General features: G+C 34.8%; 2 protein-coding genes across 2 annotated transcripts; one reads left to right on the forward strand and one right to left on the reverse strand.

Moving 5' to 3' along the window:
- Window positions 1-31,821: 31,821 nt before the first annotated feature.
- Window positions 31,822-167,077, reverse strand: LOC150102433 (uncharacterized). Its single transcript, XM_090399589.1, has 14 exons — window positions 166,358-167,077; window positions 87,566-88,233; window positions 79,296-79,396; window positions 72,770-72,886; window positions 63,117-63,174; window positions 54,960-55,052; window positions 52,806-52,967; window positions 52,219-52,374; window positions 51,137-51,232; window positions 50,687-50,816; window positions 47,469-47,594; window positions 44,800-44,810; window positions 39,030-39,206; window positions 31,822-35,958 (listed from the first exon to the last, which is right to left on the reverse strand). The coding sequence occupies exons 1-14, from the start codon at window positions 166,503-166,505 to the stop codon at window positions 33,463-33,465; spliced, it is 4,539 nt and encodes a 1,512-aa protein (XP_090255715.1). The 5' UTR covers window positions 166,506-167,077; the 3' UTR covers window positions 31,822-33,462.
- LOC150102434 (sarcalumenin-like) lies at window positions 166,618-193,031 on the forward strand. The gene is made up of 3 exons (XM_090399590.1): window positions 166,618-166,663; window positions 192,134-192,261; window positions 192,366-193,031. The coding sequence occupies exons 1-3, from the start codon at window positions 166,618-166,620 to the stop codon at window positions 193,029-193,031; spliced, it is 840 nt and encodes a 279-aa protein (XP_090255716.1).
- Window positions 193,032-215,354: the final 22,323 nt, after the last annotated feature.

Here is a 215,354-nt window from a genome sequence, read left to right on the forward strand (position 1 = left end):
TCTTATTCTAAAGATAATTAAAATTATTCTCATAGATGACTAAGTTAAAAACAATTTTGTGTGTACACAAAATACATTGACATTAATTTCTTCCAGGGGTATGGTTTCCAAGTAACTTGACTCTTGCTTAAGATCTTACATACTTTCTGTAACTTAATGTTTTGTTTATGAACTGGTTTGATTAACCAAATCATAGATGGTACTTTTTCTCTCTGGACATAAGACCCTCATGAGATGGTGTCACTGCGTATGGCTGATGAACAACCAAAACTTGCTATAGTTACGGTGACCATACGTCCTTTATTTAAGAGGACAGTCCTTTATTTCACTGCTCTGTCCTTTAGATTTTTTTCCCCCTAAAACAGCCATTTTGTCTTTTATTTTGTGAATTGAAATAGAATTGAATATTGATGCCAACATATGTAAAGAGGCAATTCATAAAAAAATTTACCAAACCTGCATTGATTATTTAAATAACTGGGACAGCTCTTTCATGGAAATGGAAGTGTTTGAATGGGTCCTACTATGAGAAATTCCTCTGTGGGCGAAAATCAAGGAAAGTGTTTTGTTCATTTCCATCACTAAAACTTAAATATAAAAGATGGTAAAACTATTTGATGAAGCTTTGTGTATTAAAAGTTATGTCACCATTGAAGAGATTGAAGAATGGTGACAAAATGACGAGTCCTGCCAACATAGATGGGCTGAAATTTTTAAATATTTCACAGATAAACACGTATCTTTTAAAAGCATTTTAAAAATCGTTGAGTTTTGCTTATGTCTCCCTGAATCTAATGTGCCCACTGAACGAGTATTTTCATTAGTGAACAATATGTTGACCAGTGGGTAAAAACCAATTAAAAATCAAAACATTGAAAGCATGCATTTATACCAAATGCAACTGACATGAATTGTATACAGTTTTATGAATTTTTAAAACACAAACCTGATTTATTAAAAAAGTTCATACTTGTGAAAACTATCGAAATTAAAATTTTTTCAGTAATAATATGATTGTTTAAAATGCTATGCATATGCTTATATTTCATAATAAATGTTATAAAGCTTTTTAGTTTTAGTGAAACAAATAAATGCAACCTGCTTTTTTTTATTATGAAACAAGTTCTGATTTGTCCTGTTCTCCAAAAAAAAAAAAAAAGTCTTCATAGCTGGCATCTTTCTAACCAATCATTATTTTTTATTATTATTACATTCATCAATTCTATTTTATTTGTGACTTCATGTGCTGTTTTTCATATTTTACAAATTTCTGAGAGTTTTTTTTTTACCTAATATGCTAATTTTATAAATTTTTCTGTTATGTGAGCATGACCTTTAACAATCCACACTCGGTGGCTACATGAAATGTTCTATTGGTCATATGCATTGTGTTAATTTAGTAATGATCCTGTCTGGTGATCAATTCCCAAATCATTGAACCATGTAAGTTGACCCATCGTTTAATTAAAATATAAAGTTTATCCCATTACAGATATATAAAAAATCTGGTTGATTCATAACTGACTTCTTTAATGATACTAGCCAACATTTGTTAACTTGCGATTACCATATTTTTTGAACAACTTGGTGTTTTTTAAGAATTATCTGTTTATAAACTTAAAAAAAAAATCTAATCATGTTAATTCCTAGATATTTCTCATATTTCTTGAATGGATATGAGGGATCTATATTCTGTACCACCTTTCTTTTCTACAGACAAAGTTGCAATGTTGCTTCATGATTACATCATTAAATTGGCTTTTTTTTTTTTTTTTTTTTTTTTTTTTTTTTTTTTTTTTTGTCTTAGTATAAGATCTTTAGTTTCTTACATCCACCAAAACCTCCACATCATCCAAACCTCCACAAAATCTAATCATGTTAATTCCTAGATATTTCTCATATTTCTTGAATGGATATGAGGGATCTATATTCTGTACCACCTTTCTTTTCTACAGACAAAGTTGCAATGTTGCTTCATGATTACATCATTAAATTGGCTTTTTTTTTTTTTTTTTTTTTTGTCTTAGTATAAGATCTTTAGTTTCTTACATCCACCAAAACCTCCACATCATCCCATGAAAAAAATAAAGAAAAAAGGTGTTTATGAGATTCATTGCTTTTATGGCATTGTTACATAGGCCAGATGGGAAGGTCGGAGATTTGCATGTCTGAATGTGTAAAAGACCAAAAAAAAAGAAGGCAGCATAAATCAGGTTTGGCATCCTACATAACAACTACAGTCCAAGTAGTTTGGCAAGAAACAGAAATGTCATATAATGATCATAATTGTTTTACAAGAAAATTCAAGGAAGCCTTTGAAATGCTGTGGATCCCACACCAAGTTTGGTCAGCTTTCATTAAAAATCTAACGACCATGGACCTGGGATATGATGCGAGCCATGACAGCAACAACTTGCATTGTTCTAACACATATAGCATAATTAGCATTTTTTTTTATTCTGGTTATTTGTTTGTAATTCTTGTAGATAAAGTTATACGTTGGTTATACATGACTTTAAATTTTTTTTTTCAGGAAATGACAGCATATACTAAAATAGTAATTAAAAAACTTTAATCAATACCTTCCAATATTTCAGCAATATTACATTGCCATCTTCTGAGAACATAAAACTATGATATGTGCACAGGCACTAACAACGAGCAAATGAGGCTGAAGAAGGCAACTGGCATTGGTCATAGAGTCCCAAAGGTGCCTCCTAGTGGGCTGAATTGGGTTGTCTTGGCTGTTGGGCTGATGTTCTTAGGATGCAAGCTTCCAAAATTTGGGTACACGAGACTTTCCCAAATTTGAAAAAAAAAATTTTAAAGTTACTTGTACGTAACTTTACTTTGAAGTATGTACCAATTGTGAAGTTCTGATAACATCTATGTGTGATTAATGGTTTCTAGTCTTTTTTTTGTGTATAGCTTTTGCTAGTTCTTCTGATGATGTAAGTCTGAAGACTTACAAAAATTGCCAGGTTATGTCTAAACAGACTCAATACCGAAAGTTTTCTACAAGCATATATTTTATTTTTAATGGTTTTTGTGCGACATTGCTGCTGTTGAGAACTATATCTACAACTCTGCAAAATAATTATTTTTAGTGTATATGCTAATTTAAAACTGTATTTGTAATAAAAAAGAAGATAATGCAGCACACTTTAATTTGCAGTGGCCACAATGTTCTGTGACAAACACTTTGAGAAATACTAGTGTAGATGATATTGCTAAGCTGATACTTAACATACATAATGTTTATGGATAAGTTGTTTTTATCATATGATTTCAGTTATGATGAAGTCTTACATTATTGAGTACAGAACATTCAGTGTTATTGAAATTAAAGTGTGTGGAAGGGATGAAGATCTCGCAGATTGTCAGCCAAATAATTTAAGTTTCTGATATTTTACTGGATTTCAACTAGCACACAAAGCACCATGATCGTGTAATTATGGAAATAATTTCAGTTGAAATGGGAAAAGAACTAATGTCTTTTCCCTTTACATCCAATCAAAACTAAATTTTGATTGGATGTAAAGTTTGTGATCATTAGACTAAAGGTTTGTTGTAAACGTTACCAAAATTTGAAAGCCATGATGAATTAATGGAGCCATGCTTACCAAGATTTGGGACATATTTCATTGCAAATTACCTTACCTATCCTCTTTGCTCCCTGCAGAGCATAGGGCCTCAACCATTGACTTCCATCTGACCAGTGGTGCACTTAGGATTTAGTCTTGGAGGGGGCTGAGTTGAGTGGACGATTTGAGAACACACACTACGCATTGCATACGACCTATGACTGAGCATCTGCAATGATTGCTAATTCATAAGTAGTATAGAAATAGAAGATGCAACACAACATAAATAAAAAAAAAAGAATTTTAATTAGGAAAAGATTTTTGGAAAATTTTCTAGTTTTTTTTTTTTCCCTTTTTCATTGGGGAGTGCCAGGGCCCCTTGCACCCCCCCCCCCCCCCTCTGGGTGTGCCAAACCTGCTATGTGAGTATAGCAGTGGGACATTTATTGCTTCCACTTTCCCTTGCTGTTTTTTCAGATTTGAAGTGAGCATGTGTTGTTCACATGACCACATTTCAACCAATTGCTTGTTGTTTATTGATTTTTTATTGTTGAAGGGTTTCCTCCTTCAACCAAGGCTCAATATCTCTTCAGAAGTGCTAAGTAATACTTGGACAAAGTGTGTTATGAGTTAACCCCAGTATTTATATATTTTTAGAAAATCACATAACTGAAAGATAAAAGCAAGCTGCCAGTTGAGTTGAAATGCTAACTCTTCAACTGAATTCCATATGTGAAACTGCCATAACAACATTCACTATATATTTCTTAGTTTTAACATGTTTATGAATTTTAACACCTTCGGTTGAATTTTATTGCTGCTTTGGGGAAAGCACATCCAATTAATAACAATAGTTTTCAGTTAGATACTGTGTTTGCCGGTGCAACATATGGTTTTGCTTGAGTGTAAATAGCATAGTTTCTGTATGAAAGAACGTGATTCATTAATTAGTGTCGTTTTATCCCAGTTGTCTCTAATTGCACTATTTGTTGAGAAATATATTACGCAGATTGCTGGTACCTTATTCACTGACATAATAAAAGTACTTGTTTTTTCTTGCCTCTGCAATATAGTGGCTATTGGGGAGGGTGTGTTGTTTACCGGGGAGCAAATTACTATCTCCCACTCTGAACATGCTTCAGCTTTTTTTCATTTGCTAGGTATATGAGAAAATTTTTAATTTCTTTCTTCGAAAGTAAAATCAGGTGTATGAGTTATATTCGAGTAAGTACGGTATTTCAGTTATGGATAAGTACATTGGTTAAAAAAAAAAAAAAATCGGCTAACGCCTTACATTGGTACCTTCTTTAAACGGAAAAAATAGCTCGGATGACAGTGATAATACAAAACGTGTGTGTAATGAGCCTGTGTAGCTCAGTGGATGTGGCGTTTGCACACCACCGCGCTTGGCCACACGAAGGAAGACTTGGTTTCGAGTCTAGTCGGCGACTAGAAATTTTTCTGAGCCTTTTTTCGACCGGTTCCCGAGTTAGTCTATCTCTGGCACGGGCAAGCAGGTTTTCCCTCCCGGAAACTAGGGTTTTTCGTCCTGTAAACTCAAGAAAATCGACCGTAGAACCCACATTATTTCAGACATTAAATATATTGTGTTAGGGTTAGGGACCACGAGATGGCGGCACATTTGAGCCGTCTCTCTTCACTACGAACTGCTTAATTAGTGATAGCCTTGGGCCATCTGTCTCTGATTGGGTACCAGTGGAGATTGAACTGCCCACTCAGTCTCCAAAAGTTAGATAGGGCTAAATGGCCTCGCCTACTCCCGTATACGGGAATAAAAAGGCGTTAGCTGATTTTTTTTTTAAGTTTGTGTGTAATTTCTGAAGAGAAAGAGGTCTGTAACGAATCCACAGAAACAGAATTCCCATCAGTTGCAGTGCGATAATAATACGCTGAACGAAAGGAAAGATTTGCTGACTTGCTGGACACTCGACCAGTGGATCTCATTCAAAGGTAAATACAACTGGTTATTTTGTAGGAACATTTTTCTGTTTTGTGACTTTTCTCCCTTTACGGTAATTATGCCTACATTATTATTCAACAATTGTTTACAGTTTTGAATATAAATCAGTATCAACAGTAGCCTGATTACGAACGCGTGATTAAAGGGACTGGGAGGTTTGGAGCTTTCCCGGATAGCATTCATAAGTTTCGGGGGCCTAATACAAAATTGGTTATTTTGTATTAGGTCCCCGAAACTTATTAGTTTAGAATTTAACCACTGGGAAAGCGTTTGTGTCCACCTCAAAACTGAAACAGAATTTGGAAACATATTTTCCAAATAACTTTTATAAGAAATTTCTGTGGGTTCATGATCCATTTCAGGCTTGCAGTCACGAGAACGACCTTTCGTTATCGAAAAAAGAACAGCTAATTGAGTTTCAAATGACAGTGGGCTTAAAATGCAATTCCGTGATCGTGGTTTGACTCGATTCTGGATCTCGCCTTCACTGAGAAGTGAATTTCCCGAATTATCTGAAGAAGCATCGAAAATCGTCATGCAGTTTTCTACAAACCTACCTTTTCCGAGAAATGATTTTCATCGCTCCTTCAAATAGAAACAAAATACAGAATTCGTCTTAGTGTGTGTGCCGATCTTCGACTGAAGTTGACCAACATTGAGCCAGATCTCCAGCAACTCTGCAATGCAGTGACTCATCCATCTCATTAAAAGTAAATAGTAAATAATTATATCATTATTTATTTGTTTAATAAAAATTAAAACTTTGTTTGATGATGATACACTTTTACTCGTTTACTTCCAAGTTAATTATGTTTCCATATATATTCAAAACATGCTTTTAGATTTATTGTTATAAATGGCACAGTTTTTCCCAAATGTTGGTAATCCCCACATACGTTTTTTAAAAAAATACATAACTTAGTGTTCATAGAATTGTTTTAGGCATTTTACTTGTCCTTGGGCTCAGAACAGGTGAGAAACGTCCGAGCAGGCCAGAGAGGATTGTGTATTGGCGAATCATTGCAGATGCTCAGTCATAGGTCGTGTGTGATACGCTCGTATTCTGGGCTATTTTGCATTGAGTTTGTTGAAAAGAGCATGTCTTGAACTTGAAACCTCTTTCCATCTCTGAACATTTAACCTTACCGTACGTAGATTCTTCAATAACATTGAAGTTAAGTTTAAGTTAAATTAGTAAAAGATTTTATTTTGTTTTTTGGATTTTGTGCTTCATATTATGGCAAAAACGTACTCAGAGTATTTTATTGAACTATTTCAAATAAACCAAAAAATGATGATTCAAATGGCAATGTTGGCGCTATTAATATTGTTAATACCGATTTGGATTCGGTTTCCACAGTCGTGGGTCTGACAAAACAATCGAATTATCCAGAAGTACTGTACTTCCTTAGTTATTAATAATTCTCACGACATCGCATTTTTGAAAGAACAAAGAGTTAATTCTGACGATAATTTAGATATTGTGGAAACCAGAACCAAATTTTAATTTTCCTGCAACCTGTGCTGCAATTCACAACCGAAGTTTTTAATACACATGGCTTGTATACTCTCAAGTTGAAAATAGTGCGTACTGTAAATATCGTGTGTTTTTTGCACTTGCTAATGTTGGAAAATCTAAATCTGAAGCACCTGGGCAGTTAGTTATGCAAGATTATAATAATTGGAAGAAAGCCATTGAAAAATTTAATAATCATCAAAAAACAAAATATCATATAACGGCTGTTATGACTTACAAAAGGTTAAAGAATATTCGAGATGGAAAATGTATTCTAATCAATCGACAAATTGATGTAGATGGTGCATCACAAGCTGCAGTTAATCGGAAACGATTAGAGCCGATTATAAAAACAGTAATTTTATGTGGTCGGCAAAATACACCCTTGAGACGACATCGTGATTATGGAGAATTTTCATTTGAACAGGAACCAATCGCCAATGAAGGCAATTTTCAAGCTTTGTTAAGAACGAGAATCGATGCTGGCGACAAAAACTTGGCTGAACATTTTAAACATTCCGCCAAAAACGCTACCTACATTAGCTGGAACATACAAAATCAAATTATAAATGCATGTAATGAAATAATTTTGAACCGTTTGGTCGAAAAAAATTAATTCGGCGAAATGTTTTTCAATTCTTGCCGATGAAACTTGTGACATTTCTACCACTGAACATCTTGCCTTGTGTGCCAGGTATATAGACGAAGAAAATGACAGTTTGTGAAGAATTTTTACATTTTGTTCCTGTAACAAGCACTACAGGAAAAAACTTATCGACAAAATAGAAAGCTTAAATAATTATGGCATCGATTTGTCATATTTACGTGGGCAAGGTTACGACGGTGCCGCATCAATGAGCGGAAAGTTTAATGGTGTCCAATCTCACATATCAGCTATATATCCACAAGTTTTATTTATATGTTCATTGTGCATCACATAGTTTGAATTTGGCAATGGGAAATGCCTGTATTTGTGACTGAAATAAGAAAATGCATTGGCATAATTGAAAAGGTACACAATTTCTTCAATACCCCCTAAGGGGCAGGACGTCCTTGTTGACAACATTGATAAATATACACCGGATACTAAGAGATAGAAACTACGCCAAGTTTGCCCCGACTAGGTGGGTGGCTGGAACGCTATGAAGCCATCATGACCATGGTGGAATTATATGATGCAGTGATTCATAGTCTTGAAACAATCATTTCTTGGGAAGACGGAGACTCGTCCTCTAACGCAAAACTTTTGAATAATTCATTGTGTTAATTTGGTTTTATAATATCTTTATTTAGCTTGCAAAAAATATTTGCGTACACCCATTGTCTAAAATAATGCAAAAATCTGACTGCCTCTTAATTGCCCTAAATTTTGTTGATGATGATGTGGCTCAATTAAATACCATTCGTGAAACACCAGAGTCTTCATTTAAAGATATAAAGATATTTACGATGAAGCATGTACAAAAGCCAATAATTTTAATATTGACATTAAAAAGCCAAGGACTACACCAAAACAAACATTAAGATTCAAGCCGATTCCGTAGAAGAGTATTTCAGGAGAACTATTTTCATTCCATTTACTGATCAAATATTGACTCAACTTCAGGATCGTTTCACTCGGCACCGCAACATTTTGAAAAAATTTTTTTCTCTTCTACCAAATGGAAAAGATGCTCCAGCGACAAGTGCAATGGAAGATTTTCGTCAATTGTGTGAATTTTATGCCGGTGATTTGCCTTGTACAAATCCAGCAATTTTGAACGCTAAATTCAAGTTGTGATATATGAAATTTGAAAAACCATTTGCAATAGCTCCATGCAAAAATGCCGTTGATGCAGCTTCAAAGTGTGACAAAATGATATATCCTAACATCTATAACTTATTAAAAATATTTGCAACACTTCCACTAACAACATGCGTCAGTGAAAGGTCATTCTCTAACTTGCACCTTTTAAAAACCTATTTAAGATCTACAATGAGACAATCACGATTGAACGGACTTTCTTTGCTATATATACACACACAGAGCGAGATTAATGTAACCACGACTGAAATAATTCAAGAGCTTTGCGAAAAGAAAACTGAATTTTATTCTTTAAATAAATTTTTATAATCACCTAATGAATTTTATTTAATGAATGAATTAAACGAATTTTAGTTGAACGGATAAAAATCTTAACTCTAACCTTAAATCCTGGGTCCGCCACTGCTTACAACATTTATAAGTGAAATCCCTCTGCACTTTTTACAGTGTTATGTTATACTCCCCTTCTTTGGCAGCTTGAACAGGAGTCTGTATTCCAGTCATCTGGCCATTCCTCCTTTTCCCATATTTGATTAAATAGTGGGTGTAGTAGTTCAGCCTGTATATTGTCACTCCCAGCTGCTTTGTTTTTTGTTTTCTTTACTGCTTTAGTTATAGTTCCTGTGTTTATTTTAAGTACAGGTAACCCTCGTATAACGCGGTCTACAAATTGTGTTATTCCTTGTTCAACGCGGTTTCGATATAATGTGGTCTACAATTTCTAGTAACCCTTTATTATTTATTTTTTTTTCATATTTTTCACAGGGACTTAAAAATCAAATTTTATCTTCGTTAAATTTGTGTCTGCCCGTATCGCGCAAGTAGTTATATAAGTATCAAATTTATTGTATCACTGAATAAGGTACTGTACAGAGGGTTTTTGCAGTCTGTGGCATTCTCAACAAATAGTGCAATTAGAGACAGATGGAATAAAAACAGCGCTAACTAATAAATCATATGTCCCCTCTCACAGACTATGCTGTATAGACTTGAGCAAAACCATATGTTGCACCGAAACACAGTATCTAACTAAAAACTATTGTCCAATTATGAAAGAAGTGTTTTTTTTATTGCATTTGAAATTCTCGATATCATTATGACAGATCACAAAGGCTAACTTAAAATAAAAGACTACCAAGAATCGAAACATACCATATAATGAATGTGTGAGTTCGCCTGCTATCTCAAAACTCAAACAAGAAGCGTTTGTGTGAGTTGAGCCAGTCAGTAATGAGAAGTTCCATCGGAACGATAAATGACACCCTGTTGCGAATGTGTTAAAACAATAGTGAATGTTGTTATGGCAGTTTCAGATGTTATGGAATTCGAATGAAGAGAATTAGCATTTCAGCTCAACACTTATCGGTTGCTTTTGTCTTTGGGTCACGCGATCTTTTGTTAATACCGCACCAGTCATATGCACGTCTTTATAGCTGCTGTCTTGTGTAAAACAAAATTCAGTTTGTACGTATATTGTAATAATTAAAAAAAAAAAAAAGCTGAATAATTTATAAGCGTATAAAAGGATATCACCTGTAAATCGTTGATGTGCCAGCAAAATTCTCAGACGTGCCACAGGTTCGCCATCCAGGGTTTACTGTATAAAGTGTTTATTGTTGAAAATTGTCTTAGTTTTCTGCCAGGAAAGTAATTTAAATGACAAAAAAGTATCTAGTTACATCATTGCATATAACCAAAGAATCCCTCTAATGCATAATATGAGATAAATTTAATTTTGTCATTTCTTTACTAAATAACAAAATACAGAAAGTTCATTTCCTGTAGTCCAAGCTTAATCGCTCCAAGAATACTTTCAGAGATTTTAATGTCTCTTGAAAACAATTATCCCCTGTCCCACTTTAAATTCTTATCCCTTTTTAAGCTTTGATTCTTCAAGAAGTGCGAATTCCTAATTGTTGAAGAAATTAGGAATTATTTCCACACTATCTCATCGGGCAAGATCCTTGTCAGAAGGAGAGGAACTTCAGCAAGAACTTAGTTACCTCAAAAGGACCTTCTCAAATAACGGTTGCTCTTCTCAAAATATCTATAATCATCTTAGTGTACGTAATCAACATAGTAATGAAGATAACTCAAATCCCACAGCCTACATCTCCTTACCGTGTATAAGTTCTCTTTCCCCTAAGCTGGCAAAAATCCTGAAGAAATTTAATGTTGAAACATATTTCTCCACCTTTCCAAAACTAATTTCGCCTCAGTCAACCTAAAGTAAAATGCAACCTTCTTCAGTTCTCAGGAGTATACAAAATCATTTGCAGTTGCAGCAAACCATATTATGGCGAGACAGAAAAGTCCATCTCTCTTCACATAAAACACCAACCTGACATTTCTTATATAACAGAACCCGTGCCCTATCCAGCCACGTTTTATTCTCTGCCAATACTAATGTTGAAAGATGACAGAAAGACTCATCTTGGAATCCAAAGAAATGGCTCCCGACCCTACCAATCTAAACAGCAATCTCAGTTACAGCCTACCTGATTCACATAGTGCTGTAATCCAGTTTTGGAGTACTCATATCATTCGCACGCACAATGCTTCACGCCAGAACTAACGTTCGGACTCAATTTCAAACACAACTACTACTTGTTCTAAACTCTGTTTGTCTAAAGTACAATATATTTTTAAGATGTTTGCTCCCTGGTATGTATTCACCTGATGAAGTCGGCATTTCCGATGAAACTAGTAGTGAAACCTTATTAAATCCCTTATATTTCTTCTTGGTGTTTAAGTCGGTTAATAATTTTAAACAAACACACACATATATCGCTGTAGTTGGTGAATTGAGTGGTGGAGGTAGAGGTGTATGTGCAACCATATGCAAGACCCCTCGACACTTCTGCGCATGATAGAAGGCAGTGAATCTATTCCTATAATAGGGTAACGTCGGATGAATGTTTATTATTATACATAGGAAAATAGCTTTTTTTAAATGAAAATTCTAATTTTTAAAGTGGTAACTATTTACTTGTACAACAGTTGGAAAATTTTGCGTATAAAGCACGTAATTTCGTAAGTTGTGGTAGCGAATTCGTACATCACCTTATTCCTTTCTTCCCTTCATTGGCTGTCTTGGTCCATTGGCAGCCGAGCGTTTCGCATCTGGTCGGACAGTGCCCTCCCGCAATGAGTCATTGGACCCCTGGAGGGGTCGTGTAATAATATACGAGAGTTAAAATTTCATGTCTATACAAGAAAAGATTTTTGAATTTAGACATTAAATGCAAGTTGGTAAATTTCACTTAATTTACTGGCTCTTGGACTGAAATGGTTATTGTTAGCAGGCTGCAGGTTTGAATCCCATTGTGATTTTTAGATAACCACCTGATGTGATCACTTTTTTCACTTATTTGGAGGTCTTAAGAGATAGCTTGAAAAGCAGGGTTTCCAGATTATATACAAAAAATATAAACAGCTCATACGAGTTTTAAAAGAGGTAAACCGTGAGTAGACATAACTATACAAATAAATAACGGAAAAACTCACGTAGAAATATTATTTAATAGTATAATTTTCGCCTGTGTGTCACAGGCATCTTCAGTACAATTAGGCACAAAAAATTAAACACTAACTGACAATTCCAAAAAGTGCCACCTAAGTAGCTGGTGTAAGATAACTAAAAAGGTCAATAACTTTCCTAAAAAAAAAAAAAAAAAAAAAAATTTAAAACAATAAAAAGCCGTCGGATCTGTTTAAGTTAGGAGAATGAAGTAGAGTTTCACATGCTTCTTTATAAAGGCGTTCCATGAGAAACTGACTTTTGTGAAGAACTCTGTGTCTAGTGAAGATGGCATGTTCTGCAAGTCCAGACTTTTCAGGTTTAAAGTATTCAATATAAGATTGGTGTTCTTCTAGCCGAATGGCAGATCTTCCCGTTTGTCCGAAATAACATAATCCACAAGAGCACGGAATCTGGTAGACACCTGGATGATTAAGGTGTGGAAGCTTGTCCTTTGGAGAAGCGAGAAAGGTGGAGATTTTTTGTATTAAATTTATTTTTTTATTTTTTATTTTTTTATTTTTAGGAAAGTTATTGACCTTTTTAGTTATCTTACACCAGCTACTTAGGTGGCGCTTTTTGGAATTGTCAGTTAGTGTTTAATTTTTTGTGCCTAATTGTACTGAAGATGCCTGTGACACACAGGCGAAAATTATACTATTAAATAATATTTCTACGTGAGTTTTTCCGTTATTTATTTGTATAGCTCATACGAGGTTTACCATATTCATGGGCAGGAGTTGCCTTAAAGTTTTTTTTTTTAATTAAAATCATTACTTAAAAGAAAACGTAGTATACGTAAGCATAATACTTGACTTGCTACTATGAATTTCTTAAATGTTTTAGTATCCAAAAATAACTGCCGCCCTCTAACGTAAAAAAGAAGTATTACAGATATGCAGGAGTCGATCTTAAGTCACCCAAATTTTTGGCAAATTAATTAATACAACCATACTTGTTCGGGTTAGAATTCTTCGTGGCCATGGCCGACTATAAAAAAATCTTTCCGATCTGAACGAGTCTTAAATAGCACATTAGTTTAGAAGTAGAAATAAATTATAATACTGGAATAGACATGGGTAAAATATTATTTTAGAGTATAATTTTCGCCTCGCCTACTCCCGTATACGGGAATAAAAAGGCGTTAGCTGATTTTTTTTTTTTTTTTTTTTTATAATTTTCGCCTAAGTATAAAGTCCATTCCTTACAATTTAAATATGATTACTTGTTTCCTATTGAAACAAGTTTAGAAGTCGTTATACAGATCGGAAAGATTGTTTTTAAAGCCAGCCATGCCTATGAAGATTCTCCTAACTTGAATTAGTATGCAGTACCATCGACAGGATGTAGCATAGAAGCAGCCTGCCTCATGGCGCGGCTTAAAATAAGGGAGCTCATTCAGCCATATTGCGGTAGGCGTCGTTACAACGGGAACAATTCCTGTTAGCGTAGCAAGTGAGGACAGAAGTTTTTCCAAGCTTAAACTTATTAAAAGTTACTTGCGAACAGCAACAACCCAAGAAAGATTGATTGTTCTAGCAACTATATCGATAGAGGCGGACATAGCTTATAAACAGTTTTATTGTCCGATATCACCGTAGTGCAAACATTTCATTAATATTATGTAATCGTTTTGCATTAATGTTTCTCTTGCAATAAAAACAAAATAGCAATTGGAGATTTTCTTATAATCCACCAGGGGTGATATTTGACTGTTTGGCTTAGGACGCAATCTAATTTGGCGACGGCCCTGCTCGTATGTGATTACATTAATAATTTTAATAATTTGGAAGAGAGTTTTCGTAAGATCAACTCCTACATAGCTGTAATACGTTTTTTTTTTTTTTTTTTTTTTACATTAGAGGGGGCCAAATTAGGACTTTAGATCTTTTGTCCATTGCAGTTTGAGTTGTTTCACCTACTAATGCTGGCCTGGTTGCCTGAGCGGTTAGTGTATCCGACCTCCAGCCAAAAGGCTGTAGGCTTGAATCTCTGTGTGGGCATGGATGTTTGTGAAAATATTAGTGGTAGTAGTGGTGACAGAGAGCTGTAGAGTGGGCACCCTCCTCGACGAGTCTTTAGATTCCCTGGAGGGGCCATGTAATAATAATTGTCATGTATACATGCTGCTTTTGCTGTATTGCTCTAAAGATGCTGATTTGAAATTCAGCAAAATATATAAGCCAGTTACTAAACTTTTTTTTTTTTTTATGAAATAGTTAGTCTGGTGTTAAAGCTTGTGTATTAAATGACTGATTCTGATTAGGGTGCAGTTCCGGCCAGGCTGTGCTATTTTATTTTTTCATCTACAAATTGAAATAGATAGCTGAATTCTCCCCCCCCCCCCATTTCATGTATGTTTATTTAAAGCAGAACAAAGAAAGCAAAAGAGAATGTCTAAGGATAACATTAGGTTTCTCAAAATCATTGATTTGTGGTGCAGACAAGTAGAGTTTTTCTCCTGAAAAATGGTTATTAATCTCTCAGTCCAGAAAAAATTAATCATAGAATGTGTATTATTTCAGATAAATAGTAGTTATAATCAGGAACAGATGACATGGCTCTACCAATAAATTGTCAGTTTCCATGAACTTGATGAGTGATAACTAAGGGAAGGCAGATGCCTACTGATTTCAAAAAGCGACTCGCATGATATTGCAAGCAGTGAAGAATTGAAAAAGCTCGAGACTATCATTTTTGTTAATTTTATTCCATTCATCTTAAATAGCCAGTGGAGATGGTTGATGAGCAAAGCAGCAACTTGCCTAAGTGTAAAATAACCTATGTTCCATCATGTGAGCACATGCCAGCTTTTCACAAGAACCTGGCAAATTCCTGTCATGGATAATGGTTCACTTAAATTAACGAAAACAGAAATAAAATTAGTGCATGGTAGGCTTGTAGGTTTTTTAGAGCATAAATTTAACTCTCTCATATATATATAATCCCAAATGCGAAAGTTTACCAAACATACTTGGTACAGCACAATTAGATCAAGAAAGAAAGAACCTTTTTTGAAAACTTCAGGTTGTAATAATGTGTGGAAGAGTGTTCTAAAGTACACAGCAGGGGCGCGCTGTCCATGTGTGCGATGCACACAAGTGGCAAGATAGTAAAGATGTCAAAGAGGAGGAAATACTTTAAAAAAAAAAAAACGTTTTTTTAAAGTATTTTTTTATTGGAAGGGGGGGGGATAGGGGCCACCTAAAGTTTTGCACAGGCACCGGACACTACTGGCCCGCCCCTAGTACATGGGTAGATAAAATGAAACAAGATAAGTTTGGAGGCCTGTAAATGAATTATTAGCAGTTCCTTGTAAGTTTACAGGCTTATAAGGGAAGAACATAGTGTGAATATACTGTTAAAAAAAAAGCATAAGACAAAAACAGAATTTATGAGAAAGCAACTGAAGTGACAGAGAGAGATCAAATAATCAGATGGCCCTCTTCTGCATAGCATTGTGCATTTTCAGGGAAGTTCTTGTTGCACTATAAGAACAGGGAAGGGTAGAAGTTTTACAGATAAGGAATAACTTCAGCAGAAATGGATACCTAGTTTTTTGGAAGCAGAGGGGACTATAGATGTAGGTTAGTTCAAGAAAAACTATTTGATCTCATGTGGAGTGTCAGTATTATCAGTGGTGAAGTATGGTTTTTCTTGTGTAAAATAAAATAAATAAAACATGGTAAAGAAATCAGTATTTAAGGCATTGATCATGGAATATCTTAGTTTGGAATATGAGAGCAGCAAGGTTTGTCAAATGACTGTTACTGGCAAAACTATGGATAGGATTTCTGGTAAGTGACAAAAGCTCATTTATGAACATGAGAAAGAGTGCGATAGACTTGCTATTGAGACCTATTGTTGATGCATGATATTTTCCCACTTCATTGCTATCCCAATATCTAACAAACTTGCTAAGCCCCCACATCAAAAAAACATCCTCTTTTATAAAAAAAATACAACTTCATAGAAAGCACCAAAGACATTACAATACATCTTATTGATCTGCTTGCAAGCCTGGACATAGTAAATCTGTTCACCAAACACTGTTTATCAAGAACAGAAACTTCTTGGTAAACCATACAACTATTATAAGACCTCTTTAAACATTTCATCAATAGTATATTCTTCAAATTCTAAAAGGAATACTTTGAACAGAAGGAAGGACTAGCAATGGGCTCTTTCCCCTCTCCCTTGTTAACAAACCTATTCATGGAATGGTTTGAAAAAAAGCTTTTCAATACTAAGGTATGCAACCTCAAGTTTGGCAGAGATATGTCAACAATATTTTCACGTTTGGTTGGGATCCATTTTCCAATTAGAAGACTTTGTCAAGTACCCCAAAAACCTTCATTCCTGAATTAAATTCACTGTTGCATTAGAGTCAATTATGTCTTTGCCATTTCTGAATACACCTCTTGAGGTACCCAAACAGAACACTTAAAATATTTCAGTGTTAAAGGAAGCTAACAAATGCCAAACATTACTTACACATCACATCCCCACCCGAGACAGAAGACGGGCATCATCCATTCCTTACGTGATAGTGCTTACAGAATTTCTACTGATACAGATAAAAGAAGCCAATAAAATATTTGAGTTCCATTCTACCAAGGAATGGTTCCAGTAAAGCATTAATCAAAAAAATCCTAAGTCGGCCTCTGAAACAATCAGATAAACAGGAAAACCAAGACTTTAGTCCTGGTGCAGTGATTCTCCCATATATACAAACAGTCACATATAAAATAACAAGGATGCTGCATCAATAAAATATGAAGGTTGCCTTCTACCCCATCAACAAAATCTCTAATCACATGAGATGGGTCTCAACATCAACAAGGAGATGTTGAGAACAAAAGAAGACACAAATCAGGACTGGCAGCACATACAACTGAAACAAAACATCAAGTATTATGGCAACAAACAAAAATGCTCCACCTAGATTAGATTTTTTTTTAAGAAATCAGCTGAAATGGTGAAACATCCTCTACAGTGCAACAAAAACATGGGACAATTTTACATGTCTGGTCTTCGCATGTAGTTACCATTAGTATAGTACATGGCAGTCCACAAATCAGCAAACAACATCATAGTGCACTTTTCGTTGTTGTTCATGTTCAAATATTTTTGTTATGGATATTAATTGTCATTATCTGTCTTTTTAGTTTATTCATGAAATTCTCCTGATGATGTAAAACAAAACATTTTCATGAAACTAGTCAAGTAATCCATAAAATAAGTTTATTATCCCATCTGGTTCTTTAATTGTGGAAGAATACCAGCAAAAAACATTCCTAAGAGTTACAGAAATTTGAGTACTGAAGAAAGTCGATAAGAATGAAGTTGGAAGAGCAAGTGAATGAAATTGAAATGGGAGAGCATGTCAGAAGAAAGTTGACATGAAAGAAGTAACAGAAGATGAGAATGGCAAGGGCAAAAAATATATGAGCTTAAGCTGAGTACTTCACAGCATAAAGCATGAGTTTAAGCAACTGGATAAATGTCTGCAGGTATACAGAAAGAGAAAAGCAGAGTAGGGGGACAGTACTGTATATGTCAATTCATATCAACAATGCACTTTATAAAAAAACAACAAAATTACGTTTTTGAAGTAGGCTGAAGATGGTAGTGAATGTTAGAATGGAAACAAAAAGAATATGAAAGAGTTTATAGTTTTGGCAGGTACAAATTATTTGAAGGGTGACAAGTATGGAATGGGAGAGGGTATAAAAGAGTTACTGGGATTAAAAATAATAATAATAAAACGAGAGAATAAACATTGTTAGTCTGTTGTGATTGTATGATAGGAGCAAACTGAGAACATAGGCCATGAATGCAAATGAGTCAATGTACAGGTTATGAAGGAAGAATAGTGTGCAGTTAGTTATATTGATAATAATAAGAATAAAGAAATAACTGTGTGTGTGTATATGTATATACACACACACACAGCCAGCCAACTCTTGTTTTTATGACCCATTCTTTTGGTCAATCTCATCTTCCCTTGCCTTTTGTTTTTTTCCCTCTCAATATTTTTAGAACTTTTATAAAGAACTGAAGAGAATATAGATTTTGTATACTTTATTTTACACTAATTTATATGCACATCCAGTTCATTAAGTCTTAATTACACCTTAATTTAAAAAAAAGGAAATCCCATATTTAAATTAGGGAATACAAGATAATTGATCAATGATGACAATGTAAAAGAGCACTGCAATATTGAAAAATGCCAACAGGTTATGGATAATCGAGTCACTTTGTGAGGCCTTGAATTCGACTACACTTGCATTACTATAAGCAGATCTAGTTGCCTAGATTTCAGAAAAATGTGAAAAAGCGTAGGGAGAAGTGACTAGCCAGCCTAATTGACTGAGCAGGGAGCATCGGTCCACACAATAGGATGGATGTTTGGAAATATCTTTATGCCGTAGATGATTTTCACTGCCTGGTATGAGACCAAATTCAGCTACTAGCCATAGGCTTGAAAAAGTATGCCAAAGTAGTTAACAGACTATCTAACTTTTAACCTATGCACATCACTAATATGATATATATATGACCAGCCTTTCAAAGGTATCAGGAAATTGTTTCTCTTCATGAAGACTTGAATGGGCTACATTCATACCAAAGATGGGATGTACAATTTAACACGCTATATGTGTGTGTGTGGGGGGGGGGAGATATGATACAAATAAAAAAAGCATTACACAGACCATGCAGGGATGATTTTGGAATGCATGAAAAGTGGAAAAGAAATAAAGCTATTCCTGGAAGCAGAGTAAGAGTGCAGCATTGAGGATGAAGAAGATTATAATGTTTTCTAATCATGAGAACTGGAATTGTCATTACAGACAATGTATTCCAAGAACAGCCCTGGAGGTACACCATAATAATAATAATGGATCAGCCTAGCAAGGCATCATGATAAATTTGTAGATTGTAGCATAAACAACATATAGTCAATTCACTAAAATTGCTTGAATACAACTGAAGCATCAAGAGATATTCTGAAACTGATAACGTGGACACTTTCTAAAATGAAACAAACAAAAATTGTTAATATGTAACACGAAATGGCACCGAGATATTTGCTTATCTTGTCATTTCTTATCTATACTTTTTAAAATCTTCTTTCAGGACTATACTACTGAATTGTAGATCAGATTCACTTCTTAGTTAAATTTTATTTTGTTATTGATTCTGTGGGTATTCATCTAAATTCATAAAAATAATTTTTCCAAAATAAACACTTGCACAAATTAAGGTAACAAAATATGGCAATTAATTTTATTAAATGACTTAGTGTCCATTTTTTTTTTTGTAAGGAAATCCAAAAAAAAAAATTACTTATACAAGAGTTTATTGCATTATCTTTACAAGTATAATGAATCCTCTACTTGAGCTTTTTTTTTTTTTTTGTACAAAGATACCACTGTCCTACACTTCGTTTTAAGAATATTTAAATAAGAAATTTGCACTTTGTTACTATTAGAATAAATTCTGTATGGCCATATTTACAAAAACTATAATCAAATTTTCAGTTTATATTCAAGAAAATGAATAGGTCCTTACATTATGAACTGAAATTTAATAAATACAGAGTAAGCATGATAAGTATAATAAAATTAGTTTAATCCTTTATCCAAGTGTGAGCAAACAAAGTTTGCACCTGAAAGTATCTTCAGGACTGAGGTAAGGTGGTACAACACCAGGGCAACTTGTTGCAAAGGTGGAGCAAGCTACCAACACTCCTCTCTCAGTATCTCCTATAATGCAAAACACATCTCCTTGCGGATATATCTAATGTTATGCATTAAGGGAAGGGCCACTACCCAGACTAGTTTCGACCTTTATTGAGGTCTCTTCAGTGGGAGCCAGGCACTTTCAGGTGCAAACTTTGTTTGCTCACACTTGGATAAAGGATTAAACTAATTTTATTATACTCTAACCAAGTGAAAAAATAAACTTTCAACATCTTTCTCTAAATCCAGAGTAATTTATTAAAAAAGGGTGGCACACCATTTGGCAACTCCTATAGGTAGAGATGACCTGCTAATGCTTCTGCGTGGTATCTCCACTTGGGCCTGGCTCCCACTGAAGAGACCTCAATAAAGGTCGAAACTAGTCTGGGTAATGGCCCTTCCCTTAATGCATAACATTAGACATATCTGCAAGGAGATGTGTTTTGCATTATAGGAGATACTGAGAAAGGAGTGTTGGTAGCTTGCTCCACCTTTGCAACGAGTTGCCCTGGTGTTGTACCACCTTACCTCAGTCCTGAAGATACTTTCAGGTGCAAACTTTGGTTGCTCACACTTGGATAAAGGATTAAACTAATTTTATTATACTCTAACCAAGTGAAAAAATAAACTTTCAAGCATGATAAGTTATTTTCTATTGTCTTCCCTTGCAAAATTTCAAGAGAGACAAAAATTGCAAATCAATTTCTTCAGTCAAAGTTTAGAACTAATTTATAAACTTTTATTTGAAATAGATTTCAGATAATTTTTGGCATTAATATATCACTGTTGACTCCAGTAATATTAAATACTTATTTTCCACCCTTCCCTCCAAAAAATGGATGTGTTTAAATATATCTGATGAGTCTGCTAATCCTTGTAAAAGAATCCAAAGAAACTGGTGGTATGGTAAATGATACATTATAACATGTTATTCAGTGATTCCATGCTGTTATGTAAGAGTTTATAACAAATTCTCTACTTGAGCTCCCCCCCCCCTTTTTTTTTCTGATGAAGATATTCTGGATGGCATATGATCGCGATAGAATTTTGTTCCAAGAACCTAATGAAATCTAGTGATGATCAATAGGAAGTTGAAGTTCGAGAATCACACTGCATGGTCATAAAAACAATGCAGAGAAGAAGAAGACTAACATGTGAAGATAAGTCTTTACAAGACCATAGAGCAGCTGAACTACTGTGTTTAGCATTTCAGTGAGAATTAGACTACATGGAATGCTGGGAGACAATAAGTGATCATCCTCTCTGGAAGTTGAGTATAAGTGATTATCAAGGAGTGTAGTAAGGGTCAGATTTCACTCTTGAGTGAGTGGAATGGATTACTAGTGGGAACAGTAATAGCTATACTTGAGTGAACTTAAACAATTGTGCAAGCCTCTCACTCTCATGATAAGTTCTTGGACTACTTAACAGTATATGCATAACAACACTGCCAGTTTTTTTTAGCTAAGCTAAACATGCTAAAATTATAGTTTTTAAGCTAAAAACTATAATTTTAGTTTTAAAATTATAGCTTTTAATAAATTTATAATTTAAAAACTAAAACATACTGTCATATCCAGTGAGAAAAACTTATTTGAAGACAAATATCCCATTAATGAGAGCTGATATTTCAATACAGCAAATACAAAATCAGTACTGTACTGGCAACAATTCTTGATATAGTTAACTTACAAAACAACATTGTTCAAAGCTAAGTAGATGAAAATGGGGAAAAATTATCTGAATACCTCCCTCCAAAAATAAAAAATTACTAGTAACTAAATGCATATGTGAAAAGAAAAAAAAAATTGTCAGTTCACACTCATTCCATAGAGGAGGATGAGCAGTTATCACAACGCATTCTAATATATCCCACATGTGTTTAGTTGGGTTACAGTCAAGGGAGTTTGGGGACCAATGCAATGTGGCAAATTCGTTGTGTTCTTCCAACCATTCAGTAGTTGTATTTAGTTGGGTTACAGTCAAGGGAGTTTGGGGACCAATGCAATGTGGCAAATTCGTTGTGTTCTTCCAACCATTCAGTAGTTGTATATAAGGCTGATGACAAGGTGCGTTGTCCTGTTGAAAGATGGCACTGTGGTTGGGGTAGACCTCCTGCAGATATGGATGGAGATGGTTGGCTAACAGGTCCCTGTAGCATTCACCATTCAGTGTTTGTGGGATGATAATCAATGGACCTAGGATGTGCCAGAAAAAAGCTTCCCAGACCATAACACCACCTTCACTAGCCTGTTGAACTCCAAATGTGCAACTCCAGCAGCTGGGGGCTTTATGCTGCCCAGCCATCAGCATGTTGCAGCAGGAAATGGGATTCGTCACTCCAGACCACCTTCTTCCAGGGGTCCATTGGTGATGTTCCTTGGCCTACCTGAGGCATTGTTTGTAATACCTGGATGTCATCATGGGTATTCTTGTTGGGCTCTGGCTGTGGAACTGCAGGCAAAGCAAGGTATGGTACATGTGGAAATGGGTTGAACTACCCTTCTATTGTTGTACTAATGGGTGAGCTGTGTGACTGTTACATGTCATTGCTGAGATATCAGTTGTGACACCCAATGCTGACCAACGTGAGCCCTTCTGCTGGATGTCTGTTCATGGTTAATTCAGTCCTGGTACACCCTTAATACAGTCATGTGGGAGCAACCAACAAGTGTGGCTGTTTCCGAAATACTGGCACCTGCACTCCGGGGCCCCAACTATCTGCTCTTGGTCAAATTGGCTTACGTTGCCATGTTTCCCCATTACTGGCAAACGTTTACTGATTACATATAATTTATAGTAGCTGCACATGACATTGATAGCATATGGTACTTCATTATCATGCTGAATATGGAAATTGGGTGGGTCCTAATGCAAAGCTAACTCAGTGTAATTTTCTTGGTAACCTTAGTTCCATAATAAAAAATAAAAAAAAATAAAAGAAAAAATTAATGGAAAAGCAGCTGAGTTCCTACTATAGTTGTGTGCTGATGGAGAATTAAGTAGTATGAAGATGGATTGTGTGTATGTAGGTGCCCTTCTGCAATGAGTCTTTGGAGGTGTCATGTAATAATAGATTTATCACATCTCAGGTGACCACTTACTCCAAAATAGAATATGATAACTAGTTAATGTTTTCTGCATTTATTCCTTAACATATTCTGTTTTAAAATTTAATAATTTAGAATCTATTCCAAAGGTGTGCTTAGTATTATGAAAGTTTGAAGGTAAGCCATCTTGAGAAACATCTTCGAGCTGTCTAAAACATCTTTACAAATTTACTGCAACTAGCAGTAGGTGTTTTTACACATGTTAGAACAAATCTACTAATATGAGATATTTAAATTCTTTTCATTTAAATGGTATACACTTATCCTGATTTTCAAGCTGTCTGGGGTGTTATTCAGTTCTATAAGACCCCCACCTCCAATTATTTTGTTAAGGACCAGAACAGGATTTAGATAAAATAAAGCAGCAGGTGAGTAGAATGCGTTACTGGAGAACACTGCAAGGATGAACTAAAAAGTCAGCAACATAAGAAATAAGAAACATCATTAGAAAAAAAAAGACAAAGCTAGTAGAATTACAGAAATACCATGTCAAAATAATAGCAGTAAAGAGGTACTGTTGAATCAAAGACTAAAAAAGAAGCAAGATTCTTTTGAATAATACATATAAGGTGATTTATTCAGATAATATAAGAAAGTGCAGCTGTAGTATTTAATACTAAACATGAAGATCAACTTTCTCAAATAGGGTAGTCAATTTCTAGTAGGGTGATGCAACAAATTTCCAAATTGAAAATTAAAGTGACTTATTTGTGTCTGGTGCCATAGAAGGTTTCTACAGAAGTAAAGGAATGTACAGTCACTAAAATGGGCACTTGGCATACAGAAAGGAGGAAAGCTGGTTCTTGTTGGAGACTTATTCGACAAAATAGGTAATGGGTTCCAGACAGATTTTTGGAAAAATTTGCAGGAAAAGCAAAGCAAATAATAATAGTATCTGCTGGATTTTTGCTTAATGGACTAGTCATTGCTAAGTAATTGTTTGTGTTGAAATACCATGTTTCAATACAAACATGCATAAATTAAAGTGGAGAGAACCCATACAAAACAAGAAAACTCTTATGTTATTGTTGAGAGTGATGGCTTCAGATATGTTCAGGACAAAAGTATATAGGACAGAGAATTTTAAATAGGCAAGAACTACTGTCTAGTGCTGAGAAGCATAGAAAGGAGTATCACACATGGAAAGAGGAGACAGCATATAGATGAAAATGATGCAATTCAAAGTGAATTTGAATTTCTGCAGGACACTATCTTATAAAGCAAAGTACAGTTTGAGTGTAACATTCAGATGATGTAACTGTGAATGAAACACTATCACTGGATGGCAAATAATCACAAAGTTCTGACTAAATGAGAAGGGATGGAGATTTCAGTCAAAAAAAGGGATATATGTGATACTAAGGCAATGAATGCAAAACGCAGCGCTCTATAGTCAGTTTATTTAATCACAAAGTTCTGACTAAATGAGAAGGGATGGAGATTTCAGTCAAAAAAAGGGATATATGTGATACTAAGGCAATGAATGCAAAACGCAGCGCTCTATAGTCAGTTTATTTTAATACAATGAGATGTTCAGGGCTGGGAAGCAGTTAGCTATTTTAAAGGTGGCTACAACTGATTAAAAATGTGTACTTTTTTTGTACCTACACTTAATCCACTGTAAATGTAACAAAGATACTTCAAAATAAATTGTACTAGACAAAAGATAATATTCTTGTTTTAATCCTTTACTGAAGTGTAAGCAAACAAAGTTTATTAAGTATCTTCACAACATCCCATAAAGATACTAAAGTAATCTGATGTGAAGCTACCTGCCTCCATATACAAGTCCCTAGTTGGGAAGTTTTGCAAGACATCAAAAACAGGTATTTGATGCCAAGATGATAGAAAAAATACCCAGAAGAAGATGAGCTCTAGGGATTAATGCAGTCAGAAGTGGTCTAAAAAGACCAAAATATAAGATCTGACAATATAGGTAATTCTCGTTATAAATGATTTTGTTATTCATGTTTTTGCCAATACATGGTTTTATTTCAGTACATAAAGGACTATTGCTTTTTTCTATCCAAGGTTGTGGAAGCATCTGTTCATGCACCTTTCCTACCTCTGTCCGCAGTGTTCAGTATTCATTTTGTGTCCCTACTGCATTGTTGGTCTATGTGGTATTGTCTTTATCTTTAACTATGAATATTTGACGAAAGATAAAAAGCAGTCCAATACCTTTAGCTCCAAGTTGTTCAATTACTATAAGAGTCAATGTGCTTTCCACAATCTCAACATGACTGGTGAGGCTGCAGATCATGTTGCCACTGAAGAATTTCTTCATCTCTTTAAAGAAAAGATAGCAGGAGGTGGTCACACATTGGATTTCACCTAGATGAAACTTGTCTGTTTTGGAAGCATATGATCAGTCGACCTGGTTTAAAGCTGCCAACAACCACTGCATGTTGTTTTTTTTTGGGGGGGGGCAATGCTTCCAGGGAACTACAAAATGTGGTGTATCACTGAGATACATAAAAGCAAGATTGCTTTTTGTTTGGAGAGCGAATAAGGAGGAGGTAGATAACGTCACAAATATTATCCAGGCCTTCTTATTGAAGAAAATTCCAAGGAATTTTCTTCCCAACATGTAATGCAATTATTTTCTGTTTTACAAACCATACTGATTCCAAAATAATGTTTTAGTGATGATAGATTTGAGAAACTTGTGCTGCTAAAAAGTTTAGAAAAAATATAACATCTTTTACTGGTTTTGTATATGTTTTAAGACAAAACTGTTTGATTTCCTTTGCACTATTTTATAGAATTTTTTTCAATACCAGACTGGAATTCATCCTTTACATTTTGTTATTAAGAAATGTGTTGGCTTTCATTAAGTTGTTATATCCGAATAGCAAAATCAATAACCTTATGAATCATTAATGGAAAAGCATGTGTATTCCATTCAGTAAAATGGTTTTGTTAATAAATAAGATACATTTTTGTTGCAGAAAATTTCAAAAAATAAATAAATAATAATAATAAAAAAGGCATTCAACAGTAAAAATTACTTTTCAATGAGGATCTTGAAGCTGTAATTTAAGGTTTGTTTTTTTTTAAATAAGATACTCTGAAAGTTGCTAACTCAGGGAATAACAAAAAGGAAAAAATTAATAGACCATGGGAAGGGTTAAAACATATCTGAAACTAGCAAAGTACTAGGGTCTGGGTGGATAAACAGAATAGGAGGAAACAGGTGAACAGCAAAATTAATCAGACACTGGAAAAAGTTATGGGTCATGGGCAATGACAAAATGTATGAAGAATATAATATGCAAACTAAATAACTGATAGGCTTGGTAAGGGAAAGAAAAGAGCACAAGTCAAGACAAAGAAAATCGAAGGAAGTTCTTTTGCTATGTAGTAAGTAAAAGGAAGAATGACTGATTAAAAAAAAGGATGACAACACTGATGTTGGCAAAGTGTCGTGCAAGCCAGCATGGTTGGCTGAGTGGTTAATATATCCACTCTCCAACCATCTGGCTGCAAGTCTGAATTCTGCTGTGGGCATGGGTATTTGGGATTGTCTTTAGGTGGGAGATGAATTTCATTATCTAGTGTGAGACCATTGTCCTGCTCATTGGAGGCACGAAGTGGCTTGAAAAAAGAAAGTTCAATGCTTGGTCTCTAGAGCAGAGTGTCTAGACTATGTAAAAATAAAAAAACTACTGATTGATGCTCCACTTAAAATAAATAATAAAAAATGCTAAATTCCTTAGCTTGCCTACAGTACTGATATATGTTTACAGCTTTTTTGTGGGTGAATGTGCACTAGTTATATTTCATATTAGTGTGTTGCACAAAGCTCAGAGGAAAGAATACCTAGGGGCTAGAAGCAATTGAACTAGAGGTAAAAGAAGGACTGAGTAGGTTAGATGTTATATCACATGGACATAACCTACCAAGCAGAACAGACCAATAATTGGTTATTCAATCAGTCTTGCAGTAGTGAGAGTCCCATACAAGTAGAAAGATGGAAAAATAGTGCCACTACACAAGTGTTGTAATAGGATTTCTAGTTAAGGTGTTAGGATTAGAATAAAGATTGGGATGATAGACACAGCTCTATGAAAGTCAATGTGGGTTTGTAAAAGATGTAATGTCTTATTTTAGCCATTTACCTATATTTTATAACATACTGGATATTAGAGTCTTGTATGCAGAAATATATTTGGAATTTACAAAGGCCCTTTGATAGATTGCTACATGGAAAGTTAAATGTACAAACTGAGGAAGATGGATAGAAGATACCATTAAATTGTGTATGAGTGCCAGTTCCAGAAAAGGAAAGTAACCAGTTGAAAATTGAACAGTTGCAGTTTAATTTATCTGCTAATAATATTTTGCATGGTGTCTGATAGGAGATATTTAGTTTTGATGATGCAAAACTGTTTAGAATTTATAAAGGAGATTGATACTGATATCAAGTCTTTTCAAATGGATTTGAATATCTTAAATTGATAGTATGTTTTAATGCTGCATTTGTAATGTTACCAAGCACAAGATTTATAAAGCATATTATGCTTCTAAATGTCAGATTGCTAAAGTATAATGCTGTGTACTGTATAAGTGGAACTGTGCTCCACAAGGTGAGTGAGATTTGGCATCTGAGGTAATCATCAATAAATTTATGATATGAAGTTTAGGGACAATATTATGCAGTGCAACATGAAGACCAAACAAGTGTGTTCTAAAATAAGGAGGATACTGATAAGTAGAGGCCAAAGAAGTGGATATTCCACTGCACAAAGCTATCAGAATACATCCAGATTACTTTATGCAATTTGGGATTTAGCCGACCAAATTGTATTCCTATTGGTTAAACCAAAATAAAAAATGAGGGTACAACATGACAAAATTTCATGCCGGTTGGGGCGTCGCCCGGTTAAACAAGGCCCCCGTTGTTTTCGCCGGGGAACCAGGGCGAACAGCGAAAAGTCAGCTACTGGAACAAATCTGAAAACAAACCCCAACTCAACATCACCAGAGTTAAAGATCGGTACTATCAACGTAAGAAGCCTGAATGGCAAAGAAATGGAGCTAGCCGAGGAATTAGATAAGTACCAGATCGACATAATAGGGGTGACTGAAACAAAAAAGACCAAAACTGGTGAGATCTTTCTGAGCAATAAATACAAAATGTTATATTCAGGCAATGACAATCAAGGAAAAGAAGGAGTAGCCATAGTATTCAACACAAAATACGAGGCTAATCTTCTTGAATGGCAGTCAGTCTCAAGTAGAGTAATGTGGGCAAATATGAGAATGGGGAACTGGACAATGAGACTTATTTGTGCCTATGGTCCCACAGAAGGTTCTACTAAGGTAGAAGTGGAGGAATTTTTTTGAGGCTTTAGAAAAAGCAACTGACACAATGAAAAATGAAAAGTTGGTCCTTGTTGGGGATCTAAATAGAGTAGGAAATGATTGTGAGACATACAAAAATATTTTGGGAAAATTTGGAGAAAAGAGCAAAGCTAATAATAATGGCAAATATCTGTTGGATTTCTGCTCAGGACATGGACTGGTTATTACTAACACCATGTTCCAACATAAAAATGTGCACAAATTCACATGGAGAGAAGAGGCTAGGAATAAGAAAAGTCTCATTGACTATGTTATTGTTGATAGTGATGTTTTCTCTTGGTGCAGGACACCAGAGTGTACAGAGGATTTGAAATTGGAAGTGATCACTATTTAGTCTTGAGCAGGATAAAATTGAATTTCATATTGAAAAGAATAACATGTAAGAAAGTTTTAAAGCGAATAAAAGTTGAGCAGCTCTCAGATGTGAACTGTAGACTAAAATACAGAAATATTATTGAAAAGAAAATGAAAGAGTTTGAGAACAGGAATCAAACCTTGGAGATCCAGTGGCAAACTCTGAAGGAAACATTGATTGATTCTGCCAGAGAGGCATGTGGTGAGGTTGTGTGCAAGGATAAAAAAATCAGAACTCCCTGGTGGACACAGGAAGTTAAAGAGGCAGTGAAGGAAAAGAAGAAAGCATTTCAAAAGTTCCTGGCAAATAAGTCAGCTTTTACTCTTACAGAATACAGAGACAAATGTAAGAAAGCTAAACAGTGTGTAAAACTAGCTAAACAAAAGTCATGGGAGGACTTTGGCAAGAATATAGAAAATAAATATCAAGAAGGTGGCAAAATATTCTGGAGGTTGTTGAAGAAGCTTAGGAATGGAGGAAAGAGTGCTGTAAAAGGAATTAGAGATGATAAAGGTGAAATGAAAACAGGAGAAAAAGATATCCTTGAAGTATGGAGTAATTACTTTGAAAAACTGCTAAATGAAACAAGCAGTGATGACAGAACAGTGATAAAAAACACTGACCAGGCATGCAGTCAGGAATACATATCCATACTTGAAGTCGAAAACGCCATCAAATGCTTGAAATGTGGAAAGGCAGCAGGAGTAGATGATATTCGACCAGAAATGCTGAAGTATGGTGGTATAAGAGTCTTACAGTGGCTGCACTGCATAGTTCAGAAAGCCTGGACAGAGGGACGAATTCCTGATGATTGGAGTAGAGCTCTCATAGTACCCATATATAAAAAGGGAAATAAAACTGAATGTGAGAATTACAGAGGTATTTCCCTGCTGAGTGTTCCTGGCAAGATCTATGCAAGTATACTTGAGAAACAGTTGAGAAGAATTGTGGAAGAAAAGCTTGGTGAAGAACAAGCTGGATTCAGGCCAAATAGAGGCTGTCAGGATCAGATCTTCACTTTACGACAAATAGTCGAGAAAGCATGGGAATATAACAAAGATCTGTATTTAAGTTTTGTCGATTTGGAAAAGGCATATGACAAGGTGACAAGAGAGAAGCTATTCAATACGCTGCAGTTATATGGTGTCAATGGGGCATTATATCAAGCAATACAGTCTTCATTTGAGTTGTAAGTCAGCAGTTAGAATTGAAGGAAGTACAGGAAGATGGTTTAATGTTAAATCTGGTGTGAGACAAGGATGTACATTATCCCCTCTGTTATTCATTATCTATATGGATCACATTATGAAGGAATGTGGTATTAAACCTGATATCAAAATTGGAGATGTTAATGTCAGCTCTTTGCTATATGCGGATGATGTTATACTTCTAAATAAATCCGCTACAAGTCTGCAAGATTCTCTGACTAAATTGAATAGCTGTTGTAATAGATATGGTATGAAGGTCAGCAATAAAAAGACAAAGACAATGAAAATAGGCAGAATCATTGAAAATGTCAACTGTGTTGTGAATGGAGAACCTGTGGAACAAGTAAAACATTTCAGCTACTTAGGCACAATTTTTACTGAAGATGGTAAACAAAATATAGAAATAGACAACAGAATCAGCAAAGCTGGTATCGTGGGAAGTCAATTGAATAAATTCATATTGAATAAGAAAGAAATTAGTCGGAACACTAAATTAGCTGTATACAAGACAGTGTTCAAACCAATTTTAACTTATGGATCTGAGAGCTGGGTCAGAAGTGAAACACTTGACCAAAGACTAGAGACTACAGATATGAGAGTCCTGAGAAAGATTAGTGGCGTGAACAGATGGCATCAATGGCAATATCATATTAAAAATGAGGATATTAGGAAAGAACTTGACATTGTCAGCATCCAGGAATGCGTTAGCAAAGCTAATCTCAGATGGTATGGTCACTTAAATAGAATTGGAGAGGAAGGATTAGCAAAACAAGTGTTCTCTGCCAGGTTGGCAGGAAAACGACCCAGAGGAAGACCAAGATATAGGTGGATTGATACGGTACAAAGTGCCTTAGACGATAGAAATATAAGATCTGATAATGTTGGAGTCTTGACAAGTAACAGACTGATTTGGAGGAAAATTGTAGATAGGAAGTTAGTAATGATGTAATTTTTTCATGTAGTACTGTCATATCCTGTACACCCCTTGAGGGTACATGGCAGGAATTTGATGATGATGATTTCCATGAGGAAACTATGGAGAGAGTCTGTAGATAAATAACCAAGTCAATATTGGAACTATGGAATGTTAATTATAAGAAGAGATTAAGAGAATGTAAATGGCAGTTTGGTGGAGAAGCAAAACAGGTGATATGTAAATATTTAAGTTGGTGAAGGAATTTTATTAATTAATACAAAAGGGAATGGGAACATTCACATAGCAAAAGGATACAATTAGAAGAATTAAGTCATCCCCGAAAGTAGCGCGAGTGTGGGAAAGCAAGGATATGATAGTTTTAACAGAGTGGCTAGATGAGTGGAAAGTGCATGAACGAGTTTAAGGCACAATATGATATGTTACTGAATGAATGAAACTACCTGCGATAACTTTACCAACACTATAATGTTCTGTTACTTATAAAAACTTAAGCTTATTAACCAGTTTAGCAAATTGGTCACATCCTTGAATTCAAAACATTTAATTTTAAATAATTCATGTATGAAAAAAGCTTATCTAAATAAAACAAAATACATGTCTGATGAAAGACAAGCATAGTTAAACTACATGTGATTTTTTGTTTTGTTTTGATGATAGCCTGTTAGATAACTCCCAAAATTTATTCATGATAAAATTTATTCATGATATCAAAAACAAAATATATTAATGAATAAATAAATTAACCTTTGAATGTGTCTATACAATGTGAAAGGGGAAAAAAAATATTTTATGATATTTTATAACTAACATTTTTAAGCACAAAGCCAAAGGAAAAAAAAACTATTTCTAATAATATATTATTATTCAGATTATTTACAAAATTAACAGTAGCACTAATTCTTGTAGCAGACAGAACCATCTAGCTGGTAGTTAATATCTGACAGATCTAAAAATATTCCCTTCCCAAAAACAACTGGTGTTTTCTGAGTTTCACCATATTTAGAAATTCTTAAAACCTGTTTTCACTAGGACTGATAATGCTAAATTATGCTTTTCTTCACAATGATCTCCACGATCTCAATGGGAACATATATTTATCATTTCAAATACTTGTTCAATAATCTGCATTAAGCTTTGTGTTTGTGCTAGAGTACAAGCTGTAGCAAAACTCAAAGCAGTTACTACAGACTACTGTCAAACAGGCAGCACGCTTGTTCAACATAACGAAACATGGCATCCATAACAGAGGAGTGTGTAATTTAAAAATGAAAAAAAAAAAACATTAAAAAAAAAACACTATTTTTTATCTTTACAACAAACCAGCAAAATTTTAAATGAAAAACTAACTAATAATTTTATTTCTGTTTACCTTAAATTTTACCACAGTTTTGATATTCTTTTTTCTAATATAAATAATTATCATTTTTAATTATATCAGTACACAGACTATTCTGCATGTCTCTTCATATCATAATCTACACATTAAAATTATGAACACATGCATCTTGTATAAATATAAATCAAAGTTTACATTCCATAACACATATACATGCCCTGCTTATCAAATATAAGCCATGAGCTCAATATTTCTTTTAAAGTTATAACTGATAAACAAGCCAATCAAATCAACAGTTTCATTATAAAAGTATGAAATGGCTACAAAATACTAGTTATTTAACAATAAATGTAAATATACATATGTATATCTCTATTGTATGAAAACTACCAAAAGCACCTACAATCACATGAGAAGTAGAATATAAATGGCCTACCCTGACTAGAAACAAACCCTTTACTAAACTGCATGTTCCCAAAATAACTCATTTTTATTTCTGCATAATTAACAAGGACGATGATACTTGCAGTTGCTTTTGTTTTAATTTTAAAAAAATGCACATTGGACTTTAAAATATATCAAAAAATACTATGACAGTGAGACTGAAGCTGCCTAAATTTTTATAACTAGAAATATATAGATGCAATGTACTTAAACATTAACTTACAGTAAAGAGAAATTTATATACAGTTATTAACTGAAACGATATCTTGATTTCCTTGAAGAACTACATACAATATATAAAACTTGATTTGTACATTCAGTTGCACCTGAAGAAATATGTCCGTATGCAATGTGCAAGATACTAATTGATTTTATTACTTAACATTGCACTACATAAAGGAAAAATTCTGTAAAAATGCAATCCTCCATTTATTTTTTAAGGAACCCATGATATTTTGGCACTTTGCATTTCAGCCACAAGAAGTATAAGGCACATACAACTGGCAGTTGTAAGTGTTAACTTTATCATGTTTGATATTTCAGTGTAACATATTATGCCTGATTTTCTCCTTGAAGCTTGTCCACAACATGTTTAACCCAACCTTTTATCCTAGGTTGAGTCTTGCCTATTACACACATATTTTTGGCATCACCAGATTCCATAACTGTGTTCACTGTTGAGGCAGAATGTTCGGAACTCGTTTCACTTTCTTCACATTCATGACTACCCATTTGTGAAGGCTTTTCCAATTGTGTTTGGCACTGACTAAAATTCCTCAATCCATCAGCAGATAGTCCTATTACATCTTCTTTCTGAAATTTCAAATTCTCCTCCAGAATTCTGAGCCTGTCAATGATTGCTCTATCTACTCGCCGTACACAAACAAGTTCTAGAGGTGTGGATGTAGAGATTTTTTTATTAGGCAATGCAGCTGAATTACTGAGAGGACTGTTTATATTTTTGCCAAAAACTTTTTCTGTTTCATTTCTTTTTTTTGTCGGATATTCTATTGAACTTAAATCTGCATCTTCTGGATCACTATATATTGCTGAATCTCTAAACATATCTTCAGCTAAAGCGCTTTCAATTGCATCAAACGTGCGTTCGTAGTAGCTGTCAGCTGATGACTCGCTATCATCAGATTGGCTGCCATCTGCATCATTACCTTTTGTTGTATGCAAGGTTTTAAATGCAATTTCTGATGTTCTTGACTTATCACCATCACTGGAAGATGTAGCGTTTGATGATTCTGAAAATAAACTGTCTGGCCTCATTTCTGCACTTTTTACACTTCTATTGTGACGTGATGGAATGCAGTTTTTTGGTATGCTGTACTCCGATTCATAAGGACAAGCCATTCGTGCCCCAATAACTGAACTACCTGACTTGTAAACAGGAATACCAACATTAATGTTTGCAAGGGATTTATTATTTTCTTTAGGAATGTCACTTTTTTTTAATCTATGTTTTATTACTGTAGAATAAGCCTTTGCTACAGAATGCACTAATTTAGCAGTAAGAACTTTAGGACTGAGATCCTTTTCACTTCTGATACTAGCACGACTGCTACAGCGACCTAAGGCATGTTCTGATCTGGAATTTTCACTTTCCAAGGAAACGTTTGAATATGAATCAGTATGGTCTAAAGATGGACTGTAGAGAGCTCTTAATCCTGCTAATTTTGAGCTAACACTAGTGAGTACATGTTTCAATGTGGAATATTTGGAAGCAACCTGATGATAGATCTTATGCTCGGGATGTATGGTATTGACATTTTCCATACTTACAGCTGGAGTTGTGGTGCACCCTGTTGTCGTATCCTGTTCTTCATATTCTTCTCTGTGTACAGAAAAGCGATATGAACATTGCTTACAAGGAGAATCTTCAATATATTGTTTGAAATCTTCAGAAAAGTCTGCTTCAGTTGGCTTGTCTGCTGCGATGGTAAAGGGTCTTTGTTCACTATACATTCTAACACGTTTATGGCAACCTGAGGCTTCTGTACTCAAAGCTACACCAATATCATCAGTTGATGAAGAAGGAAATGACTCTTGACCCAACTGAAAACTACGTGGAAGCGAACCACATTTCTTACTACCACTTGCAAAATGCTCTTCTTGCATTTGAAGCCAGGCTGCTGTAGCAATTGGGCTCTCATCTTCTACATGTGAAGGCAGTGATGAAGATATGATTGGTGGCACATCACAGGATTTTGGACTTTGTTTTACTTCTCCACTTGGTAGAGGTGCTTGTTTAAATGATAGTGAATGATGGAGGGAAGCAACTTTGGCTTTTGCCATTCCTGTGAAAGACTGAACTCGTCTAATTGCAGCATTTTGTTTCCATAAAGAAGTCATACTGCTACTATTGCTATTACTACTAAGGTTCTCTACATCCTTTGCTCTTTTATTTTTTTCAGTTCTTGAACTAGTACTACACTCAACTACATTATCAGAGTTTGATCTATGTTGTGGCTCTGGCCTTCGAGCTTTATTTGATCCTGTTTTTATGCCATTATGTACATCACAATTTCCTGTCCTGGAAAATGTGCTTGATGTGGCAACATCCATATTACATTCATTTTCATGTTTACTTGTGCTATCCGTCATATTAGACGCACCTTCATGTGTATGCATATTTTGAGTGGCACGTGAATGAGCAAAAAAGAATGTAACATACTCTCCTGATGGATCATTCACCTCTTTTCGTGCTTTAGATCTCAAAACTCTTGGTGGTGGACGGTATTCCAACAGCCTGCGAACATCAATATGATCAGTAACCTCTTCATTTTCAGTATCTGTTGTTTCTTCGGGAAAGCTCTTCCATGATTTCCATGGAATGCGGCAGTGACGTTCCCTGAATGATGCTTTATGTACATGTGTTCCATTCTGAGTAGACTGTTTTGTCCTATTTTCTAAATTTTTTGGTACATTTCCTTCACCACTACCACGATGTTCAGGAGTAGAATCAGGAAGATGAGACAAGGATTCTTTACTGGAAGATAGGCATCCCATTTCTTGGCTATTTTCTTGTTCCATATCTGTATCCTGAAACAAACAGTGTATTATTAAACTATTGCCCATATACAATATTTACTTTTTCTAGATTACTGAGATTTAATATGAATTATATTTACATAAAATTGATGATTAATTCCATGCTTGAAATGCATGTTTACCAGTGCTATTTTTGCAAAACAATAGGTGTCGGTACTCTTTCTTTGCTAGCAGAAAAGTTAAAAATTAAAACCATACTGTATCTGTATGTCACATGTCACTGTTAATAAAGGTGCTGATATATCGTATTGTTCCAAAAAAAAAAGCACTGATGTTTAGTTAAACTTAAATGGATATATTTAAATAAAATTGCAGATTATTCAATTTAAATATATCTGAAGTATAGTCATGAATACACTTTGCCAAAGTAAATTCTGCAAATGATGTAATTAAGAATTAAATTACATCAATTAATTAACTGTGTAGTGTTACTGCTAACACCACTATAGAATGGTGCGAGAAATTTTGTTCATTCTTCCCATTCCTCTGTAATATGCATGAAATTATTGCATGATGGAATTAACAAAATAAGCAGTATTCTTTGGTGCATTTTGCATATAAGTGTGTGTGTATGTAGTCCTTATCAACCTTCTTATGGGGGGGGCAGTATTCTACTTAACCAGGAAAGTGATTATGGAACAAAGTGCTTTCTTGCCCAGTAAGTATTTTATGACTGAAGGTGTGCATGTTCACAGGGCTAGTTTGCCTGTTTTTGAGGGATGAAAAAACCTGAGTTTCCAGGCAAAAAACCCTCCACTTCTGTATGAGACCATCTACTCACCTTTAGTCAAAAAGACCTGATAAAGTTTCCTCGTGTCATGAACAGTAATCAAACCCAGGTCTTCATCTATACTGATTGAGCTATGGAGGCTCCATGGAAGTGTGTAAGCATAACAAAGCATATTTTTTTTTTTTTTTTTTTTATTTAATCAATGCTATTTTTTATGACTAGTATAAAATGTTAGCAATTTCTGCACTATCTATACCAATGAAACTTTGTACAAAGAAAGAAATTCTATTATGAACCTGCAGATAATCCGAACCAAAAAAATATAATTCCAAACTTAATAGTACTTGGACAATTCCTTCTAATTTTCTCTCCATAAACGGAATTAATTTCATTCTATGCAATATTATCAATATAATGCAGAAATATACACATATATATATTAATTATCAGTAATAAAACAGTTTTATATGTAAGAAGAGTAAAGTAAGTTTTAATAACTTACTTTATTTGTAAGTATTAAACTCCTAAGAAAGCCTCAAGCTATAAAAATTTAATGGAGGATGTTTTGATGCCACAGAATTGATCTCTACCTTGAGGTATATTAATAAGTTATTTAAAAAGAAGAAAATTGTGTAAAAACTGCAACTACCTAAATAAGTTGCCAGTTATCTTTCAATACAGAACAACTATCAGATTATCAATTCCCTCCCCCTTCCCACCACCAACATATTCCTCTTGGGATGGATAAGGAGAAAACTATTAAAACTATTTTATGTTCTAATTCAACTAGCTTTTTTTAATAGTTCCTTTTAGAAAGAAAACATTGAATTGCTTCTTATAATGTCTGTAGTTCTTATTACCAGCTTGTCATCAGTCAGTTGTAGCATGGGTTTTGCAAGTGTTGAGAAATCCGCAACCTCACACAACAATAAAAGGTTACTGAGTCCTGAAATTTGAAATGTGCTAAAATGATAGAAAAAAGGGAGAAAAAAAAAATAATGGTGAGGCATATGTATCATGTCTGTCAATCCAAATTTGTTGAGGTTTGGCATGTTTCTTAGGACTGAGGCTGATTCTATGAATAGTCTTTCAAATTTATACTTGCTGCAGTGTATTACTGTGGCTTTCTTCCACCGTATTCTGAACACTTCTAGGTAACTTTGGATTGATTCCTTCCCTGGGGACAGTGAAAATCTTCCATCTGAAAACATTTAAAGCATGGAGGAGTATGCAAAAGAAATGCAATCTGCTTAGCTACTATTGCTGGCCTTTTTTTTTTTTTTAAATGCTTTTCCCCCCTTTCTGTATACTAAAAATGTTACTTAAATTCTTATGAGACTGTATTCCTTTATTAAAACTTATTTTTTTTAAAGAAATTATAGGTATGAAAGAAGAAGGAACAATGATAAGACAGTCTTAAATGCCAGACTGACATTCTCATAATAATGGCTTATCAGATTTTGGACAGGTTAAGGTCACACTCATTTAAGATGGAAATGTTATAGAGTTGTGGCTGACTCCAAGCCTGGTCTCAGATTTCAATCTTAATTCTGTGTAATAAGGAAATTTTTCCACACTACATCTGATGAAGGTCAATAGCATGGTCTGCAACTTCTGAGCAGTCAGCATAAAAATAAAGTACTGGACATATTTTATGTTTATCCATGCAGATGTTGGTAATTCTTCCAGCATGACAAAAGTAAGCCAGTTTTCAAGAGAATGGAATGATGGAGAGGTTCTGTTGGTTGGTGGGAAGATAAAGATAATGGTAGATAATTTTTGTTAAGGCCTAAAAAAGATTTTTGATTTTTTTTTATATTTTTAGAGGCTCTCTTTTTTTTTTTTGTAATTAGGGTTCAGGGATGGGGAGGCAGGGCATGCATTTTCTTAAGAAAGTGCCATGGATAAGGTAGATTATTTTTGCTTTCTCATGTACACATAATGTAAATGATTTATCCAATCATATATTTTATCATAGTTATCCATGCTTAATTCCAATTAGAAAAATTAACTGTTAAGCTGATTACTGGATTAGCAAATAGAAAGATTAGAAGGTTATTATACATCACTTGCTTAATAGTATTATGCAGAATGCTATTACACAAATCTATGAATACATTAGATTTGAAGAGTTTAATTACATCTCAGATTTCTTCTCCCATAAAATAATTTGTTTCATTTGGGCTCAAAGAACTGCTGTTCTTTCTATAACAACAGACCAGATATCACAAGATTTTTAAACCTGTTATGGTAATTTGATTCATAAACAAAGTCACAAAACAAGCTTAGCTTTTCATTATTAAAAGTCAGTTATTCATTATTATACACTTACCTGCTGTGCTGCTGAACTGAAGCTAGCATTAGTGCTATTATTTTTAGAACTAGATCTATCAAGGCTTACATTATCATCACTCGTTGGCCTATTAGTTTCTGAATGCACAGCTTCTGCATACATAGACAAATCTGGATGATCATTTAGACTTCTGTTTCTTCGATTACCTGCCGGAGACTAAAAATACATTCTTCTAAATCACAGATTTAATACAAAATACAGCAAATGTGCACTATAGGGAATGCCATTATAAAAAAATGATATGCTATAATGTTTAGACAAACCTTTATAGCAGCAATGCAGTCTCAGTACTGAAAACAGCGAATGATAACTGCATTTACTACATAAATGTTAACTGATTTTGAAATGCATATATTGTATCCCAAAACTGTGCATTCATCAAACATAGCTGCATTTATTATTTAACTACATTTAAACAGCACAACAGCCATGTTGAAGAAATGTGATAGCATGGTGATGGATATGAAAGAATGACACAATGCTTTAGATGCAGGGCAGCTTCACCTAATGTATGCATTAATTGGGTACTAAAAAAACCAAATGTTCAGAACAGAGTATAGTTTGTGGGTAGTGTTGTGGACAGCATCACAGTTTCTACTTTTAAGCTTTAAAACAGGAAACTGAAATATATAGTCAAATATTTTCACCCTCAAGTTTTAACCAGCATTTCAAATGGAATTTGGTTGGAAACAAACTTCATTATTATAATTTAAGTTGTGATAAAAGTGTATAATGCCCCTAAAAACGAGAAGAAAATCAATAAATTTAGTTTAATCCTTTATCCAAGTGTGAGCAAACAAAGTATGCACCTGAAAATATCTTCAGGACTGAGGTGAGGTAAGGTAAGGTAGTACAACACCAGGAAACTCGTAGCAAAGGTGGATCAAGCTCTCAACTCCTTGTCTCAGTATCTTCCATAATGCACAGCACATCTCCTTGCGGACATGTATACTGCTATGCATTAAGGGAAGGGCCACTACCCATACCGGTTTTGACCTTTATTGAGGTCTTGTGAGTGGGAGCCAGGCCAAGGTATGGGTAGTGGCCCTTCCCTTAATGCATAGCAGTATACATGTCTGCAAGGAGATGTGCTGTGCATTATGGGAGATACTGAGACAAGGAGTTGAGAGCTTGATCCACCTTTGCTGCAAGTTGCCTGGTGTTGTACTACCTTACCTCAGTCCTGAAGATATTTTCAGGCGCAAACTTTGTTTGCTCACACTTGGATAAAGGATTAAACTAAATTTATTATAGTTTAACCAAGTGAAAAATAAACTTTCAAAGAGAAGAAAACTGACATATATCCCATGTTCCTCAGATTTCTTATTGAAACAGGAATTGGACTTCAAATCAATGTTTCCAACAGCCATCTTCCATTGCTAATGCCAGTCCCCTTGCGTATCTCTGCTCTTATTTTCAAGGGATTTCAGAATGCATCAGACCTATTCCACTATCAATATCCAAATAACTCACCTTCTGCATGGTTCTTGAACCAAAAATCCTCAATCAAATCACCTAAAGATAAATCATACCCTCTTACAATATGCTTGTTCTTGTAGTCTCTACTCTGGACAAACTGGAAGGTTATAATTGTTACACATTTATTACTGCAAACCACAGTAATCTGGTCTTACACAGCAAGTTATTTCTGTTATTCAGAGGAATCCAACTGAAACACTCAAGTCATCCAAAAAAAACATGGTTTCTATTGGAAACAATCCACAGAAAGTAGTAAAATTCTGCATAGACCTAATCCAAATAGAAATGACAGTTATTGTCTTTCCCAGTGTTGGGAAGTTGTGTTTCCTCCTGAAGACCTCCTAAGTTACACATTTATTACTGCAAACCACAGTAATCTGGTCTTACACAGCAAGCTATTTCTGTTATTCAGAGGAATCCAACTGAAACACTCAAGTCATCCAAAAAAAACATGGTTTCTATTGGAAACAATCCACAGAAAGTAGTAAAATTCTGCATAGACCTAATCCAAATAGAAATGACAGTTATTGTCTTTCCCAGTGTTGGGAAGTTGTGTTTCCTCCTGAAGACCACGTTTTAGGACCATACTACATATTTAATATTGTGCTTTTTTTTTTTAATCAGTTAATTGCTTAAGATTTTTTTTGAAGGTATTCAACTTGTAACACAGTCGTGCACTGATGACCATGTTACAAGTTAAAAATTCTTATCCCCAGTTCTCCAAGAAGCCTGGACTCATCATGGAAGATTTTTTTTATTGTCACACATAAAGCTCATCAAACTTGCCATAAATTCATTTATTGCTTTCACAGTTAACACATTCTTGACAATGCATTCCACTACTCTCCAAGCAAAAACCTACTCTAGTTCCTATCCTCTTACAACCTTGAGTGATGGTCTCTTGTTCTGTTCTGTTCATGTCTTCTTTAAATCTGCAATAAAGCTTTCTTGTATTAATCTGGTACAAATCCTCAGCAACTGGTGTCAACCATATCATTGTCCTTCTTATCTGGGTAGCTTTCTCACCTCATACCCAACATTCCAGAGATCTGACACCACCTTAGTTACTCTTCTCTGGATCCTTTTGACAATCTCATCTCATCAAAAATCATGTAAGCCAAAGCTGCACATACACACAGTCTGTATGTGGCAAGAGTATCGTACAGTGGCACTATAAATTCTTATTGCTACATATCAGTGTCTACTGTATTGTCCACACAATTCTTAAAATGCGATTCCTAAATTTCAGAGGTCAACCCCAAATTTCCTATCTTTTCCACCTTCTCTAATACATTCTCATGAAGTGAATACGGTAGATACTTGCTAATCCCCAGGGACCAGAGAGTTTTTATAGCACAAAGATTGTGGAGGAGAATGCTGCTCCCACCCCACTCCTATGAATAAAAGAAATTATGGGACATAAAACAAAGGAAATGGTGGAAAAAGAATTGATAGCAACCATACATACATTTTTTTTTAAATTTTTCCAAAGGAATCTTGCCAATTTTAATAGCACTTTGTTGCAAGTTTAATATTTAAAATTCTGCAAACAATCATTCAGTCACACCATATCTAATTTTACACCCAAACAGGGACCTATAACACACACACAGTGACCAAATTCTTTTATCATTTTAGTTATCAAAATGCTATTCTCTTGAAAATGAAATGGAGTGAATTATAAAAAAGGAAATTATATTGCAGATTAAATTAGATGTTCCATGCTTTATGAATCTGTACATAAATGTTTTTTAAGCATTAATTTTTTTATTCCCCTGTTTGCTATTGTCACATGGCACACCACTCATGATTGTAAATAAAGTTGTCTTGATAGGTGGACATACTAAATATGCTGAGAGATGCAACAAAAACTGCAGTCCACACAATTCTGTCCAAGCTGAAGGAATGAACATAATAGAATGGGGCCAATCTTTATGTATAGCCATCTATCAAAAGTATCTCCCACAAAATTTTCAAACTGTTATTTGTTTGGGTTTCCAAAGGATCCACCAATAAAAATGGCTACCATTATTAATAGGATGCTAGGTAAAATCTAAATTCTTCCATCTGAAGGATAGGATAACCAAATAACTCATGTTCATGTAAATACAAAATTATTATTTACTAAAATAAAGAGCCAAAAGGCTTCAGTTCAGCGATGCAAAATTATATAAGTAAAATGGATATTAGATCCAAAATTATTTCAAAGCCAAATGTAGAAACTATGAAAGTTTTGTAAAAATAAGTTGATCAGCGAGCTTATGATGGGAATACACTCCCTGGCATTCACAAATTGCCTTAGTGTGGACCACCTAGAAGACAGGCGCTCACCCAAGCATCTATATATTCACCTTCTATTGGTCCATTTTTATAAGGTTCCACTGGCCTGACAGCTGTTTCAATGGTTGGCTCTCCTCAGAGACCAGACAGCAACCTTAAGAGAGCAAAAATTCTCGTTCAGTACTAAGGAACTTGAAATGTCGGATAGGTGTATTTTTCGTAAGCGAACTCTCGGTCGGTGTGCTCAAAGTGCATAACTGTACACTTACTAATATTGAATAGATAGCCATTATCATTTGCCTACACTTCTAGCCTATTCAAATTGCCCTGTAAATGCAGTAGCATCACTGACTGCCCTACCTTTCTTTGCATCATCAGGAAACAGTTGAACTCCTGCTGGATCCTTCCTAATGTCATTAATCACATCCCACTTGACTGTTTATCTTTCACTCTCTTCAATAATTTTCTGATATTCATCCTCACATTCACCTTTTGTCCTTCCAAATTATTCATTCCCAAAACTAACAGTAACTGTCCTGCTTGTTTACTTTTCATATCCAAAGATTTAATTCCTGCTCATATTCCCTCCTAAAAATAAACTTTATGCATGCACTCTCTTATTAATCATAAAAACTCTTGTATCACTTTTGTTGCTTTCTTCTGGCTATCTGTTACTCAATTTGTTTGCATCTTTCCATATTTACAGTCACCATTTGTCTCATATCATTGCATATGCCTCAATTTCATGTTTTCAACTTCAACAATTTTAACCTGCATCCTGTTAATTACATTCACTTTTCTTACTCCCATTTCACTTTCTCATTTCTACATCACCATTGATACTCTCTTGCTCACAGTTGTAACTACTACTGAAAACCTGCTCTTCACCTTATCTTCTGTCAACAGTCACACTCATACATAAAACAGTAACTGTCCTGCATCACAGTTCATTAAAATATGCTTCCTACAAACCCACACCTCATTCCTCTTATTCAGCCTATATACAATGCATACTTACTACACTCCTGACATCAAACCATTCTTAAAAAATGTACACCAATCTGTTCAACCCATGGGCTTCCTTCCACTATCACCTCAATCCTGTCTATTTTCATGATATTGATGTTTTTAATTAACAATGTAAGCATCCTAAATACTAGGAACTCAAATCACTGTAATTCCTGTTATACTAAACAATGCTTCTACACTCAAATAATCCCTAATAAACATAATTTTATCTTTTTTTTATTATTATTATTATTATTTTTTTTTTTTTTTTTTTACCAGACACTAAAAAGCATGTTCCTGTTTTACTGTGTAGCAAGAGCTCACATTGTGGACCTGTAAGAAAATATTTCATTTTATGTAAGTTAAATCAGTCATCCTTTCCTGATATATATATATATATATCCTCCAAGGGGTGTAACAATATGCTATCATACTAGTACATAGAAAGTTTGTTGTTTACTAGCTGTAATCAATAATTTTCTTCTAAATGAATCAGTTATTTTTCAAGTTTCCTACATTGTGGGGTGTTACATTTCAGCTTTCTATGCCACCACTAAAGTAAATCAACATAATGTCAATTACTTGCATATTTAATCAAACACAAGATGAAAGGATATATATATTCTAAATATGCTTTAATCAAAATAACCTATTTCCAGAGTGAAAATATACATGTGAGCTAGCATGAACCCAGCAGCTGAAAGTCGCTCAATATATGACAATCAGTGAATGAAGAAATGGTTGAAGAGATAAGCATGCATAATAATTTTTTAATTAAGTTTAATAAAATCAGTCTTTAATTAGAACAAATATTTATAAAACATTTAAATTTTTTTCTTAAAAATATCAATAAAAATGCACGATATCCAGAATTTACTTTTTCTGCTGAATGATAAATTCACATCACTTACTTATGCCGACCAATTTATGTAATTTATTTCTATTTAATTATATCTGGAAGACTGATTCTTGAAATCCTTACCTTCTTCATTCCTAAAAGAATAATAAAAAAATGGTCTGTTAATAGTGAAAATAAAAAGTATACATGAAATGTTCCTCAAATTATTTCATCAAATAAGTACATTTCACTAAGTAAACACCCTTCACACAAATCAAGTAACATTCACACAATGACAAATTTTTAATTATGCTATGCTTCTAAAAATGCAGACTTACAAAAAATTTCAGTTTCTCCATATTACTAAAAAGTATAGCATTTAAAATTATATGCTAAGCTTATATATATTTTTTCATTACTGGATCCAAACAAAAATTTAAAATTCTACAACATTCAAATTTAAGAAAAACGTTTTTAAGATGTTCATTTTTAATTAAGAGACTTTCAGATAAGAAAGAAAAAAAAAATCTTTAATTCTATAATAACCAGATTTAAAGGCAAAATAAGAGTTTGAACATCCATAGTGCAATCAAATTCAAATCTTTCGAAAGCAAGAAAGATCTGGATTTGCATATGACTCAATTCTATTAATAAAGTTAGCAATGGGTGAAATAAGATCTCATCCTTTCAGAAATCCTAAAATTTACAAATAATCCTAAAATGTAAAAATCTGATTTCCAGTAGGGAAAGGTAATTTTTCAATCTCATGGCAAGATTAATGGATGAAATTCAACTAGGTTATAAATGGCCTATGTTGAATTCCATACCTCAATTCTTACTGCACTGGTTATAAAAATCACTCTTCCTGTTCTTAATTTTAATGTTTCCATTGTACTCCTCAAGACAAAAGATTTCCCTTCTTGCAATAACATTAGCTTCCAGTTTCTAGTGGCACAAATAAATTGCATCTACAGCTGTTGTGGCATCCAAAAAGCTGGATGCCAGTATTTCTTAGAAACACAACTGCTTAACCACTACAAATCCCAAATCCATTCTGGTATGAAATACCTGTTCCATGTGAGGTGATCACCACAAAAAATTCTATATTCCATTAATGGAATATAGAGAAAACAAAAGAAACTAAGTGATTCATGATTTCTCTTCTCACCAATTCAGAGATCATCTCAGTATCTGTTCTGTTCATTGTCTACAAATCACATACTTCCAAGTACACTGTTCAACTAAAACTGCATTGTTTTTATCACTCTCCTCATAACATGTTAAAAAACTAAATAAATCCATATGTGGGAAGATCAGCTATAGTAGTTAACACTAAAGATGAACATAAACTTCTAAAATATTAGGTTATTTCATATAGAGTGATGTGGGCAAATAGACAGCTATATCAGAATAAGCAACTGGACAAAGACATTTATGCATATGGTCTCACAGATGATTCTTATAAAAATAGTGAATTTTTTCAATTCACTAGAGAGGATAGCTGATGAAGAAAAACAAAAAGCTGATTCTTGTTGAAAACCAAAACAGCTGATTAGGAATGAATCCACACATGTTTTGAAAAAATTTGGAGAAGAGAGCTGAGCCAATAATGAAGACAAATGTCTGCTTGCTGGATTGCTATTCAGGACAAGGACTAGTCATTATTAACACCATGCTTTAACATGAAGATGTGCATAAATTCATAGAGAATACACAATAAATAAGAAAAATTTCATTCACTATGTTATTTGTAATGGTGATCAGAATAATTTCAGATACAGGAGAATATCAGGGATTTTGAAATAGGAAATGATCACCATTTCATTTTGAGCAGGATAAAAATGAGTATCATATCAAAAAGATAATACTACTTATAAAATTTCTAAAATCTACCATATGAAGATACTTTCAGATGCAAACTTTGTTTGCTCACACTTGGATAAAGGATTAAACTAAATTTATTAAAGAACTTAAGTCATCCAAATAACTGACTGCTCTACTCTGCTCAGCTTCACATCATCAACAAAGAGATAAATTTTACTCTTTAAACCAGAATAATTTATGAATATCCTGCTCTAACCACCTGGCTCTTAGAAGAGTCCCTTCTAAACACTACTTCCGGTTACCTGTTTGTCAGCAGATTTCCTGCCCATCTCACTAGTCAAGCATCAATCACCCATTTGCACATTACTTGACAAGCTCTTATGTGAGATTCATATCGACTATCACCTTGGCCAAACTACAGCACTGCACATTATAGGATCTGAAACGTTTGCTGATGGGACTGCTAACATGTTTGCTGCCAATTACGAATATACTCGTATGTCGATTACTGCTGGCAGCAAGATTACTCGTACTGACTTTGAAGAAGTGAAAGTGCTTTGAATGCAGAGCGTAGCAGCGAATGTGTGTATACTCGTAGTTGGTATATGAGACTCACAAGCCAACTATGAATATACTCATATGTCGATTACTGCCAGCTATGAGATTACTCGTACTGACCTTGAAGAAGTGAAAGTGCTTGGTGTGCGGTAACAAACTATGCCGAGGAGTGTGGCAACGAATGTGTTAAAAAGATGTTTCAGTATTAAAGAGAACATATCACATTCTATAGACTAATCTCTGGATATACAGAAAATTTTATCCAGACTGAAAAATTGTTACTACTACTTCATCCTTAATCCTCATAAATAAAGTGATAAAATGGATACCAATGTAACAGAGTACTATGTAAAAGAAAGCATATTAAAAAAAAGCAAACTATTTAACCACATATACTAAATACATTTAGGATTTTAATATCAGTACTGTACCTTTCTTTATTCTGAAGGCCCTATTTAAACCAATTTCTGACTTTCTCCTTTCCTGTTTTCTTTTTTCCAAATACTCTGGAGCAGAAAGTTGTCGCTTTGTTGTACTTTTTTCTGTTGGACCTGCATCTTAGAAATTAAAATACTGATCACTATATACAAATATTCAAAATATTTCATTACTAATTCAAACTCCTAATTTATAGTTGTTATGAGCTAACATATTTTAGAATTTTCTACATCAAAGCTTATTTATATATGTATGGTCATGTAACAAATTATGTGAATTTTTTGAAAGTAAACATCAATAACTAGAAACAGAAGTTCACAACATGTCAAGGGAGGAGGGAGAAAGAAAGGAAGCAATTATATATTAGTAACTGTTCATATTTTATTTTGTGATGATAACAGTATCATAAGAGTACACATAAGAAAATCATGCAACCGGTTACAGTTATTAGAAGTCCAAGTGTCTACATTTAGACACTGGTGAACAATGGCTGTCACTGCATTTAATCCTTGATAATTTGCATAAATAATGTATTAATTAAATGAATGCAAAGTTGACCAACATATAAGTCAGTCATAAAATAACCTTGATCAGAACACACTTAAACTATTGATCTCAGATTTGGTCCCCAGGATTTGAAGGGGATAAATTAACTGTGGAAAGGGTACAAAGGCAGATAACGAAGATGGTTTCAGGACTGTACAATGCTAATTATGAGGATCGGCTGAGGAAATGTGGAATGCAGAGAGAGGTGATATGATTGAGACTAAGCTGTTGAGAGGTGGTTACAGGGTTGACACTGGGGAGTTCTTTTACTTGGTTGAACAACAGGAAGGAGCGATGACAAGGGGCCATCCCTGGAAGTTACGGAAGGAAACTGTGAGCAAGGGAGTGAGGAGTGGTTTCTTTGCATGGAGGGTGGTTGAATCATGGAATGCATTGCCTGATAGAGTGGTGAGAGTGAGAATGGTCAATGAATGTTTAGCGAGTGGTATGATAGACTTTGTGTTTCCTAGAAGGGATCTCCTGCAATGAGTTTTGATAGACTTTGTGTTTCCTAGGAAGGACCTCCTGCACAGAGTCTTTTGACTCCATTGAGGTCTGAATAATAATAATAATAATGATTACAGAATGTAAAAGATAAATTTTAATATTATGCAGAAAGGTGTTAACATTAAAAAAAAAATTAAGAATAGGTTATTACAGGGTGAAACATAGCTGAAATTCATCTTGTCATGATGATACAGGTGGGAGTCAAAAGGGATAAGTGTGTAGTTCTTGTGAATACACAACCCCACCCTGGAAAAAATATTCCATCACGAACTCTGAGGAAACAATAGCTAACTTATGACTAAATGACAAATATTTAAAAGGACTTCAAAACTGAATCATGGAAATGTTCTCTCTTCTCCAACTCAGAGCCTTAGGAATGTTGTTAAGCAACATTCCAAGCTCCATCACTACTATATAAGAAATGAGATGAATATTAGAGAAGATTATGGAGGACAGTTCTTGAAATTACTGCATTAACTGTGCATATGCCCCATCTAAAGAAGAGATGGATATTGAAAATTATTTCTTTTGTGATTTGGATTAAGTTCATAATTACTTTTGGTCAACATTGTGTAAAACTAGCTAAACAAAGTCATGGGAGGACTTTGGTTAAGAACATAGAAAATAAATATCAAGAAGGTGGCAAGATATTTTGGAGTTGTTGAAGAAGCTCAGAAATAGAGGAAAGAGTGCTGTAAAAGGACCATACCATCTGAGATCAGCTCTGCTAACACATTCCTGGATGCTAACAATGTCAAGTTACAATACATCTAGCATCTTGGAAATACATCTAGTGCTAATAATGTCCACAAGTTAAAATCTGGTTGCTTATTATTCATACAAATTACTCACAGTGAACTACCTAAAAAAAGGTAGATACTTCATTTAGAAGTTTGTATACTGCTCAGATACTGTGTTGTTTAAGAAGGGAGCTCAGTTTATTTGTTGCATCTTTGATGTAGGGCAGAGATTTGATGTGGGCTAGGATTTTGACCTTTTTTTTTTTTTTTTTTTTGTTATATCCATTTTTTAATGCTATACCCATCAGCATTAACAATAGGAATCACCACAAAGTGCACCACTGTCTCCCTTCATACACAACTGTCCTTGTTATCCAAGTCATTTTGGTTTGTGTGTCTTCACTGAGTGTGTCATGTTAAACTGCCTCTGATAATGGTAACTTAGGCTAGTGAAACATCAACTTGTAAATAATTAATTTTAGCTAGTAAATTATTTATTTGCATTCCTTTTCCATGTAGTTTTCTGTTTGAGAAACACGAGTAATAGAAACTGCTATGGAAATTTAAACATTAAATTGGATTTAGTATCTTTGAGCATAGAATTATAACATTAGAATGCCAAATTCTGATCCTATACATTTCAAGCCTGTCGGTAGAATCCTGAAGAAGTTTCACCTAATACCTACATATTTTGCAATCTACAAAATTTCCAATCTTTCACCAACTACAAAAGATAACTTTCACTTATGTCTATAGCCAATGTTTATCAGATAACCTGTCAGTGCAATTTAACCTATTTTGGACAGATTGGTCAGTTTGTGGGAAAAAAAAAGAATTAGATCATCAGCAAACTGATGCCTCAAAAGTTAGGTCTTGCACAATGTCCTACTGAGACAGAGCACAAGATTCACTAAAATTATGTTTTCCTAATTCATAGATGTTTTAAATATGAACAGCTCTTCAAAAAATCTCATGATTACTTCTTGATCCCAAAAATTTGGGATATTCTCATCATCATCATCAGCTAATATTAAAAATGATTATCTATCTGAAACAATCCTAGGTAGGTCACAGCATACCATTACTGTAACCTAAGTTAAGCAGCTGCTATATTTACCTTGTATTCTGTCTTTTTGAATTGCTTTTTCCAACTGATGTACTGTTAATTTCAGTAAAAGTTATTTGTTACTAGTTTCAATAACCATTACTGTGTCTAACATTTTTTAACACTTTAATAAATTTCCATGGCTAAAAGGTGCATGTGTAGGAAGATTTTTTTGCAAATGAACTTCTGAATAAGTGAAATTAAACTAGGATGTAATGTAAATATTGTAAGCTTTCCAGATATAAATATTTTTGATATAGAATTAGTAACTATTAGAAAAATGCAATGTAAACTGGTAATAAGTTTAACATACCATCATGCTTATTCTGTCCAAGCTCCATTACAAGTTGACGTGCGTGTGAAGGGATAACAGCATTATAATTCTCCAAAATTACTTGTTTCAGCTGAAGACACCATTCTCTCTTCTGCTCCAAACTACGGGCCTACAATGTAATATCACAATGTTTCAAATTAAATACCTGAAGTCTATTAAGTTTTTGTAGTAAGCTTTTTTTTTTTCTGTTATTCAACGTATTAACTACTATTTAAATTCTATTAAATTTTTCACAAAGACATGTATTAATCTAATATCAATTTATATTTATGTCACAAACAACTACTAATAAAGCAAAAAGTTGGGTCATTCTTAAAAAAAAAAAAAAAAAAAAAAAAAAAAAAAAAAAAAAAAAAAAAATGCACAACTTAAATTTGTAACAGTATCTAATTAAATATCAACCTTCAATTTTAATAATCTTTTTCTTACCTGGAATGTGTATTGATAGCGAGGGTTATCAAATGGTATTACATGAAAACACAATGGCTCCCCTTGAATGCTTTCTATAAGCATCAGATTTGAGCACTATATAAAAAATATAATTCTATGTTCAAATTATGTAATTATATAAATATACTAATTAAAAATCAAATCTTTAGAATATGATGAGTTTCTTTTTCTAGAAAATTTAGGCATATTGTTTAGACAAATTTAGGAATTTCTGATTGTGATTGTTTTCAGATTTTAAAAAATACATAAAATATAAAAAACTAAATAAATAGATTACTGATCAGTAATATTCAACTTTTCTGAATTTACATGAATTGTAATGCATGAATTTAACAAGAAGAGCATGAATAGAAAAATTTAGAGGAATAAACTATACTATATAGAAAGTTTTTTACCTTGGGTATATACCATGTTAAAGATACCAAGCAATTTTATAAGCTAGGTTTTAATCCGTTTTCCCAAGTAAGCAAACAGACAAGTAAGTCAAGTTTATGCCTGCATGTAGTGCAAGTCTGAGGCAACTCGTGGTAAAGGTGGAGTAAGCTCCGATCACTTTCCTTAGTATTTTCCCCTAATGCAAAGCACATCCCCTTGCGGAGATGCATGATGCTATGCATTAAAGCCAAGGGCCACTACCCAGACAGGTTTCGACCTTTACTGAGGTCTCATCAGTGGGAGCCAGACCTAAAAATGCCAAGGTTGAAGTAATGCAGAGCTTGTAAATTTTACCACAAGTAACCTTGGCATTTTTAGGTCTGGCTCCCACTGATGAGACCTCAGTAAAGGTCGAAACCTGTCTGGGTAGTGGCCCTTGCCTTTAATGCATAGCATCATACATCTTCACAAGGGGATGTGCTTTGCATTAGGGGAAAATACTAAGGAAAGTGATCAGAGCTTACTCCACCTTTACCACGAGTTGCCTCAGACTTGCACTACATGCAGGCGCAATTTGACTTATTTGTCTGTTTGCTTACTTGGGAAAAAGGATTAAAACCTAGCTTATAAAATTGCTTAGTATCTTTAACATAAACTATATTATCTTAAAACTGCCATTTACTTACCATAATGTGTGTTTTATAACTTAAAATTCCTTCCTCTTTCTTTTTTGCTATAAGCAACATCTTGTCAAAAAGAAACAGATGTCGCAATGCCTTTGCACGGAACATCCTGAAAGCACCTTCTGCAACCAGTTCACCATATGTTGTTAAATCTTGACCCTGAGAAAAAGTGATTTTATTGCACCTGAAATTCTTTACTTTCATAAGGAAGTTACATGTATATATATATTTACATTTACAAACAGATAAAAATGTCTCCCAGCCTATACCTTACATTTAAGTTTACTCAAAGTAGAGTTAAGCAGCAATATATATATATATATATACACACACAATATATATATATATAAGCATGATTTAAGTAATTCAGTTTATAACTGATATAAGTATGATGTTAATCTTTTACAAGTGGCTGCAAAATTACATTTTCATTCTGATATTAATGGAAGATTTTTTTTGCTTAAGTGACCTGAAATTTCTGCTCAGCAATAGAAATTAGTTAAAACTAAATACATATGTATTTAGATATAGATTTCATCTTAATTAGAAGAATTAGAAATTTCAGTAGATTCACAATAAGATAATCATACCTCCCATCCATAGAGAAGACTCTGGATTTCCTGAACACGTACAGCATGTTCGTGCTTTCTTTTCATTTCATTAATATGATATGCAATACCTGTCATTACAGACAATGCATTTTTGACATCAGGATATCCTTCACTCTCTTTATCTGAATGTTTTACTATATTCTGAAATCAAAAAAGTCACACTTTTAATATAAATATTTCATATTTTCCTTGAATACTTGCCAGGTATACTGTTAACTTTCTAGTTTTGTAGAACTCGAATAGTTAAATAGTTTGGATCTATTAAGAAAATCCTACTATAACATTAAATATTAATAAATATTTAACAAATAAATTAATAAATATTAAGAAATAAATAATATTTATTATCATTATATAAATAATTAAAGCATATATTTTACTGTAATAAAAAGACAAATTTAAGAAAGATGGTTGGGTAGAAATGAGATAAAAACAGGAAAGAAATATGAAATGCTTTGTACTTATAACAAATCCTGACTAATTTGCAAATAAAAACAAAAAAATTAAATTTAAAACATGTCATTTATATTCGTAAGAATACAAATTACTTTTTACAGTTTAAAGATAATTTTTGTGAGAATACAAGATACAGGTATTTTGCATCTAATTATAGATATAAAAACTCATTCAGAATAATATCCAAAAATAGTTCTATTGTCTTTTCCTGATATCATCTTACATTAACAACAGTGGGATGCATTTGTATGTTAAAGTTGTTAATGTTAAAGTGATTGCATCAGTAGAATCTATAAATTAATGTAATGAATGTACCAAATTGTCATCTAGAAAGTATCATTCAATGCTTCATTTCTAAATGTAATAAAATAAGAAAATTCTCTGTCCTTTAAGTTTAACTATTTTTATTATGAAATATCCCAGTGTCCTATGAAACCAATTTATGCAAATGGTAACCAAGTATTAGCAAGTCTTTTTTTTTTTGACATGAACTTCCTTATGAAAGGCTTTCAGAAACCAGAGGTAAGTAACCAAGTTTGCAACAGTATGGAATGCTCCCTATGAGGACAGACTGAAGATCTGTGGGTACAAAAAGCTTAGGTGATAGATGGAAAAGAGACATGATAGAAGCACATAGGTGTTTAAAAGAGCCTCATAAAATTGACAGAAAAAACTTTTCATTATATGGCAGGAAGGAAGAGAACAAGAAGTAACTTCTGGAAATTGTAAGGGTGTGGTAAGCAGGAGTGTGAAGACTAGATTTCTTTGTTTTAGAGGGCAGTGAATAGGTAGAATTGTTGGAAGAGGTAGTTGTGAGAGCTTTGTTGGTGAATGAGTTCAAGCAGAGGTATGATAGGTACTGTGAATAATAGTTAATAGTCCTCCACAATGAATCTGACTCCATGGAGATGCCCGAGAAAATAATAACATATAAAAGTGCAATTCATACTATCCTGTTGGCTGCAAAATTGGAGATACCACCTATTCATCTGTTTAAAAAACACTAGGTTCAATTAGTATGACATTTGACTTCACTATACATGAGAATACTATTCTGATAAGTGCCTTTTTATAATGTCTTGAATCATTTCCACTTTTTAAACTAGTCTTCCAATGGTATAAAAAAAAGTGTTACCAAATGAATTACCAAGTAAACCAAACTTATTAGGCTAATTTTCTAATATGTTTAATTAACAGGTTTTAAACTGAGCCTAGAGCCCTTAAACAAATTATGTGGGCATTAAGAATGTTGTAGCCTGACAGCTCTGTTTTATATTTTTTTAAAGAGAATAACCAAATAAACCCAAACAAATCGACTAAACTGAATAATAAACTGTCGGTACAACTGATGCTGAAAGAATTCAAGGAAGATGTAACTGACACAGACAGAAATAGATCTCCAAACAAATCTTGATTCTGAGAAGGTTAAAGTGGTTATAATAAACAAATGATATAAAGAATTTATAATAAGAATCCAAAAACATTCACAAGCTACAAGCCTGTAAACAAAGACTGAGTTATGCTTTCAAGTAATGAAAGCAGACCTTTGTAACAAATAAAATCAGACTAAATGAAATGTTTGTAAGAGATTAACAACTATTTTTTGAAGATTAATAGTTTAATACACTTCTGCTACTTTACTATTAAAGAAACATTAAAGCAAAGTTCTAAATTTACCTGTAATAGCAAGTGATATTTCAATATCCTTTGAACAGGTTTTAACAGATAAGATCCTAGTGGTAAGCTGTGCTGTAAAGATGTCTGCCTTTCCTTTGATATAAAGAACAAAATTTTATTTTAAATCAATTCAAATATTATTCAAATAAAAATAAATACAAAATATCGCTGTTACAACAAAGACATAGAAATTAAATTTTTTTAAAAAATTGTTGAAGAATAAACTGGTTCATGCACATACAAAAAAAATAGAACAACCCTTGCTACAGCAAATGCCATTATAGTAAAATCACTGAGCATACAATAAACCATTCCTTTATTACTTACATTCTGACTGTCTCTTCCCATCAAAGTTTTACTAAATACACTATATTCTGAAAATATTTACTTTCAAAATCAGTCTTTAACCTAAGAGTAAAAATCACTGCACTATAGCATATGCATGACTAACATATACAGTGTACCAGCAAGTTAATAGTTCTTTACATATAGTACAGGGTAATGTTGTTCTAAACTGAATTTTTTGATTGTTGATGTCTATCATTTTATCAGACATCAACAATGCATTCCATCACCTTGTGATGCTGAAACATCTTCAGCCCCATATCTATCTTCTTCCTGTCATACAATCCATTTACTTGTGCTATCTTGCTTCACAAGTAGACTGTGATCATTTATTACATTAACTTCTTAACTCTGTACCTTCTCAGAAAACAATAGCCTTACTAAATGCCCAACACCAAGCCTATTCAAATGCAATCCATCAACTTTCAACTATTCTAACTTTCCTTAATTCACTCCACAGATTTACAACTCCCTTTGCCTCACACACAACTCAGCCATCTTACTACTTATTATCTCTGCTCTCCTTCTCAATTCACTACTGTCAACATGCATACAATTTTTCCAACTATTGTTCTTTACTTACCATGATAACTTCCTTAAGTCTCTATCAACATTCTTTTTTTCCCTCAACTAAGTCATTTGTGCCCACGACTACCACTAATTTTGAGGCCCAGTCTTTCCTTTTCTGCAACGCATCAATTATTTGCTTCATTGTTCCACCAGAAAAGTATGTTTTGTGCACTTTATTAGTGCGCCCGGAGAGGGCACTCGTGAGTCAAGCTTGGCGGACATGTGTAAGAAGAGCTCCGGATTCGGATAAGTTATTCTTGGAATAATTAAGTATATATGAGTGTTTGTTTGAGTAAGAGCTGCTGTAAAAGTGGTGCGCTATCATTATTATTAGTATGGGGGATTTTGCTTAAACTTAATTACGAATTTGTTGTTATTATTAGACTTTAGAGTGGTAACCGGCAAATTAAACATGGCAGTGACTTTGTCATTCCATGACTAACTTAGACTTCAGTCGTTTCGTTAAGTGTGAGATGTGCTATATGTATTATTTCGATAACATAAATGATTTGTGGATGTTTAGGTGGTGGTGTGGGGGGGGGGATGGAAGGAGGGTGTGTGCGCGAAGTGTGACCTGAATGAGGAATTGCTGACAGAAAGTGTTACTAGCGAGAATGCCGCAGGGAAAATGAGTGCACGTTCGAAAGAGAAGGATGGTGTGAAAGAGGCGAAAAAATGTTAAAAATTCAGTAAAAAAGAAAACAAGTGATCTGAAAACCATAATGGATGTTAAAAAGGATGAAAGTGAGGCGAGAGTGGCAGAAGGGAATGAAATTGAGAGAACGAATGAAATCAGAAATGGCGTGCCGTAGGAATCGTAAGCAGAAAAAATCGAAAGAATGAATGATAGTGAAAGTTGGACGTATGTTGGACCGAAAGTACAGAAACACAGAAGGATGAATGAGAGTAAAAGTGAGAAGAGGGGAGTCGAGAGTTAGAAAATTAGAAAGATCGAATGATAGAGAGAATGTGACACGAGATTTGGAAGTTGAATTGGATTGGATGAGGCAGGAGATGAAATGGATGCAGAATGAAATTAAGAAAATTCGGGTAAAAACTATTAAAACAAATCTTGATGGCATGAAAGAGTTAACGAAAGATGAGCGAGTGGCATTGTATGGCGACTCCATTATTAAAGGTGTGCTGGATGATAGGATGCACACGGTATGTTTTCCAGGTGGTGAAATGAGTAGAGTGATTGAGGCATTGGATATGAGGAGGGAGCGAGCAAAGGAGTTGATGGTTTTAATTGGAATGAATGATTTGACAGAGGACAAAGAGCACATCAGAATGGATATCAGGAGGCTGCTTAGAAGGATAAAAGAGAATAGTGTGACAGGAAGGGTAGTGGGCATGTAGCCTAGGTATGACTGTGGTGAGATGAGGCAGAGAGCAAGGATTATGAATGATATGCTGGCTGAAATGTGTGAGGAGATGGGAGTACAGTTTGTTAATGTGTGGAATGAGTTTGAAGGACGAAATGAACTGTATGGGAGTGATGGACTGCATTTGAGTGGTTATAGTGCGAGTCGCTTGGAGAGACTGCTGCTGGAAGGTAAAGAAGTGAGTAGAGAGAATGAATGAGATCAAGCGGGAAGTGATGTGGAAGAGCAGGAGAGATTGAAGAGGTGGTTATGAATGGGGAAGTGAGTGGTATGAGTATAGAAAATTAGAGAAAGGGTGTGCAAGAGCAGGGAAACAGGGAGGCTCAGGGTGGACAGGGGTAGAGAGCGTGAGAAGGGTGGATGCTCCAAGAGGAGGTGAGAGCATGTGTAGACAGGAAAGGAATAGGATGACCGGGGATCGAGAGGAAACAGTTGGAATTGGGGAGAGTTCTAGAATGAATGGGCAGAAAGGGAAATGGCCCCAGTCGAGCATGAAGAGATCACATCGAGTGAGTGGTATCGGTGGAACTAGCTGTAGATCCAGAAATGAGCTGTTGTGTTTGTATACAAATGCTAGAAGTATAAGAAACAAGGCAGATGAAATGGTTGCACTAATTGCATCTGTTCACCCAAAGATTGTTGGAATAAGTGAGACATGGTTGGAAGAGGACGACATCCTGACAGGAATAGAGATGGAAGGGTATGATGTATTTCGTGAGGATAGAAGGTGTAAAAAGGGAGGGGGGAGTGCTACTGATGATAGAGAAAGAGTTATGTCCATGCAAAGTAGAGATGCAAGAGGGAAATAGTGCCAGTGGTTTTGAGGCAGTATGGTGTGAGATAGAGGTGAATGAAATCAAATACTTGGTTGGATGTTGTTATAGACCAGGTAATGTGGATGGTGGTGATAATGAAATGTATAATCAAATTAGCCAAGCAAATAAGAAAAGGGTGATCATAATGGGGATTTTAATTATGGCAATATAGACTGGAATAATGAGATAGCAACTGGAAGTAAAGAACACGATTTTCTTGAGTTTTTGAGGGATAACTACCTCAGACAGTATGTAACAGAGGGCACACGAGGATTGAGGATCTTGGATTTGGTCATCTCATCAGAGGATGTAATTATAAATGAGGTGTCAAATCATCCACCAATTGGTGAGAGTGACCATGAGGTGATTACCAGCAGTGTGAGGACCTTTGTGAGAAAAGTGTATATGTGGAACTACAAGAGGTGGGGGGGGGATTATGAAGAGCTCAGGAGACACCTTGCAGGTATAGCATGGAATGAGAAGTTAGCTGGAAAAGAGATCAATGCAGCTTGAGGGATTTTCAAAAACTATCTAGTAGATGCAAATATAGAATATAGGTAAATTAAATATAGAAATAGACAACAGAATCAGCAAAGCTGGTATGGTGGGAAGTCAATTGAATAAATTCATATGGAATAAGAGAGAAATTAGTCAGAACACTAAATTAGCTGTATACAAGACAGTGTTTAAACCAGTTTTAAACTATGGATCTGAGAGCTGGGTCAGAAGTAAAACACTTGACCAAAGACTCGAAACCGCAGATATGAGAGTTCTGAGAAAGATTATAGGTGTGAACAGATGGCATCAATGGCAATATCATATTAAAAACGAGGATATTAGGAAAGAACTTGACATTGTCAGCATCCAGGAATGCATTAGCAGAGCTAATCTCAGGTGGTATGGTCACCTAAACAGAATGGGCGAGGAAAGATTAGCAAAACAAATGTTCTCTGCCAGGTTGGCAGCAAAACGACCCAGAGGAAGACCAAGATATAGGTGGATTGATATGGTACAAAGTGCCTTAGACGACAGAAATATAAGATCTGATAATGTTGGAGTCTTAACAAGTAACAGACTGATTTGGAGGAAAATTGTAGATAGGAAGTTAGTAATGATGTAATTTTTTCATGCAGTACTATCATATCCTGTACACCCCTTGTGGGTACATGGCAGGAATTTGATGATGATGATGATGATCTAGTAGATTCAATGTCTAAACGTATTCCAAGGATGAGAAGGTTAAATAAGGTAAGTATGAGATGGATGAATAGAGATTAAGCATACGGTATGGAGAAAAAGGGCATTGTGAAGGCAGCATAAGAGAAGTGGAAATAACCAATTCCATGAGGTCTACAAAGACTGGGCAAGGAGGGTGACTTGGGTTGGTGAGGGGTAACTAAAGAGATGTATGAACAGCAGTTAGTAAATGATGCCAAAAAGAATCCTAAGGAGTTCTTTCGATATGTAGCCAGCAAAAAAAAGAATGATTATGGAAGGATGACATTGATTGGATAAAATGGTATAAAGACAGCTGTTGCAGACTGTGTGGTGGAGATACTTAATGAGCAGTTCATAAAGGTCTTTCAATCTTGTGATTGTGACTTCATGGAGAGATTGAGAGCAGCTGATGATGGGGAGGAGAGACTGACTGTATGTGGGCAAGAGGTGTATAGGGAGTTGAGTAAACGAGATGTTAAAGCTGTGGGACTTGATAATACATCACCACGTATTCTGAAGGAATGTGCCAGAGAATTGACACCTGCCTTGACATTTTTTTTTAATACGAGTCTTGCACTCGGTCAAGTTCCTAAGGAGTCGAAGGAGGGCAAGACTGTGCCACTTCATAAAGGAGGTGATTGAACTCAAGAAGTGGATATAACTATAGGCCTATCTGTGTGTCAGGTGTTGTGGTTAAGTTGTTGGAGAAGCTTGTGAGAACTAGGATCCAGAGTTGGGTTGACAACAATGGCATTATCTTTGATGGACAGCATGGATTTGCTAAAGGGAGGTCATGTTTTAGTAATCTACTTACTTATTACAATAAAGTGACAGCTTCCTTGGACAGAAGACAAGGATACACAGTAATATACTTGGATTTTGATAGAATACCTCATGATAAGTTGACAGTCAAACTAGAGCAGATGGGGTTGGATATTAGACTAGTGCATTGGATTGGAGACTGGCTATTTGATAGGTATCAACAAGTTGTGTATGGGGAGCGATATCCAGGAAAAGGAAAGTCATTAGTGGAGTGTCTCAGGGGTCTGTTTTAGGGCCATTAGTGTTTAACTTGTATATTAATGATATTGGTGAAGATTTGGATGGAGATATTCAGTTGTTTGCAGATGATGCAAAGTTAGGATGAACCTTGAAGAGTAATGAAGATGTTGTGGCCTTACAAGAAGACTTGAATAAATTGAGTGATTGGGCACGGAAATGGGGATGCGAGTTCAATGTTGCAAAATGTAATGTTTTAAAATTTGGAAAACAAAGATGGGATGCAGAATTTATACTTGGTGAAGATATATTGTTGGAGATGGAGGAAATAAGAGATCATGGGGTAATAGTGGATAAGGATCTGAAATTTAGGGGACACATCACCAAAATTGTGAAGACAGCACAAAGGCATCTGGGAATGATGCAGAAGACACTGACATGTAGAAGTAGGGAGATTCTTGTTCCTTTGTATAAAGCTTTGATTAGGCTACACATGGACTATTGTGCCCAGATTTGGTCACCTGGTTTTCAGAAGGATGAAGAGACGTTAGAAAGGGTCCAGAGGCAACTAACTAAGGTAGTTTCTGACCTCTGGAATGTTGAGTATGAGGAAAGATTGAGAAGATGTAATTTGCAGAGTCTGGTGAACAGGAGGAAGAGGGGAGATATGATAGAGACCGACAAGTTGGTAAGGGGTTGTTATAGGATTAATGCTGGAGAGGTTCTGCATAAAATGGTGGGAGATAGGGGGAGAACCAGAGGGTCATCCCTGGAAACTGTATAAGAAGGGTGTGAGAGGTAGGTTTTTTCGTGCAGAGTTGTGAATGATTGGAATGCCTTGCCTGAGAGTGTGGTGTCTGCAAGGAGTGTGTTTAAGACAAGGTATGATGAGCTGTGTGTGTGTGTGTGTGTGTGTGTGTGTGATAAAAGGACCTCCCAGATGAGTCTTTGACTCCATGAGGTCTTGGGGTAATAATAATCGAATCCCCATACAATGATATATATACAACTATCCTTTGATTCTTTCTTTGTACTACTAACTTCCTTCTCATCAACCAATCTCTTCTTTAGATATTTCATATCCTCTTCCAGATGTTTCATTTCGCTTTTCACTTGCACTAACTCTTGTCTAAACTCTTCTACTATGGTCCCAACTCTTGCTCCCATTTCTAATCGCTCTAATCTATCAAGACACTTTTCACATACGTTAATGCTTTCCTTCTTGTTTACCCAAACAGTTCTTCACAAATCTTTCACATTTTTTGGAGCATACATGTAGCAAATTTTGCAATGCATTCACTGCAAAAAATCCAAGGCAGAGCCAGATCTTTGTATTGAAGATCTATAAGACCCCCCCCCACTTCCATGTTGCAGTAATACTGTTTTCATTTCCAAACTCTTTAGTTTCTTTCATTCCACTCTCCTGATCTTTCACTTCACCTCTTACTTCTGATATCTCATCACACACTAACTACTTCCAGCTAGCAACAGTTTCTTCAGTTCACTCACTCCAAAGTCATTCAAATGTAATCTATCACATTTGTACAATTTCATTCTTTCATTCTATTGTACAATAACATTCCCTGAAATACATGCCATACATCCTACAAACTGCACTCTCTTCTCCCCACACAGCTCTGCCACCATACCATTCATGATTCTCCCTCTCCATCTCAACTCATCATCATAGCTTGGCAACACACTGACATTCGTTCCCATTATACTGTTCTTTCACTCTCCCCAATAACCTTTTGATATCCATCTTTACATTCTCCTTCTGTCCAGATCTAAATCATTCATTCCCATAACCATCACTAATTATCTTGCTTGTTTCTTCCTCATATCCAAAGCATGAATTATCTTGCTCATTCTCCTTTCTGGATAGCAGACTATAGCCAATCCTCTAACAATGGATATCAATACAATACTATTCTTGAGTCTCACTGCTTGTTCTCTTTTCTTCTATTCTTTTGCACTCTTTCATTTGTTTCCATTAAACATCTCATATCACTCTGCATAATTCCTCATTTCATTTTTTTTATTTTGAAAAACTTTCTTCAAATCTTGCATTCTGACAATCTCACTATCTGCTGCTATGGTAATCTCATTTCTACTTGTTCTGCCATCTGTTTCCTCATTCTTATTTGCTTTCACTTCTATATCACTTACTTTCATTTCTTCATTCTTGCATTCTTTCACTCCCTCAGTCTCACTAACTTTCGTTCCTTCAATCTGTTTTGCATTCGCTAATAACTCTTAGTCAAATAAAATGTTGCACTTTCTACAAACCCATACCTTCTCTCATCTCCTGTTCAGTCTTTACACAAACACATCTTTCACATTTTGCCATATAATTTCTTGTCAAGTATAATACTGATAAGAGAAGTGATATTATTATTATTATTTGACACCTCCAGGGAATCCAAAGACTCGTCGAGGGAGAGTGTGCCAACAGCATCGAATGATTGGTCCCCTTCCAACTACTAACCGCGCTCAAACTTACTTAACTGAGCCATTAGTAGCAGAGGCTCTACCAATCGACCAATAAGAGATAAAGACAGGAATTTATCGAATAAACAATGAAGAAAATTTCCAAAGGGTTAAGAAGAAAGGTAATCCACAGAAGTTGTACAAGCAGGTGAGAAATAGGTTTATTGCATGGAGAGTAGTGAATGATGTGGGATGTTCCTTAAGGTGGCAAGTATATAGATGATGAATGATTTTAAGGTGTTGCATGAAAAAACTTTGTAAAGCCTAGAGAAGATCATAATGAGCACCATTTATTCTACGGAAGTCATGTAATGAGAATAAAATTTAGTTATTACCTTAAAAACTTCTGCTGTTTCAGAATTTCTCATCAATTCTGTCAATACTGACACTGTCCTGAAAAATCAAAAATAACTGTTACAAATTGCAGATAAAACACTTATTAAAATTATATATTTGAAAACAGGAAATTTCATGTGTTCATATAAATCCCAACTAAAATTATTATATAACTGACAACCCATGAAAACTTCCTAAGATTTTTCAAAAATGAAATATGCAAAACTGAAATGAAGGCTAGTTTATCTGATGAACATTCCAATCATTATATGATTGGAGTTTAATTAAAATGTCAAATTTCACTGAAATGATAGCATTTGAAACTGCTTGATAGAAATTTGTTCTTGTGTACAATTTCAGTAATAAAAATATTCTGATATTTCTGTTATATTTTCTTTTTATTTCATTTTTTAATAAATGCTATACAGACTTGGATATACTGTCTATTCACAAAATAGAGATGATACAAAACAAAGGTCTGTTTTATTTCTTGAAAGAAAGATCACACTTCACTTCCCTTTATTTTGATAATATTCAGATCTCTGAACAAAAGTAGATTTTTCTTCTTGTAGCTGACTTTCACCCCTATTCTTTCCTGACACAAATACATCACTGTCTCCAAAAAAGCTAGGTATAATCATCCTTTAAAACTACAAATCACAAATCTGTTCAATTTTGAAATACTGCTCAGACGTTTGATTAACTGATGACCCCCCCCCCCATATATTTCAATCATTCTCTTATAGACATTCAATTTTCATCTTATGTCTATAGGAGAATGACCCTATAGACTGAACTCTCAACCATCATTTTTCCATTTCTTCCAAGCTGTACAAAAGTGAGCCGCTGTTAACTTCTATTTATTGTCCAGCTTGAAACTTACCAAATCACCTTCTCTTTCTCCTTATTCTTTCAATCTACCTCTTTTGGAAGAGTCTCCCTCATTCTGTCTTTCCCAAAGACTAGAACCACTGTTCAAGAAATATATCAAAAGATACCTCCCATCTCCTGAACCCTCTTACCTACATACAGCAGTACTAATGTGTTACTATAGGTTTTAACAAAAATCTTTTGTCATTGGATTTGATATATATTTAAAAATTTAGAATATAGTTTTTATTTTCTATTTTGCATTATTTCTGTTCTAATTTATTACTGAGTTGGATATATGGTACAAGGCATAATCACAATTTCAAATGTATGCTTTAAAAAAAAAAAAAAAAAAAAAAATCAGACATTGAGAGGAAAAGAGAAAGATACTAGTCTGCAAGATCAAGGATAATTTATAAAATAATCAACATGTGATAAATGATTAATTACCCTGCCATACATTTTAATAGATAATGCAATATTTTGAGGAAAATGGCTCAATGTCATTCTGCCAATGTTTTAAGACTTGTGTACTGTTGGTCTAAGCAATAGTTTGCTTACGTGCATACCTGTGCCATGGGTGTTTTCTATAAACATGTAAATGTCCACCAATCATTAAGAAAATAAGTAACAATGAATAAATGTAGAAAGAGACTTCATTAAGAGAAGCTAGAATTACAGCTGAAGTAATCAAAGCCAAGACCAGTATATTATGTCTATTAACTGCATCTATTCTGTGACTTGTTTATTTTTACTCCAAGGTTGCTGGGAGTGGGGTGCTTAAGGGTCAAAGCTGTATAACTAAGAGGAGACCTCCACATAGCCTTTAAAGGAAGGCGGAGAACTGACCAGGGCTTCTTACCTAAAATCCTCACCTTCTTGTGGTGTATTCTGTTGGGTATCTATCTGGATACTGAACGAACGAGGATGGGCTGGCAATTTGGGATTTAGCCAACCAAATTGTATTCTTATTGGTTAAACCAAAATAAAAAATGATGGGACAACATGACAAAATTTCATGCTGGTTGGGGCATTGCCCGGTTAAACAAGGCCCCCGTTGTTTTTGCCAGGGAACCAGGGCAAACAGCGAAAAGTCAGCTACTGGAACAAATCTGAAAACACACCCCAACTCAACAACACCAGAGTTAAAGATTGGTACTATCAACATAAGAAGCCTGAATGGCAAAGAAATGGAGCTAGCTGAGGAATTAGATAAGTACCAGATCGACATAATAGGGGTGAAACAAAAAAGACAAAAACTGGCGAGATCTTTCTGAGCAATAAATACAAAATGTTATATTCAGGCAATGACAATCAAGGAAAAGAAGGAGTAGCCATAGTATTCAACACAAAATACGAAGCTAATCTTCTTGAATGGCAGTCAGTCTCAAGTAGAGTAATGTGGGCAAATATGAGAATGGGGAACTGGACAATGAGACTTATTTGTGCCTATGGTCCCACAGAAGGTTCTATTAAGGTAGAAGTGGAGGAATTTTTTGAGGCTTTAGAAAAAGCAACTGACACAATGAAAAAGGAAAAGTTGGTCCTTGTTGGGGATCTAAATAGCAGAGTAGGAAATGATTGTCAGACATACAAAAATATTTTGGGAAAATTTGGAGAAAAGACCAAAGCTAATAATAATGGCAAATATCTGTTGGATTTCTGCTCAGGACATGGACTGGTTATTACTAACACCATGTTCCAACATAAAAATGTGCACAAATTCACATGGAGAGAAGAGGCAAGGAATAAGAAAAGTCTCATTGACTATGTTATTGTTGATAGTGATGTTTTCTCCCTGGTGCAGGACACCAGAGTGTACAGAGGATTTAAAATTGGAAGCGATCACTATTTAGTCTTGAGCAGGAAAAAATTGAATTTCATATCGAAAAGAATAACATGTAAGAAAGTTTTAAAGCGAATAAAAGAGTTTGAGAACAGGAATCAAACCTTGGAGAGTCAGTGGCAAGCCTTGAAGAAAGTCCTGATTGATTCAGCTAGAGAGGCATGTGGTGAAGTTGTCTGCAAGGATAGAAAAATTAGAACTCCATGGTGGACACAGGAAGTTAAAGAGGCAGTGAAGGAAAAGAACAAAGCATATCAAAAGTTCCTGGCAAATAAGTCAGCTTGTGCTCTTAGAGAATGCAGAGACAAATGCAAGAATACTAAACACTGTGTAAAACTAGCTAAACAAAGTCATGGGAGGACTTTGACAAGAATATAGAAAATAAATATCAAGAAGGTGGCAAAATATTCTGGAGGTTGTTGAAGAAGCATAGGAATGGAGGAAAGAGTGCTATAAAAGGAGTTAGAGATGATAAAGGTGACATGAAAACAGAAGAAAAAGATATCCTTGAAGTATGGAGTAATTACTTTGAAAAACTGCTAAATGAAACAAGCAGTGATGACAGCACCGTGGTAAAAAACACTGACCAGGCATGCAGTCAGGAATACATATCCATACTTGAAGTAGAAAAAGCCATCAAAGGCTTAAAATGTGGAAAGGCAGCAGGAGTAGATGATATTCGACCAGAAATGCTGAAGTATGGTGGCATAAAAGTCTTACAGTGGCTGCACTGCATAGTTCAGAAAGCCTGGACAGAGGAACGAATTCCTGATGATTGGAGTAGAGCTTTCATAGTACCCATATATAAAAAGGGAAATAAAACTGAATGTGAGAATTACAGAGGTATTTCCCTACTGAGTGTTCCTGGCAAGATCTATGCAAGTATACTTGAGAAACAGTTGAGAAGAATTGTGGAAGAAAAGCTTGGTGAAGAACAAGCTGGATTCAGGCCAAATAGAGGCTGTCAGGATCAGATCTTCACTTTACGACAAATAGTCGAGAAAGCATGGGAATATAACAAAGTTATGTATTTAAGTTTTATCGATTTGGAAAAGGCATATGACAAGGTGCCAAGAGAGAAGCCATTCAATACGCTACAGTTATATGGTGTCAATGGGGCATTATATCAAGCAATACTTAGTCTTTATTTGAGTTGTAAGTCAGCAGTTAGAATTGAAGGAAGTACATTGAAGGAAGATGGTTTAATGTTAAATCTGGTGTGAGACAAGGATGTACATTATCCCCTCTGTTATTCATTATCTATATGGATCACATTATGAAGGAAAGTGGTATTAAATATGATATCAAAATTGGAGATGTTAACGTCAGCTCTTTGCTTTATGCGGACAATGTTACACTTCTAAATAAATCTGCTACAGGTCTGCAAGATTCTCTGACTAAATTGAATAACTGTTGTAATAGATATGGTATGAAGGTCAGCAATAACAAGACAAAGATGATGAAAATAGGCAGAAGCATTGAAAATGTCAACTGTGTTGTGAATGGAGAACCTGTGGAACAAGTAAAACATTTCAGCTAATTAGGCACGATTTTTAGTGAAGATGGTAAATTAAATATAGAAATAGACAACAGAATCAGCAAAGCTGGTATGGTGGGAAGTCAATTGAATAAATTCATATGGAATAAGAGAGAAATTAGTCAGAACACTAAATTAGCTGTATACAAGACAGTGTACAAACCAGTTTTAACTTATGGATCTGAGAGCTGGGTCAGAAGTAAAACACTTGACCAAAGACTAGAGACCACAGATATGAGAGTCCTGAGAAAGATTATAGGCGTGAACAGATGGTATCAATGGCAATATCATATTAAAAATGAGGATATTAGGAAAGAACTTGACATTGTCAGCATCCAGGAATGCATTAAGCAGAGCTAATCTCAGGTGGTATGGCACTTAAACAGAATGGGCGAAGAAAGATTAGCAAAACAAGTGTTCTGTGCCAGGTTTGCAGCAAAACAACCCAGAGGAAGACCAAGATATAGGTGGATTGATAAGGTACAAAGTGCCTTAGACGATAGAAATATAAGATCTGATAATGTTGGAGTCTTGACAAGTAACAGACTGATTTGGAGGAAAATTGTAGATAGGAAGTTAGTAATGATGTAATTTTTTTTCATGTAGTACTATCATATCCTGTACACCCCTTGAGGGTACATGGCAGGAATTTGATGATGATGGTTTCTGGGAGTTAAAACCACTTACTTCCTTGAGACCAGTTAACCTCTCATAATTGATCTTTTTCAATTGAAAAGTCCTTATAAAAACCTATATAGGATTCAGCATTCTGCTATGATCAGATGCATTATATACCTTTAGTAAGTACTTATGTTCTTTTGCCAGTTTTCATGTTTTCAGAGAGGAAACCTCTGTATGAGATTAGCAATTTACCTTTAGTTGAAAAAAACCCATGATAAATGTTCCTCTCTTACTGGATCTAAGTAGGTCTTTCAAACCAAATGGATCCTGTTGCTACTGACAATAGTATTCCTTTAGAATTTTTATCTGTTTAAATAACCTAAATACAGGTAACTATAGATTATTACTAAACTACAAAATTTAAGCAATGCCATTTTAAAGAAAATTCTCTATAACAAATCATTAACTATAAGCTATTCATTTCCATCGGTCTATACATGTTTGCTATGGAGAAGTGACTATATTAGACAACTTAAGCTTCCAATTATTTAGTTTAATGGCAATATTAATTTAAACCAACAAGTAGGGAATGGTCTAATAAATCATTAAAGAGATAATTTTACAGTAGCTTTTTCTTATATTATCATCATTTAGTATCATGGCAACTGAGCTTAAGGCTTTTTGGCTTATGTAAATAAACAACTTATTATCTTACTTGTAGCATATTATTTTGTGTCATTTTACCAAATACTGCCAGAGTAAGTTATTACTTTATATCCTTTAAAATTATGTTACCAAATTGTCATTATAAATGGTCTCGGATGAAAATCAAAATGGAGTTGGGCTATGTTAAATAGTAATTTTTATTGTTAAATCATCAGTTTAATCTTATTATACATTAATTTACTGTTTCTTGAATCTATCCCTTTGCTTACTTAAACCTTCTTCTATCAAAATCCTACCGGCTGCTCTATTGTTATGTTGCTGCTTACCCTTGATTATATCTTATTCTACCTCTATAATAACTCTCCTTCTAATCTACTGTCGTGCCCTTAAGATATTAATTCAGATCTATCTCCTCTTTGGATATTGGCAAAATTTATATTTTGCTGCGCCAGCCAATATCCTATAACAGAAGAGACTCTTGTTCAGGGAAATATCTCTAAATTCTAAAGGGATACACACAGTTATTTTATCTCACGTTAGCGCTGTGCAGATTCAGTTAGCAGTCGTAGACCGAATCTCACTTAAGCAATTATATCTAAATTCCTTCCTGCCAAAAAGATTCTATTTCATAAGTGGTGGTTTGAATTCGTAATCAGGCATAAACTCAGGTATAAGGTACAAAACATGTTTATTGGAAAAACATAAAACATTTACAATTATGTAAGTTTAAATACTCAATGGATCAAAATTCACTCTAAGTTAAGGGTTATACTAAATCACAATGAATCTGAGTAAGTTAAATCCTTCAATTAAGAAAGGACAAGATTAGGTTTAAGCATAATACTACTACTATATAATTCCTTTCACAAGTTATTCACAGAACACGCATTGAACACTTTCATTAATACTCTATCAATAATTATCTTAATTCTAAATTTCATTTTTTAGCAAGCCTAGCCATTCACAAATTATTGCCTATTAACAACTCTTCTTTGTTCCACAAGGGCTTAATTAATTCAGTCAAATTCTCACTAAAATTCTCTACTAGTGTCCATTAGTTACAATGCACACAAATTTCTTGTTCTTCTAAATGAATTTTAACATAGAACAAAAACTCTTACATTACCGGATCCTTTCAGATTTCATGCCACCATCGCGTGTAGGTCTGGATTACCTTACTGCCTATTCTTCGGCCGTCTTTGTGCCTGGCAATGTACTACGCTTTTTCTTCTAATCGTTTCCGACCGTTGCGTGCCGTCTATCACTCCGCAGGAAACTTTCTCCAATGGGACATTCTGCTAGGGCTCAATTCCACATAGGCCATCGTATCGCAATCAGCTCTGCTTAAAAATCTTCAAGCATTCTCAATAAAAGAACCAGCCGTCCGTCATTACCGTAGTCGGCCCACCGCTTTCTCACGAATCCTCCAACCAACTCCCCTTAAAACTCGAATCCGGCACCCGAAGATCAAAAGGCCCCCTAAAACGGCATGCTTTGTCTTTTATTTGCCCTATTCGGGCGCCCTCTATTCGATGTGGTTTTCACCCACGAACACCATCGTTCATGTCCTTTGGGTGATCCTACACTCTCCCTAACCTGTCAGGTTACATTATTCTAGGTAGCCACTCTGACATCATTTTTCCGCATGGGTATAGCCTCCATTGCTACACTCAACTCGTACAGATTATACGCGATAATTCCGGATTACTACTTATAATTTTTCTCAGAATTTCGCAATGTACTAGACAGCTTACTTGGGAATTACAAATAACCTAACAATAACTCTCACTATATGGCACACATGGACTACACATTATTACATAACATAAAACAATACTTCATAATTATCAGCTGATGTGCAGATATCTCCTTAATTAGTAGTAGTTATCATGTTAAGTCCTGAATAAAGAATTTACTTGTAAAGCTCTCCATTCAGGATCTAACAGCTAAAATAATTTTTCTAAAAATCTCATCAAAAATTTAAAAAGTTCATGTTAAATTAATCACAGATAAAGCTACAAAGTTAGTCATTTGAATGCATTAATTTGTTAAAAGGAAATTTTTAAAAAATTAATTTATAGGGAAAAATTAAATGTAAAAGAAGAACTAGATTCATGAAAAGTTTTTTTTTTTTATGCACTGCTAAAAACACATTTACATTCTGGCAACTTAAAATTTCAATCTTTTATCTGTTGGCAATTTTAAATATCTTCACTAAATCCCAATAAAATAAGCTGCAAATAAAATTCTTTTGATCTCATTAATGGTTTCCCTTTTTTCCTTTGTCCTTCCACACTCTTTCTGGAAGTTATACCTCATTTCAATCAATGACAAAACTCTTTCCTCATTCTTAATACCTCAGACATTTTTAATAGGTGTTACTGCCTCTTTCTTTTGTCTGTTGAGGGCCTATGATTCACCATCTAATTTCCTCCCCTTCTTTCCCATGATTCATGTATTCTTACCCAAGAAAAACCCAACTTATTCTTTTTTAAAGTTGTCTATTTCTTAGTCGTATATTTTATCATCTGCCTCACATTCACTTTAAAGATTCATATTCTTAGTCACTCCTGGATTACCACTTCCTAGTCTCAATACATTTTTTTTTTCTCAGCTAGCAGTTTTCTCCATATGACTGAGCACACCACTTAGATGAGGCCTTTCAGTGTACAGTTAATGTTTACTTTCTATTGTCAAACTTCAGACATTCCAAACTATTCTGCTTGCACATTCCAGCCATCATTTATTCATGATCACTGTCCTTTGAGGCATGAGTATTTAGCTAAGGTATAACAGTTACTACCTTTCATGCTCTTATCTCAAATAACTGGTTTTAATAAAAGTAAAATTAAGTACATCAACATATTTTTAATAAAAGTAAAATTAAGTACAGCTGCAATCACTTCTTGATTCGAAGAAAAACTCTGACTAGCGAGGAAAAGTTTTAGTTTTGAAAAGGGATAGAAGTCAAAGGGAGCCAAATCTGGAGAATAGGGTGGATGTTCCAACAATTCATAGTGCAGATCCCTTAATTTTCCAATTGCCAAAACACCTTTGTGGACAGGTGCATTGTCCTGATGAAAGATGATTTTTTTTCTTCTGCAAATCGGGGCCTTTCTCACAAATTTTTTCATCTAGTCTGGTTAAAAGATTGAAATAATATTCCCTGGTTATTGTTTTACCCTTTTCAAGATAATTAATAAACAAAATGCCTTTAGCATCCCAAAGCACCGATGCCCTGACCTTTCCTGCTGGTGGAATAGACTTTGTCGTCTTTGGAACTGTTTTGACTGCTGTTCGATTCTGGTGTGTAATGGTGAATCCATAGTAATAAATTGATGCACAAAATCATTTTTTTATTCTTGTTAAAATGCTCCAAGCACTGTTCAGAAATTTTCATGCGAGTGCGTTTTTGATCTGCTGTGAGCAAGCACCCATCTTGTGCAAAGCTTTTTCATTTGCAATTCTTCATGCAAAATATATCCTACACATTCTTTTGAAATGCCTATAGTCTTAGCAATTTCACACACTTTGACTCACCAGTCATCCAATACTATATTGTGCACTTGATCAATGATTTCTGGTGTTCTTACACTTTTTGGACGTCATTCACATGGATCATCTTCAAGGCTGGTATGGCCATGTTTAAACTCGGCAGCCCATTTCTTAATTGTTGAAAACGAAGGAGAAGAGTGCCCATAAACTTCGAATGAATTTCTTTTGGCATTAAACCTTCTTTTACAAAGAATTTTATAACTGCACGATACTCAATTTTATCCATTTCAAGGAATACAGACAAAGCTTTTGCTTCAGATGCTGTATAAAATAAACTACTTGATAGAATGACTTGCAGTTTGTACCAACATACCAATGTACCAACTTAGAAAAAAAAAATCTTGCCGAAAGTGTTGCCATCTATGGCTGAGGCCAAAAACTTTTCAGACTACCCTCATATATATTAGACTGATAAGGTCAGCCCATCTTTATCAAGGAGACATTAACCTTTTCTCCTTTTCATACAGTAAGTTTTAACTGCCAGAACTGGGTTCTAAAAAAAATTTAAATAATAACCTCAAATCCAAATGTAAAATAGACTGTTAGCTTTAACTTACCTGGGATAATTAGTGCAATATTGGGTATAAATTGTAAAACCATTGCTATTTTTTACAAAACATCTTGCCACTGCAACAGGATCTAATCCACATTTTTCCAACTCTTCTAGGAATAAACTGCAAAAAGAAAAATGACAAAAGATATCAATGACAGATATGCATGAAACTTAAATATTTGAAATCATGGTATATTTGATATGATGACAAAGAAGTAAAACAACATAGTAACCTTATACAAGCTATAAAAGCATATATATACCAGATCACTGCACGAAGTTTGTTCAAATAACTAGTCTATAGACAGTACTGACTAGTTATTCCTTCTAGTTTTAGTAAAGGCATGTTATTTTCCAAATAGTACTCAGCAGTTCAGTGTACTGATGTGCACTTAACTTACGATATTGTATTGGACTGATCATCAGTAACACAATATTTCAACATAAAGACTGCACAAATTCACACGGAGAGAAAACACAAGATAAAAGAGCCTATTCGCTATTATCATTGAGAGTGATACCTTTACAATCACCTAGTGTTAAGTGAAATAAAAATGAACGTCATACTGAAAAGAAAAATATAGAAGATAATTTTAAAATGAATTAAGTCTAGTAGTATTTAGAGGTAAATATTTGTATAGACTCAGTTATTACTATTATTATACGACGCCTCCAGGGAGTCCTAGGACTCATCGAGGAAGGGCACCTACTCTATATCTCTCCATCATCATCTACACCAGTGCCATCTACTGCCTACCACCATCAGTAGTATTTTCACAGAAATCACAAACATCCATGCTAATGGTGGGATTTGAACCCATAGCCTTTTGGCTGGAGAGGAGATAGGCTAACCACTCAGCCAACCAGGCCAGCAGTTATACAATAAATGAAACTGAAATGAAAGATTAAAAACGATAACTACATCTTGGATGTCTCGGTGGCAAATTCTAAAGAAAACATTTACTCAACTAGGGAAGCATGTGGTGAAGGTGTTTTATAAGGATAGAAAAATCTGAACATCATGGTGGACTCTGGAAGTTAAAGAGTTAGTCATAGAAAATAAGAAAACATATTGAAAGTTCCTAGCAAGTCAGACACAATGAGAGAATACACAGAAAAATATAAGAGCTAAGTTCTATGTAAAAGTAGCTAAACAAAAGTCATGGAAAGACTACAGTAAGAATATAGAAGGTTGCACAATGCTCTAGAAGCTATTGAAAAAAAAAGGATTTAGAAATAAAGACTACTGTAAAAGAAATTACAGATGATAAAGGGGACATGCTTAAGGGTCAAAGCTGTATAACTGAGAGGAGACCTCCACATAGCCTTTAAAGGAATGCGGAGAACCGACCAGGGCTTCTGACCTAATGTCCAATCCTCACCTTCTCGTGGTGCACCCTGTTGGGTATCTACTTGGATACTGAACGGACGAGGATGGGCTGGCAATTTGGGATTTAGCCGACCAAATTGTATTCTTATTGGTTAAACCAAAATATAGAATGATGGTACAACATGACAAAATTTCATGCCGGCTGGGGCGTCGCCCGGTTATACAAAGCCCCCGTTGTTTTCGCCAGGGAACCAGGGCGAACAGCGAAAAGTCAGCTACTGGAACAAATCTGAAAATAAACCCCAACTCAACATCACCAGAGTTAAAGATCGGTACTATCAACGTAAGAAGCCTGAATGGCAAAGAAATGGAGCTAGCTGAGGAATTAGATAAGTACCAGATCGACATAATAGGGGTGACTGAAACAAAAAAGACCAAAACTGGTGAGATCTTTCTGAGCAATAAATATAAAATGTTATATTCAGGCAATGACAATCAAGGAAAAGAAGGAGTAGCCATAGTATTCAACACAAAATACGAGGCTAATCTTCTTGAATGGCAGTCAGTCTCAAGTAGAGTAATGTGGGCAAATATGAGAATGGGGAACTGGACAATGAGACTTATTTGTGCCTATGGTTCCACAGAAGGTTCTACTAAGGTAGAAGTGGAGGAATTTTTTGAGGCTTTAGAAAAAGCAACTGACACAATGAAAAATGAAAAGTTGGTCCTTGTTGGGGATCTAAATAGCAGAGTAGGAAATGATTGTGAGACATACAAAAATAATTTGGGAAAATTTGGAGAAAAGAGCAAAGCTAATAATAATGGCAAATATCTATTGGATTTCTGCTCAGGACATGGACTGGTTATTACTAACACCATGTTCCAACATAAAAATGTGCACAAATTCACATGGAGAGAAGAGGCTAGGAATAAGAAAAGTCTCATTGACTATGTTATTGTTGATAGTGATGTTTTCTCCCTGGTGCAGGACACTAGAGTGTACAGAGGATTTGAAATTGGAAGTGATCACTATTTAGTCTTGAGCAGGATAAAATTGAATTTCATATTGAAAAGAATAACATGTAAGAAAGTTTTAAAGCGAATAAAAGTTGAGCAGCTCTCAGATGTGAACTGTAGACTAAAATACACAAAGATTATTGAAGAAAAAATGAAAGAGTTTGAGAACAGGAATCAAACCTTGGAGATTCAGTGGCAAACTCTGAAGAAAACATTGATTGATTCTGCCAGAGAGGCATGTGGTGAGGTTATCTGTAAGGATAAAAAAATCAGAACTCCCTGGTGGACACAGGAAGTTAAAGAGGCAGTGAAGGAAAAGAAGAAAGCATACCAAAAGTTCCTGTCAAATAAGTCAGCTTGTGCTCTTAGAGAATATAGAGACAAATGCAAGAATGCTAAACACTGTGTAAAACTAGCTAAACAAAAGTCATGGGAGGACTTTGGCAAGAATATAGAAAATAAATATCAAGAAGGTGGCAAAATATTCTGGAGGTTGTTGAAGAAGCTTAAGAATGGAGGAAAGAGTGCTGTAAAAGGAATTAGAGATGATAAAGGTGACATGAAAACGGAAGAAAAAGATATCCTTGAAGTATGGAGTAATTACTTTGAAAGGCTGCTAAATGAAACAAGCAGTGATGACAGCACAGTGGTAAAAAACACTGACCAGGCATGCAGTCAGGAATACATATCCATACTAGAAGTGGAAAAAGCCATCAAAGGCTTGAAATGTGGAAAGGCAGCAGGAGTAGATGATATTCGACCAGAAATGCTGAAGTACGGTGGTATAAGAGTCTTGCAGTGGCTGCACTGCATAGTTCAGAAAGCCTGGACAGAGGGACGAATTCCCGATGATTGGAGTAGAGCTCTCATAGTACCCATATATAAAAAGGGAAATAAAACTGCATGTGAGAATTACAGAGGTATTTCTCTACTGAGTGTTCCTGGCAAGATCTATGCAAGTATACTTGAGAAACGATTGAGAAGAATTGTGGAAGAAAAGCTTGGTGAAGAACAAGCTGGATTCAGGACAAATAGAGGCTGTCAGGATCAGATCTTCACTGTACGACAAATAGTCGAGAAAGCATGGGAATATAACAAAGATCTGTATTTAAGTTTTGTCGATCTGGAAAAGGCATATGACAAGGTGCCAAGAGAGAAGCTATTCAATACGCTTCAGTTATATGGTGTCAATGGGGCATTATATGAAGCAATACTTAGTCTTTATTTGAGTTGTGAGTCAGCAGTTAGAATTGAAGGAAGTACAGGAAGATGGTTTAATGTTAAATCTGGTGTGAGACAAGGATGTACATTATCCCCTCTGTTATTCATTATCTATATGGATCACATTATGAAGGAAAGTGGTATTAAACCTGATATTAAAATTGGAGATGTTAATGTCATCTCTTTGCTTTATGCGGATGATGTTATACTTCTAAATAAATCTGCTACAAGTCTGCAAGATTCTCTGACTAAATTGAATAGCTGTTGTAATAGATATGGTATGAAGGTCAGCAATAAAAAGACAAAGACAATGAAAATAGGCAGAATCATTGAAAATGTCAACTGTGTTGTGAATGGAGAACCTGTGGAACAAGTAAAACATTTCAGCTATTTAGGCACGATTTTTACTGAAGATGGTAAATTAAATATAGAAATAGACAACAGAATCAGCAAAGCTGGTATGGTGGGAAGTCAATTGAATAAATTCATATGGAATAAGAGAGAAATCAGTCGGAACACTAAATTAGCTGTGTACAAGACAGTGTTCAAACCAGTTTTAACTTATGGATCTGAGAGCTGGGTCAGAAGTAAAACACTTGACCAAAGACTAGAGACCACGGATATGAGAGTCCTGAGAAAGATTATAAGCATTAACAGATGGCATCAATGGCAATATCATATTAAAAACGAGGATATTAGGAAAGAACTTGACATTGTCAGCATCCAGGAATGCGTTAGCAGAGCTAATCTCAGGTGGTATGGTCACTTAAACAGAATGGGCGAGGAAAGATTAGCAAAACAAGTGTTCTGTGCCAGGTTGGCAGCAAAACGACCCAGAGGAAGACCAATATATAGGTGGATTGATACGGTACAAAATGCTTTAGACGATAGAAATATAAGATCTGATAATGTTGGAGTCTTGACAAGTAACAGACTGATTTGGAGGAAAATTGTAGATAGGAAATTAAAAATGATGTAATTTTTTTCATGTAGTACTATCATATCCTGTACACCCCTTGAGGGTACATGGCAGGAATTTGATGATGATGATGATGATGATGAAAACCGAAACTAAAGATATTCTAGATGTTTGGAGTAATTAATTTGAAAGACTGACAGTGACTGCTAAATAAATACAATTGGTAGTGCAATATTAATCTTGAAGTGGAGAAGACCATCAAAAGCTTAAAATATAGAAAAGGCAAGAAAGACTGACAGTGACTGCTAAATAAATACAATTGGTAGTGCAATATTAATCTTGAAGTGGAGAAGACCATCAAAAGCTTAAAATACAGAAAAGGCAACTGGAGCAGATGATATTTGACAAGAAATGCTCAAATAGGAAGGTATAAAAGTTTTATGGTGATGAATAATTCAGAAAGCCTGGTAAGAAGTTCAATTCTGGATAATTGGAGTAGAGCTCTCATATTTCCCATCTATAAAAAGATAAATAAAACTGGATTTGAGAATCACAGAGAAATTTCCCTACTGAGTGTTCCAAGTAAGATTTCTGCAAGCATACTAAGAAGATGCTGTGAAATTGTGGAAGAGAAACAAGTTGGGTTCAATCAATATAGGGGAAAGATTTTCATTTTATGACAAATAGTTAAAGAATCATTGGAATATAACAATAATATCTATAAGTTTTGAGGAACTTGAAATGGTATATGATATGATGCTAAAAGAAAAGCTTTCAAAACTATAGTTACATTAGATAAATATAGATTAAAAGGCAGCAGTTAGAACTGTAGAAAGTACAATGGTTTGATGTAAAAATCAGGTGTAAGACAAGGGTGCACACCATCTCCACTCTAAATTCACCATCTATATGGATCATATTATCAAAGAAAGTGGCATCAAAATTGTCTCCTGACATCAAAATTGTCATGTCAGGAGATACCAAAATTGGCTCTTTGCTTTATGTAAATATTATACTTCTAAACAGTCTTTGGGATTATTTAACTAAACTGAAGAACTGCTGTAACAAATCTGGCATGAAAATCAGCAGTAAAAAGACCAAAACTATGAAAATAGGCAAGTCTATGGAAAATAGCTTGTATTCTCAATAGAGAACCTATAGAACAAACAAAATATTTCAGCTGCTTGTTTAGGTGTGCGCAATTTTTAGTGAGGATGACAAATTAAATATAGAAACAGACAACAGAATAAGGAAAGTTTGTACAGTGAGGAGTTAATTAAATAAATGTGTATGGAGAAAAAGATAAATTAGCCAAAACACCAAACTAACAGCACAACAGCCTTTATACAAATTTTAATTTATGCATCTGAACAGTAGTGTAGCTGGGTTTTTGGCGCCCTTGGAAAATTTGTATTTTGGCAAAATATCATATCACTGGTATCCTTCGCAATTGCCCTAGTGCCATATTATTCCTATGCTACTGGATCTGAGAGCCAGAAATAAAATAATTGATCAAAGACTAGAGACTAAAAGATATGACAGTTCTGAGAAAAACTAGGGGGGGGGTGAACAGATTGCATAAGCAAAATCATATGAAAAATGTAAATATTAGGAAGGAACTTGATATTGTTTTCATTCCAGAATATGCGAGCAGAACCACCCAGAAACGATACCATGGTTAAATCAATGTACACACTTGCAATGTGTACTCAGAATTTCAAGTCGCTGTCAGTCATCACCCTAGATCTCAAATCTCATTGATTTACTGAATATTAGTTCCTTCAATACAGTCCTCTACACCTTTGTCCAAAATAAAACACCACATACTTTGTACAATACTGCATTTGTGGGCAAGAGCAGGATGTCATATAGTCAATCTGAAGGTTATGTTGAAAACAAGTTGGCAATAATGAAAAAGAACAAACAACTTAATAAATATATTTCAGACTGAAAAAAAAAAAAAAAAAAGAAAGAAAGAAAAAATAAATATTAGAATTCTTCGACATTTAGAATATTATAATATATTAATAAATAGTAACTTACCTATTAAAATTATGAATATCTTCAATATTGCTGAACAGTTCTTCTAAATTTTGGTAACTAACTTTGCTAGAATCAGATCCAGAGATATGATTTTTATATCCCTTTAATATAAAATATATTTACATCATTTATTTGAAATAATGGCAAATTATGATAATTTAATGAAATATCAAAACTTGAATTTTTTTTAAAATAATTCACTTTTGAAAAAGGAAATATCCTGCAGAAAAGAAAGTAGTTAGTTTTAATTATCTTCTTTCTCTCCTATTTACCAAGTTCCATAACGTACATACCTATAGCCTATTCATAATTAAAATGATGATATTGATTATTTGCCTCTGGATCATCTATGTTCTTTCTAAATTTGATTCTAAAAATGTACTTAATAGGTTTTGCAACATTCAACAGTATTCCTTTCTCCAGTTTGCAAAATTATGTTCATCGAACCTGAGAAAGTAATGTCAAAGATATCTTGAATTTTTTGTGCAAACTATGTGCAAACAAATCCAGGATTTCTTTGCACATATTATCAAATTATCATAATTTGATATCGCTACCTGAAACATAAGTAGACATTTAAATAACAATTAATAAATGTTTACATTAGAATGTTTAAGTATAAAATGTTGCATAAAATGTCAAGGGCATTTTATGCAACATTTCATACAAGGGCATTTTATGCAACATCCCAAATATCAAGGGCATCTATCTTTGGTAGGAATTCAAAATTAAACAAGCTAGCATATTCTTAAAGTAGAGTTAGCATGGTCCAAACTGCTCTAAAGTTCTAATGATATTTTTATGTTATTCAAAAAGAAAGTGAAGGAGGGATATAACTTGAGCCTATCAGATCTGTTCAGATTGGGACAAAGTAGCAAGTTTTCATAGCTTTCTTTATAAAAGTGCTCCATAAGAAAATGGCTTTTATGTTGAACTGTCACCCCCCCCCCAAAGAATTCATGTTTGAGGGAGATGACATGTTCAGTAAGTCCAGATTGTTCTGCTTATGGAATATAATATAGTCTAGAGTTCATCATGATGAACAACTGGAGATTTATCACTTTGGCTGAAATATGATAAACCAACAATAGGCATAGGGAATTTGATGGATGGACCACCAGGATAGGCCAAAGGAAGGAAGTCTGTCCTTCGCAAAGCTTAGAAAGAAGAAATCTTATTAATTGGACTAAAAGTCACTCTGAGACCAATGGATTTAAGTAATATGGAATGTTCTCAATCCCTTTTTAAGTGGAATTGGTGGTACTGCTGTCAGTACACACAGTAAAATTTGTATAATCCTTTTTACCTGCGTTTACTGCAAATATTTGACTGCTTTCAGCTCTGCCAGCGCCAAAATTTCCCCAATTGGCGACTTTTGTTACTAAATCTTTTTTTTTGCAGAAATCATCTCCCCATGCCTTCAAAAGTCTCAATATAAAATTTGGTCTCATTCTGTTTATTGGTTTTAGCTACAGATGCCTCCAAAGAGAGAAAGTTATTTTATGGCCACCCTGTACATACACATGCATGTTATTCACATTCTATTACCTGATAATTGGGGACATTACACAACCATTTAAAGCTAGTGGCCAAAATTGTGGAAACCTTTTAGAAAAAGTGTATTTTTGAGGTTTGATGGCTCATAACAGCACTTTTTTTTTTTTTGGTGTAATATCATAAAATTATATATCAATGAAAAAATAATTTAATCAAGAATGTAATGGAACAAAGTTTGTTCAATTATCTGTATTCTATGAGAAGTTATAGCCAAATAACCAGAAAAAAAAGAAGCACAACTTGCTTAGGTTGATATGAAGTAGCTTTCCTTCATTTGAATGTAGCCAATGAACATGAGTGTTTAGAGAGCCAATCAGGTGTCATCTTGTTTTGGCAATGAGCCAATAAGGTCACATTAGGATTCAGCTATTGATGTCATGTATTGGAGCTGACAGGAGGACATTTGTCAGTGTGTTATGTGATTGCATCAAGTTGGTTGGTTTTTTTTGTGATCTTTCATTTAGTGAGCTTGTAAAATGTAATAAAATTAAAGAAATGGTGCAAAGGGTTGACTGGTCACCCAGAAAGCAATGTAAAATAGTACTATTAAGTGGACAAGACTACAGTTATGAAGAAATTAGAAGAAAAATTGGTGAAAACTTAACCAAAGGTGGCATTACTAAATTTTTGAAGAGGTATAAGGAGACTCAGTCACTACAAAACCAGACTGTAAAGGCAGGAAAAGATACACAACAACAAGTGATGATAGAAGAATTGAGAAACTGTGCCTACGTGACAGAAGAAAATCATCTGGGTGTATACAAGATGAAATGGCACAATACAATGTGAAGTTGAGTGCAAGGACTGTTCGCCACAGACTGCAGGAATTTGGTCTAAATGCTAGAATTCCACAAAAAAAAGCCATTTTTATCTCTCAAACAAAGGTTGAAAAGATTAAACTGGGCTAAAACTCATGTTAACTGGACAGCGGAACAATGGGACAGTGTTATTTAGAGTGATGAGACCAAAATCTCCCTGTTTGGTAGTGATGGCATAAAATATGTAAGGAGAAGAATCAGAGAAGATTTGCATCCTGATTGCATTACACCTACCATGAAACACCCACTTAGTGTTATGATCTGGGGTTGTATGACATCAAAAGGTGTGGGTAGAATTTGCATGATCAATGGGGATATAAATGTCCAAAAATACATAAATGAAATACTTGAGCCCAAACTGAAGCCTACCTCATGTGATCTTTTCCAAGATAATGAAGCATTTATATTTCAACAGGATTCAGCTCCATGTTATGTTGCTGCTGTGTGCAAAAAGTGGTTTCAAGATAATCATATTCCACTGCTGGAATGGCTTGGGAATAGCCCAGACCTTAACCCAATTGAAAAATCTATGGAGTCAACTAAAGAAACTTGTTAGTCAGAAGCAACCCACCAATAAAATCAGATTAATAGAAGCAATAATTCAATTTTGGTATAACAGCTGCAGAACTAAAAAAACGTGGTTCACTCCATGGGAAGCCATTGTAAGGCCGTAATTAACGCTAAAGGTTACCCAAGTATTAACTCACATTGTGAGAATTTTTGTATATCTCATTTTTTCTGTGTGTTTCACTTTTCTTCTTTATAACTGCTGTTATAATAAAAAAATCCTTCATAAAAGTTATTGCATTACATTCTTGATTAAATTATTTTTCCATTGATATATAATTTTATGGTATTACTCAAAAAAAAAAGTGGTGTTATGAGCCATCAAACCTCAGAAATACACTTTTTCCAAAAGGTTTCCACAATTTTGGCCACTAGTGTATACCACCATAAAATGTTTTAGCAGACTGGGAAAATACACTATGACATACTGTTACATTTACTCATCAATCTAACCTTGTATTTTACTCTTCATCAATGTTACCATGACCTCTTTTACTGCACTTGAAATGCTACCTGGCTTGCAGTTTAAAGACTGGAGGAGGAACTTACAATTTTTCTATTCTTTCTACCCTCTTGGAACTTTTCCAGCAGCAAGCCTCGTTAACCAGCAATGTCAGAGAAACTAGCAACTCATTTTGCATATCCTTTTAAGATAGTAGGAAGATTTTTATCTAACCTCAAATTTTGCTGGAATCAAGATAGCATAAATGCTTCAGAAACTTCAATATTATCTTTATTTCATTGTGCAGTCTCCCATATATTTAAACACTGTCAGAGATGAGCTCCTCACTAGTATGATTTACAACCACTAAAATAAACTATATTTTTCTCTCATATGCAACTACACAATTTTCTTCCATTACTGTTCAGCTCAATAGTACATCCATGGTGGTAAAAACAGGGGACCCATTCTTCAGATACAGAACGAAAAGAACATTAAAAAAAGACACCAGTTTCATTATTTTTGGAACTTATTTTAAATCCTTGATAAAAAAAAAGAAAAAAAAGTGCACCCTAACCTTTTTAGTCCTAGTACCGGTTCTTCTACAATCATATTTCCCTCACTTTAAATCTTAAGAGATTTTTAGAATAACTTCACATGCAGTACCCCCCCCCCATCTACAATTTCTTCAATCATGTTATATTTTAGACAAATTTCTTTACTCTTCTACTCACATCACTGACACAACTCACAAAAGACAGTGTTTATAAGCATTTCCACTAGGTTTCCATTTTTACACATTTTGAAAAATCTCTGGTTATAGTATTTGTCCATTCAACCATGTGGCTCTAGGTCTTACACTTCATGATCCTGATGCTAGTACTCCAAGCACTTATCCCATGACCTTTACAGAGGTTTTTGCTCTGAGTCTCACAATATGTCCCATCTGATTTGCCTTCTCATTCTTGTAATAATATTCTCTCTCTAGTGAGAGAGAATATTATTACAAGACTTGACTTCATCTTACAGCAATTTAAATTACAAGTATCAATTAATTATATTACCAAAGTAGATTAATTTCTTTATTTTCATTTTTTGCAGTAATCATACACTTAATTTATTTTGTGTTTAGTTTTAATTTATATATTTTGAGAATATTTTAGCACTCCTACCAGTTCCTACCTGCTTTCATTACCAGCAGTCAAAATCAGATGATTTTGATTTGATTACTGAAAACAATCAAATATTTTTATTTAAATAAAGAGATAAATATTTTCTATTTAAATAGGACAAATAAATTTAATAAATATTTTATGGTTTTTTTAAAGGTTATATTACATGTATAGCCGAATTTTAAAACTAGAAGTCCAAAACCTCCATAATTCTTTGATAGCTGCAGAAATTCCTTTCTAATTTCCTTGTATCAGTTGGACCAAAAATTTCAGGGGTTTATTTACTCTACAACTGTTTTTCTTTGGGCTTCAAGTAATATTTATAATGTTAATTATGTATAGCTAAGCAAAATATTAGAGTTTTAAGTACTGTGGCTTTGAAGAGAGAGAAAGTGGTCTGATTTTCCAGTATTATAGGATTTCAATGCTTTTGTATTATAAGCTCTTGCATAGTTATCAGGTTTTGGTAGTATTGGAAGATAGAAGATCCCATTTCCATAAAATGTTAGTTGTTTTATCAGTATTAGCAGTTCTTTTATAAAATCCAAAGTTTGAACCAAAAATTATGTCAAACAACCCATTTTTGAGTACTCTGGACATAATACACACTTCAAGATGGTCCAATTAAATAATGATTCAAACTTTAAAGATCCTAAATATCAAATTTTATTAAATTCCATTCCAGTAATGCAAATTACTACTATCTGCTCACATCACTTTGCCTATAAGAATGAAATTACTGAAAATTGAACCACACAAACATTTGTCATGCACAGGGGCGGCTTGTGCATAGGCACTGTGGAACTGCAGCACCCCAATTTTTTTCCATATACATATATTTATTAATTTATTTATATTTACTTGTAATATTTAACTTTATCATCAACAATCCTCTTATTCTGTATGAAAAATAATAAAAATCCATCTTGTAGCACTTAGGAGGGCGAAGGACGCTAGCAGCACTATGTTTACCACAGTGTCATATTGCTACGCTCAAGCATATGCACATCATAGTGCAATGCGAGCTATTAGCGTAATGCGGCACTGTTCGTCGCGCAGTTACACTGTTGTTTATATGTAGTTTGCGCCAGTAGTAGAGTGTTCGTAATGTCGTGTTTACTCCATCTCTTTAAATATTTGGACATTACAATTAAAGGATTTAATTGTAATGTCCAAAAATTTTAAATCCATTCCTTTAATTACAATTAAAGGAATGAATTAATATATATATATATATATATATATATATATATATATCCTAAATCCCATTTTTTTATTCTTAAATTTTATCTGTCGAGAGAGATGTTCTTGCAATATATAATTTTGATGCATTTTTTTCTCATTGTGCCCATACAAAGAATTAAACAGAAACAAAACCTGAGATGCCTCAACAAACTTCGTGAGGAGGTAAAACAAAAACGTTCAGAATCCCAGAATAACTTGCTTAGAAATGGTCATTCACATGTTATAAAATTGCATTTAAAACATAACAAATGTAGAATTGCAGCTTATTCATAACAATAATCTTCTCTTTAAAAAATGTGAATATTGGTGCCAAAAAGCAAGAAGCATAAATGTAGGATTACCGTATTTGCTCGAATATAACTCGCACTTTTTTCCCCAAAATTCAAGTTAAAAAATCGTGGTGTGAGATGTATGCGAGGATTTTCGGAAACTAAAGTTTCTTAGGAAAAAAATAAATTGACATTTCTATTAATCCTCAGTATTCATTATATTGCTCACATTATTTATAAAATGAATGCATTTAAATTTTAATTATCAACTTTATTTACGCGATCGGCTGCTCACCTTCATCACACGATATATTTGAATCTTTAGCGACAATGCTTCTGTAATTAAATTCAAACGCTTCAAACGAAACTGTGTGAATGAAAACCGTTTTCATTCAATGAATGAATGAATGAATGAAAAACTGTTTCAATGAAATTGTGTGTGAAACTTATTAATAGCTAATATTTATTTTTGTTTGTATTTTAATTAATTAAAAAAGGTTTTAAAGTAACTGATATTTCTGAATTGTATCAATTAATGAAATTTTATTTTTAATGGGATTAATTACACTGTGCTATTAAATACAATACTGTTTTTCGATAATTTCCCCTTTTACAATCAGACATTTATTTTGTCTTAAGGAAGAAATATCCGAGAACGCTACCATCGACGGAAATTAAAAAAATATCCGGTGTTATTTGAATTTGTGGACATAACAAAGTTCCAACATTCTTTACTCCGCTTTAAAGTTAGAAACAAGTTTTAACACATCGTCAATGTGGTATTTAATATGTAACATGAGACGAGGTATTTTTTTTTCTAAGAAATTTTGAACAAGGAAGAGTTGGCAGGTATGGACTTAAATATAACGGATTCTTTTCAATAGTATTGCAAAACTGAGTAAAGGACCTATTGAATTTGTGTTGTCCGTCCATCCTTACACTGAGCGGATTTTATTTGATCGTGTAAAAGTCAGTTTTGTTTAAACTGGACTAAGATTCCAGGGTTCAAACGCTGTGATAATAATGGCGTCTCTGGGTTCGCGAGAATTCTATTACGAAACACACTTATGCTGCTTTCGGAAAATTTCCATGTTTTTCTTCAGAAAGGAAAACGGACACTGGTTCTTCGAGCATAATCGACTGAAATTTATGGTAGTCCAATATTATACATCTGGACATAAGGCTTCTTAAAAAAAAAAAAAATGAAACTCTTTTAATCGAAAGGCTAATTGTCATTCGCTATTCAGCCACGGAAGCGCAACAGCCGCCCGCGAGACAATTTCCACCTTGAAAGAAGTGGCCTTGATATGAAAAACTGATTGGCATTCCTGTAATGGAAGATTTATATTTATAAACAATCACAAAAGTTAAAAACAACGTATTTTCATCAATAATTTTATGAAGTAATTTGCATCTGTTGATTGACCTTCATGACGAGTCTCGTCCCCCCCCCAAGAGTTTGGGTCATAATAATAATTTATTTGATACACCGTTGAATCATTACGTGTTCATTCCCCCCCCCCCTTAGCATTACACATGATTTCGTCAGCAAACAGTTTAGGACAAATGCAGATGAAACGCTGATTACATGAAGAAAGACCTTAAAAAAAAAAAATACTCGACACGCCTTCCTTATAGGTACTAACTTTACAGTAATGCTTGCATGCAGTAAGGTTATCAGCAGCAACTCACGAAGCCTCCTAGAACCCGTTTTGCCAATCAGGTATTCGAAGGCCATTGACATCAGAGAATTATCCATTGTTACTGAATGATCGCGGTGGGCAAATGGGATGTGCATATCTATCCAATCTTCTTCTAGCGAATGCACAACACGAAGTAAATTCCCAGGCTTAATCTGAGAGAAGAGGGCTTTTTTTTTTTTTTTAACTGTTAAAAAAAAACAAAAACATGGCACTCGTAACACTATCTTTGCTACGTTGATCTTTAATAAATGCAAATAGCATTTCATAAAGAATGCTCAAAAGAAAAATAGTTAAGTTGCTGACTAACAACAATAATGAAGTTTCAGAAATCTGTACTGGATAAGGGGGAAACAAGAAGTACAATAATAAAAATCGTACTGGATATAAACAAATGCGGAGTATTAAAAGTTGAGCACGTTCCTTAACAAACCAATAATAAATCAACTAGGCAAAAAAACAGAATATCCTTGGACAACAACGATATCCATAAATCTTACCTCGATAATTTCATTGAGGTCTCTCACGTAGGTTCGCTCGGTTTCTATAATTTCTATCACTACACGATCTGTATGACTTAAATTCGGATCGCACCACTTTGGCTTTCCTGGCAAAGACGCAGAGGAACTGTTGGTAATGTAGTTCTGATATCCATTCTCCGACAACCGTCCTGTGGTATCCCTGTCACGCGATATTAACGAATGATCAAGGCAGTGTCGAGAATCTGATACTCCTTCGCCATCTTCACTGAATTCATCGTCGTCCAGGCTTTCGATACTGGCAAGATATGACTTCTTAACGTCCATACCATTACGAGGAAGAGAGGAAGAGGAGGACGATGAAGAGGACGACACGGAACTAGTACTAAGAGGACGCTTTTTATCCTTGAAATAATTATTCCTGTCATTAAAATTCCTCTTGGAATATTGCGTGGATGGAGTGGATGAACGACAAGTTTGCCAATGATCACTTTTATCACGGGAAGGCGGTGATGTCCACACATGTCCACCGACCTCCTGGTGGTCGGAATTATGTTCCTGTGGACGAATGGAACATCGAGAGGCTTTGGCAAGCTTTAAACCCTCATGAGCGTCCTCGTTAAATTTGTTTTTGGCCACCAGAGAATCATACATGTCTAGCAAGGCCGACGTTATATCCACCGACGTTCCTGAAAATAGAAAATACAATTTAATTAAGGTATTACTCTAAGTCGATGCATTTTCAGAACATTAATATGTCATTAAGGTATAATGCGGTGCTTCTTAGGCTAAAGGATCAACGCCTTAGTAACAACTAAGGTATGAAGTTTTGTTATTCTTCGCCTATGTGCAATATTATACAAGCTGCTTAAAACGTAAATATCCATCTATTTAGAATGTAAGATAAATTACTATAATAGGTTCATTTATATTCTAGTACATAAAAAAGCAATGATTTTGTGTAGTGTCAACACTGATGGCAAGCTTATTTTTGTGAAAACAAAAATAAATTTTTAACAAAAAGTTTTAAACAAAAAGAAAAAAAGAAAAAAAAATCTGTAAAAACTACAAAATTATGTACACACCGAAATAATCTGAATTTTTTTTTTTAATAAAAAATCGGAGAGAGAGAGAGAGATTTGTAACGATTTTCAAAACAGATTCAATGTTTCCCCTTTATATAAATACGCTTGATAAGAATCAAGATAATAACAGTGCTCCAACAAACCGTGGTTAGAAGATAGCGCAATCCGACGAGGAAAAAAAGTTTCAGACTTTTTAAACCTTAATAAAAAAAAAATAAAAATAAAAATCGATTTGATCAACCATGTCTCGTAAGAATAGAAATAGGGATCTGCGACAAACATGCAGTTTCACGTTAAAATTCAGCCCTAATATTCATATCGATCTCCATAAATATATAAGAAAATTCGATATCAATATGTATACTTGTGCATAATAAATTTACAAATTTACTTAATCCTCCCTTTCTCTACAAGTGGTTTGCCCACCGTTACGAAGTCAAATATGTGGTTCGCAGTACAAAAAAGGTTTCCAACTGCTAGCTTAAAGCAAGCCATTATTCATTTCGATATAATATTTATAATATTCGTTACGGTTTATGAAAGAATAAGATTTATTGAAAATGCGAATCATTAATATCATCGCGATTGACTTTTTTTTTTTTTTTTTTAAGATACAAGCTAAGATAAATATGCGATTAAAAACTTGAGTTCTTGCAAAGGTTAAGAAAGATCAAAATAAAAGCAGTCAAAATACTTTCAACTTAAAAGTATGCAATACTATTAATATTTACTGTTACCTACAGCTCATAAGTTAAACGTATGCACTATATTATAGAATCAACAGATCGAAAGTTAGATAGTTGGAGCAAAGCCAAAAAATTCCGTTTTATTTTTAAATGACTGAGAAACAAAAATATTAATAGCTACCTGGGACTTTGCAACTTCTTGAATCTTCGCAGTTTACAAATGACACCTCGTGCATTTCGTGATAAGGTATATTAAATTTTCAAATTCTATTTTTATCTAAATGATACCTTAAAGGGAATAAATGATACCCTTAAGAGTCAAGGGAATGTTATGACTGCACACATCCTGCACTCATTTGTAAATTTTTCGCATCCTGAAGTTCTTTATCTCAGCAGTAGTCATACTCTCCGACATAACACTGTGGATGACTCTGAATTTCAAAAATAATTAAGTCACAAGCTAAATGCCTTCCTTTTATCATAAATGAAATATTTGCATCTGATGACATCCAAATCGTGCATTAACGAAAGAATTATATGTAAAACATTCCTCTTCCCACTGAGGGAAAACTCTCTGGTTGTGAAGACATGGATTCGAATTTCATAGAGAACTAATTTTAAAAACTTATTCCAAGTTTTCAGACATGAATGTGTTTTTGTTTTTTTTTTTCACTTCAGAAAAACAGACAAATCAGTTTATGAGTGTATTACCACAGGCAAGTGAAGTGTTGCAACGTTTTTTGTCACCTTTGCAACTGTTATTAGTAATTCCAAACACTGCTGGAACTAGAACACACTAGCTAGTATTGTGGATGGATCGAGGGGAAAAAAAAAAAAAAACTTAATTAGCATTTCGAATGTGCAAGAGCTGTGGTATTAAGGATGTGAAGGCTAGCGATCCCACCAACAAATGATGCAGGAAATTAATACTATGTTATAAATTATTGTGTGTTATTTCTAAAAATGATGAACAAGTATAAACTGACAATATTTTTTTCTTATTATTATCAAGTAATAGTTCGCAAGTAAGATTAATAATAATGCCTTAACGCTACCTTATGAAATGCAACAAAGCTTACCATCAAATGCAAGGTTGCTTTGTGCTATGGAGAGCTTCGATGCCACATTTACTCCATTCAAATCTCGTTTTTTTAAAAAAGTGACTCCTGAATGTAATTAAAAAACTTCAACATGCAAAGGCTTCTTGGCATAATCTCAGGACTCATTTTTAGTTGGAAAGACCTTTCAAATTTCTCAAGGACTAGTGTCTACAATTAGTTGTAGACCTAGAGGGAATTGAACGGGACTGTAACTCTGCTCGTTTCAAGATTCGCAGGAGGATGGGTTTTTCCGGATACCAATTTGTATGTGTCTGGAACGCTTTATGTCTTAATTGTCTCAGCGATTATCTTATTACCACTTCAGGTAATAAAAGACCCGTAAATATATCATAATTTTCTCTTGAAGATTTAAGCGGGTTTCCATTTAACAGTGAGGCCACCGAATAACAATACAGAGATCAGCAAAAATGAGACAATAACTGAACTACCAACATTAACTGAAGAAAAAGTTGCAGTTATGTTGTGATGATTTTTAATGATGTTTTCAGTGCAAGTTGAGAATTGTTATATGTTGAGGATAAAAGCCCCGAAAACACAGAAACAAAATAAGACGCTATTCAAGTTTCGTGTCTTAATGGTTTATAAGTAGTGGTCTGTATACTTTAGCTGGCGACGCTAATATTTACTACAAGTAAACTGTTCAAGTCTGCTTATCAGCTACACTTTACAAATATCAACGCTACTTCCAGTAGTTAATAACGACGCTTTTATTGCTTGACTAGAAAGAGAGGATCTCTTCACCCCAGTGGCAAAAGGAAAGAGTAAACTTTACAATGCAGTATACATTTTTTTTAATTACTTAAACACAAAACGAGTACTTTGTATACTATTTTTATTGGTTAAAAAGAGCAGGAAAGAATACTTGACAACAGTTTTTCATGATGTAATATTACAACAATAGTCGAGAAGCACCAAACTACACAGGATGCCATTCCATCCCATCCTGGTAGTTGCACTTCAAGTGCAACTACCACCTAATCCGAATATATAAACTGAAAATTTTACATAAAAGCAATTTATAATTTAAGTTACTTCAAAGAAGAGTCATTGAATATTTCATTACAGAAAAAAAAAAGTTTAAAAAGAATAATATTCTCGCACGTTTTCGTTATCTTGACAAACTTGGCAACTATCTCAAGGTTAGAAAGTAGGCGATTTACTTAAAACCCTTTCAAATAAACAAGTTTCACACTAAAGATACTGAAAACAACTTTCTTGGCCTATTTCTGTCAATGTCCTTGGCAGCTGACAGCCCGTCATTCTGCCATTCATTATTACTCCTTGTCAAGATTCTTCATAAGATTTTTTTTTAAATCCATTTACTTTGCCAACGGTTATTTTAGTCCTGCTTACTCACAAGACCGAGTACTTTCACCGAAGCACCCAAACGCTTCCACTAACGGGCCAAGGCTACAAGATGTTAGGTTAACGAACTCAGTATTAAAAAAGTTTTCAAATTCTAGCATTAAAATAGTTAAGTGGATATCAAAATAAAGATTCAATTTATATCAAAAAGAATGCTACTCATATCGTTTATGTATTTTCATAATTTTATTTATCCATTTTTTGGGTTTTCTGAGTGGTAAGTTTACGATGCAGGAAGTACGTTATACGTTTGTTGAGCAAGCTAGGATCATTATACCACACACTTAACCATTCAACTTCTTACGATACCCAGGTATAGTTCTTTCTTTGTTTAGTTATATAATTATTAGGTGATTTTATAGACAACTGCAGGTGCATTCTAAAATGTGAAAATAAAATAACCTTACTAAATTACAAAGAAATGCAAATAATTATTCCTTATTTTAATTGTGTTTAAACACTTTTATTTAAAAGTGTTTGTGCCTAACACCGGAAGCTTAAATGAATAAAATGTATTTATTTATTAATAAATAAATAAAATCGTATTAATAAATTTTATGGTTCTAATGTTTATAACTACTAATTGTGCTATTATGCAAGAATTAATTACTAACTTGCGTAGAATAAGCAGTGTATGACATCTAAAATAATAAAGCTAACGGCGTTACAGCTAATGATTAGCTTAATGGGCGGATCCTTACATGACGGACCACCTGCTCACCAATTTATTTTGGTGTAACATTAATTGCTATCATTTTGATAATCTAATCTTTTGAAATTATGAAGTCTGGTCTGCCTTGAGCTTTAATAGAAATGATGAAATTATAAAACAATAAGGTGCGCCCACATGGCGTTAAAACTTCTGGCCTTGAAAAAAAAAATCGATGGGCGGTTAGCAATGCATTACGACTTTTCTGTCATGATAATCATTCGCCAATTACTCAAATTTTGGATGAACGCCAGTTTCAAATTATTATTCACTGGCTGCAGAATTATACAATTATTTTAATTTTTTTAGTTTAAAGATTTTTTTTTGACTGGATAAAGTTTGACTTCGATATAAATCTTAAAATCATATTACGCTCTTTTACAAAAACGGAAAAAAAAAAAGAGCTACTCTGTTAGAGTTTATATCATACTATATACTTGGTTACTAATTTATTAGTGCATGAAATATTTTCCCATTTTCTTTAACGACTTTCGCATACGGTGAAAGAGCTTTTCAAGACTCACCTTACGTATAGACTATAGATTAATATTACAAATTACCTTTACGTCCCAGGACTCGTCGCAAAAGAGCACTGTACTCCATTCTACTCTTTAAATGATAACCGTTCTTTGTTTACACACGACTTGAATTAATGCAGGAGGCACTAAGCTCGCACAAATAGTGGCGTGCGATCAAGCCCCTCACGAATTCGTTATGTGCATGATATTACGAAATTAAAAGATTAATATCGCACGTCACAAAACCAACTTTTCTTTGGTCATGAGCAAAACTGCACGATCGAAAAATGAATGATTGAGACAAAAACGGTGAGATATTCGAACTCGAAAAACTTACCGCAGTTTTCTCGAATCCCGCTGGTCTACAACATCCGTGAGGCACTACTGACCAGATAATAACAGAAGCGGTCACTTATCGACAGGAAGAACTGGTGATAAGTCCGTGAGTGGACGGTACACTGACGCTTCAAGCCAGTCTCCGACCGGAGATAAGCCAGGTGCAGCCAAAAACCCTCCCCTCTCGACCCCGACTCATTCGCTCCTCTCAGTGCCTCTTTTCCGAGATCGTGATAAGAAAGAACAGTCTGCCAGCTGGCACGTGCTGTTATTAGTCGGACAAAGACGTCTTGGGCACGTGCGCTCAGAACGCGCCTGTTCGCCACCTGCCTTCCGTGGCACGCGTCTTTGCAAGAGTCTTAGAATGCCGGTAGAACCTTAGACTACGGGTTTTTCGCCCTCGATATTACTTTGCCTTGGGGGAGGAGCATTCTCGACTCACCATGCCAGATGTCGTGATATACTTGAAAAAGTTGAAGAAGGAAGGGAAATGGAACTAAAGATGTAAAGGGCCGGAAGCATTTTTCTTGTTGTTGTTTTGGTGTATGTGGATGCAATAATGTCAGTTTAATGACCATTTCTAATTTCATCTTCATTTTTAAAGTAATTGAGTGGAACGCACCAGTTTAATCCGGAACAGAAAATTCTGGATGAAAAACTCATATCATGTTTTTGTTGTTGGCAGTTTCCTTGGCAATCTAAGCTACTACGAAGTTGCAACAGCTGATATTTAATGAGACGAATAATGATGTCAACGTATGGAAAATTCCATCAAAAAAAATATTCGTTTTATGGCAATAATAAATTAGCCTTGAGATATATTATTTAATTCTCAAACGTTTAAGATATTGCCGAACCAGCTCTTCCTTTTATTTAGCAAATTAAGCAAACATGCTTCTCTCATATTAATTTAAAGTATAATCCACGGATTTAAATGATAATAAAAAAAAAAGTGTAAAAGATGGGGAAAATAAGGAAATAGTGGGGGACAAATAGAAAAACCGTTAACACCTACAAGTGCAAACTAAGTTGTTCGTCGTGGAGATAAGGTGTCTACATCTTCACATCCAATATCCAATTCTTCTCATCTTTATAACGATAATGAGGAGAAGGATTAAGAAATGGATGTGGAGATTGTTTACTCACGTTTAAGCAGCCAAAGCCAATATATATAGCAATTGTGTTCTAAGACCGATGTGTTTGGTTAACACAGGAACAAACAAAACAAACAAAAATGCAAGCTTCGGAATGAAAAATTACCTCCATCTGAGATTGGTTCTTAGACTGGATGTCGCCCAAGATTTCGCTTCCCTTATCTTTAAATTTAGAGCAGAAAAGCGATTTTAAACGAATACCAGACACACAGACCATAGTGATAGCAAAATTCTCCCTCCCACAACCAATAATCATTTTCAAATTACACTGCGCACGAACAGTTGCCCTTTGCACGTTCCTGGACTTGTTTTTATCGAAAAATCGAAATACACAGTGCCATAATTGAGTTAAAATCTATTGACTATTAATAGTCAGGGTTACCATGCTATTCACCATGTTAAGCATTTGGTCTCAAAAAAAAAAAACGATCTTCGTTCCCTAATATTTGAGAGTAATGAAATAAATCTCGAATTCGACATAAAATGTTAGAAAAGCAAACGAAAAATTATCCACAGCCTCTAAAGAAAAATCTTCAGCGTAAATCGACTGTTGTCATGGTAACAGATTTGTGCTCCTGGCATACTGAACTGCATAACAGAAATGTCATTTTGTGTAACGAGACTTCGAAAAGAGGTTGATCAAACTGTCTGATCCGAACTAAAACTTTTTTTTTCATCCATAATTTTCCAATATAAAATATTATTACGTGACACCTCCAAGGACTCATCGCGTGAGAAAGAAAGAAAAAAAAAAGGAACGTGTGCGTTCCAAGGAACATTCTTTTTACTATTGCTTTAAAGAACACTTGAATATTCTAACCTTACCACTGCGATATTTGAATAAAGATATCTTTTTAAATAAAGTGAACTGCGTACAATTCCAGTGACAGACTAGGAGAAGCCATATAATTTTCTCTGTTGTAAATCAGCTATTGTTTAGAATATTTAATGAGTTTTCATTTTGCACTCTGAAGACTACCTAACAAAAACATCACTAAATAGCATCCTTTCTACCATTAAGTCCTTGAGTAAAGAGGCTTTCTGGATATTAACATTCCTTATACAAATCAAAATAAGAACACATTTTGAGTTCCTATAAATGCAATGTAAAAAGTCTTTCCATTGATGCCCTTTAGCTATTGTGGGGTTCTTGAAAAGCAGGTCTGAACGTTCAAGACATTTGTCACGGCTTATATCCCAATGCATACCACTGGACTTGGTATGCATATACTCAATAACATGCATGACCGCTGCTGCACCTCTTCACTATCACGGTCACACATCAGGAATACTTAATACCGATGACGCCTTTTTAAGTTTTGACGTCAGAAGTTTATGAAGATTTGAAGAAGCGATCAGAGATAAACTGGTACGAATCTTGAAAAGTTCGTCCGTCCATGTTTTTTTAAACACTTCTAGTTTTAACGAAATATGACGCATAAGATGATAGTACCCAAAAAAGTTTAAAAATGAAAAAAGTAAAAAAACAAAATAGACAAAGGTGTAAAAAAAATGGTAGTTTTTATTTGTTTTCACTATACTTCTGCAGGTTACCAAAAATAGTCGACTCGTGAGAAATGCGCATGCTCAGTTTTTGTTACTGTAGAATTCAAGTAACGTAGCATATATTGCCATGAATTTTATCAAATTTTGTGTATGGTTATTTTTCTTTTTTTTATTTTAGTTGAACTATAAAAAAAAAAGGTAATGCAATTGATTTCTTAACTTTTTTTTATTTTTTTTATTCAGACCATTGCAGTTAATTTTCTTAGAAGTAGAGGTGAGTATTGTAATAAAAAAAAAAAAAAAAGCAAATAGAATCAAGGAGGAAGCAGTAATCTCAAGTTGCAAGACAGAACCTTATAATCCCATCATAATAGCAAAACCTGCACAATCTCTAATAAGGAAAAGATTTTGGCAACATTTGAGCTGTCAAGGAAACCAATACGCAATTTATACTTCAGTAATGCTGAAGAGGCTACTTTGTTGGAGCTTTTTCTCCTCCTCCCTCTAAATATATTGTTAAATCATTCAGATTCTCATTATACACCCATTACAGGAAGAAAATGTTTTGGTTCCTTTGAACTGTATTCGCTTTGTTTTTCCCCTTCTGGATAATATAAATACTGTTCATTTTGAAGTTAAATAAAGCTAGGATCGTCTTTTAAAGAACTCAAATTTTAAGGGAAAGCTTCCAAAAGGTAAAATATTCGCTATGATTCATCATTATAAAGAATATTTTCATGAGATTTAGTATAGCAAGGGGAAAACGTCAGATCGCTGTCCAAGAAGATATATATTAAATGTTATAAATGGTTATTATAAACTGATAGATTTAAACAGGACCGTAGAGAAATGCAGACGAACACTATTTTGTCCCCCCCCCAATTCAAGAAAATATATAAAATTAAAAACAAATAAACAAAAAATACGGCAAATTCATGGTTGAATATTTTGCTGCTCCTAGGCATTGCCTTGGCCACTTAGTGGGTGACGACGATCCAGGATTTAAATATGTAGCAAGTAAGAGGAATAATGATTATGGAAGGATAACTTTGAAAAGTACCGATCGTCAGAAAGTAACAGAAGCAGAAGAAATAGTTACGTTACTAAGTGATCACTATGCAAAGGTGTATCATCCAGGTGGAGATTTTGAACTTGCTGATATGCAGTCGAGCAACACTTGGTCGTTTTAGGCTGTATATATACTCCCGATATTCATGTTTTAAAGTTCAAATTACAGGTCTTAAATATTTTGATTAAAAACAGAGAACTTGATTGAAGAGTTACCATTTCTGAATTACTCCTTTATAGGAACAGAGAAAGAGACTCGCTCCTGAGATGGTGGGGGAGGGGGGGAAAAAGCAACTTACAGTTTTACTCAATCATTTATCAGGCGATTTAAAGTTAATGATAAGTTTGCACACTATTTCGCTAACCATCATGACCACCCAGATTCGTATGAGACACCTCTTTTCATTGCAATCTCACGTCAATAACTTCTCTGAACGACCCAGTCAACATTATTGAACTACTTAAGTGTGCAGTCGAGCCTATTATTGACTTTCACCATATCTCACCGACACTGTAAAGAAACGTAATATAGAAGTGTCTTGCGTGTGGTTACGAAGCACGTCAACTGCACTTTTGATCTGCAAACAAATTACGCTTTCGATATCATCGGAATCTATGATTTTAAATCGGACTTCATACACAAATACATGTCTGCCTATGCAATATTTGCAGACATTTCAATAATATGTTTACGCATTCTATCTGTCCTTGTAAAGATTTTCATCCTAGTTATGAAACATCTTGTAAAAACGTTTCGTTTCCCTTAGTTTTAAGTAGCACACACACACAATTTCCAAGTTGACGTTTACCTGAGATCTATGAGAATGGAAAGAAATATTTCTTCTGTTAACTTCTGTTAATAGCATAATCAAAATGTATAAAGTATTTACAATATATTTAAGGAAGTGTTTTTAGGGTGTGAACTGAAACAATAAGTTGCACTGTAATGCTACTGGGGTATTTGAGCGTGTATTTAAGTCAGTCTCACATTCATCGCTATGGGGAAAACTGCTTCGTTTCTAGATCCATTTTCGAAGGTAACAGGGCATACGTGTTATTAATTACATTAAAAAATCACAATTTTCAGTCAACGATAATCCTAATGAAACGAAAATCGATTAACGAGACGGATAAATAGCCAATTTTCACGATGCTTGAAACCTCGTTTATATCAATATGGTGATCATTAATTAAACGTGCGCACAGTACCTTGTTCGTAGTAATACCAGAGTTCCTCTCAATCCTCTGAAGAGGGCACGATTTGCTCACCTATTACACGTTCAGAGAACTCGAGCAGTTGCTTTCGACGCTGGTCAAATATAAAGGCATCCTTACAACAAACTCATGATTTGTCTCCTAACTTTTGCATCTGGGTGGCCACTCATTGCATGCGATGTTGGATGGCTCATTACCCTCAAAGCATCTCGACTAATGTTAGGATTCCTCAAGCTCTCTTTTTTCGCCTGTCTTCCGACAGTAAATCCTATTTACAGTTTTCTGAAAAGAGTACGCCACTGTTTCTTTCTTTCTTTCTTTCTCAGCTGACAAACACAGCATTCCATAAAGTTCGAACATCTTAAATGCGCATTGCCAGATTATTCTTCATTGTGAGGACCAATAAGATGGTTAACTTTAATTTCTTTTCCTCCCCTCCTATCTTTTCTGTAAGGCCGAAATAAGATTATCTTTAATCTTTTATGTATGCTATATATAATATAATATAATCTTATATAATATGTACACATATTGTGTACAGCAATTGCAAGCTGGTTGGCTATAATAATAGTGTGGTCCGCTTTCCAACTGATGGACTGTGGGTAAATGATTTTCACTACCCGGTGTGTGAGACCACCACTCTGTTTTATTGGAAACTTGGAGTGATTTCAAAAATCTCATTAGTTGCAAATGATATAGTCGAGGTATTCATTACGGTATTTCATCCTCACAAATGTGACATTATGAGAAACTTGAGTGTAGAGGGACTGGGGAGGATCGACTGATGGCGAGCAAGCAAGAAGTAAATGAGGAATTAAGTAAGCTTGATAGCAATAGGACTTGACATATCACCCGTCTTAAGGAAATCTCAATGGCTTTAACAGGCCTTTAAGGCCCATAACCCTCCGAGCACGCTTGGATTTCGTAACCGAAATACGAGGATAGAATGGTCACTCCTATGCCTCAAGGTATTCTTGGCTGTATCCCTGTGTGTTCACGGGGCCGGTTTGCGAGATGAAAAACGCCAGATAAATTGGCGGAAAAAACCCTGCTGTCCACGCCCAAGACCGGCTAACTTGGCTATGGCTGAGGAAGATCCTTCAGCTCCTCACATCGTCGACGGGAATCGAACCTAGGACACGCCTTTGCCAGTCATATGGTTACGAAGCGCAAAGCCACTAGGCTAACCGCGCGGACGTTGTTTTAAGGAAATGCTTCCTTCGAATTAATAGCAGATACAGCATACATGTTTAACAAGTCTTGTAATATGGCAAGTCCCAAGAAAGTAGAAAGAGAGTAAAATTGTTTCAATTCACAAAGGTGGCGATAAGACAGGTTATAAATTATATGTCTGGAGTTGTAGTTAAGGTGTTGGGGAGAACTACAATATAAAATCGGATTGATAATAGCAATATTCTCTAAGATGGTCAGCATAGGTTTGTTAAAGGAAGATTTACCAATTTACTTATGGAATTCGTCACCTTACTAGAATAAGGTGACGAATGTATTAGATAGGAAGATTCATATATATACCATGGTATACTTGAATTTTACAAAGGTCTATGATAGATTGCCACACAAGTTGCTAACTAAATTGGAACAGATTCGGTTAGATACCACATTAATGAGTTTGCTAATTTATTGGTGTCGGATAGTTGTGTATTGGGACATGTATTCCTAAAGAGGGGCATGTCAGTAGTAGTGCGCTGCAGGGGGTCTCTGTTTGGGGACATTATTAACTTGTATATTAATGATATTGGGAAGGATTTAAATGGCAATGTGCAAGCTGTTTTACCGATGATAAGTTCGGGAGAATCATGAGGAATCGAACAGATGTGGTGGTCTTGCAGGAGGATCTTAATAGACTGCGGGTGGGAGTTACCAAGTAAGTGTTGCAAATGGAAAACTTTTGAAATTTGATAGGCAAGTATGGGATGCAAGGTATAAAATTGGTAGGAGAATTCTGAAGAAGGCGGAGGATATGAGATTTGGGAGTGGTGGTAGACGAGACCAGAAGTTCCGGGGTAACATTGCTCAAATTGTGAAATCGCTAAGTTGGATTATGGCAATTATGAGGAGGAACTTGACATCCAGACGTAAAGAGATAATGGTTATGTTATATATGGCCTTAATTAAGCCTTATATGGGTTATTGTGCACAGATTTGGTCACCTCATTTTCATGGAGATGAGGATATAATGGAAAGGGTTTAGAGAAGATTGACTAACATGGTTTCCGAAATATGGAACATGAAGACAGATTGAGGAACTGCCATTTGCAAAGTCTTTTCAAATTGAAGGAGGAATATGACTGAGATATAGTTGGTAAAGGGGTTGTCACCTGGTTAATGTTTTGGAGATTTTCGTAGGAATGGGTAAAACAAGAAACCATCCTGGAAACCGTATAAGGAACATATAATCAGGGGGTGGTGAGGAATAGGTTCTTTGCAAGGAGAGTAGTTGGCGAGTGGAATACATCCTTGAGAATGTGGAACTGAAGAAACGTTGAATGAGTTTAAGACAGTTTGGTTTACGTATTACAGTAGAGACCTCCCACAATCTCATCGCGGGAGGTCCCCACTGTCGAGTTTGGACTCATTGCAGGTCTAGTGCTAATAATAGCAATAGTAGTGTTTCTCAACTGTTTCATCTTCTCCAAGAAGTGTAGTTAAAAAAAAAGGTTCGGGGGAAATTAGTGTAAACTGTATTTAAAAAAAAAAAAACTATTGCTTCCGTAACTACTACAGAAGAAAGTGCAAAACTCATTAGAATGACAGTACAACGTACGACGGTTATATATGTATTTTCTTTTCTAAAATTATCAATGCTTTCCTTTTTTTTTTTTGAAGTCTAATTTTGGAATTTCATTCTGAAAGTTATTTTTTTATATATATATCCTACAAACGAAAAATACCACCACTATGGGATTAAGAGTTAGATAATCCAGAACCTCTGCTCTAGAGACTAAACTTTTCAAGCCACTTCAGGCCTCTATTAAGCATATTGGCGGTCTCCCACCTGAAGACATCCACAAACATCCATGTTCGCAGTGAGAGTTGATATTATAAGTATTTCATTTTACAGATAAAGTATTTTATTTATAACTTATTTATTAATAAAGATATTATAAGTAACATTTTTTTTTACTCAATATATGCCAAAAATATGGTTTTCTTTAACATCCAGCCAAAATTTATGTTTCTACTCTTCATCCTATGAAAATAATAATTGAATTACAAAGATGTTTCTGAAAAAGAAAATGCCTCTCCCGTTGAAAACGTTTGTTCACTCCTGCAATAGATGAGAATTTTTTTTTAGCCTGTAGGTTTTAAATCTTTTAAAGAATAAAAGTCAAATTACACTGAAAGTGTTCCTGTTTGGCTAACATTGCCATAAATGGCGCTTTATTTCAGCAGTAGTAGTAAATTACGGTATGCTCAATTTTCCATACTTGCGACATCTTTGTTAAGACATCAGTATCGATATTAAAAACAATATCGGTGTAGATATCGTGTTACATTTTATAAATATTTGCTGTATACATTTACTTTAATGATGAACTTAAGTCCAGCGACAAGTCAGGGCAAAAACGAATTGCGGAAAAGTTCTAAGCCTATTTGCGAAATGTTAGTAGGACGCCACATTGCGACTATTTGCCAAATTACATCACAAGTGGGACATCAGAAATTAACTGCAGAAAACACGTTTGTGTGTGTGTGGATGGGGGGGGGAGGGGAATGGAGTAACGTTACGCTCCCAGAGTTGTATAAAACCCACTAATTGTGACCATCAGGAACGCAGTCTTCGTCAATTAAGCGTATTAAAACACACTGTTATCCTTTTACAGAGAAGGGCGATAGCTGCAGGACCATGAGAAAGACAGGATATCTTATAATATCCTGTCTATGCTCACAGCTCCTGGGATGTGAATCTAGTTTAAGAAACACACACAGTCAATGAGATGCGTGCGTATGTGTTCTTAGATTAATTTGATAAAAATGAAAACCTTACACCTACTGTTTAAGACAGATCTCATCTATTGAAAATATCTAATAAAATATACAAAAATTCCCTCTGCAGCTACCCACCCTCCCTCCCTCCCTTGACAGGACTCCAATTCAAAATTTTCTGTGTTCAACGAAATTCTGATTTCTGTTCCATCCAATACATCTGGGCCGTATTCTGTGCCTACTACAAAATATACGGGTGTGGCAAAAGTGGCAAGATTCCAGTAAAACTTCCCGCCCCAGTTCCTTTCCATTATTGTTTCCTACTACCCCCCCTCTCTTTCCCCACTTCCACAATTTTCTGTTTGCTCCTTTTCTTTATTATTATTTTTTTTTCCAAGAACGTAACCTCAATTCATGACACTGAGGCCTATGAGAATTGTGGGTTCGATTTACAATCCATCGCTTAACGACGGTTTTTCGGGAACCAAGTAGTTGCTAAATGCGGGGTTAGGGAGGGTTCTATTGTACTATAATTCTAACTTTATGCAATACAATTAAGTCACAACGGTTGGAATGCATCCTTGAATCAAATTGAGGATGTGCGATTAAAAATAGTAATAACAATAATTCCAGCCACTTCGATTATTCCCACATTAAATTAACTTGCGATTTTCACCACTAGAGGGATCAATTGCATACGAGCGGCCATATTCCCTTCCAGCTTGCACCGCAGTCTTCAGGCTCTCTTTGTTGCATTATTCGATAAACGACAATTATTAACATGTCCTTGAAAAGAACTACGTGGAATGGCATATCTTCTTTCACAACCAGACCATGGCTATCACCTGAATGCTATTCTTTACCATTCATAGATATCTGTGGGCTGTAATTACTTGTATAAGCAATTATGTCATTTTCTTAAATAATTATTGCACAAAAGGAAGTGTGTACAATTAATGTAAAGACTAATTAAGTCCAATAATATGGGGTTTTTTTGTTTGTTTTTTTAGGCTAGAATACAACATAAATAGTAGCACGCATCTTTGTACAAATTTACGTAGCTACATTAAATATTCTTTAATCAGAGTTTTAGAACTTTTTAATTCGTAAACCAAAATTATTCAAAAATACAGATTGTAATTAGTTCTAGAATTAAAACACACACTGTAACTCCATTAAAAAAAATTCATAACCATGACAAGCAAACTAACTTCGCTTGATCTATTTAAATGCGTTAATTTAATTCAATAACTGAGGAGGTTCTTTAAACTGTCAACCGTGAAATTCATTTCATAACTTCATTCATAAAAATAAAACTTTTTTTTTTTTAATATGAATACAAAATCATAAAATGAGAGGAAATTATTAGGTGTTTTGCGACTGTATAGTTCCGTAGAAATGACAGCTTCCATAGTGCAAGACCGCAGGAAAACCCCATTAGAGCTTTTTCAGGGCTTAAAAAAAAAAAAAAAAAAAAAAAAAAAAAAAAAAAAAAAAACTAGTTTGCGAGGCAGTCGATCTTCGGAACGGACAAGAGAAAGAAGACAGAAACTTTGGGTGTTTCATCCAAAACTGAAGAAAATTGATTACAGACCTGTTTTAAGCAATAACATATATCCGTTATGGTATAGGTTGTCTGCGGTACTGCCCTCCCACTCCCGATTTCTCTAGGATCTTAGCCATCACTGAAAGCAGAACCCAAGGCTAAGGATAGAAACTGGCAACTTACTGATCTTCTAAAAGTAAGTTCAAAGAAGAATTCAGTTGCTTTCTTTTTGGGGATTAAAACGAGTTACAGGACTTTTAATTTTTTTTTTTTAAATTCGTGCCGTAATTCAACAAAAAATGTTCATAAGCTTGTCATTTTAAATGACTGAAAATTCATTTTACCTCAGGGGAGAGACGAAAACTGTCGCCCCCGTCAGATCCGCGATGTTAGAAATAATGCTTGAAGAAATGAGATTTTAGCTTTGTAGATTGCAGCTGGAGAAGACGTTGTCACAAAAATATGTAAAACAGGTTTATATCCGTCACTAAAAACATTTACTTCCACTCTCGCTGACATGTCCCCATCCCCCAATACAGGGACATTCCTTTTTGAACTTCAAACAAAACACATGATCGAATGGTGGGGCGGATTGCGGTCAGTAACTAAAACTATGAGGCCAGTATATATATATATATATATATATATATATATATATATATTATTTTTTGTTTTATATATAAATTGCGTGCCTTTTCTCATCACTTCCCTCCACAGAAACTTCGTATTATTTCCACTCTAGCCCATCGAGCAAGATCTCTTATTTCAGTAGAAGAAGACCTTCAAACAGAACTCAACCATCTGAAAAGCACATTCTTAAACAACGGCTATTCTTCTCGAAGCATCACTAAACATCTACATTCACGTATCCACGTTGACAAGAAGTTAACTCCAATCCCATTACTCATATCCAATTGCCGTTCATAAGCTCTCTATCTCCAAAACTTTCAAAAATAATGAAGAAATTCAACATTAAAACCTACTTCACCACCCTACCAGAGCTTCGTTCTTTTCTGAGTCGCCCCAAACCAAAACACAACCAGCTTCAGTTTCCAGGAGTGTATAAAGTCGCCTACAGCTGCGGTAAATCTTATTATGGACAGATTGGTAAATCTATTTCACTACGTCTTGAGGAACATCAGCGTGACATCTCTTACAAAAGAACCCGTGCAAGTGCACTCTCCAGTCATGTTCTTTTCTCCGCTAACTCTAATCTAGAAGAGCTTCAACACCAGATAGACTGGAATCTTACGACCAATATCTATAAATGCGGTGACGAACTTGAGAGACGCATCGTAGAATCAAAGGAAATAGTTGTGGACCTATCACACATAAACAACAATTCAAGCTACAGTTTGCCTGGCGCCCACAGCGCAGTGATTGAGTTCTGGCGCTCTCGAATCGGTTGCCACTCACAACTCACGCTAGTCCTGCACGAGGACACCAGTTCAAATATGACTGTTACTATTCCTATTTTATTAATTTGAGAAGTCCATGTTTTTTACCTTGTTATTTTTCCAGTTTTTTTTTATTATTTATACACCTGAAGAAGTCGGCGTTCTGACGAAACTACTCGTGTTACATTAAAGTTTTTCTTACCTTTCTCGGTGTTCTTAGTCAGCATATCATTAATTTTTAAAATGTTTACAAGCCGAGTCAATAGTAGTCACAATATATATGTGATATTTGTTAACTGTATGTTTTTCTGGTCGATTTGTCTGTTTTCAGGATTTAAAAAATAAATAAAACAATCTGTTTCGGAGTTGCCGCTATGTATGAGGAGGGTTAGGGATTATTTGGAATTATCGCAGAAGCAGTTAAGGACAGAGTGAGCATAGTGCATCAGTTTGGTGTGTATTCATCGGTTGGTTTGTCTACTCTGAATGAAAAAAATAACCCAAGTTGATTACAGAAGCATGTCGAGATCTGAAGCTGCGGTAATGCCGTCTCAATTATATGACTCTTACCCTCTTTCTGATAAAAATAAATAATAATAAACATCAGAGCACACCTCAGAAGGATATGTTTGCCATGAGAGAAGAGATTTTTCTAAGAACAGTACTATTTTTGGAGGATACAAAATATTTGCTGATAAAATAACTCGTTATGAGCTTCCTTTATAGTATGCAAAAAAAAAAAATAACGACCGAACAAAATTTGCAAAGCATGGCTTTAGCCACGGACTGCAAAAGAATATTTGTCATTTTGGTGTAAAAAGTTCAGTAGTAGAACTTTCTTCTATACATACACAAGATCAGCCCCGTACAGCAGACCGTACAAAACCTACAGAACAACGGCGCTGTGCACGGCAAATAGTTAAGGAGAAAGAGAGAACCTGTTGGAGATCTAGTCGTTGGAAAGAGGGGGAGAGGGAGGGATCGCAAGGAAGGCTGTTCTAAAGAACCAAGGCTGGTGAAAAGTGCGTATGACGAGAAATTGGTTCAGTGAGTTTCAAGTCGGATTGTGTGGATGTTGACCTACAGCTGTTCATGTTTTTACAGGCTTAAAGGAAAATGGGAATGATGGCCAGTTCAGTGGAGCATAACCAATAAAAATAACTATAAAAATGCAAAAAGGTTCTTGAACAGAAGAGGATACTAACTTTTTTAGATGCTGTTGATGTGAAACGTCTGTGACAAGGGAGCCTAATAACAAAAAATTGATGGAGATCCGAGTATTCACAAAAAAATAATAAATAAATAAAGGCCAAGTGAAGCAAATTTTTTCTTATGAGAAATAAGACACGACTGTTTTGGTGGTATCGAAATCCATTTGATTGATCTCACCCACTAAAAATTGCAAGAGATCAGAGTTTAAAACTGTTTGTGGAAGATCTTCAAGTTTGGGTAATTTAAGCAGTAAGAAATTTTTCAAATTATAAGGAGAAATGTGATGTACTGTCATCAGTAAACTATGGATAAGATTTTAAGTTAATGAGAGAAGGACATTAATGTACAGGAAGAAGAGCGTGGGGGGAAATAACAGAAACCTGGGTTATTCTAGTATTGGCAAGAAAATATAAAGAATGGAAGATATCTAATGTCGTGTGCTTGAAGCTAGCGCTCTCAATTGCAAAGGGCACACAATAAACCATAAGTTGATAGTTGGATGGGTAGGACTCAATGCTGGATCCAATCCAATTATGTTCGTAAAATATATCAACAACGGCAATACGACTTTGCCCACACCTTGTCATGAATCGTCTCCAAAGGTGGATGGGGTTGTTTAGAAGATTTGCTATAGAACAAAACTCATATTGAGGATCAATTATTATTGGGCTGTAGGTTAGAAAAGAATTAGCTGTTTATAACCTTCTCTATTGTTTTCAAATCAATCCCCATCCCATTTTTAATAGGTTAAATAGAGGTTTGCTTCCATGCTGCAAGTACATGCCAGACAAGTATGAAACCCGTAGACGACACAGAAAGAGGCTCGATATTTTATTCAGAACAAAATTTGGTAGGTACGGGTGAGGAGAATACAATTCAGAACCACAATATCTGGCGGGTATCCAAGCCATTAACGATTTCTGTCACCAGATCAGAGATGCAATGAGTCATTCTTAGTATAATGGGAGGCGATTTGCCTTCGCCTCCCATTATCTCAAGCCTTTGTTTGGAAAAGATATTATGATGATACCATCACCAAGACTATTTCTACGCGAAATAGTTTTAGTGATTAACCGGATGGCATGGCTACTAGAATTTGAAAAAGTTTTTCGCACATTGGCGAACTTTCTTGGGCTGCTTTGAAATACCTGGTTCTCTAGCAAGCGTTAGTAGACTTAGAAAAGGTCATCCAGTTTAAATTTGATGTTGTCTACAGTTTGGGGTAGAGAGGGTGGGAAAGAAGGTCTTCATTCCAGCAAGAAGTATCTCCGTTATATGGTCAGTGGGGCTTTGGACCAGGAGAGCAGCAGACTATGTGAATGAGGAGTAAGGGATGTATGTAGAAGCTACAGAAATAATCCCATTTAGTTGCACTGCAGAGCGAAACCAAAAATGTGACACTGGTTGGCTAAAGCGGGTCCTCTAAAAAATCTTAGACATAATAGTTTCAGTTACCAAGAAGATATGTGTAGCATATTTGGAAGGAGAATTGATCGAAAAAAAGTCAAGCTTGTTGGTAAGATGATGAGGGGTTATCTAGTATTCTTGTGGATAGATGGACAATTTATGTTAGCTTATTACTGACAGCAGACTTCAGCGTCATTTCAAAACTTGATTAGTAGAGTTAGAAAAGGGCATCCGGTTTGAGTTGTGAACTTTGAATTTTCCAAGGAAGATGACTTCAATATTTGGATGTTTGAGTTGCAGAAAGTCAAACTTTAGGTATAAATAATGAAAGAGGTCAGTCAAAGTGGTTATCAGAATTTGGAGAAGATTAATAGAGTGAATCAAAAAGAGAGGATTCTAGGTTTTCCGTTCTCTTACATGGAATGTTTGTTAAATCTCACGAATGCATAAGTACCATCCTCGTAAAGGAAGGACTCATGCAGACAGCTGAGCTCTGGCACAGTGGTTGAGGCTACAAACTGAAAAATGTTGAAGATGTTCAACAGATGAAGTGGATTTTGTTGTTTATGAATTTATGCTGTTGATTTTTCGTGGGATATTTTTTCTGATTCACTATATTACTGTATTTATAAATTAGAAAATGTACATGCAGTGCAAAATACCCGCGAGCGTGTCGTCTACAGACAGCTTCTAGAATTCTCTTCCCCTGAAAACTATAGTTGGACCTCCCTTTGTACGATCTGGAAGAATGCCAACAAAATTACTGACCAACTGATATATTATGAAGGCTCAGTAAGTCCTGTGTAATATCTATATCTCCTTCTTGGATGCCACTGGATCATTAACAGTTTTGTGCCAGCCGTCAGTGATGGCTAAGGATGGAGACTGACTGGCCATCGATTAAAAACGCTAGTTAGGGCTAAATCCAGCAAGCCTATCCTTGGGAATAAAAGATGTTAGTGGGTGTGTACACGAGGGATGGGCTTCTATGTTGGCTATTGATGCTCAACATTAGCCTCTCTGGCCAATTTCATCTTTCACAGTGTGGCCGATTTCTGCAAACTGAGCTCTGGTACAGTGCTACCTTTAAAAACATATATTTCCTAGTTGGAGGAAATGCTGGCTAGATTGCAAGATAGTAAATCTCCAGTAAAATACCATCACCACCCTGATTGCTGGAGACCTGAAGTGGCTCTTACTATGGTTCGTCTTGAGTAAGGTAAAATACACTTGTAGAAATCGACTAACCTATTTTACCCTAAGGGTAAAATATATGCATAATAGCCATGATAGGTTTATCCTAACTAGTTTTTTAATCGATGAGCAGTCGGTCTCCACTTTTAGCCATCAATGATAGTTGTCTCAGTGATCCAAAACGCATCGAAGGAAGGAGAGTAAGGCAGACAACTGATGGCATCTTACGGTTCCTAACAGTATATATTATGATCTGAAATAGTACGAGTTCTTCAGTCGATTTTCGTGTGTTGCGGGGTTAAAAACATGAGTTTAGGAGGAGGAATCCTACCTTCCCCATACCAAAGATCTACTCGAGAACCAGCTCGAGAAATAACTCGAGAACCAGCTGAAAACAAGGCCATGGAAAAAGTTCCTCTATGGAAGCAAATTTCCACCAGGGCTATCTATGCATATATATAACACTCAAACTCATACTCGGTTCAATATCCATACATAGCTCAACTCCAAACTTATGGAAGCAACTTTTCATTCATCTTTCTGTACCTCTTCCTCAGAACTGCCTTCTCATACAGTTTTTCCAAATGAATACAATTCTTATTACAATTTCTCTATCTTTAACCACTTGCTTACACATGGCCCTGTGTTACATGTTTCGTGTCCGTTTATGTGTGGGGGTTCACATTATATGTGTATATATAAATGAAAATATATTCTTCAAAATTAAATATTATAGAATCTTAAGAAAGAAATTTCTTCTAAAACGTAGATATGTTTTATGCTATTACCAATGGATGTAATGCAAAACATGATTTGCTTACCTGTCAATGGAGGGATAAAATTATCAGATTTAAAATTTCCTATTCTCCCTTCAATATCAAGCAATCCATAATTTTGCTAATTATGACCAAATATCATGTTTATGATCTCATATCAAATAAAATTCTATGAGAACTCAATTTCGATTCATCAATGACAGCAGGGTGTTCAATGCACTCGATTGCTGTTAATAGTATTTCAGGTGAGTTTCACAACGATACGCAAGCACATGTAAGACTGGGTGAGACTGGTTTTTTTGTCCATACACGTAAAACTTCTAGCTAGACGGATTTTAACAGGAAAATAAATGAGGTTGTTGTTCAGGCTATTGAATCTGGACACTTTTTTCCCTCGTTTCCTGTTTATGTCACTTACGAATAGCGAAGTTAAGTACAACAGAATAGTTCCTTGAATGAAGTCAAAGATTAAAACTGTGGTATACACACATGGACTCGAACTTATATGCCAAAAACCATGAGTACCCGGAAGCTCATATGGGTTTATTTATGAATATAAACATTAGGTGAAGCATATTGTTCATTTAAACATATAGGTACAGTAACAACGTTATGCAAACATGCCGGCCTGATTAGCGACTATATAGCGTCACTATCCTCCAGACCACAGGCTATGGGTTCGAATCCTACTGTGGGCATGGATGTTTGGGAATATCTTTAGGTGACAGACGATTCTTTTCGCAATGTGCGAGACCAACGGCTTGTTTACTGGAGGTTTGAAGCAACTTGTAAAGAACTACGTTGGTGTCTAGAGAAAGGGAACCGGAACTGTTAGTCTGCCCATGGTATACTAAATGTCGGATATTCACACTTTCTTTTTAGTCGGATATAATGAATTGTCGACCACTTCACTGTATCGCGAAAGTCAAAACGAAAAAAAAAAAAAAACGTTTTCAGAAAATATGTTGGAATAAACCGATTCAACGGCATTATCTTTGGAACACTATCATGTGGGCTAGAAAACAGTGCCGCAGAAATTGAATCGTATAAAAGAAGTAAACGATATAACCTTGTAAGTGCTTACTTAAATTTAGCAGGAACCCTGATGAACAAAACGAGGAAGAAGGAAACAAGTCATTAACTACTCAAGAAGTTCTGTGCTCCTTATGGATAAGGTTTTCAGCAAGATAAAAATGCTGTAAAACGCAGATTACTTTAGATAAAGTTACGTGGATATCTCCGAATTATTCTTTTTAAATTAAATAATATACTGCACATTTACACAATGAATGAGCTATAACTCTGAAACCATAGAGGTTAAGTATTGTTTACCGAACCGTGAGATGAGACCGGTATAAAGTTTTTATTTAGCAGTTAGGAAGGATATAAATAAATTTAACCAATTCTTTTATTATTATTATTCTACAGCACATAGAATTATCATTGTAAAGGGAGAGATTTTCAATGTTTTGAAATGTAAAAAGATAATCACCAGGCAAATTATCGTCATATTTTTTAAAGTAGCATATTAAAGTATCAAGCAGTTGGTTCATTAAATTTGCTCAAGATTTGATCGGAATGCTTATTACATTTTATTTTCACACATGTGGCCGTATTTAAAAACGGAAGGCCATTTTTATTTTCCTCCCAAGAAATGCGATGAAAGTTTTGACGCGGATGTTCGCCCTCATGTTTTTTTTTTTTTTTTTTTTCCCTCCAGACGAATAAAAATAACGCAGCAATGGGCGCTTTCAAATCATTGCTATTAGAATCCAAGACTACTAACATTGATATTCCCAAGTGAAATGAGAATTTTTTTTACAGCATTTCTAAATTTAATCCCCCCCTTTCCGTTCGCGTTACTGAATCAACAACTACAAGATATTTCGCCTTCAAAACACGGAGCTTGCGAATGAAACGTCAAAATGCCGCTGATAAATTAGCCTCACAAACTGCCGAGTTTGTTTTTTTTTCTATTTTTTTTTTCGCATTAGTCAAACCAACATCAAAAACATTTCCTAAGCTTTTTATCGGTACATGAACAACATCATAGGTGTCGCTTTTTCCGAAAAAACAACTTAAACGTTTAACAGTTAATTAATTACTTATTGCACAGCGATAAGCATAGCATATACAAGTATGTCTATTAATAAGCATGGCTATTACGTATCTAAAGTTGCTTGCTGAAGTATTTGTGATATATACATATATAAAAAGCAAGAATTTTACAATCTAATATTAGAATAAACACTTCGTTACCATTATAGCGCAATAACAGAGGAATCCAGTAAACAGATAGTCCTTTGTATACGAAATGGCGTCACGAGTTGCGGTTGCTACACGTTCAAGTAGCCACGTGCTTTTCAGAATGAACAAACTGTTGAAGTCCAGTGTACTTCTGCGCAATAAATCAGACTGACGTCAATGGTTTAAGTGTCGCTTAAGACCCGAGACGACCTTGCATATTAGCACAAATCGGTGGTTAGCTCTTCGATACCTTTATTCCAAGTAATTGGGCTGATGCGAGCTAGGAAGTGATGCCACCTCACGTGATAGCTCATCTTCGTTAAAAAAAAAAAAAAAACCAGCAAAGGAAAAAAACTGGGCCTAGACCTTGACATAAAGTGGGTCGGTTGCTTTTCATCTACTTTATGCATCTAGACTTTAATAATCATTCTTTTCGCTCTGAGATCCTGTTTTCAGGAACTGTTGATGAGCAGATGTGTCCGCTTGAAGGCGCTACCGGTCATTGAAGCAATTGGCAGACGAAGTTGTAACAAGAAAAATATTTAAGAAACGTTTGACTGGAAATTGATAATTGTATGCCACTCTACTTGATCCCGGACTTTCTCTCTCCATGCTAATCTTTTACTGCATTTTTTTTTCTTTTTCTTTTGATGATGTCAAGTTAGCGTCCTTAGCACGGCGTGCCTCTCAGCTGATCGTATGAAAACTCGCGTTAAATTTGTATACCAGCTGCGTCCCACCTTGTCAAGTTAAAAAAGAATATCTTGGCCTCAGGGAATAGTACAGGTATTACTTGGACAAGCTACGTTTATGACATCAAGGTTGCTGTTTCACAGGTGCCTACAAGGCAGTACACACTCTAGTCGGACGTTTTCAGTTGGATTTATTATGAAAAATCAACTTTATGTACAGAAATTTTTATATAAAAACATTTTTAAACCTAAAAATACAAGTTTTCAAAAAGGTTAAAATCAATATATATTTCTGGTGGTTATTTGTTTGGATTGACATAATTCATAATTTAAAAATATATAGCGCAGGAAAAAAAAGTATGTATGAGGGAGGATTCTACAAAAAACATACTTTTTCCTATTACGCACTCGGTGCTCTTTAAATTTTATTATTGAATTTTTGCTTTATATGACAAAAAAAATCGATTTGGTATGACTATAGTAACATGAACACCTTTATTTGAATAAATCATTCTTGAAATTAAATTTTTTTTTGGGGGGGGGGGCTCTGAAAGGCAAATTAAATCAACCGAAAACTCTCGGTCGATTTTGCGTATAAAGTTAAAAAGGGTATCAATTAAGAATTAGCATCCCCCCCCCTCCTAATCATGTCCTTATCTGATTGCCAATAATCTGTAATGTCCTCAAAGCTTTCAAATAGGGACACTTTTTTTTTTTTTTTTGCAACAACATCTGTTTCAATTCTGCTTTGAAAATATACATTTTGTATCCCTCGAAGAATTCTAGGATATCTCTCCCAGAATACCCGCTCCGGCTTTAATAAATAATTGCCTTTGCCGATAACACATCTCTGGTGCATGAGCAAAAGTAACCTGCAAACACTAACAGAGCTTTGAGATGGCATCGTCAACAAGCTTCATTGCGTTGAGGTCAGGGTCAGGTTAAGAAAAGCTGAAACCCTAAGCTAAGGTAAGGGGGGAGGGTCCCTCCATGCAATAAAAATCAAAGCTATCCAGACGTGCTCTGAAAAGTTAGTTCTTACTTTATATACCCCCCCCCCCCCCAAAAAAAAAAAACTTTAGGCTCAGGCTTCTGCTCTGGTTGAAATTGTTCCGAAAATGCCTACTTTTAACTTTTGTTAACAGTAAAATTTATTCTATTCTTTCCTACCGTCTCTACAGTTTGCTGATTCACAATGCCTAAGTCAGCTGATATTTGAATCTTTATATATTCAATAAGAACCCATAGTGAGGGAGGGGGAAGAAAATTTCCCCTTCCATATTAATTCAAAATTTCCTGGAACAGATATTAGCTTTCACATGACTTGTTAAGAATATATCGTCGAACAACTATCCAATACAGAAGTCTTCACATTTGTCGCCATTACAAGTACTTAGCCCCTTCTAGGAAGACGTACAGGAAGAAATGCTGGGAGATGATGGCCTAATTTTGTCATTTGTGCAGTCATCTCCAATAGGCTAGATACGTTTTGTTATGTGACAAGTAATAAAATGTTTCATCATTGTAGACTGAATTAAATCTTTTTTTGTTTGTTTGTTTTTTTGTCGGGGTTCGGCAGAACAGCTATAGTTTCATATGATAAACGTTTTAACACAGTTGAGATGGCGTAATAAAAATGAAAACAGTAAAATTCACAACCGCGAGTTGGAAAATATTCTGCAGTTTACATAAATAGTGCATTATTATCTCCTGATAGAAGTGCTTTTGTTAAAAAAAAAATCGAATTCACTTTTTTAAATTAACTGTGATCACATTTCTATTTTAGCGAATTACTTCATACTTTATGTAATGACTGTTAGATAGTGAGGCTTGATAAAGAAGCATTATCAAAATTAGCTTGTGGAAGTATGATAGCCTTCAAAAAGCTCCGCTTAATTAATGGGAAGATAATCAAACAATTCTGCTCGCAACGATACGATCTTACCTGATATGGAATCCGAATAATGTCCTTGAGCGAACAAAAAAAGGGTATCCGGTTCTAAACAGATGAGCACTAACACTTAAAAATGCTAACCAAATTTAAGAATTATCCAGGAACTAACAATATATACCACATCAAGCATGATTCGTCAACAGTATCTAATAGCCATCTGTTCCTTGGCTCATAAAGCTAGTCCTAATTTCTACTTCGGATTGCACCTAGAGGGAGCTGCTACCGTTGCCCTACTAGTTGGCTGAAGGCTGTTCTGTCCATGGAATGGATTTATGATTTCAGATAAGCAGTTACTATCAGACTGGGCTGACGATAGTGAAACCATGCCTACTGATGTGTAGGAGGGGGAAATTAAGGGGTTAAATGAAAAGAGGACTGTTTTCGTCAGCCAGAGAGATAGCGTATACTTGAAACAAGAAATTCGTCCGGCCACTACGATAACAAAACCTTGTTTCTTCACACTTTTCTTTTTCTTCTTTCAGAAAATGGAATTTCTAGAACTATGACCTGAAGAATGTATTTCCGCTTAGCTCATCTTCAGTACAGACGTTTAACCTTTAGATTCCTTATCTCCGACTGCTTTTCAAGCCGACCAATCATTAAAGCGAATAACTACACGATCTAAATGAAGTTATTTATTCGCTCAAATTTAACTTAGATTGAGATATCAATTCGTTTAACTCTTAAAGTAATTTTAAAGCAGTCTCCACCTACAAAAGGTTGTAAACCTACAGCACATTAGCATGGGTCGAGATTTGGATAATCCTGGATTAAGCATGATACTTCACCATCCATACTGATGGTGGGATTCGAAGAGAAAGCGCTGTCCAGTCGGCTAATCAGGCCAGAAATGCTGAATAAATGAATGTTTAACATTATTTCTATAGATCAATCACTATTTTCAGCGTTTTTAAAGTTTTTAAAAACGCTGAAAATAAGTGATTTAAAGTAGAGCTTCTCGTGCGCAATAGCAATATTTTTTAAAACATTTTAAAATATTGCTATTTTTTTACGTATGTATTGACGATTAATTAATACACTGCTACCTAGTAGACAAGCGGGGCCTAAAGTTACCACGAAAATAGGAATGCAGACATATCTGGCATAATTTAATTATATACGAGGGTGGTCTGAAAAGTTCTCGGCCTCGACCATAGATGGTGACACTATCAGCAAGTTTTTTTTTTCCTTAGTTGGTACATCTGTCATAAGCATTCATGTGAAACTGCAAGTCATTCTATCAAGTAGTTTGTTTTATACAGTTGTCTGAAGCAAAATTGTAGTCTGCATCCTTTGAAATGGATAAAATTGAGTATCGTGCGGTTATAAAATTCTTTGTAAAAGAAGGTTTAACTTCAAAAGAAATTCATTCGAAGTTCATAAAAGTTTATGGATAATCGAGATTTGGATTTGGGCTGCCTAGTTTAAACGTGGCCGTACCAGCCTTCAAGATGATCCACGGGAAGGACGTCCAAAAAAGTGTAACACCACCAGAAATCATTGATCAAGTGCACGATATGGTATTGGATGACCGGCGAATCAAAGTGCGTGAAATTGCTGAGACTATAGGCATTTCAAAGGAACGTGTAGAATATATTTTGCATGAAGAATTGCATATGAAAAAGCTTTGCGCAAGATGGGTGCTGCGCTTGCTCACAGCAGATCAAAAACGCACTCGCATGAAAATCTTTGAACAGTGCTTGGAGCGTTTTAACAAGAATAAAACAGATTCTGTGCATCGATTTTTTTACGGATCTTACTGAGAACCAGTGGCGCACCCAGAAGGGGGGGGGGGACAGAGGGCCTTCCCCTAAAGAAAATGAGAAAAAAAAACACTAGAAAATTTTTCAAATCTTTTCGTAATTAATTATTTTTATTTTATTTATGTTGTGTCGTGTCTTCTATTTCAATACTACTTATGAATTAGCGATCATTGCAGATACTCAGTCATAGGTCGTATGCGATGAGTAGTGTATATTCTCAAATCGTCTACTCAACTCGCCCCCCACCCCCAAGATTATTTCCTGAGTCCACTACAGGGACGGGATAATGGCTCTGGAGCATCGTTGGAATAAATGTATTAGTCTTAAGGGAGATTTTGTTGAAAAATAAAAATAACTTTGAAATTATAAATTCGTTTTTTCATTGTTAGGCCGAGAACTTTTCAGACCACCCTCGTACATAACCTAGAGGTGGAGTAATTACCGCTTTTGTGTCAAACAAAAATAGTCACATACTGATTAACAATAGATTCCCTTCATGTTCTATATGGGAAAGACTTTAGCTGTAAGGACCGGATATTGATTTCGAAATGAAATGAATGCATTTATTTCCTCTTGTCATTGTATAAGTACATCAAAAAGATATGAATTACACGAACTTGTTTATTAATACAATTGGTAATATTCTAAAGTGTTAATATTCAATATATGCATTCCTTTCGTATAGATTAAATCACTGACTCATGGACTGTGTGTGTGTTTTTAAGAATCGATCGCGGTGCTTTCGTTAGTGTTAGAGATAACCAAGTCTATTATTATTATTTTAGAATGTTTAGAAGTGTTTACAGTAGTACATTCTATTCATCAGATTTCCAAATAAATAAATAAATAAAAATAACTTTTTCTAAAACGAAGATCATTAGCATTTTCTGAATAAAGTGAAAATAAGACGAAAGCGATATATGCATCGAGGAGATTTTTATAACACTGCTATTCAATATGGAAAATAAATGATACCCAATGGGGGGAGGAGAGACATAGGCGTTCTAGCAAGTACAGTACTATGTTGTAGTTGGGAGGGACAACAGTTTAAAAGGCGGACAATCCCTTCGAATTCGGGACGTGTAACAGAGCTATTCACCAGTAAGGCGCCAGGTAGCTGAAAATGGAAAATTCTTGTGAGTGAGGGGAGACGAGCATTCATTTCTCTTTCATAACACGCACACACAATTTCCGTAACAAAAGACGAGCAATATCCACGAGATGAAGTAGCTGTTTGTATTCCTCCCCACGACCGGATCACTTCTAACATAGTGGCCTTCCTAAGCAAAGAATCTAAAAACAGTGGTTTCCAAACTATGTAGCGATATTTGTGTTACGATTTTCATTGCGTTATTCCTGTTTTTCATTAAATATTGAAATAATTTACAAATTATGGTAATAAGTATTTATGTAAAATATAATTAACGGGACTAATTATTTGGATATACAAATATTACTGCACAAAAATTAATGCATCAAATATTTCGAATATAATATAAATCTGATGTTATTTGCATCATAAAAAAAAAGATTTAAAAATAAATAAATGCACTCATTCTCAAATCGCGATCTTAATTGACAAATTCACGCAATGCACATACTAAAGAGGTTAGCTTTTGGTAAAATTATAATAGCAAAAGAATATATTTTGTTTTATAATTAATGTGTAAACCTTGAAATATTACTTGGATGGGTGTAAGTTGTTCAGATTTATAAACCAACGATTTGTACTAAATTTGTTCTATAAAAACTAAATAAAAACATTCAAAATATACAGTATTTACAACTAGCGATTTATGGCACGTGTAGTTTGGGATGATGCATCTTTAATTCGATCGATATCGACAAAGGTTCGAATCTAAAAAAATCTTTATAAAAGGCTTGTCACGTAAAGGTGAGTTAGCCGGTCTCATACATGGATGGCGGGGTTTTAACTTCCGGGAGCAGACAATCTAGCCAGCGGAGTAAATAGATATAGCAGACCAAGGGCTAACCATCCTGTTTCGTCTGACTTGGTTTCAAATTCCAGCATGGAATAATATGGACGCACGAACCAGGTTATCTAACCTCGGTTCATCCAGGGTACTAAAGATACGATAGTTCACAACCTTCGTGGATGAGATTCATATAAAAGGGTTTTCATCTCCATTAAGACAATTACTCTTACTTTATTTAACGGCTGAAGTTGCTTGAAATGTTCTTCCTTTGGTCTATAAAGCAGGATTTCTGGAAGATCAAACCAACCATCTAAGATACTGTTTTGAAGATGGAACTATCATAAAACTTCAGAAGTTATAGTTGAGCATCATTAAAATCATGGGAGTGCGACAGCTCACACTTGAATTCGATGTCTGAGTATTAAATAAATAAATAAAATAAATGTAACAACGATTCAGACAGTCATTCTTTATTTGAAAAATTAAGCAGTTATAGCATCAGCAGGTATCTTATTGGTAACATTTAAGTTTATTTCGACCTCATATCTCCAGATTGAATTGTTTGCTATCTCTAGAAAAATCTTGGGAAGTTTATGGCTGATGAGTTCGTCATCATCATACTTGTCAAGGATTTAGGCCTAAGGTGGCCTAAAGAAGTCATCGTTGAAACTCTTAAGAGGACGTCCTAGTTTTCTTTTTCCTAGCTGATGAGTTCGTAAAAAGCGAAAGTGAAAATTTCAACAAGGATTGTAAAACCTAGTGTTCCGAATGTGCACATCGAATACAGTGATGGAACTGCTATACTGCATTTATATGTTCAAGTTTCAGAGTGTGATGACCGATTTGCGATGAAGAATGTATTCATTAAATTCGTAGACAGCAATTAATGTAATCAATAAACTCGTTTTATGAACACGTAAAAATAGTACTGCTCCAAACTGGTAGCCACAAAACATGTAAAAGATATTTTAATGGTCCTAAATCGTTTACAATAAAAAACTTGTGAAATACCAACTCATTAACAGCAAAGGGGATACTCTTAGTTAATGATCTGTCCCATTTAGCAGACAGTACTGTTTATTTGATCCTAATGACATGTCAATAAGGCAGTTTTGTCCCAGAAGAAACACAGAGTACTTGTTTATCAACCTGAGGAGGTGCACCTGGGGTTTACCCTTTGCGAATGCTAAAACAAATTTCCCATCCAAAATCAAAGTGCAAAACTTTTTTTTTATAGTATTCTCCAGTATTTTTATCTAATACATATGACAGATTAGATAAAAACTGAATTGAAATGTTAGCATACAAACGTAATCGATTTTTTGTAGACAAGACTATATTTATGGCAGAAGCATTGGGTGTACTAACAGCCCACAGCGTGTGGAACCAATATTAAAATAATAATTAAGCTGTAGATATCATAATCGATGTCTTTGAGACATACCCCGTTTGAAGAAAACTGCTTATCGAGAACCCCATCTTTATTATGAAATATTAATGTTTCATTTTTTGTGATTTCGAACTCCAAAATGCGGAAACGTTGCGTGCGTAGATTTTGTCTAAATGAGGGCAGGGTATTTAAAGTCCGTTAACTCTTACTTTTCTACTTATGAACAAAAGGAAAGTTGTTGGCGAGATCAAAAATGCAGTAGGCACCAGATCATACTAGAAAAACGTTACTTGATAATGGGTTAAGAGAATAAAGAAGGCTATAGAATACGATATTGATGAACTTGCATTTATTGATTTTAAACAAATTAAAGAATTTCGGAAAACTGCTTTGATAAAATGGTTCATCTGACCAAAAACAATTCAAAAATATTTTAAGTACTCATAAAGCAGAACTAATTCTACCAACTCGGTTTTTTCATTTTCCTTTCCATAAACTTATATAGCCTTTGAATCAAAAGATTTGTTAGGTTTCGATCCGTTCGGATTAGCCTCTAATGCGAAAAGTTCATTTTACGTGTGTGCTGATACAAAGAAGTTCCCCCACCATGACAATTTTAATGACACACCTTACACACAACGGGCTTCGTAAATGTGTGTTGAGCAAACAAATGAGTCCCCAAACTCTTCGTGGTTTTCATGCCAGCAGTTATTATACCCTTGAGGAATTTTACTAGACTTGTCCCATCAACTAGAGGGCTATTATCGTTAATGAGTTACCTTCAATGTCGGCGTCCGATCAACGCGATTGGGCAGAAAGGCCATGAATGTGTGTCCCTGCTGATGAGCAAACAGCAGTTTTCTCTGTTTTGTTGTGTATCTTTGTTAAGCTAATACCCATTAAAGCTTTCCGCTCGTATATTTGGGTTACTAGACGAGAAGAGTGAGACAAAGGATAAATAGAGGACAGATTTATTTTACACATTAAGGACGTATCCAACAACAACAAAAAAAAAAAAGGATAACTCCTTTTTTGGACACGTTCCTAATTTCACTTGCCAGAATATCTGTTTAAATTCGTTGACCTAATGGTAATAAAGACTATCGGAAACTTGAAAACGAAATCCTGATGGAAAGGAGTTAGCACTGTATGAATACGCTGCAATTTAATAATGTGTGGTTATATGGAATGGCAATAATATATACAGACATCAGCAGTTATCCGAATGTTGCAATTACACAGTTGCTCTCTATGATAAAACTAGTTTTTTTGTTGTCGCTATCATTCATTAAAGCGTGCTCATACTTTTGGAATTAATCTAAGTAACTCGATCGGTCCATCGGAGAGGACTCGGGACCTGTTTCTTAGCGATTTTAATATTACGAATGATATCAGTGGTCCACAACATTTTAAAGGTTTCTGATAATGAAAGAAACTGATCAGGTATGACTTACAAAAAATGGTAAATGCTATGCTAGTAAAGAGGGTAATGAATTCAGAATTATTTGCATCGATCGCAAATGCCTTTAATTCCAACACGATGCGAAGTCTCGTCGAGTGACAAAGAGGGTTTTTATTGATCGGATCGAATTGCAGTGTGCAACGAGCTGTATCTGAAACAGAAAAATCAGCTTCCTAGTTGCTGTCACTCTCTGCAGTGAAACTTCGAGAAGTGATTTCGCTGATAATATATTCGATAAGAGAGAATCTTAATAAAATTTTGCAGTTGTAGATAGAAGCATCAATTAATTCTTGCATTTACGTACTTGTTAAAAGTACAGAATTAAAACCTACTACACTTATTATTACATTGACTACAAACATTTCTCAAAATATCCAATGCCGCAGTGAAATTCGAACCCACGTATGATTGGAGAGTGGAACATTATTCACGCAGTCAATCAAACTGGCATTGGAGCAGTCCTCTAAATTAGAAGCACTTGTAACTTTTGTGGAATATACACCAGCATCATGAATATTAGAAGTGCATTTAAATATTAAAATAAGCATGATCAATTTAGTAGTTGTGCTTTTAGCTTAATAAAAAAAAATGTGGTCCAATTACTGGAATATGCCTTATGAACTTCTAAACCACAGAAACCTCCACTTACAATTTAGTAGTTGTCCAGTTACAATGATTTTATCTAAATGAGGGAAGCATACCGTGGAATTCATATTAGGTCGTCTTTGATTAAATTTCTTATAATATCAAAATGCAGAAGTGGAGAGATTATCGTTCCTAATATTCATCAGAAGAGAAAATTTCGGGAAGAAAAAGGTTTTAAAAATACTTGAATCATGCCAGTGTTTCGGTGCGAGTAGTATTTGAGGTATTTATTGTGAAAGTATGCTTCTAAACTACACTAGGCAAAATACACAAAAATAAATATTGAAACATTAATTAGCAGTCCTATTTAATTATTTAATTAAAGTACGACCAAAGGAGCAATCCAGTGTTATTTCTGTTAGTTGTCTGTGCTTTCCTGACCTGTTTTTGCAAAATGAAAACCCAGAATTTTCTGGGGAAAAAAAAAAAAAAACCTCCCATCTACGTATGAGACCGGCTTAAAAAGGTTCTTCGTATTTACACAGGATTCCAATCCAAGTCTTTCCAAAGAAGAGTATCGTCGTTACCAACGGTGGTGCTATACTTCATATCTACTTGGAAGAATATAACCACCACAGGCTAAAAGAAGGGAATGTAACATTATCTAAAGAAAATATGGCATCTTTTCCTTCTGAATAATAACAAAGGGATACGCAAAAATCACTCTCTTTTTTTTTTTTTTAATTTCTTTGAAGCTCAAATACTCAACTTTTGCGACATGGAGCAATTGCTGAGCACTTACATCCTTTTATCAGCTGTTTGAAAACATCACACGATGTCGTATAAGAAGAGGATGTTTACATCTGATCATCAAAATCCAAGTACTGTTCATTGTTTGCTTAATGATAAATCTTGAAGTCATGGCATGCACATAAATGCTTTTGCTGAACAGTAAATCGCACTGAGATAAACCAAGTTTTCGTAATTACGATGAAGATCCAAGACTTAATATCATGTACTATCAAAGTATGTTTGCCCTCAGCATCAGATTCCTACTGATGTTTGGTCATTCCCAAACAGATCCTGACTTTTGTCAGTCGAACATGTTTATCAAAGCATCCCCCCCCCCCAAACTGCCATTAATTATCCATACCATTTTAGCCAAGGGGTTCATGATTATGTTGGAAAGTGCAAATATAGCATTCTGTACTGAATATTTAAAGTCTAACTACACATCTCCAAAAGGAATGCGACAGTCAGATTATACAAATTAATGTTAAAAAAAAAAACAATAATAAAAAAATCCAGGCGCTTATTTTTGTACATATTGTAATCGATACATTAAGAGCTATTAGTGCTGAAAAGGTATTTAAAGAAATTATTATTTATACCTTTATTATCTATTACCTCCATTAAAGAAATGGCATTACGAACAGCATTTTAGTAATGACCACTGGATCTGCAACTAGTATTTCGTTCGAGGATGGGGTGAGAGAAAATGGTGTTCCCTGGCACTCAAACGCGAACAACCTCACAGTACTGACAGAAATACCACTTATCTTAGAAGATCTGTATGAAGAAATATATCCAGTGAAACGATAGCAAAAAAATTTGCCTTTAATATCACGCTGATACATCGATCAAGTCTTGAGTAGCCTAGTTGCCGAACATCCTTTCTGTTCTGCTGCTTGACAAAATTCGACACCTTTTCTATACGACCATTGTCTCCGTTTCGTGGATTACCAAGTGATATACGGATCTTTGTAATTCAAAACTTCTACTTTCCGTTTCACCAGATGGAATAAACTTCAGACGCAATCAATCTGCTTTTCTAAGCTTCCTGTACAATGTCCTATAATAAATCACTTAAACTTTGTGCTGTCACATGTTATTGCTTTTTTTTTTTTCTCTACCTCACTAGAAAGGGAGAGACATTTCCGAGTTCAAATGAAAATACATTCTTTATGCGGATGGCTTCATTCTTTATAAACTGTTCTTTTGAAACGAATAGTTACTTCAAATATTCGATAAAGAATATACTGAGTATAAAAGTTGTCATTTATTTTTGCTAATAATTTTTAAATAATTGCTATGCATAATATGTAAAATATTAGGCATAGCAGCGATGCTTTAATTAACGCACTGTTTATTTAAAATATATTACAATAATCAATTATGTGCGTTTATTTATAAAGAATAAAAAATATATACAGTATATATTTACATCTGTAGATAAAAATCTCAAATTGTAAAATGCTTTTATAATCGCCTAAGCTATTTATTTGTTATCCAGTTTTATCATTATTTAACATGAAGATCGAAAGTACTGATCTGTTAAAATTATAACTTCTGTTTCAAAACTATGCAGACGAAGAAACAAAAAGGAAAAAAATAAATAAATAAAACGATAAATCAAGTCGTTTTTATCAATTGATCGTGAATCTGTCAAAAGAATTTTTTTTTTTTTAAAGTGCAGTCTTCAAATAACGTTTATACAACTATAGGCTTTCCCCTCTCAACCAAATATCAAAACAGCAATAAAAAAAAAAAAAGATCGTAAATTTAACTGCGGTTACATTAGATTTATAACTGCATTATTTATTATTTTTTTTAGAGTTGTTTCGCAACAATTGGCACCTGCCTTTCTAAATAATTTTAATGGCTTTATCATGCATGTATTTACTGTAGATGTGAACTGGACTATACAAAAACTAGTTTAACTACATATTTTTGTCCAGATGCCAGAAAAATTCCAGCGATAATTTTCCATGAGCTAATAACCTCTTTGCTATATTATTAATGTACTTGCAATTTATTATTTTTTCCCGTCGTTTATAATTCTGCATATAAAATAACATAATGAAGGAGAGGCTTTGTGAATTTTTATTACCCATGTCTACCAGTACAAGAAGCTAATATTTTATTTATGAATGAAAACGCATGTTTGACATCATTAATCATTTCGAATGTCGTGAAATAATGTAGATACTAGATGGCGCTACTTGATACTTCGCATTTATTTTCGATTCACACGGAAGTTTGACGCAACCAACAACGTAAAGCCTTGCTCCTGTTCTTAACCAGTTAAATCCTATCCCGTAATTTCAACAACTGCCACATGTAATTAGTCCTTCCAGCAAAATTTAAAACCCAGTTCTGTTTCGAAATTTTACATAACTTTGCCGCATACAATTCAAGGAAAACCAACAGGGTCAACCATCTCGTCACGTTCAAAAGCTTAGCAGTCGCTGCAGACGTACACACAAGGTCTTGTCGTCTGATGTTCCGAATTAATAAATCGTTTGCAGAAAGTGGTTTATAAAAATAAATATATAATCATAAAATATTATTTCCAAAATACTGCTAAAAGAATTTAAAATTTATATAAAACATAATTATTCCTAAATATATTTAGATTATAAATTAGCTTATAAAATCAAATAAGAATAGATTTAAAATTAGCATGTCTACTACGCAAAATCCCGAAATTCGCAAACTAGTTGGGCTTAATGATTTTAAATCTACTGTATTAATGTTCTCGGTTGTGGAATAAATAAAGATATGCGTTTTTTTTTTCTCGTATTTTTCTTCGCTGGCGCTAAACTGTTTTATTTAGTCTAGTGAATTATTAGTTTGACTTTCGACATGTCGTAATGCTCAAAGTACTTTGCTTCGAGACTTGAACAGGTAAACAGATTTTACCATATATGAGCAGATTACCCAAGTAGGAGTTACCTAGAGAGGGTGGAGTGAAAACAGGTCAAGGACAAGATATCTGGGTCTCGTCTCAATAGACAGTTGTCGCTCAAGAGTGGAAATAATCATACCAACAACAGAGGGCGCTTTTAAGTGCAACGACTTGGCGATAACATTCCAAACACGTTACTTAAGATTCACGATGTGATTTCAAGCAGATAACGCCGTTTAAAGAACTGATGACCAAATTGATTTGATGATGGATTCGACTTAGAGCATTATCAGTCATGTGAAAGAAACTGTAATTTTCGTCCTACATTCCAAAAAAAAAAAAAACATAATATAAAACAGAGAAGTGGCTGATCAAGCCAAGGATAAAACAGGTGCGCCTTTGAAATCGGAGTTGTGTGGTATTATCACACGGTTTTTGTTTGTAATTATGAGGACAATGTATCATGGCGGTTCATTGCATGCGTTCTTCGTCGTTTTGCAGGATGAAAAAAATCTTCTGCTTCTGACTGAGAACGGCTAACTTCAATGCAAAAGGTTGCTAACGTCCAAAACGGGATTCGAACTCGGGTCTTTTCCAGATAAGGGCACACGTCGCTACTGCACGATAACATCCTTGAGAGATAAAAGTTTTAATTGTGTACATTGATCCTTTATGAAACTGTAAATGTCATGATTTAACGCAGGGGTCTCAAACGCAGCAAAGGGCCAGTCAATTAGATGTATATCAGACGAGGGCTGTATTCAATATTATTCTGTGAACCAAAACAAACAAAAAAAGAATCTTTAAGTTTGTCATCACGCATCTTTTCTGTATATTTATCATAGTTCTTATGGTTTGTTTCATAATGGCGTTTTAGGTTATATTCTTTCACCACGGCGACACTTTGTCTGCATATCAAACATGTTGGAATATTTTTTACTTCTACAAAGAAATATGCCTTCTCCCATTTTTCTTGAAAAGTTCTGCCTTCTTGATCTATTTTTCTTTTTTTAATTTTAAATTCAGACATTGTTATGGACAAAAAAAATATTAGTGTGTTAATAAAAAGTTACCTCAATATCATATTACAATAACCTGTAACTTATTGTATCACGTGGCTTAAAATGGCTGCGTGACAAGTAACTTCCATTCAGTGTTGCCAACATTTGATGATAAAAACATGGTACAAAGAATTGTAGCAATAAGTTTTACTTTTGTTTAAAGCTGTCATAAAACATTTTAAAGTTTGATTTTTTTCTGTTTTAATCTCCGCAGGATGTTAGAAACATTGATTTTTAGAAAAGAAATCATTAAGGTCGCTGGCCATATCCGGCCCGCAGGCCACCAGTTTGCGATCATTGATTTAACGTCAGCGATTTTAAGTTGCTTTGGCACGAATTAGGTACTGGAGACGATTCTCCCACACAAGCGGTGTTATCTCACAAACTCGGCTTGATGACCATCTACTTAAAAATCAAGAAACTTTTCTTAAACCGATTTATATAAATAGATGCCGATATGAAAATATCTCGCAAAAGAAGAAATAACCATGTAAATGAATTTAAGTTCCCATAGTTATGCGAACTCGAAATTCATTAATTTTAAAATTATTTTAAGTATACATTTAAAAGTAAGTAGAGTATTTACGAGTATGTCCTTTTCGACGGTACTTGTCCTAGTTATACAGATATATGCTGCAGTAACATTTTTAGTTTTTCATTCGTGAAATGCTCAATGAAGCTCAGAAACAGTCTTTATAAAGATGCATTGCTCACTTTTACCTAGACAGACAGTAATATACTACTTCAACGTAGTTCTGCTGATATTCAATATATAATTATCTCTAATGTATACTTCAATTCAAACTTCACATTTACAATGTTGTGCGTATATTGCATGCGGTACTCATATTGAATTAAGATGAAAATAAATGTAATGTAAAAAAAAAATTGCAGGTCACATGTGGAAGCAACTCGAGAACCATGGATCGATCTATATTTTGTTTTTAAAATACTCTGTCTTTAAGATTATCCGAAATCCTAAAGATTGGCAACACCACGCTATAATAACTCCACTTTTCGGAATGGCAATTAATGAAACAGATTCCCGTCTTCCCCACCTTCTTGAAAGAATCCGAAGAAGGAACTAAAAAAACTATTTCGAGGTTACAGTTACGAATAGCTAATTATTAAAATACCCAATAAGAACATGGAAGTAGGACTGTGCTAAACTGCTTTGTTTATCTGGCATTGAAAACTCGGCGAAATACTGCTAAGCCGGTTTTTTTTTTTTTTTTTTTTTTAAATCCGGAGAGCAGACGATTAGAGCTAGATTATTCACTGCTTGGCCGATCACATGGAAAGTTAAGACTGTAAGACCAAAAGAACTCTGTTCTGTCATTATCAGGACAGTGTCGCTAAGATGACTAAGTTTCATCCTGCTCTTGAAATATTAACCTTCCCTGTGTGATAAACAATTCAGTTTTCTCAATTGTTAGCCATGAGATTTACTTAGAAAAACGATAATAATAAGATTCACTTTCCAGAAATCAGTGGTAATATTTCCGGTCTTTCCATGCAATAATCAGTAGTTTTAAAATGAACCATTTTTGTTAAAACATTTAAGCTAAAATAGTGTGGAGAAAAGAAAAAAAAAAAATCACGCTCGGGACACATGACAACTGGAACTCAACTATTCAAGTAATATTTAATTTCTCATATATTTAGTAATCATGTCGATTAACAATAAAATTTATGATTAACATCAAAAATATTTTCGTATTTTTGTGGCGATGCCATATACACCATCTGAACTTCACAAGAAAAATGGTGCCAGGAAGTTGGCAGTTATGTGCGATGCATTCAGGAAACAAGTTGCGCACCCACCCAGATTGCAGTAGCTGAGGCACGCGAGTAAACAATGGTGCGAATGTCGATACACCCAGAAGCCGGTAAACCTGGAAAGATGCCCAACTGCATAGTTAATATAAGTACACCAGGGAGAGAGAGAGAGAGGAGGGGGGTCGCTCTTTCTCTCTCTAGCGCGCGCACGCACACAGCCTGAGAGAGAGAGAGATCCTTTTGGCTGACTGCAGTACTGCATGAAATCTTGAAACGTTACAGCAGAACCAAGAAGATGAAGTATATCAGAAAACTTAAAATTTACTCAATGGGCAATTTAGTATTCCAGTCAACAAACTAGGATTTTTTCCCGCTTGCGAATTCTCGCCCTTTCACATCTTTATCTCACCTTACCTAACCATCAAACTCTTATTATTCTTTTTTTTTTTTTTTTCTGTTTTAAATCAGGTAACTTACAAGTAGACGCAAGAAGAAGGATATACCACCGAATGTGTTCGATGAACCTCGCTGTTGGTAAAGTCTTTTGTACCGATGGTTTACAGCGACACATGAGAAACGAGGTCATTCGCTGACGCCGCTTGTATAGTCTCGATTTATTCTGCACTTTACATAAAGTACTGTCGGATAATTCAAAAGAAAGATGAAAGATTTGGTCCCTTATTTGTTGGAGCTTTGTATATATATATAAAAAAAAAAAACGCTGCGACATTTTTTTTAAAGACGCTATAGATTGGACGAGTTTGTTATTCTTTCCGTGGCATTTCCCAACGTAGTCTGCTCAATATTCCAGTGTGTGTGTAATATGGTTAAACTTCACCGTTTTATAGTTTTTTTTTTTTTTTTAAAGAGCTTTCGACAATGCTAATTCACCTACTAGTTTAGGAAATCAAATTTCGACGAATTCATAGACAATTAATTACAGTCAATTCGAATTTACATATTTTATTCAATAAGAAAATATAAAGTTTCAGGCATTCATTCCATAGTAAAAGTTAATATTTCATCAAACTATTCTGTTACTAATATTTATTTCATGAATATTTTAGTTAGAGACCAAAAAATTCGACTACTCGTTATAGAAGCCAGTAATCCCACTGATAGCAATGAAAATTGCTATCAGTGGGATTACTGGCTTCTAAATTATTTCATTGCTAAAAGGATAATCCAGGACGTTCAATTAATATATCAATTATTCTTGTTACCAAGGGAGACTACAAACTGTTATCTCAGATTTATAAAAAAATATTCAAAAGGAGAACTCAACTACAGAATGGTTTGTATGTCTGAAGTGACCACAGCAAGAGACTTCCGGTATAACTGGTATTATCAAAATCGTGAGTAAGAATTGCGTTTGTTCAAGCGATAATTTCTAATTGCCAAATTATCCCATGAGTAATTCGGTAGTACTTTTGAATGTACAGAATATAGACTACTAAGTTTAACAAGCCATGTTACAAAATTACTACTGAAAATAATCCTAGAAAGAATAAAAGGCACTTTGTCAGTTAGAAATAGAAGACACTCAATCAGGTTTTCAAAAAGAAAAAAAAGGTACAAGAGAAGGAATCTTCGATTTGTAAACATTATGTGAAAGAAGCCTTGACAACCAGAAAAGCACATATCTTTGTTTTATTGATTACACCAAAGCATTTGATTCAATAGATCACAAGAAATTAATACATATCCTACAGAATAATTGGTTAAAAGGAAAAGATCTACGTATAATTACAAATATATAGTGGAATCAAATGGCCTCAATAAGATATAAAAATACATATTCTGGCAACTTTGAAATCAAAAAAGGAGTAAGGCAAGGATGTGTCTTATCACCCTTACTGTACAATATATATAGTGAGCAAGTTTTGAAAAATATTTCAGAACTGAAGGGTGTAAAAGTCGGAGGTAGGAACTTCAACAATTTCAGGTATGCAGATGACACAGTCCTTATAGCTGAATCTGAAGATGATCTTCAAAACTTAATCACAGAAATTTACAACAGAAGCTTAGACGTGGGACTAATTATTAACCTAAAGAAAACAAAGTGCATGATTATATCAAAAGAATCAATAAATAAGAAACTGAACATAACTGTTAACAAAAAGAAAATTGAACAGGTTCAGTCTTTTATGTATTTGGGACAAATGTTTACAGACAGAGGAAATTCCCTTAAAGCAATAAAAAGAAGAATAGAGATAGCAAGAAAAGCCTTTACTGATATGAAAATTGTTCTAACATCCAGAGACATTAATATAGACACAAGAAAAAGATTAATAAAATGCTATATCTGGTCAAGACTTCTCTACAACAGTAAAACTTGGACTCTAAATAAAGAAGCAGAGAAAATATTAGACTTTCGAAATGTGGACCATCAGAAGAATGTTGAAAATACCATGGACAGAGAAAATGAAAGAAAAACGAAGATGTTTTAAAGAAAGCAAAAATGAAAAGAACATTAATGAAAATAATTAAAGAGCGAAAACTTAAATATTTTGGACATCTAACTAGACAAGAAGGCATTCAGAAATTATTAGAAGGGAAATTGGATGGAAAAAGAGGAAGAGAGGTGGACTCAGGAGAATGTGATTTGAAGACATTAAGGACTGGACTGGCTTGAATTACCATAAATGTTCCAAAGCAGCAAAAGAAAGAAAAAGGTTCCGTGACATGGTTGCCAACCTCCTTCTAGGGGATGACACTTGAAGAATTCAGTAGGATCCATGAATAATTTAGCAGTACCGTAAATTACTAGTTTTGAAATGTGAAACTATATTTTATACTTAAATAATTATTCAAAATGGGTCTAAACACCGGTAAAGTAGTCTTCATAATGAGGATAAAAAGGGATTGAAGCGACGCATAAGCAATTTAGTTTCAATTCAGTTGATTCGGCCAAAAATAATTGACATATTAGCAGAACAAGCAGATTAAAATTTTAATGCAACTTTAGTGCAATTTGGTAAAGATTTATTATTACCAATATATATATTTAAGATAAAAAATAGTTTAGCATTTTGACTTCTCTCATTCTATATAAATTTATTCACTTGATTCCCTTACTAGCTTTGCTCATCCCGTTGTCTATTTGTACTAAAAATTGTGCCAAGAATTATTTGCTTGTTCTTTAGATTCTCCATTCAGATACCGCCGATGTTTTTGCATATTTTCATTGTCTTTTTTTTATTGCCGTATTTCATGTCAAATTTCCTGCAAACTTGTACTGGATTTTTGTCTAGAAGTATAATTTAATTTACATAAAGTAAAATAACATCTGCAAATTAACATATCCAATTTTGATATCAGGTTTAATGCCACTTTCCTTCATAATGTAATCCATATAGATAATGAATCAGAGTGGAGATGATTTGTACCCTTGCCTCGCATCTGATTTAACACCAAACCATCTTCCTATACCTCCTTGATATTTTATCTGCTGACTTCCAACTCAAATATAGACTACTATTGCTCGACATAATATGTTTACAGCACATAATTGTAGCGTTTTGGAAAGCTTTTCTCTTGGAATATGATCGCATGCCATTTTAAGATCTACAAGATCCGGTTTTATTCTATTTTAAGATCCGGTTGCGTTCTTCTTCCCTATTTTCTACCGGTGTCCTTTTACTTCTTGTTTCATTTAGCAACTTAAATACAGATCCTTTATATATTCCCGTGATTTCTCAGCTATTTGTCTAAATGTAAAAATTTGATCCCGAGAACCACTATCTGGCCTAAATCCCGGTCCAAGTTCCTTTCACAATTTGTCTTAGCCTCTTCTCAATTGTGCTTGCATAAATCTTATCCGGAATACTCGGTAGGGAAATTCTTCTAATTTTTAGAGTGTGTTTATTTCTCTTTTAATATATAGATGGATACTATGAAAGCTGTGTTCTAATTTATTGAGTTGCTATATTGGCGACTTCTCTTGAGAATTTGACCTTCTGAATTAGGCAAAGTAGTCATTATAAAATTTTTATACCTCTATATTTGATCATTTCTGGTCGAATATCATTTACCAGCTGCCATTCCACATTTGAAGCTTTTGATAACTTTTTCTACCTCAAGTATTGATATGTACCCCGGTTGCATTCTTCTTCTTCCCTATTTTCTACCGGTGTTCTTTGACTTACTGTTTCTTTTAGCAATCTTTCAAAGTAATTACACTCCAGGCATCTAGATTATTTTGATCTTCAGCTTTACCATCTCTGATTCCCATTACAGTAATCTTTCCCCAATTTCGAAGTCTAGATTCACATCATAAGTTTTATAATAAATATTAAATGCAGAGGATATGCAATAGAAGGACGTGTGTGCGTGCGCAGTTCGCATAACAACGGTAACAAGACGCCTATCAAATATGCAGCTGTACAATGACTAAACTATAGGTGTAAACAATACTTCAGATTACAACGTCCGTGACTTTTTCCACCCCCTGAGTAATAGGATACACCACATGCTGAGGTGTGACCTAATGAAAGGTCACGGTGTTAATTAGGTTTGCTCTCTGCATAGCGTAATCAAGTCCTGGAGATCATAGGGTAGTTGGGTGATGCAACTTTTAACAATCATTTAATAGAATTTGCACAAGCATTTATGAATGGTACCAAATCCCGGAGGTCGAGGCCAAATCGAAAGCGATCTTGGAATCCAGTGTTTGTCATATTGTGAAATATATCGCCCGATGACGTAAACAACAAGATTCAATCGGTCATAGCGAAAGGTTATTCTTGAGTTTTAAAAGGTACAGGAGGGCAGCCCACACCGTAAGCTAGCATAAATAATGACGGCTGTATATTCATAACACGTGCAAATCCAGGTACCAGTCCCAATGTCTATTTGATAACGTGCTGTGTCATCGCGAACTATGAAACTTGGCTCCCAACTGTCAGGTCCACGTGAGGAGGATAAAACTGGATGAATGAGTATGTGTGTGTGTGTGTGTGTGTGTGTGTGTGTGTGTGTGTGTGTGTGAGGGATGGGGGGGGGGAGTATTCTCAGAATTAAACCCCGAGGATCGCGTTGGCTAGTTAGCACTCATAAGACAGACGTGATTCTAGCTTAAAAGTCATGCGATTCCGAAGTAAGGGAATCGCATGACTTTTAAGCTAGAATCACGTCTGTCTTATGAGTGCTAACTAGCCAACGCGATCCTCGGGGTTTAATTATTTAAACCCCCCACACACACACACGCAGACAGGCAATGAGACTTCGGACTTCGATATCTGAAAAGAGGTAGTGCCAATATGACACAGCAAATAAACAGCTCCGATACTTTTGGGAATTCGGGTCAAACGAATGAAACAGATCCGAAGGAGGCAGATGTAACTTGGTTGTGAATTAGGACTAAAAGTAATACTTCAATCGAATCAACAGATTAAAGAATCCCAAACAGCCATCTGGGACTAATAGCAGAGATCTCAAAATTTAAACAGTTGTCCGTTGCAATTCGTGTTCGGGTATATGGACCTGTTCTAGAAGTTATTTATTTATTTAGCGTATGGCTCACAGATGAAACGTTACATTACATTAATCCTCAATATATATGGACATAATAATATACATGTACAATAATAAGACATAATACAGTTAAAAGAGACACTCAAGAATAGGCTGCAACTGAATGTCTAGGTTGATTATCCAGTCGACTGCACTTGTGTAGCCTGAATGAAGTCTGGCAGGTTTCCACTGTATGTACGTTGGACACATTCTGCTGTAATGTGATTAATTGTCTGGCGGGGTGATCCACAGTCGCACCTGGGTGGGGCAATCATCCCATTTGTAAAGGTGGTCTGCACATCTGCCATGGTTGATGCGGATTCGGTTAAGGGCAGACCAAGTTTTCCGAGGTAGGTCAAAACCCGAAGGTATCTGTGTTGGGTCCACTAATTCATGGAAGATCCCTGTTGAAGTGTTACACCAGGACTCTTTCCATTTCTCCTTCATGTTGAAACTTGTCTCTGCAAGATTTTTTTGATGTTAGGATTGGAGGGTGCCTTGACTTTAGCCTGTTTATTTCTAGGGGTGGGATGTCTTCATGGATTGGAAGATTTTGGATTTCCATGATTTTGCTGTATTCATGTAGAAGAAAGTTGGATCTGCGGATGTGTGGAGGCGGGATGTTGCTTAGCACTGGGAGCCAGTAGGTTGGGGTTGATTTTACAGTTGCAGAAATAAGTCGCATAGTGGTGTTAAGCTGGGCATCAACCAATACACATGGGCGCTGTTCAGCCATACGAGTGAGCAGTATTCAGCTGTAGAGTAAACGAGGCCAAGAGCAGTGCAGCGAAGCGTTGTTGCTGAGGCACCCCAAGTTGTTCTACATAGCTTTTGCAGTATATTGTTTCTATCACATTAACACAGCATCCAAAATGCTTGGATGCTGTGTTAATGAGATGTGGTTTAAAAGATAGTGTTCTATCTAGAGTGACGCCCAGATATTTCGGGAATCAGTTGTAGTGTAGCAGTTTGTGGTTGAAGTAGACCACGAGTTCTTTGGTAGCCTGGTTATTGTTCAGGTGGAAGCATGAAACTTGCTGAAGTATTCATCTAGGACTGCAAGGTTCGTTTTTAGTGTATCTTCCACTGTAGTAAAATTGGTGTGTCTGGTGGCTAGAGCAATGTCGCCAGCATAGAAAAACTTCTTGGAGGCTGTATTAGGCAAATCTGTGATGTATAATAGTTAAAAAAGGAAGGAAGCCAGAACTGACCCTTGTGGTAGTCCATTATGCAGTGTTCTTTGTTTACTTTACTTTTGTTATCGTCCGTATACACTTGGAACAGGCGGTTGCTTAGTATGTAATCGATTAGTTTTGCTATTGTTTTGCATGGGACTGCACGGAGCAACTTGCAGACTGAGCCATGCCTCCAGACTGTGTCATAAGCTGCGGTAAGATCTACAAAAGGTGCAGCTGTTTTTCCAGCATTGTTGGTAGCCTGCCTCTATATGTGTGGCGAGTGAGAGAACCTGATCAAAGCAGCTTCGTTTATGTCTGAATCCGGCCTGTTCCACTGGGACTTGTTCTATTATCTTAGGGACAATTCTATTAAGGATGAGCCTTTCTAGGAGCTTATAGCAGGTGCTAAGCAGAGCAATTGGCCGGTAGTTTTCTGGTTTGTTGTTGGTTTTTCCTGGTTTTAAGATGGGTATAATTTTTTTTTCCTCTTAAACTCTTTTGGAAGTCTACCAGTCTGGAGGATGTCAGAGAAAAAGCAAGCCAACCAAATACTTCTGTTCTAGAAGTATTTATTGAACATATCGTCCGATATGTTCAGTTAATACTTCCAGAACAGGTCTATGCTTACGTAGGTATATATCAGAAGACATTATTACAACGGTAGAATTAAAGGGTCGTCTTTCCCAACATTTAAAATCATTTGGAGGACCAAGTTTCAGATCCTTAATCAAATATTGCTGTAGATTGCGATCTGAGAGAGAAGCAAATATGATGATGAAACTATTATGTATGGGGTATCGTCTAATACGAGCCAACAGCAAAATGATAAAAATTAGACTAATTAAATACAATTTGAGGTATATATAATATGAAAAAAAACTCTATAAAAGCAACAAATGCATATTATTTAACACAGGGAATGAACAATTATAGAGCTCCTCCTCCTCTTTTAACGCGACGAACGCGTTCCTGCACCTGCACAAATTGTCTAACTTGAAACTAACAAAAAACCCAGCAAGCATTTTTAAAATAAATAAAACAAAACGTTAAAAAAAAATACTAAAATTTCTTCGTTGTTTATTGTGTCCTTTGGGGGGGGGGGATCCCGAAAATGGGGGAAAAACGTCTTGTCAGCTATTTGAGCTATTCTGGTTTCTTACAATATGAATTGTATGGTTCTAAATTAGGAAATGCGTTACATAAAATGTATAATCACTAATTATATGGCTTTTTTGTCTTCTTGCGCTCACATAAATCACTCTGGCTACACAGATTAATAAAATTCGGTATTTGGACTTGGCTAAAATTTGCTGGGACATTTCAAATTGGGATTTAAATCGGCCCATTTTTAGGCAAATTTATATGTTACAAGAAATAAACCATCTACAGTGCATGTCCACTTTAGGAATGAATCATTTCATTACGTTATTACCTAAACGTACCTTTTTGTAACTGTTTCCAATAAAAAAAATAATAAATAAAATCCGCTAGGTCTTATTTCCGTATAGGGAATAGGCGAGGCCATTTAACTGTATAATTTTCTTCTTATTATTATTATTATTTGGAACCTCCAAGGAGTCCAAATACTCATCGAGGGAGGGCACCTACTCTACAATCCTTTGTCTCCACCACTTAATCCAACTCTACAGCGAACCGCTACTGCCATCATCATCTACACCAACGCCATCTACTGTCCACCACCACAACTATTAGTATTTTTTGTTAAATTGCGTGTTCTCAAGGCCGATTTGTCTGTATGCGGGATTAAAAACCCGAGTTTTTCGGGAGAAAAAAACACTACTCGCTCCATTTGAGATCGACTAACTCACCTTCAATTGAGAAAAAAAAAAAAAAAAAAAAAAAAAAAATTTAGTCCAAAGCATCTATGTACATTCAAAAAATAAATATATACATTTGTACATAGAATGCTTAATCTAATTCACATTTTTCTTTTTTAACATGCTCAGTTTATATTTCTTTTTACTGTCCTTTAACTTTCTGAGCCGTTATTTTTGATATTACATAATTTCTGTCATGCTGATTTTACAAAAGACAGATATGTTAACAGAACTTAACGGTATATGTTAACATATGTACATGGATTTTGTCAACATATATATATAAATATACATATATACAATCGGTTATAGATATATTTTCATACTATATAATTTGGTTAAATATTATTAGTTCAACTTAATTCAAATACACAGCTTATTCTGGACACAAATAATGCTTGTTTCTGAAGATACATTTAGAATTTCACATATTTTGTTATCTCTCTCGCTACACACCGATTGGTCTAACATATGCTGTAAATTTTATAGAACATATTACATTGTAATAATTTGCAACTGACATATATACTTTGGTTGTTTCTCTGTACAAGAAAACACACATGTATCTTGGCAATATATGTCTTAAACTACACATATCTGTTTAATGCAATATCTTATAAATATATTCATCTAATCATTCTTATGTTGCTATTTACTTATTCATATACTTATATGTATTTACATACAATTAAGTTACTATTTACATATTCACAATATTTTTATTACATATATACATTTAGGTGTACGTGTATGTAGCATACTTATAGCCTTATATATATATATATGTTTACCTAGTTTGTAGCTTTGAATTTTTTTTTTTTTTTTTTTTGATAGTGGTGGATGGGCTTGATTTTGTTTCTCATGGTGGGTCTTTTATACGTATCTGTTCATCAGATATGTTTTGCGCCACTGGTTTCTTGTAATCTTTTTTCTGTGTATTGTGTCTGTGATGACTTCTTTTAAATATACATTCAGCTTTGTAATTATATCTGGACCTTCTTCTCTTCCATAAATTTTATCGCATCTTTAGGTCCAGATAGCATACATCGCTGATATTATGATTATTGCTGTAGTGTTGTTGATGTGTCCTTCTTGTAATCAGAAGATTGTGTGTTCTGTGATAGGTAATTTGTGTTGTATATGAGGCTGTACGGTGTTCCATATTTTGGACGTATGAGGACAGTAGAGCATTATGTGGTGTAGTGTTTCTGGTTGGGGACAAAAATGGCATTTGGCTGGATGGTGTAGTGGAATGCCTTTCCCTATGCACCATAGTTTTGTGGGTAGACAGGCGTGGTGTATTTTGTAAAAGAATGTTTTAAGTTTAGGGTTAACGGGTAATGTGAATACTTTTTTTAGTACATGGGATAGTTTTATTTGTCCTCTTTCAATCTCACGGTGCTGAGGTGGTGGAATTACAGCTCGCGTGAGATTGATTTGCGCTGTTCCGGGTTTCATGTTTACGAATTCATTTATTATTATGTACCTGTTAATGAATCTGTAGCCTTCCGCAATCTCATGAACATCCTTGGTGTTTGGCCCTGCGAGTGCGGAAGAGAACAGATTATTTTGTCTGGCATTATTCTTTGTGTATAGTAAATAATGTATGTGCTCCATGGTTTTTTTTTCAGAGTAGGCTCTCTCTATGAGCTTTGCCTCCGGCTTCAACGTCATGGAAAATTATTGTTCTCCTCAGTGGTTCGTAATTTGAACCCCAAATAAACTTTGCACACTCTCGGTGTATTTTGTCTACTTCCTTCCCGTTATAACTAATGTTATCTACCAGATACCATACTTTCGAAAGTAGGTACTGGTTGCAGATTTTTGCCTTAGCTCTAACGGAAAGTTGTCTATGTTTCATTTGTGAAATTTTTTTTGCTATTTTTTTATGGGTAAGTTCCCACTGTGCGTCGTGTTGTTTTTGGTGTCCTACGGTGATTCCTAGAGTCGGGAGATATTCGTTAACTTTTATTTCGTTCGGCAAAGTTGGCTTATTTGCCCACCTACCGACGAACATCGCATGACATTTGTGTAGGTTAAGCTTCAGTCCTGATGATTTTTGAAAGGTGTGGAATATATCAAGAGCCAGCGCGAAGGACTCGGCTGTTGTTAAAGTTAATGTTACATCATCGGCATAGGCGAGCACTTTTGTTTTACCTTCACCTCCTATGTGAGTACCCGCTATGCCGGGATGTTCTCTAATCGCACGTATCATCGGTTCTAATGCAAGAGCGAAAAGGATCATAGATAAGCTGTCTCCCTATCTGATCGAACAGTCAATTTTAACAGGTGCCGACAACTTTTTATTAATTATGAGGCGTGACTGTGCTGTATTGTATATGTTGGATATAATGTTTTGGAATTTCTTCCCAAAACCTGCAGCTTTGAGGACTTCGTTCAGATAGTGGTGACTAACTGAGTCGAAGGCCTTTTCAATATCCAGACTTATCATCAGGCAAGGTTGCTGTGTGGCCTGATAATGCTCGTATGTGCAACGGTCCTGTAGGATGTTGTCTGATATTTTTCTGTTTTTTATGCGGCAGGGTTGGGATTCTGATATTATATTGTAAATGTGTTTTTGTATTCTGTGTGACAGTATTTTTGATAGTATTTTGAAATCTGTGTTGAGAAGTGTTATACCTCTCCATTGCGTTTTTGTGTTGTTGGTGGTGTCCTGCTTCTTGGGTATGAGTGTGATGTATCCAAGGTTGAAATAGTCTGGGATGCTTTCCGATTTTTGTACTTCATTGAACATGTTTACAAATAGCGTCTCAAAAAGGGGGTGGTATGCTTTGTAGAACTCTGACGTAAGGCCGTCAGGTCCTGGAGATTTGTGTAGTGAGAGTGTCTTAATAGTGTTTTTACATTCTGTTGGTGTTATTGGTAGGTCTATTTCTTCAGCTTCTTTCTCCTTGAGTGTGGGAAAATTTTTTAAAAGTTTTTCTGTCTCTTTTTTGTCACTGTCTTTTCAGGCGAAGATCTTAGTGTATTCCGAGTGGAAGTGGTGAAGGAGGTTGGCATCTCCTTCGATCTCTGTCCCCTCGTGCTTTATGTTACGAAAGGTGGCTTCTTCCTTTCTTTGGTCTTCAAAAAGCCACTCAGTTTTGGTTTTCCCTTCGTCGTGCTCCATGATTCTGATCTTTGCCCGGATCCATGCCCCTTCGGCCTTTTTAATTTCAATTTGTTTTAGTTTGGCCTTCGGGGCATTAATAGCAGTTTTGTTTTGTGGAAGTGTTCTGTCGGTGTTGTATGTTTGCGCGAGTTCTTTTATTATATTTACTTTTTCTTTGTTTGTGTTGTATTTTCTGTGTTTGCCTATGTTTCTAGCCACTTTTTTAACTTGTGTTTTAAATACGTTCCAGGCATCCACTGGATTTTGGTTGTCATTTATGCTGTGTAATATTTGTTTTATGTCTGTAGTAAATTTGTCTGTGTGGAGGATGCTATTGTTTAATTTCCACATCGGGTAATTTCTGTTCTTGTATGTGTGGCTGTCGTGAGTCTCAAGGGAGAGTTTAGCCTTGACCAAATGGTGGTCACTAAAGCTTAGTGGTATGTGGCAAACTTCCTTTACAGTCGACTTCAGGTGTTGGCTAACGTAGATCCGGTCTAACCGTGAAGCGTTGGTGGGGGAATAGTGTGTGTATTCTTTTCGTGTAGGGAAAAGTATACGGAAAGTATCTTTGATTTGACAGCGTTGTATTATTTGTGTATAATTGTGTTTTGTTACAGTATTGCTAGTTTCCCTGTCTATTGACGTTGTTCTCAGTAAAATTCATGTCCCCCCCCCATTATGATGTTTTTTATGTTTGAGAGTTTGGTTTCTATACCGTCGTTTTACCGATTGCACTACTAAATTTGTCTTTGCTTTGGTTTATGAAACACTGAGCCAAACAAAATATATACTAAATTGTCTAGTATCTATAATTTTTTTTCAAATGCTAAGAATGGTGTTCTTAAAAATATGATACAACAATTTGCTATAATTCCATAAATAAAAATGTGTCTGTAAGATGCATTTATAGTAACTGATCAGATGTGTTTGTCACGAGTTTTTTTTTTTAATCCTTTTTTTTTTGCCATACTCAAGCCTTTTCGGATCATTGGTTTATTTTAAGCGATTCCTAAGATCAAATGTCATTTTTACGCTAAGCATTTATTCACATGTATATTCATATATAAAAAAACCAAAAGAGAGTTTGCTGGAAACTATATCAGAAATACTTAAAATCTGATATCCGACAATATTTTCTATGAAATTATTCATATAAAAAGTTCCGATAAAAAAAAATTAAATCAAGATAAAGAAATACGTTTGTTACTTGAATTTAAATATACACTGACAGCTCTCGGTCTGGGGAAAAAAAAAAAAACTGAAAAGTCAAATATCTCAATTGTTTTATACTTTACTCACACACAGCGCTGATGTCTAACAATAGGTTCTGTAACTTCTTGCGAATTGATATTGCATCATTGGAATGCAACAGTCTTGAATTGGGAACTGAAATCAAGAACCAGAAATAGACCGGAAGTTCCTAATTCAAAGAATTAGGAACTTCCGGTCCCTTTGGAGTCCAGTATACTCATCACAATCAAAAATACTGCACTGCGTTCTTGATATTCTGTAGGCCTCGAACGAGCAGCTGTAGATTATCGGAACGTAAAAATGTTCGAGAGAGAGAGAGAGGGAGGAGAATCATAGAAAAAGATTTCATACGGCGAAGCGAATGAAAGAGTAAAAGCATTGATAAACACCAAGCAATAAGGAAAAAGAAAAGAAAACATAAGGAGGAAAAAGGCAGAAGGGAAATTGGGTTATGCAAATATACAAACACTTAAGAGTGAAGATAAATTGGACACTGGTAGCAGCAGCCAAGAAATACAAACAAGACTTTTCTGTGTGAAAGTAGTAATGTGAGATATATACGCAAAACTGGATACAGATTAAATTAACAAAAATATGAATGCAAAATAAAGTAAGAAACGAAGAGAAAAATATACTGGGTAATTGGTTCACAAAACAGGATATGCAACAATTTTAAAGAATGAAAGAGGGAGACAGAGAACACCCTGTTTGCATACATTAACGCCTGGAAAGTGGAAGCTAAATCCAACACACGAGGTTACGCAAATAACGGAAATGTAAAGATACTAATTAAGATGCAGATTTAATCAGCAGCAGTCCCATTTCGTGGGGTGGCAGTAAAGAAATTAGTTATATGTGACTCGCAAAGTGCTTAGGATGTTATGCTATTTTGGTAATTGTCTCGTATAACTAGGTCTCTTCCGATGAAGAGTAATCACCAGTGCAAACATTTCCCTATGGTAGTGGTCGGGATATATATCCAAGTTTTTATAGATGGTGCTAAACTAAGCAACGTATCACGTTCTATTTATGTTCTGTTTGTGTAAGTGAGAGGGGGGGGGGATGTCCAGAACAATATTATGTTTTATTGTATTATATATTATTATTTGTTATATTATATTTTGAGAACAATATAATAAGCTAACTGCGCGCAATAAAGACTGCCTAACAGTCTTTATTTATATAAATAATATATAAAATAGTCTATATATATATATATATATATATATATAAATTTTTTATTAACATTGTAGTTGGAAGCTTTGTTAGGCAGTCTTTATTGCGCGCAGTTAGCTTATTATATTGTTCTCAAAATATAATATAACAAATAATAATATATAATACAATAAAACATAATATTATTCTGGACATCCCCCCCCTCTCACTTACACAAACAGAATATTAAAAGCTATTTTAAATACCTGAATAAATTAACAGAAGAAATAGGACTTACTACTCGATGAGTGTCAAAGTCTTCTAGTACGTAATATTTTAGTATAAATACATACTTCACAAATATTCATGCTATTTTTGGTAATTGTCTCGTATAACTATGCCCCTTCAGATGATACACTCAGTTAAAGTACACTCTTCTACAATGCACTCAGTAAATACAGAAAGACCAGTGTCGACAACACTGGCAATCGAGTAAGATTACAATTGCCATAACTGGTAGTCAGTCCTACGTTGCAATTAAGTTTTACTCATACTGTCCTTACCCTCAGAGTCTCATTTGCCAACGCAACTTTATACTATTTTCAGTAATTTAAAATTATGAAATAAAAAATTTTATAAGCTGTTTATAAAAGAAAACCTGGTATGGGTCGCTGCTGCGAGGATGGCGTTTCATTATCATCTAAGAATTTAGCAACATTCACGAGAGTTGGGCTTTTAAAGGTACATAAATGTGTATAAAAAAGAATAACATCTCACTCTCTACAGAGCTCACATTTAGTAAATTAAGGAAAAATTTTGTTCCAGTCCGTATTCATCCAACAGTCAGTCAAATTATTATTATTATAACGGTGTTTCCATGGAGTCAAAAGACTCATCGCGGGAGTCATATTAGTTGGAGGGGGGGGGGGGTAACTTCGGTAGTTAATTGCAATACTTACGATTTTGCATACCACAAAATAATTCTACTCAAACATCAATTACGGAAGTATAAAGAATATGAAAAATGCAGTTACCAGAGTGCCTAAAATACTATATTATATTTTAGTAAGAGAGGCTTATGATAAACAACTGTTTACACAACCTTTGACACTATATTTTTGTCCAAGCTTCCTGTTCTAAGAAACATAACTATTCCATGTATGTAGTTTGGGTTTCGAAAATACATTTCCTTCCTTTCAAAAGGTTGCGCAACTGCCAAAGACATCAAAGCTCCTTGTTAACTTAATGGGACCACCAGCGGCGCCGGTGAAATTCAAATCTGTTCACAAATATTCAATTATATCTGTAGTTTAAAAAAAAAAAATGTATTGCAATTATTGAAGAATTACATGAACTGCATGTTATGCTAAATACAGAACTACGCATGATTAGATTTCTCGACCCCCCCCCCAAGTATACTATGACACAAATAAGTCATATCAGTGGTATCACACAAACTGCTGTTGTCAACCGACAATGATTTATTTTAATGCGTGCTCATTGGCTGTGTGCTCTGTTGCGTAATTTGTGACGTTCAGAAGTTTGTTATCCGCATGGCAATTATGAATGGTTGGGAAAGAAAAAAAAAAAAAAAAAAAAAAACACTAGTAAATAAAAACAAATTATACCCTTTGAAGTTGGGAGAATTTTGTATTTTTTTTTTTAATTCAATATTCAACCGATATTCAAAGCTAGGTTGTAAGCAGCATATATTTAAAATACCGCAAACAGGAAATGAAATATAAGAGGATCCATGGCAATACAACTTATATTCGTATTTTATGTTTCCCTTTTCCATTATTAAAAGTCTCTCTTGTACTAATTTAAAAAGAGAATTATTTCCTGTCTTCTCTTGCTAGAGATAATTTAATAGTTCTTTCATATAATAGAGCAGATAACTGAACTCTGCTACAAAGCTAAAGTGGTGTGTGTGTGTGTGTTCATTGAGAAAGATAAGAATAGAACTCTAGGCTTGTGCAATTAAACAACTCAATTATGGCCACGCATGTGGGATATGTTAATGACCGTCTCTGTCAGATAAGGAGACGTGGCAAGTAAACTGTGAAATTACCCAGCATTCCATTGGTTAACTGAGATGATCCATAAGAGGGCGCCTCATGTTTTAATAACGTAAAATTAGAGCCACAAGTAAACAACAATTACCAATTATAAACCAAACGATATCAAGTAACTTGAAAGTAACCTATTTAATCATGACAGGAAGTAGTTCAATATTTACGATGAAAACTAATTTGTTGACTTCAAATATTAATACTCTGATTTTAATAATTATTCTCTATAGCAGTGTCAATATTTAAGTCTTTACGTTAAGCCTCTATATTATTTCGTTTGGAAAAAAATACCATTAAATTGCTTCACTTATTATAAGTCTGATTTTATTGCTTAAGGGTTCTTTGATTTTTTTTTCCATACTCCTCTGTTTTGTCTCGACTACCAGAAGGATAATTTATTAAATTATACGATTAAGCGGTTCAGAGCAGTCATAGACACATAACACACCACACCACACTGCTTTACTTATGTTCTCCGCAGGATACTCCAAAGACAATTATTCACTTAACCAATAACCATAACCCTCTTCTGCTTTTTTTTTTTTTAATTTCCCAACCTTAATCCTTTGTTTAAACGTATGTGGGTGTAAATTGAAACTAACTTCTTGAAAGACCTCCTAGTTTTCCTTTGTTACTCGGCTGCTAAACATTAAAATGGTTCTTAATGAGTTCTTTGGGCTGCGTTTTATTTGCTGAATCTCCTTGAGCGCAAAAAATTACGCTTAACACATAGCTTTAAGACAACTTATCAGCTGCTTTTTTTTTTTTAATCGCTTCCATTTTTTGAAAGAAGTGATAAATACTAGACTCATTCTGTATATAAACTCGATAAGAGTGATGTAATTATCAGATGCCAAACTGAATCGCTGAGCGAAACGAAAGCAAAGGAACATTATTAATCAAGATGCCATTAAGAAGCCCATTCAGTTTGCTCAACTACTTCTTTCGTAACCTTGTTTCAAATCCAATAATATGTTCTTTTCTGAAGGAACAAAACTAAATATTGGCTATGTCTCTATACATACTGAAAACTAAATATACTAGAAATGTTCAAATAAAACAAATAATAAAAAGGTAGAGTATTACTAAAACGTACACAACTAAAATTGCTTCTGTGCAACTGGATATTTGTTTACAACCTGTGTGTCACCTTCCAGCAGAATAGAACATTTCAAAAGAATAGCAAAGTACCCTCCTCTCTCCCTCTTATCTGGCGTGTGTAGGTGGTGATCAATTATGGGAGAACACAAAGGGTCTTGACGTCCGTCTGGTCTCATGTGGCTGCAGTTATTAGCGGTATTTTTTGATGGTAACAGAAGCCATTTCCAAAATGCTTCCAGCGCTTATTCTCCTCCCCCCCCCCCCAAGAGAAAATGACAAGAGCGATCCGAACAAGGCTTAATTCACAATGGCGAGTCAAATCTTTAAACAGCGAGCGAAAACGGGCTTACGCCGACTTCAAAGTGGGTTAGGATTTAAGTTTAATCTGCTGAAGATTCAACCCATCCCTTCTCGTTATCGTGACTAAAAGAATTAGTTAAGGTAAGGTTACATCTGAGTTAAGGACAATTGTGTTTGTATTTTGTTTACGTCTTTAAACCGTGTGACCAAAGAAGATGACAGAAATGCAGTAATAATCGAAATACAATTAGATACAAGGACAAGATACTGAAGTATATGCTTTCGTTCAAGTATTTGACAGAAGCATTATTAACAAACAGCCAATATATTGATTAAACATCACTTATTCATATACTTAATAGCCCAAATCTATGATAGAGGAGAAATACCAAAAGAGTTTATGAAATCAACCATAATACTAATACCAAAAAATAATAATGCAAACAAATGCAGCCAATTTAGAACAATAGCTTTAATCCCACATGTTACCAAAATTCTGCTAAAAATTATTCAAAATAGAATTTATTCAAAAATAGATTGTCTATTGGATGAAGACCAATTTGGATTCAGAAAAAATAAAGGAACAAGAGAGGCAATACTCTGTTTAAGAACAATAATAGAGAGAAGATTAAACCTTAGTCAAAATACTTATATTTGCTTCCTTGATTTAGAGAAAGCGTTTGATAAAGTAAACAGCAAATACTTCTAAATTGTCTAACTAATATAGGCATAGATTTGAGGGATAGGAAAATAATTTATCAAATTTACAAAAATCAAAATGGACGGATTAAAATCAGTGATAAGGAGAAAATAATAAATATAAGGAGTGGAGTAAGACAAGGATGTATACTTTCACCACTTTTATTTAATTTATATATTGAAAAAGCCATTCAGGAAAAACTAAAGATAAAATAAATAGTGGCATAAAGATAAATGGTGAGCAAGTCATGTGTATAAGATTTGCTGATGACATAGCCCTTGTAGCAGAAAACAGAAGAACGTTAAAAACAATGCTAGAATTACTAAATAATAACCTTGAAAAATATAAAATGAAAATCAACACAGATAAGACTAAAATCATTGTGACAGGCAAAATCCCTATCAATACAGAGCATATAGACATCAGCGGGGAACAAATAAAACAAGTGAAAAGCTTTAAATATTTAGGAAGTCTAATAACAGAACAAGAGAAGACATAAGATCAAGAATAAACAACGCAAAAGCCCAATTCTCTAAGATGAAAAGCATTTTAACAGAAAACCTCAACCTACAATTGAAAAAAAAATTAGTAAAGACATTGATATGGAGTATTGCACTGTATGGATGTGAAACCTGGATTCTAGGCAGAGAAGATGTAAGAAGATTGGAGGCTTTTGAAATGCGGTGTGGCGCCGCATGAAGAAAATAAAATGGACAGCAAAAAAATCAAACCAACAAGTCCTGATCAGAGAGATAAACGAAACAAGAACTCTAATTAAATCGATCAAAATTAGAAGGGATAGGTGGTTTGGACATATACTTCGACATGGACTTGTGTGAAAAGAATAACTGAAGGGAAAATAGAGGGGAAAAGAAGAAGCAGACCAAGGAAAAGCTTTCTTGACCAAGTCAAAGACAGCACGGGTTTTGAGGAGTTACCAGGAGGTTAAGAAGAAAGCCAATGACAGAGCGGAATGGAGGAAATTGCTGCTGAGCTACCAGTCCCAAGACTGATGCAACTGATGATGATTCATATACTGGATGTTTAAATTAAAATTAGTTTAAAAAGAAAGAACAAATTCAAACTTCACTATTTCGGTTTTCAGCATAAATATAGTAAAGATGTATCCCCTCTCCCCTACAGAGGAAGGATATATCTTTACATAAAAAAAAAATTGAAATGGAGGAATATTGTATCCTTTCTGTATTTGTAGGCGTCACTGGTTTTTCTATTTCATTCTTAAATGAAGTTTTTTAAAAAAAAAACTTTGTGTGTTCTACATGTGTTTCCAACAACACCAACTTTCGAAATTTATTCTCCTGACTGTTATTATCATTTTCTACTAGTCGACGAGAACAATACTTATGTAAATGATTGCAGAAATGGGGCAATCAGCACATTTAAATGGTTTTCAAGACTTTGGAGCAAACCTGTCAATCTAAACATCCACAATGGAATTCTTCCTAAGATAGAAGGACGGTGTCTGAATGCGATCCTATAAACCAACAAAACAAAGCAAGCTGCTCTTCTCTATCCATTTAAGATCACCTTTTTTATTTATTCATTTTTTATGTGCATCACAGCCACAAAAGGTCGTAAACCTATCGATATTAGTACAGTGAGTAGACGAAGGATATAATCTGAACAAAATCAACTCTAAAAACAAAACACAGAACTTTTGCAAGCACCTTCAGGCCTTGGATAAGCAGAATGAAGGATCTTAAACAAATTTAACTCACCCACCTACGAACCTTTCAGACTGGCAGTGGGATTCACATCCGTATCCGTAGTAGTATTGGTCGGTGAGTGGATACGCTATTCACTAGTCCAATCAGCCGACAAATAGAGACCAGTTTCACATGTAATACTGATATCACCAAGATAGTGGATTAATGGGGTTTGGTACAAGTACCAATAGAATCACACTAACAGACTCCGTTATACACAAGTGCAAGCAGCGCTTCAAAATGCTCATAAAACTAGAAAGTTTTCCCTCTACTGATATCCCATATCCACTAATCTTCATAGTTGTGTTTTTGCAGTATTCGCTTTGAACAGGCACACTGAAAAAAAGGATTTGTACGCCGATGTTTTGTGAAATATCTTTGCTATTCAAAATGTAATTATCATCACAATAGTATATATAATTGTATTTTATAAAAATACATTTATTTCTATCCCCAGCGTGTCTCATTTTCGGACGTGTAACTCAATGTCCATAAATGAGACATTTTGCAACTGCAGTTGGATGTGCTCATATCTTAAGTTCAGAAAATGTGGATATACACAACATATCTTTTTAGACTTTTTTTTTTTAGTGGTTCAGCTAACGCCTTTTTATTCCCGTATACGGGAGTAGGCAAGGCCATTTAGCCCTATCTAACTTTTGGAGACTGAGTGGGCAGTTCAATCTCCACTGGTACCCAATCAGAGACAGATGGCCCAAGGCTATCACTAATTAAGCGGTACGCAGTGAAGAGAGACGGCTCAAATGTGCCGCCATCTCGTGGTCCCTAACCCTAACACAATATATTTAATGTCTGAAATAATGTGGGTTCTACGGTCGATTTTCTTGAGTTTACAGGACGAAAAACCCGAGTTTCCGGGAGGAAAAACCTGCTTGCCCGTGCCAGAGATCGACTAACTCGGGAACCGGTCGAAAAAAAGGCTTAGAAAAATTTCTTCTAGTCGCCGACTAGACTCGAAACCAAGTCTTCCTTCGTGCGGCCAAGCGCGGCGGTGTGCAAACGCCACATCCGCTGAGCTACACAGGCTCTTTTTTTATTAATGCTATTTTGCCGATGGGTGTAATTATAATGTGAATGTTATTCTGGCGCTTTGAACACTGTTGTATTTTTTATGCGAGCCAAGGGTGTTCTGGAGTCATGTGCTTTTTATTTTTTTCTGCTTCAGGTCACCAACAAAGCAGTGTATCACACCGGGAGATGAAAATCATCTATGGGACGGTAATTGAGACTCGAATTTACGACTTACCGATGACAAAGGAAAGTATTTATCCACTCGGCCACAGAACGTTATTTCATATGCGATATTCGCCCCTCCCCTATGCTGACAGATGTCCTGATTATCTGATAAGCTATAATTATAAAGGGGAAGTCTAAATCTGGTATTAATTTTACTAAAACCGACAGAACAAATAAAAGCAGTCTGACACATTAATATGTCGCAAAACATCTCTTGACAAACTATTCCGAAAGCTACTGTTCCCAGTGACTCTGCTGGTCAGTAACCGGTAACTAGCACACAGGTTCTTTTGGTTATATATCCCGAATAAAGATAACAGAGAGCTGTAATTATATACTTTCACGTTAATCAACTCTAGCCTGAGAAGTGCTCAGATGGCCGCTTAGGGAGAAAAAAATGCTGTCAGCTTAATTCTGTTGCACACGACGAGATCCAGCTAAAAAAAAAAAGTGAAATTCCTCTTGAGTTACGAATATGCACCCATGGATCTGATATTTCCATGGTTGTACATTCATTTACTATATGACAATAATTTCGGCACTTTTATTGAACTTCCCAGATGATTTGTGTACAATAGTTGCAACCTTGTTCGTGGCGGCACTGACATGCTTGTGGTTGCTAAGCAACAGCGACACGAGAGGGGGGGGGGTGACTTTCAAAACGCTTCGCTAATCTCACCCAAGCCCGGATAGTTCCGTGTGTAACAGATGTTGACCATCTGTTCCTGACTCGACTTACTACCAAACTGATTAACTTGCAATTGATAAACGATGTACAATGAACTTTTTTACTGGTGTATCTATTAAATACATAAGTTAATATCCTGCGGCTCACCTTTGCCTACAGTGTTATTAATAAAGTAACGAAATTCAGTAGTAAATTATCCAACTTCAGTACTTTAAGAATCGCTTCCCTTGTGTCACACCAAAAGCTGGTTCGGTCTACTCAGCGTAAAAAGGTAATGTGATTGATGGACAACAAATATTAATTTGTCTGTATTGCAATTTGATTCGTCTTGTGTCAAACTGCACAATGAAACAGAAGCGTTTAATTTGTTTTTAATACCGTTATCTTCAATACTGGTTTCGTTCAAACTTATTTTTAACGTTTCGTCGTCTTTTCAGCTTCGCTTCTGCGGTTGAGACATAAAATAATTTAACTTGACTTTTAATATACAACAGTGTAAATATTGAGATGTTTAAATCCCTTGATATCCAGATATTTTTTCAAAACATATTGTTTAGTGCTGCATTTTTAACTGCTCTTTCTAAAACATAACATTGAAAATTAGAAAAAAAAAACTTGTTAAAAATGTCATCTTTCACAAAACGTTTTAACATCTTACTAGCGTCACTGTGTATAATTACCATCATTTAATAATTAAAAATATTCAAATTTTTTCGTTCTCAAAGAAAGAAGACTGAGCTTCTTTAGTCCGAACTTTTTTCGAGGATCGTAGGGCAATCATTCTTTACCCTTCGGACATCACTGTCAGAAATTGCAGTAAACGAGTGTCGCCATCTCGTAGCCTTAACAGGCATATGTCAGAAAGTGCGGGGTCTACGGTCGCTTTTTGAGCTGTAGGGTTAAAACCCCAAGTTCTTGGGAAGAGAGAAACCTACTTGCTTATACCAAACATCGGCTGACTCGAGAACTGGCCTTTCTTTCGCCGGTTCCGAAAAGAAAGTTCCTCTCGGCGCCTAGAATAGAACCTCTAAAGGTCATTCGGGTGGTCTAGCGCTATGGAAACAAAATGTCATTTCCCCAGGGCTACATCGGCAGTCTTTAATAATCATATATTTCAGTAAACTTTCCACGCTTTTTATTATAGCTTTATTAATATTTAACTATTTATTTATATATTGAAGTATTAGATTATTAATCTATTCATATTCTATTTAGAATATGAACGTGCTCGGTTAACTCATACTTTTATTACTTATTTCAGAAAAAAAGCGACTTCTCATTATCCTATTAAAAGTAGTCGAATTTTCTTAATCATCATTACGAACAATCTCCCATTTCCTTCTACATTAAAAAATTCAGCTACACTTAATAGTTATCTCTATAACTATTGTTATAGTTATAGTGCAGCTGAACTTTATTTATATATTTTTTGAAATATCTAACTACTTGCAAACAATAAGAATCAAGTTTTTAAATCATCTTGAAAATTAACGCACATTAATGTAAATTTTACTTAATTTATGTATACTAATAATTTATCCTGCTCAATTTTCAATTTCGTAATTTTTTTTCTTATTTTTAGATTAGGTTTCTTTGCAATTTCAGAAAATGATTTGTTTACATTTCGAATATTTAAAAATAAAAACTTTATATAATTCATATTTTAAAAAATAAAATAAAACTGCAAATAAAAATATTACTTTAAAAATTCTATTATTTTGAAATTAAAAAGAATTTTCAAAGCAATATCTTTATTTTCTATATTTTTTTTCTTATTACTCGTTAATTTTCTTTGTAGTTTAACTACAGCTAGACGTGACAAAAATCAAATAATGGAATGATCTATACCCAAACTTTGTTTTATGTGATTAAAAAAAGAAAATAATAATAAAATAAAATAATTTAACGACTAAAATGAAATCAGCTCACTGTATTTAAATATACTATCCAAAACGGGAACTCCTATTTCTGTCATTAAAACCTATATTGCAAGTGGCTAATATTATCTGCTAAATTGGTAATATTTTTAACAGCGCTTCTGGGATGTTGAATGAGGACATTCAAGTGTAAGTAGCGCAATAAAGAAACTAGTTTCTTTTCTTTTTTTTCTTAGCTTTGTTTCCGTGGCACTTTTTTTTCCCGGTTATACCGGTAAAAAAAAAAAAAAATCTTGAAGCGACCTTAATTAGCTAATAGTTTGGAAGTGGTTACTCAACTTGCCATGACCTTCAAAAGGTTATTTTTTGACGGTTAAACGGTATCCAGTCTATTAATATACTTTTCCAGTATTGGTGGGCGATATCAAATCTTTGTCTGTTGTAGTATAATACTACTGCAGCTATTCTTGCCCACACCAAGCAACAATCTCCACTTGTTTCCTGTTCAAATATGAGGCTAAACGTATTGCTATCTTGAGGTCGTCTACTCCAAGGTCAAGTCTCTGGATTTAAAGTGAAGCCTTATTTAACGTCAGCAACGTTCACTTACCCACTGAAACCACGGGGGGGGGGGGGGTTATGCCATAAACAGTTAAATCGTGCCCGCATTCGTCGTGTCATCTACGAGAGACAAATCCCCGGAAATCCTTTGCAAGAAAGAAAAATAAAATAAGAGACGCGAAATACTATAATTTTTTTATATATTTATTTAAATTGAGCTTAAAATGTTTACATTTTGAAATTATCTGCATCTTTTGACCATTTGTTAACGCATTATTCATAAAATGAAATCTTGAAAATCTTCAAAAGTGGATGATTTGAACTTAATCTCAAAATTTGCATATTTAGAGTAATTATTAAAAACTAAATCGCATGCTTGCGCAAATTATATCGAGTCCAAATATGACTCCCGATTCGGAGAGAAAATTGCCAGAAAACATTGCAATTTAATTGTAAATTAAATTAATTTACAATTAAATATTTCCCAGTTATACCAGGGTAGCGTCTCCATAAATACTGATACACCATCCTGGTAACTGGAGGCCTGAAGAAGTAATTTGAAAAGTTTCAGGTTTCTATAATTATCTCACTCATAGCACACCCACGGTACAATAAGTTTATAACAATAGTAATATATATATATATATATATATATATATATATATATATATATATATTTCTTGTTATCGAGATTTCCGAAGTTCAAGAGTTTTCTCCGCCCCAACTATGAACCTAATGATCCTTGCTTCAGAACCACATTTCTACGATTTATTTACATCTCCGTGCAGTTGACGGATTTTTTTTAAACCTTCTCATAGTAAATTACTCATGGATGGAACTAAAATATGTTCCAAAACTTAACACCCAACTCCAACAAAGATTGGGAAAAGGAGGCGGCAAAAGTTTAATAGTAAAATGACCAATAAATAAATAAAATATTTTCGACTCAAATTAAGAGTAATGGATCCACAGTAATGTTTCTTAAAGTCCATTTATGCAATTAATTTTTCAACTTCTACCTACGGTAAATTGCTCAGTCATGTCGCTAGGCACTATTAAAATTTAAACATCGTGGGCAATGACTTCTTTCTTGTTACAGTATTTGGCCGTCCATACCACACCCGACTACAGCTGTTTCTGACACATCTATACTCCATTACTTAACACAGAACGGAACTTACTTCATCTTATTTGGTAACAGGGCTTAGTAAAATATCATAGCACCGTTTATATGATCCTCGGCCAGCTCACGGTATTAATGCGGTTTTAATCCCTACTTCAGTTCTGTTTATCTCCTTTAAGAGTGACCATGATTCCATAGAGTCCATGTCATTATTTGTTATTGCTCATTACGTGTTATATACGCATGCGCAAGAATTTTACAGTACAATTAACACGTTAAATTGTTTCATTGACTGTTCTTGAATATTGTAGAATAGGATAAACAACATACGAGACTCCGATTATCTGAGTACATTCTTGTTTTATAGTGACGGTCTAGTTAGTCGAACAGATAGCATATCATCCTACATAACATGGATATTTGGAAACAGTGGCGCACCCAGGGAGGGGCCAAGGGGCCCTGACCCCCCCCCAAAAAAAATAGAAAATTTTCCAAAAATCTTTTCCTAATTAAAATTAATTTTTTTTTTATTAATGTTGCGTCGTGTCTTCTATTTCTATACTACTTATGAATTAGCTATCATTGCAGATGCTCAGTCATAGGTCATATGCGATGCGCAGTGTGTATTCTCAAATCATCTACTCAATTCGACCCCCCCCCTTCCCACCAAGATTAAATCCTGGGTACGCTACTGTTTGGAAATATTTTATGTGGTAGATGATTTTTCACGACCGCCCTGCCTGAAATGGCTTGAAAATTTACTGTTTAATCTCTAGGATAGGATTCCTAGATTTCTAATCCTTAAGCCACTCTCCGTTCCAATGTGCCATGGGTTTAGCACTATTCTGGAATTCCATAAACAATTAAAAAAGAGTTTTTGCTTTCTTCAATTTATTTCCTCACAATTTATCCGAGATTTTGTTTATGTTCCCGCTTATATTTTTTTGAGAGAGAACATGTTTATCAGAAAGATATTGTAGAAAAATTTATTGATTAAACCAAATCTGTTCGCGAGAACATTCAATTTGAGACGGTTAGTGGTAATCATTTCAGAAAAACAAATTAAGAGTGAATTCCTCGAGTTTGTAAGCTGAATCTACTTTCAATCCCTTTCATATTGATTGCTCATTATCACATGAAGAATCGTCGCAACATCTGTGAACACTTGTTCTGATTTAGTTTTTGATTCCTTAAAGAAATTAGAGGGAATTTTCAAAAAAGGGTGCGTCTTTTACTTAAGAAAATAACAAGGCAAGTAAGTTTTAAATAATGATCAAACGAGAAAAAAATAAAAATGAAATAAAATAAAAAAAACATACTTTCGAGAACAGCGTCCTCGAGCGCTGCTTGTGTCACCATTACAGGTGACACAAGCTACCGCTCCTGTAAAAATTACCGGTCCCTAAAAATATCATTTTCATAGAGTGGAAAATTCAAATAATTTAAAACACGAATACTGCAAAAATTACGTTAGATGTCCGCTTCCTTTAAAATAATTGCAAATAATTTCTAATGGCTCACGAAAAAAGTTAAGCAAGTATGAGTGCGGTTAGTAATTGGAAGGGATCAATCGTTCGATGCTGTTGGCACACTCTCCCTCGATGAGTCTTTGGACTCCCTGGAGGTGTCTAATAAAAATCTACTGCTCCCTAATGACAAGCCAACACTAGTCAAAAATTTATCACCGAAATCACGCGAGTCTTTATGGTTAATTCTTAAAACCATACAAACAAAATGCAAGAAGTATTTGCTGGAGAAAATATGATCTGAAAAATACAAAATTTAATATCAGTGTCATTTAAGACATTGGTGTTGGTTTGTTGTTCTTTTTTTATGAGCATCCGTCAACGCAACAGCTGAACACAAATTGTCTTGCAGTGACTCACTCTAATCATACACACTGCCATTGCACTGCTTGAAAATCCTGATGTTTAACATCATTCAACACTTATGCATATAAAACATTCGGTCTCCTTGTTGGTATTAAATAAGCATTTTTTATTATTTTAATACGTAATTAGTTCCTCAAGGTTGATAAGTTGTCGTACTTGCGTTCTCCATTACATTTTCCTGGAAGTCAATGTGAAGACGATTAGTGTAGTAGGTTAGTTGCTGAATATTATGTTTATACAGTTATTTTCCCTTTCGCGCATGCGCTTTACAACGATAGTTGATACGATCAAATGCATTCAGTTTATATATAAAAAGATAGTTTTGACATATCTTACTGAATAGGTTTGTTGCGTCAACTTCAAATTAATTATTTCCATCTTGATGAACCAAGAGCTGTTTGTTTATTTTTTCACGGAGTTCAAATATAATTTCTTTACTACTTGCACGATATTACGTGAGCAAGGTGATAACACAAAACGGGATTTAAACTTCTGACAACATTCTACACGTTATTAATCTAAAACCGGTTTGGAAAAGAAAAATACTAACACTTATAATGATCAACGCGCCTTCACATGTACAGAAAGAAAATGCCCTCTTGAAAGCTAAATTTTCTTCTATGTTATGAAATGAAATATCTCTCAACTCTACGAAAACGTGCTGGTGTAAAATATCAATTCATTACGGGGCTCTCAACCGTCACCCAGGTAATACCTGCGCTGTAATTCGAAAGCATTCTTTTAATAAGTCATTCTAACGGTCTGCGTTACACAGGGACTTTTGTGTCCCTGTGTAGCGGAAACCGGAAATGCTTGTGAGCACATAAAACCTGAAAATTAATTCAGTATGGTACAGCAACATTTCGCTGGTTAGCATCTATGAGACGGTTAGAGACCTAAAAAAAAAAAAAAAACATGCTTTGGACTGACCCAAGGAATCAGATTGCAGCAAAGAAAATAACTACTTTCCTTTTTTTTAAATGTACATAAACATACTGTTATTATTAGGTATATCATCTAAAGTAAAATCTTAAATTAGTTCTAGATGTTACTGCTAGAAACCAAACATACAAACGAATGAAAAAATAAAAAAATGTTTTGTAACTAACAAAGCAAACTTACGTCTGCTTTTTTTTGCAGCAGACATTCAATCCAAGTATTCGAAGTTTTTAAAAATTAGAAGTTGAATATTTTTATTTAATAAAATAGGGATTAATTTCTTTTATTAAAATGGTGAAAATAATAGACAAGGAGGCTTCGGTTTATGTATGTAAAAACAAATGAAAGAATATTGCGAATCCATTATTATTTCAAAAGCCAAATATTTGTTATATAATGAAAATAAAATTTAAATGATTTGGCTTTAAAATAACGATGAATTCATAATATCCTTTCATTTAACGATGAAAATGTTTGATTCTCACTGGAGAAAAACTTTTTAATTATTAATAATGATATCTTTAATAATGTTAAAAATTCTCTAAAAAAGATACATTCCCCAGACGAGCTCATTTGAAGAATAGTGCCGCAAGGCTAGAATGTTGAAGAGTGAAAGGTGAGGTCCAGTTACCTTTGCTGCGTGTCTTTCAAGGCGAGGGACAGATTACATCGGGTGTGGCAGCGGCACTTGTACAAGACGGCGATTTATGTCGAAAAACGACTCAGGTTGAAGAAAGGGAAAAGCATCAGCTTTTATTCTTGTCTGAATTCCTTTTACAGATTACCAAGGGAGGACGGTGGGGGTGGGGGGGGGGATCTTAACTTCGAGTGGATTCCAGCGCTGCTTTTATAAATTTTAGATAATGCCTTAAGTTATCCGATAAAATACGTCTTCTAACCTGACTAGACAGTTAAATATTGAAAGTTTGCTATCAATTTCAGGTATTGTGGATTCCAAAGATTAAAAAAAAAAGTTGGAAGCCGTTGCAGAAATGAAATTTCATCGATTCCTATCGGTATACTTGAATTGAGTTAACTTTTAAATGAAATTAAAATACATATCTCTAGTAAGTATATATATCTACAGTTGAGTTCAGGCCAATGTTGGAACAACGGTGGATCGTTGGAATTATTTTCAAAGGGAAGACCCATTAGAATTTCTATTCCTTGAGCTTATTTTTTTTTTTATATATATATTTTTAGGGGGGGGGAGTAGAAGCAGCATGTTTGTCAATATTTACATTGCATGTCGTAGCTTATACAAAAGTAATTGAGGTATTAAAAATGAATAATATCCATTCATACAGTAATTCAAATCTCGTATCGAATTACAAAATATACTTTATATCTTAATGGAAATTTCAAATACCCAAAAAATAAATATCAAAAGTGTGCCTTAATTCGAATGAAAGCTCAGTCAATCTCAACGAACAAACACGAAATCTTCGATCGCAACATTCTACATTTCTGTATTTTGCGTGCAGTCTGTTTCGGAACGTGTGACATGACGAGAAAACGAAACATGGCACGCGCCTTTCTCCACACTATTGGAAAACTAGGAAAAATACACTGAGCCTCTTTTCGAAGGAAGTGGGATATATTATACTTCAGTTAATGGAATTTCAAGCATCTGTTGTCGACGCAGTTTTTTTTTTTTTTTTTCGCTTTCGTAAAATCAATGAATCGTCTAATGAAAAGGTAGATCTCGTTCGCCTGACAGATCATTTAATAAAATTTTCAATGTAATGAATAATCGACAATGGTATGCTTTTTCTATTATTTCCATTATGCAATTCGTACACCCTAATCGGAAGAAATGTTGATTCGCCCAAGTTTAAAATAATTGTGTATAAATAATGGGAATAGAAAATATTTCAACTCCGTTTACTTACCAATGAATACCTGAAATAAGTATTTCTACTACTCATTTCGGAGTTTTTATTTTATGTTTTTACCGTAAAAAAAACTTCCAACCGTTTTAATTTATTTTTTTTTTTAATCTGGGGTTACTGTTTCCTAGATACGGAAAATCTGTAATAAGTATATCCAGAATGATGAATCAATGCAGGAAATATTACTCAAACAATTTGCTGAGCAATACTTCCTAGATAAGACCTTCCGACACTTTTAGAACACTGTTTTACTAAACTTGGAATTGAAAAATAAATAAATAAAACATATAGTAATAAACTAAGCATGGAAGCTGAACTGACAAAATCGATTGATGAATAATCGACAAGAAGGAAATGTTCAGCACGATTAAATTCAAATGAAATTGAGTCAAGAATTCGGAAGAAAGAAAATTCTTTTACGCTTCATCTGTTTGAACAATACTGATCAGAAATATCTGGAAAAAGGAATACTTCTGAAACAGAACGGGTATATGAAGGTGAAAGGCGAACAAGGCGATTCTCCTAGTTTTTAAACCATGAAAGTACAAATTCGTGATTTTAATAGTAAAGTAATATTCGTAAACATTTGTGGTATTGATCGAACCACCTTACTTATTGCATATCGTATAACATCTGTGAGTATATTAATATCATTATTGTAATAAATTAGTAGTGTTCTTAGAAACTTAATGTGAATATTTAATTTTAAAAATTACGGGGGGGCACATTAAACTTAGAACAATACAATTACATTTATGTAATATCATTACATAAAATACAATATATGCAATGCTTTTATGATAAATATAACAACTGTGCAAAATAAACGACTAAAAGTACAATGGCTTCATTTCGACTACTCAAAACAAGATTCGGTTTTTCGAGCCTTACAGAAGACCGCCTATCATTCATTACCTCTGGAGAGTAAGTCAATACTGCATTTTTCTGGGTAATTAGGAGTTATTTATGAACTACATATCAGTTAAGTAACTTAAGACATTGGCAATATCTTAAACGACTAAAGAAGCGACGACAAACATTTATCTGCTAATATCTTAACAGTTCACGGAGGTCTTGTGGAAACATAAATAAAAACTTATCGTTTGAAGTTAATGATTCATCAGTGTCTCTTTAGATGCAGTCTTTGAGTACTAAGTAGCACTTACTTTAGTAACAACGACCTCGATTTTATTTGATTTCATGCTTCCTTCCTTCCCCCGGAAACTCAAAGATATCTGAATTTCGGCTGTATATAAACTTGTATGCCCTGTGGATAGAGGAAATATCTGCACCTTATCTTGCTTGATCGCTTGGCAAAGTATTGTGTAATCGTGAGCAGATGAAAGATTTGATACGGCTGGAAGCAATCATTTTCTTACTTTACCCTTTGTTACACATTAGTTCATGAGATATAATGAAGCTATTATGAAAATCACGTATTTAAAGAAGCATTCATTTAAACAAAAATAATCCGATATGTAACTCGGTATAAAAACGCATAATACAGAGACCTCTGGACGAAGTTTCCAGAAACGTTCAATCGTATCACTCTAATATATCTCTGTACAGAGATATATAAGAGTGATACGATTGAACTGACTATACATATCTGGAAAATCGTAGATTCCTTAATTAGGGGATTTTTAAATATATATATATATATAGGTAACCCTCGTATAACGGGGATGTTAGGTTCCATAGAAATGCAGCGTTATATAAATCGCGTTATGAGAGACTCAGATCACATAGAAAAAGTAGGGTTAGGTTCTGAAATCGTTTTTTTATTTTTTTAAGATTATATAAACAATGACATATCCAATAAAACTATATTTTTATTTAATTCAGGTAATTCATATGTAAGTTAAGAAAACAAACTATGAAACAAATACATAGTATAAAATTATAAATTTACATATTGTACGTAAACTTCATTGCACATAATACATAAATGTTTTAGGCAAATAAAATAAAGTGCATATTTTAATCTTTTTCATAGCACGAGAATTTGAGGATCGGTTATAAACACTGGTTTTGTCATGTAATCACCTGATGCATTACTACAAAACAGTAAAGTAATTCCATCGTTGGAAACTTTGAATCCAGCAGAAGCTAATCTTTCATTTTTCGAAATATAGATGCGTTTTTGTATTTTTTTTTTCTATCTTTGGAAACTTTGAATCCAAAAGCTGATCTTTCATTTTTCGAAATATAGATGCGTTTTTTTTTTTTTTTTCAATATAATCCGGATTCATCGCATTGAACACCTGGTCTGAAGTATAAATGTTTATAAACTTTGAGAGCTTTTTGTTTAATAAGATTTCCATCCAAAGGAATTTTCTTTTGAATGGCAATCTATCCAAATCATTAGAGATTTCTCCATTTTTGCCATTAGAATATCGCGTACACGAGCAATGCGCTTTGCACTTACCGTTGACCCAGCAATAAACTTTCTCGGATTTTATGTTCATTTTGTTTGATTGTTCGAATTGTTGATTAATTTAAATTCAAAGTCCTTTCAGCAACTGTGGTTTTTCTTCCATTTTTCAACAGATCTAAGATTTTAATTTTTTCTTCGAGTAATGAATTTTCTTTCCAATGTTGGTTTTCCCCTTTCGTTGCAGTTTGTGGCCATTACTAAAAAAAGTTTTTTTTTACATAAAAACCATTACATATTAATAATGTATGTAACTCACCAGAAAATAAAGTGCTCAGCTTGAGATTTACACACTTATGATTTTTAATGCGCTTTCCTGGCAGAAAACGAAGACAATTGACATACATACGTGCTATTGTACGCCCACACATGCGAGACCCTTCGACAGTTATGCGCATGTCAGAAGAAGGAGAATCCATTCCGATAATAAGGTAATCAGTCTTGTGGGATGAGTTGTTTATTATTAACGATTATACGAGCAAAATGTTAACTATTTTGCTCGTATAACAGTTTGAAAATTTTACGTATAAAGCAAGTGATTTCGCGTGTTGGTGACCAATTCGTACATTCTTTATTTCTTTATCCCCTTCAGCATGAATCGACTCTTCTTGCTAGGTTGCCAGACTAGGGTCTGGGATCGGACAGTAAAGGGTATTACTCCTCATATAAATTCGCTACTTATAACTACAATGCGGGATACGGGCAGACACAAATTTAAAGAAGATAAATTTTTTTCTCCTTTACGTCTCGTATGTTCTTATACTAAAATTAGAACCTGAAAGATTTTGATTTTAATGACTGTTTATTAGTATAATTCTGGCTAACTTACTCTTAACTGTATTTCTGTAGACACAGCCCATGACTATGATTGCACACACTAATTGTTTACATTAGCAACTAATAGTTAGCATAATATAATCAGAATTCAGATATGAGAATGAACACCGCTTTATTCGTCTGATGATTAAAAGTTTTTTGTATTATTATTAAATATACTACATTAAAAATGGTCATGCGAAACTTTATTGTTCATTGTGTTTTATTACTTTTTTTTGTAAGAAAGTTTACAATTTTAGATCAGATTACTCATTAAATATGTATATATTTCTGTAGAGAAAGCTTTATGTATTCCTTATACGTAGCACACTGTCCTTTCCCCCTCCCTCATTCATACTATATAAGCGGACCATTGGAGATTATCGTGCGACTTGGCGAGCTGTGTCATTAAAAAAAAGGTTGAGAAATGCTACTATAGGTAGCATAGCGATGAGGTTTGGCCAGTTCGGCGCCTAGGGTTGCTTTGTTCCTTTACTTGCTGTGTTTCTAATAGCTATTGTTAAGGATGTTGAAAAAGGTGGAATGGAAAGACTGCATTCGCAGAAGGAAATGGCCTTTACAGTTCTTTAGTTGTTACTACTTGAAAGTTTAATCTAAAACTTTAAATTAACTTCCCTGTCGTATTATTTTTTTTTAATTCAGAAAGTTGTGTTTATCTAAAACTTTAAAAAGTAGGGAGGAAAAAAATCCTTACAAGTGACTGTATAAAACTTTACATAATTTTGATTTTTTTTAAATATATATTTTGCCTTTGATAAAATATCACCCAGTTGACATTGTTGTAAAGTATCAATTAGTCAAAGATCATAATCGCTAGCTCATGTATTACTAATTACTTCTGTTTGAAAGAAGCACAGTATTCTGTAAAGTCATTTGAATTTCAACGATGTTCTCATTTTTCGTTTCCTCCCCCCCTCCCAATACAATTTTCATAACTTTAAGTCATTTCCAGTTTCCGTATTTTAGTAGGCCAGTTAATGCCTAGAGGGGAAAATATCTCATGCACAGAAACAGTGTACATTTTTGAAGCGTAAGATTTGTCAAAACGTTATTTTAAATCTCTCTGAAATATTTTTAAATACAGCTAGATTCTCTAACCTTCATTTAACCGGATAGAACTAAAATCTGCGGGTTTTTTTTTTTTTTTTTTTTTTTTGTCTCGTAATTTCGCATGGTTTTCAGAAAAACAGCACTGTCGTTCTCGATTTAACAACTTATCTCACACCAACATCGTTAACGATAATATTTGCATCCCACACTGTTTTTCTTCTTTCCACGATAACGGCGTTGTTGCTCTCGGTGGTTTAATCATTTACTATCTATAGCTGAATCACTGCTGTCCAACTATTAATCCATCACTAAACTTCTTCCATCGTTAATAGCGAGCAATGGGACGGACGCCACATCACAAACTCAGCACAACCATTGAATGCTCGCTCAAGGCGAATTGAGTAGCTCCCCAAGCGTCATCAGAGATGAGTGTTTGAGTTTTTAAAGTGTATATAGAGATAAGTTTGTATTCTGTTCTTGATATACTTGGTAATAGAATACTGGATTGTATTCATATTCACATTTTATGTGAATATGAATTTGAAATATGAATACTGACATTTTATGTTATACCAAGTTCCGTTTAAATGAGTACATCATAAGGATTACATCAAAAATAAAATCATGCGATTGAAAATAACTTTTTCATGCGAAATATTTTATTGATTTGTTTTAGAATTAGGGGAATTCATTAAAGCAATAAATAAAAATATTATCTCCCGAAGTTAAATACTGTACATCAATCATTGCATTCTGCCAAACATTATTAAAAGCAAAGTTGTTTAAAATAGCATATTCTAAAAGGTAACATGAACAATTAATATAACAAACCTGTTTGTTAATTAAAAAATCAAAGCAAACGACATACACTAATACAAAACTTCGATAGAAGTAAATCAGCGCCACCTAATTAAGATTTCAGTGACGTCATCAACATTAATAACTTCAGTAGAATAACAATGTTTACGTCTCTTTTAATTAAATACTTGACAAAATTTAACTTCAAAAATGTAATTCGTTAATTGAGTTTAATAACCAACTGCGGCAAATTTTAATTTACGTCAAAAACAGTGTTTTGCGTAAGGTAAATTAAACCGTAGAAAATTACACTGTTCAATCTCAGATGTGTTTTTTTAAAAACTTTTTATTCACGAGATGACTAATCATCTACATTGCGTAAGCTTGCATAAAAATAGTAATAAAAAAAACTGCAGAAGAAAAGTCGACTTTCACACCTCATTTTAGCGTATTATAATTACACATTCACTCAGGCGTGTAGACGGAAGAGATGGTTAGTTTGGATGATTAGTACTTTCATCGACCAAAAGAATTAAAATAGCTCAAGTGAACTTAGGATATTTTAAGAATAGGCTCTTTCGCTTTCTAAATATATCCACAAGTATACAAGAACAATATACTAATCTAATAGCACAGCATCCCAACGTTAACATAGTTTAATAAATTTCGAGTTTCCCAAGTACCGAGGCGCGTAAAATAGATATTAAATCAACTGCTCGGCTCTTCTTTATACACTTGATCTCTCGGCTTAGCCTGAAGGGAAAGGGTGATGATGCAGAGTATTAGTATCTGGTGGAAACGAGACACGTGGGAGAGAGCTTTCCATCTGTCGGGCTACTCCATAACCAAGCTCTCCGCTAATGGGGTTTTTAGACGCGTCAGCGAGTGAATTTGCTGTGAGCAGGAAGCTCAAGTTTGTGACAGATGGGTACAATGAAAGTGAAGCTTTTATTTTTATCGTTCTTATTTCGTTCCTTGAGTCAATAGATGAAATGAATGATCATCGATTCTCCGGTAAAGTTGGTCTTCTGAAATAATTCAGCAATAAATAAACGTTGGCGCATGAGTATCGTATTAGCCCTATGTACACTTCGTATTTACATTCACTTCTGTGGGGCTTGGATGAAGGACAAGTTCCCTTAATTATTAGTGTCATTATTAGACGCCTTACAGTGTCAGAAGGGTTAGTCAAAATGACTCCATCAAGCGCCTCAAACTGAGATTAATGTAGGTAAAAAAGGCAAAACCTGTATACACCCCTACAATTTGTGTAGGAGTGTGTGCCATTCTAAATCACTTTGGAGGATTTCTGGATGAAAAAGCAAAGCAGGAAAAAATAAAAAATAAAAATACCGGAATCACACACCAACGGTGCTAGCTACTCAGTAATGGCACAATTATAGTTCCCCCCCTCCCTCTCTAGATTTTGAGATGACTTTAATGATGTCACTCCCCCCCCCCCCCCACGAGAAAAATTCATGCCAATTACCCGAGTTTTAAGCAAGTGGAACGGAATGAAACATCAAAACTAGGTGGTCGCTTTACAATTGATCATTAAGTAAAATAAATAAAAAAGGTTAAAATCAAAACGTATATTAAAGCTTTAATTTCTGCAAGGGATCAAAGTTCTGTATTTATTTTCTAGATGACATCAAATAAAGAATTAAGAATGCGACTATAATCGCATCAAATTAATGACCTCAAAACACATTTAAAAGAATGTTACTAGTAGAAACGAACCAACTATTCTCAAGTTTCATATTTATATATAAACGCTGTTAATTTTCTTTTTCCCTCATAAATCTACTGAGACAGTTTTTAGGCGAAGTTCCATTGTCAGCTCACCACTGCATTCGATCTGCTATTTGAATAATGAACTCTAGTTGAACTTAAATATGACTCTGGAAGAAATAAAATAAATATGCCACTAGTAATGATACTCTAGGAGATTACTGCGTCAGAAAAAAGGGAGGGTAAACTAAAATCGATCATCTAGTTGTATGAGGTATGGATCCACTAAAGACTACCGTCTTCCAGTAGCCAGCAACAAAATTGATGTTCCTAAGAGAGTGCGTATTGATCTTTTCTCTCCCCAGTCCCCTGGAATAAGAATGGGGTGGAAAACTTTCTGCAAAAGGATGGTGGGAGCGAGGGGAAATCAGCTCAGCAACCTCCATATTAGTTATGTGAAAAAGGAAATATCAACGATTTGCGTGATTGCGCTTGCATTTTTTTTCTTTGTGTTAGTGAATATTCAAATATTCTCCTACAATACTAAGTCTGCAAATCTATTAACAGGAATCTTATTCCTGTTAAGAGATTTAATGATTACTCGAGATTGTAGTGCACAGCCTGTTGTAAGACTGTCGTGGGTTCTACCTACGACAATACTTAAATGGAATGCAATCACCCTCTTGAGGTTAAATAAAATCTTTAGAACTGCTTGTAAAAATCTAATATCAGTAAAAGCCACTAGCAGTATTCCATATTGAACAAAGAAAAAAAAAAAAACACGAGAGAGAGAGAAAAATGGAGAGGGAGGATATATGCATGAGATCGCATTACTCTCTGCTGAAGCGTGCATATCAAATTTTACTGTGATGTAATAATTACATACACATGCAGCTCAAGTATATAACGAGTTAAAAATTTAAATGAAAATAAACAGTGTGTGCGTGCGCATTTTTTCTTAATGATTAAAGAGTAAACTCACCGAAGAAATCCTCCCAATTGAGCGAATCATCTGAATCCAAATCCTGAACAAGCTGGACATCTTTATGCTGTAACAAGGAAGGATGGCACATAGCAAGATCGGAGCCTGGACTTTGCGATACACCGGACAAACACTGCTTATGGACCATAGAAGTAACTTTCCTTCAATGTACACCACTGAAGGTACCCAAAGAGTCAATGAAGGTGCTGCCCTATGACTAAGACAATGTGTTTAAGAAACACCCTACAGCTGCTTTGTGCATGGCGGATCCATCAGACGACTTGATCATGAAAAGCGTCGCTGATCGTAAGTTTCACCGAACAATTCTTCATAGACCAAACTGGGGAGCGAAACAAACAACCGAAGGGGATTAAAAATTACGAAGCTAACGAAGTGTCGTCTTCCGTACTTTGGTGACAGGTCCCACATCCGGAAATAAGAGAGGGACGCTGTCATCCTCCATTGGTTACCCAGGAGATGTTGATTGTGGAAGAAACGAATCTGGCTGGACATGCGCCAATTTGCTTTGATAGCTATCCCGTAGAATGTTTCAGTACTCCGGTGTTCGGGGTGTCTAAACTGACATCCACGAGAAGTTTACGAACGCGTGCACGCCTGTCTACCAGCAAGCAGGCTGCTTTCCTTCCACACACGCTGTGTCAGGCGGTAGTAGACAAGCCCATTACATTCGGAGGGGTGGGAGCGTAGACGGTGCACATGGACGAGTTAATAGAAATATTTGCACCAAAACAAGCCTTAATTTAGGGGGGGGGAAAGAAACGAAGTCATTTATATGATCTCCTGATGACGGATGCTGTCCAAAAATCTTTTGGTACACACCATAATTGCCAGCTACTAGCAACAAACGCCATTTGTTACCAGAGATGATTCTGTAGCTTAGAAAACCTGGTATTGTTAGTGGTCAGTGGTCAAAACGACCCGTATGACAGACAAAGGATGAGTCCAATGTTAGACGAAGGTCAGCACTCCTCTTAGTGACAAACACCGTCCGACATACGAGCTCAGAGAAACGTCAGCCTTTATCTACGAGTCAAAAGATAGGGATGGTTATTAAATGTGCAAGTGAAAAACTTGCTCTCCGTACACCTGGCAATCAGGGTACATTCGATAACCTGTTATTACTCTTATCTGTCGTAAGAAGTCGAAGTACGGGACGGTTGTTGAAGAACTACCTCCTGTAGGCTAATATATATATATATATAAAAAAAAAAAATAACCTTTTATGCTTGGAATATTTCTACGTAAGAAAAACAATAAATCGAGGTGCGGAACAAAGTTTATCTGCGACACTATTTCAAGATGTGATTAATTAGTTGTTGAAAAATGTAGTCGTCAAATCACGTAACTGTTACCATGGAAAATATAATTTTACGTGGAAGTAACACTCCACCCTTTTTTGTTGACTAATGGGTGTCTTCGAAAGTGACTTCGAAAAGTCTTGCAGCTACTTTACGATTGGTTCCAAACTTGCAGCCACTATTATTACCACTTCCTGGCTCTTCCTTCTATTGTTGACATGTTACATAAGAGATGATATTGATGAGAATCTGTTCAAAAGATGACAGCACAGATAATACTCTTGAGAAGGTAGAAACAAAAGGGGGAGGATTTTGCCTTGCAGGAAAACAATGGCAACGCACTTGACAATACTAATAGGATGTTCAAACGTACAACTGTGGTTAAGTTTTTTTTATAATAATTAATAAGTAATAATTATAAAAGAACTAAAAAGATATTTAAATGAGAAATAATATTTGTACGGACCAAGAAGTAAAAGCCAAACTTGATTTTACAATAATACTATGATACACACCATTCCATAAAGTTCAGCGCATGATCAATTAAATCTGGCTGGACATGCGCCAATTTGCTTTGATAGCTATCCCGTAGAATGTTTCAGTACTCCGGTGTTCGGGGTGTCTAAACTGACATATCTAAACTAACATACATAATATACTCAATTAAATATTTTTTTCTTCTACGCATAAAATGTCAATAGACCAGCAACGAAAGCACTGCAATTTAATTGAGCGCTGTATTTGTTTCCTAGGGTAAAGAATGGTGGTGGAGCTACGTTTGCAATCTGTAGAAAAAACAGTACGTTGCGAAAAAAAAGGCTAAGTGTTTTCTTCCTATAGTGGAAATAATAGTATGGCAATCGAATAAAGATATTCAAAGACAACATTATATTAAAGAATTTATTAAAAGTCGTAAAATTAGAATTTTATTTACTACATAACAAAATGGCAAACCCATGCAGCTCGTTTTCTTGTGTTATGTATACTTACACCATGTTAAGCACTTAATGAAGCCATTAATAATAATACAAGGATTTAACGCGCAAACAGCTGAAATGTAGCTGCATGATAAGCAGAACCACTTTAGTTAGAGAGGGTTTAAAAGACACATCGGTATTTGTAGAGCCCTTAAAATTTAGTGTAATATAAAGCATTGAATTTTTTTTTTCTCTCTTTTTGCTCTCTGTAGCAAAATCAGAACCGGTATAGACTTATTCTCAGGTAGAATTATTTACTACAACGTAGAGTACGATCTAAAGAAATGAAAATTTGAACGAAAGAATTGTAAATAACGTGTAAGGACTAAGATAAATAACTGGGTCTTTCCTTGGGACGATATACTGAAGGAGTGCAGAAATATAGGCATGATTTTATATTATTACGGTCTGCGTGCTAAAATAGCCATTGTCCAGTATAACAGCATGTGACGTCTAATGCCATCTAGCATCTGCATTTTTATGTCAGTGGATTTTTTTTTCAAGCCATATATTTCATGATATGCAGATGTAGGAATGAAAATGAATAGATTTGTTATGTTGAGTGAATTTACTGTTTCATTATTGAAGAAGGCATTAAAAGATTCTAATTCATTTAATGCCAACAGATTCTTTTTTTTTTTTTTTTTTTAAATCGGAGATAAAGGTCTGTGACGAGCTACGGTCTTTGGCAGCTGACTTATTCTGACCTTTCACCTGTCCCATAAATACCTCCAGAAATACTTTCGTAGCCAGAGGACACTACTTACTTATTCGTGCAAACAAAACTGTGAAGAGTGGCGGCCGGTGAAAATTTTAAGTGGGGGTGCTTCATATACAAAATAAAATTTTTAAAAATTCTTTTTTTCCTAATCAGTAACCAATTTATTAAGAAATAAATTTACACGTTAAAAAATTGCTTTTTAAAAAATATTTTACCCTCACCACTTACAAACACCAATAATAAAAGTTTCATATCTCACAGAAATAACGCGCATTGATACACTGCCCCAAACGAGCAGCGTAAACGAATATCGGCGAGTCTAGCTGCAATTGGCGCGATCATTCTCACACTGCGTTAGATCGCAGTGCATTGGTTTCGTGTAACGATAATTGAAAAAATATAATTCTTTTCATATTTTCAACAGTGACACTAGTCATAATTCAGCCCTGTATCTATAATAAATATGTTATTTTAACAGAATAAATTAAGATTTGCAAAAAATAGTTCACCACGAACACGCACCAATAAAGAATAACGCGGGCAAGCATACACTGCCCAAAGAGCAGTGTCAGATTCACTAGTTACGTGCAATGAGAAGGGCAAACGAATATCGGCGAGTCTGGCTGCGATTGGTTGAACGTGATATAACGTGATAATTCTGACGCGTTAATGCTTTAGATTACGAAACAGTGTATCTGTTTCGTAATCTAAAGCATTAATCGAACAATTCCAATTATTAACTATTCAATCAATGTCGAAACATAAGCTGTAATAACTTTTAACAGGTTGTACTGCGTTTATATAATGTTATAAGCATTATTATTATTTATAAACACAAACAAAATTTAATTTTTTAAATTTTTTCCTTGGGGATGCTGCAGTGTCGCAGTGCTTATGTACGGGCCGCCACTGGTGAAGACCATGTGGGGGAGAGGAACCCGAACTGAAGCCACTATCCGATGAAAGTAAAGAATTTCAACTTCGATCCTCAACTAAAGTGGGCATTATCTATCGTATCCCAGTTGACATAAATAATTCTTATCGCTAAGAGCTCTTTCATTTTTCCTCTTCCAACTTGTTAATTTGTAAATTTCGTTTTTGTTAATTCTCTCTTCTCCACCCCTCTTTTAGCTATTTCGGTAATAATTCCGAACAGCTCAATTCCCCTCCCCCCCTTACAAAAAGAAATCAACCTTTGAACCAATGACTCGTCAACTGATTTTTTGAAGCATCTTGGAACACTACGGGTCAGTGTTAAGAACCAATTGTGAAATGAGAAAAATAAATAAATGAATACCTAGATATTTGTTTTTGACTTCAACTCTTAGGGGAAATAGCGTCTTTACGGTATAATCCACAAGCACCAATCATTACGTAAATTCGGCAATTAAGAGATCATACCAAACATTGCTATCATCATCTTTGGATGTGATTAAAATAGCATTAAAAGATGACTAAATATACTATTTTTTTTTTTTTTTTTGTAAACAAGCACTTCAGTTTTATAGTTCAATTAGTAACGATTACCGCCCTCTATCTAAGTTTTTTAGCGAAACAAAAAATCATTGCCACACGAAAAAAACAAAATGGCGCCTGTATGCTGCTGTTTTTAGACTAAGAATTTAAAAAATATAAACTAAAAAACGCTTACAGAGAAGTGTCTTTAACTGCTTCATTTCTTATGGTCCATTAAGTGTTGTTAAGAATTTTTCCCCCTCTAGTAATTCGATACTTTATTCGGTTTAAAACCTCCACACGATTTGTTGTCAATGCACTTTCACATTCAGTTAACTGAGATCGGTAATTTTTGTTGTTATTTCCGACTGTAGTTTCAATAATTCTGATTCTTTTTGGTAGTTTACTGAAATCTAGTTAATTATCAAAGCCTTTTTTTTTTTTTTAACTACTCAAAGCACTTTCAGTTTTAAGTTTGTGTTAATAGATGTACATACTATTTAACGTAGTCCAGTTGCCCCATTAATTTCACTGTTATGCAGCCCAAAGCTATGTTAGTCACCCTTACATTTTGTAGGTCATGATGTTAATTTCGTTTGAAGTTAGCTATTTTTTTTCCTCATCTAAAACACAATGTGGAATCCCCTCCCCGCACCCAAATAGGCATCTTTTTAGTCACATGCCTCTGGCAATTTCCTTCCTTTTCTAATAAATTATAGAACCTATTTTTTATTCGGTGAAAACATCATTTGTTTTATGTTTTCAATGTCATACTTGTGGGTACTGATTTTTCACGCATTTCTGAAATAAAACGTTCGGCGATTATAATGACTGTTCCATTTTTCAGATGAGAACAGTTTTACAATTAACATTTGATTAAATACAAGGAAGAAAGCGAGAGAAACGAAGTTGACGAACTTTGAGGGACTTAAGGTAACCTAGATAGAGCAGGTACTATTAGGCAATCAGCCCGTGGGAAGATGATGTAACCGAGCCAAAACAAAGAAGCTTCCAATTTGGTTATGGTTTTTCTAAGTACCTAACTTTATGCGAGATATCAGAGGCAATAAACTAAGTTGCCGTGATAAAAGAATGAATAGCAATATCCAGTAATACAAAGAGAAAGAGACCTATTATGCAATAAAAAAGACAGAAAAAGGAATCCATTAGCGAAAAGGGAACTGGCTTAGCAAAGCAAGAGGAACATCACTAGTAAACCGGAAATGCAAGTGGAAACAGCCAGCTATTTAATGACTATTCCGAGTGACTTTACACGACAACATCAACAAAGAGGAGAGACCCAAGTGTCAAATACTTACAATCCATCTAAACGCCAACCTAAAATGGTAAGGGTGGATTAATGGTACCATGCCAGTCCGTTACTTTTTATCGACAATAATGATTAATGGTCGGTCTTCTCCTGTTCAAGGAGGTCTTGCAACATAACGGTTTTTTATGCGAATGTTACTTACTGCCTTAGTCTTTAATGTTTCGTTTCCTCGCCTGTCAGTTTAGTTTTTTGATTATTTTTTTCGCGTTCTTCAAAATCAGCCATATTTTCTTCTAGTGATTGGAGGTTGTTTACACCTGAATTGCACTTCATACACTTCTCAAAGGGCTTAAATGGCTAGGTCATGGAACCTAAAATTCAGGTTCGTTGATCCCGAATCTCCATTCGCTGATACAGGATGCTAAAGGTTGTCGAGGGCATTTATTTTGAAACAAACCACTAAAAATAAAGTTGGTTGTTTTGAATTACAACGTATTATGTCTGTTAAGTGCGTTATTTTATTATTTTTTTTTTTTTGCCGGTTTTGTGTAAACTCGTTTTTTGTCCAGTTTCAGAGAGGAAACATCCTCCACCACCGTACGAGACCGGTGCCTCACCTTCACTTGAAAAGACTATATAAATGTTCCTCGCGCTTTACACCGGGTTCGAATTCAGGTCTTTTGTGTTACGGAGGTAACCGCTGGTAGTCATTTGCTGAAAGCCCTTAGTTCAAATCCCATGCTAATCCATGATCCATAATCAATATGAAAAGGCGAAATTGAAAAGTCATTCTGCAATTCAAATGCACTATTAGCCTTGAATTAATACACGTATGTCCTAGTCAGGTAATTAGTTTATTGACCCCTCCATCAAATAATAAATATCTATGAAATCGTTACTAAATATAAGCGCAGATACGTTCAATATATATATATATATATATATATATATATATATATACAGGGTGTTCGGGATAAATTTGACATATTTATAATTAATTATATTTTTCCGTAAGTTACATGTATTAACACACACTTCTCTTCATTTAAAAGTTTGGACCCTTCTTCATTCATATACAAGATGTCAGAAAGGATGGATAGCTGGAACCCACCTGAATCATGGAAGAGAATAACTTGTATCATGATGATTCGTGCCCGCCATCAAAATAAGGATATTACGACTGCTGCCCAATGCTCCCTGAATACAGTAAAAACAATCAGGAATGAACTAGAGACTTGCAATGGTGACTACGAGGATGTAGCAAGAAGAAAGATCCCTAGCAGACGATCTGATTGCGTTCGTACAGCAGAATTCCTCGCAAATCTGCAGGAACAGGTGTTGAAGAACCCTGGCATTGGAATTCGGGCTTTGTTCGTGGAGTTGCTAACTGTAGTCAAGCCCTGGATAACAAGGGTAGCCAATGGTAGGCCGTATGTATGGCAGCAGGATTCGGCCCCTTGCCACACCTCTGGGAAAAGTCAAAAATGGTTGTCTGAAAATTTCTACGACTTCACCAGTCCAAATGTTTGGCCTCCAAACTCCCCAGACCTTAACCCCATGGATTATTTTGTGTGGGGCGCAGTTGAAAAAGACACCAATCGCACTTCCAGTAATACAAAAGCCCAGTTAATGGATAAAATTAAAACAGTTTTTGCGGCCCTTCCCAGGGAGACTGTAGCATCAGCTTGTTCGAGGTTCCGAAGCAGAATTGAAGCTGTGATCGATGCTAATGGTGGTTATTTTGAGTAAATCTTGTTGATAGTATTGTAATTAACTCTGCCTGTAATGTTTTTTTGTCAATTCATTAAATTTAATAGATACAAAGAAGATTTTCTTTTTCCTTACGAAACTGTCAAATTTATCCCGAACACCCTGTATATATATATATATATATATTTTTTTTTTTTTAATTACGTTCAATATTTATTTGCATGAAGCTTAAATGGTGCCTTCCAAAATATAAAAGGTTTGAAAAACATACCGAATTTCAGAGATGTAATTGCAAAATGTTAATCCGGAATTACATCGTTTTTCAATAAGTTTATGTAATATTCAATTATTTTTTAAATTTCTTATCTGAAAAAGCAAACAAGGTTGGAACAATATGTGTTTATTCAAATCAGTACTTAAATAAAGCTTATCAAAAAAAAAAAAATAAATAAATAATAATAATAATAATAATAATAATAATAAAAATAAAGGAAACTTAAAAGGAAATGATCAAAATGTTTCATGATCCAAGTACACATTATCATCTGGGGGGGGGGGAGATGAAAGAGAATTTAATATTCACAGTTTACTTCAAAGTAAGAAAAAGGGGGTAAAATTTATATTAAAACACCCTAAAGGAAAAACATCCCAAACTTCTTTCATTTGCTAATAGGAACATAAACAGAACATAAACATAAACATATGAACATAAACAGAAATGAAACAATAAAAAAAATTCTGAAATTGAAATAATACCTGCTGTTTTACTTATAGATGAAGTATACTTTTGGTATATTTTTTTTCCTCCCAAACAGTCAAGGGTGGTAGAAATTTTAAATAATCTTCACTTAGAATTTTTGTACACACGTTAAAGAGCGCCAATAATCCATGATTAACTTGATGCGTTCACAATACACAAACACATTTTTATGCTAAATATCCAAAGGGAAATACTATAAACTCCTATGTCGTAGTAGAATACTATCTAACTACTATTACTAATAATAATAATAACAACACAATTCTCGGTATTTTTTTTTCGCTCGCATATCTCAACCGTTCAAAGAAAACCAAAGCTGGGTGTGCTGTGTGTTAGCAGTAATTTGGCAAAGGATTCACCGCGATCGCTTCAGGGAAGAGGGACAGAAGACAGCGAACACACCTTTCTTTCCCATTCCTCCACAAAAAAAAAAAAAAAAAATACTGTTTGAATGTTTCAAACATACATCACTATAATACTTTGCATAACATTAATTATTTACCTTCAATGTTAAAAATAAAGTAAGAATAAATTAGCTAATCAATATATAACTTGCCATAGCAATATTTATCCTTAGACAAACTTTTTGAAGCTGAATAAACAGAGGCTATCATTCACAATTTCTACAAATACGTATGTAAACAATAACACACAACGAATTACTTTAATAACGAATGAGGAATATCCCAACGTTTCACTAAAAATTAAGAAAATTAAGATAGCATTCTCAAGGCACAAAAAATTAGAGTAGACGCTCAAACAAATACCACTTAAAGAAATGCCCTTTTGAGAAAGGGGTCACGTGCTTTAGAGTTAATGTGAGACCGCATGCGCAACTGATAATCTTTGTCGAAGCGACCTTGTAAGCAGCCGTTTGGAGCTGAATGCTCAATAAAGGTTTCCTCTATTGTATTTGAAGTTAGAAACCTGATTGGTTACAATGTGCGAGATCTTGGAGGATTTCTACTGCATTTCGGTGCGCCTCAGAAGGTGACAATCCCCAACACACTCATATTATTCTATTAAGTCAGCCAGCATTAACTTGTGCTCAAAAATGAACGAATAAATAAATAAATAATAATAAAAGAATTAATAATATGGTAAAATTAAAATAATGGAAAATAATAAATGAAATAAGTAATATTAATTAATTAAAAACTACGTACCTATTTAAAGGCTCTTTGGCCTAAAATTCTCCGTCATCCCATGTGCCATTGACAACCAAGATTATAAATTAATATTTATATTTATGCTGATGTTGCTAATTCGTTGGCACAGCAATGCTTTTTTTTTTTTAATGCAATACGAGACCTGCGTCCCTCCGTTCTGTATGAGCAGGACACGCAACGAAATGCCTGGCACCGTAAAAACAAATAAATATGCATTCATTTTAAGAATAATTAATTTTTTTTAATGGTACTGTTGTTGGTTTTTAATGGTACTGTTGTTTTCAGCGTGGAATCCCAAGTGCATTTTTCTTTGCGTACTTCTTGCATCTATTAGGAAATCCATTTCTGACTGTCCGTTTAAAAAAATTATCAGAAATCTTGTTTGAGAAACTATACTAGTATTCAAATTATCTAAATCATTATTATTATTCAGAACCACCATGGAGGCGTGATATTTTTGGTGTGAGGTCCACTTTAGACACCACAAGGTGTAACGTCCACTCCTTTAAACTCATGTACTGTCTGCACAGTGCAATATTAATATTAATATTTAATGTTTATTTAATATTTATTAATTTAATATTAAATATTAATAAAAAAAATTTATGTGTTTATTATGAGTATTACAACAGCCTAGGATTTTCCATCCGAAAGATGAGCGCCCGGTATTACAATTAGTATTATAATTGAGTGAATTATCTCAAAAGAGATCAAATAATGCACAGCAGATCACCTTACGATATGGTGAATGGGGAAAAATTCCTGTTGCGATATCATGTAGGAGAAAAATTATTTTTATTATATTAATAAAATGCAATTTTATTAATTTCTGACAGACAAAATACGAAAATACTGCTATTACGAGTATGGAGCATTTTATTTACTTAGAAGTTTGATTTTATTCTGTCATATTTGACTGCTATTAAAATGCAGACGAATATCTGCAACCAAACGATGTTCCTGGCATTAGTAAAACAAAAACAATTCTTAATGCAGTGAAAATGTTTATTTTATGGATCGCACAGCGTTAGGTGCCATTCTGTATTGTAATTGAGGAAGCATAGGAAAGAGCATCTTTATATTTAAACAGTTAAAAGGCGTCATTACTATTTATCTAACACTTTTGCCTACTAGCAAATTATACGTCCATTGAAACAATACAAAATTCATAATTGTTTTCCGTCGCTTCGGAAACCTTCTGTAAATACAAAGATGTGTATCTAAATAGGACAGCAGACATCGCACTACAACTAGAGGGCGGCGATAATTAAGTGAGTAAACTATCCTAAATGGGTCAATTGTAGATGTATGATGTTCAGTAGCTACCTTTTGAGTATCCTTTTGTTTCTGTGATCAAAATTCCTTCTCGATTACCTGTAAGTTGTCATTTCATTCATGAGAGATATTAAAGTTCCATTAGCGTGGAATATTCATTCAACCTTTTTGAGAATCTCTCTGAATAGCTGCGTGTTTACATAATGAAGCTGTACAAGAAAGGGAAGTGCAGTTTGGTAGCTGTCTGTAGGTTGTTTATGTGCGGAAAAAGTTGGTGAGAAATTAGCACTATAACCGGTCATTCAAAGTTCAGGGTCTGAGAAGTGATAAAGAAATACCAAATCAGGAGTCACAAAGAAAAGAAAAAAAAATTATATATTCCTCCCTCAGACGATAGCTATTTTTTCATGATTTAGTTCCAGTGTTTTTTTTTTTGTTGTTGTTAATTGAATATTGAATTGAATATTAACAGTTTTTTTTCGTTATTTTTTATTTTATTATAAGAAGAATAAATATAAAATAATAAATAGATAATTATGATTCGTTATTTTATATTTACTCTTATTGTTACCCTTCACACAGTTATTTTTATCCTTAGTCACTCTTTTCATCACTCAATTTGTTTTTAATATATGATCTTCAAGTGCAATGCATCATGGTAGTGTACAATGCTTAAAATTTAACTTATCCGAATTGGTTCTTATTAATTAAATCTAATCGGACTGCTAATTACATAAAAGTTAGGGGTGGAGTGAGCCTTATGGCTGTATCTGGTTAATTACATTGCTTAATTATCTCCAGTTCTTTTTCTGTATCCATTACCGAGTGGGTGATTGGGGGAGGGAATGCTAATTAACTCGAGCTCGCGAGGATGATTAATAACGAGGAAGGCTTAACATCAACTTACATTAGAATTCTTCTAGTTTTGCAATGTTTTTCTCTTAATCTACCTGTATGGGTGCCTTCTGTGGTTCTAATTCGAGACTTAACGATAAGTGTCTCTCGGCAAAGTCCAAAAAAACATTTGGAGAAGATGACGAAATGTGCCGAAGACAAACTCACTTCTAAATAGTTACGTTTCAGTGCAATAATACACGCTAGGGTATTACATCGAGGGGAAGAAGGCTTCTCAGTCAATGTCACCACTTCTCTCGGTTAAGGGAGGAGGCATATTTGTTCATGGAAGAGTGAACAAGCACTAGCAAGCTTCAATGTACGCGCGCGCACATACACACATGCCTTTCTGGCTCCCTTGAACAGAAATAGCGAGACGGGGGGGGGAGAGAGAGAGAGAGAGAGGAATCCCTTCTATACATCACCGACCCGTATGACCCCTTATACTTCAAAGGTGTCGCATGTATGGCAAAAATAAAACAAAATATTTTTGGGTACCCGCTTCTACTTTTCCGGCTAAAAGATTTTTTGCTTAATTCTCTGAAGAAGCATCCCAATATTAGTATATTTGGTAAAAATATCCTTAAAGGTCATGTCAGAAAGAAAAATCGAAATAAAGAGACACATTTCTGATTTAATTATTACAATAAATAAATTTAAAAAAAAAAAATTGATGCATTACAATGATGATAAATTACAATCTCTACGGATGTTTCTTTTCAGAGACATCCGTAGAGATTGTAATGTTTGTCATTCGGTGCAGCTGACGCGTTCAAATAAAATATCTGCATATTAGACAAAAGAAAATATATTACCGCCCCTAGGGGTTTATAAATCCTCTTAGAAAGTGAAGGGGATTCGACACTGCAGCATGCTTGTGCATCCGGGTTCTTTTCTTTTAGTAAGATGTCGTCCATAAAATTTATGGATTCTGACGCTATTTTTCACGTTTTAGAACCCACCATCCAGACGCCGCAAACTTTCACCCCACAAAAATTAGAGAACAAATATGAATCTTCTCCAATGACTGAGACATAACCGCAAATAATGTTTGCTGTCTTACCAGTTTGGTTTTATAACGTAAACTTAACAATAAAATTATTAGTAATTGTTATTTATTGATAATAATATTATTATTAATTTGTCCATAGAAGGCCGAAGTCTTTAGCCAGTCAAATATAATAACCAAAGGTGACATCAATAATTAAAATAATTAACTTCCTTCTGGTGAAGACATCCTACATTTCTGTTTGCCTCTTTAGTATCAATTGTCACGAGTATAATACACTGGCCTTAAAGCCTTAGTTACTCTGGAATCCAAATGGAGGATTTAGACATTAGTTCTGCATTAAACTTGCTTCGAAACCATCTCGATAATGGTCTCGCATCTGAATTCATGAATTAACTATAAAACGATCTATTTTCTACTGCTAAGTTATTACCAAATAAGAAACACCTAGCAGCCAAGGGCGAAATTAGATGAAATGTGTGTAAACGAAATTCGTGTCGAATGAAACTTATTCAAAGTTGCCAAAAATTAACTACAATTCTAAGATCGATGCGGAAAAAAAAAAAAAAAACCAGCAAGTTTCACCTAAACAAATCCCCTTGAAAAAAAAAAAGAAAAAAGAAAAAGAAATAAAACTAAAGGTGCATCCCTTGTAAATTACTGTGTTAAATGCATTTACTAGGATGGGTACGAAAAATACTGTTTTCATTTTCCTGTTCGTCATATGGAAAGATAGTCCCCAAGAGCGTTACGTAATTTATGAACAGGCCCTAGGCAACTATTTTATACAATACATCCAAAGAATGGTTTGGAGCGATGACTAAATCTATGGTCAATTTAGGTTCCATTCATATCCCATCTCTTCATCACTAACTGCTTGACTGCTTCGAGAATACGGTCTGATTCTGTCTCCTGTTTACCATCGTACGTTGTTTGGGACTGAGTTATCACACCCACGCGCGTTTGCACACACACACACACAAATCATCTGTAGCCGAGATCATTCATCCGCTATGACGTCTAGATAGACATTCGAGTGCCCCCAACACAAACAACTCAAAATTCCATTCAAAAAAAAAAAAAAAGGCGAACGCATCATCATCGATCTCAGTCAGCAAACTGACTTTACAGGGCTCGTTTTTTTTTTTCTTCTTCTTATCTTTCATTTTTCTCCATCTAGGCTGTGTGCATCAGGCTTGAAAAGAAATGAAGCATTAAAGCTTCAACCCGGAAGCTGTTATGAACAATTATGGGTATCTTTGAGCACTTTCTTACTTACAGTGCAGCTCTTATTGCGTTTTACTATCTACTCCTAATCTGAGAAGGGAGAGGCCTAGACGGCACATTCTTGGCTACTTTCAGGTTATTTGACGTTCAATGACACATTTATCCTTCTTCCCCCCCCCCCTCCCCCTCCAATCTCTCCGCACCTAGGCGGTCAAATGCGAGACACAGCATCTAATTTTCAAATTACTGAATTACAATAGCAAAAATTAAAGATTATTATTTGAAACCTTCAAGTAAGTGTTATAAACGGAGAGGACAGGGGAAAGACTCAGATTTGACAACAGAAAATAAATCTATTATTTGACATGCAGATTTGTGTCTGAGATAGGGACGTAGTAAAAACTTTAAAAGTGGTGTTATGCTACATAATGGACAAGCCGAGGAGAGTCCAGTTGGCCTCATACAGGCAGCAGAGTAATTCCACCTTATTTCTGATGCTTTTTAAAAAAAAAGTGAATAAATCTTTAATTGTAACTTTCAACTTTCTTACTGAATCTGTTCTAGTTGAGATAGAGCACTTTAATTGTTTCCCCTTAAAGACAATAAATAAATAAACGATGGCAAACAGAGAATAGTACAATATACAAAAGCTTTCTTATCAAATTTTCCAGTCTGCATTCTATTTTTTTTTTTATTTAATGTCAATCCTACCCACGAAATTTAAACTATCGTATATAAAAATACCGCGGCTGAGATCTTACGCCTTCTGCCCGAGGATAGGTTGAGGCTCTCATAGATCGTGATTTTGCTATTTTCTCGTCTTGTGCGAGATGTTTCATTATCTTTGGGCTTAAAAAGTTTGTACATGTTTGTAATATTTGTAACCATGTGAATCGTGGCCTTCTTCTAGATCTTGATACTTTCATCTGTCTATCATCATTCTAGCACCTTGGTGCACAGTCTCTCTGAATGCATTCTATGTGACTAAACTATTCACACTGTTGTTTATCCATAACTGTATGTGATCTATCAAGTTCATATCGGATTTGTTTTGAAATCTGTATGATTATATCATACAGCTTTAATTTCAAGTGGTTGGATTGTTACTTTTCTTTTTTTTTTTAATTTTTTTAATTCGGTCATCACTGTCCAACCTATTGAGATTCTGTGTTTAAACGTAGAAGTATACTCTAAATTAGATATGCTTAATGAATTTAGACAGTTAAAATCATTTACTTATTCTGTTACTTGACTGCTTAAAAGTATTGCTACCTCCTCTGCCTTTCTTCCATGTTGTATGGGACTTGTTGTTGTTTGTTGATATTAATTGACATCTTATATTTTTCAGGTTTCTTCTGTGGGTGGGTTAAGGATTGAATAATCCTTAACCCACCTACTAATAATCCTTTGGATCGAACATGGATCTTTTTCGAACTACTTCAGGCCTCATAAACAGTGCGGTAGTCTCAAACCAGGTGATGAAAATTGTCCACTACTTAAAGATATTCGCAAATGAAGTTAATTAAACTATACGACTTGCATGCCATAGTTTAACGTGTACGATGTTTCGTCTCTAGAACAGGATTTCCCGATTATTTAATCCTTAGGCCATCACTAAAATGCACAATAGGTTTACAACCATTCATGAGTGGAATTCACAATAAAAAAATAAAAATAAAATAAAATAAAAAACTTTTACGATGATGATGATTGAACAATGCACTGTACTTTGTTTGGTTGTCCTACCATCTCAGGATTAATCATTCTTATGGGCCCACATCCCGAAATGAAAAAAAAATAAAAAATAAAATAAAATAATAATAATAATAAATAAATAAAGATACTTATGGTTTGAACACGTCATAAGACGTGCTGTAGATCACATGATGCGGAAATGTGTAATGGAAATGTGTACAGAACAGAGGGGACGTGGTAAACTCCTTTAACATGAATGCCCCTTATAAATAAAGATCTCCAAAGTGCCCAGGTAGAGACAGAATATCCCGGCGATTACGGAACTAGGAGAGTCGACCCCAAGTGAAATGGGATATTGGCGAGGACAAAGAAGATGAAATAGATATTTCTTTACTTTATCGCAATAATGTCTAAATATACTACTTATAATCCCGGCCATAAAAAAAAAAAAAAATAAATAAATAAAAAAAACTTTTGGGCCCAATTGGGATCATATTGGTAGGGTCCTTATTTTAAGATAATTGCGTATCAGGAATATATAAACGATATTAAAAATTAAATAATATACTTACGGATTACACTTTTACAAAACAAGAAACTAACTATAAGATTTTTTTTTTTTTGCCTTTTATTCAGTAAAATCTAAAATTTTATCAACTTTTAAATTTCTCGCTTCCGGATCCAATTGGTCCGAACTTAAGGTGGGTGCTGACCATTTCTACTAATAACCGTGCACGAGAGTAAATATAAACAAAAAAAAAAATGCTTTTAAATAAAATAAGAGACCATAATTGTTTACAATTATAGTACTAATGATTTTCAGTATTTCGAAGACGCAATGCACATAAATATAAATATCTATAAATATAAACATTATATATGTTTGCTTCTCCGATGAATCCTTAGTTCAAATTTTATCTGACAAATCTGAATTCGTGAGGTGACGAGCAGAGAAGAAATTTAAAGACTGCATTGTGAAACGAGTGAAGCATCCTCTCAGCATCATTGTCTGGTCATTCATCAGCAGCCAAGGCACTGGTCGCCTGAACAATGAAGCAGGATCAATACATCAAGGTACTGGAGACCAAGATGCTGTCCCAAGTACAGGAGTGGTTCCCGAATAACGAGAACAGAATCATGCATTCATGCATGATTCTGCTCCTTGTCATAAGGCAAAAAAAAGTAACAACATTCCTGAATGACAAAAAAGTCAAGGTTCTTGACTGACCTGGAAATTCACCAGATATCAACCCCCACGAGAACCTTTGGGAAATGATGAAGCAGGAAATTTCCAAGGAACTTGCCACATACGCACCCCAATTAATAGAGCGTTTGATTGATGCGTGGCACAGGAATGAATCAATAAAATTAAACTGCACCAAATGCATAAGAAGTATGTTCAAAAGAATCGAAGTAGTAATTGCAGCAAAAGGCGGCATTATCAAGTATTTACCTCATAATTATTTCTATATGCTGGTCTGGTTGGCCGAGTGGTTTAGCGTATCCACTCTCCAGCCAAGAGACTACGAGTTCGAATCCCGCGTAGGCATGGATGTTTGTGATTGTCTTCACCCCTTCATACATTTGTAAAATCTCGATGTAACTTAAAAATATCAGAGCGCTTTACATCGATTTTTTACAGAGGTCAAGTCCCATGAGAATGTTGTAAAAATAACTTGTTTGTCTCTGTATATTTTGTACTAGATATTTCTGTAAATGTAAATAACCCTTTGGAAGTTAACTGTATATACTCCTTTAATAAGAATATTTTTGAGTGTTAAAAACAAAAGGTAATGTTTTGCCGCCAGAGCTGTACGTAATAGATCTACATGGCGGCATAAGACAGGTTGTTTATGAAATTTTGTGTGTATGTGAAAGGCTTACAAGCTCTGCACATAAACACCTCCGAAGTCAGTCAAAAAGGTTCAAAAAACTTTCCGATGGCCGGCAACTTACAATCAAAAGAAAGCGGGCCGAACTTGAAAGAAGATGAAAAAGTCATGCCGAGTTCTTTGGGGGTTACAAACTTCGTGCAAGGTCTCAGAGAAGGTATAATAAAAAGGGACCGATCCAAGCATAGGGAGCTTCCCGGTTCGAGACGTCGCTAGAGAGAGAGAGAGAGAGAGAGAGACGACTTCTAGGCCAGAGAGAGAGGGTTTCCAGAGGCCGCAGACGGAGCTCCCTGCTTCCAGCAGTTGCCAGAGAGGGGGCTTCCCGGTTCCAGTCTAGAGAGAGCTTCGAGTTGCCGAAAGGAGAAGTTCCAATTGCCGGAGAAAAGCTTCCAGGCCAGAGAGGGATCCCGGTTGACAGTTGGCGGCAATTACAGTTTTTCAGAGGCGGGAGTTCAAGCTACTTGAGACGGCAGTCGTCCAGGCATTTTCGGCGAGCCAAAGCAGAGGAGAAAAGACGATGTAAATTACCCGAAGCAGCTTCGCTCGGAAGTTTTTCTTTTCGTCATGAGAGAATAGCATTTTGCCAGAGCTGTATGAGTACCACAGGTCGCTGTTTACAGCTTGCTATTTTTCCGATGAGATACTACTGAAGCCAAATTTCCTGAAGGAAGCTCGAGATCTGAGATGAAAGAACTGCCATAGAACTTTTAGTGAAAGACTTTTGACTGAATGTGCGATACAAAGCCTTTGTAAGTTACACACTTTTGTATATTCCCTCTTATGGTTGTTATAGAAGGACGTTTAAGATTTTTGTTTAATAGTGATAAGAGTGTCCTTAAGAGTCAATTGGCATGTTGGAAATTGATATCAAATTTGTAAAAATAACTCTAACCTCTTTGCAAGTAAACTAGGAGTTTAATAAGTTAAATTTGTAAGCAGAGAGTTAATAGGTTTTTGAGTTAAAGAGATTAATTAATGTCGAAGTAAAAAGGTTCTAATTTGTGCAAAAGAATTTTTATAGATAGATAGGGAAAGCAATCTCCCTATTGTTGTTTAATTCATGTATATTTCATAGTAATGTAAATAAAATGTGTTTTGATTTTTTTGTTAAAGGAGTGATGCCTGATTGTTTATTTTTACAACTGCGCTAAAAATATTGAACTTATGAGCGAGAAATTAAGTGAGATGGCCGAAGCGCAAAGTTAAGTAAAAGAATAGACCACGACTGTTTGTGTAAAGTTTTATTGAAGGAATTTGTGTTAGAGAGAGAAATCTGCCGGCCGTATTTTTGAGTTTTATTATATTAGTGGTGCAGATTAAATTAAATAAATTTTCTAGTATCTTAGGCATAAGACTCGTAATGCGAAGAATAGATAAACATAGTACGTAATAGTATAAGCAAGAAAGATTCAGAGAGAGAAAGCGCGCACAGCTAATTAGAATAACGGTATTTAAAGTATACAGTAAATGAGAAAGGTTACGAGAGAGAAAATGCGTATTAGAGTAAAGCTATAAAGAAATAAGAATAAAGATAAAAATATATTACTAATATAGGCAGAGTAAGAAAGGAAAATATATAGAAAAAACGTGTAGAATCGTAAAGATAATAAAATAACGCATTAAAGATTGCAATAGATATTACAAATTCATACACCCAGGTATAGATAATACACTCTCCCAATGTGGAATGGGTCCCCATGGGAGTAATAGATCCACAACCTCCCTTAATGGGAGAGGCCTTCACCCTGCAGTGGGTAGAAAAATAGGCTGTTCATCATCATCATCATCATCATATATATATATATATATATATATATATATATATATATATATATATATATATATATATATATATATATATATATATTGTGGGTATGAAATATTTTGTATTTATTTCCTATAATAGCATCAAAGTTCTTTCCTGAGCATATTTTTTTCTGTGAAACTGACACAAGGAGATTAAAAAAAAAAAATAACTTTAATTTACTCTTGTATTTTGGATATATAAAATTTATTAATTTTACTACGGTTATAATATTTTGCAAAAGATGAAATATACTACTATAATCCAAAATTACGAAATTTATTAGTAGCGAAATAATTGCTTCTTCAGCCATGTCACGTGACTGAATTTTCCCAAGTTTTCAGATTATTAAACTTTTTTCTTTTTTTTTTTAATTCACTCTTAAGTTCTTTTGAGCTATTCTGAAAATTTTTCAATTGATCCAATATTGTAATATCCTTTAATGGTATCAGGAATATGCAAATCGGACAATTCAACTTCCTTATATAAGTATATTTTTTAAACTTCCAGATCTCAATTAAATCTTAAGATTAGAAGCGCACCTACATCTTTTCTTTTTGACTAACACCGCAAGCAAAAATGCAAATTACCTGAACATTCGACGCCTATTGATGCCTTTCTTCAAATACACTTTAAACCGGATAGAGTTCTTACTGCAAAAACGTAAGCCTACATTAGTTGAATTCTGTGGTGTAGGCTGCCGACTGAATACTTACACTATAATACAGTACATTAATTATACTATAACTGTAGATAAGGTCACTTATTTCAAGTGACCGTCGTCCACTGTTAGTTACGATGGCGTAACTGATACTCTTGTCCTACCATATATCAGTGGCGCATAAAACGTACAAACTATCGAAGATTGTCAGTGACATCTGACGCCCTCTACAGATTCTGTTTATATCAAAATCATATTTATAAATAAATTATTTATAGTATTTATTATTTATTTAATATATATTATTATTATGTATAAATTATAACGGCTTACAAATGTTTATATCACACAAAACACTCATGAATAAAATGTACAACTGTTTTCTATATATTATAAAAATAAACACGACTTTCACTTTGAATTATAATGAAAATTAAGTATTTGAAGTAAACATTAAAAACAAAAATTAAATTAATAAAACAAATGTTAAAAAAAAACTAATAAGTATTCATAAATGCTTTAGTAATTTGTCAACCTTCCACTTAAAGCTAATGCTTAAATCCTTCAATTCACACATTAACGAAAAATCTTTATTAATATAAATAAAGATTTTCGAATTTTTTTCCCCAAATAACTTCGGCTTTTGAAGATTAAATTCGCTTAAAATTTCAAAGATCATCATTCTCTATTTAGAATGTCTGAAGATCTTCATTTGCTACCTCCTTGTCACCTATTGAGGGCCTCCATGTCTTTTGTTAGTACTTAACACCACTTCCGTTCTAAACCTGCGAGCACTCAGACCCACTTCTCCTTTCTTCCGATGGGTAAGGTCCCACCCGTCTCCTCCTCCCCCTATTTCGACGGAGAACACAAACATTCTGTGGGCAGACTGCTTACGACCTACAGGACAGTCTTTCTGCTCACTGATAGTTCCCCGGCCATTGATGGCTGGTAGAAGAGTCCTATTTAGGTTCAGAACCCTCCCGTAGAATTTACTGAATTAAAGGCCAAGACGGATTGGCAATCCTACTGTGTACGTCTATCATCGGGGTACACGTACAGGCACGCGCTCACGCACTCTCTTTCTCTCTTCCCCCTCTCGGAGGAACTAAGTATCCGAAGACGTTATATGAAGGGTCTTAAGACGTGGGTGGATTTGTGCGACCATTAATGAATGTTGGCTTGTCAACGAAGAGGTCGTTTGTAGATGAAGTAACAATCAGTAAGACCGGAGGTCAAACGTACTGTTGAAGAGAAGAGGCTATCACGCAGTAGATTTGAAGATAGACGATAAGCATCCCACCAATAAACGAAAGAAAATTCGAAAATTCGATTTACTGTGTTTTGAAAAGGGAAAATGACATCCATTCAAACAGTAGTTTTTAAAATGCTATTTAATGTAAAGATTAATGCATTAAGGCACAAAAACCAAAGTGTTTACTAATATATTCTAATGAAGTCTGTGTTTAAACACTTATGATTATGATTCTCAGAACAGCACAGTTCCCACGCTCGGAGAATCCCTTCCCTCAGCTCATCGCTGGGAAAAAAAAAAAAAAAAAAAAAAAAAAAAGAGCCCATATTTGAAATTGTAGCCATCGAGATTCCACCTCTACTTAATCTGGAAATATCGTCCTTTTTAAATTAGTACAGCTAAATATTTATTTATATAAAAAGTGGAATTTTTGCGCTTTCCCCGAAATATTATATATCCATAATTTTGCTATTCCTAGCAACAAACTGAGCAGGAGGCCCAGACTCAGCATTTGTATTCAACATTCTAAATATTTCTACTGTTTTAGTTTAAAGATGGAAAAGAAAGCTAAGCTATTTTTGGTTATGGAGCAGTCCCTTTGTAAAAATTGGGCTAAAAAAAGGTTAAAATTAAGTGAGGTTTAAATTAAAACATTATACATTATGTATGTAAATTTTTGGGACGTAAAAGATGGTAATAAAAACCAAAATTTACATAATTCGTCTTTTCAGTATTTTTTTCGTAATTAGTTTTTTTTTACGTTTTTTTTTTATCTGAATTCATTTTCTACGCTCAGTTGTCGGTATCTTGTGTTCATCACTTTTAATTGTATACCATCTCGGCTGTGAATTTTTAAAAAAATTACATAGGTAAAATATGTTTTCATTTAAACCTCACTTGATTTTAACTTTTTTTTTTTTTAGCCTAACGGCTACAAAGGGACTGCTCCAGCCAAGAATAGCTTAGCTTTTTATTTTTCCAACTTTAAACAGTTGAGGTGCATCATGACTTTTCTGACGTTTCTCAGTGCTTTTAGTTTATTTATTTTTATTATTAATTAGTATTTGTATTTTATATTAAACTCAGTTACTTTTATTATATGATATTATGTATTACATCAACATAGACTTCCCATAATTTTTTTTTTATCAAACCGGGACATTTTTGAGTTTGCCGGAAAAAAAAAAGTTAGCCTAGGAGGCGTAACAGAAAGTTAGGCCTCCTAGGCTAAGTAATTATGATTGAGAAGTCTAAATAACGGAGTGGTTAACAAAAAACATTTCGTAGTAATAATTTTTAATTACTCTTAACTGAACATAACTTATTATTAAAAAGTTATTAATATTTATCACTAGCGTGAACTTTCTTTAAAAATTCTTTGTTATTTTTAATCGCGCCGAAAAATTCCCTATTAAGTTTGCAGCGCAATACAGCTTTTACTGTTGCTTCAGCCATTCTACCTCTTTCTTCAGACCATATGTTATTCATTATTGAGAATATCCTTTCAAGAGGTGAAGATGTGCCTGGTAGGCTGAAAATGTATTCTATAATTTGGACGATTGGGCAATGAAATGTTCTTGTCTTTGAAATGACTGAATAGTTGTATCCATTTTTCTTCGCAACTTGTATTTTTCAAAATGTCAAAGATTGCCGACCAAAAAGCTTTTCCATTCACCACTTCGTCAAACAGTTCGTCCATGTTTATTGCATTATTTGCAAGAGTTTCATTAATTTTTTCACCTGAAGCTTCAATTTCCGACCAAGTTAATTCATTGTTGTTTATCCAAGTAAAAGATTCTGCTCCACCAAAACTGTTTTCCCAAAGCTCAATGTAAGAAAGGCATCGGTCATAAAAATTTGTAAACTCAATTCTTCCATTATTTTCCAGTATTCTAAAAAGATTTTTTGCTTCTTGAGGTATAAATTTATTATCACGCCTTTCCTCAAGATTTGTTTTTAATTTTCTAAGTTCAATGACAATATCTGTTGCACTCGCTTTTGTACTTTCCATAATCAAGATAGGTTTGTTAAACAATTTGAGTTGCCCGTGCACAAATCACAAATACATTCCACCGCAATCATTATTAATGAACTGTTTTATCATTACCGGACAGTGTTCTTGTGAAATAAAATATGATTTCAGTCTCTCATAAATTTCAAGTATTCTGTCAATAGCTGGAAGTAGCGAGAGAAAACGGGTGTTGCCATGTTGAAGAACCTTTTTATACTCTACATCTACAAATTCACAGAACGCTTTTAATTGAGTGACTCGAACCGTATGAATGTGGAAATATTTATAAATTTTGACTACTAAAGCTTCTATTTCAATAGGTAGAACATCAACTGCAGTTTGAAGAAAGTTGTGAACGATGTGAGCACCGCAACCAATGCCCACAATATTTCTTCCTAGTTAATTCCTTCTTCAATCGACTGTAAATATTGTTTTCTCCTCTCCGTTTTACACCCCCAAAATTGGTATTGCAGTTATCTCCACAAAATCCAATAATTTTTTTTGTTATATTATGAGTTTTCATAACTAGCATTAAATGGTTTGTCAGTATTTCTGCAGTTTCACTGGGAACTGATTGAAAGTCTAAAAGTTTAACTTTTACTCCACAATCTAGTGCAAAATACCACACAACGCATGGCAGTTTTAATTTCTTTCATTTGGAAGAAAATTGATATCGTCACAAAATTTGTTTTATTTAAATCTTCACAAAGTTGCTGAAACAACAGTGGCTCAATCACATTAACAATGACAGCTTCACATTTTGTTCTACCCAGTATCTAAACTTTGTTTCAAAAAGCTTTGATATCAATTTAGATGAACAACCGGCAGACTTAAAGCTAAGATTGTGAATAGCAACATAAAATGCAAACATTGCTTCTTTAGCAGCTATTAAAACTTCTTTGTCACTTGGATCGGCACCTTTAAAATATGACAATATCTTTGAGGAAGTTCCTGCCGCTGCTAGACTAGCCTTATGTTTCGCACATGTCAAGTGATTTTTGATGTCCGAACGCCCACCATGAGCCACAGAAAATTCTGAAGAGCACTGTTCATATTTCACTTTGTCAATATGACCACAAAGTTTTTTCAAAAAAGCATAATCCTTTTTTAATTCATCCGTAAACACACAGTTTCTTTTTGGCATTTTGGGATTAAATTAATTTAATGAAGTAAAAAAAATCACACACAACACGCCGAAAAGAAACATCGACTCGCAATATAAACTCAACTAAGATTGCGCATGCTCAACAATGACTTGCGATGCAGCGTACATGCCAGAGTCAAAGTGGGGTATTCGTGTTGCCTAATCGCTATTTTCCGAAGCTGCACTTTTTGTACTGGGCGTGTATATTCTGCACTTTTAAATTTTTACCAAATATCCGGGACAAAATGACAAACTGGCCGGGACCATATACCTTCAAACCGGGATAGTCCTTATCAAACCGGGACGTATGGTAAGCCTACATCAACATAATTGAAATTGTCCGCGCGGTTAGCCTAGTGACTATGCGCTTCGCAACCATATGCCTGGGGAAGGAGTGTCCTATGTTCGATTCTCGTAGACGACGTGAGGAGATCAAAGATTTTCCGTCTTGGGCGTGGACAGCAGGGTTTTTCTCCCCAGTTTATCTGGGGTTTTTAATCCCGCAAACAGGCAAACCTACCCCGTGAACACACACGGATTACAGTCATGAATATCGCCCTTAGGGGATGCAGCAGAGGAGTGGCGAACTAGCTGCATTAATAAGCCAGTAACCCCTCATTAGGAGGGGATTCAACCCGTCCTAGGACGGACGAGAGGGACAGGATAGGCATCATTGAAATATGAATTAATGTTATTATATATTTTTTATTTTACTAAAATATGATTTAACTTATTATTGATTTTATTTTTTTATACTTATTTCTATTATATTATATTAGCATAGCGATTAAACCTATATAATTTATTTTAGAATATTATTTATACGTTTATTAATTATTATAAATTACTTTTACTTTTATTTTATTATTAATATATCATATCTTATTGTAATTAAATGTCAGTACCGGAACATTTCATTTCTAGTATTAATTTATACGAGTATAAATTTGTTTAATTTGTACTGTTTTATGTATAGTATTTTCATTGATTTCCTTTTAACTGTTCACTTCCTGATTTCAAAAGACGAAGATTTCTGACCCCCGCCCCTACATATAAATAATGATTAGTGTGTCAATGTCGAGTCTTCCGCGATGAGTCTTTTGACTCCATGGAGACACCGTTAAAATAATAATAATAATAATATCCTCTTTAAACTCAATCAGAGTATTCCCTTATAAAGTAACCACCACTGAAATAAAGAGAAGTCATTGATAATGACTAGTTAATAGATAAAGTAATCAGGTTTAAAATAAATATTTAATTTTGGACGCAACTAGAAAATAACGTTCAGAACCCTAGCGGACAAATTCAAACTAAGGAATAGAACGTTCATGTCCAAATTTGCAGGTTTGATTTTATCTTATATGTCTTGTTCTTTGATGAATAACAAACAAACAGAATATTTAGTTGCTTAATGGCGTGAAAAATGGCAGTATCAGGTGTGCTTCTTGCGATTTTAGCTACCGATCTCATCGCAGTAATGTACAAACATACATTTATGAATGTGCTAGTACTTCTATTTTTTTAGAAGTAGAAAAGCATCAGACAAGCTCAGAAAACAATCATAATGGTGGAAAGCTTGGAGAAAGAAGCCGAGATCACTTAGTGTCAACATTTCATTTAGATGAACCAAATAACATCAGTGAAGATCCACATGTGATAGAGATACTACAGAACCTTAATAGGATATACACTAATTCCATTAAGCCTCTTGAAAATGCATATAAATTTAATGACTGAATACAAATGTCATCTCTGAGAGTAATGCCTTTATTCTTCCAAAAATAACATTTGTGGGACCTTGGAGCACTGGAAAATCCTCAATTATCAACTATATTTTAGATATTGAAAATACTAGCCATGCCCTACTGTCTGGTGCTCAGCCAACCACTTCAGATTTTACAGTTATTTCCTATGGGCCTACTTACAAAGTTGTTGAAGGTTTGGTACTAACTATGAATAGTAGTTATTCCTCTCTTGAAAAGTTTGGTCAAAATTTCTTATCAAGACTAGAAGGTGTTGCGATTCCTAGCAAAATTCTGAAGAAGGTTGATTTTATTGATACACCAGGCATAATTGAGAATAGCAAACAACAAGGAAGAGGATACCCTTTTGATGAAGTATGTCAATGGATATTTGATCTATCTGATATGATTGTTCTTGTATTTGATCCTACAAAACTTGATGCTGGTGCTGAACTAGAGAAACTCTTTAGACATTTAAAGAGTCAAGAAGCAAAGATAAGAATCATTCTGAACAAAGCAGATACAGTTAATACACAAGAACTGATGCAAGTTTATGGAGCTCTCTTTTGGAGATTATTGCATCTGATAAATATCACAGAACCACCTAGAGTATATGTCGGGTCTCTCTGGTCTAAATCCTTTAGTCCTTCCAGTTACAATCATCAGCTTTTTTATAGATGAAGAAATCTCTTTGTTAAAGGATTTATATAACATTATGGCAAGTTGAATTGAAAATAAGATCTCTTTAATCCATCACCATGCAGTTCTTGTACATAACCATGCCTTACTTGTTAACCAGTATCTTCATTCGTTGAACAAGCATCTGTCATTCTTCCAGGATAAAGATGAACTTGCAAGTAAAATTACAAAAAATCCAGATAATTACCGAATTTTTCAAGATGTTTTAGCCGAATTTGACATCAGCAAAGAAGATTTACCAGCACCATCCAGATATGCCAATTTTTTCTCCATCCACCCTATTTATTCTTTCTCCTCACTTTCATTTTACTGCAAATTTGCGAATTTTTCATTTGTGACTTCATGTTTGCATCGCACAATCAATGATGTTATACATACTGAATTGCGATCGTTGTTGAAACAACTAATAACTTTCTATGAGGAATCCTGCCAAAAATACGGGTACTGTAATGTTCAGGATAATGATAGCTTTGAGCATAATAAGTAGAAATATAAGTAGAACATATTTAGAAATTGCTAAAACAGAAATTTTGTTTCTTTATTAAATATTTATATAAGGATGGATTTAGAAAATCTCAGTACTGTGGGAATTATAGTTAAATTTAGATTATCAAAAACTCAGCTCATCTCTTCCACAGAAAACAGATTGGATGAGATTAGTTTGTAGAAATTTTTCAGGTTTATGCCTTTGGCAAAATAGCTGTTTCATGATCTTATCTTAATTATGCATCTCAGCTTTCTGAAGACTAGTACTTATTTTTTGAACAAGGAAAATGAATTTTATTTTACTGTTCTGAAGTATTATTTTGAGTAATTCCCGATGTACGCAATTTTTTTGTCAACTAATATTAGAGCAGTTTTTCATATCACATTATTTTTTTTTAATTTGTATGGAGTAATTCATTTATTTTTAAAGTAGATATGCTTGACTTTTACACAGGATAAATTTGTAATGAAATAGAGAACATGTTCTTAGAAAAGTTTGACATATTTTATTACTATATTGAAAAAGTTTAGTACTTAATTAAAATACTCTGGGTTGAGTAGAAAGAAATGCTACCTGCTTGTAAAGTTAATGTTTTAATATATTCTAAGGCCTTTTAGAATTACTTCTTACTTCTTTGTAGAATATTCATAATATGTAAATAAAGTATAATATGTAAAAGAGCAAATGACTTCATGCTTGACTCTAAAGATTGGATCACTGACAGTTGTTGAAGAAAGTCAGCCAGAAATAATAACTCAATCAAGAAAAAGGAACTTCTGTAATTAATAAATTAAACAGCCAAAAGGACTTTAAATTGGCATTAGAATGGTATTTCAAGGAAAGCAGGGATAATAAACATCCATTATTTTATACCAATTAGGCAAATAGTATTTACAGTTAAAAAACATGTTGCTTCAAAAATGATCAATAAAGTAAGAAGTTTCATAGCCTTCAACATGAGTTGCATTGTTATTGCACTACTAAAGACACAAGTTCCAAAGAATAGTATATTTGCTTTTTATTAGTATTTTTTCATTAAAAGTGTCATGAACTGCTTTAAACTATTAATTCTTTTTTTTGTACTTAGACAGAAACTCAAAATACTTCCAGAAAGTTACATGAAAGTTCTTTCTTAAGTGAACTGTCAGCTGATGCTAAAATCATAATTAGTAAAGAAATGAGCCAAAATGGCTTCAACTTGGCATAATAACAGATGCAATTAAATGAAAAAGGGTTGTATATCTTGAAATGCATTTAACACCTTTAACTTTGGTTATGCTGCTTGCATGACATGATATTTTGCTGCTAGCAACAATTACTGACTTTTAGAATGAAAGTTTTTATATATTTCTTTATAAGAACAATCCACTTCCCTTGAAATTTTTGTGCATTTCCCCTTTGACTTTGCATAATACCATGTTAGTATTCTCTGCTGTTTTTCCCATGTACATGAATAATGTTTATGAAATTTTCAATTAATGTTCAAATGCAAGAAAAACAAATCAAATTATGTTTTTGTAACAGTTCTTCTTTCTAAGGTAGTATGTTCTGTTTATTTTTTGTGAAAAATCTTGGTATCATGTAGCTGACATCAGAGTTCCATCAAAGCTACATAGTTGTGCAATAGTTGATTAAATGCTGTCTAATATAAACATATTACATTTCGTTTAAAAAACTTTCCATTCTCTTCTGTCAACCTGAGTTATTAGCAGCAAATTTCACATTATTTTAACAATATTTTAAAGTTTTAGAAACTGTTTAGCTTGAAGCATACATTTAGAACTAAGTGGTTCTAAATGTATGCTTCAAACTAATAATGTTTTGGCTTGCATTTTGATGAATTTAGCACTTCAATCAGTGGCCCATAGATACAAGCAGAGCAAAATTATTCAAGTAGCAGTTATGATCAAGCAGATGCTTTTCCTGTGATTTGTTGATTGTCATGATAAATAAGAATCTGCAAGGAGCAGGGTGGATATATAGTTTAAAAGAAAAGCATCAGATATCAAACAAATTCTTAATATTGAAATCCATTTCCTTTGTTGGATTTCTTACTTTCCAGTGAGTAATAGAATTCCATTGCATAAATCTTGAGTAAAATTCATATTATAAAACTTGGTAACTGTACAGTTCTTTAAACTACATTATGATGAATTCCATTTGGAGTGGTATTTAAGAATTGGTAATAATTGCCTATGTACTCATGTCTTACATTCCACTTCATTCATACTTCTGTTTTTTTTTTCTCACCTGATTAGTATGAAAAAACCCATTTACCCTAAAGGAATCTTCCTTTTTTAGTGATTAAAATATATTTGTTGATTAGAGCAGATATGTCTTTATGAATCTCTAGGAAAACCAGCAGATTTTATAGTCTTTGTTCTGTGGTCAAGCAGTGTTTATTTGAATAGAACCTAAGTTTCAGCCCCATTAAGTATTCAAGCAACATAACATTTTCAAGTGGGATCTGAGGTGTCAACTTTGACAGGTTCTTCTCTCAGAAACTTTTTTTTTTCTTTTATAAACCTACCTGAAAACATACACAGTTGAGAGATGGGATACACTAATACCTTTAGCATCATACACAGTGAAGAGTCCATAAGGTATAATACCCCTCCATCTTCCCTAGTTATTGCTGTATACCCCTATACCAAAATATCATTATGTCAATGGTGCATCAGTTTCTCATGCTTTTGAAGTTATGAATGCCACCAGCCTAACTTGACCTATTTCAGTATAGTTCAGTAAAAATTAGATAAAACATATTAAAAAAATTAAATGGGAGCCCATGTATAACATTATCAGGCTTATTTTGCCTGACTCATATATGAAGATAGCAGAAGATTGCAGCATAAGACATCTTCAGGACAGTATAAATCAATGTGTCACCATTTGACATTTTTGAGTCAAGAGCTGATGAACTCATCCTTCACAAAATGATCATGCAACCCCCCCCCCCAACCCACCACCACCATGCACACAATTCAAAAAACGATCCATTTCTACATTGCATGCTTCAGGGAGATGAATTTTTAGCTAGCAATTGATCTTTCATTTAGATTATTCACCACCCTTACCCAGCATTGACAAATTTGTTTAAGGTTCATTTGCATAAATTTTTCCAAGAAAAGTTTTATGCGTTATATTGTTGTCAGTACTTTAATATTGATTAAAATGTTTATTATTCCATCACTATGTATAATATAAATATATAGGCCAAAAGTTCATTATTATTATTTTCCACAATGGCAAAATAAATGAAATCATTTTTATCCTGAAAGAGTTTTAAAATTTTCAATAATTCCATGCTCCATTCTTGGGCTGTGGGGGTTAGTTTCCTCCAGGTGATCAAGTTTTCCTCTAACAAACATAAAATTAATATCAGGCATGTATGGTGGCACTTAACATGTACTACCAGATATAAAGCATGAAATTTATTAATTTTTGTCTAATGCTATTGTCAAGACTGATGATAATATTAAAATGAGTTTTTAATATATATTAAATCTTATATATTTTTTTATTATATCAGGTTGGCAAAGCTGATGAAGTTTTTGCATCAGCTTTGCCAACTGCCAACTTTATTATCATATTTAGAAAATGACATCGACAGTATCATCATCATTAATTCCTGATATGTATCCTCAAGGAGAATACAGGATACTGTGACAGCACTCATAATTAAGTTTACAATATTACTAATTTCCTGTCAACAGTTTTCTTCCCAGTCCTGCAGTTTGTCAGGTCTTCAGTATTGTGAGACACTCCTTACTGAATTAACTCACATAGACCTTGATCTTCCTCTGAGGGATGTGTGTGTGTGGGGGGGGGGAGGTGTTTCCTGCCATTCTATCATAAGATGCCTGTTTTGTTAACTTTTCTCCTCCAAGTCGTTGCGCCCTTTGATTGGAAAAGGCCTAAGTTCAATTCTCATCATGATGGGAGGAATCTTTATATGGACTTTTTCAATCGAAGGTGAGTTAGCCGATCTCATATGGAGGTAGCAGGGTTTTTCCTCCTGGAAACTCGGGTTTTTCATCCTGCATACAGACAAATCAACCCTTTAGAACACACGTGCAATTTACAGACAAACAATACTAGCTGTGGTGATGGTGGTTGGCAGTAGATGGCGCTGATGTTGTTGATTGGTGGTAGAGGTTCGGTGTAGTGATAGAGACAGAGTTGTACAATACGTGTCCTCCTGCAATGAGTCTTCGGATTCCTTGGAGGTGTCGCGAATAATAATAATAATATTTAAATTCAAATTCAAATAAATTCAATATCCAAAATATTATGGGCTTGGTTGGCTGAGTGGGATAGCATACCTGCTCTCCCACCAACACATTGTAGATTCAAATCTCATCGTGGGCATGGATGTTTGTAAAAGCCTGGTCTAGACGAGCATGATAGCTCTTTGAGTTTATAGGAGTTGTCTTTCATATGATGGCTGGAGACAGGAAAGAACAAGAGGCCATCCCTGGGAGCTTTATAAGGACAATGTGAGAAAGGGAGTAAATTATTTGCATGAAGAGTGCTGGGTGATTGGAATGCTTTGCATGAAAATGTGGTGAGTGCAGAGACAGTGAATGCATTTAAGTCAAGGTATGATGAGCTGTGCATGTCAGAATCAGCCCTACTGCGATAAGTCTCTTGACTCCACAAAGGTCTGGTGATGATGATGATAATAATAATTTAATATAGTAATATAGTAATAATAAAATAAAATTAATTCATAAAAACAAATAAAAGTATAAATAACGTAATATCAGACTGTACATTTAATTAAAAAAAAACCTAAGTGTTTTTCATTAACATCTGGTTAAAATGAGAAGCATTGGATTTGTGAATTCAAGGAAAAGAGGAGGTTTTTGCTTTGGACTTTTGAAGAGAACAGACGTATTATTTTAGATTGAGCCTGATTAGATTTCATACAGGACTTTTCAGGAATCTCACATTTTACTGGCACTGACACAGTTTGATTCCTACTGTCTCCCCCTCTGCATGAAACATGCAAGAGGTCTGATGGCTGTGTAGGCCCACCTACTATGAGGACCAGTGGTGGATTTATGGTATTTTAGGGAGGTAGGATTTCAATCTGTGGCCAAGTGAGTTCTTGACACTCCTCCTTCACCTTTCCTCATTTAGTATGATGCTACAAGTTGAAATATTGCTAGTAGACCACCTTGGTCTACAGGATTTTTTGCTGGCAGGCTCCTAGCCCTGTGGGATTATATTAGTAAGCCAACAGGCACACTCCACTTCAGGCACTGACCTTATGAGTCAGTGCCTGAAGTCTCCCACATTCTTTTCTGCTCCTGAACATTTTCAGCTGGCAGGAGACCCTGCCCTGATATGGAAAACATCAAGGAGCAGATCCGGATCCGTAATAAGGAGCAGTCTCTACAGGTACTGAAGCTCATAATGGAGAAGCTTGAATCCGACTGGCCAGATTTTATAAAGTAGTACACCCAAACTAATGACCAGGATTGAGAGGAGGAGGAGGTAACACAAGGAGAATTCATTACTGTTCTGTCACCAAAATCCCCCTGTCAAAACAGCTCACAGGGGCAGCATTCTAACAAAAGATGCAGAACTACAGAGAACCAGATGGATGAGGACTTACCAATGCCAGATGTCCTGAGGAACACTGAAAAGGTTCCCTCTGTTATATTAAGGGACAAGGACAAATGGATCACTGTTTCATCAGCACTTAGGGAACATCTCATATTCCTGGGCTAAAAACCAAGATGAAGGAGTCAAAATCCAGCCAGACTCAGTAACTGACTATAGACAAATGACAAAGCCAATGGATAACAAAAGTCTTCCTTACCACACATTTGCTTTACCCAGTGAAAAGAATCTGAAGGTGGTACTTCGTGGGCTAACTGAAGGTGTCACCTCTGAAGAAATCACTGCTGACCTTATGAGTGCCTGACCCCAGTCAAAGTGAACAGGATGCTCAGGTCAGATAAACAGCCTATGCCATTGGTGCTGGTAGAGATCGACAAGATGCAGAAAAAGATATATGAACTGAAGCTATCTGTGGCCACAGAATTTCTACTGAGCTGCTAAGGAAAAAGTCATCAGCTGGGCAGTGCCATAGGTTTGGCCATGCCCAAAAACTATGCAAGGTCAATTTCAGGTGTTTAAAATGTGGCGAGGGCCACCAGACCATCATATGCACCAAACCAAGATCCATGCCAGCCAACTGCGGAGGACCTCCCTGCCAACTGCAAGGGGTGCATTGCACACCCAAAGAACCGCGGATCAGCAAAAGCTGCCCTTCCAATACCCTGCAGCAATGCTCAAGGCAGCTGTGCAAGTCCCCCCCCGGTCCAAACAATCTCCAGTTTGACAACTCAGGAAAGAAAACAAGCTGCAGCAATGACCAAAACTTATACCGAGGCCGTACAAACTAAGGCTATTCCATCCCATAAACAAATAAGCTCTAATCTAACATTATCCATAATAAAGAGGAGATAGACATAGCCATAAACAACCTTACCAACCAAATCAAAAAAGCACTAACATCAGTCACACAAACCATAGTCTTTCACCCTAGTGGTTGGATCCCTGAAGAAATCATGGACCTAATCAGATTAAAATACAAAGCCAGATATAAAGAGGTACCATAACACAGGAGCCCCACAAGATAAAACAACTCAGAATAATCTAAATAGACGAGTCCGTGAAGCTCTGCAAAAACATTGAAACCGTTATTGGGAAACCAAACTGGCTAATCTCAACCCAGAGGACAACTCCATCTCTAAATTCTTGAGAACTCTCTGCACTAAAAGCTAACCTATACCCCTAATACAGATCAAGAAAGGAATTGCTCACACAGATGAAGAAAATAAAAGCCGAAGCTCTAATTGACAGCTTGGAAACTCGATGTGACCCTTCTTATGAAAATCTGAATATCAATCTCATCTACAAGATTCACTGCGAAGTCAAGTCAAGCAGGTCTCAAGACAACAAAAGGATAACTCAGAACCTATCACACCCACTTCTCCAGCAGAAGTTACAGATATCATAACCCATCTAAACAACAATAAGGCTCCAGGTCCAGATGGAATCACAAACAGAATAATCAAACTACTCTCCAGAAAAGACATTGTGCATCTAGTCAACATAATCAATGCTATCCTCAGATTCGAGCACTTTCCCATAACTTGGAAGACGGCGGATATCACGCCAATCAAAAAAGACTGGAAAGAACTCTCAGCTCTCCGAAAGCTACAGACTATCAGTCTTCTGTCCAGCCTTGGAAAGGTTGCGGAAAAAGTCATCCTCACAGGGCTTCAATCAGCAACGGATAAATTAGATGATGAGCAGTTTGGATTCAGAAAAAACCATAGCACTGTACAATAGATACACCGACTGGTTGAATATAGCACAAAAGGTTTCAACTGGAATCTCCACACAGCTATGGTCTTCATAGATCTGCGAAAGCTTTTGATAAGGTGTGGTATCAGGGTCTGCTCTACAAACTCATCAAATTCAATATACCAATCAGTCTAATAAAAATAATTGACACATACCTCAAAGACAGATTCATGCAAGTCAAAATAAATGACACTGTATCAACTAGATGCAAGATCCTGGCAAGTGTGCTGCAGGGCTCACTTCTGCCCCCTGTTATTTTCTATCTACATAGCTGATATCCCTCAAAACCCAAGTTCAACAATCACTGCGTTATATGCAGATGATACTGCCGGACTGGAGGATCCAAGCAAACCCACAGAAGAGTTCAGCCATACTGTTCACCAAAAAAAAAAAAAAAAAATGAAGTTTCAGACCAAGGAAGATATACATCTGCTAGGATTCAAGATTTCATGGCAGAGCGAAGTCAAAGATCTCGGCGTGATGCTTAACAAAAAAGGAGAAATGGCTGGCGGACTGGAGGATCCAAGAGAACCCACAGAAGAGTTCAGCCATACTGTTCACCAAAAAAAAAAAAGAAGTTTCAGACCAAGGAAGATATACATCTGCTAGGATTCAAGATTTCATGGCAGAGCGAAGTCAAATATCTCGGCGTGATGCTTAACAAAAAACTCCAATTCACCAGTCATATAAAACACATAAGCTCAAAGACATCCAAAGTAATTGTGCAGCTCTACCCCATGATCAACAGAAGAAGCAAACTGGATACTCGGAGCAAAGTACTCATATACAGGATGGTAATACGCCCAGTCATCACTTATGCATCTCCTGCATGGAGCCATACATAGAATATAAATAAACAAAAACTGCAGAGAATACAGAACAAATGCCTGAGAATGATCCTGGATGCCCCATGGTTCATTATAAACTCCCAGATTCACAGAGAAGTCAGCATCCCCTACATCATATCCCCCCCCCTCCATGACCTAGCAGAAAAGTTCTTCGCCAAGACAAGCAATCATCCAAACCTACTGATCAAGCAAGCTTCAGACTACAATGAAGCAGAATTCTACAAATACAAAAGACCCAAGTCAATCCTATGCTCAGCTGAACACATCTAATCTGAAAAGCAAATATGCTTCACCCATCAAACCAGTAACGTTCTGCGTTCTTTGAATTTGAGGTCACTCACGACGATTGCTTCACTACAAACAAACAAAAAAAAAAAAAAAAAAAAAAAAAAAACGCAGATCAAAACGAAAGTGCCTCAAAGGAGAAAAATCATTAGAGCCTATCACATAATTAAGAAAATTACACTTTCCGTGAAGTAGTATTAACATTGGGAAAAAGCCTCAAGGATTGCTTGAGTGATTATTACAAAGAACTGTAGACCTTCAAGGATAAAGAAATGGCTTGTGTTGTTAGTATTCTGATAGGTACTACCATTGCTAATGACTGCTTACTTGAATGGTAAATCGTTCCGTTAGGCCTAATAAGTAACAGATATATACGTGTTATCCGTGCTAGGGGAAGAAAAAAAAAAACGGTTGAAAATATTTTGTAAGGAGAGTTTAAAAGATTATATAATTGCATAGTTTTTTTAAACTAGAGGGAAAGTTTAATGGATCAAAATAAGATCACAATACTGAATTATATAATGATTTAGGCGAAATATTTGCAGCTAAAAGGAAGAAATATAATTTAGAATATTTCGTTAATGATTACAAAAATGTCAGAGGACATATCACAAAGTATTTCACTATCTCGTAACTACTTTCCATTATTGACCATTTATCTTTAGTCATATATGCTAATCAATGAGGAATTAACCATATTTAGAATCCTTATAAAAACAGCTTCGAAAAATTCATGGAACTTTTTGTGCTCGGTGAGATAATCACTATAAACATATTATCTTGTTTAAATTAAGGGGATATTAAATCCCACATTATTTGAAAGCCGAATAAGAAATTCAAAGTTAGAAATCTGATTTTTACGTCGCCGAATTGAAGCCTCTTGGCTCTTTATTTTAAATAATAATATCTTTATTTAAATTAAGGGGATATTAAATCCCACATTGTTTTAAAACCGAATAAGAAACTCAAAGATTGGAATAATATCTTGTTTTTCTATAGAGCAACCCACTCGAGGTGCATATATATATATATATATATATATATATATATATATTTTACAATTACTCTGAGGTCGCAAGCCACCATATGCACGGAAGTGTTCATTCTTATGAGTCATACCTATTTTAGGTATCCTTCAAACGTCTGTTTTGTATGTGGGATAGAGAGAGAGAGAGAGAGTTCAACATACATCAAAAACTCTGGAAAAAGCCACTGACGTTTTTTTCCCTTGCTTTTTTTATATTTTTCCTACGTTGCTCATCCTTAAATGGATAGCCATTATATAAAACTTTCTTTTATAAAAAGGAATCACGTGATTGTAATTGCATCGCAGCGAAATTGACGGGTGTTACTGCAGACCTGTAGTTACTTCGTGGTGTGGATTCATATGTGAGTTGCCGGTCGCAAACTAATACCCGTACAGACATTAACATCATAATGGTACCCTCGAGATCTAAGAAAGAGTATGAAATCAGTACGCATTCAGAGTGTCAGAGTTTTATTGCCAAAAGCGAGGGGCCCATTTCCTTTATAGCTACAAATACAAGGGTCATTCTATTAGTGGTTGATACCGGATAGAATCTCCCTTCGGGCTGTTTAGTGTCGAACCAAGTTCGACACTAAACTATTACACACTAAAAGTAAATGTCAAATGTAACATACTGAGCGAAGCATTTAAGACTAAGTTATAACCGATACTATATTGATAAGTAATAATGGCATATTTTCGGAATTACAGTGATTGAAACACTTATTTTATTGGGTCATAATATTGTTTGCGAAATAAAATTTAAATTTAAACTAAAAATTCTAAATCTTTTAAAAAGTGTTTGAAAAAAGTTCTAAAATATGTTACTTAAATTAAGGAAAAAAAAGAGTACGATACACTTAAATTTGCTCCAAATATATGATTTATAATTAGAGAATTACAGTAGACCTTTCGGAAGGAAGATTGTAGAGTCAATCGACCGTCAGATGCGGTGATTGATTCATTCAATCCAATACCCTTGGAGGGTAATGGATGGCAATGCTGTAGCCAATGAAGTTCTAACTGAGGCTCGGCTATTGCTGTTATCCTCCTGCCATGATCAGAGCTCTTTATAGCTCAATAACACTTATCCCTACACTGTCCTCTACAGATAACGGGGAATATGAAAAGCATTCTTGCTTCGCCCCTTTAAGCCAGTCCTTATAAGGACCTTTCGGAATATGGTGGAAGCATAATCGACCGTGAGATGCGGTGATTAATAGATGTAAATAAAAAAGGTGAATTAATAGAGTAATGGATGGCAATGCTGTAGCCAATGAAGTTCTAACTGAGGCTCGGCTTTTGCTGTTACCCTCCCGCCATGATCAGAGCTTTAATAGCTCAATAACACCTTATCCCTACACTGTCCGCTACAGATAACGGGGAAGATGAAAAGCATTCTTGTTTCGCCCCTTTAAGCCAGTCCTTATAATGACTATATAAGGACCTTTCGGAATATGATTCTAGTGACAGTCATTATTACGTTAATGTTCTACCATCAAAATTATTTATGTTCATAAATACTTATGAATAAAATTATTCATAAAATACAGAATATAAAAATTATAGATAATTTTTAATTTTAATAATACTTTTTATTAATTAATTTTAATTACAATATAAATCTAAAAACTTTTAATTCTTCTATAATTGTGTAAAATACTTAAGAAGGTATTTTTATTTTATATATATCTGATCCACACACGAAAGGCCACAATAGCACACCAGTGCGGTGTGTGAGGAAGAGGAATAGAAGAAAGGAGGAGTCTGTTCACATTTTGCTTGAACAGCTGAGGGTTGAAATCTTTGGGGAAGGCAAAGTGGGGGGTGATTGTTTCAAAGGACATAAGTAGATGGAATGAAAGGGAGAGGCAGTGAAGTTGGTTCAGTGAGTTTCAAGATGGACTGTAAAAGGGTGTTGGTTAGCAGTGGCTTTTGTTTTAATGATTTTGGATGAGAGAGTGAGAGAGTGGAGGAATAATAGTGGCCAATTAAGCAGAGCACTCTCTATGAAAGTATTTGTAGAAGAGGCACAAGGCAGAAACTGACCATCTGTGTGAGAGAGGGAATGAAGTGTGTTTGTGAGAAAGGGTCGACTGGCCAGGTTGCCCTCTTCTGGGTAGAATCGAGCAATCTCAGAGAGGATTTTGGTGCGCCTCTCCAAATATGGGAGCAATATTCCCTGGCTGGGTGGATTTGGGCTTTGTATAGAGTTAACAGCTGTGAAGGTGTGTCTTGTGCGAAAAAGTACACCAGGTTTTTTGGCGGCTGCAGAAGTTACAGTTGAAATATGGTTGTGCCAGGAAAGATCAGAGGTGCAAGTCAGTCCAAGGTGAGAATTTGATCATGTTTAGATATTTCAGAATTACAGAAAGGTAAGGGGGAGGAATGCGAGCTCTTTTTGGCGAGAGGTCAGACAGAACTGGGTTTCAGTGGCATTGAAGTTTACAAAGTTGTCCTTGCTCCCACTGGAGTTTAGCAAGATCCGAGTTCAGTTCACTGGTCATGGTAGATTTTGAGGATTTTAATACTTCAGTGCTACAAGGTTTGTCAAATGAAAAGGAGGAATGGAAGGTACTGTCATCAGCAAAGCTATGGATAGGATTGGAAGTGTGTGAGAGCAGGTCGTTTATATGCAAGAGGAAGGGAGTGGGTGAAAGAACAACCCTGGGGTACTCCTGCGTTGATGTACCCCAGGGTTGTTCTTTCACCCACTCCCTTCCTCTTGTATATAAACGACCTGCTCTCACACACTTCCAATCCTGTCCATAGCTTTGCTGATGACAGTACCTTCCATTGCGTTGATGGGGAAATATGAAGAGAGTAAACCGCCCACCATGACAAAATTGACACGTAGTGAGTGACTAGTGAGAAAGTTTGAGAGTGAGGAAGGCAGACCATAGGATGAAAGTTTGCTAAGTAGGCTCCTGTATCAAACCCGATCAAATGCCTTTGAGATGTCGAGGGCAACACACGTGAGTTTCTCCAAATTTCTCCATGGCCTGGGCCCATAGGTGGGTGGTAAATAAATAAATTCTGTGTGATGATACAGCGTTCCCCCTTTATACGGGAGTTCACGGTACCATCCAGTCCCCCAAATTTTATCCGGGCTCCGGAACCGGCATAGGCTGACGAATCAGAACTATGGCTGGGTCAGTGTTCCTGACTAATCCGTGTGTCCTCAGACCGGTTTGCCTGCTTGCGGGATGAAAAACACCAGGTAAACTGGCGGAAAAAACCCTGCTGTCCACGCCCAAGACCGGCTAACTTGGCTATGGCTGAGGAAGATCCTTGAGCTCCTCATGTCATTGACGGAAATCGAACCCAGGACACTCCTTCCCCAGGCATATGGTTGCGAAGCGCAAAGCCACTAGGCTAACCGCGCGGAGGTGGGTGGAGAAAGCAAGGAGATCAGCTGTATATTGCGAGTGGCAGAATCCATACTGCTGATCACTGATTAGTTGGTATGTCTCTAGGTAGTTCAAGAGTTGGTTGTTAATGACCTTCTCCATAATTTTTGAGAAATAGAAGTGAGAGCAATTGGTCGGTACTTCGATGGCTGACTTTTATCACATTTCTTTGGGATGGACTGGATGTGCCTGTTTCCATGTTGTTTGGTAGATGCCAGTTGAGTAAGGTATATTGAAGAGATAATACAGGATAGGTGTTAGTTCTGGGGGGGGGCACAATTTTTTTAACACAATAAATAGGATACCATCAGGACCAGATGCTTTGTTTTTGTTCAAGTTATTCAGGATTCTTCGGATTTCTTTTTGTCGTAAGACTATGGGAGACATGAAGAAATCCATTATTTGTCAAGTGGAGGGAACTTTGCTCAGATTATCAAATCATCAACGTAGGAATTGGAAAAGGAGTGATGCAAGTAAGTTGGCTTTGTTTTTTGGTGAGATGACTACAGTACCATCTGGATGTGAGAGTAGTGAAAATCTGGGTAGGCAGAAGTGCCCAATGACCTTGGCAAGAGTCCGGAAGGAGCGATTGCCATTTGGGCAGGAGGCGAGTTTGCACTATTTGTTCCTTTCAAAGTCTGACTTAGATTTGGTGATGATTTTTTTGCAACTGTTGCGGGCGGCAGTATAGGCACAGAGGGCAGCTGGGTTTTGGTCTTGAGCCAATTGTGATAAGCAGGTTTTTTTTTTTTCTTTTACAGCATTGGCCCACTTTTTTGAGAACCAAAGCTTGGATGGTGACTTAGAATTTGGAATAGAATAGGGAATGGAAGTCTTCATCCCTGTGAGGATGATTTCTGTTATTCGGTCTGAGCAGATGTTTGGATCAGAAGAACTGAAGTAGTAGTCTTACCACGGGAGGGAGGAATAGAAGTCATGGAGGTCTTCCCAGTTAGAACCCTTGTAGTGCCCAAGGACACGAAACTGTGAACTGGTGGGCGTAGGTTGTTCTGCAGCAAAAGAGACTTGTATAAGGTTGTGGTCCCAATTTCCAAGAGAACTGACAACCAAAGTATACCTTGAAGGGGCGCTTGTTAGGAAGAGGTCAAGTGTGTTGGCAAATTGGACGGGAGGGGAGTGTCTGGTATTCTGGTAAGAAATTTGATTTTCTGAGATAGGTCATTGCTGATGGCGAACATCTCAGCATCCAACTCCAGCGTTACATTATTATAGAAACAAAGTACATTGCTAAAGCAAGACCTTCCCTTAACAAAGCCCTGCTAACTTCTAAAAATAATCAAGTTATTATCCACCCAATCTTGAATTCTGGCTTTCGCCAACTTTTCGAAAACGTTACCCATTACTTCCGAAATAATCGTAACGGATCTGTAAATTTCCTCTGTTTTGGACCCGTCTTTATGCAATGAAACTATCATACCTTCCTTCAATGCTCTAGGAACTCTACCTGGGCTGAGAATTAAAATGCCTAGTCAAGGGTAAGGCGGGGAACACACGTGCCGAAATCCCATCTAATCCAGTGGACGAATTCACATTGAGATTTTTTAGTATTCCAAGCACCTCCAGTTCATCAACTTCTAAGAGCATATCGGCGCCTGTTTCACCAACTACCTGGTGATAAACCTTCACAAAATAATCACTTAGTAATGAACCTATTTCGTCAGGTTACTTGTTACCTTTACACGCAAAATTTAAGGATAGTTTTTAGCAAAAGAATTACATTAGAAATTTTCGTATCGAGGAGGAAGAGTTTTCCTCTAGGAAACTCGGGTTTTTTTCATCCCATTAAACAAGCAAGCCAAAAACAACTCAATTGACAGTCATAATATACTATGCAAATAGGATTAACTGTCCATATTGGAGAATTGATCAGGTTTCAAGGAGTAAAATGACTTAGAGGTGATGACAGGCCGTTGAGCTTGCTAAGGACATATGTTATTAATATAAAATCTTTTAAGGAACAGATATTACTATCAATGTTTTTATTATTAATGAAAAAAAAAACAAAAAAACATATTAGCATATTATTAATAATGAAAGGTGCAATTTTAAAATGTGTTATATCATCAAAAATTTCAAACTATTAAAATATTTTTAAGATAAAAGTTTAGTATATAATTCTTTTTTGTATTCTATGTGAACACTACATTGAAGTAATATTATTTGTTTATTATCTACAATGCCGGCCTGGTTGGCGCCCAGTGGTTAGCCTAACCGCTCTCTAGCCAAAAGGCTGCGGGTTCGAATCCCACCGTGGGCATGAATGTTTGTGATTGTCTGTGAAAGTACTAATGGTGATAGGCGGCGGTAGATGGCGTTGGTGTTAGATGATGAAGGTTGGTGTAGTGGTGAGCCGAGAAGTTGTAGAGTGGATGCCCTCCCTCGATGAATCTTTGGATTTCCTGGAGGTGTGATGTAAGAATAATAATCTTTCCAGAACTGATCGTGGCTCCATCTTAAGCCTTGCATTCTCAAATTCATTCCGAAAACAGGACTATTTAGTTTATGAATTTTGGCTCAATAAATATCATTAATGTAATTATTTTTAATACAGAATTTTGTGTTGAGAAGAGTTGAAGTTACTTTTTTGGCTCGCGATTATAAAAAAATAATTGTAATTTTGAATTATTTTTAGAAATAACAATTTATTATTAAAATAGACTAATTTATTTAATTTTTTAAACTGATGCTTAATTAAGTTTATGAAAACTGACCCTGTTGATCATTAATATAATGTCTGTAAAATCAGTGTTATTTTTAATTATGTACAGGATTTAAATGAACAATTGTTCAATTTTTAATTAAGCCAAAGTTTTACTAAGTCTATATCTCACACCTATTTTTAAATTTAATTCCAGTTCTTTACTTAGAAATGGCATAAAAGCTTCGTTTATTGGGTGATTGATTCATTCAGGGTGATTGATTCATTCAATCCAATACCCTTGGAGGGTAATGGATGGCAATGCTGTAGCCAATGAAGTTCTAACTGAGGCTCGGCTATTGCTGTTACCCTCCTGCCATGATCAGAGCTTTAATAGCTCAATAACACCTTATCCATACACTGTCCTCTACAGATAACGGGGAATATGAAAAGCATTCTTGCTTCGCCCCTTTAAGCCAGTCCTTATAAGGATATAAGGCTTCGTTTATTAGCTCTGTTATAACTGAATGCTGAGAATAATATGCCACTATTCATTTAACTTTTGATTCAACTGCTGAAATATTTCGCTATACCAGAATCGTGTGGTGGAAATCTAAGTCGCAAATTGAAGGTGTAAGTTAATGAAAAGCAGTTCACTTTTGAAACACGCCCTTTGCGTTTCCCGCTGATGACTAAGAAATGTGTAGGAAGGGAATATCTTCACCCAGGTGTGACCAATGTTACCGATCATATTTCAACTATTCTTTTATTTTCTTTATGCTTTCCCCACCCTTCTCTCTTTGTTTTGCCGGTGTGAAGATGTTAAAGCTAAAACTGTTCTCGAATTTAATAACGTTTGCTGCATATTTGACATAATAATAATAATAATAATAATAATAATAATAATAATATAATTATTATTATAATTATTATATGGTCGGAGCTGCTAAAGCTATAAGGCCATTGTATCATGCATGTTTAGTGTTAGAAAAGAGATGCTTTAGTGTGGAATACACACTAATGTGTAAGTATCACTTATCAGCAAATTTTTTATCGCATTACTTGTTCTTTTGATTATATGTACTTAAAAGAATATCATTTATTGAAAGGAGGAACAGTGAAAACAAGTACTGATAATTGTGCGCAAGCATAACCTTATCTTACCATGGAAACGTAACGTCTCTCTTACTGGACAACAAACGAAACCATTTTATTATATAGAGATATTCGTTTTAATTAATTAATATTTATTTATTGAGATTTAGGTCAGTGCTTCCCAAACTTCTGGATGTCAGGGTCCCCTTTGGAAAAATTAAAATATTTCACGGCACCCCCCTCGAAGAAAAATCGTAATATAGACATATATTATTATAATATTTATTGTATTTATATTCAATACAAAACATACGCAGCGAATATTGCAAAAATCAAATGCAAATATTATATTTTTAGCATCTTACATACGCATTTGATATGGCAGATTATCTCATATTTTTATGTAGATAGATATATTGTTATTGTACATTTGCAGTACAAGCACATGAAACGTAAAACAATTAGTAATAAAGAAAGAATTAAAAACATAAAAGAAGTTTAATAACAATTTAATGTGATGGATGTGTTTCATTAACATAAAAAGTCAATATCAGGTGAAATATTTGAAACTGCAATTCTTAGATTTCTGCTTCGAAATGAAACTTATATGAATAAGCATACATTTACTAATATTCATTAAGCGCCGAAATACGCAGGAAGCAAAATTTGTGAACCAACACCAATGTGTGATTTTTTCCATTAAAATATAAAAAATGACAAAAAAGAAATAATAAATAATAAAAATTAAATACGTTTCTTTTAAGATAAAAAAAAAACTCTACTTAGTCTTAAAAGATTTTAGATTTGTCTTCATTATTTCACGGTCCCGTCAACCAAATCTACGGCCCCCAAGGGGACTGCGGCCCACAGTTTGGGAAGCGCTGATTTAGATAATCACGGCATAACTTGCGTCTTTGTATTACTTCATCCATTTAGTTGTCTTTTCCCTGCTAAGTACATAACAGTATAAAATTCTACCCATCCCAACCTCACTCGAATCGAGGATCAATTTTATGATGTTTCTCAGCTGTAGGTCGGTCAAAGTTGCGGCAGTGCACACACACACACACACAAAGTATCAATTATAGTTATGAGAAACACCACAAGACAGGTGGAAGTTTATATTAAAAGATGGCCCATGTTATATATTAGTTTCAAAAGTCGGTCAGATGAATGGTTCCATTTTATAGCACTTCGCGATGATGATGATTACATAAAGCACGAAGTCTGTCATTAATGCGACTAATAAAGAGATATTGTTTCGTAATAACACTGAATGTACTTAGTAACTGGCGGTGCTTTTAGAATAACAACTTTACTCAATAGAAGAGATCCTAGTAGAGATAAAATGTAATGTTTATGGACAAGTATTTTTTTTTTCTTTTATAGAGAAAACATTAAGTCAATTTTTATGGCGTACCAAGAACTCTTTCCTTTAATGCAAGTCACGTCTAGAAAATCATTATTATGTCCCCTCGCAAGGAAAACCAAATTAAGACAACTCTTTCTAAACAAACTGTAGAAATTTCAAAGAAAAGAAAGAAAAAAAGACTAAAATTACAGGGCAAGTGAAATTACAATTGACTAACACTAAGTCCAGATCTCCGCCGATTTCAAATCCACTTTGTCCAGACGCAAATACGTACATATAGAGGTAAATGACCCAGGTTCAGCCCTAGAGCCTAAAACTAGTTAGACCATTTCCTGGAATACAGATATACCAAGTTTTAGGCAGTATCTCAAGGATATATAGTAACATGCTAATGAACAGTACTCAAGAATGCCCATTAGCTGCTCAAGTCAATAGATGTAGCTAACGTGTTTAGGTGCTCGAATGTTTTTCTTGTTACAAAGTCCAAATACCAATTATAATTATTTGCAGCTATAATAATAGTACAATTTATTCTCATTAAATAAAAACATGAATAAATAAATAAATAATAATCATGTTGATGTTTGATTTATATGTAATGGTAGGCCTCTCGCAAATTATGTGCTAATATGTACTCCATGAACTATATTAAAAATTACAATGAACTCTGAATTACCAAATGTAGCAATACGCCTATTTGTCACATGTAGATCTCTTAAAATAACTTGAAGAAATGGTATAGAAAAAAATAAAGTGGCTATCTTTTTTAGTTATTATTTCGAAGAAAATATGTATTTTAATGACTTGAAGAAAAGGACACTATTTCTTTTTTAATTTATTTATGTGCTACAACAAGAAAGAAGGGGAATCAACATTTCGTTAGATTATATGTATGTACATACTTTAGATCCTAAGTCAGACAAATATGATATGAAACATTAAAGGAAAAAATCTAAAATCTTAAATGTATAGTATTTGCAAATATATATGCAGTGGAGAATTACAGACTGTGTCTTCTTAGTTTATAGACAAAGTAATGAAAAATTAATCATATCCACGATATTCTTGGCAGCAATCAGGTATGGCGAAGTAGTATGGCCACCCTGTATATATATATATATATATATATGAATACTATTCTTAACTCGGGGTTGGGATATGTTCATTTTTAATATAAACTGACTATAAACCCGAGAATTATAACAAACAGATTTATTTGCAAACGCAACATGTTTCGTCGAGATTGACTTCATCAGGCGTTAAGAACATAGAAAGATATTAAAAGACACTGAAACAAACATTGAGACACTCTAAAGCTATACAATTATAAAGTTATGATATTCGACTGCAAATTACAGTTATTATGAACTTGAGCTACAGTCCGTGTTAAAGTTCTATTGTTGTACACTTGTGCGCGTGTGGAACCACGCGATCTCCAGTATCTGATAGTAGAGCTGAAAGAGTCAGGCAAATTATAGCTGAGATTATTGTTCATATGAAGAGGATCCAAGGTGATTTCTTTTGACTCTACAATGCGGCGTTCTACCTCATCATGGCAAATGTGTAGGTTTGAAGTTGTTGTCCAATTTACTTCATGTTGGCGGCTTTTGTTGTTCGTGTTTATTGAAAACAGATTAAAATTGAAAATAAATCTCAACATTTTTTTCGAGGATTTTGAACAAAAGGCAATCTCCTCTTTTAGTTTAAAACCAAGAATTTGGCTTAGATATGTGGACGATATATTCCTCATATATCATCCTCTATATATAATTCCTCATTGAGAATCTTCACAGGTTTCTCAACCATTTAAACAATCTCCATCAGGATATAAAATTGACCATGGAGATTGAAGAAAATAGTTCGCTCTGTTTCCTTGATGTTAAACTCACCAAGACGCCTGAATCAATAAAAGTCTATATTTAGAAAGCCAACACACACGGACAGATTCAACTCTTGCGAATCGTGCAAGATCTGTACTGTCAGATGAAGAAGAACTAAAAAAAGAACTACAACATCTTAAATGGACCTTTAAAAGCAATGGCTACTCTTTAAAAAGTATCAACAAACAATTATCCCACCGTCAACGTAGAGACACAGAACGACTCCAAAGGTTATATCTCCTTGCCATATATCAGCACACTATCCAAAAAACTGAGTAGAATCTTAAAGAAATTCAACATACAAACGTGCTTCCTGACTCTTCCAAAAATAAAATCAAGTTTCAGAAACTATAAACAATCTCACAACCTTCTACAATTTCCAAGTGTATACAAGGTCACATGTGAGTGCGGAAAACCTTACTATGGTCAAACGGAGAAATCTATCCTCCTACGTCTCGAGGAACACCAGAGAGACATTGCTTACAAGAGAACCAGAGCTACTGCCCTATCAGGCCATGTCCTGTTTTCAATAAACACGAACAACGAAAGCCACCAACATGAAGTAAATTGGACAACAACTTCAAACCTACAAATTTGCCATGATGAGGTAGAACGCCGCATTGTAGAGTCAAAAGAAATCACCTTGGACCCTCTTCATATGAACAATAATCTCAGCTATAATTTGTCTGACTCTTTCAGCTCTACTATCAGATACTGGAGATCGCGTGGTTCCAAACACGCACAAGTGTACAACAATAGAACTTTAACACGGACTGTAGCACAAGTTCATAATAACTGTAATTTACAGTCGAATATCATAACTTTATAATTGTATAGCTTTAGAGTGTCTCAATGTTATTTTCAGTGTCTTTTAATATCTTTCTATGTTCTTAACGCCTGATGAAGTCAATCTCGACGAAACATGTTGCGTTTGCAAATAAATCTCAGTGGTTTAAAAATCTTCAGTCAGTTTATATTAAAAATGAATATATATATATATATATATATATATATATATATATATATATATATATATATATATATATATATATATATATATATATATATATAGGGTGGCCATAAAATAACTTTCCCTCTTTGGGGGCATCTGTAGCTAAAACCAATAAACGGAATGAGACCAAATTTTATGTTGAGACTTTTGAAGGCATGGAGAAATGAATTCCGCGAAAAAAAGATTTAGTACCAAAAGTAGCCGATAGGGTATATTTTTGGCTCTGGCGGAGCAGAAAACAAGCGGATAATTACATTAAAGGCAGATAAAATGGAATAATAACATTTCGACGGCGTAAGTGACAGCCACGTCACTCATTCCAGCTGGTTCCCAACTTGCATGTCTTGAAAGATAACATAAAACGGACTGTTATGAACATCCAATCTTGTAAAAAAAACGGGACATGTTAAAAAGTAAGAAAACCAAAAATAAAACTATTATATATGTTGCACTTTAACACTTTAAATTAAATACTGCTATAAACATTCATTAACATTAAATCCACTTTAAAAAAGGATTATTAATCACAAACATATTTAATTAGAAAAATATTTATCAGATTTATGGACCTGTTCAAGAATTTTTTTTTTCTTTTGATATTTGATCATAGAACTCAAGAACACAAGAGAAATTCTTAAAATATGTCTTTAAAATGATTAAAGCTTTTACTGTCTCAATTTTAAGTTTTTTTTTTTTTTTTTTTTCATCTGTCCAGAGCGCATTTATTAATGAAAAAACACGTTCAACAGCTTCCCTGGCAGTGCTAAACAAAAACTAACTAGGCATTTAATACTCCCAGAATTTATACCCTGCTTTGTAAAATGAGCAAACATTTCACACCATT

Source organism: Typopeltis vanoorti, chromosome 10, assembly GCF_054136105.1.
Source record: "Typopeltis vanoorti isolate ZY-2024b chromosome 10, IOZ_Tvanoo_1.0, whole genome shotgun sequence".
Lineage (NCBI taxonomy): Eukaryota > Metazoa > Arthropoda > Arachnida > Uropygi > Thelyphonidae > Typopeltis > Typopeltis vanoorti.

Excerpts from the sequence above, each read along its gene's own strand:
- LOC150102434 (XM_090399590.1), top strand. The coding sequence starts at position 166,618 with ATGGCGGATCCATCAGACGACTTGATCATGAAAAGCGTCGCTGATC. Across the intron at positions 166,664-192,133 it reads CATGAAAAGCGTCGCTGATC|AAGTAGAAAAGCATCAGACA; the intron begins GTAAGTTTCACC and ends CTATTTTTTTAG. Across the intron at positions 192,262-192,365 it reads ACATCAGTGAAGATCCACAT|AGTAATGCCTTTATTCTTCC; the intron begins GTGATAGAGATA and ends GTCATCTCTGAG.
- LOC150102433 (XM_090399589.1), bottom strand. The coding sequence starts at position 166,505 with ATGGTCCATAAGCAGTGTTTGTCCGGTGTATCGCAAAGTCCAGGCTCC. Across the intron at positions 72,887-79,295 it reads GATATTCATAATTTTAATAG|TTTATTCCTAGAAGAGTTGG; the intron begins GTAAGTTACTAT and ends TTCTTTTTGCAG. Across the intron at positions 47,595-50,686 it reads TGGACAGAATAAGCATGATG|ATGCAGGTCCAACAGAAAAA; the intron begins GTATGTTAAACT and ends TTAATTTCTAAG.